This window comes from Patagioenas fasciata, chromosome 3, assembly GCF_037038585.1.
Source record: "Patagioenas fasciata isolate bPatFas1 chromosome 3, bPatFas1.hap1, whole genome shotgun sequence".
Lineage (NCBI taxonomy): Eukaryota > Metazoa > Chordata > Aves > Columbiformes > Columbidae > Patagioenas > Patagioenas fasciata.
In genome coordinates, this window is record NC_092522.1 from 42,019,118 (window position 1) to 42,307,475 (window position 288,358).

General features: G+C 40.3%; 11 protein-coding genes and 1 non-coding gene across 23 annotated transcripts in view; 7 read left to right on the forward strand and 5 right to left on the reverse strand.

Annotated features, from left to right (window-relative positions):
• Positions 1-17,049: 17,049 nt before the first annotated feature.
• On the reverse strand, positions 17,050-27,031 carry SULT6B1 (sulfotransferase family 6B member 1). Its single transcript, XM_065834619.2, has 7 exons — positions 25,210-27,031; positions 21,236-21,348; positions 20,907-20,996; positions 19,780-19,906; positions 19,027-19,121; positions 18,581-18,737; positions 17,050-17,683 (listed from the first exon to the last, which is right to left on the reverse strand). Exons 1-7 carry the CDS (start codon positions 25,409-25,411, stop codon positions 17,553-17,555), a joined length of 915 nt encoding a protein of 304 aa, XP_065690691.2. The 5' UTR covers positions 25,412-27,031; the 3' UTR covers positions 17,050-17,552.
• Positions 27,032-27,742: 711 nt separating this feature from the next.
• LOC136099538 (uncharacterized) lies at positions 27,743-29,312 on the forward strand. The gene is made up of 2 exons (XR_011738294.1): positions 27,743-28,627; positions 28,878-29,312. It is a non-coding gene; the product is annotated as an uncharacterized protein (transcript).
• Positions 28,664-44,810, reverse strand: CEBPZ (CCAAT enhancer binding protein zeta). The gene is made up of 16 exons (XM_065833852.2): positions 44,617-44,810; positions 42,948-44,461; positions 41,688-41,919; positions 40,575-40,749; positions 40,304-40,392; positions 39,784-39,837; positions 39,050-39,152; positions 37,845-37,913; positions 35,919-35,985; positions 34,431-34,531; positions 32,849-32,909; positions 31,758-31,966; positions 30,625-30,708; positions 30,135-30,196; positions 29,967-30,048; positions 28,664-29,174 (listed from the first exon to the last, which is right to left on the reverse strand). Exons 1-16 carry the CDS (start codon positions 44,761-44,763, stop codon positions 29,035-29,037), a joined length of 3,189 nt encoding a protein of 1,062 aa, XP_065689924.2. The 5' UTR covers positions 44,764-44,810; the 3' UTR covers positions 28,664-29,034.
• Positions 44,811-44,853: 43 nt separating this feature from the next.
• NDUFAF7 (NADH:ubiquinone oxidoreductase complex assembly factor 7) lies at positions 44,854-51,090 on the forward strand. Of its 2 annotated transcripts, XM_065833850.2 has the most exons (10): positions 44,854-44,932; positions 45,174-45,310; positions 45,462-45,542; positions 46,277-46,387; positions 47,406-47,616; positions 48,108-48,166; positions 48,893-49,006; positions 49,784-49,927; positions 50,246-50,419; positions 50,801-51,090. In XM_065833850.2, exons 2-10 carry the CDS (start codon positions 45,221-45,223, stop codon positions 51,011-51,013), a joined length of 1,197 nt encoding a protein of 398 aa, XP_065689922.2. In that variant the 5' UTR covers positions 44,854-44,932; positions 45,174-45,220; the 3' UTR covers positions 51,014-51,090. The 2 variants fall into 2 exon arrangements, with proteins under 2 accessions (XP_065689922.2, XP_065689921.2); XM_065833849.2 differs by lacking the exon at positions 44,854-44,932 and having other exon boundaries at positions 45,004-45,310.
• A 660-nt stretch (positions 51,091-51,750) lies between these two features.
• Positions 51,751-95,133, reverse strand: PRKD3 (protein kinase D3). 3 transcript variants are annotated; one of them, XM_065833848.2, is made up of 19 exons: positions 94,995-95,133; positions 91,273-92,288; positions 80,423-80,561; positions 78,815-78,946; positions 77,948-78,105; positions 76,100-76,289; positions 74,489-74,566; positions 72,383-72,566; positions 70,737-70,860; positions 68,458-68,535; positions 66,513-66,789; positions 63,437-63,489; positions 63,000-63,072; positions 59,909-60,015; positions 59,172-59,333; positions 58,607-58,705; positions 56,778-57,045; positions 55,792-55,877; positions 51,751-54,941 (listed from the first exon to the last, which is right to left on the reverse strand). In XM_065833848.2, the coding sequence occupies exons 2-19, from the start codon at positions 91,561-91,563 to the stop codon at positions 54,768-54,770; spliced, it is 2,673 nt and encodes an 890-aa protein (XP_065689920.1). In that variant the 5' UTR covers positions 91,564-92,288; positions 94,995-95,133; the 3' UTR covers positions 51,751-54,767. The 3 variants fall into 3 exon arrangements, with proteins under 3 accessions (XP_065689920.1, XP_071662289.1, XP_071662288.1); XM_071806188.1 differs by lacking the exon at positions 94,995-95,133 and adding an exon at positions 93,624-93,764; XM_071806187.1 differs by lacking the exon at positions 94,995-95,133 and adding an exon at positions 93,614-93,756.
• Positions 95,134-102,358: 7,225 nt separating this feature from the next.
• Positions 102,359-114,746, forward strand: QPCT (glutaminyl-peptide cyclotransferase). Of its 2 annotated transcripts, none has more exons than XM_065835797.2 (7): positions 102,359-102,797; positions 105,617-105,763; positions 108,085-108,366; positions 110,526-110,702; positions 111,580-111,679; positions 112,162-112,278; positions 114,345-114,746. In XM_065835797.2, exons 1-7 carry the CDS (start codon positions 102,672-102,674, stop codon positions 114,488-114,490), a joined length of 1,095 nt encoding a protein of 364 aa, XP_065691869.2. In that variant the 5' UTR covers positions 102,359-102,671; the 3' UTR covers positions 114,491-114,746. The 2 variants fall into 2 exon arrangements, with proteins under 2 accessions (XP_065691869.2, XP_071662292.1); XM_071806191.1 differs by lacking the exon at positions 102,359-102,797 and adding an exon at positions 103,770-103,871.
• A 3,611-nt stretch (positions 114,747-118,357) lies between these two features.
• SLC30A6 (solute carrier family 30 member 6) lies at positions 118,358-136,438 on the reverse strand. 2 transcript variants are annotated; one of them, XM_065835604.2, is made up of 14 exons: positions 136,329-136,438; positions 133,780-133,866; positions 133,087-133,171; positions 132,141-132,183; positions 129,804-129,869; positions 128,602-128,682; positions 127,307-127,342; positions 126,422-126,516; positions 125,684-125,732; positions 123,630-123,749; positions 123,240-123,342; positions 122,888-122,935; positions 122,248-122,316; positions 118,358-121,057 (listed from the first exon to the last, which is right to left on the reverse strand). In XM_065835604.2, the coding sequence occupies exons 1-14, from the start codon at positions 136,329-136,331 to the stop codon at positions 120,560-120,562; spliced, it is 1,383 nt and encodes a 460-aa protein (XP_065691676.1). In that variant the 5' UTR covers positions 136,332-136,438; the 3' UTR covers positions 118,358-120,559. The 2 variants fall into 2 exon arrangements, with proteins under 2 accessions (XP_065691676.1, XP_065691677.1); XM_065835605.2 differs by lacking the exon at positions 136,329-136,438 and adding an exon at positions 135,630-135,880.
• A 3,832-nt stretch (positions 136,439-140,270) lies between these two features.
• On the reverse strand, positions 140,271-179,097 carry SPAST (spastin). 5 transcript variants are annotated; one of them, XM_065833992.2, is made up of 17 exons: positions 178,578-179,095; positions 174,667-174,750; positions 173,299-173,382; positions 168,099-168,194; positions 160,784-160,968; positions 159,622-159,755; positions 159,190-159,283; positions 155,507-155,581; positions 154,259-154,330; positions 153,660-153,735; positions 153,040-153,131; positions 151,199-151,278; positions 150,314-150,356; positions 149,592-149,671; positions 148,522-148,592; positions 146,728-146,768; positions 140,271-145,100 (listed from the first exon to the last, which is right to left on the reverse strand). In XM_065833992.2, exons 1-17 carry the CDS (start codon positions 178,981-178,983, stop codon positions 144,978-144,980), a joined length of 1,836 nt encoding a protein of 611 aa, XP_065690064.1. In that variant the 5' UTR covers positions 178,984-179,095; the 3' UTR covers positions 140,271-144,977. The 5 variants fall into 5 exon arrangements, with proteins under 5 accessions (XP_065690064.1, XP_065690063.1, XP_065690065.1 ...); XM_065833991.2 differs by having other exon boundaries at positions 174,667-174,753; XM_065833993.2 differs by lacking the exon at positions 168,099-168,194 and having other exon boundaries at positions 174,667-174,753; positions 178,578-179,097.
• A 124-nt stretch (positions 179,098-179,221) lies between these two features.
• On the forward strand, positions 179,222-187,726 carry LOC139827556 (uncharacterized). Its single transcript, XM_071806192.1, has 2 exons — positions 179,222-185,078; positions 186,651-187,726. The coding sequence occupies exon 1, from the start codon at positions 181,272-181,274 to the stop codon at positions 182,334-182,336; it is 1,065 nt and encodes a 354-aa protein (XP_071662293.1). The 5' UTR covers positions 179,222-181,271; the 3' UTR covers positions 182,337-185,078; positions 186,651-187,726.
• A 1,876-nt stretch (positions 187,727-189,602) lies between these two features.
• DPY30 (dpy-30 histone methyltransferase complex regulatory subunit) lies at positions 189,603-194,889 on the forward strand. 2 transcript variants are annotated; one of them, XM_065835932.2, is made up of 5 exons: positions 189,603-189,756; positions 190,287-190,358; positions 190,444-190,491; positions 191,734-191,876; positions 194,656-194,889. In XM_065835932.2, exons 2-5 carry the CDS (start codon positions 190,323-190,325, stop codon positions 194,726-194,728), a joined length of 300 nt encoding a protein of 99 aa, XP_065692004.1. In that variant the 5' UTR covers positions 189,603-189,756; positions 190,287-190,322; the 3' UTR covers positions 194,729-194,889. The 2 variants fall into 2 exon arrangements, with proteins under 2 accessions (XP_065692004.1, XP_065692005.1); XM_065835933.2 differs by lacking the exon at positions 189,603-189,756 and adding an exon at positions 189,950-190,193.
• Positions 194,890-202,801: 7,912 nt separating this feature from the next.
• MEMO1 (mediator of cell motility 1) lies at positions 202,802-230,688 on the forward strand. Of its 2 annotated transcripts, none has more exons than XM_065834409.2 (9): positions 202,802-202,991; positions 214,982-215,063; positions 217,305-217,373; positions 219,314-219,426; positions 220,710-220,821; positions 221,750-221,892; positions 223,052-223,128; positions 228,508-228,612; positions 229,995-230,688. In XM_065834409.2, the coding sequence occupies exons 1-9, from the start codon at positions 202,931-202,933 to the stop codon at positions 230,124-230,126; spliced, it is 894 nt and encodes a 297-aa protein (XP_065690481.1). In that variant the 5' UTR covers positions 202,802-202,930; the 3' UTR covers positions 230,127-230,688. The 2 variants fall into 2 exon arrangements, with proteins under 2 accessions (XP_065690481.1, XP_065690480.1); XM_065834408.2 differs by lacking the exon at positions 202,802-202,991 and adding an exon at positions 204,257-204,330.
• Positions 230,689-273,033: 42,345 nt separating this feature from the next.
• The window catches only part of SRD5A2 (steroid 5 alpha-reductase 2), a 19,791-nt gene continuing 4,466 nt past the window's right edge, over positions 273,034-288,358 (forward strand). Inside the window, 2 exon segments of the mRNA XM_065835053.2 lie at positions 273,034-273,101; positions 273,103-273,423. Coding sequence (XP_065691125.1) covers positions 273,034-273,101; positions 273,103-273,423 — 389 coding nt within the window.

Sequence of the window (288,358 nt, forward strand, 5' to 3'; positions counted from 1 at the left end):
TGAAGTGAAGAACCACCTGTACTTGACTTAAGGAAGGATAATTAGAATTGTACAAACTATGGAAACAAATGTAACTCTACCTGTGTTGTTTCAGTACTGTATATCTGATCTTTAGCTCAGTAAACTGTTAGGGGTTAAGACTGACTTTTTAATCAGGACAAATGGTCTCCTGCAGGTCTTGTAAATTCCCCAAAATCTGGAGTAACCTGATCCCAGGTGTAACCTTGTAGGGGCAATTCCTATATTTCTGAAGGACAGCAAAACAAAATACATCTTCTGAAGATAAACAACAGAAATAAAAGTTTCTGTCACCATAAATGTTAAGTCTCACACAGTATTATGTCTCAAGCAACAGAATAAGGAATTTCTTGATTAGATCTGCAGCCAGGCGATAGTTTGATCCTGAATTTCAGACTGAAATATGCTATAGTTTGTGTCTTTGTTACACAGGGTTGTGAGTAAAAATAATAAACCAGTATAAGTCAAACCTATTTTATGAGTAGCTAATGCAGAGATGACAGACTGTGGGGCATAAATTTCTGCTTGCCACTGTGGCATGTACATAAGTATGAAAAACCTCACAGGAGGTGGATCTTGGCATTTCATGCAGCAGACTGGGAGATAACATTTTAGAATAATCCAGTTGAAGAATGAGGAAAGAATCAACTGTCTGCTCCTTTTTAATCACTTTGTGATCTCACATAAAGGTCTGAGCAGAGAGCTGGTAGCTGCTGTGCTAAATGCTCTGCTGTCCTGGATGTGCCTCAGCCTGTAAAATTCGGGGTTTTTAGCCTCACTTCACTCTCACTGATGTTCTGTGATGCTCCATATGAAAGATGCTTATATAAAAATACATATTATTTTACTAAATGTCTCCATGCTTCTCAGGTAAGAGAAATCACCAGCCTAGCAACACCCTGCACTGGCAGAGTGGCTCTTGACAAACTGGGGCCTGAATCTGAACCCTCACTACAAACACGCTTTGCTAGAGTGAGCGTGGATCTATATTTCTCAGCTGGTCTCATTATCTAAACAGGACAAACCAATCCTAGATATAATAAATTCCTTAAGAATTCAACATTTGGACTCTTTTCCTAATTAGGGAGCTGTAGCATTACAATCCAGGTAACATTCAATCACAGGTAGACTACGCTTTTGAAAAATAATTGTATGACTTTGTTTCAATAGCTCAGCAGTGCCTTGTATACAAAACATACAATAATTTAACAGGATATTGTGAGGAATGAGAGGCATTCCTTGGCTACAAACCTGTGGCCTTCATCCTGCTGTGGACCAGAAGCAGCAGTGACCACATCCATACTGAACCCACCAGAACAGCTGCAGCCCTCTGAAACAAAGGAGTCCAGAGCACAAGTGAGAACAATCAGCCTCAGCTTTAAAGAGCGGCTACAATCTCTTGGAGGACTTTGGGTTTAACCCACCTTAGAACCACTCACTTCTCTGGGTGGACTATTTCATATTGTTTGAGAGTGAGGAGAGTGGTGGATTAAGGGTGAGAACATGACTAATGAACTTCACCCAAACAGCCTTGTAATACAAACACTCTTATAATGCAGGGAGAACTCCCATGTGGTTTAACACCTTAAGCTAAGGACCTTAAACTAAGCCAGTTCTCACATGTTTTTCTGAATAGAGATTGATTTAAACAAGTGCTTTGTTTTAAAGCAGGGAATTAAATAGGAGAGAAATCAATACAAGTATTTATCAGGAAAAGGTAAAAGTAATTTACTTTTGATTCAAAATGAACACTGTGGATGAACTAGGTTCAGAGCACATCCTCCACCGCAAGCAGAATTTGTAGTGGAAAGTTGTGTAATATAATTAGCTAATTCTCAGCATCAATCTTTCAAAATCAGTATAAATCCTAAAATCCCCCTACAACTAAAATGTTGTCAAATTTCATTAGCAGTAAAACCAAAACAATCAGTAAACTCAGTTCTGGAGACAGACTTTTATTTAGCTGGTCAATAAATAGTAACTACAGCAGTTTCAGCTTTTGTTTAGGGATTAGTAGGACTGATAATGAGAAGTTTACAAGAGTAATAATCCTGCACAAATTGTTTCTTAATGTACTTCTGTGTAAAAACAGCAGTAACTACACTAAGTACATAGATATGCCTTGAATACACACACAAAAGTTTTAGAACAATATGTGGCTTAGGGCGAGACAAAGTCTACTGTGCTGTGAATAAATCAGTTACAAAGTGCTGATACCCTTGACTTTTGCTACATTTTTAATTTATGGCCACTTACACTTCATCCCCCGGTTAGTTCTCTTACCTGATGCCCCTTCTCCATATTGCCCTTCCCCTTGGTTATCCCTTCTGAAGTAGGTGGCTTAAGGTGATTAACAAATCTTTGACACCTGCAGGTTACAGCATTAGACTCACCTCTTCAGCAGCCCTTCCCTAGAGGATCAGAGGTGAGTGGGGCTTATGCAATCAAATAAATTCCCTGGAAACAACACTGATAACAAAAAGACACTTTAGAAGCTGAGAACTGTGACACTGATGTTCCCGGGGTTGTTGTATGCCAAGATTTCTATGTAATGCTGCCACATCTTGAAGCTCTTCAATTTCTTCTCTCCAGAAGAGCTGCAGAGGCAGCAAAGGTTGGAAATGACACTGCAAACTAGAGATTACTCATTCATTCTTCTTCTAGGTACTGGTGGCTAAGTGCCAACAAAAGCAAACAGATCACCTCTTTCCCCTCTTTCCCTATATTTTCTGTGCTGCTTTAGGGCTGTCCACACTGACACGGAGCAGGTGGGACAAGGCAGCAGTAAAGCCATCCTGTACTGTCATAACACAGACCAGAATGGGTGTCTTCAGACAATGGCTAGGATACAGCACAGGCAAGTCACACTGGAGGCTGAAAACTACAGGAGAACAGTGGGACAAAAACATACAAGCAGAACAGTGGATTGTCCAGAAATTTAGCAACCCTCAGCTACCTTTTCCCAACATTCATCTGTCAGAAACTTCTCTTTTTCAGACTGCTCCAGCCTGTCGCCTTTGCCATTTATCTCACAGTATCACAGTATGTTTGGGACTGGAAGGGACCTCAGAAGATCATCTAGTCCAATCCCCCTGCCAGAGCAGGAACGCCTAGATGAGGTTGCACAGGAACATGTCCAGGTGGGTTTTGAATGTCTCCAGGGAAGGAGACTCCACAACCCCCCTGGGCAGCCTGTTCCAGTGCTCCGTCACCCTCACTGAGAAGAAGTTTTTTCTCAAATTTAAGCAGAACCTCTTGTGTTCCAGCTTGATCCCATTACCCCTTGTCTTATCATTGTTTGCCACTGAGAAGAGCCTGGCTCCATCCTCATGACACACACCCTTCATATATTTATAAACATTAATAAGGTCACCCCTCAGTCTCCTCCAAACTAAAGAGACCCAGCTCCCTCAGCCTTTCCTCATAAGGGAGATGCTCCACTCCCTTAACCATCTTTGTTGCCCTACGCTGGACCCTCTCCAGAAGTTCCACGTCCTTCTGGAACTGACGGGGCCAGAACTGGACACAATATTCCAGATGTGGTCTCACCAGGGCAGAGTGGTGGGGAAGGAGAACCTCTCTCGATCTACTAACCACCCCCCTTCTAATACACCCCAGCATGCCATTGGCCTTCCTGGCCACAAGGGCACAGTGCTGGCTCATGGTCATCCTGTTGTCCACCAGGACCCCCAGGTCCCTTTCCCCTATACTGCTCTCTAATAGGTCATTCCCCAGCCTATACTGGAACCTGGGGTTGTTCCTGCCCAGATGCAGGACTCTACACTTTCCCTTGTTAAATTTCATCAGGTTATTCCCCACCCAACTCTCCAGCCTGTCCAGGTCCCACTGGATGGCAGCACAGCCTTCTGGCGTGTCAGCCACTCCTCCCAGCTTAGTGTCATCAGCAAACTTGCTGATAGTACACTCAATTCTCTTGTCTAAATCGTTAATGAATATATTGAATAATATTGGCCCCAGTACTGACCCTTGAGGTACTCCACTAGATACCGGCCTCCAACTGGACTCCGCACCATTGCCTACCACTCTCTGGCTTCTCTCCTTAGGCCAGTTTGCAGTCCACCTCACCACTCTATTGTCCAGACCACACCTCCTCAACTTAGCAACCAGGATGCTATGGGAGACTGTCAAACGCTTTACTTAAGTCAGGGTAGACCACATCCACTGCTCTGCCATCATCCATCCACTTTGTTACATTCTCATAAAAGGCTATGAGGTTGGTCAAGCATGATTTACCCTTGGTAAAGCCATGCTGATTGCCCCTAATAACCCTCTTATCCTTGATATGCCTTGAGATGGCACCAAGGACAAGCCGTTCCATTACTTTCCCAGGGACGGAGGTGAGGCTGACTGGTCTATAATTACCCAGGTCCTCCTTCTTGCCCTTTTTGAAGACTGGAGTGACATTTGCTTTCCTCCAATCCTCGGGCACCTCTCCCGTTTCCCAAGACTTGGCAAAGATGATGGAGAGCAGTCTAGCAATGACTTCAGCCAGCTCCCTCAGCACCCACAGGTGCATCTCATCTGGACCCACGGATTTATGGATGTCCAGACTACTTAATTGCTCCCTAACCCAGTCCTCATCGACTAAAGCAAACTCCCCCATTGACCTGGCTTCATGCAGGGTCTCAGGAGTACAGGGCTCCCCAGGACAGCCTCCAGCAGTGTAGATAGAGACAAAGAAGGCATTCAGTAATTCTGCCTTCTCTGGATCTTCTGTCACCAGGGCACCCACCCCATTAATCAGTGGGCCTACATTGCCTCTGGTGTCAGTTTTATCTGCTATGTATTTGAAAAAGCTCTTTTTGCTGTTCTTGACCCCTTTCGCCAGGTTTAATTCTAAGGAGGCCTTGGCTATCCTAGCTGCCTTCCTACATCCTCCAACAGCAGCCTTATATTCCTCCCAAGTGGCCAGCCCCTGCTTCCATGACCTGTAAACTCACCTCTTCTGCTTGAGCATACCCAACAGACCCCTATTTAACCACGCAGGTCTCCTGGCTCCCTTCCTTGCCTTCCTGCGTGTGGGCTTGCTCTGATCCTGAGCTTGGAAGAAGCAGTCCCTGAATGCCACCCAGCTATCTCAGGCCCTTTTACCTTCCAGTAGTCCTGTTGCTTGTCCTGAGATGAATGGAAGTGATGGAGACAGAGTACTGCTCTTGTATCCAGGGACTGTAGAACAGACAGGCAGAGGAGTTTGTCCAGATAAATGTTACTCTATGAGCAGAAATTTCCATTTGACCTGGGGATCATATTTGTTTCATGCCCATATGTCCATATATTTTCATTCTCCCACATCTAAACAGGACAGAATCAGCAGGTGGACCTCCACCACCTCCCTGAGGACCTCTGGCCTCATGTGCCCACCTGACGCACATCCATAGGATTGCTCTCCACACCAGGCATGGCAGCAGCAGCCATTTCTGTTTGAGAAATACAGCACAACGCAGAGTTCAGCAATTAATGCACTATTGTAGAATGAAAGAGGCCTTCTCAAGTTTCAGCCCCTCACCTCCCATCTCTCAACAGCATGTACATTGGCCCAGTCAATGTTGTGTTCCGTCTGTCTTGTCCAATTAATTCTGATTGTATTAAGCTAAGCGCAACAGCTTCAAGAGGAAAGTGGCTGAAGTCCCCTTGTATCACAGAAGCCTACAACCTCAAACTTTCATTCTGTCCTGAGAGATACATATTTGGTCCTCCCACTGCAGAAGGAATTAAACTTAGGAGTATGATCTCATCATAATGTTGTCCCCTAGGGATAAGAAGTGGACACTGGCATCATCACTCCAATTAAACAACCAGAGAAGGCCCGGCCCTGCTGCTTTTTGTTTTGTGGGGTGGGGGTTGCAGGAAAGGGGAAGAACCAATGTCTGACCTCAGGGCACCGAGACATTGAAATCCCCTGGGGATCCACCTGAAGGAACCCACACTGGTATTTTAGAGAAAGCAGTGTAAAGAACAAATGAAAAGTCCAATATGTTCCTCATATCCTGTAACCGCTGACAGTACCCAGACGCTGATGGCTTCATTCCCAGGACTATTTCCTTGAGAGGAGAAGTGACACAATTACATGTAACTAAAGAGACTTTACTGTCCCTCAGGATTTTGCCTGTAATTCGGCATCTCTCTCCTGTAGTGGTACGAAAATATATTTGGCTTCTTGTTTTTATTCTGCCCAGAGAAATGGGTTGTCACAATACAAACAGTAATCCGACATTTACAGGGCAGGATCATGCCATGTTTTGCTGAAGGCCATTTTGATAGGTCTTTTCATATATTACTTTTGACTGAACCTGGTAATCAAACAGATAGAACAAAACTAATACTTACTGACTAAATCAGTGCCAGCCCCTCAGAAACCTGTGTTCCCGTGGCACAAAGCAAGAGCACAATATGAATTCCCTCCTGTTCCCTTCAATAGAAAGGGACTTGGAGCATTTTCCAGTACACATGGGAGAGCACTTGAAAGGTCAAACTCATCCCTAATAGACTGACGCTGATGCCACAACAGCAGCTGTTTCTAAGGAGAGCATTTATCCCAAAACAGAATGTGGCACTGTTCTTCTCTGATATTTAATTTCAGATAACATTTATGGTCCAAAGAAGAAAAAAATAAAGGATTATTTTGCTGTAATTATCCACACCATCCAGCTGTGCTTTCCAAAGATTAATATAGGTCTACACGTTCTTCCCATTCACAAATGAGCTCCTAATTATAGAATTAATTGTATGACGCTGTCATGCAAACAACTTTATAAGACAAAGCAGAAAAAGATGGCTACAAAGATGTCAAGCACATATCCTCGTAAGATGGCTCACTCATATTTAAGGGGACAAAAAACCAAATTAATTTTACTGAATATATGGCAAATTATTCACAGCATCAGAATTAACATAATTCAAATTCTAATGGATTTCTTCAAAAGGGGACTGCTGGAGTAATTACATAAGGCATTCTAAATGGGAAACAAAGCCAACTGCAAATTTCAGATGTTACTTTATGCAAATACCGTAGCTGCAGTTTTCTGAAGAATTCCATTGTGAGCTGAATTGTCCATTTCTGATGCTATGAATAATTGTGTACTCATTTATTCCTAATAACCTATTATTTATGTGCAATTTCTTTTGTCCTTCTAAATGCTATGAAGCCATTTAGAGAAACCACCTAATGACAACTTACTAATTATCCTTATAAAACCTTGTATTGCTTTGGATTAGTTACACGCATAATTAAACTCCAACAAACTATTATGTTCATATAAGCTAGCACAAGTCTGTGAACCCCAGCAATATTTCATTTCATTCTAAACAATCATTTCTAAAATGAAGTGATTCATATATAATCACTCCAGAACATCACCAAATTACCCTCATTTTTATAATTAAAAAGATTAGTAAGTGCATGTATCAATATTCAAATATGCATATAAGAGCCACCATTTTCCACACCATCCCCAAAATAAACTCATTCATTGCTTTCCTTTTCCAGCGGATTGATATTGCAACCACTTACGTACCCAGCAGCACACCCAGGAGCAGCCCCAGGGTACCCCACATTTACCCTCCTTGTTCACCTCAGAATACACTGACGTGGCATTTGGCCACTGGGCCACAATTTGGCTCAAGGTTGGCAAGCTGCATTACTCAAGCCTGTTGCATCCACACTGTGGGACATTGCTTTCCTCCAGGTCACGCTGCTGAGCACCGGTGTCGCTCAGAGGGCCTGGCTCAGGCTCTGGGCCAGCACAAGAGGTCTGGGTCCCACCATGTCCAGTAGTGGTGGTGGAATGGCCGTTCCTCCTGGCATGGTCACACAGGCTGAGAGGCTGCCGTTGTGCCACATATATTACACTTACTGCCACATCCCTGCTGCCTGGGGAGCACGAGGCAGCCCACTGTCACCAGTAGCACAGCAGAAGAGCATGATGTCATCTGGTATCTCTGCAACTTTTATACTACAGACACCAAGAGTGCCCTGGCTTCCTTAACCATAGGAGGGGAACCTGGCAGCATCCATCTTCAATCCACCGCTTGCAGAAAGGCATCTCTGGCTATGCAGATAAAAAGTACTATCAGACTGGAGACCCATTAGGTTCGCATCATGGGCACTGGTAAATGTTGTGCCATTACCATGCATGATTTCCATTCCTTCAGAAAGCCAAGCCCCACACTGTTTGGCCAAGCACCTCCTGCCTGCCCCCAGACAGAGATGACAGCATCGTCAGATACCAGCTTGCGACACAGTAAACCCCTTGCCAGACAGCATGAGGAGCCCAAAGGCTTATTCTTTCATGGCCACTGAGAAATTTAGTCTATCTGGGCTTTCAGTGAAAGCAGAAGCAACATGGAAACCCTGCAGCAGCACCGAAAAGTGACAAGGAGAAGACAGAGCTGGCGTATGCTCTCTGGACCCCAGAGAATAACACACCAGCTTGTCAGTGCAAACAAAAGCACTCTCCCCAACCCGCGAGTCAGTCAGGGCAGCTTCCTTGGGGAGAGTCATAACTACAGCACCCCAGAATAAACACATGAGAGCTACCTGCCTTTCCTAGACTGGAGACCCACTTGTCCCAACCAAAGATCTAAACAAACCATGCATGTGCTCTGACAGCCCTGTCATGGAGAGCAAATTCAGAACAGTTGGCAGGCAGATTGGACTAGATGATCTTTCGAGGTCCCTTCCAATCCCTAACATTCTGTGATTCTGTGATCTACAAGCCAAGCAGCCCAGCTTGGCAAACTGATGTCCCCTGTGCAGTGAATGAAGAGAAGTAAAGCTCCTGATAACAAGGCTCGTGGTGCCCAGCAGAATGAAAGGGAACAGCAGAGGGAGGACAGACATCACTGCAGCTAACTGCTAGAAAAGACTGCAAAATGTAGCACATCTCAAAATCCACCTACCCCCTCCCCAGCGGCAGGCAGAGGTGGGGAACTGGAACACAGAGACTGAAAGCACTTCACAGAATCACCAAATGGCTGGGGTTGGAAGGGACCTCTGGACATCATCTAGTCCAACCCACCTGCTAAAGGAGGTACACCTAGAGTAGGTCACACAGGAATGTGTCCAGGTGGGTTTTGAATGTCTCCAGAGAAGGAGACTCCACAACCTCTCTGGGCAGCCTGTTCCAGGGCTCTGGCATCCTCAGAGTAAAGAAACTTCTCCTCATATTCAGATGGAACCTCCTGTGCTTCAGTCTGTGCCCATTGCCCCTCATCCTATCACTGGGCACCACTGAAAGGAGTCTGGTCCCATCCTCTCAACACCCATGTTTAAGATACTTATAAACATTGATAAGATCCTCTCTCAGTCTTCTCTTCTCCAGGCCGAACAGACCCAGCTCTCTCAGTCTCTCCTCATAAGAAAGGTGCTCTAGGCCCCTAATCATCAGGCTTCAGCATCTACCTCTTTCTTTAGCCTCCAGTAACTAGTATGCACACGTCCTTTAAAACAGTCCCTTTGGCAGATGGTTTGTGGTGCTATTTTAAATAAACACATGCTGGTTTATGTATGCAAATCCTTTGTTAGAACCCTTTTTGTCTATGTCTACACCATCTTTTGGAGGCACAGTGTACTAGCATCCCAGTGACTGTGTTAGCCAATAAACTCAGCCTGTGGCTCTTGCTAACATGATTCCTCAGGACTGCAGTAATCATGGCTACGCAGCTCCCAAGGTAGAGATGAGTCCTGCCTGGCCATCATGTCTATGGGCAAACCACACAAAAAAACATTCAGTGCACTTTTTTTCAAGCTCCTTTCCTCTCTTTAAGCTCATTGTAAAATTGCTGTAGTGTCTCAGCAGCCCCCGTGCCCAGGACATCACACTTAATGCTGCTTGAGGGGACAGCAGGGCGGCCATGGGGTGCAGCAGAACCTGCAGGGAAGAGACGTGCTGCCACGGGTGGGTTGCAGAGGCAGAGGGCAGGATTCGGTCCTGGAAGCCTCCATATCATAAAATGGGACTTCATCTACATAGATGAATTAAATAAGTCTAAATGTAATCCATGGGCCAATAGGTAAGAGGAGCTCAATTTGCCTGAAAGTTTCTGAACCTAACTTTTGGTTTCTTTAGTTTCAATTCATTCTATGCTTACGTTCAGTCTTTTGAAATGAGATGCTGTGTTTGGTTTGATTTCCTTCTTATTCCAGCTGCACCGCTCTTTACTCAGTGAACACAATTTGCCATATTGACATTTTTGATACACCTTCCTTGCTGCGTCAGCATCCACCGTCACTTCTGTGCCACCAAAAAGCTTCAGCATCACTGTATCCAAGCTAACACTGTCTCATCTCTTTCTTTTGCCTTCAGTGATTTCCACTTAATTCTGGACTTTGAGCAGTTTTCCTTGTGAAGCAAATTCAGGTTGCTGTTGTAAATGTTATTCTGGAGGGTCTGACATGCTGGCAAACAGCTTTGTATTTACAGCAGCTAATAATGATACTTATTCTATTGTATTACCTAGTTGTCTTTCTATATTAATGCATTTTTCATCTATTTTGGTGCCCTTGAGCTTGCAGCACACAATTCATTTGTGGACAAAGGACTTGTATGGCCCTATATTGTAAACCATTCAAAACACTGGCAGTGAAAAATGCAACACGAGAGAGCCCTACAGGGCCTGTCCTGCACTGCAAGGAAGCTTTGAAATCACCCCTATAAAATACGCATTCTGTCTCTTGTGCTTCAGATTGCCTATATAAAATGGCAATAGTCAGGGCACAGGGGCCGGAGAGAAATAAAACAGCCTGCAAAAGTAATTAAGTGCCACAGAGGCATTTCCATTTTATAACAGTGGAATATTGTTTATTGCCCTGTTTATTCCTACACCATGGAGACTGTGCCCCACAGTATGACAGGAGGCCTGAGCAAACCCCAGTGCTCAGACACATTTGCTGCTCTGCTGAATGTCTGTAGCACACACACATTTCACAAGGCTTTTTGCTCCAAATGACAAGCTCTGGCTGCATGGGGAACGCACCCATCAAACACGTGCAGCCTTCAGAGTCGCTCTCCTTTCCATGCTTGCTTGCTGTGTGCTCTCATTCCCCCACATCCCTCCACGCCCTGTGTTTCTCTCTGATAAGACCACAGCAGGGCTTTACTGCTAGAAGAGCACAAGGGACTGCATTTATCACCACCCTGTGAAGGTACACCCCAGGCACAAGAGGTCTGTAGGACAGGCACAGGTCACCGTGAGGGGAACCAGCTCCCCTGTGTATTTGCCTCAGGGCAGTCTAAGAGCTGAACTGTATTTCTCTCAGATGTGGGAGAACAACTCCTCTCGCATTTAAAAGTAGGCCATGTACTGTTGGACAGCCTCAGAGAGAAAGCCCTTGTGGCAGGAGAGCCCCAGGCTGGTGGGCTGCGGTAGCCATGGCAGACCCTGCTTTCCTGCTGCCCCTGATCTGAGGCGAGAGGAGTTTTCCCTCCACAACCTTCCCTCAGCGCAGCGAGGGCCCAGGCCTCACATCTGATGTGACACCACTGCGGGGACCAGCCTTCACTGCTGCTCCTTGTCCGACTCCAGTTAACGTCCTGGCCTCCCAAGGAAGGGTCACCCTGTTTAACTGGGACACTATTAAATGGCGCCATGGTGCAGGCAGCCCCCAGCACCGGCAGAGAGACCCCCAGGGCCCCCTCACCCACTGGCATAAGGTCTCACCACCCTATGGCCTCAGCGCATAAACCTTCTATTTATATTCTCTCAGCAGAGCAACATTAAAGTAACTTTTCTCATGGCTGACCATGTGTCTGGTTCCACGGCAGCAAGAAAGGTAGGTGTCTAGAAGCCTACACATTGCAAGTGAAGACAAAACAGTGGCTTGATGGGGCGGGGGGTGAGAAAATTAAAAAAAAAAAAAAAAAGAAACAGTTTTCTAAATAAATAATAAATAAATAATAGTCAAGGAGGAGGGGCGGGGAAGAGATTCCATGCCATCAGGAAAAAAACAGGATGTAGTAGACATAAATACTCGCACAGACAATGAAAGAAGAGACTGGCTTGGTCATCTGCAGAGGTCATTCTGATCACTCTGTGCCCGCAGAAAATAAATGAAGAAGAGAGAAAAATGTAAGTGCTCCATCTTCAGTTGTTTGTTGTTCAGTTTTTTTGTTTCACATTTTCTGGGACATGTGGCTAATTCCTAAGATTATCTTGTATTTCATTCATACATTGCCTATGTATATATCAGAAATACGCAGTAGTGAAACTATGACTTATTTACCTGCTGGGGGAAAACTAATGAGTGTTGTAGTAATGAAAACGGCTTCACTGGCTTGTAAAATGCAAACCAGCAGGGAACTCACTGGAGACCCAATAAGCATATGTCAATAAGCTTGTATTATTCACAAGTACACAAGCCTCTCAAGACAGCACTTTCCCAACCTCCTTTCATTTCCTGCTGCTCCTGACTGCTTCACATCCTAGCAAAGTCAAAGACAGACTTTCTATCTATCTATCTTCCTCAGGATTCTAAAGTTTTTGTAAAAGCCAAACAATCATGTGAAAAACTTCCAATTCAGATGCAAACTGAATATTTTATCAACTAATATTTCATATTATCCAATCTACAAGTATTACTAAGTGCGATCGCAATACAGGACAATTATATTCATGGCCACAGACATCTGAACACAAATAACATTTTAGCAGACGTCCTGGTTTTGTTAAAAAACAAGTTTCTCTTTTAGTGAATTTGCCTGTCAGCTAAAGCCTTCATATTAGCTGCATTTTCCTGGAGAACTAGATACATGTTTTGGTAAACATAGCAATGGAATGCGAAGCTATTGATAAGCACGGATGGACATCTCGCAAGAGGGGCAACGAGAAACAGGTAACAAGAAACTGACCAACTGTGTATAACATTCCATTCATGTGAATACTTCATATACAAGTGGGAGACCACGAGCATCTTGTCCCTTTTTTCGTCCCTTTTGCTTATGGCTGACATTAGGAGAGGACCTTGCTGGTCATCCCTGCAAACTGAGGCCTAGTGAGAGACTGAATCCAGCTCTGGTTGGCTGCAGAGTCCAATCCAGGACTTCGGCTCTGCAGTTGCTGAGACTTTCAAGATTGGTTTTGTGTATTTTGTATTATTTTCTCTATTCTTATTAGTAGCATTAGTAAAACATTTTTAATTTTTCCAACTCTCTTCTCTCTGTCCTTTTTTCCCTCCCGATCACCTGTCCTTAGTGGGAAGGGGGGAGAGGGAGGGGCAAGAGGGGGAAGGAGTGGTGAGAGGAGGCTAACAATACATCTGCCAGGGTTTGATTGTCACCTCGCAGTCTAAACCCTCGACAGCAGACAGCTCTAGCAATGCACTCATACACAGCACTGACACAGTACTCTCTCATTCATAATGTTGTTCCCTATTTCTCTTCTTTTCATCAATCCTGACAATATTATTACAACTTCCGTAACAATCACTGACCAGTCTCATTTCAACACTTTCAGTGTACATTGCCAAGCTCCGTAGCATGTTAAGAGTGAAACAGAAAGTGTTAATCCCCACAAAGGTGATCGTTCAGCAAAAATTCAGACCAAAGTGTTAGGATTTGAAAAAAAAACCCCATTAGAATATAAGTCCGTGCATCTGCTGTCATAATAAGACTGTCATGACTGTATTTCATGTCCACCTTCATTATAAATCCATTTGACATCTTTTCTAATAGCCAGGCTACCCTCAGGAAAAAAAAAAAAAAAAAATTATGTTCCTGTGGATGTCCTATGTGTTCTGTACTTTTAGAGTACTTCTATTCAACATTAATTATCTTTCCAATTAATGTACTGCATAATGCTGCAATACGAAATGTTCACATTTTGTAAATGAGAAAATTTAGCTCAGTTCTGTCTGCTTTGATCCCATTTCACTTCTGTCATAATTCAGTACCAGAATTATTTTCCTTTTGCTTGAGTTGTTGACACCTGACCGCACACAAGGGAGCCATCTCTTGCATACAAAAGACACACTTATGCTTCTCTTTACCGAGAATACCTCCAATTTCTCTTTTTCAAAATAATTTTAATATACTTTCCTGCCTTATGATTATTACTTAACAGGTCATAAGAGAAATGGAGGTGACAAAAGCACTAACAGCGTTGCATTTACCAGTTACTACAAATGTAGATATCATAAATACCTACAAGTTCTGGAAAACAATAAGTGTGAGGTAGGTTGCCAATACAGAAAAAAAAATCAAAACTGAAAAAAACCTCTTTTTTAACTCAACATATTCTTTAAATGTTGTGTGTCAAAAATGCCATTTTAAGTTTTACTGATGAGTACCATAACAAAAAGTATAGAAGGGAAAACATAAAATATAGTTACTGAAAATACATATCCAGAAATGCTCCCTAAATGTATGGCTGAAAAAATACATCACTGATGATTTTACACAATGAGGAATTTAATTTTTCTGCTGGTTCTGAATCTTCTGTTTAGTTTAGATACTGTTAGGGTTAGGGTTAGGGTCAGGGTCAGGGTTAGGGTTAGGATTAGGGTTTACAGTTAGGTTTAGGATCAGGGTTCAGGTTCGGGTTAGGGTAAGGGTTAGGGTTAGAGTTAGAGCTAGGTTAGGGTTAGGGTTAGGGGTTAGGGTTAGTGTTAGGGTTAGGACAGGGTTTGGGTGAGGTTTAGGGTTAGGAGTTAGGGTTCAGGTTAGGGTTAGGATAGGGTTAGGGTGAGGTTTAGGGTTAGGGTTAGGAGTTAGGGGGTCGGGTTAGGGTTATGTTAGGGTTACGGTTAGGGTTTAGGGTTAGGGGTTAGCATTAGGGTTTGGATTAGGGTTAGGTTGTGATCTACTGGATTTGACACTCAATGCCACCATCTTAAAGCACTTCCCAATGCTTTTTCATCCAGAATGTGTTAAGAGTGCTTGAGGAAGCACTCCTTCTCTGGTGACATTACACTTAGCTTTCTTCTCTGTTACCCCACATCATTTTTCATGGAACCAAGTCTACAACATGCAGAAAGCTCAAAAAAAATCAGTTGCTCCTCACACCCACTAATCTTCTACTCGATTTTCTTTAATTCATCATTTCATTAGCTCATCATTACCTGGCAATTACTGAGTTTCTGAATATGTGCTAAGCATGTGCAGATCAGACTAAAGGGACTTAAGAATGTCACCTATAAAATCTCTCTGATTGTTAAACAACCTCAGCCTAAATAATTTGCTAGTCAAATGGTTTTAAAAATTTAAGAACAGCCTGTTCAGCATCTTGAGATAAGATTTAGTCTTGAACTTCCCTGGCATACTTCATTGTAATCTCAACCTGAGAAATACAGCAATTCCAGTGGACAGGCTGTTATTCATATATCAGTAATATATCAATAGGAAGTAGTGCTCCTGTTTCAACATTATCCTCAACCAAAGCCTTGAACTTCCTTTTTTTTAACTGCTTAGCAATGATCTTGACCTACTGCTGCAGCAGTTACAAATGGGGCGAATACCCAAGGAATGCTGCTGCTTTTCCCAGTAACTATGTAAAGCTTATAGGCAATGTCGGATTTGAGACAGCTCCAGCGACTTGAATCTTTCATTTGTTTGGTATTATCCCATTTCATTTTTATACAGTTTGGTTTTGTGTGTGCTGTTTTGCTCTTCAATCCTCACTGGTATCCCACTTTCAGTTTACTTATTTGAAATGGCAATTATTGCAGCTGTTAATTTTGAAAGCAAATTCACCTCTGCATTGATCCTTTCTTCCCACCATGTGAGTGCCAGTCTTTAGGACACTGGCATCGTACCTAGTCACCCTAAAGGACCAACAGGAGGTTGGTTTTTGTGCCATCAGTGAGCTGTATGCAGTTTTCATTGCTACAGCAAACACAGCTAGGAGAAAAAAATCAAAGTGGAATATGCCAGGAAAGACAAACAAACGATTTTGTGGAGACCCAACTACAAAATGACATGACATCCCTAACTATGCACTGAAGTTAACATGCCTTATTAATTTCCTTGTCACTGGCAGACTTTTAGAAAGGGATTCTCATTAGCACTGAATGATTGGGAGTTTGTTGCGTTTACCATCAGCTAACAAAGTGTGCAGCAGAAGATCTCATGCAGTCCATCTGTGTCAACACCTCAAGTACCCAATACTTCAGTTTTCAGCCTGGCCAAGGTACATCCTTTATCCAACAGCCACACTTAAGACAATTATTTCTCAGACAGAGGTTGACAAACTATGAGGAGGAAGACAGTAACCTCCTCCCCTGGCTAAATTAGCAACTGTGCACATTACCTGCATATTTCTTCTCAAAGTTTTTCCTTTGTACTCCTTCTCTTTGGAGACAAAGAAACTGGTGGGGAAAACAACCAGCTGTCAAAGACCGGTGTTTAACCAGCCTCCCAAGGGAAAACTACAGCCTAAAAAGTCAACTCTTTATGAGACTATTCAATGTTCAACCGTCTTGTGCACACTGCTCTCCTGGCACTACCAACAGAGAGTCATTCTGTTCCGGGCAGTGACACTTTAAAGCTCCCAGATATCCAGAAAAAATCCACATCCTGGCTCAGAGACCATAAATACTGCTGTTAAGCACAAAGCAACCCAGGCAAACCTCAGCAATACAGGCAAAGGCTCAATTTCCAGAGTTAGGCAAGTAGCACACATCCTTCTCTCATGTCTCAAAATTCCCTTCTGCCAAACAAGCCAACCAGATGCTTATCAACCCCCCTGCCACAATACAATAAAGAAGGGACCTCCCTCCATTCCCACCCAGCCAGGAGCTTCTTCGTGTGCTTCCTCAACATCCAAAGCAGGCTGGCTGCTCAGGAGTCCTGACAATCATGTGGACAAAAACTAGTGTTCTCAACATACGTTTCAAATTTCCCCCATGTGTAACCCTGTGGTGAGGTTAAGCAACAAAGTCATCACCAGGAGGGAGACTACAACCTCCATGAGCAAGTTCTGCCCAAGGCAATTCCTTCAATTTTTCAGGAAGAAATCTCATACTTCCAAAGGAAAGAAAAATATTATTGTTGAAAGGGGAAGAAAATTCCCACCACTAGGTTTCTTTTTATCACACATTTATCAGCACACAGAAAGTGGCAGAAGACAACTACAAGAAAACCTATTGAAATTTCATTTTACACTATGAACTTCGAAATTATAATAATACAAGAATACTATGAACTTAGAAATTCGGAATCAAAATGATACCTCATGATTGTTTTAAAAAATCTCTTGGAAAATCACTTATAACTCATAAGAATACATTTCCAGTGGCTTCAGCAGGTTCAACTACTGCATATATATTCCACACAGGATTCTACCCAGTAACATGAAATTATAGCTAAAAATCGGTGTTTAAAACCAAGTGAGGCCAAAGAACTACAGGTCATTTCAGAAAATCCGGTGAAGTCACTAACTAAGTTAAGTTAAGACAGCAGAAACAAGTTTGCAAATCGCATGGATTTTCAAGATTTTTAAATTAGATGTTGTCCTGGCCTCTATTTTATTCCATAAAAGGGAATGAAAAGCAGCCTGGACATGAGTTTTTCTCTAAAGGATGCTCAGGCCTTGCAGTACACATCATATTTTAACTTTGCTCCCAGCTTAGTTCCTTCTAAGCACGCTTTGAATTTGGCATCCATTTCCTGGTTCTGAGCTTCAGTGAAAAGATTTTTCCAGTCTCCAACAACACCTGGAATATAAAGAAAAGTAAGTTATTACCATTGAATGTAAGGACCAAGGAGTATGATTTAAAACAAAAAAACTACCTTGACTCTCTTATTATCTTATTTCAGGATAAACAATTTTTTTTCTCCCTGCAAGAGAAGAAATTTCCGACCCAATAATACACTCTTAAGTTTGTCTTATGTTTGGTGTCCTCAACAGAATGTGAACATAAAGCAAACATACGAAGCTACTAGTCTGCCTTAATAGCTTTGGCATGTGTCTTGTACAGCTGCAGAAGAATACAAAAGATGAGCAGCAGTTGTGAAACCAACCCAGAAAGTCAAAAGATGTGGCTTTTAACTGCAAGAGCTTTGTGCACTGCAACCAGACACTGCCCTTAGCTGCAGCCTACCTTTAATCTAGATTTTGGAGAGCCCACAGCCTGAGGTTGTCTGAGTCTACAGCTCTAGCTTGATCCATGGCTAAAAGACACAGCTCAATCTGCAGTGTCTAGGTTACACACATTGACTGAGGTTCTTAGGCAATCACAAGGGCTATTTAGAAAACTCAATAAGAAAAATCTGTGGAGGTACTCTGTAGACTGTCAGGCTATCCGCAGTACACACAGAAGCCAAAATAAAACTCTTCTTTGTTTTAATTGATGCTTACTGCATACCATGACTGAAGAGTGTGCTACTTATAGGGCATTTCTGCTATTCACATTATATAGGACTTTATCAAATGGTACTGGCCCTTGTGATGAAATCAAGTGACAGTGTCCTGAAGTACAGTCCATGTTTCTTAAACAAGTCCCAACCTTGAAAATTGTACATAAAAATTAACCATCTACTGACCCAAATTCCTGTCTGCCCAAGATGCAGTGCTACCATCTACCACTCTGGTAACACACAAAGAAATTTACCTTTGCGGAAAAGAGTGGAGCCAACAATACCGTGAGTCTCCTGAGCCTTATCCTTCACTGCCTGGAAAGTGGCCCTGTCCGCAATGGACTGGATCTGCTCTGCCGTTGGGGAGAATCCAAAGAATTCAGCTATCTGCTTTACACTGGCAGTTAGGTTCTGAAAGCAACACAGTGAAAGGGAGATGTGCAATATGCTTCTTTTCAAAAAGGACTTACTCACTTGGGATGTGCATCGCCATAATCTATCAACAATATGTATTTTCCTTCACAGTATCTTTTCTGCATTACACTGGAGCTTAGCTTTTGTATAGCCAGACTCAACTGGTTGTTAAAACCAATTTGATTTTGCTCTTTCAGAAACCTGTGTGTTTCGCTGTTAATTTCAGCAGATTTCAAGGACCGGGCTCAGATTTGCTTTGCCTGTCAGGGCACAGCATCTGCTTTACCTCTTTCAAGTCTTCATACATTATGACCATAGTATTCTCATCCTCAATGTGTTTGCTCCAGGTGACTGCATGATCAAAATAGGATCCCCAGCCAACTATAAAGAACAGAAAAAAGCATCAGTGTGACCTTCTCTTCTTACTGGTTACTTACTTCTCTCTGACTGAAGAACTGCCTTCTGTTGCCTATCAGTTACATCAATGCAAACAAGCAGAACAGCCTGTCCTTTCCGTGGTACCATACTGTACAGGAGAATGACAGAGACTTCCTCTGGACTTTTGTAGGTAAACGGTTTCCACACAGAAAAATGAATTTCATTATGTGTTTCCCCTCTGTTACTACATTGTCATTTAAACATCTCTTCAAAGCCAAAGCCAGACATCAGTCTAAATCTAAAATTTGGTTTGCTAATGAAGTGTTTGGCCTCATGTTCAGAAACAGTAAAGACAACAAACAGTCATTTTGTTAATGCTTTGGATCTGTGGCATTTCCTCCATCACTAAGTGGCAGAATATTGACCCAATGCCATGCAGTTCCCCCCTCCTTGCTTGGAAGAGCTAAATACCCAGATGCAAAGCATCTTCTGGACTTTTTCCCCATTCTGGCATTCAGCTGCCTCCTTTTTCATGAGGTATGGACATCAATAAACTAATTATGACACAGCTGTTTTCCCACTGGACCCACTTAGTTGTTTTGTTTGTTTGTTGTTTTTTTTCTGTTGCCTTTTCAGCTACATTCAGTAACTATAACAATACCTTTCCCATTCATGAACTCTGAGAAGAACTCATCCCAGGAGCTGTAACTGGGGACACTTGGTGCATTGTTGTGGAAATGGAAAAATGAAGCAGCTGTATCTTTAGGGTTTCGAAACAGTACTAGTATCTGGAGTGGGAGAAAGAGGTCAACAATTTTAGATCACTTATTTCCCCTAGCAACCAAAATGAGAGTATAACCAAACATTCTGTAATCAATAACATACTGGGGGGGGACAAAATATTTTATTAGTTAAGGCAAGGAGAACAAATTTGTAATGTGATCATAATAAAGGCCTTGTTACCACTTTTAAGATTTGATCACGTTGTAAAGCAGTTGCAGAAAAAAGCAACTGGAAAAACTGTAATATTATCATTTACTACTATCCTATAACTACCTAAGACCTAGGAAATAATAAGGAACCATTTGTCAGCCCCCTGGTAGGAAAAGCTCTTCGATTTTCCTTGAGGAAACTGCAGCTGTTACAATCATCTCCCATTTTTCAAAGCATGGCAATGATGTTCGTGAAATCCTAAGAGACTGTAATCCTCAGAGAAGCGTAAACACTTCTGGAAACACATAACCCACATTAAATTTTTCTGTTATACACATTACATTTTTTCCTGTCCCATACAGGAAAAAATATCAATGAAACATGGAAAAAAATCCCCATCCCTTAAGTAATTATAGCCTCCATCTGTGGTACACCTCCTAAATGCTATGCATCCAGCATTGTTCAGTGACTGAGCACCACAAACATTAAAGTTTTAACAGCGTGACTCTTTGCAAAGAGGCAGCCAATGTCCCAGAAATACTGCTGCCACATTCACTCCCACTACAGTCGTGCACAGACGAGAGTAGCATAGAAGAGGAAAGTGTGACACTCCAGCCATTTCTGAGCACTGAGCAGCAACAGTCTCTAAACCTGTTCTTGTTTATGTCAACTACAGCATCCCTAAGGCTACTGTAAATCGTAGACGGTGCTAAGCCAGCCCAGGTGTCTCCAAGCTGCTTTCCCCCAGTGCCACCTGCTTGGGAGCAAGAAAACGATGTGGCCCCAAAATTACTCCTGAATGCTGGTACTGTCAGAGAGATGAGGTTTGTTCTTGGAAAAAGAAAAAAAGCCCACCTTGGCTTTGTTCTTGAAAATAGACTTGGGGAGGCAATCATAATTCAGATGTGTTGCCAGAATCCTTGGAGATGGAATCTGCTTCATCCTCTTTAGAAATAAACAGAACCATAAGTGAGAACAGGTTTATTAGATGGGTGCAGCAATGATTTGTGGGAGTCGCGCTTGTGAAACAGCCCCTAATCAAAAGGCATTAGTCATCCAAGATTCTCTTTTTTTCCCTCTCAGGAGAAATATTTTTAGTTGCTGCATGACTTCATTTTAATGACTTGTGTGCGGGGGTGCAGGAGAGTGAAAACAACAGACTTTAAGTGGTTCTTTTCACTAACCTCATATTTATCTGGATCTCCACATTCAATAAATGGTAGTTCCATGCTTACAGGCTTACTCTCGCTAGTTGTAAATATCAAGTCACTTAAAATCTGGATAAGCCAGTTCACACCTGCACCAAGAAAAGCAGAAAACAAAAAAACCTATCAGAAATGTATATAAGATCTCAGAGTCTCATTACATGGCTTAATTCAGCATAATAGACAGTCATCAAATGACAAATAACACTAAAGTTCTCAAATTATTAGACACAAAATAATGTTTTCCAATAATAAGATCCTCAACAGCTTCTTAACTGTGACCTTCTTGGATCACTTATAGCCAGTATCTGGGAAGCAGTGGGGGCAGAACTGACTCAATGATGCACTGAACATATTTTTAATATATTCATAAAACAGTCAATGACAATAAATGGAGCCTTCCTGGCTTTTACAGAGAAACACCTGGGAAAAGTCTGGATAAGAGAAGGAAGTAACAAGCAAGGAGCTTTGCTTGTTCTGCAGAGGAGACTATCTGCCTCTCTATAGTGCCCTGGGTCAAGGACTATATGGAGTCATCTGCTCAATGTCACTGCCAGTGCTTGTCCTCAGCTGTGCCTGTTGCTGTCTCCATAACGTGCATGCAGAACAAGTGCTAGAAGAGCCATTTCCCACTGGACACCTTCATCCCTCCCCACCCCTCACCCTTTGGAAGGGACCTCGCAGCAAACCTCCCTCATACAGGATCCCATTCCAGCATGAGCCTGCGGCCTGCTCCTGGAGCTGCGCTGTGCTGCCTGCTCCCCAAGGCTGCTAGGAATCACACTTGCTCCACTGAAGCTCTGATGATTGCTGTCAGGACAGAGCAAGGGAACAGCATGTTCACCTTGGCCTGTAGCACACTCCCCGCATCCTTGTGGGGAGGCTTTTGGAAGGCTTCCCACCAGGCCCACAGAGATGGAGCTTTGGAACTGCCACCGCCTCCTGCATCCTGTGAGTCCCCTGTGAACACAGCTGCCAGAGGTACTAACAGAGAACACACACTGCAAACAGCTTTAACCTCTCATGCTTTCGGTGCAAAGTTATTCCCAGAAAGGGATAACTTCCACCCTATGTTGTGTCTCAGCATGCTTGGATGGAAGCAGCTGATACATGTCATATTTGCATAATAATGTGTATACAATCTGTACACGTCATACAATGTCTTATAATGCATACAAATATTACACACATATACCACCCAATATCACTGTATGACATATATCACAGAATCACCAAATGGCTGGGATTGGAAGGGACCTCTGGAGATCATCTAGTCCAACCCACCTGCTAAAGCAAGTTCACCAGAGCAGATTGCATAGGAACGTGTCCAGAGGAGGAGACTCCAAAACCTCTCTGGGCAGCCTTTTCCAGTGTTCTGGCACCCTCAAAGTAAAGAAGTTTTTCCTCATATTCAGATGGAACCTCCTGTGCTTCAGTCTGTGCCCATTGCCCCGCATCCTATCACTGGGCACCACTGAAAGGAGTCTGGTCCCATCCTCTCAACACCCACCATTGAGATATTTAGAAACACTGATGAGATCCTCTCTCAGCCTTCTCTTCTCCAGGCTGAACAGACCCAGCTCTCTCAGTCTTTCCTCATAAGAAAGGTGCTCTAGGCCCCTAATCATCTTCGTAGCCCGCTGTTTGACTCCCTCCAGTAATTCCTTGGCCTTCTTAAATCAGGAAGCCCAGAACTGGATGCAGTATAAAATTTTTATCACTCTCCCATTTAGGTACAGATCAGAGCCAAAAACCTTGTCTCCAAATCCATGTCCTCATCTGCCCAGTAATAATTGCATGTGCACAAATACAAACTGTATTTTAAAGAAAAGCTACAATTGATAAACCTAAAATTCCTAGTCTCTAAATTGGTTTCTCAACCATGCAACCCATCCCTAGGAAGTCCTGTATCCTGGAGCTCCATCATCCTTCATTCCTACCTCATCTCTTCTCATTCGCTGCTTCAGAGTTTTCCTCTCCACTGCACACACCCATGTTAGGTGAAACATTTTACATAATGATACTTTATTGTAACTTACCCTTTGTAATCCTTAATAAATAAAAGGAATAAGGACAGCATTGCAGCTTTAAGGGACGATTCTCTTGAAGGGCCTCAGTGTGAGTCCTTCATCAGGCACATTCACGACCAGTTAAACCTGGAAATGCTAGAAAGTTTGAGCCCTGCATGGAAAAGACCTGGCAGAGAAGCTGGCAGAGGAAGCTGGAGACCAGGCTGCCTTAGCTCAGAGGGAAAGAGGCCTGCAAAGAGACTTTTATAACTGCCGGGTGACATTATGGCTTGGTGGGTCCGAGTGTCACATCAAGAGGCAAGAGGAAGCCCAGCAATTTCTGGTTTCAAACTGGGGCAGCTAATCTTTCCTTTTCGTTCTTTATCCTCCTCCCTTGCCTTTCCCCCCTACTAACTTTGCAAACTATAGGAAAGTAGGACAAGAAATCCGTTTAGTGCTGTTCAAGATTGTAAGAGCAAACATTCAAATGGAAGAAAATTCCGCAGGATTTACCTGTGGATTGTAACTACACTGCACTGCGAAAATGCAGCACTTTCTCTCCATCCTGCTTTCCCATTTCTGCCATGCAACCTCCCGTACACACTTTTGCACCAGTGCCTGTCAGGTAACAGGGTGCTGTGTTCCCCGGAGACCTGTGGGGAGCTGTGTACTCCCTCTCCTACTGACAACTGGCAGTGCTCTCCAGTAAAATTTTCCCCTGTCATCCTACCAGAAACTGACGAATACTAAGTGTCAGATCTCTGCCTTTATCTATCAATCCGTCTCTCTGAGCAGGGGAGGTTTACTGAGTTAGTAAACCGCAGATGCAATCAGCATCATGACTCCATGTCTGAACTCTTCCGAATTCTGGGAGAAATCAAATCCAGTGACAAGTTATTACAATGACCTTTCAAGTCTTTATAGGGTCCAGCAGAACTCTGGACCCAAACCCAATGGAATTAAAGGCTCCTTAAAATAAAGTTGCATATTTCACATTTTGTGTCAGCTCCCTTCTTATGTATTTGCCCTCTCTTGGTTCAGCGTAGTGTCTTACAGCTGCTATAAATTCACCCTAAACCCTGCAGGCATGCTTCTTAAACCCCTAAATACATCAGTTTCTTTTCAGAACTCACCAACCAATGGGAATTTTATGCGCTGAATGAAACTTTGACCTAGGACTCTGGTAAGAGCCCAACTTGATCACATCCACTACCATGCTAGTGCAGTGAAACCCTTCCCTAAACCCACATCTTCCCCACCAGCCCTAAGCTTCTGCTGCTTGGGTCTCAAAGAAGAAACATATGCTTAGATAGCATTTCTTACATTAGCAGAACACATCCCTTCCTTGTAAGCAACCATGTCACACTTAAATTTTAATAGAACTCATCAAAATTAACTAGTTGGTTGGGTTTTTTTCACTGCTCCTGTTGCACCTTTCCTCCTTTCTGCAAACCTCTTAACTAAAAGATTTAGACTTCCAGTTTGTCTTAGTACCTTTCTGCAGTCACAAAACAAAACACAATGCTGATATTGATTAATGCCAAGAAACAGCTTATAATTTTGCGAGTAAAGATACTGTGCCCAGTCACTTTCTACTCATTAAAAAGTCTAATGTGCAACCTTATTGCCTTTGTACACTATAATACACCACATAACTAACACACTTTTCAAAATGCAGTTTATTATACCAGCATCTCACTTCTTCAGCCAAACGGTAGTTTTGAAGACCAAAACTTTTTCTTTCAGAAACACAAACCATACTAAAAAGCAGGGCAACAGACTGCTGAATAAAGCAGGACAAAAACCTGCTGCCTCTGGTTGCAGGAGAAGTGCCCAATATCCCCATACAACATAAAACCATCATCAGTTGGTTTTCCTTCTTGTTGTGTAAAATAATTAGTTACAGTATTGTAGACTACAGCAAGCAACTTATAGTGTACTCACCGCATTTTGGGTAGGACACCAGCACTATATCATCTCTTCTGGCTTCCAGGTGCTCCAGGGCTTGGAATGTCTCCACGCTGCACGCTACAGCAGGATACGGGGTCCCCTGGTATGAGAACAGCAGGTCCTTCAAGGTAAGACCCTCAGACTTTGCCAACACCTTATTTATCTCATCAATGAAGGCTTTTTTATCCTCGGCCATGTTTACTACCTTTGGTGTGTGAAACTGTTAGTCTAATGCAGTAAATGCCTTTTAAATAGAAATATTTAAAGGGTGGAGTAGAAATCCTTAGCATTGCTTTTGCCCTCCCCCAAATTTGATAGGTTTCTTTCTCCTCCCTTTCCACCTTTCTGTAAATGGAAGCCAGGTTGATCCTGTCCACTCATAATCTACAGAGCAGGAATTACTTTAGTAAGAAATCCCAATGAGTTCAAGTAATACTTGCAAGCTCAGCCACCAGGGAAAACAGAACTGCAAAATTAATTGCCCTGTAAGAATGAGCAGCAAAATATCTAATCTTACATAACATTAACAGGAGAAAAAAAAAAAGGCATCACAAAAAGTCCCTAATAAGAAAAATCCCAGGTTTTATTTTGGCAATAAAGTCAGCCTCATACTATGAGTTAAGAGAAATAGATAGTGAATAATAAAGAACAATGAAGCCAGAACTATAAAACAGAAAGGACCCTACTGAGAGGGAAATGATGCTGTCATTTTAGGTTCTAAATACCCCTCTGTGGGAGCTAGTCTGCACGAATGCCTTTTTTCATGTTAAAAAGACAATTAAATACTGAAATCTTGCATGGCCTAGGATTTTTCTGCATCTCTATGACAGAAGGAGGATCCTTTTTTGATGGTTGTGAGCCTTAGGTAGCTGTTTTCCCCTGGCAGGAGCGTTGGCTCCCAGGAGGTGCAAAGCCACCCTTGCACCCACTGAAGCAGCAGGAGATGAGGAGCACCTGCCGAAGAGCCTCAACATGGGGCACCAGGGCCTGGCCTGGCCCCCGAGCTGTGCTGGGCACACGTCCCCACATCGAACAGCAAGGCGAGGACTGGGGTCCCCCGGGGCTGCAGGGAAACATGGAGGCGAGCCCAACCTGCTGCCAGCAGTCAGAAGAGGCCGCCAAGGGCAAGAGGCTGCAGCCAAGGACTGTCACCTGTACTTTAATATGAAAAAAGTATCCTGATTCCACAAGGATATGCTAGTAAGGAGTAAAGTGACCTCTGAACACCCTTAACATTTAGCATTTTCTTAGAATGAACTTTTGATAGTGTCCTCTGCAAATGTCTGAAGTACAATGCAATGCTGCACAGAGATAGATAAGCTCATTCTGAGAGTTCAGGCAGATTTCTGAAGCAATATTGCATTTACACATTGCTCTGCTCGAAGTAACTGTTCTTACATATATGACGAGCCACTAACAAACTGGTAAATAAAGTTCTTGCTTAAAGTTTGGACTGTACAACTTAAACCAGATCTGACTTGTCACCAACACTTTGAATGATCTCGGATGAAACTGCAACTCCCTGAAAAATTATTTGACTCTTGCTATTCCTTTGTTACAAATCGAATTATTCTAAATACTCTCCCTACGCCCGGTGCCATCACTGTGCGGTGCAGCGAGCCCGCCGGGCCTGCCCCGGCACAGCGAGGATGCGGAGCCGCGGGCTGCCGAGACGCGTCTCCGCCACCCGCCGCAGCCCCAGGCCGGCTGCCTGCGGCCGGGCCGCGCGTTGGCGCCTCGGCGAGCCCCTCAGCCACCTACGCCACCGCTGGCTCGGCCATTACGGGGCCGGGAAAACGCCAGCGGAAGGAATTGCCGTGCGCAGACGGCGGGCGCGCCGCGCATGTGCAGCGTTAGCGGCGGTGACGGAAGGGCGCCGTGAGGCATGTCGCTGCGCGTCGTGAAGGGGCTGCTGCTGCTGGAGACGGCGGGGCTTCTCGGCGCCATCCTGCTCTACCGCGCCATGGACCGCAGCCAAGGTGCGGCGAGGCGGCCGGGGCCCACACCGCGCCGGGGCAGGGGGCGGCGGCGGCACCGCCGGGACACCGGGAGCTGCTCCAGGCGGGGGTCGTCTGAGGTGCCCGGGGCGCCCCGCACCGCCACGGTGCCCACGCTGAGTGTGTGCGGGGGGCTCTTAAGAAAATCTGCCGCGCCGGGGTCAGTCGTTCGGCTGGTGTTAGTGTAGCACACGGTAGTCACGCGGGTCCTCAAGGACAAGCCGTTATTTTAGTTTTATAAAACCAAAACCGTGGGGAAACTTTTGAAAGTGAGCACCGGGAACAAAGCTGCATCTTGTGCATTTTAATAGTCACAGCATCGCTCAAATAGGGACTTGAAAAGGTGAGGCTATGTGCGAATAAGGCAGGAATGGATCAATCCTGTTTGCGGCAGCTGATGTGCTGCCGCTGGAGCCATCCATCTCCTGGCTCACTGCTCACTCCCGCAGGCTCTGGGACAGGATATTTCCCATGCAGACAACAGACCCAGCTGGGCAGCCAGCAGCATCTTCCAGGTGATTTACCTTCATTCCCTCAAGGACTCAGTGCTTAGGTAACACAAAAATAAGCCAGGCACCAACTTGGATACTGCAAGGTTTGTTCTGCACAGCCTTATTTTGCATTCAGGCCTCTGCAGGATGCAGCACTAGTTTGACAGACCTGTGCCCTGCCCAATTCAGATGGAGACAGGCTGTTACACTTAAACTACTTTTCTTTGGATTTTCATTAAAAATATCTATAACCAAAATGTGGAGAACAGATGTAACTTGGTGCTGGCCTTTCATGGTTTCTCATTGCTCTCCCTTTTCAGTTCAAGGTCCTAGTTTTTAGATGCCTTTGCAGCTCTTCTTGAACTGTAGTTTATATAGTTCTGTAAGGTGCAGCGAGCTCATCTAATAGCTCAGTGCACTTAGAATGAGGCTTTTACCAGTTCCTGAGCTGCTGTAAAGCATTAAAATAGCATAAAGCTATCCTTCCATGATTTTCTACTGGGTTGCCAAGAGGAACCCACAGAAGGATTCAGTGAACACCTAAAGCTGCGTAAGGAAACAAAGTAGTTTTCACAGTTTGCATTTGCATGTCAGTCTATGAGAAGCATTCAGCTTCCTGTGAATTTGTAGCTTGTATTTGGTTATCACAGTTCTCAGGAAGGTCAGAAAATATTGATGATAGGACTGCACATGATAACCCAAATACAGCCTGTGATAGAATGAAAAAAAAAAAAGTAAATTCAAATCACCTTATTTAATGGTGGCTGTAAGTAAGGAGCTCAGCCAAACTTAAAACTTACCAGGTTCAAAAAATAGTGCATTTAATTATTTGTCTTAAAATACGTTGGTAAAGTAACTTTGATTTATCTTTCTTGTCAGATTTCAGATATACAATGCAGAAGAGGTTTCCGTCGATTCTGGAAGGTAGGTTTGTAGTTGTTGGCTGAAGTCTGTTGCATCTCATGTTTTAAAACTGATTTTATTATTGCATAAAACTTACCCCAGCAGTCATTGCAGAAGTGTTTACTGTTAGATGTAGGTGTGGCTGGACCGTCAGACTGTTGGATAGAGTCCTCAGAACTGGAGGACCATATATTCAACAAAACAAGCCACAAAGTGGCTCACCTTCAGACATGTCTGACTTAGAGCTGACATGGATGTTCCTGTTTTTCAGTGTATTACAAATCCAATGAGTGGTCTGGAATTCATGGCATAAGGGAGAATGACCAAATGACATGGTTAAGCAACAAGAACTAAAGTAAGAAAGATGAGTGATCAATTGTAAAATTATTTTAGAATAATTATAAAATGTCCACATTAAAATGTCCACTTCATCTTTTTGATTTCTTGCCTTTGTACTTGTTTTTCAGCCCTCTGTGCCTGAACTGTTTCTTCCTTTTGATGATGCTTTTCACATCCCTATTGTGAAGCCACTTGTCACGCTCTATTTCCCACTGGATCTGTTTGATATCTGTAAGAGGAAAGGAGAGAAATAAGGAGCCAATGGATACCTCTGACATCATGTGGAATACAGATGAATGATGTAAAAGTTAAAACTTGGCTACTGTATTTATAAATGTTAATAAAGTGCAAACTGCCATTTTTTTGACACCAGAGTTTTGGTTTTTTTTTCATTTCACAAAACATGCTGTGCCATCTCAGAATCTCCAGGTTTAAGACCGCTCTTGCCATTACTTTGAATTTTCCTAACGCTGGACAGACTTGTGCTAGGAGTACAGAGTGCTTGAGTGCTGCTGTTAACATTTTTTCAGGTGACACCAGCAAGACTGCAAAAGCTCTGCGAAGGAGTATATACACATTTAATTCATTGGAATTATTTCTGGGAAACTACTTTCGCTTCACTGATACTGCAAGCAAATATTCTGGTAGGTAGATAGACAGTCATGCCTTACACCTTCCCTTCAAAAGAGTCCAGGACACTATCAGAGCAAAATTCACATGAACACTTGATGAACAGCAGAAATGCCCATCCTTATTTACAGTGTTGAAAGGGCCACATGACAGACTCTTCGAGTTTTCTGAAGCTTTATTCGCTCCAGTGCGCACAGCTAATATTAGCACTGGACATCTGTCATAACTGAAGAAAACTAAGTCATGTCTTACGGACGTTGAGTTACTGTCCGTACTGTGTGACTTCTGACTGCGTGTGTATTTCAGTTACAGAAGGCAGATCTTTATAAGTACAGAATCTGAAGAACCAGAACAGCGTTACAACTATCTGCTATATGTAGGATGTACTTACTTGCATTATCCCTGTTGGCCATGGCATTCATTCCAATATTGTCAAACTTAGACCCAGCATTTTCATCCAGCAGATAACCGAACTTTAAAGAGAGAAATTTTACTACTTTATTACAAAGAAACAAGTAAAATGCTTGAACACTTTTTGCTAAGGACTGATCAGCCTTACCTCTTCAGCAGATGCCAGTATACTGGCGTCTTTGAGCTTTCTCTTCTTTCCTCGGTTGGATCCTTCAAGCAAAAAGTATTATGAGACAGAATTTCAAGTTCACAAAGGTACTAAAACAAAGTGTTACTAAGCTATTATTCTCCACCTTCCCCCTCAAAAAAAAGGAAAAAAGAGTTTCCAACCAAGAACTAAATAGCACAAATTTGTGCATCACATAAGTAACAGACGCACAAAGTGCTAGTACAACTCTATACTTCCTTCAAAAGTTCCTCCTTTGATTTCCAGTCCTTCAACAGCAGATTGTCACTCTGAATGAGGCCACACTGGTTGGAGGACAAGCGCAAGACCAACACCTTTTCATTTATGGTTTATTCAAATCTGAACTCAGATCCAAAAATGTAGATAATCTACACTACTAACACCCTCTGACTCCAGGCTCTGTATTTGTATCAAGGGTTCTCAAATGGATATCATGGCAGTGTTTCCTTACCTTCAAGTGAACCCACAAAATTCAAATCTTTCTTTCGCTTGCCCTTTTTACTGACAGAGTTCAGTTGCTTGTCATTATCTGGGTCTGACAGGAAAAAAACAAACAAAACAAAACATCACTCCCTCATTCTCACACTGTGTGCAAGTATTTAAAGCATAGCAGAGACTAAAATCTCTTTTTAGGTATATTTGCAATAATGGCCTGAGTCTTTACTTTAAAAAAGCTTAAAAGACAGCACACACAATCAAATTTGGAATTTCTTCAACCCGGACAATTAAAAATTGATCAGTGGTGCACCATTCTTTATGATTTTTTTCCACAGCACAAAAAACTAATGAAGTATGATACTAAGGTAAATAAAATATGAAGGCTAAAAGCAGCTGTTATGTAAACCTTCAAAGTTTGCTTGGTAAATTTGGTAAAATAATAAGCTCGTGAAAGATTAATGTGTTAACAGCTGTATGAACAGTTTACCTCCTCTACCCTCAATCATCTGTGACCTTAAAATATTAGTTGAAATACTCAATCTGTGCTTTTCCAGCAACAAAACGTGCATACTGTATGAACTGTGCTTTTCAGTTGAAAAGATAATAAAACCAGGCAGGTGCAATGATCAGTTGTTATTAGAATGGTAATAAAAATCTGGGTGCATAACTGTATTAGATGAGTAAGCTGTTACTTAGCAGACAACAATTTAAATAGAAGTTACCTCATCTAAAAAACCCAACATTAACTAGGTCTAAAGAAATACAAAAATTACCAAGTATTAGATTTTTTAAAATAATTTTTCAAATGAGATCTTTCAATGAGATCTTTTAATATTTCTGCCTGCTGTAGCCAGTTATTTGTGTATAAAGCTCCTTTTGTACCTGCCAATGTTTTCAGAATGAAATAAACTTGTCTGCAGGTTTTTATACCCAGATGCCTCATACGCACTCACACTTGGAACGCTGCTGGGAAATATTTCTCTTAAGACTTTATTGTCCAGAGAAGGACTTCTTGTCACTTCCTTACTTAAAAGCCAAACCTCCCACCTAGGTAACTAAATCTGAATTTATATATGTGATGACGTATTAGATAACCTATTTTTAAAGCTTTTTCTTCTCATTTTTTGATAATTAATGGTACCTTACCTAGGCTGTTATCATCATCAGACACATCCATAAATACTCCTCCCTCTTCATCCATATCCTCTCCAAATTCTTCCTCCATACTTCCTAAGGACACTTCTTCATCATCCAGATCACTGAAATCATCCTCATCATCAGAATCCTCCCAGTCACCACCGGACTCCTCACTTCTTTGGCCTTTCTTACCGCCTTTGGTTTTCTTTTTTATATTACTAAAAAATATATGTAACAAGCTTAGCACATGATCTGTGAAAATACTGTTTGCATCCAGATAACAAACACTATGTTAGAAAAGTTCAATGTCATTGCAAAATACTGTAAATGTACGCTGAGACCTAAGAAACATATTATGCACTCAGGTATGTTTTCAACCTCAGCATATGGAACTGTATTATGAAAGTCAACCATTTTAAGAAGTTCTGAGAAAATACTATTCTGAAATGAACAGAAATGTCAGCTCTTCTTTATAGATGGTTACTTGTTTTTTGTCTCCTCTTTGCTATTTTTTATTCATACTGGCCTGGATCACAAAAATGTTCAGGTTTCACTAGAATTTTAAGCTTTCATTCTCTTCTCATCTCAAGAAAAGAAGTTTCTATGCTGATTTGAAGGCTGTATTGCAGCCACTTCAAGTGAAAATGAGGCTACTTGATGAAGCTGCTGACTTCCTGAGAACTGAGCTCTGCGATTCTGGATTCCACACAGTTTATTTACTGCATTAGGTCCAGTTACAACCAGTCCTTACAGCAGCAGTACCATTATGTCTCATTCTGCTTACTTTTGTACTTGGTAATTCTTTAGCAGAAACCTGAGACAATGAAAAACAAGATCTTACCTTGCTTATTGGGTAAGTGCATTGCATAAACAAAATAGTACAGGCCTCATGCATCAAGCCAGCAGACTGGAAATACCACAGGATCACAATGCCCCACTATGGGACATGCAGAAAAGCAGCATTACCCAGTGTCCAACTGCTATTGCCTTTTTGCAAAGTGATATTCTGAGTCTTTTTGAAAAAATCTATCCAATTTTGCAGAGTAAAACTCTAAACAGGGATTAAAACAAGACATTAAAAAAACAGTTTAAAGTCTTACCTAGCAAAATCAAGGTCATCCTGGCCAACATCAATGGCATTATCAGCAGCTTCAAATGTATCTAGGGGTAAAATTGTTTATTACTACACAACAAAGTCAAACAAAGAAATATGAAGTCATTACAAAATATCCTATTTTTTGGTATCTTTTTCCTGTTATATGATCTACATCAGTAACAAAGGGTCCTGATACAAAAGGGTTCATACTCCTACAGAAAATTACTCCACAAAACACTTACCTAAAGCTAACTGGACTTTTTCTGAAACAATATTTTTCTTTGAAAAATAATGGAAGTTTTTGTTTACCCAGGATGTATTTTCTGGCCAGAATTAGATGACGTGGGAAGCAGGCAGACACAAATGGATATACAACTGCCTAGTGATTCAAACTTAGTTGGCAAGAGGGATATCACAAGTTTCAAATACTTGCTCCAAGTCAGACAGAACACAGACTTGATTAAGATACCCCAAGCAAGTGTCCTGCCAGCTAATTTGTATGCTAACTTTCAGAACTGAAGTATTCACTTTGATTTTTGACAGAAAAGCAAGCAGCCTAGAGGGTGAAAGTTCCTATCATTGAATTCACTTAGGAATAAATTGAAATATAAAATAGCATGTAAAAAAAATCTGAAAAATTACAAATGTTTTGTTTCAAAGATTAAAAGCTGACATTAGGAGGTCCTTAATTTAACATTCTGAATTTATGGAGCAAATTCTCAGAGACAGTTAACTTATTAGAGATACTAACGATAGAACAACAAACACAATTAGAAACAGATTGTTGTCATAACTAAGACCATACTAGTTGTGTAACTAAGGAAGAATCCTGCTGTGGGAGTTCAGAATTCTCTAAAAATATGGCACAAAACAGTTATGGAGAGCTAAATAACTGTCTTGTTTGGGTTTTGGTGTTTGTTGTTGTTTTTCCAAATACATATGTTACTATATAAGCCAAATATGAAATACGAAATCACGAAATAATAATAATAATAATGGACATTTTATGGTACCCTAACAAATTCAGATTCTGGAACAAATCATAATTCCGAAGCAAACAAAGTACATGCTGCAGGAAGAGCTAAGACTACTGCAAAAGTTTGCCAAGTATCTAAGTGAACAAACAACCTCATGGAATGCTTAGGAATGATGAGAAAAAGCATAAGAAACATTGAAAAAGGCCAAGAAGTAAAGAAAGAAACAATAGAAGCAAGTGTTACATGCTGCTAGAAGTTATTTAACTCTTAGACTACATTAGGAAAAGAACAAAAAGGCATGAACTGCCACTCATGAGCTTATGTTCAAAAATCAGACGATTTCCAACTGTCTCAACAAGATGAGCACTACTGGAGTAGTGAGGGCAAGACCTTGTCCACCAGATGGCCACCCAGCTGGCTTACATGAGGGACAGTGGGAACCACTGGCTGTAGTAGCATAGAGTCTGAATTGGAAAGCCAGTTTTCTTCCGCTTACATATTCCTGTATCTGTCTCTTTTATACAGTGCAAACTATAAAAAGGATAAATTAATAATTTGCAAAAGCAGGAAATACTGGGATAGTTACTTCAAGGAAAAACACAACCTTACCCAATGCTCTTTCAAATTCATCATCATCTACATCTTCCACACTTTCTTCATCATCCTGACGCTTTTGTTTCTCTCTCCTCTTATCGAACTTTGAATAAAATCTGAAATAATATATTGCTCTCAGACACAAAATCACAGGTGATGATCTTTGTGACAAGTTTTTTCTAAAAAACAACCTGCAGATTGTTTCACACATATGTTGCCAGTTGAAAATTGTAAGCAATGGTTTCAAACACAGATCAAACCAGAGATTTATATTTTCTTCATTTTTCAAAGAGTAAGCCACCACTCTAAGATTTAAAACACAGAAATTTCACAGCCAAAGGTGCCAGAACATAGTGACTTTACAAAAGGGCACAAGAAAGATGTGAAAATCTGGGTCACACTGATATGGAAGAAAGGATCAAGTTCAACTTGAATCTAATTGAGAGAAAAAAAAAAAAAGAGAGCAATTCACGCATTAAGTTCCATAAATTTTCCCCCATAGCCCTCTCCTTTTATGTGCTTCTTTTTACCCTCTGTCACCCATTTTAAACCACTTTCTCTCCTTCATTTCATATAAAGAATCGCTAAACACAGAAGGCAGATTTGATGGTATACAAGAGCAGAAGACTTCAGCACTTCATATGGAAGACTTTCAATGTGTAATCTCAGTTTCAGTCACCTTCAATGTAACAATACTGACAGGGGTATGTTTTTAAGCTGCTTTTCTTTAATCTCAAAATTAATACAACTGTTTTATTTATTCAGTAATATTATATTACTCAATATTATAATATCAATTACTTCAAATTTATAAGTCCATTAACCTGATACTTCAAAAAATTTTAACAGCCCCTACAGCAACAAATATATTAAACAAAAAAACCCAAAGTGAATGAAGCAAAATAAATGAAGTTAATTCCAACACTCATTTCCTAAGGAGACATTCAGAGGTAACCAGTATTTTGATCTAGTAAGAACAAATCTTTGCCAAATTTTAGTATTACAGCTGCATTTTTATATCATAGTCTGATAGGAAATCCAACTAAATGGAAAGACCTATGAATAGTAAAAAATAAACCAAAAACTAGCTCTTCTTTTTTTTGCATTGTTCTGTTCTGATAAGCTTTCATGCTAATAACATGAGCAAGGTATATTGCAGGCTTTTTTAAATGTACTTCTAATGCATAGGAACTACAACCCATAAGACATTCATCACTACCTATTGTTTAAGGCCTCTTTATTACGATGTCAACTTACTTGATTATAGATTACAAGCACTGATTGCCTTTGTTCATAAGTGATAAAGGGATATTCTTTCATAAGTACTTTTGACAAACGTTGAAATTGAGTTCTAAGGAAAGTACTGTCAACACAAGTCACTCAAATTAGTCAAATTTTGCAAACACTTGGAATACCAGAGAATACTTATGAAATGTAATGGGGTTTGATAGCATTGCATTAAAAAACAACACTTAAAATTAATGTCTACAAGTATTTCATTACCTGTGAAAAAACACTTCATCCACTGGGATTTTGCTCTCATCTTTGGCACGGAATTCCTTACTGTTGACTGAAAAAAAAAAAAAAAAAAAGAACTTATTTTACCTCAAGTTGAAGTGATTGCTGTTATTTTAGAAGGTTAAACAGCATGCACAGACAGAAGCACGCAGCTATCCAGAGTCATCTGTTAAATAAAGTGGAGCTCATCTCAAAACCTCTCTAAACCAAGAGTTCTCTTTGCATATACTGATAATTAGATGTGAGTAGACACCATGGAAAAACTCAAGACACAGCCCTAAGAAGGTCCTTATTTATACATCAGCATGGGAGGCTTTGCAATTACCTACAGCAGAAATGCATCCTTCACCTCAGAAGGAAATCAAAGGACAAAAGAGCTACTGATAAACTGAGTGGGCACAGATTATAGTATTTTCTGTAGTGTTTACTCACACGGGGACTCTTCAAATAGTGGAAGGTACCAGAGGACTTGCAATCTCAATTCTCTAAGCCTCAACAGATACCAGATACATACAAGTGCAGATTTTTGTATCCACATTAATATACCCAGATTTTTTTATATTGGATTTGTAGAACATTTCAATTTCACAACTCCAGTTTGAAATGCTCAGTCTGGTCCTTCAACTCAGAATAAACTACAGAATGCAATAAACCAAACTGTACCTTCAAATGTCAAAATCCCTGCTTTAAGCTTTGATAGCCACAAAACCATGGATTAGTAAAGGTACATCAGCTAATCTGTATAACTAAAACTTCCATGGAACACAACAGACCCAAAGTTAGAGGAAAGCACATCCCTGGGAATATTACAGAGCTTCTACCACAGAAGATGGAACCTCTTTTGGTCTCAAGTAGCATGGCTTACCCTGATTTTTTAACTGCTGGTTCTTAATACCAAATCCTACCCTTAATCACTGGAAATGGTGAGACTAGACAAAAGGCAGTCTCTTTCTGGGGGTTGGAAGACTCTTAGTGTCAAAGATACCTTACCCTAATCCTAACAATAGCTGCAGCTGTGGCATTGTATGGCGTGATCCACATCGTCTAATGAAAGAGCTTAATGCGATTAAATCATTACGTAAAACCATTTTCTGAGATTTAGTAAGTTTTCAATCATAATGAGAATAAAAGTTGTTATATGATAACTTTGAAACAAATAAAAACATCAACCACACAATACTACTGTATTAACTATAGCTAGATCAGCATACATTTTAAAGATTTTCGTATGATTTAAGTTATTTTTAAGAACTTAAAAAAACCCGTTATTCATAAAACTACTATGCCAGATATAAGAATGGCATGCTTCTGAGCAGAAAATTTAGCTAACATTTTATAAATTCATGTCCCTCTGATGTTAGTGCGCTAACAGATTGCTCTTCTAACTAGAATTATCATTAGCTGAAATAAATTCTAAGGCTTTTTTTTTAGCCTTTTTTTCCCCTCTAAAGGGTCACATTGCCAGCTGCAAACAGATTTTTAACAATGTTCTAAACTTTGATACAAGATTGCAAATCTCTTCTTCACCCAGGGAGCATATATCCTCTTATGGGGATGCAGGCAAAAGGAAAACAGAAAAGAAAGGTCTCAAAAAAGAGTGGGCGTGTAAAGCCATGTGCTACAGTAGAAGAAAATGTGTTTTGCTACTCAAGAGGCTAACAGCTGAGGTAACTGATTTTTTCTATGTCATTTGTTCTTAAAATGATTCAGTAAAGTTTCAGCTGTGGAGATTCCATACACCCTTATAAGAAGATCAGACCTGATCTGGAACATCAGGTACCATCGCACTCCTGATGGACAAGACTTTTATTGCTAACAGAAATAGCACAGACAGCACAGATGACATGTCTACAACAACCAGTCAGGAATTATTCAGCCATCACAATCTTAATTAAAAAGGGGCTGACTTACCTGCCAGATTCTGCCTATCTTTCATAAACTGCTTCTTCTTTGGCTGCATTACCACGCTGCTGGTGTTTTCTGTAGCAGAACATAAATCCGAAACAAATTATTACTATTGATACCAAACTGTCAGGAGTGGCTGACACACCAGAGGGTTTTGCTGCCATCCACAAGGGTCTCAAGAGGTTGGAAAAATGCACTGAGAGGAACCTCATGCAGTTGAACAAGGGGAAGTGCAAAGCCCTACATCTGGGGAGGAACAAGCCCATGCAGGTGGTGGCTGCCCAGCTGGAAAGCAGCTTGGCAGAGCAGACCCTGGGCATCCTGGTGGACACCAAGTTGACCGTGAGCCAGCCATGTGCCCTTGCAGCAAATATGGCTGACATTGTCCTGGGCTGCATGAGGAGGAGCATTGGCAGCAGGTGGAGATGATCCTTCCTCTGCTCAACACTGGTGAGGCCACACCAGAAGTGCTCTGTCCAGGTCTGGGCTCCCCAGTGCAAGGGAGACATGGGTATACGGGGGAAGAGTCCAGCGAAGGGCCACTAAGATGATGAAGGGACTGGAGCATCTCTCCTGTGATGAAAGGTTGGCAGAGCTGGGACTGTTCAGCCTGGAGAAGAGGCAGCTGAGGGGATCTAATCAGTGTATACCTGAAGGGAGGGGGTAAAGAAGACAAAGCACTTTTCAGTGGTGCCCAGTGACAGGGCAAGAGGTGATGGGCACAAACTGAAACATAGGAGGCTCCATCTGAACATCAGGGAACACTTCTTCACTGTGAGGGTGACTGTATGCTGGCACAGGTTACTCAGAGATGCTGTGGAGTCTCAATTCTTGGAGACATTCAAAAGCCATCTGGACAGCTTAGGCAGCCTGCTCTAGGTGGCCCCGCTTGAGCAGATGATCTCCAGAGATCCTTCCCAACCTCAGCCATTCTGTAGTCTCTACATTCCACTATCACTTTGCTTAGTTCTGCTAGGTTAGCAATACTCGTGCTGCAGAAGTGAGAGGCAGCAGTATGTGATTGTCAGCTGGTTCTGAGTTGCAGATATGTCCATTGCAGCCCTGAAGGCTAATCCCACTCCACTGTTGCACTATGTGCATCCCAAACACTTGACAAGCACAAAGGGTTACACGGCAATCTGAGAGAAAAAGAGTTTGGTCACCATCAATAATCAAAATCATATGTTAATATGTACAGAGAAATTTTGTACCTTTGCCTTTGTGGTGTTTGGGATTCCTGTACACAAAGCGATCCAAGAATCTCATTAATGTGAAATCCTGCAAAGGGTCTCCGGAGTACTGAATGTGATTTCCCTGGAAGAAGAAGAAAGCCAAAAATCATTAAGGTCTTTGTTTGAGAAAATCAGCAACTAATCACAGAGGACTCAAACACTCCAAGAACAACATTAAACCACACTTGAAAAAGACAAAGACTCAGGGATGCTTCATCAATAAGCCTGACAAGTTAATACACTCCTGTACAGGTTCTTATTTTTGGAATGTGAATATTTTCTTAACTAAAAAACACCTCCTTCACTTTGTTTCAGTGATGAACTGCCTTGCTATGTACTGTGCTAATAGCAGTTACTACTCAGGACCATTCAGATACCATATACTCAAATGAAAATAAAGACTTTAAATATATATTTGTGTAGGCTTCAGTATTTTTCACATGATAACCAAAACACTATTAAAAAATAATTTGTTCCAACAGCAGGCTTCCCCACATAAAAAAAACCCACGTTAAATAAAAAGACAGATCAAAACTCTAAAAAAGCTTTAAGAATCATGTAATATACACATTTTACCAAGTTAATTACTTCTATGAGTAGTCTTCTTTACAAAAAAAGAGTGCAAGGAGGCTTTATAATGTATTTTTTCAAATGGCAAAAGGCAACAACATAAAAATCCAACTTGAAAGCTACAGACTAGTGAAAGTACTTACTTCCAGAATTGTTTTTGCAAATAGGGCCACAGATGGATGAAAATGTTCAGAAAGCTGAAAAACACAAATCACATACTTATTTCTATTTTAAAAATAAACACAATCATTACTTATGTTGACCTATAAAACTCCTGACAACACCACTATGTCATAAGACCACTCTGTAACTCACCAAATAACATGCAGATGCACGAAGCAGTGCAAGGCTGATGTGTTCTGTCCTTGAAAAACTGAAGAACTTCAAGTTTTAATCTTTTGTTTGCCTTACCTGAATACATTCTCACTTACAATTTTATTTAATTCAACACAAAAAAGCTTTACTGATACAAAGCTAAGATTCAAAAGTCAAAAAAAGATTGTCATTGTCCAAATCTCCACTTAAAAATTCCTGTTCCCTACTCTGGAACATCAGCATTGTATGTAACATATACAAGCTTAAAGCTGAACAATGTGTTGTTTAACCTTTCTGTTGTGTTACTCAGGTAGCTATTCCAAGAATAACCAAGTTAATTTTCTTTACCTTTTTCAGTTCCCAAAGGCTTGTACTTTCAGCACCGCAGTACAAAGGACTCCGATGCATAGGGTCATATGAAGTTCCACTCTTCCTGCCTGAGGGGCAGAGGAGATAAAAATGACATAAATTTCCTCATGCAACTTTATGAGAGTATTCTTTTCATTTCAACATGACAGTAACACTGCCCATCATTTTAATCAATGTTACAAGTCCTGATCAACATGTCACTGTTACAGAATATTAGAAGTTAAAGAATTATATTTTCTTGCTAATGTACCTCCCATATTCAGATGATGCACCCATGAGGCTGTTGAATTTGAGTCATTTGTTTTAGCACAATTTTCCATTGTGCTCCTCTCTTCATTTTCTACTTCTTTGTCTGCATCCACAAATTTTTCCTCATCCTCTTCAGCCTCTTCTTGATCCTTAAAGCACTCTTCATCATCTGATTCCTAAACAAGAAAAAATGCTAGCAAACAGCTTTTCCTTTCCAGTTTTACCCTCATTTATTATAAAAATGCACCTATTGTTCTTAAGAAGCTACTTACAAAATTATAAACAAATGATAGCTAAAGTTTAAGCAACACAGACTTTTGGCCTTCATAAAGGACTTAAAATTGAACTTTACAGCTTATATCACAGAAGTGTAATGGGCCCTCCCCATTCAAAGAAAGAAAAAAAAAAAATCCAGTCCTGCCTAGCTATACTTCAGGGAGTGCAGACAGAAGAAACAAACAGGCCATTTTTCTACAAAGCTTTTTGGTGAAGAATTGTTGGAGAATGGCTTAAAAATAAGGGACATGGGTCTGCAGAGCAGTTGTACGCGCAGAGCCTGTTTTGAAGACTTTAGCATAAGTAGTAAGGTTAGGCCGCGGTGGGAACCGCTGACTGTTTCAGTAAAATCAGCAAGGTCACTGAGACCTTGGCAGAGTCTCACAAACAGCTTTCAAGAGCACAAGAATGTAGATTAAGCATAGCTAGCAGCTGCAAGTAGGAGGACCATGCAAATGTGACTGTTAGAGCTTGAGCCAATTAGTAGGTGACAGGTATGCATAATTATCGTGAACTGTATAAGTATATGCTATTCGGGCTAATAAATCGAACTATGCTTTATCACTCATATTGGGTCGACCTGTGTGTTCCTCTGCCGCTCAAAAAGAATGTTTACCTGCTTACTTGTGCAGCATTTAGCAAAATAATCCTCTATCCATGACTGAAGTTCATAGGACCCACTAGAATGCTTAAAACACCCTCATCTATGCAGATTTTTAATGTAGTTATAATTATTCAAGTGCAAACCCTCAGGTTGGTAATGAACAGGTTAGGGAAAGGTGCTTGTGAAACTAGCTCTCACTGAAAAAAACAATGAGATAAAGAAATCATGTTATACCACATGATCCTGTAACTGGACCCTTAACTCCGGTTTTACTTTCAGAAGCTCAGACAGAAGGTACAGGGTTCCACAAATGAAGGGTGGCATGTGTCCACAAGTGACTTGAAGTAACCTCTTCACAAAGGCCTTTACACGGCGCAACACTACATCTGCCTTCAGAGACTTATAGACAAGATTAAGAAACATGGATGGCCTTGAGCAGGTTGCTAAAGCAGGGTCTAGAAGCTTCCTGTAGAACACACAGGAGAAAAAAATTGCTGAATATCATAATGCACATAGGAGAATAATTGCTGTTAACAACAATCATCTTCATTTTTCAAAGTGCCATCTAAAAGACCAGTGACAGCTTGTTCCCCAATACTGCAAACCATTACATCAACCTGAACTGTCAATAGTTGCGTAATATTTCTAAATATACACAACACTGAAGATAAAAAAAACCCTATATCAGTAAACAAAAAGAAAACTGTAAGAAAATACAAAGAAACTGAGTTCAACTGAAAAATAGTTCTAAAGTTTGAGATATTCAGAGTAAGAAACTGATTTATTCAGATGTTCAAAAAACAGAAAGAAAATGGTTCGCAAGTAGTGCGTTTCACAACCAGATCAGACATGTGTGTTGGCAAGTTCATTTTCTACTCCACTTTCTTTTCAGACCGCCAGGAAAGCCCCTAAATACATTGCACATTCTGGGGGAACTTGAGTTCCCTTTTCAAAAATCCCTTTGGTCCACTAAACAGAAACCTGTAAGGATGCAACAAAGAGTCTAAACAATCAGCTGGGACAAAAAAAATGAGACACTTTCACAGCGTAAGGTTTTCCTACTATACAAAATAAATAATCTAAAGAATTTCTTAACATATTTCCCCCTCACCATATGAAAAAAGGAAACATGATTTTAGGCTATTCCGTGACTAAACCACTGTACCTGTAAAAGTTATTTCAGAAGTAGTTATCTATTAGTTTCAAATAATAGCTGGAATATAACTATGCCACCAGAACACAACGCAAAGCATGAAATGCATATGTTGCGTTGTCAGGACTTATCACTACCATTTCTTTTATCCTCATGTCAAGTCAAAGAAACCACATGCTTTTTTTTCTAGCTCATATAAAACATCAACAATTTTTAGCCAATGAGACACAAAATTCACAAGATCTCAAAAGTAAGTGTTTCTACAACTTTAAATTAATGGTGACTCCCTCATAAACTTAAATTTATATTAAAAAAAAAAAAAACGCAAACCTGTTACTTACTTGTATAGTGCTGCGTAGTACCTATCTGACACAGTCTGCTGAGAGTCCATCACTTGAAATAGTAACATTAGGGCCTGGACACTGGTACTGAAGTTCACGAGATGCAGAACTTTAAACAACGTGTTCATTTGCTCTTTCACTTTCTCATCACCAGTGTCAGCATAAGGGTAAGCTCTGTTTACCCCACAAAGAAGAGCACTGAGCATTTTGGATTCAACATCTTTTTTCTTAATGCAGTTCCGAAAAAAGCAAAAGTACAAAGTTATCAGTTTGTTAGCCAGTGCACTTTCCTCATGACTGAGGACTATCTGATTCAGAAAGCAAATGGCATAATATTGAGTTTTCACATTAATGTTTGACCTGTACAAAAGCCTCTCCACCTCACTGCACACTACCCCCTTCATATTTGGATGCTTGTGCAGTAATGTCTCTAAAAGATATGAGGCTTTGGTGGCAAGTTTGTTCTGAGGGTCTCCCAGTTTATTTACCAACTGAACAAGCAGAACTTTCTCCTGCTCAGGCTTGTTACAGAGAAGCTCATGGGCAACTGTCAGCGCTCGGGATTTCGGTGCTGTCAGAGAATCATGACTCAGTGTTTCTAACGCTTGCACAAACTCTGCCACCTGCAGTTTCAGGTGATGCTCAAAGTACCAGAGTATCAAACGTCTGTCTCTTGAATCCTTGTTGCCACTCGACATTTTCTCTATGTTGTTCAATGGTCGCTGTGAGAAAGACCATAATTTCCGATTATCCGGCAAGAGATCTGAAATAAGCAGCTCCTTGAAGGTATCCAAAGCCATGAGGCTCTGATGCCTGCTGCCCTTTTTCTTTATGAGGTTTACCAAGTTCTCAACAAACTGGAGACTGTGGACAGCACTGTCCTGAATGAGAAGGGTCATCGCTGCCATCCTGTCAGCCAAGGTACCCGATGACACAACAGTTTTCATCCACGCCGAAGAGGCCCCCTTCTGATAATCTGTCTTATTCTTAAACAAATCTGTCTCATGCTGGTACAGCTTTTGGGCCAAGGCCTTATACTTGGTCAGAAGTGTCTGATTTTGTGGCTCTGAAGCAAACTCATTGGTGTATTCTAGGTCATACCATTTGCCCCCTGGTTTGACCAGTATCGCTTGCCTAGCATGAAATTCAAAATCTTCTTCCAGCCTCTCTGTCTTTGCTGAAAGGTGCTGCTCCCGATCACCACCAGCTTGTTTTTTCTTGCTGGCTTTCACAGCACTTGCCTTTTCCTTGACTTTTTTCTCTTTTTTCCCTTCTAATGAAGGTGGGTTCGTTTCCTTCTTGCTTTTGTCGTTCTTTAAGGGCTTCTCCTCCTTGCTGCTGTCGTCCTCCTTCCCCTCGTCCACCACGAAGCAACTTTTTGCGTATTTGCCGAGCCCCAAGGAACTGACGAACGCTTCCAGCTCCCCTTCCTTCAGGTCGTCGATCGCGTCCTTCTTGCCGCCGTCCACCACCTCCTCCGTCTCGTCCACGGCGCACAGCATCACGTAGTCTTGCTGCAGGGAGGGCAGCGCGCGGCCGTTACAGGGGGTCTCGCGCCAGGTCGCGCACCCCCAACGGTTCCCAACCGCTCCCCCCGCCACCTCCCGATCCCGTTCCGGAGGGACCCGGCCGCCATGTGCTCCCGCTCCCTCCCGCCGCCCCACCTTACCTTGGTGCCGCCGAGACGCAGCACCTCGTCCAGCGTGAACTCTTCGGCGTCTTCATCTTCTCCTTCTCCATCGTCGTCCTCGTCCTCGCCGCTGTCGCCACCCTCCTCTTTCGGGTCCCTCACGCCGAAGTCCCACAGCGCCGCCATCGCTGCCCGCCGGAAGCTCCCGCGCACATGCCGGCGCGCGCTTCCGGCGCCGCAGGACAGCGGGAACGCAGGTCCTGCAAGGGGGGCGGAGGTTGAGCGCGGAGGTCTCCGAAGTGAGGCAGCGGAAAGCTGGAGAGAGGTGTCTCGGAAAAATCTTACCGTAATTACAGTAGGTCCTAGCGGCGCTTATCCAGTGGCTCGTCCTCATACAGCGACGGGACGCAGGGTGGTCACCCAGTGGCCAGGACCCGGGGCGGCGGAAGGGAAGGAGGAGCGGGCCAGGGCCACCGGTGCCGCTGCCATGGCCCTGCTGCCCGCGCGCCGCGCGCTCCTCGCCGTCGCCCTGGGCCCCGCTGGCTGCCATCGGCTCCCCCGCCACCACGGTAACCGCTGCCTTTCCCGCCCCCCAGGAGCGGGGGGCGAGCCGGAGGCCAAGGGGCCCGGCCGGGCCTCCGCCATGCTGCGGCACCTGCTCCTCAAGCTGCGGGCCACCGGGCCGGTGACGGTGGCCGAGTACATGCGGGAGGCGCTCACCAACCCCGGCGAGGTGCGGGCGGGACCGGGCCGGGGGCTGAGCTCGGTGGCGGCATGCGCACCGGGCCTGAGCAACCGGACCCCGGTGGCGTCGCTGCCGGCCGAGCAACGGCCCCGCCGGGCCGCTCAGCGAGCCCCAGCTCCTCTCCCTTCTCCCCATGCAGGGTTACTACACGCGCCGCGGCGGCATCGGCGAGAGCGGGGATTTTGTCACCTCCCCTGAAATCAGTCAGGTGTTCGGAGAGGTAACGCGTGGGGCCCGTATCTGTCTTAAATAACTGCTCGTCATTCCTAAGCTAGAGGGGCTGGCAGGGATTTACAAGTGATCACCAGTGTCAAAATACTTGAACAGTAATGACGACCAATAGACATGAACCTTTGAGTTGTATTTCCCAAAAGAAAAATTGGTTTTGGAGGAGGAAAGGGTCTTCTGTTTTTCTGGAAGATCAGGGAGTCCTTTCATGTGTTATAGTCTGGGACACCATCTATGCTTACTAACACTTATTTTCATATAGAACTTGTTTAAAAAAAAAGTTATGGTAGTTTCTTCGTATGAAAGCTCTAATCAAAAATAATTTTCAGAGTTTGGTCTGGTTTGTGTATCATTTCCAGTAGTGAAGATCAGTTAAAGGCTGTTCTTCATGCCATTTCCACAAAGGCACTGTCATGAGGAGCTGCCATTCAGAGGCAATTGAGCACTGACCTGCATTCAAACTGTAAAAGTTCTTGCACCTGCACCAGCCAGAAAAGAGTCCCACCTGCTTGCTGGTGGAGAGTTGCTTCTGCTGTGCTGATAGCAAACAATTGCAACTTTAATACCTAAAGACGGCAAAGTTAGGTATGATTTTTCTTAACCTCAAAGTACAGAGAGAGAGAATATTGTATAGTATTTTAGTTATTATCAGGCAAAAGGCAGATGTTACTTTCCACAAGTTCTGAAATTATTACTGCAACTCTTTGTGTTGTTTCTCACTGTCAGTTAATAGGAATATGGTACATTAGTGAATGGATAGCCGCAGGCAAACCTAAAGCGTTCCAGCTGGTGGAAATGGGCCCAGGGAGGGGCACTCTTACTGATGATATATTGCGGGTAGGTGACAACTAATATTAATATTCTCCATTTCTGGCTTTATTCTGTGACTACATTGAAATCTGAAGGAATGAGGCTTTGCTATCAGGGTTTAACCTTCCGTAGTAACCAAATCATCTCAGGAGATTTGCAGCTTAGAATCTAATTAGAATATGTGCAAGTTTCTGTTGTTCAGCAGAGACCAGTTCTTTGAGTTCGAAGGAAAACTCGGGCCAGGGTGCACAGACTGTGCATACAGGTGTGTAATCTTTCAAACATTACTTGACAGAAGAGGAGGGTGGGAATATTCCATTACAAAGTATTTCTGTATAGGAAAGCATTATCCAAACCAAAATCCACTTGGGAGGGTGCTGCTGTGTGTAATGGGGAGGGAAGGCCTCAGTGCAAGCACCAGGAAGAAGAGGGGAGGACAGTCATTCAGGGGTGAAGTTGCATCCATTCCTTTGGGATTTCAGGGGCTGATTTCTTCTGAGTTAAGTCTTTCTGTTCTGTCTTGCTTGCATGGCTATTAATTGAAATGCTACTGATTCAGAGACAAATCACTAATGGGATATAGTACCTCAGAAGAACTTTTATTCCATTTACATGTGTTAATGGAGAAGAAGCCTAATAACCACAGAGAAATGTGGGATATTGCTTTCTTTTTGGTCATGGTGTCTGGGAAAGCTGACCCATTTTTCTGCTAATGCTAAATCCTCTGCAGGTACTGGAGCTACTCACTCTTAACACTATTGCGATTCTGAATTAGCATTTCATGTTGTCCTTAGAACATTATAATGTGTGCTGTATTTTGCCAACTTTATTAGAAGTGTAGCAGCTTTTATTAAAATTGATGAAGAAATTTCCATCTCCTTCTGGAGGAGCAAAGTGCAGTGTCTTTCACTGAGACTATTGCATTAAATGAAAGCTAACTAAATCTTGTATCTTGAATATAAATAATGAGATTAAAGGTTAATTCTTAAACCTTTAATGTATGCAGAGCGTGACTGTGCCTAATAGAATTCATCTGCCTTTATAGGTCTTCAAGCAGCTTGCCTCTTTACTTAGTAAATGTGATGTCTCTATTCATCTGGTAGAAGTGAGTCCCAAACTCAGTGAGATCCAAGCGCAGATGTTGACAGGAGGGAAGGTGCAGTCAAACCCTGAGGACAAGTCTGTTTACATGAAAGGCATTAGCAAAACGGGAATTCCCATTTTCTGGTACAGAGACATTCAAGATGTGCCACTAGGTAAGGAGCTTGAATGTCTTGCTACAGGGGCAGCATCCTTCCTCCATTTGCAGCTTTTGATAATAGAAGACATCTCTGCTGGCCTTCATAATGGATGCAAAAGTAGTTAATGCACATATTTGTTCTTCTTGTATGAGTCTGAGCCAGCATATTGGCTCATTTTCATACCTGCTCTCTGTTCTGACTACCTTAATTTTGGGATAGCTACCCAATTTCATATAGTCTGACGACTTCTTTCCCTGGGAAGCCATTTGCTGGCTTTGTCTGAATCTCCTTTCATGAGACACCAATATAAAATTCATGAACTGGAAGCTAGAGCTAGCTGTAGAAATGCTGTCTTTGATGTATCTAAGCTGGAACTAACGACAATTATTTCACAACCACATTAACTAGTTTAGTTCATTAAAATTCATAAAAACATTTTAATTTTCAATTGGAAGCCACTATGGAAGCATTAGTAACCTAATGCATTCTTTTTTACCTTCCCGCAGGTTACAGTTTCTACTTGGCACATGAGTTTTTTGATGCCCTACCAATACATAAGTTTCAGGTATAGCAAGAAGATTATTGTGATTGCGCCTATCTACTTATTTGCCTTTTCTCTTTGAGAAAGAAGAGAATTAGCATGCCCAAATAGGCACACGCATTGTCTCTGGTGATAAAATACTTCTAACTTACTTTGGACAAATAAGGCTTAATTCAGCTGATACCTGTAAAAATAGTAACTGTTCTTGCATGGCTAAAACTTGTAAAAAGCTTAAGATTTCTTTCTGCTAAGTCTCAAGTTCTCTTATTTCTTATGCTACATTAATGAAGTTCTTAATTTCCACATTATTTATGTACTACTACTAGCAAAGACTGAAAGGCTTTCATTTGAATGGTAATGAGAATAGCAAAGTAGCAGCTAATAACCATTTAAAAGAAACTTTCCTGTTCAATTTGATAATTAGTTTATGATAATCACTGGTAGAATAAAATATTTTATTTTGATAAGCTAAATGTTGCACTACCAATAGAAGAGGCAGGATTTTTCTTAACAATATCATTCATTCTTTTTAAGTATAATTAAACCTGTATTTGTTGACTCTGCAGACAAGTCTTTATGACAAGCTTTTTCCAAGGCAGTTACTGGAATTAAATAGGAGTGAATAATTGTTAATAGCATATTATGTTCTTAAAATATTTGTGAAAACGCCTAACACATTAGTTCAATCAAATAAAATACTGTTGTATCTGTTAAGAGTGTGAAAAAGAGTACTCTGGGTTCATTAAACAGAGAACAGAGAAAGGCTGGCGTGAAGTGTTGGTTGATATAGATCCAGAAGTTCCTGACCAGCTGCGGTTTGTCCTGTCACCATCCAGTACCCCCGCGACACAAAACTTTATTCAGGTAAGGTTATGCCTACCAGAGTTCGCACTTACATCTTTCAAGTACATTTAATGCTTCTCAGTTATTGTGACAGCAAGGACGGCTCTCAGTTTATAAATGAGTAAATACAGCTTACCATTTCTGTTCCGCAGAACTTCCACAAGCATTAGACTTCATATGCTGAGAAAATACAGCACAAAAACAAACATGAACATCAAACCCTGCAAAATCAGAGCTTAAACAGACAAAACGCTTCAGAGAGCAAACTGAAGCCACAAGTGTTCTGCGTTGCACGTGTCACATCACCACCTCGACAGTGGCCCTGCCTAAAACAGGCTCTCAGCTCAGTGCAGCTGGGTACTGACCTTTGATGCAAAGTGTCTAAGATTTTTATTTTTCTAAAGTTCACTGGATTCTTAAAGTTACAAAATGAAATAGTTGAGATTAAAACCAGAGTTTCACACAGAAAGGCCTTTTTGAAGGATGCACACAGCCAAAGGGCTTTCAGTACCACAGTAATGCAGTTTCACCTGATGCAGGTATTCTTACTTGTTACAAAAATGTTCATTTCACTTGACTATAGGTTATAGAAGAGATGACTGAAATCCAGCACTCAGAAAACACTAATTGAAAATAACAGTTAGCAAAAACTAGCTCAAGCTCGAGGTAACCTACAAAGCACCCTGGACCTCTGTGCCCCAATGAAGTGATGACAATCACATGATGTCAGTTGTGAAGAACTCTTGCCCTGTACCGGTTTGCTAATACAGGTGTTTTGATCTTTGAACTCTGCACTAGCCTGAAGAAACAAGAAATCACTTGGAAGTGTGTCCCGAGGCTGGTGTCATCATTCAGAATCTTGCCTGTCGTATAGAAAAGGGTGGTGGGGCTGCACTGGTTGCCGATTATGGTCATGATGGAACGAAAACTGACACTTTCCGGGTAAGTCATTTATCCTGAAATAAAAGATAACAGAGGATTGTGGCTTCTTATTTGTCACTTGAATCATTAAGTTTTTGTAAGAGAAAGGTCTTTGGTGGACATGAGCAAAAACTGAATAATTGAGTCTTATTTAATCAGTACCTGTAAGAGTTTCTGTCAGGTGGAAAAGGGTAATCTGAGCCCTTGCTACATTTATCTCAAATTTTCAAGGTAAAATTTACTATTCTTATCCCTCACACACACATCTTTGTCTTTGCTAGCCCCAGCTATGGTAGCTAGGAGTATAGCTGAGCATAATCTTCCAATTTAATTTTTCAGGGTTTCCGAAATCATAAACTTCATGACGTGCTGAGCGCTCCAGGTACGGCAGACCTGACAGCAGATGTTGATTTCAGCTATCTTCGAAAGATGACACAGGGAAGAACAGCTACATTAGGCCCCATAAAACAACGGGAGTTTTTAAAAAACATGGGCATTGACCTCCGATTGCAGGTACGATACATGTACAGGTAGATAAACTCTCCTAATCCACAAGCAATACTCTAAAGCAGCAAGAGAGACTTCATAAAAATTTGATTTTAAAAGAAAGCTGTTCAAAACAACATATAGGTGTGAGATCAGAGTTGTTTCTCCTAGACTTAAGTTACTTTAGATCCCTCAAAGTTAACTGATCATATTATATTTAGGAGTATTTAATGCAAAACTTTGCTACTTGTATAAATGTATGAGCTCCACCACGGATCTCACCCGTTCTACTGAACACAATGGCACGGTTACATGACTGTAAGCAAAAAGGATGCAAGAAGAGATTGCAGGTGTGAGGGAATTGGTAGGAAAGCAGGAAGGGCTGTAACCTACATTCTTTGTTTTTAGGTGCTCTTGCAGAATTCATGTGACACAGCAACTCGTGAGCAGTTACTTCACAGCTATGATATGCTGATGAACCCCAAGAAGATGGGGGACTGTTTCAGCTTTTTTGCCCTGCTGCCTCACCACAGATTTGCACGTCCTGACAAGAAACATAAGCCAGAATCAGAGTCTCCGTTACCGCCTGTTGCTGGATTCAGTGAACTCTTACTGAAGTAATTTCAAATACTACAGCAAAATGATAGTAGTAGCTTCAACAGCAACTTATTAAATTAAAAAAAAAAATCAAAGTAAAATGAATAGAGTCCTGTATTTTATGGCCTCACACACTAATTTTTTTTGCAATAATGTAGTCAGCATATAGCTACATACACAGTAAGAACTAAATATTTGGATTTACCTTTGAACTGAAAGCACATGAAATGTCACATGACTTCTCCAGGCAATTTTCTCACAGCAATCTACACTTCAGGGCCTAACCCCATTTTGGCAGGGATTGCTATATCAGAGCAAATATAATGCAGCACGCTAAACCTATTGACTTACCTACATGGTATGTGTGGAAATGAAACACCACACATAGAAATCTGCATATGCAGAGCAGAGAATGACCAGTGTTTCATGGGTCTTATAATAGAGCTGAGTGAAGTATTTACTAGTGGAGTAAAGTTAAAACTTGTCAGTAACACACAGATGTGCTATGGAGACTTTCAGGGTACTCAGCTTTGGTACTTGCTTAAAATCCAAAATGCCTTGACATTTTTGAAGATATTTTTAAAGAGAATGGTGACAGAACAATGCAAAAAGAGTTATTAGTTCCAAAGCTCCTGCTAACAGAATTCCCACAGCAGGGCATATCTAATGACAAATCTACAATCAAGGAAGCATAAAGAAACATTTACTTCTAAGAACATGTGATGTTGAGAGATATTTCATGTAAATAAAAAGAAAAAGTCTGATAGGGAAATAAATTTTATTTTCAAGCTTATCAGAGGATATTTACAAACAACGGGATGTATAAAAATATAAAAGTACTTAACAGTGTCCTTTTGAGGCTATAAATCTTACATGAGCTTTTCATAGCATCATAGCACTATTTCTTGAATGAATGTAACTTAATTCATCTAGGGATAAGGATATGAAACACTGTAACCTACTGCTGTCAAAGTCTGCAGTAAAGGTAGGAAAAAAAAGGAATTAAAAAATCAGCTATTTTTACTACTCTGAAGAAAGTTTACTCCTAATGTACGCCTGATTTTTTTCGGTTCCTCGGCTATTAGTTGCTTGTGGCTACTACTGTCTGGCCCCATAAGTCTGCATACGTGGTCAAGCAATCTCCTCCAAAGGCCAACAGCATTTTTTTTTAGTACAACTTCAAGAATAAATAGCTCATATAGTATTTTGGAGCAGAACAGACTTCATGGGGAGAGACATCAGCCAGGTCTTCTACTTCATTACTAGCCCCTCCTTCCACCATTCCTGTTGTGCTTTTCCAAGTGACCAAGCTGGCTTTTTTCCTCCCTTAAACAAAAAACCCACAGGAAAACCTGAAGTGACAGCTCAAGTATAAAATCTGAAGTTTAAAACCAGACTGTATCTACAGTTTGGATGGAAGATAGCAATGGCTTCACTGAAATTTGGTCACTTCAGAAGTAGAAATTGAAGTGGGGGGGGGGGAATAATTAAAAAAAAAAAAAAAAAATCCCTGCTTCCCTTGCCTAGTCTGAGCAAATTCTAGACTACCAACTGATTGTTCTGGTTCCAATGACATAAAACAGCACCTCCCTGAAGCAGTCCTGAAACTCTGCCTTAACAGGATAGCAAAGTTGAGGGACAAATTCTGTCCCTTCTGAATTCCTTTGCACCGCCTTGACAGCATAAAAGGGGGAGGGTAACCCCAAGGGTAGGAGAGAGGCAAGTCCCATGGCACAAACCTGAGAAAAACACGTGCTATGAGAGGGGACACGCCATGGCTGGAAAGGCTGAAGTGCTCTGCCTGCTGCTGGCTGTAGGCAAATGCCGTACAGACTGCACCAACGTTTTGTACGAAGCATGGTGTACCCTGACAGAGAACCCAGAGTTCAGCCTTTACCAACTTGAACACCTACAAGATTCAGTGGCAGTTCAGGTAAGGGCAATAGGAAAAGAAAAGGTGCATCAAAGACCCAAACCTACCTGTGGGTACATACTTCTGCAACTGCCACTGACTCTACTGCCACGTCACTGTCATTGCAAGCAGTTGCCAGCCCTGAAATAACTGTGTAAAAATTTAGGTATATCTAACAAGTTAGAAAAGGTCTGCTCACCTGTTCCTTACCTGAATAATAGCAGTAAAAGAAAAAATACTTATGTACAGATACACACACAGAAGGATATCTTTGTAAGAGAGAGAGGAGATACCCCAAAGCCTCTCACTGACTTTGCAGTTCAAACCTGTACAATGTTTTAAGTATTTCAAACCAATCTCCAGTTAAGCAGCTTAGCACATCGATGATATTTACAGCACCTCCCAGCAGCACAGCAAGATTTCACCCTTTCTGTTTTTTAAAATAGGACAAAAAACCCACAACTCTTCCATTTGCATTTAGCACCCATGGCCTCAAACATTTGGAAATACCATGAACTGTAACCATTACACTGTCCTCTGAGGGAACCATTTCAAGAGAATACTGCTGCTTCCTCTCTGTTGTGCCACAAGTCCAGTAAGTGATTTGGAATCCATCAACTGAGGCATCTGCCTAAAAAAAACCCCTGAATTCGGAGTTGGTATTGGACTCTTCATTCAGCTCAAACAACAATGCTGAGCACAGTGAAGACGACAGGAGGGGCTGCAGGTTACGGTCAGAAGGCAAAGCCCTTTCTCCTACAAGCCAGCTGCCCTGGCAGAAGGAACAGGTGATTTGATGTCCACTGTTACTCCTAGGTTTTGAGCAGAGTTAAGATACAAGCTAGCAGGCTACAAACTACTCCTGATGCAAGTCCAAGGAACCTTAAAAAAAATAGAAAAATCTTAGAAAAATTTAAAAATGTAATTACTCAAAACAACAGAAAAAAGCTGCATGTATTTTTCCCTAGTCTTCCGCATCCTTCTGCAAGAAGCTGTTTTTCCAGAGTGAAAAGATATGCTACATCGAGTCTGGTGTGCTCTCTGTGCATCACTTGTGTGGTTTGAAGGCAAAACGCCTTTGGTGTGTATCCATGACATGTGCCAGCCTTGCACAGCAACACACTGTTGTGGCTTATTGCTCTGTTTTAACAGACAAAATAAAGGACTAGCATAGCTTTGATTGTCATCTCTTCAGATTGTTGGCCAGCATTTCAAGAGGAATATAAGTAGTTATAGGGTTTTCTTTTTTTGGGCATCCAGAAAAAGTTAAATTCAGGCCAAGTTAACTGTCTTTAACAGCAGCAAATTATTTCTTCATGCAACAAATTATTTCTTCATTTATAGAACTGTATTCAACTTAAACCACCGTGTTTTGCTATTAGCCAAGGTATTCTGCACTGATTTCTTTTTACAATCTCTTTTCACCATGCAGAGTTTAAAAAATGGGAGACACATCTAAGTTACAGAAAACAGTCCTCTATGGCCTAGTAAATAGGGATTAGAAAACCATCATAAAATTCTTATTGTGTAGGCTATAAAAAAAAAAAAACACCCTTGAAAAACACACAAACCATTCAGTCTGTACACACTGCACCTCACTAATGGCTTTGTAGCCACACAGCTTGGTGAAATGTTATCCAACAGGGCTTATCCCACTGTCCAGTAACTACTCATAGTTTAAGTCGGAGATGGAAAAAAGCTTGTCAGACAACAGTCTATTCTTATGTCAATGCAGGATCCTCTGGGGCTTTATGCACTGAACTATGCATACAGCATTCAGAAAGAGCAACAGCTGTTCCAAAACTTATCTTCAGTTTCTGTCTGCAGCGTCCTTCTTTGCTGCAATTTTGCATAATGTATAATAAATCAAGGGTCTTCCTCCATGTCATCTGGATTAGGAGCCATAATAAAATGCTGGGGGTACTCAAGGTTGTGTTCATAAGCATGTTCTTTCCAGCGTGCATCATCACTCTCATGCGTAATGTAACGCTCTCCGATGCGTGTTTCAAATTCTCTGAGGTCAAGCCATGTCTGATAATCCTAAGGAGTAAAAGATGTAAGGAAGCAATTTAAGAAACAGCAGCACTACATTCCCACAGACAAATTCTGCAGTTTGTCTCTACTTTTGGTATAAATAACCATATAATCAAGGTCTGTTTAAAATACCACCCCTCGAGCAAATACCCCAATAGTGTCCACAAAGAATGGTTCAAAATTGAATAGACTAGTATCTAAGGTTGTAATACTGTAAATCATGAAAGCTTTTTGCAACAAGAATGCTATGTTACCTTTATTATTATAAAAAATTAATTCTGTGTATGCAAATGCATGAAATTATACTTGTTCCAATATTGTTTGTACTCAAAATCAACTGGATATTCCCCTTAATGTCTTTTAAGTTATTTGTATGTGTGGATATATGCATGCAGCATTGTGAAACCACTGTGAAAGTAACTTGCATCAAACAAGCGGATAAATTCCATTCCGAACAATTATCTTCCAAAATGACTACAACGTACAGCACACACCAGCCTGTGTGTCCGCTTTAGCATGGAACAAACAATTTTTGTCTCCGTACTGATCTCAGTGGGGCTCCGCGCACTCATCATGCGTTCTGGAGAGAGGCCAGAAGAGTAAAACTCTATGTTGGTATCAAACAGACTATAAAGGGTGGGAGACAAATTTCTCCTTGAGAAAGAAATGGTTAACAGATGGGCAGAATCCTGGAGTACATAGAATGTAAAGCTAAAACCAGAAATACTCAAGGCCTCATGAATGCTTGTTAACAAACTTTGATAGAAGCAGTTTCAATAAGTCTCTGAAGGATTCAGTCCCAAAAAAATCATTGTTCACCCATTATAAACGTAATGAAAAAGGCAGATGGGTTTACCTGTAACCATGGGTGACTAAGGGATTTATCAACACTGAAACGTTTTCTCATCTTCACTTGAAGCAAATTGTTTATTAAATCAATGGCTGACAAAGAAGAACAGAAAAAAATTTATATTGTTTAAACACTAATCACCTCTATCATTATTCACATGCTGCAGTGAAAGTGAATTTTTTTATATATGTGTTTGTGTATATCCTAATGAACTCTCTTGAACTTAAGCTCTTAAATTTTATATTTAGCTTTGCTTATGTTAAATGAGGATACAAACTAGGTACAGGATAAGCTTCCCCACCGCTTTGATGGAAACACTAAAAGCTTTGCTATATTACTTGTTAATGTTTTTCCTTACTGATGTTAGTGATTTTCAGAAGTGCTACATAACTCAAGCATAATCCTGTGTTCCAAAATTATGTGGGTACTTCTTCTATTCTATACTTTTGTATATGCCCTTCCACATCTACTTGTGCATCAATTATACATTACTAATTATACATTACTAATAACAAAGCTGGCATTGGAGAGCTCTAGAGATCAACCTCGTAAGCTTCCACATTGCTCAGATCTGACATTTAGACTGAGGCTGTGTTTCAATTGCTAATATACAAAACCAATATTCCAGATTCAACTTTGAACCATTTCCGTAATTATAATTTATCTAAAGTACATTTTGACATCAACATTCAGCAAATACTCACAAATGGTTTAATTTTTCATTGGGAATTTTGGGAAGTTTCAGGTTATTCATCCCAGTCATCATGCGTGCAATTTTTCCTGCTAAATCTACTGGCTCCTCCTGCCCTGAAAATGATCTAAAACATTATATTTGACAATTTTTCTTTCCTAAATATATATTTATCCATTTTGGCATAGCCTACTAAATTCAAACTCTCTCACACTTCTATCTGAATGAACCTTGAAGTTTAAGCATCTGAATTAATTATCTACATATAAAGACATTCTAATAGAGAAAATCAATTTATTACCTTCACTAGAAATTTCCTTCCAAGGATTTGGTGGATACATAAATGCTGCATTTTGAATCTGATCATTTATATCCTCGTCTTCATTAAACGGGAATGTACCACTAAGGCTCACATAGACAATAACTCCTACTGACCACATGTCTAGAGAGCGGTTGTAACCTTTACTCCTGAGCACTTCAGGGGCAAGATAAGCAGGTGTCCCCACCACAGAGCGCCTGAAAGATTTTTCACCAATGATACGTGCAAAGCCAAAATCACACAGCTTCACCTGCAAAACAAATAGATTTTGGACTGAGAAATCATTGCTTGATCTCCAAAGCATGCTACTGCCCAAGACCAGAGCAGTATTTGGTACCATTTCTGCCACCACTTAAATACCACGTGCACTAAATCACAGACAAAACATTGCATAAGTCAGTCAGCTAAGGTTTTAGGTTGCTGGTTTTGCAGGCTGTGGATCAACCATGCTTCAGACTAAGACCTGAACAGGCCTTGCACAGACGCAGGTCTGAGGCAGTCTGTGTAATACATGGCCACAAGTGCGCAAATAAGGACAGAAAACCTGATTTCAAACTCAGCTCATTTTCAGAGGCAGACCTGCACCCTCACAAGGCACAGAACCAAAATGTCAAAAAGCACATGAATCCCAGGCAGGTCACATTCCTCTTAATCATATTCCTGAAGCTGGAGGCTTCAGCTACAAAGAAACCAAACAGTAAGTTTTCACTAGAACTGAGACTCAGCCAGCTCTGGGCAGAACAGTCCAGTAACCATTCAGGTAAAATGCATCAGCAGCTGGTGCTTACACTGATGCTCAAATCATCATGGTTCTGGGATGGTTCCTTAACTTGAACATAGCAGACACCTGTACAGAAAAAAGGATCCAGATGAAGTCCAGCACTAATCCCAGGTTCATAAGCCCTCCTCAAGGTGTAAGCAAGAGCAGTGTGCTAAAGGTACACAAGTGACTCTCCAAAAGTCCACTCCACTTTACATCAATGTCTTGGGACTAGAAGCAATTCCCTGATGCTGCCTAGCAGATTTTAATTTCCATATATCCTCCACAAAATCCGTACTATCCAAGGTATCTAAGATAACAGCTGCCTGGGTTAAATGTCAACAATACATAAATACTAGTATCACTGAACAGCACTTGTCTGACAGAAATTAGCTATTTAGTTCATATTACATTACATATCACACACACTGATGACAGACATGTGTGACTAAGGCTAGTGACACACGAGCCAGTCCCTGTTCTCAGCAGCCTATAAACAGGACGGACAAGAGTGAGGAGGAAGAGATGCATGACATGGAAAAAATTGTTTCCCAGGGTCAAACAGCATTAGAACAGAAAAGGAGGACTGGTCTTGAAGTTTCTAGTCCTGCGCCTTTTCCACTGGACTATCCTCACTAATCCAGAATACCGATTTCCACTCACTCTTCACAAGTGTAAAAATAGATGCAGTCTACACAGCCTTTTGCTAAGTGCTGCAGTAGTTGTATTTCTCAAGCTCCTTGGAAGAAAGAATGCTGGTGCACAGCATTGTTGAGACATGATCCATGTCTGAGGGGAAAGACACTGAAACAGACCATTAAGCATGGAACTAGGCTAAGGGCTGGAAGGAAAAAAAAAGCAAACACACAGAAAAACAACAGAACAAAAAAACCTATAATAAACATAGTTCAAGCAATTCTAGACTTTGTCAGTTGAACAATCCCACAAGGGGTCACTTTAAGCTGAAATGCCTGTATTTCTTTAAAAAAAAAAAAACAAACAACAACAAACAGAAAAGTGATGAAAGAAGTATTTTTTAATCTTCACTCACTTGAGGGAATGGCTCTGCTGACGCTAGTAGTACATTTTCTGGTTTTAAATCACAGTGCACAATATTCTTGAAGTGTAAATTCCTCAAAGCAACCAGTATCTACAAAAAGGAAAGAACATTTCCAGAACTATTCAAGTGGAACAAAAGTGTCAAAAGCCACACACACTAAGCAAGACAGTAATTTGTATCAACAGAGTCTCCAAAAATTATCCCATATACACTGTGCAAGTACTAGATTTTTTTTTTAGCCTATCAAGACTTGGAACTAATGGTTTTGATTTTACTTCCACCCCCCCCAGCTTCCTCTCTGCTTTTTGAATGCTTACTGTTTTGATATGAATCTTTGGATACCCATAATGTTGTGTCTTGGGCAAAGGGCAAAAAAATTAATATAATTAACTTTCAAAATTCTTGCCATGTATATTCAACTTTCATTGGATGTGCAGCCCTCTGTGTTGTCTCTTAAACAACAATGCATAAAACTCCCTCTCCAAAATCCATTCTCACATGGCTACAAAAGACAAATCTAGCCTTCCCTCTCAACGAAGAGAGACTCAGTGCTAACCTGAGTGACCATGAACTTCGTTATTCGTTCTGGAAGTCGACTTTTCTCACTGGAAAGAATCATCTCTAGCATATCCCCATGCAGTTTCTCCATCACAACAAAGACCCGTTCCGGGGTTTCAAACATACATTCCAGGTTCACAATCCCAGGGTGGTGCAAATTCTAAAATAAAGTAGTATAGGTACATCATTAAAATAGAACTGTATGAAATATCCTGAATTACATGAAAATATTGCACCTCAAATCAAAAAGCAGTTAAGTGGAGAATTAGAGATGAAAAAAACAGAATGTCTGAGGCAAGAAAGCAGCTTGAAATACAAACATCAACCCATGAAACATGCTGATTATCACTACTAAGACTAATTTGTTTTAACACAAACTATCTATAATGATTGATTTTACAGTTGGGAACACTCAGTAGCTTGAGTACAGAACATGCAAGAATAACACTACTAGATTGAGAAGCCAGCAGTGGAAGACAGTCAAAAATAGAGTCTCCTGCTACCTGCAGGAGACAGCACACAACCAAAGTAGTTGTCTTCAGTGGATCCCCTATAGGGGGTAAATGCCACTTCCGAATTACCAGTTCTACCAAATACTCCAGAATTCCCCTTCTTCTAAGATTCCCTCTTACAAAAAGATTCAGAAGTCGCACACACAGACTTATTAATCAATTCAGAGTATTTACACACACAACAAAATCTTATTAATGGCTTGATCAAAAAATACTTTTGTACCTGGAGAATGGCTACTTCATTACGAAGCTGACTTTCCTGTTTAGTTGGAAACCTCATCTTGTCAATGACTTTGATAGCCACATCTCTTCCAGTCTTCCTGTGTTTTCCTAAACAGAAAGTCAATGTCAGACATCACAAGGCAGAAGCAACTCATAGCTATAAAACATTACAGCAGAAATTCCTTTTTGGTGAAACAAGTATATTTTGTACAAATGTAAAATATTACTATATTTAATTGCAACTGGTATATGAGTAACTAGAAGTGATGGGCCTCAACAGCAAAGTTGTAGATATATTTAAACCGGTTACTACCTTGCTGTCAGGTATCCACATTGAAACTGGATGTATTAGGTGAAGTTTTTGTTTGTGCAAGGGACTTTCACATTAGCAAGTAATACCTACTCCCACAGAATACTGCCTCTCCTGCAAAAACCAAACACACTACTCAAGACAAATATGAAGAAAGATCTACAAATCTTCTTCAGTGATTTCATCCTTTTATGGGTTCCACATGCACAGGAAATTATACCTAATAATCAGGAACGTGTGGGTAGTTACGTGCCACAAAGAACACCACGTTAACACCCAGGAAGCAGTCTGTTGTGATCAAAAAGCTTCAAAAGGTTGTGGTAAGAAGCAAAACGTGCTGGCAGCACCAAATATTACTCCTTGCTGCAACCTGCATCAGCTAAATGAGAAGTATTCTGCAATACACAGTGAGGATGTTTCAGGGGCTCAGAGAGCAGCTGCAAACGCTTACCCAGCTTCTCCACAACTTCTAAACCAAGTTCTATCACAATCACAGGGCTTGGGAACGGCTCCCACAGCTGCTGCCCCCGTCTCAAATGGCACCATGCATGAAGGGCCAAATCCAAGCTTATCTCCACAGGCCCAAGGGAGGCCACTTGGGGAGACATCACTCAAGGTCCAAAAGGGTTTACAGGGTTATCAAAAAGGACTAACAATTGGAGAGCAAAAAACCAGATTTTGTAAAGATTTCATTAGTCCTAAGAAAAGCTGACACTGTATACTGGACTGTCACAGACAACAGCATAAAGCCAGAAGTCTTGAAAGACAGAGGCCTGTGGAGGTTTTGCAATTTTGTCTGTAACATATCAGAAATGTTTACATCCACACACTGCCCCCACCCTCTCCACAAAAAAAAAAAAAAAAAATAATCACAACACCTAGCTATAATTAAAAAAAAAAAAAAGTCCCTGATTCAGAGAATGTGATTCTGGTCCCACTAGACATCAAATTATATTGAAAAGCAGCAGAAATACCATCAATTTCAAACTAGATGCAAAACCCAGACGACAAATACGAGGCTGCAAAATAATGTAAAGCAAAACCACCAAACTAGCAAAGCACTTAACTACAGAAGCTAGGCTAGCGCTAAACATTGAACATGAAGAAAGATTAACAGAAAAGCAGCTAGAGAATTCCTTTTCTGAAGTAAACACAACCAACCAGGTTTCAGGGCAAGTTTTACATCAGCAAGAAACTGCCAGGAATTTTTTTTTTCCTCTCTCCACTTTTCAGACCCTTCAAAACTAACCAAAACAGGCAGAGGGAAACTGTTCTTTCTGAAAGAAACAGGAGTAGCATATCAATATCCTATAACTTCTTGATCTACAATTTGTAGATGTTTCTCCAGAATAGGGAGGACAAAAAAAACCAAAAACACAACCACAATGCGAGCAACTTAATTTTACCTTTATTTGTTTAAAGAAAAGGTTTTGTAATCATTACTTCAGTAAGCCTACAAAGAAGTCAATATTAGAAGTTACCAGATCTAGCCTCCCCAAACACCAGCAACAATTAAGCAGTGTGCAGAGCCAACAAATAAAATTTTCTTTTCCTGCTCTTTCAGCTTGTGATTTTATCTTAAGAAACTGAGTACACTTACTCGAGATATTTTAAGGCATTGTTAAGCAGAAAGATTTAATGTAATAAAAGCCTTTTATAAGTATTTATTATGTGAATAAGCATTTATAATCAATGAATCCTGAAAAATACCAAGCTGAGATTTATTTAAAAGGCAATTTAGAAGAGTATATGTAGAAATAAAATCAAAACATTGAACTACTCTCTCTACATTTGTGCATGTGCTACTCATAAGAGAGGGACCATACTTTGATTTACACTATGCTTTAAGAAATATAGAGGAAAAAAACCAGACCTCTCACAAGAATGATGCAAAACTAGACCATCAAACAGCATAATAAAGTATTGAAATACAGAGTTGGCACACAGAAAAATCATAGCTACAATACTTCCTGACTAGAAAGACAACACAACAGAAGCAGAAAGGTTACCACTTTTCAATCATTAGTTATCACTTTTTCTTTCTTACCAGATTTATGGTCTGTGGTTCTCTCAACACTTGAGATATAACACATGGTATTTAATAATTTTTTTAAAAAAAGAGAGAAACAGACTTCATATGATGCATTTCTAGTATTTCTTCTTTTTGTGATAAAAGTGATAAAACTACATCTGGAACCTATTAACAAAACTGAGATCTCTTGACAAAAAATTCCTCCCTGTACTTTTTTCTGCTGACAGAAATTTGTAGTGCAACTGTTTGCATAAAATATGTCAATAATATATTTGCATAAATACTATCAAAGCATAAAGTAAAAGATGTGTTTTTCTAATTGCTTTTGGCCACATCTCTCAAATATAATTGAAAACAGGTATAACTGGCAGCCTCCTTAAAGACATGACTTCTATTACTGTGTAATACAGACAACAGTGTTAGAATTTGCAATTTAAAAAAAAAACATTAACCAAGGCCAAATTAAGCCTACAGATTGCTTTGTATTTGACTGTGGTCAAAATGCAATGCATATTCTAAACTGATCGTGATGCCAATGCAAAACTCTAAATTAAAAAAATGAACTGTAAGAAATACTGTACATAAAACGTCAGAGAGACAAAGTAATCTAAACAAAACTTTTAACACTATAACATTATAAATTTCACCTAGACATTCTAGATTCAGCTAAGCAAATACAAAAAGGCTAATTATATCAAGCAGACAGACATTCTACCTTAATAATGCATAATGGAATCTAATGTAATTTACCTCCATATACAATACCAAACTGTCCAGAACCCAGCACTTCATCAGCAAATATTTGGTATACAGAGCTGATATCCTAATGCATGAAAAAAAACAAATCATAAATATCAGGAGTAATCAAAATGTTCACGAGCACATTAGTTCGTCCTGGCTAAGCTGTATTTACATCTGACGTTAATCAAACTCTGTAAAGGGTGCCATCATTACCCTGAACAGCGTGGAAAAACACAACAAACTTTTCCAGAAAAGGATCCACTGAGCTGCACTGTCAGCAGGGACACACATTCACACAAACTAACAGCTGTACCAGGTAAGCAGGACAGAGATTTCTTCAGCTACAGTACCCTGCTGCTGCTTTCTCACCCAGATGCTGCTACTACCCATCACTTTGTAATACCCAGCTAAACAAACACCATTATTATACAATGCATATGACTCACCACATTCTCCTGGACCTGGCAATTTGAAACAGAGATGCTTAGAGATAACTCTTCTGCAATAAATAAGATATAACTGAGTAAGTAAAAAGGAAGGGCAGGCTCTTTCCAGTAAAAAGAGGAAAACAAAACAAAAAAACAAAAAACCTTTACTGACTTCTAACTCAGTCATGGTGAAACAATTTTTATTGATGTTCTGTTGTTCTGCAGAAACATCATACCCTGGAACTCAAATTTCACAGATTGATTAGATAAACAACCCTGGGAGTTTTGGTGGGATTATTTGTTTATTTTTGTCATATTGCTGATTACAAAAATAGTAGAACAGTACGAGCATGTATACATTAGAGAGCTGGAGAACCACAAGCAATAGTAATGTGATAACTGTATCAGAGTTCATTAAACTACTAAGAACTTCTGGTAGAAAAACACAGGGAAGAGGACCAGGCAGATCCCTTATAGTCAAATGAATGTGGTTACTAATTATCTGTGGCATCAAGATATACAGAACTAGTGCATGAGAAAAGGAAACAAATGAAGCAAAGCAAGTAACAGAAGACCTGATAATTTAAAAAAGCAATAAAACTCATAATATAACCAATATTTGTTTCATGGACAAACTATAGAAGCATATTGATCTTTGGAATATAAGAGCATGTCTAGAAAGTGCAATTTGCAAGTAAAAGCACAAGATAAAGATATAGACTATTTCAGCCTGCAGCAGATGCTGACACAGAGTTTTCATTACAGGAATAACATTACAAGAGAGATGTCAAGGAAGGCAGAAAACAAAAGTAGAACAAATTCACAAAGAAAGCAGATGGAAGGTATACTACAGATTTACTAGCACTTTGAAAAGAGCCTTTATCACCCTAATAAGAGCCTTGAGCTTTAGAAACAACTTCAGAGAACAAAGAAAATGTCTGTATCTGATTTTTGCCTCCTGTACTTCATCTCAAAGATGGAATTTGCAGACTTAAGAGAGCAACAAATACTAGTTCTCAATGACACTATGAATACTGCATCTGAAACATGAACTGGAATCACAGCCTTGCATACGTCTCCTTATTACTGACTATAGTCAAGTCTGTACTGGAATAACAGTAAAAAAGACAAGGAAAAACAAGAAAGAAGGCAGACAAAAATTTACTAAGGTCAACAAGAACTGAAGCAAGGTTGAAACAAGGTAACTAGAAAAGTGTAGATACAGTTTTTGAAACTGTTTAAAGAAAACACACTGAACCCCTCTCTGCAGATAGCTACAGAATACAAAATATCTGTTAAGTAGAGATTGAGTTGCTCTTTACACATAAATCCATTTTTCTAGTGTCTGAAATGCGAAAGAGCAAGGACTGAAAAAATTGTCACTTCTGCAGTAATGTCAGGATTCCATATGTACCCTATACCAGCTAACAGTTTACTAAACTACTTTCTCATTTCAGGTCAGAAATATCCCACCCCAGCCTGCAGGTGCAAGCTCAGGAAGGTCTCCTTCCCATGGGTCAGACTCAAAGAGCATCCTCATTCCTAGCAAGTATGTGGTATAATTGACAAGCTAGTGTCTTGGCAACATTTTGGCACTACACATTCCCTGCTGCTCCAAGTTTGCCAAGCATTAGCAATGCCTCTCCCCTCTTTTGGTCTTCTCATTTAAAATAATATATTTGAGCTTTTTTTTTTTTAACTAAAACTTTAATTTTCTTAAAGGTTCTTGGGTTACATTATATGGCTCACAGTATGCAGGAAAGAGAGGGAGGAATAGACATTTTGTGGGCTTTTTAGAGTTTAAAAAATGACCTGATGAGTTGCCTAAGCACATGGGAAAGCCATTCCACAACATACACTCCTACAATCCTAAACATGATAAAATACTTCCTCTCTGTATCTACCTCTATGGCTCTTTTCTCTACCACTGTCAAGTTTTACTATAAAAATTATTATTTCTATGTGCAAAAATACTGATTCTCGCAAAAGCAACTGTCTTTACAAATCTCTCAGCAACAGTAAGCCTTCAGTTCTAGAAAACAAAGAGACTGTTTGTATATGTACATTTGGAACTAAGAATTTCTTATCAAAAGTCACATTTTACCTACATATAAGGCCAGTTATGAGGTACCGTCTTACAGGAATGTTTCTCCACTGTAATTAAATACAGATACCGGTACTGGCATTTCAGACCATGATTGTATTTTCAGAAAGTGTCTTTACCACAGACTAGCATTTACACGTCCTTAACTGTTGCTGATGCAGAATAACCAGATACCAGAGAAAAGGAAACTAATCTCAGAATCTCCTGCAAAAGAAAATTTTACTAAAAAGATTAAGGAGTAGCTGAAAGATGAAAAGAAACCAAAGAATGAAAGCATAAATCTGAGTACAGAATGTGAATTAATGTCATTGCAAAGAACAAGGAGATATCTGAAGAGAAAGAAGAAAACATGTAGTTTAGTGGAGCCTTGATAAAGAACTTGATCCTATGCCAGAGAAAGGAAGGGAGGACGGATGCACAGAAGGAAGAATAATGTACTTTTTATTACTACGCACAGCTCAGCAAAAGTTCTTGCCACCACTTTCAGTATTTACATTGCATCACTAACTCCTCCTCCTTAGCTACTGACATCTCACAGATTTAATAAAATGCATAGGGAATAACATCAGAGAGTACCCAAATTTAGTTATTTCAGATTATATGTATATATATGTGTATATATATGTATACGTATATTATTTGTATATTAATATATATTTTAAAGTATGTCAGTAAATCTAAACTATGATCCCTTTTTTCGTCCAGAAACTATGTGTAAGTTTTTACTGCTCCTACAATAAAGCTCTGCAATAGGCATTCAAATTATAAATCTGATTCTTAACTACTACTTCCTACTACAACAGATTCAAGGATTTGCCCACCCTCCACAAACCTAAGTGTTACTTTTTAGAGACTTGGCTAAAATTAGGGATGTGAATCAGCAGAAAATAGACAGACAATACTTCACTCTAGACAAGCACTTTTCTGGAAGGAATCTCAACCATTACCAGCTTCAGAATATGGGTAATAGGGCCTTGTCTGCCTGCTTACTGTGATCTTTTCCTTGTCCTGCAGCAGTGCAAACGCTAGCTTGAGGAGTGACTGGCATCAAAGCCTGACGAATGGCTTTCTCCCAGCCCTGAGCTACATCAAGTCCAACTCCGGTGGCAGCAAGAACAGGACTCTGATGACTGCTGCCATTGTTTTCGCCAACAAAGTACACCATCGTGTCAGTGATGATCTCAAAACAGTGTGGATTGCTGCCCTGCACCACGTTTGAAAAATCTCGAGGCTGAGTCACCTGGAGAATTTCTGAAAGTGGAATCTCCTGAAGAAAAATATTAAAGATTAAAAAATTAAAATGCACATAATATTTTAATATATTGATGCTCAAAACTTAAAGTGTTTGCAAAGAAATCAAAGTAAATATAGCAAAATACCAAAACTAAAATATCAAGCTTCACAACTAATGACAAACTGTGCATGACCAGTGTTCACCCACAGTTTTCTGAATTCCTCTATACAAGCCTAGAGAGACTTCCAGCCCAACCACAGTTCTCTCTCTATAACCACTGTTTTCTACCCAGGCAAACTGCACTTATATTCAGCATAACACACGCCCCCACCACGTACAAATGATGCACAACTATAGAACGATCATTTCCCCATTTATACAGCTTAGCTAGAGAGGAGCATGACAGGGAAAAAAGTGAAACAAGACAACATTAGGAAGAAGACACGGTTGTATCAGCTAGTCATTAAGCACTGCTTCATGTGTGTGAATCACCTTGGGTAAAGATACTCTTTCATATAGATATTAAGAATTTCTACTGACTCCTCTACCTTGTCAGTTTAAGATCATGGTACAAGCAGTACTAGAGAGCAGATCTGAAAGAAGAAATGGTTTCAAGCTCACAGTAGCTGGAGGAGGGGCACTCCACACACAGGGGAAGGTGCACATGTGCACATCACTTGCAAGAGTAGTGAACAAGCAGGTGAACACCAGGCTGGTGTGAGGGGGACAAGAAACAGCAGCTGATTAAGATGAAGTGCAAACAAACATGAAAGCAACAACTGTGAATGATTCTGGCAGCAAAGACAATTAACCTGAGATTTAAGCAGTTTAAAAAGGGGTGCAAAGGGGCAAGTCAAAGGACGAAAAAGCAGTGACATAACGGAGATACAAGCAAGGAACATATTTTACCAGCTGTGTTTTGAATGCACAGGGCAATACAAGTATCAGAGAGGTCTGAGAAGAGACTGCATTGGTCAAGATAGGGATGGAAAGGATCTGGGCAAGTTTAGCTGGGTGTACAGAGAAAAGGCTTGATCTTAGAGATGTTATAAAGGAAGAAGCTGCAAGATTTCCACTCCCACCTAAAGGTGTAAGACAAGAAAAGGAAAAATACAAGAAAAGGAAAAATCCTGTTCATACATTAGAACACAGTTTCTGAATATTCCACCATCGAACACATTACTATATTAACAATACATTAAACTTATTGGTAAGCTTCATTTATATAACACCATGCTGCACGATAAATTTCCCTCTAAATCTTGCTTGCAACTTTCAGCTGTACAGTTGAAAATAATTTAATTTTTGGAACCTCAAAATAAAATACAAAAGCATGCAAGCTTTCAGTCACTACTTACAGAATGTAAAAATCCTAGCCTTCACTAGACATGTGGCCAAACAAATTCTCTAGCAATTGTGAAGAAAGCTTAATGTGCTAGGTCATTCAAGAGAATACCATATGCAAAATGTAAGGAGAGACATACTCAAGGGGATTAGAACAGGAGCTGCAAGCAACTTCTCAGACTTAGTCTTGGTCCTTTTCACTTGTAAGCTTTGGCCAACAATTAAACTAGTCGCAGCTTTGGTTAAAAAAAGACGAGGAAATGGAGATAATACTTTTACTGGTCACATGTAGATTTCAGGTCTATAAAGCACTGAGCAAATCAAGTGAAATGTAATTATTACTCATCATTAAATTACCTTGTAATATTTTGTTCCAGATTCATTTTGAAATAGCGTGAGGCATTTGCTGTCCAGTCTCCAGTAATGTCTTTTTCTCTATAAAATGCACGATACAATAATGTAAGGAATAAATCACCGGTATGGCTTTTGTTATCCAATTGTTTAAATGAGAAATGCTTCAAATTACTAAGATCATCAATTAGGATTAATCTACAGTTGCATCTTAGACTAGACACATAAAAAATACATTGAGAGTTATTTCCAGAAACCATTAAAAAAAAAAATCACTTACCTTACAGTAACAGCAGTGGCAACAGTAGTTATATTGTACAGGAAAAACACTTCCCTACACAGGTTTCACTCCATGTGCATGTGTTCACAAAACCGGAATTATTCTGATTTAGCACCAATTGTGGAAGAGTCATGGTTTCTCCCTCTGTGCCCTCACACCAACACTGCAAGTGTTCAAGGACTGAGCAAGCCTAACAAGTTCTTAATTCTTTTGTCAACACAGAATACTAGAAGGTCAATACCACAAAGTGGCAAGACAAGCAGGTTATGAGATTCAAGTGCACAAAATATGTTGGGGGGGAGGCGGAAATCAAGACAGACTAGATAGCTATTTTCTGGAAGTTTCCATCAATGAGAATTATCTTCTCCACAAAAAAGTAATATAAGCTGTTGCACATAACCGTCTTGGAATTTTAAGCAGAGGAACATTCCTCCAAAGAAGCTTTTGGAAAGCTAATATGGCTGTATGAATCTAACTTACTTTGCTTGCACTATGCTCCCATAGTTAGAAACACATTTTCATTTTTCTGTGACAAAAATCCAAGACTGTTAACTCTGGTCTAGGATGACCAAGTTTGAAACATAACACAGCAAAGCTTAAATCACTGAAATCATGGGGAAGCAAAGACTACCTGCAGGAGCTAGGCAAGGAAAGCTAGGTCATGAATGGACCTAACTAATGGAAATCCCAGCCAGCACTGAATGGAAACTGGGTGAAAGCATAAGGGTGAACCTGTCCTTTGGACATATATCCTCTTTATTACATCATGGAAGACTTTGGAGAAGAGGAATTAAGGAACAGGTTAGTAACTCACTCAGGGATTCAAAATGTGCCCACACCCTATTCCAAGAAAGGACAGTCTTGGAGTGAGGAAAAGAACTTAGACGACACAGAGACTTGTCCTTATAAAGGGTGAAATATCTGTTCCCCAGGGTCAGCAAGAAGTATACAGATATTGCTGTTAAAATGAACCTCTTTGGTTCATTCAGCCCAATAATAAGAATAAGAAAGTCTGACATTGCTGACAGCAGAGCAATCAAGGCAGTAGCCGATGTTGTAATGCCTAATTCGGAAGTCTCCGATTAGGAAGCTTGATGAGATCTTGCTTGGCTGAAGGCACCTTGCTTTGGGGCAGAATACTCCACTTCATTTGATTGGTCTTTTTTGGTAGATGTCATCTAGGTAGCAACCAGACTGACAGATGAAGAAAAACAAACTAAGCTAACGTATACAATCTGATCACTGTTCTATTAGGAGGTTCAAAAAAGTCCATGGAAAAATGTACTGCCTATACTGAAAGATTAAATCAGAGCTGAGTGCCAGGTCTGCCCTGAACACTGCTAGAATTGTTCATCTTTGTTTTACTACCTGGCCTTAGTTTTTCCATCGCCAGCTGATGATACCTTTATCTGTTAAGCAGCCTTGGCTGGAATCTCATCTGAAATGTGCTACATACTTATTTTGGTTTGTGACAAATACATCTAGGTTATTAGAAAACTGTACTTCAAACACATGTTTTTAAGACAGTTTCTGACAGACCACTTGAAGTGGTCTGTTTAGTTTACAATCACACAAACACCTAGATCACTAGCGTAATTGTGTCAACCATTTCAGTACTTATCATTTTATAATGATTTCCACTTTTTCATGTAGTAGAATAAAAGCACTGATACAAATATTTAGTTCAACTGCTAAAGAGCAAGAAGACATAAGCAATTAATTCCGAATTATTACCTCAGGAAAGCCAATACCTTAAACATGCAATTCATTTGAGACAGTTTAGAGATGTTTCTTCTCCTTAAAAGGGAAATGAACTATTCAATCACCACACAAAGAATTTTCAATAAACCACCGTTTTCACTTTGCACTAGATTTCTTTATAACAAACACCTTGGTTATATTCTTTCAAATGATACTGTAAATCAGAATATCTAAATCAGAGGAAAAAATACACTGGTTTGAGAAATAGTTTAACTTAATGTAGGAAGAAACTAAAGCCACTGACCAGATTGTCTCTGCTAGTGTAGTGGACCATCCATCCTTCCTTCACCATTGTACTGCTCTTCCTCTTTGTGTGCTTGATCGACTGCACAACTCTCATGAGAGGAATATTATTGCTTGTTGAAGGACTAAAAAAAGATAGAACAGTTATTATTTAACAAGTTAAAATACGACAGCATTGCAATTATACTGGTACTACACATTTAGCCCCTAATTTTCAGAAACAGGCACCTTCTCTTCCCATACAAATTCCCTTAATAGATGAAATTCATAAGAAGCAGGAGCTCCCACCAGCTCTCCTGGTGCAAGTACTGCAGTACTTAAATGACGCTATGGAACACAGAAGAAACACATTGGAATGAGGACACCTACAGAAATAATCCTCTCTCAAAACAATTAGCTGAGACTGCTGGTCTTAATCCAACATAAAAATATCATTAACATCAGCATTGCTATATTTTTTTCTTGTCTGTGTAAGCTGACTATGCTACTTCCTAGTATTCGTGTTACACTAATGAAGGTCCCTATCTAAGCATACTTTCAATTTATGAAAATATAAACAGGGGTGTGTTAATTCAAATCACAGCTGCACTAGTAAATTTTATTCATGCTCAGGGACATTAACTGTCCTGCAGACAAGGATTTGACAATCTCGAACATTCTGACAGAGTCATTAGTTAAATGTACAGCTTTTAACAGCACTGAAAATGGAGTAAATCACTAACTTGTCTGCTTAACACCAGAGCTCCTACATGTGGCACTAGCAGAAATGTTTGTAAATACACAAAATCACAAGGTAAACTGAAAACCAAAAAAGTAAGGATGGTTTAACACAGCACAGTTACACTGTAGAATTGGCTGCCACAAGATGTTGTACATGTCAAAAACTGTAATTGCTTCAAATCCAGTTAGAAACAGATGGATGAACCCTAGCTAGAGATGGAACACAAAAAAAAAAAAGATGCTCTTTCTAACTCAGGAAGTCCTTTAGCTATAAATCACTGAAAGCTGGGAAGGCATCACTGTATGCTCATCCTCACATATTTGTTATTGAGCCCTGAGCTAAAATGACCTAATACATCTGTTCTTATGTTATGAAGAATGACTTATATAAATCAGGGTAACACTATTCAGAATAATAAAGAAAGTAAAAAGAAGAAACTTGATTAAAGGAAGTGTGTAACAGTTAGAGAAGACTTCAGAAAAATCACTTTCAAGATAAATGAAGCAAACTTCTGGCTAAAATGCATATAGACTAGGATGTTAATATTAAAATATCTCAAATAACTCCTTTTAAATCAACACATGCATACAAGTAAGTAAATTAGGCTAAAGCCACAATGACTTTAGTCATGTCTTAGCCACGCTAAGCCACAAATTTTACTCCATTTTGTTAATCTGGTTTTATTTCTTTGATAACAGTCATAGCACAGCACTTATTCCAGTTAGAAGATACTATATTATTTCATTTACATTTCAGACTTTCTTGAGAAAGGACAACATTACAAAGCATTTCCAAGTTAAAAAAAAAAAAAAAAAAACACAACACCACCACAAACTTTAAGCAATAAGCTGGAATAATCAGAAATGTTTTACTCACAATACTGAGGAAAGCACATCCAGAGCAAAGAAATTCACCCTCTGACTTACCTGATGGTTTTGACAGCCTCCTCATCTTTGTCTGCATCAAGGTCAGATGGATCGATAAAGAAGATTTTGTCCTCTGGAGGAGAGGGCTCTTCAGTATCATCTAGGCTTCGACTGCCATCACTGTTCATTTCACTGCTATCAACTTCCATTGGCATGTCTAAGTCCTGGCCTGGGCTAGCAGGTTCTGGAACCAACACAGGATTCGGACATTTTTTCAAATAAACAATTCTAAAAACCCAAAGACAATGCAAGAATGCCCATAAAATTTCTTCTTCAGTTCACATTTATGTAAGCAAACACAAAAGTACAATCAGAATATACAAAATCTTCAATTTTTTGCTAAATGATGCAGAATATGCTAATGAACATTACCGTTTTGGTTTTGCTAAATGCCAAGGTAAGAGAGATCTAACTAAAATGAGAATCATTTGAAAGAAATGGAGTGAAAAGCTTAAGGTATAAACTTAAATCTCATTAAGTAATTCTGTTCCACCAGTAATCAGCACAAAGTAACCTTTCGATGCCTAGAGATGACCCAGAGAATTATTCCCATGCAAATGATATAATCTGTCAACAGATAGCCAACTCTATTCTCACTGCCCTTGTAGCCCATAATAGCAAAAGTAAGATAGAAAAAGGGGGTTGTGGTATCACAGAAAAAGAGAAAAGCAGAACAGATCTTATTTGCATCTGACTCTCTGCTGGCAGAGATGTAAAGTTTCCAAAATCTCCTTTCCACAACTTGCACTGTGGAAAATTAAGAATTAAGACATACCAATACCTTCACCTTTTTTTTTTTTGTCTGAGGAGAGCTCAATTTAAGTGTGAGACAAAGAACAAAAAAATAAACTACTCCTTATGTACTCAGAAGAATTGTATAAAATCATAAGCATCACCAGGGTGATGAAAGCAGCCTGCAGCATTACCATGTTGTACATTGTTGTTCATGGCCACCAATCTCAACACCCAGGCAAGAGCCTTGGAGCTGGAGAAGGCAGGCACGAATAGATGGGATACCTTGTGCAATGGCAATGGGCCCACCGGTTAACTGGGCTGCTGCCCAGGCCTCTGAATAAGGTTGTACAGTTTGGTGTGATCCGCTGCGCGCCATCAATTTTATTCCCCTCAAAAATACGTATGCCAAGAATCAAGATTTTGGACAACACAGTCACAGAATGGTTGAAGCTGGAGGGGACCTCTGGAGATCATCTGGTTCAACAGCCCCACCATGAGCCCATTTCTCCAGCCTGTCAAAGTCCCTCTGGATGGCAGCACAATCCTCTGGGGTATTAGCAAGTACTCCCAGTAATCAGCAAACCTGCTGAGGGTACACTCTGCCCCATCATCCAGATCATCAATGAAGAAGTTGAACAGGATTGGACCCATTATTGTCTCCTGGGGTACACCACTAGTTACCGGTCTCCAACTAGAATTCATGTCACCGATCACCACCCTTTAGGCCCATCCATTCAAACAGTTTTCAATCCACCTCATTGTCTGCTCAGCCAGCCCATACTTCAGTTTTACACTGGTCTAAAACTCATAAGGCTCTAATCTTCCTTCCACATACCTTTCCTCACCTTTCTCTTTCAACTTCACAACATCTATTCAGAAAAGAGTCCTTCTTAATTGAGGTTTCAAAAAATTTAGAGTGAGGTTTGTTTGGCTTGTTTTATTTTCCTTTCTCTTTCACCTCAAACTGCTAAGACTGACCACTAAAAATCCTGGATATGAGAAAGTCACAAAAAAGGGTACTTGTCTTCAGGTATTAACATTTAAAAATATATATTTCATGGGGAACCACGAGCAGACTGATCACAGCAGCTGTTTCATTCTTGTATACTAAAAAGGCTTCTTCATTTTTTATTTCCCTTCAGCAATCTCAAGCAAAGCTTACTGCACTTGTCAAGACTGATTAAGTAAAATTACAGTCGACAGAGTGTAAGTTTTACAGTGAATCTTTTGAATTGTCAACAATCTCAGGTGAAAAAAACTGGGAAGATAAAATAAAAACATGTAAAATTTTCAAAGATGAGGGAACCAAAAGCTGACGCATCTTAAGCTTCCAAAGATCTGTCAGTACTTGAAAGCATTTTTTCATCTTACCTCCATTGAAAGTCACCTCTCCAAGACAGTCTTTAGGTACTTTAGGTGCACAGCGTTTGTGACAGTTGAATCTGCAATCTAAAAGAGAAGATCAATAAGCCCATAATACCAGAACCTTACTCCTACTCAGACACTAACACTCTACCATTCTCTGCTTCCACCACAAGCTTCAGTTCAGGTTCGTACATTTGCATGTGACTGAAGACAGCACCAATGATGTCACCTCCAGAAGGAAATTAACAATGTTGTCCTGATGTCACATGTTGATTTACCCCATTGCTATTGTCAGCACTTCCCCTTCCAGTGCAGTTTTCTACTTCTCTAGCTTTCTCTGTAGTTATTTTTTCCATTATGATGTAATTTTTCCCATCCTCTCATCTGTTCCACACCCTTTTTTCCATTTCTATATGATTTAAATGTCTCATCTCTATCATTTTTCCCCACCTGCTGCCAGGGACTTGCAGCCATCAGAGCCTCTAGGATCACACACCTATATCACAGAGTAAATCCCAAAGTCCAGTTCCCCTATCAATCGGATAACAGATTTGGCTGAACACAGAGGCTCCATTTCTGCCTGCTGACACAGGGCAGACAGAATAAACAATGTTTTGTACAGATCTGGCCTGATGTGAGTTGGACTCTCACCTGGATGTGTGCCATTTCTGCATCTGAGCTATCAGATGCAGCTCACTGAACAAATTCCAGCATACAACACTAATGGTATTAACAGGAATTGTCTTCGTTAGCAGAATCACTCTAATTTTCAACTCTGTATCAACGTCATGAATTTCAACACTCCCTAATGCCCCCACAACTGTCTTCAAGCTGATGATTTAGCCTCTTTTTGCTATCCAAAGCAAGCTCATTGTGCTTTCCTTTTCAGCCTGGATAAGAGAAAAATCATTAATTCCTTGTTTTTAGTAGCAGAGACACCAAACCCTGGAGTAAAACACAATCCTGTTCACTTTCTCAGTGTCTACAAGGAACCATCCTAGGAGATGAATGAACTGTGCTTCCTGTGGCAGTGTTTTCAGGCCATATCACAGAATATGGTAACTTCAGTAGTTTGAAGGGGGATGGAAGAAAAAGAGACATTTCAAATCCTACCAGGCAACTAGAAAGACTAAGAGCGAGTTAATCCTAACAAATTAAACTATGTCCAGAAGCATTCTTGAGTCTAATCTAGTAAACAGTTAGAAACATCCCCTAGCATACGTTCGGCCCACAGCATTAGCACAATCCCAAACAGCTCCCAGGTCTGGTTCATAAATCAGAGCATCCCATGAGATTGTTCCCAACAGGTAGTCTGCAGACAGCCACTCAGGCTGGGATGCTAGAACTTGTTCATGAGCATCGGTCATTTTGAATCAAGGTGCTCCAAATCTATGCATGATTAAATCTTATTTTTTCAGAAAAATGTACAATGCACAAGCTACTAAAATTAAAATGAGGGCTGCCGTAATCCTCTCCAAAATATACAATTTTTCAAAAATTACTCAGCCCCGTGTCACAGTATACAACCTTCTGGCAATCAAAACGTAAGATGAAATCTGTTTTGAATACAAGACCTGTACTGATATTTGTAACTGCAGCATAAAGTTAAATGGTTACCTTTACATTGCATTCCTTGGCGAAAAAGGCCCTTGAGCAGCCGTTTGCAATATTGGCATATGGTGGGACGAGTGTAAGAGTGAACAGCAAAGGTGTGCGGAACCTTCACTCTGCAAAGCACCATCTTCTCCATCCAGATGGGGCGGCCACTCCAGGAGGGAATCCTCTTACTAGGTTCTGGGCAGAGACGCTAGAATAAAGAAGGTACATGTGATTTGCACAAACACAGTTCTGCTTTAGGAAAAAAAAAAAAACAACAACAAAGTCAGTGAGGCTGAGTGAGAGGCATTGGCACAGAAAGCAACTGGATATCAAAGTGACCTGGCCAAAAAGCTTGAAGAGGACATCCTGATATCGTAAAACAAAACCAAGGAAACATCAGACAGAAAAGCCTTGCAGAGAACAGGAAAGCATGTCTAAATCTTTATTTCCACAGAAGCTAAAATGCCAAAATCTCACTCTTATGACTTTTTCTTTTTTTTAAAGCAACATAGCAAGGTTCACAGGCAGCCACATACAGACTCCCATGTAGGGGATAAAATGAAAAACAATGGAGGTAAGCAAACCAAAATCCAATCACTACCTCAAGCTGTCAATTTTAAAAAGCAATGTATGGCATGGCTGGACAGTTTATTAAGTTAGGCAAAATGTTTAGAAAATTAAAACAATGTTGGAAATTAAACCCCCATGAAATCTTCATTCTAAAGTTAAAACAAAAACTTCGGCAATTAAAACAAAAAACACATGGAGTATCATACTGAATACTCAGCAGGATAAATTTACAGCTACCTACATCTACAGAAAAATGCAAAGGAACATGGTCCTGTGCATCTGATCTAAAGCGTTTTAGGACTGCTGGAAGATGAACTGCAAATATTTTAATACATTACTGATCATCTAAGCCAAGTATTCAAAATCAGCAAAGAAGATGTGCCAAAGAGGTACTAAACGTGCATGCAGAAATCATAAAGTTAAATTCCATGAAAGGAGAAATGCTTACAATTCTATGTTCACTGAATAAATCTTACCAATAGTTAGAAACATCAGAATAAATATTTTTCATGACTCAAGACTGGATTTTGTAGCCTCTAGCTTTTACATTCTTGAACAAGACAATCTATACAGCTCATATTTTAAACTATGGTAAGAATGTAAGAACTGTTATACTGTGAAGTAATAGAATTGTTTAAGTAGGAAAGACTAAGTGTCAAAAGCACTGCTTTTACCCCACGGCGAGAACAGCAATGAAACAAATGGATCTAATCACTGCCTGCCCTGTCTTAAGATCTCAATATAATTGCAGTATTCTCAACAATCTATCAGCAATCATCATAACCATTATAGCGAAGAACTATTATGGATGATGGTTTATACTGTAAGCCCTTCATTCCCTACACCCTCCTTTACAGGGTTTGGGTTTTTTAGATTAACTCTGTGAAAGCTTAACAGCTTATCAGGAACACACTCTCCTCTCCCAGGATAAAGGCTTACAATTTGTGCTACTTTGGCCAAGTAGCTATTCTACACCGATACCATAATTACAGAATGAACCTGTATTACAAAGAAGGCAAAAAGTTCTCAGAGTTCATATAACCATGAGCGACAGGCTAATAACAAAATTATCCATAAAAGTTATAATTTATTTCCCATTTAGTTTCTCACAGTAATAATAGTTATCAGTAAGTGTCACAGTCTAAGACTCAGCAGATTTAAAAATGAACTAAGACCAATCATAATAGTCAAGCTTAACTCTTTTGTACTCACTATGAGCCGCTTGCAACACTAGCTATTTCCCCAGAGGTTAAAAGACTTAAAACCAGAAATCATTTCCCCTTTCACTTTACATACTTCTTCAGAGGAAGAGAATGTGTATTCAGACTGTGAAACTCTCGGAGCTGAGAGCCCCGCTCCTGGTAAAGACACATTGGACAGACGCCTCTTTCTCACTCCACTGCAGTTATTGGGAATCTTGAAGGCACATCGCTTATGGTAGTTTAACCCACAACCTGAAAGAGAAGTTGTTTTAGACAAAAAACCTCCCAACGTTCAAAGCAACAAAAGTAACACTAGTATTTTGATAAAGCAGTTAAAAAGATGACCTGGAAAAAGAGTAAAGACAGAAATAGATTTTTCTGTTCAATTTTCTTATTTTACTGTTCTTGATGTGACCCACAGAAACAGCTTTTTTTGCACTACTGGCTGCAATATTGGTCTCTAGCAGGCCCATCTCCAGAAACAAGATCTCAGACTCCAAAGCAGCTGATGGCCCTCCTCGCTCCTCCGGCACCAGGAGGCCTCCACTGCTCCCTTGCTTTGGAGCACAAGAGCTGAGGAGCAGTGGCAGCACCCAACAGCAGGCTGCAGAGCTCCACTGCCAGCTGGAGGAATGCCACAAGAAAAGGGATTCTCCTTCATGAGTCCCTCCAAAGTATTTGCTCCTTATGCAAAGGACACACGCCTGTAAGCTATAACAGCTATTTCATTTCGAAGCAGGAAAGAGGAACGCTTCTTAAGCCACTTGCCCAAGGTCACACACAGCTCGTGTTAAAGTCAGGATGAGAACTTGGGTTTCCTGATGTACAACCCCCTCCAACTCCATTAAATACTGTATTTATCACGTGCTAACATTTCAAACAAGATATAATTTCCTCTTCCTTACTTTATATAGATATACACACCCAAAAGTACACTAAAAAAAAAGAATCACAGGCTTACCTTCACATTTTAATCCTTGTCGCACCAAACCCCAAAGCATTTCTCCACAGTAGTCACAAAAAGTAGGAGCCTTGTAGGAATGCACATAAAGTGCATGAGGACGAATCTGGAAATCTTCAACTGTAGCCAAAGCTTTTAAAAAATTGCGGTGAGTCATGGTTCTTGCCATAAAAATCAACAAGGACTTACAGAAATAACATATTTTAATGATGGCAGATTTGAAGAACACTAATGAGCTGTTTAGACACCAGCCTTTCACTACATAGCATTTAAATATGCATTTAGAAGATTACATAGTTTTCAGTAAGCTTTTTTATTGAGGAAAAATATCTGTTGGATTCTCTAGGCTAATGGTCACAACTAATCAAGAGTACAAGTCAAAATGTTGAAACCTCACTAAGCTGAAAAGCCAAATACAACAAGGTTTGTTAAAAATCAACCTTACAGTAAACATTTCAAAGAGCAACTTAATTTCCAGACTTTGTAACCTACAAAATTTTCAAATAAAGGACAGTTACACAGGTTAGATTTTTATATTCTAAAGCACTTTTTCAGTAAAAGATTTTTAGATTGAACTCTGTGTATATCAAAACAGAACTGTGGATAGAGTTTCCATGGAACACTGGCAACTTCACTAGTACTGTTCTTTTCCTTAAACAAGCATAGATATGTTTAAACAAAACAAAAAGAAAAAAAAAGAAGTGGTATTTTATACCAACATCACCTTGGCCTGACGGCTACTATCCTTTGATCAATGCGCACTAACACTTGATATTCAGATTCTCTTGTCTCAGTTTTAAAAGCTTATACTGAAAGAGATTTACATTACTTCAAAATGCATTGGTTTCGGGTGGTCTGTCTGTTTGTAAGTAAACTGTCAGAGATTGTCAAGAAGAGGCACACAGGATAAATTTTCCAAATATGCCATTCACCAGAAGCAATGACAAGCTCAAACCAAGATGATCCACAACCAAACACCCCAGACATGCCCAGAACAGTAGGTCCTGAAACGCAGCCAAGGAACTCAGCCTTATGACTCTGGAAATCATAATTTCTTGATCCAATTTACAAATCTAATCCCATGACAGCCAAGAGATCTCTCATTCTAGAACGTAACCTCCATTTGGCACTTAGTCCCCAAAGTCCAAAAGAATTGCTCAATACTAGTCCAGCTGTTATTTGCAGTTGAACTTGGACTGGCTTTTGGTTAAATTTGACATGATACTGATCAAATACAGACAATTTAAATCAGTCAGGGTTTGGAAAAACAAGGCAAATGGCAGGGTTGGAAAAACAAATCCTGAATCCTACCTGCATTTCAGTTTCAATAATTATAATAATAAACTTATAATTATAAATCACAGTCTTATAATTTAGATGTATTTATAATAATAAACCTGAAGAAGATTAAAACATGAAAATTACAATAACAGAACTCAGTACTGAAGTATCGATACCACTTGGATTTTCTTGGAAACCTCTACCCCAAAACAGTGACACAGACTTTTAAGTCAAAGAGCTCAAGGCAAGCATATAATGTGCCACAAAGTCCTATCGTCTTTTCACCTACTGAATAAAGTGCTGTTCCACTGTCAGAACAATACCTACCAGAGAGTACAACCTCAACAAGGTCTCCCTCATGTATCTCTTCTGCTGATGTAATCCGTTGCAAAATATTATCTGAATTCAGGTCATGACGGAAGAGCAGAATTTTGTCATACATGCCAAAGAAACCACACTCTGGGAACTGCAATGGAAAGCAAAATCTAAATTAATGCATGCTCTTTTATAATTTTATCCATAAGTGTTGTTAACAGCAGCTACAGAACATGAGTCTCTTAAGTGTTCCATGGAAACAAAATTGATCTGCTTATTTTGAGGAAATGAAGCATTTTCTGAACTTAAAAGCAGCATTAAAAGGTTAAAAAACCCTCACACACCCCACACACCAAAACAAATAAAACTCAACAATATCAACTTATGGTCTGTTCCTCCCGCCTAACTACAGTGACAATGTTTCTTCAAACCTAAAAAAACCAACAAAAAGTTAGGGATTTTGTTTCTTTGGTTTCCCAGTCTCTCAGATCTGCATAATCAGTGTGGTATCTGAAAGTCAAGGCAGATCTTTCTAACTCAGGTACCACCACCTGCAACCCTCATTCACAGACATTCTGGTCAGGCAGGTATTCAGCTCAAGACACTCCAGCAGCACCTGCTGCTCTTTTTGTGAGGGGCAAGCCAAGAGTGGCTCCTTATTGCTATTCTACAACAATTTAGATCTGCAGATGCGAGAAAAGGAAAACTTTATTCCCCCCCAAGGACAGAAAAGAATATTTGCAAATCCATATAGGGAATAGACACACTAAGTAACACACCATTTTTCCATGACACTTCACTGAAAATAGCTTTCTTATTCTGTATTTTCCCAGCTTTTCAAAATATTGTCAAGTGTGAGTCAAGCTTATTAAAATTTAAAGCTTAAAAGTAAACAGTTCACAAAGAAAAATAGAATAGGAATAGACCCTGGAAAGGAATGAGTACCAATCAACCAGCTCCTTTTTGTTTAAACCAGAGTTCAGACTCAAGATGGGAACGCACACAGGGAAATGCTCCACAGAAAAAAAGAGGAAGAATGTGGGAAAAAAATATGGAAAAGCACACAACAAGCTCTAAAATAATTAGGTAACAGACTACAGTTTGGTAATTTCAATCTTACACAGGCAATAAGTAACAGGGTCTAAACTGCGCGAAGCTTGTCGTATATTAATTGTCTTTAACTAAAGTAGTCAGAAACTTGTTTCTACCAAATCAAAGACATAATGAAGGTATCCGTCACACCCATTGTTTTCAGGTTGCTTTCCCATTTAGAGAGAAAATAAATTCCTCTTTCTGGTAGCAATTTTATCCAAAATAACAAGTTGGCCTTCTCTGTTTTGGTGTGCACACACCACACATTTACATTACACATAATGCTGAAGAATCCCTATGGAAAGCATATTGTCTACTTGGACAATCACAGATGCATAAATTTGTCCTGTTTCATCCATAAAAAGCAAAAGATAGACCTGACAAAATTATACCGGCTCACAACTCGCTCTTATGTTCCCCACATAAACATGATACTCTCTTGTACTCTGGGCAGTAGCCATGATGGTACAGATACAGCAACAGCATTATACTTGTATAAAGGTTTAAAAAGCATCATTTTTAGGCAATAAAATGCTATTGCTTAAAGTCCTTTAGGTCATCTGGAATTACCTCCTCTCTTATCAAACTACATTTCAGTATACCCATCTGCTGGTTCATGTTGGTAAATAGCAAATTCCATTAATATTCTGAAAATCAGAGTTTTCCAATCTCCCAAAGATTGTTCCTATTAGGAAAGCAAATAAAAACCTTGAGAATTAGCTGTGTTGCTCAAACATGTGTCTCAGTATCTCTGCAAGTAGGCACAGGACTTGACTTCAGATTCAGAGTATGTGTAGATACAGCACGCTAGTCATTCTGACATGGGAAATGACAGTTCTTCAGACCTCAAACAGCGCACAAACCTGCTTTGACCTCTAACTCAGAGCTGTCAAACTCATTTTCACCAGGGGCAACATTAGCCTCACCATTGCCTTCAAAGGGCCGAATGTAATTTTAGGACTGTATAAATGTAGGAGTAGTTTATACAGTCCTGAAATTACATTCGGCCCTTTGAATGCAACTGACAGGCTGATGTGGCCCCCAGTAAAAATGAATTTGACACTCCCGGTCTAACTCAAAATTCCACTGTGCCTCAATTAACAAGAAAACAAGCTATACTAACTTTTTTTGAATGAGTACTGTGAGGTTTCATTCCTTGATACTATATACACTGTTTAGCCAGGTACCACATCTTAAATGGTAGTAACAACAAGAGAAAGTTGCCACATCAATGCTACAGTCAATTGTATCTTCCAGACAACTTCTATTTATAGCATATCATGCTGCTGAAAAACTTAATTCCAACAAAAGAGAGAAAAATCAATGTGAATATGGTATTTATCTGCCTGAAGATAAATATGGCACATTTTATTAATGCTGATATTAATTTCAGCTGCTAGGAAGGACAACAGATGATTCAGAATATCAGTGTAACTATTGTCTCTTTGTATTAAGCTCACAGAACAAATCACAGACCACACGTTTTAAGGAACCTCTAAGATATTTCACAGGTTTAAATCTCTTTATTTTGGTAAAGATGCGTCTTTATTTCTCTTTCTTCATTCTTTGAGAACATAAACCTTTAAGCCAGCTGCCAGAACATCCCTACACATAATCCTCCACCCCAGTAATCAGACGTTACAAAATCACATACCAAGAAGCACTTATTTTAAATGCTACGACCATATGTGTTCTGCATGTGACAACATTTACCCACTCTCATGTACAAAACTTGAATTTATTAAAACGTTTTAAACATACCACATGAATTTTGGTCACTAAAAAGCATTAGCTGACACAATAAACAAAAGCTACAAACGAATACTCAGATTCTCTCTGTGACAGCACGTGTAATCATTAAAAATATGAAAAAAAAAAAAAGAGACATTACATTCCTTGGAAAGTACCGTCAACATTAATTCCATAGTTCATAAATAACAGTGTAATGCCTATAATTAAGATCTGGTTTTCAATAAATTCCATATGTAAACACTATATTAATTTCTATGGAATAAAAGTACTGTAAAAAAACCAAATAATCTATTCTAGACTGTTAAAACTGTTGCCATCAACATCCTTTTTTGGTTCCATACTAATTAAATTGACCTTTTAAGCTGTATATTGTGAATGCTTATGATTCTGTAGTTACACAGTTTCCTGCAAAACAAGGATATATACATATGGATGAAATGACTGTGAAAGGTTGTCTGGGTTTGTAACTGTAATATCTAACCTCATAAAAGATAAATTATCTATTTACAAGCTTCAGCTTCATCAGTAGCTTCTAGGCCAAGATGAAGAATCACAAGCCCAGGTCTAACAAGACTAACTATAATCTACACTAGTATTTATTGCAAGAAGTCTAGCACTAAACAGAGACTCTGTACACAGTTTCTACAGACACCTGACAGACTTCATCCAGGACACATTCTTCTATGCATTGCACATGCCTAATCTCCATTTCTGACACCATCATCCAAAAAATTAAAAGCATTAGAAGAGAGGTAACCTGTTCATTGGTACTACAGAGTTGCAGTTGCTACAGGGATTTCCTGAGTCCACACCAGGGACACCCATGGCTGAGGAACCTTGCAGCAGCTCCCCCACCTGGGTGAGGTGCTGCTCTGCATCTCCACAGAGGAGTACAGACGAACCATGCAAGTGGGGCAGCCCATACAACACCCTGCCCAGCTCCTGCCAGGCCTGTCACAGGAGCCATCAGCCCAAAGGCCCATTTCCACATGTCAGAGGAGCACAGTGGCACAAGGGCAGACAGGGAACCCAAATTAAAGATTCCAAGGAAAGGATACACTGTTCAAGCCCCTCCCAGGGCTGCCACAGAAGAGTCCCAGCCCCAGTTTCCAGCCACAAAACTCATTAACCCATCGAGTCAACACTAGAGCACCTTTTGGACTGAGAGGTGTTGCTGCCCAACAGTGTGGGACACATTGTAAGATGGCAGAGAATTAAGACTGTACAAAGTTTATTATGGGATGTTTATGGAAGGAACCAAAGGCAAGGAAAGGCATGACTCAAGCAAACATGGGAAAATATAAGTGATAAGAGGAATAAGAAGATAAAAAAGGCTGGTCACCTATAAATAGAGTCGGGTCAGAACAATTGTCTGGCCATGCCCTGTACCTGATCAGCACCATCTGTTCTGTCTTTTCACTAAATTTCATTTCTAACTATTTTTCTGGATGATAGGTTCTCTTTCTGAGCACATGTGTGTGTATGGGGGATCTGGGTGCCAGCAACTGGAGCCAGATGACAGGTTAGAGGACCCACATGTCTGCGGTGCCAGCAACTGGAAACACCAGAGCGAGTGAAATCACAAGCCAACAAGTGGAGTGTGCCTGCAACTGGAAAGACCAAGATAGAGGGGCTGCTACTGGGCAGAGGGTGCCTGAGCCCAGATGCTGGAGACTTCCACTTTTTTTTGGTGCGTTTTGTTTTTTGTGGGGTTTTTTGTTGGATTTTGGTTGGTTTTGGTTTCTGTGTATGTGTGGGTGTGTGGGTGTCTCCACTATCAAACCTTCAACCTGAACCACCAGAGAAGGGCAGAGTACAAGACCATTACTGCTGTTTGTGTTTTTTGTGTGAGTGCTCTGTGTGTCTGCCTGTGTCAATCTGTGTGCATACACACACATACTGTATAACTGTCTGTGCCTACTGGAAACACATGGTCAGACTCACTACTGTTTGGGCATGTGGCTGCAGCAGCCTCCCCTCTGCCCGGAGGCTGTCATATCCAATAGTCCCTAACAAGAATTTTCAAGACGGGTGAACAAGTCCTGCCCTTTCCTCGTACACACCCCCGGCCCCTGTGTTATCCCTGTTATAATAGAACAGACCCCAAAACAAAGATGCCTCTCTGACCACTCCTCCCCACACACATCAGCTCAGGTTACTCCCCCTCTGCCCCAGCACAGCCCTGAGCGCCCAAGCAATGGAAGCGCTGGCTGGCTGCCCCTGTCTGGTCGGCCCTGATGAGCTGCAGGTGGCCCCTCAAAGCCCGTCCCTAAGGCACTTGGCTGGGCTGTGCTGGGGGGAGCTGCGCAAGGGGCCTGGCTCCTCACAGCCTGCAGCACCCTGCTCCCTCTTCTGCTCCCCATTGCGCTGAGGAATACAGCATTCCTTGCTGGCACCTTAGCCAGAGGGCTACATGTGGACTGCTGGCCAAGAATAACCTCATCGATTAACAAGGGTTTTTTTTACTTCAAGTGGTATCTTTTAAAGGTATTTTTACACAAAGTTTAAACTATGCTCAAGTTGTACAGTACCAAATTTTTCTCTCTTGTACTAGAGCAAAGTAGAGCTCTTACAGCTTTCCTTACGCACAGTTACATGAAGCTGATAAGGAAGAATGCTAACCAGTTCCTTTGAAGTGTCAAGAGCTCATAATGTAAACTTGAAAACCAAACTCAGAGCAGAATTTTTTAAAGCCTGTTTTATCTTACAGGATTATACAGCTATTACTTTCCTGCATAAAAGCCCAAAGTATCTGCACAGTGACTCAGAACATATAAACTGCTAATCCCAGTACTACTACGTTTCCTAAAAGCAAGATCACCATTCCCAGTGTTAACAGTTTCAAAAGAGCATCTAAGTACAGGAAATCACTTGCAGGAAGTCTATGTACGCGATAGGCTGTGCCAAAATTCATCTCTGGTACACCAATATCATCAGCTTACATAAAGAATGTATGCAGTCCTTTGTACTTGGGTTGTACTAGCACAAGTTACACTATTAGTGCAGTATTACATTTACACTGAGAAAAACAATTGGTGTTATCTAGAATGCTTATACCGCAAGTATTACAGTATGTCTAGTTCTAATTGATAGTGCATTACATCATTCTTTTTACCCAGAACTCACTAAACAGCAGCCAGCATTGCTGGAGTGAAACACAACCGAGGCTTCTTTCTATCTTGGCAGTAACTGAAAAATCCCTCTACTTCAAGTTCCAGGACTAACTTCACAAAGTTCTGGACCAGTCGCCAAAAATTCACGCTAGGGAAAAGCGTAGGCGGATATTGTTTCAAGGTCCAATATCGCATGACCCATCATAACTCAAAACAAATGCTTCAAACCACTGAAAGTTAATTCCAAAGTCTAACGGTGCAAAACACCCATTACCTTGGAAAGTCTCTTCGTTCACTGAAATCACTCCAATCTATTCATCGGCATCCCTACCCAGCTATTCCCTCCTACTCCTTAGAATGGCCTGCTAAATCACATTATCACATGGACAATTAGCTTCAAACATGTTAGATGAGATCCTTCCCTCACCAGACACCTCAGCACAGACACACTTGCACTACCGCTTGGCTGGGTTTACCAAGATACAAACTTATTTTCATGGGGGAATGCTAATCTGCCCCACACATATCAGCTCCATGCCCCCAGCACTCCCCAGTTCCCGTCTTCTCACAGCCATGTTTGCTTCTCATGCCTCAACATTCTGCTGCCGTATTTAGCTCACATGAAGAAAGAAAGCTGATGACAAAAAGGCAGACCGACAGGGGGAAAAAAGATTTGAGCACAGCTGATGAATACAAAACATGATTTGCATTAATTTTAGAATGAACTATTATTACAAGCTTAACCTGGAGAAAAACCAAGAAGGATGGTTGCAGTATTACTGCCTATTTATTACACCAAATTAAGTGGTCACTGCAACAGTTGCAGATGTAACATGGATGGATTGTAATATGATCCTTCTACTTCTCAATATTTTATTACTAAAACATCTGTTAACACTAGAGAAATCATACTAAACTTCAAGTCAACACCTCTGCCACAATTTGTTTAGATAGTTTCCCATTACCACAACAGTGTTCAAACCTTTGGAAGACAGCTCACATTCATTTCACATGTTTTGGTCCTTTCACAACATGACAATTTGAAGTATTTTAAAATAAATACTCTTTCGCCCTTCAGAGCTAGCTATCCAAACTACTTTCATTCAACTCCATGAAAACTTGAATTCTTAGGTATAAGAATTATACGGGCATACATGTAATTGTCACTTGGTTAGAAAATTTAACACATATCTTTGTGAGTTCATTATGTCAGGCTTTTTCTACCCTGATTATCAAAGCAAAATGTATGAACACATATCTTCATCTCCCCCCACCTTGCCCCTCAGTCTGCTTCATCTTCAAAGGAAACTGGCTTGTTTTCCAAACAACCCCAGCACTTCTGCTATCCAAACCCAAAATCTTGCCTAGTCTAATTAAAATAATAGGCAGGACTATCAAAAAAAGTGCATACATACTGATAGGATCACACTCAATTCAGATCATTCCAATTATTGAACAGGGAACGCAATGTACCAGGACTACAACATTTATAAAAACAGTGAAACTACAGAAACAGTAGAAAGGCCCACAAGCAGGAGTAATATGCAACATGTAAGTCCTTTTAAGCTTCCAGTGATTGTGGTCTCAACACCTTACACAGTTCAGAGTCTTGAAGAAATCAATATGAGTATGTACATGTTAACATCTGTTTAAGCGGCTATTGACAGATTAAGGTCTGAATTCAGGCAAGTCAAAGCAGCATAAGGTGGCAGGAAACAATCAGAGAATTAACACTTCTGAGAAAGCATAAATACTATTGGAAGAGGAGACAACATATAAGGTACACAACAACATCTTAAGGTGTCATAGAGAGAAAGATGACCAAAAAACAGAACACGGAAAAAATAGCCAAAAAGTAAAATGAAAGATCAAAGCAACAAAAAGAAAGCAAGTGATCAAGTAGAAATGAGATTATACACAATCATGGACTGGCTGTTGAGAGAGACAATTAATTACACATGCAGTTGAAAGAGAGTGATCATGTAGGATGAACAAAAATGAAGACAAAAATATTATTGCTAGCAAAAGCAAAGACACCAGCAGTAGGGAATGTGTAGTACTTTAATACATAGCCATCTAGATAAGGAATGAACATAGAAGACAGATTGAGACCATAACAAAGAATCTTTTAAAGCATCCCTATAAATTCTAAAGGTTTTTCTTTTTCTGAGGACTTCAATTAAGTATTCCAATTTACAATACCCCTAACAAAGCACTTCATGAACTTAACTTTAAACTTGAAAAAAAAAATGTTGCTCCTCTCCTGATATTTAGAACATTTTTAACAAAGCCAAGAGACGTCAAATATTTGCATTACTCATCTCGCTCTCCTATAGACACATGCCTCTCTAGTTTCAGTTCTGCTGATGCTCATTTTAATTACACTTCTGCAAAACCTGAACAAGCTACAGCAAACAGCAGCATCTGCAGCAGAAAGCACAGTTGACTATCAACAATACAGCAAGACTGGCAATAGAGAAAGCACTAAGAAAACACATTAGGTAAACACAGTACTTATTTCCTCACTAAACCGCCCTCCAACACAGGCTTTTGCAGGATTGTTTTGCCCCCAGTTGATTCATTCCCTCTGAAAGAAATAAAGGTAAGGCATAAGTTATTTTAAGGATGCTATACTTCCACAAAGGTTAAAATCCAGCCTCCTCAGAGAGGAGGATTTTTGATACTGTAATTGCAGCCTAAGCAACCTAAGCTCCCAAGCAAGTGAGGAAGGACACCCGAAGGTTTGATTTTGTTTCAGATATGCAGAGAAATACAAGTCTGAAATCTGATTTAAAAGCACTATTAAAAAGAAGTGCAGAAACTTCCATTACCTCTAGTAAAGATACCACTCAAAGAAAAGCTAGAAATTATTCAAAAAAAAAAAAAATTTCTCCTTTTTCTTTAAAGAAGTGCAACAATAAACAGATACTGACAACTACAGAACTATCACAAGAACAACCTATAGAGCACCCTGAAGTTGAGACCCATGGTCAGTCAAGAAAAGACAGTTTTAGCAGGCTGTGTAATAGGAGAGGAAAGGGAAGCTTTAACACTGTTGAATCTCAAAGCCATACCCAGCAGCTTCAAAGCTTTCACCTGGAAAAAGAAAAAAAAACAGGCAGCCGTATGCATGACAGTACACAGAAGAACATAGTTTACAGCTTTCACATAAATGGGAAATTATCTATATAGTAATACTAGAATATTTAATATGCATGCAACAGTCATCAGGTCTAAGAGAAAAAAGGCAAGGCAGGACACTTTGATGTCAAACAGAGGTTGGACAGAGGATATTGCCACTTGTGCACTAGCTGCAAAACTACTTATTAACGATTAATCCATCGCACATAAGGTTGTTTCCTGATTAGTTTGCTGTCTGCAAACATGTTCTCACTGAGCAGTCATTCGCTGGTAGCATCAGCTGCAGGAGAGCACAAACTGAATCCAAGACAGACAAAAGAGAAAAACTGATCGTGAAATCCTCATCAGTTTTGCAGTACATCAGGCTCAGCACATAAGAAGTTTCTTCAGCTATAAAAAGAACTTGAGCTAGAGTTTTAGCTGAGCCTGCCAAAGAACAGCAAGGAAAAAGAAAAATAAGTGTGAACGCATTTGTTTTCATCTTTCTTTAAGATAGAAGACAGGAAATATGCAGATGCAAAGAGCAGCAGTTGGTACAGAAAGAAAAAACAGCCCCTAAAATGGCTGCGAAAAAGTGCACCTAACATGCATGGTACAGGAAAAAAAAAATTGACCCAAATAATTTCTCTCTTCAGAAAGGAACTAACATGCTGAACTACATTTTGGTAGCCCATAAAGTTATTATGAAATCAGCTTGCTTGCCAACTAGTTTGTAATAATATGGAAAATGCATTAAGTTGTGAGATGTGGAAAAAATGCACAAGCATATGCAAATGAAAGTTCATATAGTGTTTACATTTACTTTCTTTCAAGCTACTAACTGAAAAAGAAAAAAAAATCTAATGAAACTAATCAACCATAAATACCAATCACAATAGTGAAAGACATGGAGGAAACAATTCCCTACAAAATAATCTACCTTCAATGCCCTCCCTCTCACCCATCCCTGCCTGGCCTTAAGGGAAAAGAGCAATTATTTCTTAATTATTTTATGAAACAATGTTAACTACTTTTCAGGTTGCTTAGTAGGATCTAAGCTACCTAACCTAAAGTTGAGACTCGGATGCAAAACCATCAAGACCAACATTATTTCCTTCCCAGAGAGCAAGAACTTGCAATAACTTAACAAAAACACATTGAAAAGTATGCCGACTTTTTTCGTTCTTGGTTGACCGTCCCTTAATAGAAATTATGCTGATAATAGTCCTCTCACAAGAGTAATGCAAGTATTCCTTATATGGAGTAACAATACTACAACAGTATTAGCTGCTTGGTAGAGTTTTTAATAATTAACTAGAAACAAAAAGAAAAGCTAGTACAATGCAAGTCTACAGGCCTGTAGTGCATTTCTATAGCCTCAACCGGGCCTCTCATTACAGCTCGCTATACTGTTCTGAGAATACTCCTCAACAGTAGTAAGCATAAACTAGTAAACACCTACGATATCAATGACCATCACTGAAAAGAAAAAGCATATTCTCCATATCGTGAAAACTAATTCTTGCAGAAAATTTCCTACTACATCTTCTTTTCTAGATTTCACAACCAAGAAAGTATTATAACAGGAAGGTTTACTCCTTTAAATTAAAAGCTTCTACCTTGGGAGTTAGCAAAATTTTTTTGTATGTAACTGCAAAGATCTAACATGGACCCTTGCCACTGTAACAAACTTCTTGGCATATTCCAGTCACACGTTGTTATTACTAGCAGTCTATTACAAAACAACTGTTGCCATCAGCAGGAAGTGGGAGCATTATACCATACCTTTTGGTAAACTATAGAGCACACCAGGTCTTTAACAGCAGAGAGGGACAGGTCCTGAGCTTCAATGGTGACAGTCTCTCGAGTGAGACCAATTTGCAGAAGGAAGGAGACACCATGCACAGAGCCCCGGGAGTTGGTGAGGCTCTGGGTACTGAAACTGCCATTGGAGAGTCGACTGGAGAGCCCCGACTGGGGACTTGAAGACAAAGTTGGGGTTTGTGGTGCAGCAGCATGACATGTAGGTGGGGAAAACTTCTGTAAGGATGGGGGAGAAGAGTCGTTTGCTGACATCTGACTTGCTTTACTCTGTCAAGATCTCCCTAGTAGTCAAATTCTAAGAAAAACACGATTTAAAACAAGGATAATGTAACCTTCCCTTTCTTAGTTCAGTAAAATACCCCTGACCAGTAAAACTTAATTTTCCCTTTCATTCTGTGCAAGCCAAAGCACAAAATAATTTCAGCTGTAAGTTACTTTAAATTAAAGGTTCTCTTTCCACAGTTCCAATCAGCTGACCAAAAGCAGACTGCCTGTCCTTTAGCACCACGTCCGGACAACAGAGGCTTACATAAAGGCCTCACAGAAACACATCAGCTTTGCTCTTTTACACTTGTCCTTCATTTTTATGTAACCAAAAAAAAAAGCTGGAAACAGAGAGAGAAATAAATGTTGTTAACTCATTAAAACTATCCTCATTCACCTAATTCCACAGATCGTATCTTAAATGCAGAGTCATCTTCATGTAGACAGTCTTTTAGAATGAAAGAAAAAAAGTGTATCCTTGAGCAACAACAAAAATCCACGTATGTGATGAATCTATTCCTCGTTCAGAAAGTCTTCTCTGAATTCACAGGACACAGTTAACTTGGAGATCAGTGAAGGTATCTGATTTCATTTGTATAAAATATTTTAGCTCATGAAATGCAGGAGCAGAATGTTTGAAGACACAATCACATTAAATGTAATCTCTAGCTTCAACCAGATAATCTCCAGCATTTGTAAACGTTGCACTCTGCCTGTAGGGGAAAAGATAAAGTTGTTATTTCACATGAAATGCATAAAATTGCATAGCAATGTCAAAAGCTCTCTACTTTGAAACAGGAGGATCACCAATTCCTTGTGTTCAAGTGAGTTATGTTAGTAACATTTTGTACATATAATCTGAACTTAACTGATTTCCCACTGTATGATACACAAAACAAATCAGACCTTACACTGCCCAGTACGTTACGGCATCTTTTAATTAACAATAATTTAGCATAGCAAAGCACTTAACAGTTAAAGGGGGGGATGAGGGAATAGACGACAGCTCTGCTCTGTAGGTGTATACTGAGAAGCTGGTGGGTAGGGAAGGAAATATATTAAATGTATTGAAACATCAAAAAAAACCCCACACCATAATGTCAAAACTCAAAAAACGCTATGTGGCACGTACCTGGAATACCATTTTAATACTTCTATTCAAGACAATTTAAGAACATCTTGCACAAACTGTAGGTGCAGGAAGATATGCATAGCACACAACTGAGCATTACTTCATTCGAAAAAAAAAAAAATCATCTAATGCTCACACATCTAATTAAAAAAGCAAGTCTGCTAAAACCTTTAAAAATAATTTCATTAGCACTGGCTCAGCATACTTTTTATAAGATGCTGCACTGCCTAATTCAGTATTTCAAGCATTTCATGAGCAACTGAAATGCTATAAAATAATCATTTTTAGATTCCACATGCAGCTTCTGGCCCAGAAAACATTACCCATTAATACAAAAGTGGTTCAAGTATATAGTTATCACTTATCGCCAATGTGTCATACAAGACACCAAAATCAATAAGCTCATGTATCTCTTTCTTCCCTTAGATTAAAAAAAAAAAAAAAAGGAAAAAGTATTACTAGTATTAAATTAAATTTTAGAAACGAAATGCCAAAGTTTATCACATGGAATATAAACTGTCCTTACTAGAAACAAAGCTGGTAACTGGTAAACCAGTCCATTTAATAGATTACACACTCCTGGTACTTACCAGTGCAATAACTCAAAACCTCACTGCCATTGCATTCCAAAAGGCAGAGAAAGAAACAGAGGTACATGAACTGTAGTACTGGAAGGAAAATAAGCTCTTGGTTCTCTGATAAAAATTCCTAACAAGGGCTCAGAAAAGAGAACAAATTGATAACTTCTGCATTTTCAGCATAGGTATCTACCAATTGTTGTCTTCAAATAATCAAGCTGCTAGGCATTTACCAACACCTGAAAAAACAACTTTCACCTTAAAGAACACATTAAATATGATACAGATGAAGGTAATAAATAGGAAGAATGAGGGCACCAACACTAACATTTAAGCACCTTTCTCAATAAAGCAGCTTCACAGTGCCTTCAACTTTGCTTGAAGATGACTTATTTTTGTTTTCTACATATTGTTTTTCTCTCCCTCACTTCTCACAGGTACCAGGGGCAGCAAATACGAAGCCTTAGGGGCAGATCTGCATTAAAAACCAATAAACCTTGATCAACATAATAGAAAATGGAAAAGTCATATGATGTGATAGAATTAATGGGTCTACTAAGCAAATTTAATTTAGACAGTGAAAACATGCTGTGAAAGCTCACCTACAGTTGCCTAATTACAATTATATTTACCAAAAGCATGATGTATTTGCATTTACAAAGCCTTTTCATACTAAGTTGATTTGCATATAAGCCTTTAACAAAGTTTATTTTCACTACTTGGTAGGAAAGAATGGATCTTCCTAAGAAAGGAAAACCATAGAAACTGCTCTCTTCACAGTCAGGATAAACGGAATCTGAACATCAAATAAAACAAGTGCATATTGAAATTCATATTCAATCGTATTATTTTTATTTATATATATAAAACCCCCTACACCTCAAAAACCAGAGAGGCACGAGGACTGTGAAGGGAGCCCTCTCATCCCCGTGCACAGTTCGCAGCCGAGGGGCGCTGACCCTCCCCTTCCCTCCGGGGCTGCTCCCAGACCAAGCAGCTCTCGGAAACTTCAACCACCCTCCCTTCTGGGCACGGCAGGGACTTGGAGCCCCGCTCCAAGCGGCTCTTCTCACCCGTCTTACCCCCGCGGGGGCTGCTCACTTCCCCGGTTCCCGCCAGGAAGGACGGCAGCCGCTGCCGCCCCAACAGCCAGGCTCCCACCGCCGGACCACGGGGCCGCCCGCAGGTGCCAGAGCCGGGGTTGCGGGCGAGCGAACGGGCGGAGAGGGGCGGGCGAGACGGGCGGAGGAGCCGCGGGCGCGGCGGCGAGATGCGTCCTGCCTGCCACGGGTCACGCAGCCCCGTCCGGGCTGGCGCTGGCAACCGCCCGTCCTGTCCGGTCCCGTCCCTCCCAGGTTTAAATCCCCGCCGGGTGACCCGCCCCTGCCGGCAAAGCTCCCCGCGGCGCCGCTCTCCGGAGATGATGTGGCCTCGGCCCGTCACCCCCACCCCGGGGCACCCCCACGCCAGGGCGGAGCTGCCGCCGCGACGGCGCTTTTACCCCGCGGGGGACGGTGAGGGCCCCCTCAGAATCCCCGGGGCACGAACCTTGCCGGGGTCGGCGGCGGCGATATCGCCGCTACCGCCGCGGCAGGAACTTTCCGAGTCCGCCCCCGCCCTTCGCCGGCGCGGCGGGCCCGACCCCCGCTCCCCCGCTCCCGACCCCAGCGGCAGCGGCGGCGCGCGCCCCCCCGTCCCGCCGGCCTCACCTGCGGTCCCGCCAGACGCCGGCTGCCCCGCACCGGAGCTGCCCCGCGCACATCTCCCCCACCGCGCAGCCCCGCGGCTCCCCGCACACACCAGAGCCGCCCGGGACGGGCTGCGGCACGGGGGATACCGGGAGTTGTAGTCCCGCAGGCACGTTCTGACCCGGGGCGCCGCGCCACGGCGAACTACAACCCCAGCGTGCCACGCGCGAGAGGGTCTCAGCGAGAAAGGCGGCGCATGCGCAGAGCTCGCGAAAAGAGTTTCCGTTAGTTTTGTTGCCTGTGGCGGTCGCTACCCTGAACCGCTAACGGGACGGCGGGGCGCGGCGCGGCGGGGCGGCGCCTTCAGCGGTGCTTTGCGCTCCATCTTGCCGCTGGCGCCTCGCCGCCGCCCTCGCCTCTCTGGCCCCCGCCGCCTCCAGTCTTGCTAAAACTTGGGTCCGTGCCAGTTGGCGCCTGCTCGCAGTTGTGCCAGGGCCAGCCTCCCTTTTCGACAGCTCCTCCGGCCTCCCCGCTCCCGGGCCCCCGCAGCCCTTCTCGCCATCTGCGCCACTTTCGGTTCACCTTTCCGGGGCGTGGGTGGCGCGGTGCAGCCCCGCGGAGATCTCCCCAGGGCCTCGGACAAGGCCCTTCATCGCTGCACAGGAAATACTTGACCGTGTGTGTCACAGGATCACGTTGGTCTTGTTCGTGGCTGCTCTGACCTGGTAGCTCGAAAGGGCGTCCTGTGAACAGCGTGCCTGCCGGTCCCTGCAATTCTCTTGGTGGCCCCCACTGGCGACCTCGTAGCTTGCCACAGAAGTTCTCCAGGCCCTTTTGGACATGGCTGTCCCTCTGCTACTACCTCACAGCCCCCACTTCTCCCTGATTCACCAAAATCCCATCTTCCCGCGCTGCGTTAATGATGCCACTCTTGCATCATCAGCAAATCTCTGCACGCAAGATATTTAGCAAACACACATTTAGCAAAAGTACTGAATACTGGTCACAAGGCAGAACTGCATTTGTAACCACCCACCAGCCCAAAAGCTCCCTGTTAAGAGGCAACCCATAATCTTCCTTCTTGAACTTGCATTCAATTTCTATGTATGAGTCTTAAAATAATATCCACTACTTTAAGAAGTTGCTGAAGTTTAAATTGTATACCGGACCAAAAACGCTTGGAAATGGCAAACTGTCAACAGAAATTCAAAGCCTTCTAACTCTCAGCTCAGTGAGACACAGATGGAGAAGCAGATTAGTGCTTTGTCAGTTCAATGCTGCTTGTAACGTACGTTTCTCATTTCCTTCATCTTATACTCCTGAGACCTGGCCTAAAACCCACTGAAGCTGAGTGGAGTATTTCCGCTTACTTCACCTGACTTCGCATCAAACCTTTATACCGTGCAGCCGATACAGAGTGTGACCAGGTCCGTGTTCTGACTGGAGCCAGTTTATTTGATAAGGAATTAGCCTGCAGCTTCTTGTTGAAATCTGGAACTACTCTAAAACTGGAGCCATTAATGTTTGATTCTGCTTTAAACTGGTCTTGAACACTAAAAAACACACTGGGACTTTTTAATGAAGGCTATTCCATGAATAGAGGATGTTCTTGCCAAAGCTCTGCTCCAGATAACTCCGCAATCTTCGTTTCCTCTTTCCTTTAAAGTGGGACTCCCACACGCCACCACTGTAAACATAGAGCTTGCCTCCATAAACATGATTTTAGATGTTTAGCACAGCAAGGAGTCATACTCTAGGGTAGTTAAAGTGCAGCAAGTTCCTCACATTCTGAGTAGGAGCCCTAAAAATAGCTGTTTATGGACAATACCAGATGGATATTAGGTATTACTGCAATCACTGGACAACGATTATACTTCTTCGTAAAGCAGCTCAGCTTTATGCCATCCAATAGGGTTGGTGCCATTTAATTTGCTGCCCTAAGCCATTATAGCTGCTTTTTCATAAATTAGAACAGAAGATGGATTAGTTAAAATCAATTTATTACGGAACACAGGAAAGCATCAGCCAAAACAACGTGCTTATAAGTATCGGTGCAGCGGTTCTCACTACTAAACATATTCATGAAGCATCCAAAAACTGTTTGTAAAGACTTCCAAGTAAGACACATCTAAGAGCAGCTCCTCATTTCAGCATCTATGTATAGAGCAGCACATACGTCTGTACATATGTACAACTGACCTTGTGTGACTACATAGCACAGCATTATGGCAGCATAAGCCTTCTGAACCAATTACGAGGCGAACATTCTGGTTTGTTGTTTTCGTGACTACCATAATTAGTGATTTCCTGTGGATTTTATTGAAGTTCTTCATCTTGTTTCTGAGCCCACATAATTCCCTCAGATGGTTAGCTTGTTTTCACAGCTCAGAGCTTTCCCTGCTGAAGCCACCTGCACTTTTGCAGCTCAATTGTTGCAATTTTGCACAAATTGCTCTCTCTTACAGCTACAAGATATCAGGAAATAGGGGTAACTTTTACTGTATTTACTTGCTCATTTAAGAAAACTCTTTTTCATTCTATATGGAGTAGTAGGTCTGTACAGACAAACTACGTGTGCAACAACTGTTTTATAACTCTAAAAATACATCAAGATTTTCCAGTTTGAAGTTAAGAATGCTGATATTTGGTATTGGATATTTTGTATCTGAAAATGAAAACTTAACATATTAATTTCTATTCACCAATGAAATGTTTGGAATATTTTCATATCATCTAACTGGGTTACAAAGAAGGCAATGTCCTGGAAGGCTTGCCTGGTGCATTTGTCTGAGAAATTGTGTGAGCACGTGCTGCCATGATTATTTTTCATTGCTTTTGACACTGATCTTGCATAGCAAATGCCCCATTCCGGATTTGCAAGGTCTGCAAGAAATGCTTGCAAAAAGAGGAACTGATATTTCTATGGACAAAATGTCAAAATGCTTTTCTTTTCCCAATTGTTTTTTTTAGTTCATGGTCTCCTTTCTTCCCGTCCCCCCGTAAGAGAACTGAAAAAGAGTTAGATGTTCAGGTTTGGTTTGGATAAAATCCTGAAATGTGGATGTGTCTCTGAATTACCTCATCATCTTGGTTTGAGCCCTTAGCTGAACTTTGTCCTAAAATCTACCTCCAACAAAACAGTGACAAGTTTACTGTAGGCTTGAAAAACATGGCATTAAAATTTACCTTGCTATAAATGCACTGAAAACAAAATAAATATTTATATTGTTAATTATATGAAATTGACCTTTTGGAATTCACTTACCCCCCACTAGTTTAAAGAATGATCTCACAAGTCCTTGCGCCTGCCAAGTAGGTAGCCTCATTCATATCATACAATCCTGCTGCACAAACTCTGAAATAAAGTATTTTCCCTAAATAAGGGTTTAGGGCTAATCTGTACATTTCACTTATTACAACTTTGTCTGTGGATACATCCGCCCATGGAAACAGAACCTCTTAAATCTGAATCACCAAGCATGGTATTTCCACAGCCTGGTAAAGGCTGCATTCCAAACCCCACAGAGACCAACGGTAGAAGTGCTGCCTGGGATGAGCAGCAGCTCAGCCCCACAGAACATGTGAGCACCAGGCACCTGCAGGACTGTGTGCGGCTATGTGAACATCAGCCCCATCACTTTTACCCTCCAGGCTGCAGGAGCTGCCTGCAGATTCCTGAACATGCAGCACCCCAGGCTGCCAAGCAGTGGAAATCTCAGGCTGTGTGTTCTCATTGCTGGCTTTACCGCTGCCGGTGAATCAGCCACCGCTCAGGCACAAAACTGCCTTACGTGAGGTGGATTCAAAACACAAAGAACCACACTTGCTCTCCTCTCCCTACCACGGGCCTGCCAGTTGAACAAGCTGAGCATCCAAACTGTGTTTGAAACGGTGGACAGTGCAGGAATCCCCGTTCTTGGGAAAGCATGCATGCAATAAATCTGCTGCATCTGGCAGCACAATGTGCTCTGACGGAGGTTATCAGTTCCCCAGGGGCAGGCTGGCTGAAATGAGGCTGAAACGCTGTGGTGTCAGCACAGGGAAAAGCTGCTGACATTGCTGCCTCTGACGTCTGTCCTTCAGTAGATGGCACTGTCACATCGCCTGAGTTATAGGAAAGGATGATGTACAGATTATATTTTTACAGACAATGTATGGTTTTCTCTAGGTGATACCTGGTAACATCTATTGGATTTTCAAGGTAATAAACCAGCTATTTAAAATGTATAAAATGGAACAGCTGACAGTTCAGTTGAGCAATTTGCTGACATCTTCTCAATTTGGTCATATGGAATATGGCTAAACAACATGGTTTTGCTTCATAGAACCCGTGGGGAGGGGGGGGGTGGAATTTCTCACACTTACTTATTTTTTTTTAAACTTGGTGTATTTTTTTTTTTTTAAATAGTCACATAATTCTCTTTTCAGCTGTGAACTGCTCTGATTTCAGTTACATTTCAATAGATTACTTTTTTTCTCTTCTCAGCCTGGTTTATGTCATTAGACATGGAACTTTCTGGCATGGTTATGAGCGGGAAGAAGGTCTCCGAAATTTTTATTTTTAAAGTGACCCCTTTAAAAAATCCTGTTCAGTCTCTCTATGCATCTGGTCCAGCACTTACATTTTTATCTGTTTCCCATGTAGGTAACATCAACACTGTCTTAAGCTGACTTTACGCTTGCCAAATCTATCAAAGAACTGTAGCCTTCAGTGGGACCATAATCCCTTAGGGGAAAACAGTGTTAGCTGGTCCTGAATCAGGTTTATATTCCTGGCAAATTTCTCCTGTAGCTATTGGAGGGGGGAGTATTTTTGTTTGTTTGTTTTTCTGCTAAAATGTATAAGAACCCTGGCACATCACCAAGAAATTTTGTCCAGCATGTGGATTATATAGTCAACCACAGGAAATCTGATCAAGGAGCAACAGATTTTTGTTCTGTTGTGTAGTCCTGTTGGGATCACTGTTGTCCTGGTAGGTGGATTTAGACTAATTTCCCATGACTGCTGACATGCTGAGGCTTTTGCCTAAAAATCTGTAAACCATGCTGATTTTTCTTAGTAATCAAATTATTTCCCATTTCTCCCTAATCAACTACTTGGCTTTGCATTTGGAACAATTTCCTAACAAAGCAACGTAAGGAGCTCTTAAAGGAAGAATGTTGTTTTCGCAACCGTAAATCTGAAACATGACCCAGCAGATAAAGACAGAGACGTCCACTGTCAGACGTTAAATATAAAACAACGCCTCTTTGCACTAATCGCGGAAATGTACTAATGCAAACCAGTTTCTGTGGCTAAAGGTTAAGTTAGGGGGACAGGTAATAGCCAGAGAGCCAAGAAACCACACCTTAAATGAAAATAAATAAACAAATAAGGGGAGGGGGGCATTAGAACAGGAGTAGTGAGAGAGGTAAACTGAGGCGGGACGTCCAGGAAGCATCAGCTAGGCTGTGAACCCTGGAGTACCTAACCAATGTCCCCATTGGAGAGGGAGAGGGAATTTGCACCCAGGACTAGGGGAATGTAAGCAGGGGCTTGAGCCTTGTTCAGGGTGCCTACCTTAGGTAGAACACCTGGTCTTGCAAGATCATTAATAAAATATGCTTTGCTGAGAGATCCTGGCTGAGCCTATTATATTAGCAAGATAATAGTTTCTTACAAGCAATGTGTGGACTTCCGTGAGAGAAAAAAAAAAATGGCACTGGTTTAAATTAACTCTTTGTTTCCTCAGGTATGAAAAATTTCAAACAGCCATGTTAGTATCAGATATAGGGATGCTGAATCTGCAGTAAAACTATCACCATCAGACTTCCCATCTGTATGCTGGGCAGCAGATCCACCAGCTTTTCTAGGAAGTCTTTGGAATATGGGTCAAGAATCTGCAAATCAACAAATTGCTCCATTTCTCTAATATTATTCTCGCAGACACTTTGGATATTTGTGAAGTTGTAGTTTCCAGGATGTGGCTTTCCAGTACGAGGCTGAAGAGCAGCAAGATGATTACTCCTGCTCTTTTCTTTCTCGTTCTCTTTTTTTCTTTTCTTTTCTTTTCTTTTCTTTCTTTTCTTTTCTTTTCTTTTCTTTTCTTTTCTTTTCTTTTCTTTTCTTTTCTTTTCTTTTCTTTTCTTTTCTTCTTTCTCTTTTCTTTTCTTTTCTTTCTCTTTTCTCTTTTCTTTTCTTTTCTTTTCTTTCTTTTCTTTTCTTTTCTTTTCTTTTCTTTTCTTTTCTTTTCTTTTCTTTTCTTCTTTCTCTTTTCTTTTCTTTTCTTTCTCTTTTCTCTTTTCTTTTCTTTTCTTTTCTTTTCTTTTCTTTTCTTTTCTTTTCTTTCTCCTTTTCTTTTCTTTTCTTTTCTTTTCTTTTCTTTTCTTTATTTCCTTTTCTTTTCTTTCTCTTTTCTTTTCTTTTCTTTTCTTTTCTTTTCTTTTCTTCCTCTTTTTTTTCTCTTTTTTCTTTCTCTTTTCTTTTATCTTATCTTTTCTTTATTTTATTTTATTTTATTTTATTTTATTTTATTTTATTTTATTTTATTTTATTTTATTTTATTTTATTTTTTCTTTGTTCTCTTTTCTTTCTTTTGTTTTCTTTTTTCTTTTCTTTCTTTTTTCCTTTTTCCTTTTTTCTTTCTTTTTCTTTTTTTTCTCTTTTCTTTTCTTTTCTTTTCTTTTCTTTTCTTTTCTTTTCTTTCTTCTTTTCTTTCTCTATGTGTTTTTTTTCCTTCCAATTTGTTTCAGCATTAAGTCTGAACTTTTAAAAGGATGTAAAAATTGGACACTTTAAATGGAATATCTGTTATGCAGAATAGTCAGATGTTTTCTACAACACCGCAGGGTAAGGATGGTGATGTCAAATGATCTGAAGAAGGCCTTGTGTGCTCAGAAGCCTCTGTCTTTGGTTTAATCATTTAAATTGATCTACTGCAAAATATCACCTCACCACAAGTTTTGCCTCATTAGTATGTAATAGTATAATTACAGAATTTAAAATGCCTGAAGACAGGATTCTCGTTTTAGCAAGTTTTATCCTTTTAGGCCTAAAAAAGATCATAAGAAGACCTTAGAAAATAATAAATTAAACCATTTTGCAATTCTATAGGTGTTTGCGTTTCAAAACCCTTCACGAACACTCATTTGAGACTGGTCATCAGTAGGGATGGGTCAAGCCCCACTCTCAGCAAGAGCTTACAGCTGCCCCACAGAGCCCTCTCTAAGCGCCCGGAGCCTCTGTCCGTGCCCGAGCGCCGAAGGTCACACGGAGCCCCAGCCCGTGTCAGAGCCGGCTCTGGAGACACCCACCGAGTTTCTCGGGGAAGCCCCAGCCTGCAGCTGTTCGCGTGGGGAAAATCACGAGCGCGGACGAGCCTGTGGCGACTCTGCGGTCACGGGGGAAGAAGGGGAAGAGGGAGCGGGTGGTGGCGGCCCGGGACTGTCACAGCCAGCCCTCCTGGCACTGCTGACGTGGTGCCAGGGACCGGGCTCATTTCGGAGAGGAGCCGAGCTGAGAGAGGCTGGCTGAGCTGCAACAGCCAGCGCCCGCTCCTGCAGCAGCCTCCATTCATCTTTCCGTCCCTTCCGCGCTGCCCCTTCTCCGCCTCCTCCTCCGCCGACCCTGGCTCTCCCCTTCCCACCCCCGGGCCTCGGTAAGGCGGAGGGAAAGGGGCCTAGGAAAGAGCCGCCCGGCCGTGAAGGGAGACAGGAGGGATGGCAGCGACACGGGGGGGCGAGGGCAGGAGGGCCGCTTCCCGCCTGCTTGGGGCACTGTGCCTCGCCGCCTGCTTTCCCCTGGTGCACGGCAGGGACACCGGAGCAGCCTGGACCCTGGAGAAGGTGGGTCACGTTTGCGTTTCTCCGGCTCTTCTCGCCTCCCCACTTGGTTGCGGGGGGAGCACCTTACCGGGAGGCGAGCACCCGAAGCTGGGCGCTGGCACCTGCCCCCGCCCGGCGCTTTCCTCGCACATCCATCCCGGTGTGATGCTGCCTCGGGCGCGGATGCGAACCCCGGCTGTGGGTCAGCGCGGGAGCCGCGGGGCCGGTCACGTCTGCGGGGAGCGCAGGTGAGGGCGGGTATCATGGCTTCCCTCTCACCCCGAGCTGATGGCTGCAGAGAACAGGTCTTTTTCACGCGTTTGAAAGGCTGGCGATGCCTTTCACACCGCCCGGGAACGGGCAGCTGGAGCTGTAAGCTTGGGCAGGGGCAGTTCGTGAATTTAAGGAGAAACCCAAACAGGACAAGAGAGATCAAAACCCCAAATTATATTCCAGGTAACATTCTATTATACTCCAATTTTCAACATGATTACAGTGATTCAGAGGACAGTGTCTTAGTCTGAGAAAACAAATAGCTCTGCCAGCAGTGATGTGCATTTATCTAGGAAAAAGAAGTAGGAATGGTCTTGATAGCTACTGCAAAATTATTTTGAAAGGATATAATATTTTTAATATGTTGTAGAGTCATACTATATTGATTTTAATTCAAAATGTTGTGTGAACTAGTGAAAAAAAACAGTCTCAAGTTAATGTCTAACGGAACAGTATAAGCAGTAAACCCCTGTGTAACAACTCTTCGTGGCTGATTATGAAACACTAACATAGTTTCTTGATGAAGAACCAAACCATGTAGAACATGGGAGAGAACACAACTGCAAAGTTCATTCAGCTAAAGGATTCCGGAATTTCCAAGTGGAAAACATACTTTTAAGGCCCATCACCACGTGTTTGTAGAAGAGCTGAACTCAAAGTTCAGGCAGAGCTCCCTGAATTCCACTAATCCAGGGCACTGTTCTCTTCACCAACAGATCAGAGTACAGGACAAACTGGCAAAATGAAGCTGCCCTCATATGTTTCCATTCGCTTCCCCTTAGTCATTCCCTTTCTCCTTGATTTTATTTGTTCTTCATTGAAGTAAGTGTTGACTTTTTTTTTTTTTTTTTTTAAGGAGGGGGAAAAAAAAGGGAGACTTTATAATTCTGTTCTATTAATTGTGTCTTACTATATATGTATGACATCTATCTCATGTGTAGACTACATATCTGTAACATAATACAGCTATAATATGCACAATGCATATATGTGTACATATATAGGAATACATTAGGCTAAATCTTTAGTCAGACTAATCAATGTACAAGCATGTATCCCCAGTGCTGCTCTTTAGAGCCTCCTTGAGCCACAACAGTACACTCTTTATCTCATTCCAGCTAATCAACCTGCTTGCCAATGATGTAAGTTGTGTCACTCAACCACAGAACCAAAGCACCAGACCTCCTCTGCCTCTGCAGACACTTACCAAGAACCACTTCTTCTTTCTCATGAAATTCTTGTCCCCCTTCTTCAATATGTTATTCAGAGGTGCTACCACCATCACTGATGGGCTTGGTCATCTTGCAGCCAGATGGCATTGGCTCTATCAGACATGGAGGAAACTTCTAGCAGCTTCTCACAGAAGCCACCCCTGTAGCCCCTCCCTACCAAAACCTTGCCATGCAAACTCAATATAACTATAAGCTGTGGTGCACTCATGTTGCAGTTTCCCTCTCTTTCCTCATCTCAAAAAGAATGGGGAAGGTAGGCTACACTGAAGGACAGCAAGTCTGATCAACCACGTAAGGCAGTTCTGATCGAAGAACAAATAATCAGACTAGGATTTTCCAGTGGAAGACAGGAGTAGAGGGAAGTCCCTATGATAGACCCAAGCAATGGATATAACAAGAACATCTTATGATAGTGCCTAACATATCTATGAAAACAGGAGCAGCTCAGGAAGGTCCTGAGCAGACAATTGCGAGAGACTGGGTAGGTTCAAATCAGGTGCCCAAAGGGGCATTTGAGATGTCCTTGGAGATCCCACCTGGCATTCAGCTACCACTACAGAACAGCACAGGGCTCATGCACATCTTTGACATGCATTTGCCATCCTCATAAGGATGTCTCAAGTATTCTAGGCCACCTGAAACAGCACTAAAGGCCCATGCTTGGGCAACAAAAGCCACTTGGGAGGTAGCTAGCAGTACTAGCTGCTGTGACAGGAGACAAGCTGCCAGTTCTGAGGTTAACCTGTGTGTCACAGAGCTGATGTACAACCCCAGCTGCCCCCAGAGGAGCTGCACTGTGCCGTGTAGTCACACCAACGCCACCACTGTGGGCAGAGGCCACAAGGACACCCCTGCACTCTTTCTGCACTGAGCTAGCTTGTGCATTTCTTCACAGTACTGCACCTCATCATGTAGACACAGCATAAAGTTCATTCGTATAACTACTAGAAACAAAACTTAAGATGTTTGTCTCAATGGAAACCTCATTTGTAGGTGGCATAGTTGCAGACTATGCCTACGTATGTAGAATTAAGATATTAGGAAGCAGAGAACCCAATAGTGGATTGAGTTTTTACAGCTGGTAGGTTAAAAAAATCCTTCCAGGTTTTTAATACTAGCATATTTTGCATGGAAATCAGAGATGCAGAAGCCACAGAAGTTAAAAATGTCAATAATTTTTGAGATAAAAGCTTTTCTTAAGATTACATTTTGTTGTCAGTGGAACAAAATAGCACAGTATATCACATTTACTGTAATTTTGAAGAAAGCTGTGATTAAAAAGGTCTACTAATAGTTATAGCTATAACAACCTTCCCCTTTTTCTTCTTTCTACAGTATTCTCACCAACCAAGAATTTTACATTCTGACACTATTCAAAAAGTTGCAGCAAACACAGATGTTTCTCAAATGTGGGAGAATGATTTGCGCCCTATCCTGATAGAAAGATACCCCGGATCACCAGGAAATTACATTGTACGACAGGTAAAATGACATTTTCTGGAAACCTCTAAGAACATCTATTATGTATATTCTGGTAGTGCTGTTAGTGACCACTAAAGGGACAGACACATTCCTTTCATTCAGTGGAATGAACTCTATCATTGTTCAGGTCTAGACTGCATAGAACCTACATGACAGAGCTTGCAGTTCAGCTGACACTATTTCCCAGGGCTGCATAGCACAATGAATAGAAAAAAATGAAGTTAAAAAGAATGATTTTTTTTTTTAATTTATGTTTTAAAATTAAGAGCTCACCTCAGTTTTGGTACCCAAAGTACAACACAACGATTGTTCTGTCCTTCACACGAACAGGCTTTTGGTCACTGGTTCAAACCCCCTGGGACCCTACACGGGGGTGAAATAAATGACACCCCCCTGCCCTCTTTCTGGAGAGGTGCTGTGCTGTTGCACTCCCCTGTAGAGTTGCCCCAGATGGGTGTATCTACATGAAAAGGGATCCGAGGGGCCCAAACAGGTAGGCAGATGAAATGGTCAACACAGCCAAGCGCAGCGCTGGTCCAGGTACCACACCAGCTCCGCTGGCCCAAGCACAGCAGTGTGTAAACACTGCGCTCACCTACCCAGATTGCAGCCCAAGCTGCTGAAAACTCCAGCAGGTTGTGTTTGAGCCACAGGAAGCTACCACCCAACTGGGTTGCTGCCCTGCAGGCACCTTCAGGACTGCACACTACGCTGGCTCTTTGTTACGTTAGCCAAGCGGGAGACTGAAACAGTAGTACAGCCAAGTCTAGTAGAAGACATTCACAACATCTCACTAGCCTGCGTTTAGCCATTCGGCAGTGATCCAACCACTTCAAGACAGCCCTAACTACATTATTTGCCACTCTGTCACTGGCAGACTGGAGAAATGTAGCTTTTCTCTGCTGTGTGTGTGCTGTGCACACATCTCTATAGGTTTAGCCTTGTGGTTTCTTTAGCGATACCCTGGAAGGCAGCCAAATGAAAGGGGGAAAAGTAAGAAAAATAAAAAAAAAAACCCCGCTGAGCCTAGGCTAGAAAACCGCAAATCATGTTCAAAATAGGATCATCCTGTTACAAGGTAACAGCATGTACTAAAGAAGACCACCAAAGGAAAAAAAAAAAAAGAAAAAAAAGAAGAGTCCTCCTCCTCAAAGCACAGTGCAGTTTGAAATGGTTGATTTTTCTTCCTTAAGACAAAAAAAGTGTCAGACTCCTGTAAGGGAGAAGGGTAGTGCACACTGGGAACTCCATCCAGGGTTATATATTCCCCTTTGCCCAGAACAGATGTCCTTTGCTCTGCCTACAGATAGCAGGTAGACCATACAACGCCATAAAAACCTCCAGAAACAAAATGGAAGTTTGTTCTAGCACTAAAACTTATGGCAATATTCCCACTGACTTCACTAAGAGCAGAACAAATCTTCCAACTCTGTTTTCCTTTTTACCCCTTAGGGGCTTTTCCTAATGTTTATTTAAAGAGAGAGGAATCTGCCTTGAAGAAGCACTCTAGGGACCCATACAAATAAGTTGCTCAACAGAGATGGTCCTCCAGTAAGAGCTAGCCAGGACTCTCTTGCAGTAGGAAGATGGCTAAAATGAATGATCTATTTTTTTTTGATTCACTGTTTCAATTTTTATCTTTACATGAGATACACTTAAGATTTTATTTTAAAAACATTGTTCTGAAATCTTTAATTCTTCCTTTAACTTACAGGAGTCAGACTGTCTCTGATAGCATTGTAAACAACTCATGTCACTTGAAAGGCAGATTTCTCATAGAAAATTAAAAAACAAAACAGAACTGCACCAACCAATCAAACACAAACCAGTGTGGTTTTTTTATACTGCTGTGGCATCTATGTGTGGTAATTGTCAAAATATCCACACCAAGTCCTCTGCACCCGGTTCTCACACTTAATTCAAGGGCACAACTGAGTTTAGGTTTGAAGAGGTAAACATTAAATCTGTCCCGGTTATAGCTGAAAAAAAAAACTGGCCTGGAAACTTCAGAGATCAAGATCTTAATGTGTCGTATTAATGGGCAACCATTCACAGCACCCACAAAAGGGAAAAATAAAAGCAAGTGAGGCAGTCAAAGGCTAAGGTAGCAAAGATGTTGCTTAGATAGAGACACTAAATTTTTTTCTGTAAAATTTATCTTTTACAAATACCATGAACTTACAGAAATAAGCTTAAGTACCACTATTAATTAGCTAATGACAATTCGTCTGCAACATCTTTCTGACTCAAGCAATATTGATATGGTGGTTTTGGTTTTGTCTGTTTGTTGGCTTTGTTTGTTCTTAATTTTTTTATTGCAGCATATCAAGCACCGTCTTCAAAGATTACAGGCTGGTTGGGAAATTGAGGAAGACACATTTCAGGCATACACCCCATATGGATATCAAACATTTTCAAATATTATCAGCACTCTCAACCCCTCTGCAAAACGCCACCTAGTACTTGCATGCCACTACGACTCAAAATTCTTTGGACAGCAATGGCAGGAGACAGTATTTGTGGGAGCAACCGATTCAGCCGTGCCTTGTGCTATGCTATTGGAGCTGGCACGTGCCCTGGATAACAAGCTTCAGTTAATCAAGGTAGTTTGGTTGGTTCATTTTCACGTGTTTTTGCAATAGCAATAGGCCCTCAGGCACTTCCATGTTCTCTCCCATAGCCTGCGTGCCTGATTGTCCGACCACTGTGCCTGCAGTAAAACTGCCGCTGACTGCACGCAGAACAGAGCAGAGATCTGTATCTACTACTTTAGAGTATGCGATCACATTAAAACTTCTTATGCAAAGGGTCACTACCTAAAATTTATCTAATGAATATATACTATATAAAAATAGCAATTTATACATGAATAACATGTTTCATAGACTCTATGAGATATAATCCCGCTTTCTATTTAAAAGTCACAGAACCCTACTCAGAAGCTCCTGTTCTATCCAGTAACATCTACAGTTGCTGACAAAGTTCTTTTGCTTTCTCAGTCTTGTATTTTAAAAATGTCTCAGTTGCACTCTGTTTTGGAAGATGGATGAACTAATTGCTGTGCACAAGTTAACACTCACGCCCCTCCATCCCATAATGATTTCAAGGTTTTCTTCCTGTTTTCCTTTGCCATTTTTAATTTATTTATTAAATAAGTGATGGCTGAGTACAGGAAACAGTCGAGTATTTGTATAATATTATCAGTCTGTGTTACCTATGCCATGAAAATCTGCTTCAAAGTGCTGCCATTGCTAGGCACAAAAATCTGTTGATGCTACAAAGCTCCAAAAGCTCGTAGGATTACAGATTCATGAGCGCCATCTACTGGTTCAGCGTTTGTGGAAAGTACTCCTACGCTAACAGGGCTTTCACAGGCAAAGGTCTCTCAAATGCTTTACGAGGTGTCGGCAACACACTCAGCTCAGGTATTAAGATCACTTGTCAGCAGTTGTTCCCGGAAACTAATTTGGTGCCTTCTGACATTAAAATATTTAAGAATTAGAAGATTAAGAATATGCCAATGTTTTTAATCACAAAATAAAGCACTCCTGTAACACATATGCTTTCATTTAGAATAAATTTGCCTGATGGTCATTTATGGAATAACCTGCACGCTGACTTAAAGACTGGAATTTTTTGCAAGAAATACATCATTTTTTGATTAATTTGTTTTCTCATGTAAATGACAGCATTTGACAAAAAGGCAATCTAATTATTTGCACAGGCTACCATTTGTACAGTCTGTTAACAAAATATACTTTGGGATCCATCTGCTTAATACATTAGCGATGACCTTTTTGCTCTGCTCATAGTAGCATAACAGACTTTATGTTTTCAGCCAAATCTATTTATACTTTGACCTGAAGCTGTGATTTTTATCTTGATGTTTCTCCAGTTATATCAAGTAAGTATAAAATTAAAGGGCAAAGACATCTCTCTACATTATTCAGACCTAGGAACGTGTTAAATAGTAATCATAATAATTCCAAATACTACTTTCTAAAATTCAAATGGTATTAATACACAGTTTCCTCCAGAATGCAATGCAAAGCAAAATGACTGCTGTCAAAAGAGCTCTGTCCTGGGCAAAGGACAAAGCATTGCCTTGGAGAAATCCATATATTGCTGAAAGCATAATCGATATCTTCTTGCCTACATCAGTGACTTTTTTTTTTAATAGAAGTTTTCCACTACTGTTTATATTGGATCAGCTCCAGCTAGCTGGGAGTTATAACCCATACAGGACATGACTGTTGCCAGTGACCCCACCTTTTTAACCACATCATGCAATTTCACTGAAATAACACTAATTCATAGAGGGGTTAAAATATTTATGGCAACTGCCAAGAATACAGTTGCCAAAACCGTTCATATAGCAGAACCAAACTGGGTTTAGCCATGTTGTAGATTATTAGGAAATGCTGCCAGAGCAAACAAGGCTTCAGTTTGTAAGCAGAGAGAAAAAAGACTCCTCCTACACTGCAAAGAAATTTCACACAGATGTCTCCTTTGTGAGCTTAAATACATTAGTCATATACATTTTCTCAGTTTTTAACTGCTGTGATATTTTTTGCTTTTGACAGGGAAGGGCATATCTACTCCTGCATTACATCATAATATGTGTTTAACAGCTGTAGGAAGGTTTACATAGAGTACCTTGAAAATATACCCCTACTGATGTCACTTATATGACCACTGTATTTGTCCTTTATTTAATGTTCTGGCCAGAATCTGCTATGTTACTTTTATCTTCCTCTAACAGACCAGCTCAACATCCAGACCAGACCTTTCACTTCAGCTCATTTTTTTTGATGGTGAAGAAGCCTTTGTCCGGTGGTCCCCTTCCGATTCTCTCTACGGATCTCAACACTTAGCTCAAAAAATGGTATCTACTCCACATCCACCTGGATCAGCAACCACAAATCAGCTGCAGGGCATAGTAAGTGGCTTTCACCTCCCTAATGAATAATAGTAAATTGTTTTTTAAAAAAAATATTTAATTAGTAGGTATTTGGCCAAATTCCCAAGAAAGCATGAACTTTATTCAAAGTTAAAGGAAGAAGCAGGCTTGTGGAACTTTTATGAGACTTTATAGAGACTTGAAAAGAGCTTTTCAGGTGAATCTGCTCGGACCTTCTCCGTACAAGCATGAGAAGGAGTCACAGAAAAATCAAAATACACAAATTCATTAGAATATAATCCAAATAATTAGAATATCCTCCTTCTTCAGGAGAGAGAATTTGCAGCGATGAGGAAAGAGCACAGACATGGTGTTGGTCTGTGAACCGACCTCCCCTAGCTCCACACCAAGCTACAACAAGATGTTTCCTTTGATTCCTACTAACATTCCAGTTGTCCGCTCCCTTCTCCCTCCTGCCTTCTGGCTTCCCTGCTCACTGCTGAGAGGCTTTTCTTCTGCCAGGGCATCTCGTGACTCATAAAATGTCTTTCCCTTGACAGACTTTTTCTCTGGGGAAGAAGCAATTTCCTTTTCTTTCTCCCCACCCACCAATTTTCCCTTTAAAGGGGTATAACACACAAACTGCAAACAAAGCGATGCAGTCTGGTTCAGCTTGAGGAACAGAGATACGGCCGTTTTCCTCCTCGGGAAGACAGCAAAATGCATCAGATTGGAATCAGGTTCTGTGAATGAGTTCTGCTCAGGCAACATGGTAGAAAAGTCAGATCTTTGGCCAGAGCTATTAGAGACCTAGTCATGACCTACACAGGAACCAAGAGGTCTCATTACTGCTGCTGCTGTTGATGGTGGTGTTGTAATTCGAAGAATTCTGTATTAAAGATTCTTTCTTCTGTAGGACTTGCTTGTACTGCTGGATTTAATTGGTGCACCAAACCCAGTCTTTCCCAATTATTTTCCAAACACAATTCGATGGTTTCAGAGGCTTCAAGCAATTGGTAAGGAGAGGGGTATGGGCTTTGGATGAACTTGAAAATTCAGTGTATATTTTCTGCATGTATTCAGTCCTGTACATCAGAATTTTATATTATTTTCTGTTATAATATTTAATAATGTAAATGTTAAAATTGGTGCATCTTAAACCTATACAAAGATTTGAATAGTTAATTAATAAAATAACTAAGGAAGATGCCCAGACACTTGGAAGCCATGAAACAGATTCTACTACTGGCTGTCACTCTGCGACTTTTGGGAACCGCTTCACTTCCCTGTTTTAGTTCTCACTTCTTTAAAGTGACAGTAATAGCACCAGTCTTGAGGTCTTCTAAGCACTAAACAAATGCAGAAGACAATCACCAACTTCTTTTTCTTCTTTCACATGGAAATAGCTTCCATATGAAAGGAAAAAAATAATTCAAATGTGCTAAAATGCCTCATATCGTCCAAAAGTTGAAATAATCACTTTCATTGTGAATTACAGAGCAAGAGCTACATAACATGAATCTGTTGAGGAATCACCTTGTTGAAAGGCAGTATTTCCAGAGTACTGTACATCGGGGCTTGATTGAAGATGACCACGTTCCATTTTTATTAAGAGGTACTGGAAACTCTTATATTTTAAAGTATAAGTTCAGTAACAAATGCATCATTTAGTGGATGAGCATGTGCATATGATCCTGTTTTTCAAGCTTATTTGCCCCAACTTGAGGCTTCCAAATCCAACTTTATGCAGGCCAAGAGTCACGGCTTAAAAAAACATACCTGAGCAAAAGCAGTGATAAAACACACCCATCATCATTTTGCACGAGCACAGCTCCAATGGCACAGAGATAATGGAAATTTCTATCCACAGTAGCGTCCCACAAAGATAAGCAACTCTGTTCCAGTGGGATAGCACCACATACCACACTCACCAGCCAGTTACTGTTTCTAGGAGCAGGGAAATACTCAAGGGTCATATCTTCAAAAGACTATAAAAATCTCTGAAGATCTGTTGTCAAAGTTACAGTAATGCTCACTATTACCTGTTTAAATTTGAAGGCACTGACTCGTGCAAAAACTTCCATACTCAAATTAGACATTCTCATTGCTGGAAGAGAATGGAGATTTCAACAGCCATGAGCTTGAAGGGTGGGAAAGGTGCATAGAGCAGCCAGCAGAAACAACGAAGGACACAATATGCCTGAAATACCTCCTTGAATTAGGCACATACCCAAAACTGGGATTCCCTGCCAAAGCATTTGCCTAGCAGACACCTACGCCGTGGCTTCTTACTGTATGTTCATTCTGTTCCTTTGGGATGCAATCAGAGAGAGGGAAAGCAGTTGTGCTACTGCTGACACCTTGGCAAACTATGGGTCAGTGATTAAAGCACTTGTCCAAGTTCAGGATGTGGCTTGGATCAATGTCCTTCCCCGTTCAAGCACTCGGCAGAGCATCTTCAAAACGAAGGTGATAAACCCTTCTGACTGAGGTTTTCCACGGTACAGCACGGACTACAAGAGTCATATAGCTAAAGCAGCATTAACCAAAAGAAATGTAACACTAGTTCAATGAAGAGGTTATCTACCTAGGAAAGGAGGGAGGTATCTTCATTGCCAGCCCCTAATTTCACCATTGCTTAAGCTCTGTTAACTACTGAGTACTGTAAAATGTGCACACGGCTCTGGAAGCGGGCACAAGAGCAGCGACTTCTGCACTTCTAAGCGGGTGCTGTCTTCACCAAGATATGGTTACTGTCTCCTGCTCAATGGCTGTTCAACTCCATGAATCTTTCATTTTTCACACCCAACCAGGGTCCAGGTCCAATGAAACCAACACAGCCATCATACGCATGTCCAGGGATATAAAAAATCCTACATGGGAGCAGCTCATAGGGGAAAACAATGACTACACATCAAAACCATTTCTAATAACACAGTTAACACCTAGTGAAGAAAACAGATTCGCTAGTGGTATGCAGCTGAGAAATGAGAGAAGAAAAGCAGTAAAACAGGAAAGAGACTGGAGAGAAAAAAATGCTCCTCCCCAAAAAAGTCATCAGGAAGCAGAAAACTGATTTAACTCCTCTTTTACCTAAATTTGCAGTATATATAAGTGTCTTGATGTATGCAGTCATACCGATCCTTTCAAGTGGAAGTTCTTTCATCTCAGGATAGTAATAGTTCTGTTTTACAGAGTGAAAACACAGACACCCAATTTTACCATTTACAGAGCAGACTAAAAAAATGCTCCCAAAAGTGCTTAATCTTAACCCTGTCACAAGAACGCGGTAATCAGTTTTCAGTTTGGGGAGTCGCAGTGGTTTCTCTGCCCTTCTGTAGCTCCTAAACTTGGTATCCACAACTACAATGCAAAGGATCTAAAAAACAAAAAGGATCACAGTAAAACTATAAGCTACAGATGCCTTTAGGAAGAAAAAAAAAAGTACAAAAGTACTTGAAAGAAAGGTGCCCATCTTAGCAAACACACAATTAAATGGCTGGGCTGCAGTGACAGGCTTCAAAAAAGAGAAGGTAAAAGGAAGCTGCAATGACACATATTTCTCTGTAAAGTAAGTTTATTGAGTAGTTACCTGACTCTGTTGCTAAATGGTGATATATCAATTGGCTTAACAGACCCTCTCCAATCTTTCTTTTCCAAATTTCACTTTCCTCCTTATAGGGGTTCCAGTCATACATCTGATTCCATCCCCTTTTCCTGCAGTATGGCATACCATGGAGGACACAGAAGAAAACCTTGACAAAACCACTGTTGACAATCTCAGCAAAATCCTGCAAGTGTTTGTACTGGAATACCTAAACCTGTGACAGGCAAAATGGCAACAAATCCTACTCCATTCTAAATACTGTTTGCCCACTTTCACATCTGCTATTTGATTGCATTGGAGAGCACTAAAGCAAAGCAAAAAATTGTAGCTCTTGCTAGACTGATTATTGATTCAGCTGTTCCTGGCCCAATGTTCCACGTAACCAAATAAGATAGCATTAAATAAGAATTAGTCTCAGCCTGGAAAGAATTTGATCTTTCTATGTCTTACCTCTGAATAAAAACATCCAGAATTTTTCCACATTGTTATGACTGCTTTATGTTATATTAAGATCCCGTGAGGGAATGCCTCCTGACTTCAGTATTACCTACAGCTTTTACAAGGTGTGACCAGCTCATGTGGTGTTCAGCAATGAAAATTCAGACCCCGTTATAAAAAGAGGCAAAAATCACAAGAAAACAGACTTCTACTTCGAGTTGAACTAAACCACTTCATCCTGAAATGAGCTGCTAGAATTCCTGACACACCGAAGGGATTTTAATCCTCTCCGCTCCCTCTCCTCCTTCCCCTACAAGGACAGCTGCAAGGGTCCTTGTGCACAGACAGCAGGCCATTCATTCATGTGAGAACCATTCACGATTTCACCCTAAGTAAAAAAAAAAACCCAACAAATCCAACCTGCTGTTTTTAATACAGATTACATTAGAATTAGTGATATTAGGCAAGTGATCATTTTAGAAACTACAGTTTCATATAAATATATTTTTAAAGGAAAAGTGCTATCTATGAAAAGTAAAATAAGTATGAGAGTCAGAAGTAAGAAGACAATTTAAGCACCGAAAAGTAAGGACAAGCCGTAGCCTGTACCAGAAAAAGATACTCACCAGTTTAACAATCCTTTGCTTTTACATTCTGTACTGGAATTACCCAATAAATTTAGCCTAACACTCTAGCAAAAATCTAATCTGGAATGAACTCAGTATGAGAAGCCAGAAGAAAGGTATTCAAAAACTACCTACAGAATTAGGGTTTCTACTGGTGAGATAAAGATGAGAGCATTTGAAGAAAAATATATCAAACCTAAATAAAATCAAGCTCAAGGTAAGGGATCAAATGGGGAAAAACCAAGTCAGTATTTTACTGCCCTGAAGTTCTTCCATTAGAAAGTTTTATCCTGGGCAAAGAGATGTAAGAAGGAAATAAGCTGTGGAGTTGTAGGCATGTCAGATTTAGCCTGTATTTTACCATTTTCCTAAAGCAAACATTTCTGAACCTAAGACAACTTTTACACACATATTATAAAGTTGCAATAGAAATATGTATTTACAGCAATGTAGATTTGTAAAATTTTACTATTACAGGACAGCCTGAAAATGAAATTCAGTCTGTTTTTTGGCTCGATGAAACAAAAGCATTTTTTGTTCTCCCATCACTTTAACATTTGTGTGAAATGTATTTTGCATGCAACTTCTGAAATAGAATACAATGAAAATTCTAAAAATTGGACAGATGTGTTTATTTTCAGATATTTCTGTACATCTGTGTAACTACATCAAAGCTATTTGAACTCTTCACTATCATATTCTCCCCTACTTCAACCTGTGAGAAAACATCTTGAATTACTAAATTAAATCTCCTTAAATTTGAATACTCTGAGCAGTGTGAGGCACCTACTGCACCCTCCTAAGTGGCAAAAAAAGAAGTAACAAAATGGCTATATACAGAAATATTAAACATGAGTTTGTGTGGCTAAGTTCATTTTTACAGGTGAACTCTTGTGATACTTCATACTTTGCAGGGTCTCTGAAAAATGCTTTACGCATTTGCAGTGTCCCACTCTGCTGCTTCGAGGAACTGAAAGTTAACTTAAACAGGCTTCTTTATGATATGTGGGATCAGACAGTTGTTAAAATTGGGGAAAACCTGATTTTTAAAAGTGTCTATTAGAACTGGTTGAAATCATAATTTAGCCATATAGTTTACATCAAATAATCTGGCATGACACTTTTGTCACCAACTTCTCACTGCCTGAGCACGCAGTTCTCTTGAGTTACGTTTGCTCAGTTCACAGAAATGAGATACAGGTTGGTGTAATACAAAGCAATGGTTCTCAAAACATAAAGACGCTTGTTTGTTTTTTCCCTTGCTCTGTTGTTTTTGTTTTGCCTTTTTTTTTTGTTTTTTTTGTTTCTTGGTGTTTGTTTTTTACTTTTGTTGTTGTTGCCTTTGTTTGTTTTTGTACAGGAAAAGAGGGCTATCTGTTAACTGAATGTGAGTCCTGGAAAAGGTTTACTTAAAGAGGAGAGGGTCATCGTCTTAGCAATTTATACGATGTCATTAATGTAAAAAACAACTGCTGGAAGGAAAAGTTGTATCAGCCCAGTAACCACATGAATCAAAGGATCTAAGCTCCCAAAAGCACAAGAACCTGAAGCAGTCAGTAAAGCAAATATTTGGTGCAAGGTGAGTTCTCACTGCTAGTAAGGCAGAAGAGAACAAGCAGGTAGAAGACAGTTTAACCATTTGATAAAATACTTTAAAAAACAAACAAACAAACAAAAAAACACAAAACAAACAAAAAAACCAAACAAGTGAAAAGACCAGGATTGGTATCTCTTCTACTCTCAGTTTCAACATCAAATATTGCTAAGTATCCTGATCTGCAGGATCTGGACATGCACAGTAAAGATAATCACTTCAGAGTTCAGAGATGAGCTTTATGTTGCAGAACCAATGCCCAGATAGTTCCTCTGTCCCTGTTGGATGGTGGTAGCAGGAGCAGAAATCATCTGAGGGACTTCAACTAATCTGGTAATACACAAATCAGCAGAATTGCTGCACAGGGTGTCTCCATTAATAGGATTTGTCATCTCTCAGTCAAGGAGGAGAAAAAAAAACAGAAAAAAAATAAAGAAAAAAAAAAGAAGAAAAATCAATCTACCACCCCCAACAGGCTGTCACTGGCTTGTCAGAGTCCTCCTAAAGGTGTATGTGGTTATTACCTTGGTGAAGGGAACACAGAACAGAATGAACTCAAGAGCCATTACTTAATAGGTGAAGCTGCAACCCCCTCCCCATATTACACTAGTTATTTGTATAGTACTAGGCTCTCTAGCTCCTTTTATATCAGGGAAATGCAGTTTTTCACAAGAATCTTAAGCCTAAGTAATGGTACATGCCCCTCAGATTCTCTAGAACTTGATGCATTTACCTACTAGTGAAGTGATCTGATGCAACCACAGTTGGAACAAGTTAAGGGAGTAACACCACCAAATCCTGTGGCAGAGAGAAATGACAAGGAGCATCAGTCTTTTTTCCTCCAGCTGGGGCAGCACTCCTATCACCAGGAACAAAGAGTTCATGTATTAGCAATTCTCATTCACCACATTTCAAATAAACATTTAGATCGTGGCCACCTAACAGCAAAATACAATTATAAAAGACAAAATGCAGTAGAAGTGCTTTCTGTAGAATTATTACAAAGATGCAGTCTACATTTGTAGCAGACCTAGAAAAACAGTTTCAAAGTTTCACACATCTGCTCATTGAGCTTGAAGTATCACCCGAGAGCATCAATTAGACAGTCAGTATATAAAGATAACTTTTATAAAATCTTGCATACAAATTACCACTTTTTCCTTGTCATTTAAGCATGACACTGATTTTATTTTCCTCATATAAAAGAAGACATTTTACTCTGTGCTGATTTAGCAAATATTCTTAATATATTCACAACAAAGCAGCTAAGAAGCTGTTTTAATCTCTACAAGAATCTTTATCATCTGCATATATGATATATATTGTAAACAATCACTCCAAAAATAACTTTGTTAAAGTGAGGATATTGCACTCAGAATTCTGGGATTCTTGTTCTCCCTTCTTTTTCTTAAATCAGAGATCAGCTTCATTTTTTAATAAAATGGAGCTTTAATTTTCTACCGAAAACAAGTAGGCATGCAATCAATATAATACAATGTATTTAAAATGTCAGAAAAAGGGCAAGTGTTTGGTTATGAAACTGGAGTAAGGAACAATTCTCAAATAGGCCACACAGGAGTAGTATATTGTAAACATTCTGCTGGCTCTAAGGTGTTGCAGATGCTGCAGAGTGCAGTCTAGTTCAGCACACAAGAGGCACAGAGAATCCGTTCAAGTGTTCTGTACTTCAGCGAATTCCCATGCAGAAACAGCACATGTAATAGACCACACATAAGGACAGAGTAATGAAAAGAAAGGTGATTACTGAGCTAATACTGACCTGAATGAAACGTAGCCCATTGTTATAAGTTCATTGCAATCTTTAAATGCAAATTTTCCGCATAATTCCATTTTCTGACACAGCAATGGAACTGTTACCCTTGCTGCAAATGAAGTACACAACTAGATTCCCTACTTGTAGCTTACATGGACTGTACACCAGTGGCAGTGTGGACACTAACCTCAGCCTGAAACATCCCAGCAAAACACCTTCATGCAGAATGTCACCTTGCTTCGTTTGCAAGAGTGCTGCCCTCCTCTATACGTTGGAGTAAGAAACACAGGTAGTGGAGGGGGAAATAAAAAAAAAAATTAAAAATAAAAAAAGAAGAGGAAAGCAATGTCCTTATGAAGAAGAAGAAATCCTCAGCCAGTGTGAAAAGACCACAAATCTTGAAAATTCAAATGAAGGCTGTTTTTCCTCAACTCAGACATATAAGAGAAAGATTTCTCTATCATACCCATTATCTTCAGGTAACATTAATATCTTTGGAGTCCCTGAGATACTACAGCTCCATGTAACCACCTTGGACAAATGGAGACACTTACTCAGCATACAGATTAACAAGGTGGAAGCCAATATATAGCACCCTGAGTTGCAAGTGAAACAATAGGAATGGGCAACCCCTTCCTTAACAGCCAAGAGATGCAGAAGAAAGTGCAGAGAAGGTATTGGCCAGGGAATCAAAAGACATATACTGCACAGGAGAACAGGAAAATAAAGTATTTCTAAAAGGCCTCTTTCCCTGTTCTCAGAGCAGTGAAGAAACAGACAGCAGGCAGAGGGAAGAGCTTTCTGAGAAAGGCCCTGAAGAAATACAGCCGTCTAGATGTGCAGCAGATGCAGAAGCAGGGACAAGTTAGGCAGTTTTGTTGCAAGTGTGCCCCAAAAGTGAAGCACTAGCAATGACTTCAAGAACTGTCAGTCATCACTGATCTGTACTCCAGGTATATAAACAGGTATTCTTCTCCTGAAACTACAGAAAAAATACAAAGAGGAAAAATACAAAGTCACAATTGAATGAGGGAATACTTTCCATATTCAAAAATGAAATTCTGGCTTCAGAAACAATACAGCCATCTGCTCTGTATCTTAAATAGGGTTAATCATAAAAAAAGAGGTGCTTTTAAAATCTTAAGTTTGAAATATTTTATTTCCCAGTATATTGCTAAATAATTTTGCAGTTAAACCAAAAAGGAAGAAACACCAGAGAAGAATATGGAATACTTACAAATAGAAAATGGTTGCTGAACCATCTGAACTTCTATAAAAGCATCAATAAAAATGTAAGGACATGGTCTCACAAAATTAATTAGAATCTGAAATGTCAGATTGTCTTCACAATGGTCACAATACGAATACTGATGGATTTTTGCAACCAAAACCTAATTGTGACTTTGCCAAAAAGTGGCTTAATACAGCAATCAAAACATCTCTCAAAAACTGGGACGTGTATTTCTGCAATTTCCTATTTTCTCAGCTATTCCGCATTCAGTAAGAAATTCTCATAAGAAAAAAAATGCTACCTGGTAACAATTTTACTCTTTTATGGAGTTGTGCTATATCTCAACACCTTCTGGGAAAATAAAGAAAAGTGAATAAAAAGCTGAATAGAAACAGACACTCTATAAAAAACACCTGTAAAGTATTACAAGTCTGGAAAATATTTGTGGCATTACACAGGCTACTGCTGATGCAAAGAAAAAAAAATGGAAATTAACCATTTTATGAATATGAACAATGCACTTGTTCCCAGCCATTTAGAATGATCTGACATTCCAAATGTTTATAAAAATTGGGTAATAAAAGAATTAAGTCAATACCCTTAAGTACAATAAATAACGGTGTTTATTATGGTCGGGGCTGCCCACGAGTGTTTGTTCCATATCTGCTTGGGACATCTGTAAAACCAGTTCTGAATCCTTGAGTTGCTCCCGTTCCCGGTATTCCAAATCCTTGACTGAGTACACTGCTGTAGGGCACAGATCCGTGGCTGAAGCCCAATCCATAGGGCCTTGTCTGAGTGTTCAAGAGGATGACTGGGCTCACATTTTTGCCTGGTGTATCAAAAGAAAATTCTGGCGGTGGGCTGCTGGGCTTAGCTGGAGTGGATGTAACAAGGTTCAAATTCTCAGCAGCTTTCAAAGGTGGCATTGGAATAATATGATGATCCGAAAGGTTCAGAATGTTGTTGGCAATAGGCACAGATGATAAGGTAGGTCTGATCCAGTCATCTTTGAAAATCTGAACAGTCAATGTAGAGACCAATGTGTATAATCTGTTGGTGACGTGCGCAAGTACCATTTGTTCATTTGCATCTCTCCGAATTCGGACGTGTACTGATCCAGCCTAGAAAGTGATAAAAATAAGTCGGCTGTTAACTGTTGCTTCAGTAAAGATTCTCCATATGTATTCAAGAAGAACTAAGTTATCCTGCAGAGAATTACGCAAACACCTTTTGCAGTGGAGATTGTCTAAATCGAGAAACTTCTTAGATAATTCCATAATTAGGACACATTTTGATCTTTTCTAATGTGTTGATCTGTTATGAACACATCAAGGTCATCATTCAGGAAAAGTGAGCCTTAACGCCAAACTATAAAATACAATATGCGATAGAAGGAAAAGCAACAGCTAGGAAAAAAGATGGCCCAAAAGAAGAAAAAGGGCAGACAAACTCCATATTCCAAATTTAGGAGAAAGTGTCATCACGGTGCTGTTGGAGCTGACAAGAGGACAACACACATGGCAGATCCACTCCAGCAAGAACAGAGGTAACATCCCCTGTGGAACTCAGTCAGAGAGCTTCTCCTGGACTTGTGTATAACTGCAGGTTGCCCCTGCCTTCCTCTCAGCGATGCTAGATCTCATTTACCTTGAACTACTGCTGCAGAAGAGAACAGGACGCAAAACAGAACCCCTCACATGCTTTTTCATATTTAATAAAGAACATGGTTCACAGCCTGTGCTCTATAAGCCATTTTTACATCAGATGGTGCAGCTGAAAACATATCCAGGTCTTGGGAAGTTTCTGCTCTAATATGGAAGATGTCAACAGGTAAATATGGATACAAAGGTTTTGTAAACACGTGTGATCAATAAAACAATGCTGTGATCCAGTATTCGGGTGGCAGAATAGCAAACTGAAAGCCGTTTTCACAGCAGGAAGTCGGAGCTTCTGCTTTTTAATTTTTTTTTAAGAAGGGGAGCATACTGGAAGAATTCAGAAGTAGAGAAAAATTGGAAGAGTCTTCATTTTCTGGCTGTCGCAACATAAAGAAATTCTACAGTTGCAAAATGCATGCTTTAATCCAGAGCTGCAATATACATTAATAACATTAACCAATAGTAAAGCTTTAAAAAAATATAAAGGACAGGGGAAGAGAAGTTTTGCAATAAATCACAAGGACCGAGTACTGACTCCAATTTTTTTTAATATTTAAGATTTCAAAAGAAATCTCTTTATTTAAATAAAAAAATTAAAGTAGTAACTGACAACTCTTTTTAGAGGCTAAAAAGACACTAAAGACATAACTTACCAAAGTGCCAAAACCTAGTGTCCAGAAATGCTCATTTCGAACTTCCAAGACACCATCCAAAGTTGAAACCTAATTTTACACAAACATCCAGAAATATGAAAATAAATTAGAAATAATGTTTCAAATCCTTTTGGAAATGTACTTTCACACATAGCTGAATAATACAGCATTTTCAGTTGTGAAAGAAAAGCTTCCACAATATAGAATGTAATGTCTGTTTGTGGTGCCACTAATGCTTACCTACTGTACTTTTGCTACCCTTAGACAACTGAATCCATTAAAAAAGTTAATATAAGTAACTCATTTTGAATAATTCTTGCTGCCAAACTGCAATATTTTCTCAACTTGATATCCTGTATGTAAACGGACACCTGTACACACACACATTTGTAAACCTATTCAATGGTATCTTGAATTTAGTTAATAAAAACAATAGCCTGCACTACTTCAACAGATTTATTCTAGATACCTGAATGACACCGTTATCTTAGACAGCAAGATCCATAAGCAGCTAAACAATAACATAAAAAAAAAATTCCTTAGCAATCTTCTTGGACTACTCACAAAACCTCTTCATATTCCTGAATGCCTGTTTAATGTTAGCTGTGCACTCTGTGTCATGTATTATACACTGACTTACCTCTCTAAGAAGTTTATCTAGCTGGCCAATCACATGAGGTGGAGTTGTCTTAAGAAAAAAAAGGGAGAAAAAAAGAAGAAAAAGAAGAAAAAAGTTATAATAAAAATTAACTGGCCCTGTTTAAGTAAGAGAGTCTTTAACTCTGGTCTAAATACACAAGAGACCAATGGCATTACACAATAAATTCTTATTACTTCATGATGCGTATTTCTGAGGCCCTTAAAATTCTTCCAGCACATCACAAGTTCCCCTTGGAACACTTATTCAAAGGCTTAATTTATGTTTCCAAAATAATACAGACATTTAACAAAACTGAAACCACAAAAAAATGTGTTTTGTGACACTGCCTTACCTGGAGTAGTACTTTCCCACTGTAGACACTCATGGGATACATGGTACCAAATGTCATCAAAGCAATTGCTACAGCAGAAGCTGTGTCTACAGCGAAATAGTTGCTACAGAGTAATTTTAAAGAGAAAGAAGTATTTACATTTTTTAAAAGCATAATAATTTTCTTTTGATTTTTTCATTCTTTTAAATTACATACACTTACAAAATATTACACACACTAATCTCAGGAGAACTCTACATCTTTGAAAAAAGATTAATATATTCATAGCTTTGCAATCCCATTCATACAAAACACAGCTTTTGATGAGATCACCCCTTTAATGTAAAAAAATGCAATTTCCCATAGATGGGATACAAAAAGAGTTACTGTTTTTAAAACAACTTTACGTACTTGATTTCAATGAGCATATATGTAATGCAAAGAGCTAGAGCTCCAGCAATATCAATCAATACAAAAGGGTTCATTCGTGGCAGAAATATGCTACTCAATCCTGGGATGATTCCACAAATACTGTAACAAAACAGAAAAAGCCATTGTCAGCCAGCTGTTCATCATTACCTCAAAATGTAAGAGTTATAGCCACTGTTTCAGCATTTGACTTCAAATACACCCTGCAGTCACAGCAAATGATGTCTTTGAGGACTGAAATGACTCTTCTAATTCTGCTCAAAGTTCTGTCTGATGGCATCAAAAATTAATCAAGTCTAGATCCACGTTACATTTCCCTTATATCCAAAACTAATACCTCTTGCATCTTAAATCTGCTTCATATCCACAAAACATTATACTACACTCATCTTTATACAGTTTTTCTACACGTTAAAATAAAAAACTCGTGCTACTTTTTATTTTCTGGCAACACAGTTAGCTGTGTCAGCTGTGCACAAGTGCTTTACAGGTTCAGATATTGCTATTACAGATATGTAAGTCTCAGGGAGTGGCCAGGGGTGTATATCTCTAGTCTTCAACCCACCTGCCACCTTGGTGTGCAAGTGTTCTAAAGCCAAATCTAACTCATTCATGGAAGCTGAAAAGAGGAAGGATACCAGCTAGTTGAATAAGAGCAGACCAAAAAATCCATGCGGGAATGTTGTAATAAGCTATTTATTTATAGCTATCTCCTATCAACGACAGCATAGAGAGTGAAAAAAGCTTCTGTCCTTCCCAGTGAATGTAAGTGCACATCACGTACTGGAAAATGTGAAGGAAATAACAACACAAAATGTTTTGTTGCTGTTTAGAACCAACCTATGTTTAGACATTACAAGCTGGTCTGCTCCTCCAAGAATTTTAATCAACATAATTATATACAGGTGCAGATATTTTGTAATCAGCACTGCTTCAGAGAACACATCTGAAACAGCTGTATATGTACTAACCCAACTTAATATTTTTTTTTAAATTGTTGGCATAATTGTCTGCAGGTTTTGTCAAAATCCAGTAGTAATTCCAGACCCTTGATTTGGGAGCCCTTCAAGTTATCCATTCGTGTACTTCCCCATAATGCTGTGTTACCACATCATTAAAGAAAAACTCTGCTAGTGTCTCTGATTGCTATCCACATTTCTTTTTTTACACTGAAACTCCAGGTGCTTGGGCAACCCTACTGTTAGTCTTCCAAAGCTTTTTCAGAATTTCAGTCTGATGATATAACACCTTATAGCCACATAAAAAACAATTGTTCTGTTTAACGAGCCAGCCTTCGCTGCTTTCCTCAATTGTATACAAAAATCACAACATACAGAAACAGATAGGCTTTGCAGCATACTTAACATGCTATACAATACGGTTTAACTTCCTTATTTTGATACTGACAGCATAAGTACCTGGAAGAACATGTATGGCTCAAAATAAACAAAATTATTTGCAAACAATGTCGTCTTGCATTCAGATATCCAACACAGACAAGAGAATTAGCAGATAAGATGAATGAGCAACACAGCTTCAGCCTTTGGAAAATTGTGGTTTCCTGCTGCTCAGCTGAGGAGTTTCCACAGCTATGTTCCAGTTAGCAGCCAGATTCATATATCACACTTAAACCATCCTAGTCATTTGCCCACCCCACAGACTAAATAAACACAAATTACTACAAAATATACCCTTCAGGTAATGATTGTTGAGAAATGCAGACCAAGTCTGTACAGGACAAAGCTACAATAGTTTACCTCACCTCATCCAAGGAGAATTACATATCAAGTACTGAACACTTTCAGAGGGTAAGTTACACTGAAAGATGTATTTTCATTAGGTTGATATATCTGACAACTATGAGACAATGTTTAATCTAGAGCTCATACACTAGACCTACAGTAGGTACAGCTATTTTACAAGCTGTGATACACATCAGTTTACACCTCAATACCCATCCAATTCATTATTATATACAAAAAGACAACATTGCCTTCTATAAACTGACAATTTTGAAAAACATTATAAAGCTTTACCTTCTACTAAGATCTGCAACATGCTCCTGAAGCCAACTTGTGCTGGCAGCTGCAAAAGAAGGGAATACAATTACTACAAGTAAAGGTATTCATTTTAAAGTACACTTAAATTTTTATTTTAATGGAAGAACCCAATACATTGTCAATTAATAAATGCAGCTGAACAGATTCACTGTTGCTTGACTTTTCCAGTCAGTAAAATGCCTGTCTCTCATGATAATCTGGACTGATTAAATACAAATATAATTGCAGATTATAATAACCATAATTATATTTTATATAATATAAAGTATAACATATAAACAATGTACAGTTAGCAGGAAAGATTGTAAGCCTGCTTCACAGTGAAAAAGTCCCAGGTAAAAGAGCTATTAAGAAGAATATTACATTAATTTATTTCTAATCCATTAATATATCCATAAAATATCTTCAAAGTTCTGATATCTGTCAGATGACCTTCATTGGTTGTACCCAAAAGACTGAAAATAAAGGGTACTTCAACATTAAAATGATACTTAGTTTACCATATTAATCACGACATCCTACTCAGAGAGCCCTACAAACAAACTAGAGTTGAAATTTGGATGGCAATTCTAAACTGCATAAAGTTATATCAATAGAGGTAACAGTAATATATACCCACTAGTTAAGTAAGTTACCAGACAAGTTATACCTCAATAAAAATAGGAGCATTAAAATATTTTCCCAATTCTTGTTATAGATTAATTTATCACATACCTTCAGAGACATAAGCAAAAGGCTTATTCCTAATGGAAAGCATTGTAAATAAGTTGAAAAAGAGAGCCACGAAAGTACCAACCAGCAATCGGCCCCTAGGAAGGGGAAAAAATATATACATATCAAGCTATTAATTGCTAGTAACAGTATCAAAATACTTTGTGTGATGTCTTTCACCAAGATTGACACCAAGAGTAAGATAAACTAGCATAATGCTTAATAACTGGCAGCGTATTATCATTTTAAGTGTTATATGACATCACTGAACTTTGTATGTTAGTGTTATCACATTAGGCTGTAATGGTCATAATACTGAGTAACAGTTCTTAACCAGTTGCATATAGGCACACACACATATGTTTGCTCTTTGATGATATAAATATGTTGTCTCCTCAGCAGCAGAGGTAAAAAAGCTTAGTTTTCTATGGAATTATGCCCTATGCGCCTTCCCTTTCCTAGGAGAACTACACCTTCACCATACATCCCATGTCCCAGCCTTTTGTCCCATTACACCTTCTTTTCCTTTCCCAATATTTTTTACAGTCTTCATCATCTTTGCAACACCTCCTGTCCTCTAATGATTGCAGCGTCCTTCCCCACCACACACCAGGCCTCCTAAGAGGCCTCCATAAGAAATAACCAAGCCAGCAAAATCAGCAACATACAGTGAAATCATTATTTAACAGAGCATGTGCATTACATTTCAATCGTACGTCAAAAAAAAACCATCTGCAATATAGCTTACACATAGTTTGAAACAAATGCCAAGATACTAAACTGAATTGGATGTTAAATGTTCTTGCATAACTAAGACATGCTAGATTAAGAATCAGAAACACAAAGAGACACTGAAAAAACATTTTACATGTCAAAATAATTTCTTACGTGTGTATCTCAGGTTGTTCCAGAAACCGCTCTGCACTACAAAAGTAATTGAAAATTAGAGTTATATTAAGGCAATAAAACCTTGATAGCATATTTTCTCAGTCCTGGAGAATCATCTGCCAATTCATAAACAAAAACTGACAGATACAGTGCTGCAAAAAAAATGAATTGCTTAAATAAACACAGCAGTTTCTGTAAGCGAGGCAAGAATTTAACACTAAGATGATGCAGGGTGCAATTTAGATTTTCTGACTATTTCCAAACTGTGTCACATAGGTGCTAGCTACCAGGAATGCTGCCTACACAATAAAAAGATGTTTGTAAATGAAAATGCCAAAAAATACTGTTACTGTCACCACCAGTGCTGGGAATCACATTAAATAAGTCTGAAATCCCTGACTTATAGCCTCTCACTAAGAAAGGTTAAATAAAGTAGATGATGGATGCTGTAGTGGAGATGCAAATCTTTTTTTACCCACCAGTAAAATAAGAAATGAGCTTCAGCTGTAACAAAAAAACTATGGTAAGTTCTGGGAATTTCCTAAAATTGATGTTCAAAAACTCTGAGGCTTTGACAGTGCATCATTATTAGAATTAATTCCAGCATATTATCAATACAATAGATCAACCTATAGTATAAAATTGATAAATTATTAACATAGCCCTTTATAGAGAAAATAGAGCCCTTGAATAGAAAAATGGAAGCTACACTGCCTCCGTTTTAAATCCTAGATATTAGCAAAAGCCTCTTCATTTTTAAAGACTAAAATAATTTTGTAGGCTAATCTCCTGAAATACAAAAGCTTCCAAGTGTAGATGGTATGTCAAATTAATACTTGAGCAAATTTTGAGGGACTGATGAAATTAATAGTTTAAACATCCAGATCATTCATATACTCTGAACTGGCTTTACTTCACAAAGTAACTGAAGTAAAATAAAACAAAACAACAACAAAACACACACAACTTTATTAATGGATTTAAAAAGTACAGATGCATAGGGAAATACACTAAATGAAATACCAAACTTTTCAGAAAATATGCTTCTGAGGAACATCAAGTCTTTTCCTTGAAAACTGTTTAATTATATTTATCAATTCCTATCATTTTATCTAAAGCCTCCATATAGTGTAATCACCGTAAGTAAGTAGTAAGGTTTAGCAAAATTTTAAAAACTCTGAATTGTTTTCTACAACGTCTCTGTACAGATAGCATTTGTATAATGTGCTTTTGTTCAATCTCGAATATCATCATACATCATTAAAAAAATTAAAGAAAATGGTACATATCCCTACCTTTCTTTCAGTATTAAAAGAGCACCAAGCTGTGCCAGAACCGTAGATGCAAATACGGCTAGAACTTCAAACCTTTCAAACCTGAAATTTGAGAAATAATTTTAGAAACATTGAACGTCTTGCAGAAGAAGTTTAATCCACCTAACTTTTAAATTGTATTCTATTATTTTAGCTGTATACTTCTGTTCAAATAACCTATTTTAGCATGAGTAGCTAAACTTAGGATGAGTGGCAAAGAATTTCAGGCCATAAGTGTTTAACTTATCTTAACCTGGTTTGTTGGTGATGGAGGGGCCATAAAGACAAGTACCAGGAGATAGACAGGCAACATTGTCAGCAGATGCTGCAAATTAGCAAGACAAGAACAGTAAAAAAGCTGCCTGGAGGACAGAAGAAGAGAATCTAATAAGAAAAAAAGAAGCCCTCAGAACCAGCATTATCAGCGGACCAAGAGGTGCATGGACAACACATGAAGAGCAGCTGCATGGACTCTGAGGGTTTAAAAGCCCAAGCCTCTTGTGTCAGGGTCCCTCCCCTTGGGAGACCCCCAGTTCAGGTTGTTTCTTTGCTGTACCTTTCAATTTATTATTTATTTTATCCTTCGATTAAACTATTTTTTTAATCACAGATGTCTGAGACTATGCTACAGGAAACCTAGGGTCAGTCAAGAATATTTCTTTAACACAATGCATCAAATACATTCTGGTCTGTGCAGGAACCAGCAGGATAGACCTACTATTTCCAATTCTTTCAAGAGCAAAGAGATGGGAATAAAGTGGATGCTTTACGGAATAGGCATTATTTTCAATTTATTTTAAGCCAAAACTCCACTTACCACAAACAGCTTAAAATTAAGCATTCTCTAATTCTTTTTTTCCTATCCCTCCCCTATTCTGTACTGTTCTTCACAGCATCGCACAGAATCACAGAATGTTAGGGATTGGAAAGGACCTCGAAAGATCATCTAGTCCAGTCCCCCTGCTGGAGCAGGAACACCTAGATGAGGTTACACAGGAAGGCGTCCAGACAGGTTTTGAATGTCTCCAGAGTAGGAGACTCCACAACAGTCTTAGGTCTCCTTATTTTTAGGCTCTTTTACAAACAGATAGTGAGTAATGGCTGTTAAAGCGTACAGGCAACGACAGTCAGCAGCATATGAAATGTTGTATTATCAAACACTGGATCTTGTTATCAGTACTTACCCAAATGAATAGACTGGGCTGGGTTTCTTCATCATTACCCAGTAGCTTATTAGACATGTTACTAAACTGAAAAAAAGGGGAGAATTAGACTATGATAAATAACTGCAGCCATTACAAACTGGATAATCTACAAATATATACTTTTCCCATATTGAACAAATCAATATAACTATGACCTACCATGAACTCAACACCTCCATCGCTGTCACAATAAGGGTTCCAGTGAATCAAAAAAAACGTTGAGCTTGGGAATAAAACTGAGACTGCACAGTGATGTTTCAGCTGTTCCCATAAAAAGGGCAGCAAATAATTTAAGCAGAACACTAGTCGATCTACTTCCTTACACCAGGAGACAGCCTAATGCTGCACTTTTGGTGTGCTGCGCTTACAAAGGCTACTGCCAACTTTCTTCTAATACAGAACATCACTCAACCTAAATCAAGTTTACCTTAACTCTAAATGCTGTGCATTTTTACACTGACATCCTGAAACAAACCAGCACAACCAGTGCTTAATCTGGATGTATTGCATGATTTTTTCTGAAAGGGACCTGGAGCATGTGAGACCAGGTACACTAGAACCTGACTAACAGGCAAAGGTGGTTTGAGAAAATCCTTTTAATAGTGGCAGGTGTCACACAGAGTAATGAAAAATACAAAGCAAAAGCCTATGAGAATATCAGACTAAACACCCAGTAAATGCCCTTCTTACATGTCCTTTATGAACTTGCCTAGAAATACTGTAACCTGAGAAAGGCCATTTAAATTAGAAGGTACATGATAAGCAAGATGACAGGACTGTCACGTTCGTGTCATTTCTGTTGCATCCCAGTGAAAAAGTGAAGCAAGCTCTCAATTGAACCCTTCTTTTAGAGATATACCATGAATTAGATTTAGCACCGAGCAATAAGTCTCAGGCTATGACAAGTGCTGCCTTTCTTTTCCATAGTGTAATGTCTATGTACACGGTGAAAACAAATTTCCTTTTTTGGGCTGCATTAATCTACACAAGCTCTCACTTAACTGGATACTCACTAACAGTCTCTTGCTATTTTCTTTTGAAGTTTTTCTCTCATATTGAACACCTGAAATTCCAACCTGATCCACAGCTGTGTGAAGTAAAAGCAAAAGCAAAGGAAATAATACTGCTCATATAAAAAATAGTAAATTCATATATTCAGTGAGACTATTATAAATGACCTGGAAGATGACAAAAATGAAAGAACCAGAAAGATTTTTGCAGCAGAATTACTGAGCACTGTTCTCCTTTACAGCAAATCAAAACTCTTGAAAGAGATCGCTGCAAGTTTGAATAATCTTTTAGTCTATCCCCTATATAAGCTAACATGTCAGTGCCAGGGGTATTCCATCTTTTCCTAAAACTAAAAAAATAATATTCTATACAAATACAAAATATAACATCAAGACTTTCCCCAAGGTGAAAAAGGTATTTTGATTCAAGATGACAAAACTCAGCAGATAACACAATTCTGAGAAAGATGAGATTCACTGAAGTTATATCACAATTCTAATACAGTCATAGATCAAGTATGTTTGTGCCTGTATCAACCATTCATTTTCCTTTCTGCACATTTGCTGCCGTTATTTACAAATGTTTTACTATCAGTCAGATAAGTAGTGAGCAAAGCAGACAGCTCATCCATACTTTTTATAAGCTAATGGACTAGCAAGGAAGATAATGTATGCCAACAATTAAAAAAAATACATGCATTTTATGCAGTTTATTTCCCAACCACTACTACCAATCTGCATCTCGGGTAATAACTGAATATATTTCATGTCTGCATTATCAATATTATTGAAAGTGTTCAGAACTTTCATACTTTAAGTAGTTTAATATTTTGTTAGGAAAAGGGAAAAATACTAAAAACAGGTATCTAATGAACTTGTTGGAAGACCGTATGGGACCTAGTTCTTGAGATATTTTGAAACAGAAATAGGATTAGATACTCCTTGTTTCCTGATGTTAAAGCTGATGGATAATTCAGAACCAATGGCAGTTGCATTAGGGAAATGTTCTGAATGGACCACCAGATAACAGTTTGATGCCAGATTCTCTTTTACGTCGTTATGCACAGAGTAATCCATGACTGAACTGATTTGTTGCTAGTCATTCTCAATACAGTTTTGCTGTTTCTCATAATCTATTGCGATGTACAATGTTACACTCATTTAAGATATATTTAAACCAAACACTGTTTCTATACGGATGACTCTAAATAACATGGGTTTGTATCTGTACATAAATTACATATGCATAGAAATACGCAAAGACAGGCAGAAAGGAACAGTGAGACTAAATTGGAAAAAAACTCACCTGAAAAGGTCAAAGATTGTCAAATATGTGTAAGCAGTTAAAGCTGTAATAAAAAAAAAAAAAAAAAATCAATTCATATAACTTTTCAATGCAGAAATCACTTTCGTTCTTCTAAAACCCTCTTGTGCATCTCTTTTTCATCTTCTATCTACATAAATTGCCTCTGCTGACAGAGCAAGTCTGTCTTTTGTATGTGCCTACAATATGAATGTCCTAAGCACACCAGTACATTGAACTTCATAAACAGGTTGATTATGGCAATCCTAATTCTAATAAGGCATGTAATAATGCCCAGATACAAAAGATATTAAACTTATGACTAGGAATCTAAATACAGACAATTCAGGAGATCTTGTAGTAACATATCATCTGCCAAAACAAGAGATCTCTTATGTGCATTAATGAAGTTAAAAGTAGGAATTTTTCACTTGTTTTACTTCTCTGACCCATCTTGAAACTGCAAGAAAACTTGTGTCACAAACTAAAAATGTAAGGTATTCTACTTTCAGCACAGATTATGAGAAGCATCTTGGACCCCCTATACAAAAGTAGAAGACAAACATTATATTGAAAAGGAGCGTTCCTGGAACTGGAGAAGTCTTGTGTCACACTACAAACATCTTCATTCAACTGTGAGGGTCTCTATATGTGTCACTGGTACTATTTATATAAGGAATAGGTTTGAGGACTAGCTTACAAGTCTATTTTTTTTTCAATCTTAAATGTAAAGAGAGTGCTGCAGGAAGAAAATGACCAGCAAGTCTGGAATGCCTTGCAAACTTCAGAAGACTTCCAGCCATCCACGCTTACCTAAAATGACTGTGGCAAACCAAAAGGAAAAACTTTCCAAACCTGGCTGTGCGCTTGACTTTTTTAGTATGTTGAAATTTCACAGGCCAAGAATCACATGGTAGTCGGTTGTAGTTTCAGTAAAAGAGTCACTTACCTATGCTGTTTGTAGAGCTGCACCACATCAGCAGGAAGCCAATACATACTAAATTTATAGCACCAAACAGCAAGATCTTCCAAGACTGTTGACGAGAATAAATTTGCATTTTACTTCTTCCAAAATTTATAAGACAAAAATCTATCTATCTGGTTTTAAAAAACAATATTGTAGTACTTCATCACGCAAACAGAACTGGCTTCTCCTCCCTCCCAAAAATTTATCATTCAATTCAGAACAAGCAGCCCATATTCTATTTTTAACTTTACAGATTATCTCAAAACTGGTTTATAAACAGTGCTTGTGCACCAGTCTTAAAATGCCTTTTGGTCTAAATAAATCACCCCTGTATCATATTTGCATTTTATTACAGTACACACAATCTGATTGTGAAGACAGACTTATACGATTTTATATTAGTGGGTTCCTTTCTTTGTGCTGAAACTTAGGTCCCAAAAACATCTGTGCATATTCAGTGTACAGTTCTACTGAACATATTAAATCTAAACACAGTTCTGAAGAACACTAAGTAACAGGGACAATGCACAGCTTCACAGATGCGATTTTTTTTTTTTTTGAGCACAGCTGAAAAAATCCAAATAAATACTCTCAAAATATACACAAGTTAATGTTTTTAACTTATCACAGCTAATGTCTTTTCTATTATTACTCACTTTTAAAAGAAAAACTTACCCTCCTATCTGCTGCAACCAGCCTAAATTCATGTGTTAACTTTCCAACCAATGATCTCTGTGATTTGCGGAACAGGTGTATTGTCCCCTTAAAAAATAAAAAAAGTTATCTTGAAACTTTTACCAAAGCCATAGTTTAAATTACCAAAAAGGAAATCTGCGTTTATGAAATATTTTCATAATTATATCTCAGAATCAGAATGAGTTTTTTGGTAACTAGGGACAGCACGTAAACATTAAATGCAGCAATATTTTTATAACCATTTCACATAGATTTCATATTAGAAAATTATGAATGACTTAGAATCAAGTTTCATTTAGATAGAACACAGATTTCAAGTTTACTGAAAACCATACCAAAATACCATTTAAAGGGTGGGTTTTTCTTTTATTTAAGTAAAAACTACTACAGATGATCTGAAAACAAATATTTCTCTTTATCAGAGCATACTTCCCATCCAAAGCTAACTGGTTTATTAAACAGGGAAATTTTTTTTTACATATATAGACACACATATACACATAAATGAGAATCCATCAGAGAAATAAAAACAATTCTAGTATCATGCATAAAGTAGTGGACACGAGGCCAGGACCATGATCAGTTACACAAACAATTTCAGTCATGGCTTAACCTAAATGTGTGCATTAGATGTGCTCACTGCAGGTGCTCCCTCTCCTAACTTCCAGTTACACGCAGATAAACACTTTCCAGAGGTGGAGGGAACATATGTAGGAGATGGGAGTGAGGAGGTGCTGCGTGGCTCTTCTCAAAGTGTGACATTGAGCAGACTACTAGAAAAATTCATCAGCTGTGCCCCCTTCTTCAGGGGGCCCAAGCTTCTAGTTAGTTGTTCTCCATTCTACTCCCCCCACAAAGAAATAAGCTTCGCACAGAAAAAGCCTTTCTAATTTGCAAAATAAATTAGTGAACTTGAAATGGGTGGTCTGTCATATGCAGCAATTTGGAGCCAGATGAAATAAGGTTTGATTGTAAGCTATCACATCTGTAACTGACAGTAGGGGACAAAATTATATACTAATAGACTGGTCACCAAAAGAGACTCAACTTACAGACACATTTGTAAACATAGCTGTAGAAATACACATATGCTGTGCATGGTGCCATTCACTAAAAAAAAGCAGTATTATAGAAGCCAAGTTTAGCTCACCTGTGGCAAAAGGTTGGCACTTACTATTTACTAGCAAATCCTTACGTGATTACATTTTTTTCCCTCAAGACACGCGGGATGACAGAACACTTTGGAAAGCTTTTCTAACAGGCAGTGGACTGCCTGCTTGCAAAGGGTGCTCTACCACCTTAACCCCATTGCTTTCCCATGCTCTTAGCACTATGTCCACTGGCAAACTCTGCTGTGCCACCATGCACTAAAGCTGTGTATTCTGTTCCACAGATGAGAACCTTGCGCAGCCCATGCCAGCCATAGCTCACCCCTGGAAGCAAGCTCTAATTCAGCAGATATTGTGCTTTGGCATTAAAGGTCCCCTGACTTCTCAACTTCTGCCAACACAATGGAGAGAAACACTTCTATGCTGAGCAGGACAGCTATCCCACCCCTCAGCCTTTGAAGCTCTGTGTGGTATCAGAAGAGCTGTACAAGAACTATTTCTGCAATGAGTGTGAGCGTCTGCTCCAACAATGCCAACAGTTCACAGTAGCAGCTACTGATACTAATGTCAATTTATTTGTGCTCGGCATAAAAATGGAAAGTTTAGATGCCCGGCTGAACAGCGATGCACGGTGGTCATTCCCAGAATGAATTGTTTTTCTTCAGAAGGGAGCCGTACGTATCAGGAGTAACAGCCCTAAGTTCCCCCTGACACTATCACCTGTTTCTCCTGGTGTGACTTCCCGTTGCCTGACCGGTTGGGTGCTGAATAAAAACTCTTGAGGCTGAGACTCAAACCACAGCACTGCTACGCGGCCGGACACACACTCCGCTCCTTGCAGCCGAGCAGCCCCCCGGGCACTCCCCGCAGCGTCGGCTGCCCAGCGGCCGGGGAGCCAGCGGTGAGCGGGATCCCGCGCACGGCGGGAGTGGGGGCTGAAGGGCAACTGCCACATGGAACGCCGCAGCGCCCGCGCTTCTCCGGAGCCGTTAGCGGCCACGGCAGGCCCGCCCGCCCGCCCCTCGTGCCCCGGGCCGCCGCCGCCGCGCTGAAGGGTCACTTCCCCCAGCTGCCCGCCCCGCCGGCGGGCGGCCAGTGGCGGCGTTGGGCTCCCGGTAACGGGTCACGCCGCCCGCGGCTGGACGAGCCGGAGGCCCGGCCGGGCGGGGCGCATCCCCGCGCGCAGCCACGTCATCACCAGCCCAGCGGGGCTCGCGCGCGAGGAGCGGAGCGAAGCAGAGCGGGGCGGGGGATGGCGGCGGCGCTCCAGGCCGGGCCAGTGCCGGGCCTGGGGCGCTCTAGCCTTGACCAGCCCCGCCACCACGGCAGAGGCCTCCGCCGGGGAGCTGCAGCAGCACCGGCCTCCTCGTTCCGTTCCAACACGCAACTACCCCCTCCCCCCAGGCAGGGGACACTCACCATATTACTCCCCGCACCGGAAGAGACGGCGCCATGCGAAGCCGGAAGAGGAGGAGGAGGAGGCTTCCGTCGCTACGGCAACGAACGGACCCGTAAGGCCGCGCGCGGCAGCGGACGTGACGCGTCCCGGCGGCCGCGAGGGGCCGCTGTCCTGGGGCAGCGTGTCACCCTCCTGTCCCGTTCTGCGCCTCATCTGCCCGGCGCCTGTGGGAACTCGGAGGGAGGACTCAGTCGTGGCGGTCACGATGCTCCAAACCGCCAGGACGGTTTTGTTTCACCACGTGCTCCACACAAAAGTACTCTTGAGATCAGGACGGTGTCACTCTCCGCTGCTGGATTCTGCGTGACCGGCGGTCAGTGCACATCTCTCAGAGCGGGTGTTTTTTTCCAGCAACACGCACAACTGCGAAAAGACAGTTGCTGTCAGAACCACAGGAACTCGGTTGTTGAAAATACAGCCACTAGTTTGTGCGCTGAACATCTGAGAACTGCCCCCAGCTCTGTGTGAAAAGAGCGGAAGCGTTACCTTCAGCAGCCACCTACAGTCAGCCCATCCCCAAGTCTCTCGTGATAGGAAGAAATCAGAGAGCGAACTGTGTGGGAAGGAAAACACAGAGCCGCGTTTGAGGGGCTGTGAGCAGTAACTGAGGCTCTGGAACAGGGGACACCAGTGCTGCGAGGTGTTAGTATCCTGGAGTGACCTGACAAGTAGGCCACTAACCTGCCCAATAGTTTCTGTCAGAAGGAACAAAATACAGATCTGACATTTTCTTGGAAGTTAGGATAGGTCTGTTAAGGAAAATTGGTTTACAAAACACCTACATGGGATTTAATGTACAGAAAGATTTAGTCACAAGACAACTTACTGCCTTTAGAAACAGGTGAAAAGAGATATAGATATTTTATTAAGACAGATTAATGTGCCCAGGAAGATACTTGGAACAACTTTCTGTAATACTGGCCTGGCTTGGGTCTTCTAATGGTCTACTCAGTTGTCCTGTGGTTAAAAATATTATTGGCATCTAATCTGTTCTGTGAAACACATCAAAAGACTTTGTTTAGGGATGCCTGGACAGGTAATTGCATTCTGTAAGACATGTATTTAATGTCTCAGACCTGCTTATTCTAAGCTTTTGGCTGTAGGGAAGCTTTTTTTTTTTTTTTTTCCTAGTGTACAGTAGTTTGTGGGGCAATAAAAAAAAATCCATTTGCAGTCTGTAAAATTTGCATGACATGTGAGAGAATTCCAACTGCAATGTTGTGGTCTATAAACTCTCCACAGACTGCAGCTGCTGCCTCCTCTCAAATTTAACCAGGAAATCAGAAGTCAGATTAACAACAGGGGTAACGTTTTATCCATATGATATGCTCCACAAATACAGAGTTGTTTGATTACTTCATTATTGACACATTATCAGGCTTTTTGATTACTTCATGTCTTAGTGTATTTCTGCCCAGAAGAGGAAGACAGTTAGTTGTAAGAAATTGCACTTTCACAATTCACAGAAGAGAAATACTAGAACTAATAGCACAGCTGATACTAGTATTCTGCGTATAACAAAACTAAGAGTCTTCAAGGATGTTTTACAATTTGGCAAGTTTGAGGTCTTGTAGATATTACTAAAATGAGATTTGAAAGTAATAGAAGCTACAATATTGGAGAGAACATACTGTGCCTGCAATATATATTTGCAAAAAAAGTGGAATCCTCAAAAACATTTGGTAAAAATAACACAATTTGCTCATTAAGTTGTTTGTAGGCTTCTGAAATTCCCACTTTTTTTTCTTTTTTTAGCTACACCACAGCACAAATAGCTCACTCACATCTCAAGAGGTAGATTTCAGTTAAATGACATCTTTCTGCCTTCATCTCTATGTAATGTTTTCTGTATTATCATTACACACAGAATAAAAAGTGACTTAGAGAAGGTTCCATAACTCATGTCTGTTCCAGAGCCAGATGCACCCCTATAGGAAACAGGCTGTATTTCACAGATTCACAAAGTATTTAGAAATTTGCAGAAAAGTGGCTTGAGTGAAAACAAACAAACAAACAAACAACAAACAAAAAAAACCCTTTTAACAAATTTTTCCTCACTTTTTTTTTTTTTTTTTTCTGGCAAACTTTGAACATTAAAATACAGAAATAAACACATTTCATCTGAAATATGCTTGCATATGACAGTAGGCATGGAGTCTCATCTCACACCATCTCGGCTGGGAAAAGATTTATCTTTTAATTAGTCTCACATACTTCAGACCAGGCTACGCTGCCAAACCCATTATCTCTAGATTTCATCATGGCAAGTGCTGTGATACTGTTTTCACGCATTTGTTTCTTCACTAAATTTATCCGAGCATCTCCTCTACAAGACTAAAAGTCTATTTGAATATCTGTAACCTATACACAAAATTGCTAATTAAAATAATTGCAGTTGTTCAGAATCTACCTCCAAGTAGTAGCACTTCAACCAAGAGAGACACTGTATAATTATCCTGCACAGACATCAATGTTGTCTTCCTGTCCCAAGGAATTAATGCCTGACAGAAGCGGTAATAGCTCTTATCCTTCAGTCCAAACATCGATGTTGGGTATATTTTGTTTTGTTGTATTGATATTTGATTTGGTTAACAGTGGTAGATAGAATGACATGCTGAAGGCCATGGTCATGGCTGCTTTTTGAGAGACCCCTAGTGCTGCCAGATAGGTGATATTAAAGTTCCTCTAATCCAATTGTGTTTTGGTTGGTTGGTCAGTCAGTTGTTTTCAGGATGGAACTGTAAGAACAGAAAGCACCAGTAACCGTTAACTGTCCAGATGCAGCCTCAAGACAATGGGAATAGCTGGAAGGAATTGCAAACAGTGAGGAGATGAGGATAAGTGAAGAATTCAGATTGTTACCTCAAAAATAATAGCAACGCTCTCCCCTCAGCAAAAGAAAAGGTGCGATTTTCATGTCAAGTAAATTGGCTCCAAATAGCTTTTTTTCAGGACTTCACCATGACTACCAGAATTAGTTACGTTAGAACTCCTGGTTTTCACTGTGATGTAGCAAGACTAAGATAGGCACACACTTTCAGTTTCAGCGTATTTATTTCCCAAGTAGCACTTCTGTTTACATTAGTTTTAAGAACTTGAGTTATGTCATTTAGAAACTAAATGAGGTATTTACATATTTATTGTTCCATCATCTGGTATATAACACCTAATTTTAATTTTTTAAACCAGCAGCAACTAAACAGCTTCAGATTTATTGAAAAGGCTCTTAGTTTTGGATATTTTATCTGATAAAGAGACAAGAAAACTGTAAGAACAGGACAAATGCAACATTTTATTGTGAATCTAAAGCTATGTGCTCATCATGCTCTTTTACATTGCTTTTTAATAAAAGGTTGTTTAACATTTCAGAAAACATTCTTAAAAGAACGATGAAACAAAAGTGCTTCAAAACAACAAAATACAAGAATTAACCCCATCCCAGACTGGAGTCATCCAATATATTTAATAGAGATGGGGTATAGAGTTTTGTCTCCACCTTTGGTTTTTGTCACTTTAGTCCAGATTTCTGAAAAGTACTGACTAGCCCTTCACATGACTAAAAGTTCGAATCATGTAGCAAAACCAGCTTCTGTATTTCCAGTTCCTTTGCTAGGTGTGCGTTTATTGGATGAAGTATTTTCTTCCCCACTTCTAAGGGTAAAAAAACCTGTGGAGCTGAGAGGCTACATCCCGAGCATCTTAGAAGAACATGCCTTTATTAACCAACTACAGAGAACGTTGGCTTTTTTCCTCAGAGCCACTTCTCTGAAATGGGATTTTAAGAAATGCGTCTTATGAAGGCAAGGAAAGTCTTGCAGCAAAACAAGGTTGATCACCGTAGCTTCCAGACACTATGTAAAGAATTCGCACATGAAAAAAATCAAACTCTGAAGAACCCACAGTGTTTAGCCAATATATTTAATCCATTGGAGGAGTGTATACCTTGCCAATTATTGCCGAACTCAGGAGGTAGTTATTGACAAAGTAAACAGTTTCCACTCTAAGACAGTTAACAATTTACATGAGAAGCAGGAAAAACACAACACACATTTGCCCATTCTTCACAAGATTATTTTCTTTTTGTAGGAAGCAACAGTTTAACTTTCTCATCTTGTGGAATTATAGTTACAATATTAAAAAAAAAAATAATGGAAATGCTATTTTAAAGAAAAAATTCTAAAAGAAAATAAGTGATCCACTGGTCATCTTTTAGGATGACCAACAGATCATCTTAAGTTTGAATATTCAGTAGGTGAGTAAGACAGCATCTTTCAACACTAAATAGCGGCTCAAGAGAACCTAACAATTAAATTGGCAACTGCCTCTAATTAGCATAATGACCGAGATAACTAGATTCATTCACTCCCTGCTCGCTACTTCTCATTCCATTTTTGATATCTGTTAGAAGTCTCCAACACTGAAAACATCGTGAAAGCTTGAGACCACCACAGACAATGGATGAAGATACAGAACCTACAACAGCGCCTGCCACCTCCCAAAGCTGCCACCTGCAGAAGCATCATGAAGCACTGCAGCAGCTGGGTAAGCACATCTTGGGCATAACTGCACATTGTCCATGTCTTGGGTAGGAAAGTGCTGTAGGACTTTAGGGCACAGTTTCACCCCGGGTGGTGCTAAGGAAGCCCAAAGTAGAACGCTGATTTCCACACAAGTTGCAGAACAGACGTAAAACCAGCGATGGCCTCTAATTAGTGCAGTGACAACAAATTCCTTCTCAGTTCAGAGATCCCATTCCTCTCCATTTTAAAGTGTTACTATCACATTTATTATCCATATAAAGTAAGTTGCAGGGCCATATTCAACAAAATTATTTTAGCAACTGACTTTCTGAAGTAGAGTCAATAAGACATCTCGGGGCAGAACACCTTTTTCTAATACACTGAACTCTGTAAAGTTTAAGAAACTAACAGGACAGAGACTTATATGTGAATAAATACCCGAGCTTAAGGCTTATCTTTAAGATTCAGTGTTGTTTTCATCTTAGCCGCAAGGAGAGAACCTGTACAGGTTTGGTATACTCTACAGAAAAGTCAACATTAGAAAAGGGAACATCATAACACATAATAAATTCTCATTTTAAGGAGAAAGAGCTTGAGAAGACATTGTTCTTCCAGCACGTAGAAAAATAAAAAGTGCATTTCTTGCCTAATAAAAGCAACAAAGATGTATGAAGGAAGTTGTTAAAAAAACCCAGAGGGTTTGATTTTTCTTTTTTCTTTCCTCCCTCTAGTAACTGCTGCACTTTAAGGCAGTAAACCACACTTGCAGAGAGCCAGACAAGCTGCTTCCTAATCATCTCAAAAAGTGGGTCAAGTCCCTCATTCATTAGTAGTGGACAGATTCAGGGGAAAAAAAAAAAGGCAGTTTAGGAGCTAATGTAATGCCAATCTTTAAAGGTTAAAAGCATCCAAGCTGCTGTCCTGTTTATCCTATTCTAATTCAAGATACTGTATTAGAACATAATCTGATTTTATGGTAAATATACTTTCAAAGTTCTATATAAAATATCATAGATTTGGGAAATACAGGTATTGGGGTTTTTTGAGGGGTATTGGTTGTTGAAGATGAGAAGCAATGCCTTAAAGGGAACAGAATTATTACTAAAATACACTATTCAGAAAATAACATAGGAGTGAAATTTAAAGGAGATTTATGAACCAAACAGCACTTGGTCATGGGCTAAAAAGTCACCGAATCACGGAATGGTTGGGGTTGGAAGGGACCTCTGGAGATCACCTACTCCAACTCCCCTGCTAAAGCAGGTTCACTCAGAGCAGATCACACACGAAGGTGTCCAGGCGGGTTTTGAATGTCTCTAGAGGAGACTCCACAACCTCCCTGGGCTGCCTGCGATCCAGCAGTTGGGAGGTAAACTGATGTTGCCAAACAAAATTAAGCTCTTACTACTGTGTTTCAGAACTGATTTATAGGGCTGTAGTTAATCCATCATGCAGAAAACAATCAAGGCAGGATAAACCAACAGCAGTGGTACCACTCACACAGATTCTCTTGTACAAACAAGCGAAAGGGCTGGTGTCCCTTTTCTTTCTGAAGGAGCAACTAAAATTCTGACTCTTCATGCTCTGCACACTGGTGGCATTTTAGCAGATGGAAACGTCTGCCTCCACGTTTAAGGTACCTATCACATGTCAATAGGTATGTATTTGCAATAAATACCAGTATATTCCTCAAAATACATGGAGGAAAACAGAGTTTAGTAAGAAATACTTAGGAATACTGGAAACCAGAGATGTTACCCTCAAGTTCTCATTTTGCAAAGGATCTCAAGGCAAGTGTACAAGCTTTAGGAACAGGAAGACCAGGGGCCTTTCTTAGATGTTTAGCTGTCTGGAAGATGCTAATAAAACAGTAATATTCCATTAGAATATGAAGAGAAACTACTTTGAGGGTGCCAGAGCACTGGAACAGGCTGCCCAGAGAGGCTGTGGAGTCTCCTCTGGAGACATTAAAACCCACCTGGACACATTCCTGTGCCATCTGCTCTGGGTGAAACTACTTTAACAGGTGGATTGGACTAGATGATCTCCAGAGGTCCCTTCCAACCGTAACCATTCTGTAATCCTGTGATATTCATGCTTAGCACTATGAAGTCTATGACAAATATGGATCAAGTCAGCCAGGAATCTCAAACAATAGAGATGGTCTACTGTAGGCAGAACTAAGGCAACACAAGCATTTAGGATTTAAGAGAATTTAAGATTTAAGCAACTGAAATCTTCCAGCATTTCTTTCTTCTCCAGGAAGATGAATCAGGGGAACAGAAATCACTTTTCATTTACATCAGACATACATTTGAGAGTCGTACCCTTAAGAAGGCTAGAAGTGGTTTGGTTAGATTATTTCAGAAGGCATACTTGTGTAACACGATTTTCTCTTATTTATTTGATTTTACTTTTAAAATCAGTTAAAAGCATCTCTGGTTCAAAAAAACATCCCAAACATATTGTATCTGTGTGTCTCCAAAGTTTGACACACTTTCTGCTATTTAGTACTCAATACTACGCGGTGAGCACAGTGTCTTCTCTGGGTATTACTATACTTAGACTGCATCTATCAGCTAGGGGTTTTTTCATATATATGTGTATATATATTTATATAAAATATATTTATAGTCAACTTCCAGGGCAGTAGTCCCAGAAATATTTGACTTACTCCTATCAGTTAAAAATAAGTTAAATGAAAAATTAAGAACAAAATTTTCTGTTAAGATCAAAAGCAAACAACACTTACAACTCAATTTAAACAACTGTAAACAATACGCATTTTTGTAATATCACTAAGCTGGGAGAGTTGTCTCAAAAAAAGAAATAAGCAAGCACAAACCTGCTCTAAAAAGGAACTAGTGTTCTGCCTTGCAAACCCATGCAGAATTTGTAAACAAGTTGTCAAGCCTTTAGAAGTAAAGGCAAAGATGTTTTCCTTTATTACAGTATTTAAAGGCTATCACTTAAGTGTTTTTTAATAGCTTGTCATTTATATAATAAAAACAAGTACTTGTACAAAGATGCAGTTTCTTTTTAAAAAAGCAGATCAGTTGAGTGTTTCATACTTTAATATATAAACCAAAACATATGAAAGCTATAAAAACATTAATGTGTGCCACGTATTAAACATGTAGCCTCGTATTTTAATGCTCACATGTGTAGATTAAAAAAAATTATCACAATGGAAATTTTACTTTCAATTATCATAAACAGACCAAAATACAGAGTAGAAACACGTCATTTTTTGAAACTTGACATTTAGCATCACTTACTCTCTCAAACATCAGCTGGGCTTCAAGTTGTACACCATAAGCGTAAGCTAACATTCTACCAATGGAAGCGTTACAAAATGCATTAAGAGAAAATACTGCCAGTAAATGAATGTCTTAGTCTACTTTTTATTTACTACTTTTTTAAAAGATAGTTTGAACTGGCTTTATAGGGTTGGGGTTTTTTGCTGTTCTGCTATCAAATCTGTCTTCTTTAAAACTGTCCTGTGAACAATACAGTCACATTACAACTAAACAAAGACAGGTAATAACAGACCAGCTGCTTTTTACACTTTAATTTTCATAATTCCCCAATGCCGTTCTTCCTTTCTGCACAGGGAAACTGTTTTATTTGGCACATTAAGGATAAAAAAGTCAAAAACTGAACCAAAGTTTACAAACCTCCAATTTTAAGTTAGTAGTTATAAGGAAGAAAGTCAGACATCAATGTCATGACAAAATTAAAAACATAAAAAACCACACACACACAACATAGGGAAAAGGTTTTCCAATGATCAATATCATCAGAGCCTTCTAGCTGAAAGAAAATACATATATTATTGTTCAAACCATAATCAAATTGCTAGGAATCTTATCTCAAGTCCTATTGTGCTCTTACTTACAGTGTGTAAATCCTCACTAAATGGCAAGGAGGCTTTGATGAACACATTTCACATTGTATAATTTTTTCTTAATCTCAAGTTTTAATGCAGATACTTAAAAGATCTGTAAAGTCCTGTAAACGCTGGCTGCTTTCCAGTAGTCTGTACTAATTGTTCCTCAGGCAGCACTTGGTTCCACTTCAGGTAGTGTTTCACACTGTGGTGTCTCCAAAGTCCTTGTTCCAGCGAATATATGCTTCCAGGGTCTGAGGGCTCAAACTGCGCTTTATCTTCTTCAAAGACTCTGTGAAATCTGATAGTTTGATATTTCTCATCTAAAAAAAAAAAAAAAACAAAAAAAACCCCACCAACACATCAGGATCACAAGTGGTTTATGTATGTCACTTCAAATAAGTACTTCAGTATTCACTTTTAACAAAGCATATTCTATGAGTGCTTCATCTTGACATAAGGAAGAAATTATTTTACAGTGAGAACAGTCAATCACTGGAACAACCTCCCCAGAGACATGGTAGAGTCCCCATCGCTGGGGGTGTTCAAGATGCAATAGGACAGGGTGCTAGATAACCTCATCTGGGCTCCCTTTCCCATGGCATATTGAACCAGATGATCTTCCAAGGTCCCTTCCAACCTGGGCTGTTCTATGATTCTATGACCAAGATCCATGAGTCTTGTAATTTAAGACAATCAGTATTTATAGTTTTTAATAAACCAACATTTGGTAATCATAATGTTTGCCTTGTTACTTAACAGCCCACAAGATTATTACTTCCTATTTCACTAGGTGGTGCAAGCTGCTATATATGGGGGCACAGAACTAAGAGTAAGATGTAGGATTTTTTCTTAATACATGTATAGCATAATCTCTGCATGCCAGGAGAATAAGGCACTGAAAGCTCCCACCCTTTCCACAACTGTATTCAGACCATAGGATACCGTCAGCCAAATAATCCCAATTATCTAACCTCTCTGATACAACACATGCCTTTCAGTCATTTGCTGAGGACATGATTGTAAGCATATATATGCATATATATCTCCGATATAGAGAAATGCCTGACATCATGGGCTATAACCAGGGTGTGTGGAACAACCAGTCTCATTACTAAAGGAGTATTAACATTACAACTGGAGAAGATTCCCCATGTTTCTTTGGGACTAGGCTATTGGAAGTAAACTTGCATTCACAACAAGTTATCACAGGATGTTCTCATCTTCCTGCCACAAATCCTTTCGGCTTATCAGAGCCTTAGCCATGATCTAGGGCTAAACACAGAAAGCAACACGGGAATTAAGTTTTGCCTCACTTTCCCTTACATAACTGTGGTTTGCACACACATTTGAACAGAAACTTCTGTATGTGGGACCAAACTCCTCCTTTTATTTTGATGTTTACAGAGGCAATTTGTGGTGAGGAACCTTTTTTTTTTCTTTATGAAGGTCCATCTGAATGAAAGTAAGTATTATATACAAACAAACCTCTTTTAAAATCCCTCAGAGGTCCTCCCTAAGATGACGGAATAAAACACATCATTTGACATAATACTTCTGGGTATGTTTTGGGGGAATACCACTGCAAGCAAATCTGACATCATCTGGTAGGTAACAGATACAGTTGCAGCTCAGTGCAAAGGGAAAGGTAGGGCACTCAGGCTGAAACTGACAACAGCAGAGACTTGTTACTGGAAAAGAGTTGCTGCTCTTAGGCCTGATAACCAACAAACTACACAAAGAGCCTCAGACACTTGAGGACACATTTTCTTTTTAATCACTATTTGTAAAGAATTTTCTTCAATGAAGAAGTAATCAAAAAGGGTAGTATCACCAAGAAATTACGAGGTATTTTGTATGATACTATGTAGTAAATAACAGGATTTTAAAAGTCTCTGATGAGCATGTATTCTATTCAGAGGAGAAAAAGCAACTGCAAGAACAGCATACCTCACTGGCAGACATGTTCTTCACCTGTTCTGGTTTTAATTCTGTGAAAATAAAGGAAGATAAGCATGTTTCATAAAACTTCCACTGCTTCTGACAACTAAAGCATGTTAAAAGCACTTTTATTCTGGAAAAAAGAAAAAACACCAAAAACAACAACAAAACAAACTCAAAACAAAACACACAAAAACCCCAAACCACAACTAAAAATTAGACTTCTCTGCCTCAACATAATCTCCTGTTCAGAAAGGTACATGGTGTTTTTACCTCCTCCTTCCCCATTTATCAGCTCCTCAACCAGGCTGCTCCCACACTCAGTCACTGCGGATACAGTACAAAGTGGTAGCAGAACTAATTCCTTCTTCCTAAAGCATGGGGAACAGCACAGTAACAGAGCTGCCTTCCCCCATATTATTCCAGGTACCTACAACTCCCCTGCCCCTCAAACATGCAGAGTTGTCAGGAAACAGAAAGTCACTGTCACCCAAGAAGATAGAAATAAAATCAGGTATAACACATTTTAAAAAATAAATTCTCTGAAAGCCAGGAGCAGGTAGAAGAAATAGGGTACACAACGTTTTGTGGCCTCTTCCCAAACTGGACTTGCATGTGAAGTGATATGTCAGCCAAGTAAAGCCTGCATATCTAAATGCACACTTTATTAATTCAACTACTCTAAATAAATATATTCAAGTCTTAGGAAACATGATGTCTCTTGTGAGACCTATTTAATGCAATTTTGTTTCCCAGTTATTATGCAGGATTTTGGAAGATGTCCTTACAATTCCAACAGCTGAAAGTAAGCGAACAAAGAACTATTACTTTCCAGTAGCTGCTTTCCAAGAGATAGTGCACTGGCAAAACTGCATGCTATAGGATTTCTGACTCAATAAAATTAAACAACACATGCGCACAGATCTTTCATCCCATAAATCATTTAAGAGAGTTGCAACAACTTTTATTTACACATAATAGGCTGATATTACAGAACACTTCTGCTCTGGCTCCCTTTAGTACCTTTCTGTCAGGTAGGACAACACATCCGCAAACAAAAAACTAACATAAAATCTTCACAATCTTTTCTTCACAAAATCACACCACTCATCTCCACTAAACAAAATCAGCCCTTTCAGATGTGGCTCCTGGACACATAATAACTTCCTAGTGAAACAGAACAAAGCGGGGGGGGTGTCTGGAAAAAAGTCTAATTTTCACTGTGCATTAAAATCATGTGTTTTCAAAGTTGGAAACATCAGAGGAATAACATATAGATAAAATTTTACTTGAGTCACTACTGTCATCTGGATCACAATTCAATAGTAAAAGATCGAAAAACAAAAAAGCTATAGCATTCAAACCATATCTAAAAAACGAAAAACACCACAGAACACAAAATTCACCTGATTCAGTATTTCCTTCCTATAGACTTAAAAGAGATCTGTCCACTTTCTAATACAAAGTAATGCAGTCAGAGACTGCTATTCAAGTTATAATTTAGACACAACAGAACTGACACCAGCCTAAGAAAGATGCACTAGTTAAAAAAACCTCACAAATGTGAAAAAACAGTTCATTCTGCTTTCCTCTTAAGACATAAAAGTTGTCTCTTTCACACGGTGAGGTACTGAAGGGTTTTATGTAGGGTCTTTCAAAGATGCTATTACGAGGAACAGACCAAAATCCAATCTAAAAAGCTTGATTTCAGAGCTTTATGAATTTTAAAGATGTAGGAAAATATAATATCTCTAATATCAAGGGTACTGAGTTTTTTCAAAACCTAAATAAAAAGCAGATTACCTCGAATAGGGCCCAGTGCTGCATCCTTTGCTAATGCGGTTAAATCACTTCCAGAGTATCCATCTGTCATTCTTTGTCCAAGGAAAAAGTGGGGGAGAAGGGGAAGAAAAAAAACAAAACCAAAACCTGCTTCAAATCATATCAATTTAATTGCAGATGATTAAAATGTTACTTAATCAAAAGTATTATTTTGATATCATTTTGCAAGTTTCATAAATCAGAAGTGCATCAATGTAAGTGATCTATAATTGAGTCTTTCCCAGATTAAATTTGAAGTACAGCTATTCAAGTCCCAAATAACCTGCTACGAAAAGCAAAAAGATAGCAATCAACTAGGATTTGTAGATTAAAATTAATCTCAAGCATATTTACTATGCCTGTTACGAGAATGCCCTGCCACTAGTTGGTCATCATTTATTGCAGATGAATATAAAGCCAAAACCTCAACTCTCCTGTAGTCTTTCAACCCCATTGATACAATGAGAACCCAATACTACACATCTTAATGATGAAAAATATAAAGTAACTTTGTTTTGTAATAGGAAGGGTATTTAACCTATGCTCTTCCAATCAAATATGAAACTGAAAATAATCTGAAATTATCCAGTGCTTGCTCTGCTATGTTGGTAATACCTTCAACAAACCTAGCAATGGACAAGCAAAGAAAAGTTGCTTTTGATTTGAAATACATGACAAGTGCAAAACTGGTACTGTCTTTGCATCAGAGATAAGTGCTGGACTGCCTGGGGGATGGGTGGAGAAAAGCATCCCCTCCTCCCTCCTCCTCAGAAAGAAAAGCACTGATGAACACGTTTCGACAACAGAAACTCAGACAGGTAGTGCAGGAAAAAAACCAAGCACATACATATATACAAGCATACATAAAAATACTTTCATATAGCCAGATGGGAGACCATCTTCCCCAAACGCAGGCAACTAATTCTCAGCAAGAGTTATCACTATCTGATGATATACATCAGTAAACATTAGTACATTTCAATGAATAAAAAACAGTCTGAATGAATGCAGTAGATGAGTATATTTATGTAGCAAAGTTACAAAATACTTACCTAGCTAGTTGTGCCAACTCTTTTTGGGTCAACGGACTTCCTTGCTTGCTTAGAAGATTTTTTAGCAAAATCAATCTCGTCTGAAAAGTAGATATGTTTATCAGATGTAAAACTGATTTTCATGGTGCACTTAAAATTCTATTGCAACAACAAAACTACATGTTTGTCAGGTCAGCTTTTCTGCTTCACTAGTTTAAATTTGCCTATAGTGCTTTTGTGATGAGGCTGTACGCTATCATCTCTTCTGGGGAAGAGAAAGGGATTTGGTAGTAACGACTGAGGGTTAAGCTACTTCAACAATAATGCATTAGAATCCTCATCAAAAGGCCTAATCTGCTGTTGAGCTGAAAAACAGTACTTTAAGAAAGCTACTTTCATCTTTTGCAATAAACAGTCTTCTCCAACCAAGCAAACGTGCTCCTGCAAGCCCTACTTCAGACTTGTCCATGCCTGCTAGTATGTAAGCAACAACTCACTGGCCAAGAAATACTGAGTAGCTACTATCAGATTTGCAACTAGCACGTGTAAAAGAAATGCAAAAATGTACGATAACCACCAGAATTAAAGCACAGTGTACTATGGCTGTTATGAATGAACAGAAGTTAATTCACCAAACTGTAATCATCCTCTAGGGCAAGTTCAGAATAGCCTAAGAAACATATTTTATTCTATTTTTCAATAAAATTGATCTTAAAATGAAGACAACGCATGGAAAAACTTACTTCTTCATTTGGTAAAGACACATATACCCGTTTGGTGAATCGTCTAGAAAAAAAAAGCATATAAAAGTGTGTGTATATATGTGTATATCTTTTTAGTGCACATAGGTCTAACATTTGGATTGATAAATATCAAAATTTCACTTATATCATCAAATTCTAGGAAGCAGAACTACAGATTTAAAAAACAAAACCCAACAAAACCAGCATCCAAACAAAGAATATGCAGAAGCCACTGGTGTCACCTTACTCTAATTTGAAGTTACGAAAGTCCTCTCAGGCAGAAAAGATAATACTCTAAAGGTAGAAATACCACTGACTACCAGCAACAAAATGAAGTGTCTCTCCACGGTACACAAAAAGCCTTTGGAATAATTAAAAATGTGTTTTATTTGTTCAGACAGTTCTGACATGCCTATTCTCCTCAATCAAGAATGAAAAGAAAAGCAAGTATGAGAATTTGTAGCAAAAAAGTCCTAAGGCAAATCTACAGCGAGATCTGTAATTGTATGGGACATCAGAAGTCCAAAATTCACAGAGAAGAAATACTGGATTTCACTGGTCAAATTTCTTCCTTCGTCCTTCCATTAAGATTCAAATAATAGAAAAATCAAAATACAAAATGCAAGAAGGTTATAAAATGCTGGCTTGTTTTCAACAGGTACTGATGTTTTAGACAATCCTAAGCCATTCATGCTTGTGCAGATGTATCCCAAAAGAGAAGGGACAGGCACCTCCCTTGAGAGCTTAAGTAATTTAACCTTGCCGAACAGCTTTTTCTACCTAATTCCAAAACCAAAAACTACCAAGACACTAAGTAGCAAAACCTGCTCTTCTTAATGAACATCGTATTTTGGTATTCCAACAAAGGAGGAGGCATTTTGATACCTGAGAACAGCATCATCAAGCTCCTGTGGCCTGTTTGTTGCTCCCATCACAAGTATTCTGTCCTCTCCAGAAGACTGTACCTATACAATGTAGGAAGGCAAGGCAGCTTTCAGTTTACATCAAGCAGTAACACAATAAAGCCAGTTAGAGACTTGCCATGTGTTCAGTGCACTGATGCTATCTTCCCATGTATGCTTTTTTCCCCATGTAGTTACCTTTAAAACATTCTTTAGATAAACGTAAAGTCCAACTAAGAAAAAGTAAAAAGAAAAAAAAAAAAGGAATGTAAACACAGGACACTGTGCAATTCATGCTGCTTGAAAAGAGACTTGCAAGAGCACAGATGCTGCTGTGGAACTGCATGCTACAATGCTGGAAAAAACTGAGACCACAAAAAGCACTCAGAAGTTTAGTCATCCAGAGATGTTTAAAAAGCTCAAGACTTTCTGCTGTTGTGGGTTTTAACAGCAAACATTGTTTTGAAGCTTACAGAGAAAGAGAGAAACAAAACTTTAGGCTAAGGTACAGCCAGAACCATTCCGATCAGAGATTTATCTAACAAGGGTCTCACAAGAAGTGAGTAATCAAAATGAGATGCTATTCGATAGTACAGACACAGCACTTTCCTCCCCTAATTCACTCAATTGCAACATTTGATTTTATACCCAAGAATATAGACAGTTTCCAGACTTCAGAGAAAACACTTGGGTATCAGAGACATGTTGTTATTCACCTGATATTCAGTCCTTTGTACACTTAAGTTCTTTGGTGCCTTACTGAGTTCAAAACATTCCACAAACATATTGTATGATACAGTTACACCTTGATCCAAAGTTTGCTCACTTACTAATTATATTTCATTTTCCCCTTTTCATTAAAAAAAACCCCTCTGTGTATATGTGTGTGTAATAATTTCTGCATATCATTACCACAATGCATTATTTGTCCTGATTGTTCCCACTTTGGACAAAATTTTCCTGATTCCATTGTGTCTCTCTACAGCTACCTTCTCCTCCTGTACCTCATTACTATAGCTTCACTACTGTAGCAATATTCTACTGTCCTAGTGGAATATAAACAAACATTGTTCAATACAAAAACCAGTTCTGTGTGACTGAAAAATATTCTGATCTTCATGTGTTTTCCCCCTCCCAAAACTATGAAACCCAGTTCCTTTTCCTGGGTATTACATAATGTGATATTAAATATATTCTTACTGTATCCTGTCACCTCTAGGTCATGATGCAAAGAAAAAATCTATAGCTCAATAGAAAGCATCCTTCTCAAGTGTCATGGCTGTGTATCCCCATGATATGGTCTGAAATCCCCATCCCTCAAGACTCATCTTACCCCTTGGCAGTGCCTACTTTTGTGACACATATCCCTTAAAAATCAAAAAGGCATCACTTAAAAGCCATTTAATCTTCTTTTACTTTGCCAAAAGGACAAGATGTGCTTCAGCAAAACATGCAATTGCAAACAAGGATTCAACTCCGCCTCACCCTCAAGTGTCCCTCTTGTCCCACAAGAACGTTTGTTCTCACAGCTCCTTCATTATTGCCATTTGTTATCCTTTCTTCTCCATCTTTCAACCCATTATTTCAGCTCATCTCCAGATTATTACCTCTCACCTCAGACTGAATTTTCCAGAATACTACAATAAGCAGGTAAAAGTTAACAGCAACAGGAAAAAGCTGTTTGGCCAGCAAGGGGTGGGGACAGGACACAGAGCTAAGCCCCAGCAGCCACATCCCATTTGTCCTTCATCTCTAGCTTATACTGGCACCCACTCTATTAGCCAATTCAGCTAAATCAAACAATACCCAAGACTAAATACTTACACCATCAAATTCTATTAAAAATTCTGTTTTTAGACGCCTACTAGCATCATGTTCACCTTCTCGTCTTTCACACAAAAGGCTATCAACTTCATCTAAAAAAGAAAGAAATAAATCTTAAATAAGCATGCAACATTAAAGTCTTCATATTTGCCTAAGTTCTTTTGCTAATATAGGGCTCCAATAAGAGAGATCAGACCTTTATTCCTTAGCAGACAGACAGATCTCAGTGAAGTTTAAAAGCTCGTATAACGTGTTGCCCTTTGAATATGTAACACCAAGCACAGATGAGAGAAAAAAAGATCCTGCTGATAATAAACTGCAACTCAGGATAAGCAAACCCCATTTTCATGTTTACAGTTTAATATATAAACGGACTTGGAGCGTAAAGGTAGTAGAGTATTTGTGGTCTTGAGGGCATTTCTTCCCACTATTACACCAATTAAATAACACAACAGTAATCCAACATGCTCTAAATGAAACTACTGATTAGTGAGCAGGTCAGATCTGAGACACTTGCTCTACATTGCAGAATTACCCAAAGAATTTACTCAATTATTCCAATTTTCTAAGTCAAAATACTTAAGAAAATGCACAAGAGTCAACAACATTTAAGGTCTTACCAATAAAAATTATAGAAGGCTGAAGTTCTCTGGCTACTGCAAATAGAGCACGCACCAACTTCTCCCCTTCACCCACCTAAAACAACAGCAAACTGGTTTTGGAGGAGGTTTAGAAAGCCTTTAATACAAGGAAGCTAACATAATGATCTACAGAAAATCGTGCTGATAATCAACCACACTCAGTCCACTCATACACACTCAGATTATCACTAGTTCACTATTACATACAACAGCATTGTTCAGGTCTTAAAAGAAATATTACAACTTCACTTATGATCAGAATTGAGTTGTCAAGAGATTTTGGTGCCTGAATTAGATTGAAAAGGGGAGCTGGGACTCACTTTGTTTACTTTTTAAAGAAGAAATAACGCACAACCACTGATCTATATGACAGCGAGGGTCAGAATGAACTGCAAAAGCATTTGACACTGAGTTAACACAACCACAAAACATTTTTCTTTACTTCACAAGTAACTTTTTTAGAACTTCAGGCTTACTACAGTATAACAGTTCAACAAAGATTCATCCGCAGTCTCTGGCCTTCTTAAGCCCCAATTACAACATGTGTGTTTTCAGATCAATACAGAGGGGCTACTTACGTATTTTGAAGTTAGGCTCGCTGCACTTATATTAAAGAAAGTAGCATTTGATTCTGCAGCAACTGCTTTGGCCTAGGAGAGGGGGAAAAAAAAAAGTACTTTTTCAAACATCACATTGAAGATACCTCTCTGCTTCTGTTGCCAGCACTGATTGATGATTTTGAAAACCCCTGTTCCTTCAAAGGGAACACCTTATAGATGCTACAGAAAAATTCCGTACAGGCCACTTACAAATAGGAACAGGTAACCAGACACCCTTAGACTTCCCTAACCACACCATTTCCATAGCCAACTACAACTTACATACTGAAGAATAAAAGTCTCCAGCTCTTTCCAATGTATCCTGAGTCAACATATGAAACAGTTTTAACTAATCTAGGGTGGTAATTTAGGGTAGCAGTCGGATCAAATCACATTAAAAATTATGTCTTTTTTCCATTGTACCCTATCTATACAAAAACTGCTTTCAGAGGAAAGCTAGGAAAAAGAATCAGTTCAGCCAGAATGCTCACACAGCACACCCTCTTCAGTAACAGCTTCACCATATTCAGGAGACTATGATTCCCTGGTTATATTGTTTAATTTTAGCGATTAGCAATTATGTTCCAGTGTGTAAAGCATAACAGATGAGGCAAAGTGAGGACACTCTTGTGCTCCAGAGCTGCTCCAGCTTCCGTGTCAGCACAGGGAGTGAGCAGCTGCAGCTGCCGTGCTATGTGGGACCGTGTGCCCGGTTCAGCTGCATCGGGACCCATGATGCTCCCCGGCTGATGTGCAGCCATCTCCCTCTGGTTCCTGGAGCCCAGCACATTGGGCTGAGAAAACAAGCAGCAGACAGACAGTTCCACAGCACTTATGCTCTGTGCATGGCAGTGTGGAATTCCGTCAGACAACCCTCTTTCTTGCTACTCTGCTCCCCCATTTCCACATCTAGTATATTTTAGTACAGAGCAGACCATTTGTGATTAATCACTGCTGTACACAAACAATTAACTATGTTACTTTTACTCTCTCCGAAAATGAAACTTCAGACTTGCTAGTTTAAGTTTTAAAATATTACTTGTGATATTGAAAAGAATTAGGGAACAGTTTAGCAACTCACTTCCCCAATTCCCCATCTTTATATTAAATTAACACCATAATATATATTCAGGAAGAATATACAGTCTATGACTACAACACCCAAACAGAAAGCCAGCACTCATGGTTACATTTTAAGCCCACCAACCCAGGCTTGAATTTTCTCACCAACATTGTCTTTCCGTTTCCTGGTGGGCCGAACAGCAACAATCCACGTGCAGGAGCTCTAAGTCCTGTAAATAACTGAAAAGTACATCACCATAAGTTTCCTTCAAAGACTTAAAGAATATGTTGATTTACCTCCACAAGAAAACAGTTTAAGACTGAGGAACGGCTCACTGGCTGACACTGATACCAATAGTAGCAGTACTACAACAGTGCAGGTTTTTAGAGAACTACATTCTATTATTAACTTGACCTAATGCACATCACTACTGTTTCTCACACAAGTGTTAAATGCCATTATGATTGTTCTGCGCATAGATGCACTGTGAAAGCAATATAAAAGACAGCAACACTTTGCACAAGACAGACCAGCCTAACAAGTTTAAAGCATCAACTCCATTTAAGAAGAGAGAGTGCAGGTATGTAGTACAAGAGTCAAAGCAATGTTCCTCCTAAGTTCATACGGAAAAACTCCATCTTTTTTTATTAAATGAAACTTGAGAAGCAAAGCTTTGACCAAAACTATTTTAAATATTACTTAACAACCACCTACTCTCTCTAAATGCTACTGATAATAATATTCTGCCTCTCACTTTGCACTGGATTCATCTTTCCTACACTGTAAAATTGCACCCATCCTATGTAGCATCACAGCAAGCAAATCTACAAACTTCATGAAAGTACATCTCTTTTAGTTATTCCCATAGGTTGTTTTCCTCAGCACTTTATCTTTACTGCTTTCCCCAAGAGTTTTAGAGTTCCTCTTTTGGTCTTACACTCACCCCTCCATTCCAGCTCCCAATAATCCCAACAAACAACCAAAAGCAATAGTTGTGAGTCTCTTATATACACACACCATGTCTGAAGACCACTGCTGGCAAGCCCTGCTTTCCGCAATATCCATGATAACAAATGGCTCCATTCCCACTGTAGTGTTTCTGAGATGACCAACCAACACACTTTTTCTCTATTATTTCATCATTCACAGCATTTTGTTTGTGCTTGATTTGCTTTGATCACCAAAAACAGTTATTCAGCATGACCCTATTTACTAATACACACCACCTACATCACAACTGTATTACAAGTTTTAACCTGGACAACTACATTCCTCAAGTGTTTCTGCTTTCCATGCTGCACACCACCATGTGCTTCTCCTGCCTGACAGCTTTTGTTGGGAATCATCCTTTGGGAGTTCTACCATTTTCAGATAGTCCAAACCAAGTTCACAACTCTCTCTCACCTTGATCATCACCTACGCAGCTCAGCTTCAACTGCCATCTATCACTGAGACACACTAAGCTTTTAACATGTTTGTTGTCAAACTAGTCATCCTAAACAAGTCTGGAAGTTGCATGAACCCTGATGAGGTCCGGAGCTTTCAAATATGACAGCTGATAGCTCTTTTGCACATTTGGTGGCCCACTGTGCCTGTACTCAAATACATATCTCAGTTGATGCCAACAGTCATGTCCCCCCACACCCCAGGACACAGTGACTCTTCACGTTCACCTCCCTTCTGGCTGGGGGGGCAGGAGAGGTAGGACCCCCAGTCAGAGAGGGTCCTGAGCCAAGGAGGTGCCCAGGCCCATGCTTGTAAAGACCAGAGCCGACCAGACTATAAAACATGTCTCCCTCTGAAGAACCCCTTTGAGCAGCCTTCTTGGAGCAGTGGGTCTGTGATGGGAGTCCTCATCTTATATCAGGGACACTGTCTAAGGAGACTTCCTGGGATTGAGAGTCCTCACGTTCTCCTTGGTGAGTGATTATTTTCTTCTGGATAGATCCCTGAGTGAGCCTTTGCCCACCCCAGGCAAGCAGGTATTTCTTCTGGGTACCCTTGAATGGGCCAGGCTTCTTATGAGTGAGTGTGTGCTCACTGTGGAACATCATTCTTGTGTGGTTGTAATGGTAACAACATCCCAAATAGGTATATTTGACCTACAATTTATTAAGTGTTGCTGCAGTTGCTGACTGATTTTGGATTACCCCCCAGCTTGCATTGGCTTCTGTTGTTTGGTTTCAGTCTGTCATTTGGTTTCAGTTCTGAATTAAAGTTGGTTTAACGTTATTATTTGCCTGGGGTTATCTTGGGTGCCTCTGTGACAACACAGTCTGAACTGCTACCATTTTATTAGCATCTTACTACTGAAATGGTTGCAGCCAGTGTTTTCTGTTCATTCACCTCAACTCTTGCTCTCCTACCTAAAATACCATTACTTGGCTTGTTTAAATATGAATTTGAGTACAAAACTCATTAAAGTTAAAACAGTAGTATTTAATTTACTAAATATTTCCCTATAGTTGCCACATCTACCATGTTCATCTACAAGGAATAACACTGATCTCTTTTCGTCCAAGGAACATTTAAAGATTTGCAGGATTCTCTGTTCTTGTTGTATCTCAAACAACAGCAAGGTCAGGCCCATTGCTAGCTACAGTAATACAAAGACAACCTTACTGAAAATATCAACTGTTATTGGAAAACAGTCATAACTATTCCAAGCCTCACATTTCAAAGTCCTTCCCACCCAGCTCGCTGTATTAGTGCTACTGAACAACAAATATGACATTCTAAAGCACTGTAAAAACGAAGATAGTACAATGACATTTTCCTTCTCCATAAGAATACCAGAGCACACATATTTGATGCCAAAGCTTTCTTTTCCTCAGGCCTAGTATTCCTGTGATGCTACGCCAGATTCAGGGTTTCTTCCCTGAGATGTTTCAAAACCAGAAACTGCATTAAAGGAAGGGGGAAGACCACAGCCAGTCACCCATCAACATGACAAAAGAGACCCACAGCAAGCAAAGAACAAATCGCAATTTTGTTTGAATAATCGGCACTGCAGTAAATCATTATACACAATTTCTGCAAGTCCAGTTTGAGAAATGACTAATTTTTTTTTAAAAGTGGCTCAAAAAATTCCAGAAATATATAGACCAGACCTGCATCTGGGCAGTCACAGTAGCTTAGGTACCACTTTTGACAGAACAAAAGCCTAAATGACTGATTTCCATTCAGCCAAGTAGAGGAAATCTGCCCTCAAATGCTACATACCTCAGCATATTTGCTTGTTCACTATGCTTCTTTGCATCTTCTCCTGCTGTGAACAGACTATTCAGAATGTCTAACTGACATCCACAGAGAACATGACCACAATACCGATTTCATATTTTTTGAATCAGATCATGTCATAACTTAATCTACCTATACAAATCTCATCTGTTTCACTCTCCCAGTTCTGGGCTTTGTCCTTTACATGTCGATATAGCGTGGGACACACAGCTATAGCCATCTGGCATAGTCAGCCTCAAATGTTCAGGATTTTTTGTTTCGTTTTTTGTCGGTTGGGGTTTTCAGGGCTTTGTGGCTTGCTGGTTTGGTGTTTTGTTTAGGGTGGTGTGTTTTGTTGTTGTTGTGTTGTTTGTTTGGCTAGGTTGGTTTGTTTTAAGCTCTTGGGTGCATCACTTCCTCCAACATCCACTAACCAGAAGAAAAGGAATTTCAGAATTTCGTGGTAGCATTTTAACATATAAATTCATTCTACTTTTGTATCACCACACACATATCAATAGCAATCATAGCCAGTAAATACAGGATTCGAGAATCACCACTTCATGTCTGAAGCACAATACATTTCTTTGATTCTGTCAAAGGCTGTTCACACCCCCCAGCTGCTTACCTCAGGTCGCAGAGAAGGAAGGATAACAATTTCTTGCAGAGCTTGTTTAGCCAGTTCCTGCCCTGCGATATCATCGAATTTGACAGCTGGCCCACTAACAAAGAAATGGAATACTAATTAGTCTTAACAATGAGATACTCTTTTTCAGCTGCAGCTGACTAATTTAATGCATTTGACTATTTATATAGAACCCTTTTGAGGAAATCTACAAATTATATTGCTAAGAATTTTAAAAGATAAGCATCTAAAAAGACAAGCATTTCTGAGTTGAATTTTCATCCTTTTGCCAATGTACCAACAACAAAAAAGCTCCCCAACAATCTCCAAAAGACCCACAACAGAGTAGAAGTACTAATTTTATTCCAAGTGGACAAAGACTGTACTGAAAAATGGGCTCTCCACATTGAAAAGCCTACTTTTCTTCAGACTTACCTATCAACAATCTCATTCAGGATAAGATTAGCAAGATTACTGTCCACATTTCTAAATATCTTCAAGTCTTTCTTTTTTCGCGGAGCAGTGGTAGGAGTAGAAGGCTTATTTGTTCTGCTATTTTTAGGAGCAGCCTGGCAATAGGGGAAGGAAAACAAACAAACAACTCGATATTTTTAAAGCATTGTGTTAACAAAATTACTTTTTCATTTAATTTGCTCCAGCAAAAGCTAAAATGTTAACACATACCGGATATTCTGATGTTGCATTTTGCTACAAATCATACTATCATATTCAGCCACAGATAGAGCACCATAGGCTCCAGTAGAAAGGGGTTTTTTGGTTTGATATTGGTTTTGAGGATTTTTTTTTTTCCCCTGAAGACAATCCTTTATATTTCACTACGGCATTTTCCCCCCAGCATACTCTAGAAATACAGCATCACAATCTGTTTCAGATTCTCAATGTATATAAGCAAGAATTTCTAGTCCTGTCATGCTTTGCTAACAGGCCACTTAAAAGCCTTCACATTATAGCAGCAATAACACTTAACTATATTTATGTACCATCCGCTCTGCTCTTTGTACTGCTTCACTGTGGGAGTAGCAGAGGGAGATAAGGACAGAAGGGAAAGAGATGGGTCAAAAGGAATGCAGCATTTTTGTGTCTTATTGGTATAGGACTTACTTTTGTATTTCAGTCATAATCTAACCACAATTTGCTTTTCAATATGGCTGCAATACACCCTGTGCATGTGTACTTTAGAAGAGAAGGAACGTCTAGGGAGAAAATCTGTAGCTCTGGAGTAAGAGGTTGTTTTTTTTTTTTCCTCCATCTTTTTCATACTGGGACTAACATTTATCTTTCTCCTAGATAAGCTTATCCCAGTTTCCCATGCAATTTTCAAAACAAGTATTATCATTTATAACTACAATCACAACTAACATCCATTTGCCCATTCAGCTACCCAACACCCCCTGGTTTCTAAAATCCACTCCGCAGCCTAGCTCAAGAGGTTTGGCCAAAAACTCAGGGGCTTAGGGGTTTTTTCCAAAACCTTTCTGCTACTACAATACTGCAATAAAGGCAGCAAATACAAAGTTTCTCCTGGAATTTACATTGACTTTCTAAGCATATACTGCTATATTTATCCTTAACATACCTTATGAGTTGAAGCTGCAGGATTAGGTGCTGGTCTAGACACAGAAGATGATATCCCACTGTAGCTAGGTGTTCTGTGGTGACCTGAGAGGCCTGTGGATCCAGTTTTTGCAACAGTTTTTGAACGAGGAAGGGAATTACTTGTGTGTGTTAAGGGATCCTTCTTTTTTGGAACCGCTCCACTTTCTACAAGGAAAACCATTAGAACGAGAACACTTTCAGCAGCCGTACTTTTATCATCAATTCTAACTTGAAGACAGTAACGTTGACATATATAATACAGTATTATAGCAGAATAATACACATTTTTGAAGAGGTTTAGTACTCTTAAGGGCATATTAAGCTGTAGGTTTATCCTAAAGTTTTGAAATGTAAAGACCTCTCCAAACCAACAGTGGTTAGCCATCTTAGAAAAGCTGGAGATGGTTAAATCCCATAACAAGGGAAGAACACCATCTATTCCTTAAGACAAAACATCAGCTGGACATTTTTTGTTCCCTAAAGCTCCTAAAAATAATTCTAATAATCCCCAAATTTCAAGCCATTAGAATCAGAGCAGTCATTCCTTAAGTGATGTTGGCAGGTTAGTTACTGTGGATTCTAGACAACACTATCTAGCACCTTCCACACAGAAGCTTCACCAAGGCACTTTAATTTGGGAAAATTCCAAAAGTTATACTTGCAAGCAACTACCAGGAGCTTTTTTTTCTAACTTTGTTTCACTTCAGGTATCTCAAGGTATAAGTAAATTCTGAATAAATAGCTCTGAAGCAGCTTACCTTCCTACATTTATAAGTCTTCAAATATTATATCAAGCCACTGAATTCAAACACCACCACACATTCCATTCACACCTCCTCTAAATCATCTCCATGATGGAGCAGGAAGGTCTCAAATAAATCTACAGATGAAACTTAACATACTGGCCACAGGTGACTAAACTACAAAAGGCCATTTTGGTCCAGAGTAAGTGAAATAGCATTTGATTGTTCAAAACAGAGATTAAGAGGTAAGACCGTGCCGCAGTGAACACGCATGTTGGTCAGGCTGGTTAATGATTAGAGCACAGCATCAGATGGGGGTTTCTGTGGTGGGAATACAATACTGGAAGCTGTCTGGTACTGCACTGTTGTCTGCAATGGAAACTGAAAATACTGCCTTATTTTATGTCCTTTTGAAAGGATCAAGGAGCCTTTCGATTAGATAAGAGAAATATGGTGTCAGAGGTAGGGAAGCTCAAGATGGATTTCAGCTACAAGCTTCTTCACTAAGCTTTCTGAAATGCGCAACTCACTTTGACTTGTTAGTCTTAAGCAATGAGCCAAAGAACTCAATTTTTAAGCAAGTTAATGACTCTATGAAAATTTTTAAATTATAATAGTACAGTTCAGTTAAAAATACCTGAAGTAGAAAGCCTCATCATTTTGAATGTCGTATTTAAAGAATTAAAATAAAAATACCTCAGTGAAACAGTATCATGGAAGGATCAATTCATTACTACCATGTCCTCAGCCTCTTTAAACATAAAAGTCTTACATACTACCAGGAGCATACCTTTACAAAGCTCGCAGTTATCCATGTGTTGAACTACTTATAGGCTACCAAGCTTCTAAAACCTTTCTCCAGCCACAAATCTACCTCTTTTAAGAGTTACGGAAACTCTGCAGGGGTCATCATAAACAATGGAGATGTACCAATGTGCAAAAACAAGGGAACTTGAATAATATGATTAACTACATTTACACATAAGATACTTCTTGGGGAAAAAAAAACAAACCAAACAACCCAAACCAAACATGCAAACAAACACCACTAAGAAACAAAACCCACCTGCCAAAAATCAAACAAAAACCACCAAACCAAAAACCACCACACCAAAAAAAAGCAAACCACAAACACACCACCATGAAACTGGCTACCAGTTACTGAATAAATCACACACAGACACGGAGCTGGTTACATTCCTTTGGTCAACCCTGCCCAGGAATTTCCAGGTCAAAAACTCTCCAAAATGAGGCATACTTAGTAACTTCGAAATTCAAAAAGCAGTATATGAATCTATTAAAAACTCCAGCTACTCCACACTTTGACTGGTCCAATTTAGCAAAAGGTGGCACTCAGTTTGGTTTTTTTTCTGGTTTGCGTTTTTGTTTTGTTTCGTTTTTCCCTTCAGCCTCACTTGCACAACTGGCTTAGTCAACATGGGATGGCTACAAAAAGCTTAAGTAGTTTTTCTCCATCTCCTTCACCTTAACCGTGTTGCTCAATTATCACACCTTCCCAGAGCTACCCCATTCTATTAAGAACAATACACACACTGCAATTTTGAGAATCATAAAATTGCACAGGTAAGGAATATTTCAGGAAGCTGGGAACACAGGGAACAGGAAGTGAAACCAGAAAGGCTTCAAAACAAATTATGATTTACTCTAACTGTACCTCCAGGAATCAAGACCATGAAGCTTACACATGTTCTGCGGTCAGTCCCGCTGGGTAGCACGAAACAGCACTGACGAACTACTCTTGAACACACTTGTTCACTGTCAACTCCAGAGGGAACTGCACTTTATATACAAATTTTCACTGACGCAGCAAATAAAAATGTGATCAAACTTTTCAGAATTATGGTTTATCTAGTTTATCTGTTTCTAAAGGGTGAAGTGTTTAAGAGCACATGTATGTCTTGTCAGACTGACAGCACCTATTGTTTTATTATGTAAAATACAGTTTTGCTGTGACAAATGCAAAACTGCCAAAACACATTTCTTATCCATTTGTATTTGTCATCTGCTGAAAGATGTAAAATGTGCTGCAAGTGGCGCTAAAGCCTTTGTAGCATCTCCAGCAGCTTTTTGCCTAATGTTTCATCATTCCATATAAAACAGTAATGAAGTGCCTAAAATAAGTTCTAATCACAAAGACAGGCCATGGTATTTTTTCAGGTGTATTTGAAACAATGAACAATTAAATTGTTTACTTCATATATGCTTATAAGATAGTAACAGTGACTTGACAGTTTTGATTTTACTCTCCAGTTCTTGATGGGACAGAATAATTTACTTCAAAGCTCTAAGCTAACGCCACTAGATGATGCAGAAATACAACTATAAGATCCTGAAAGCGTGCCTGAAATTTTCATCTGTCATCCAAATAAATAGATAAAGAAATTATGAACAAGCAAGGAGCAAATTTTTGTCTGAGATTTTCTATCAGTTAAATTGTGACAAGCTGCAGACACAGGTGCCCAATTTCAGACTCCCTTACAGAAAAAAAAAGAAAGTTAAAATGCACTTAACTGTTTTTAAAGGTAAAGTGAAGTAAGGATATGTTTGAAGAAATTTAAGAGACACTGGATTATACTACACACCTGGAAACAGAGACAAGCTGAGAAATATGCAGTTCTAGCTTATTTACTTGATAAAGATAGCAGCGTGCTTTGTATTTCTAGAAAGGAAACTAATTATAATTTCTTTTGTGCGTCTAAAACAGATTAAGGCACATCTTAATCAACTAGTTTCTGCTGGTTTACAACTTCTTAAGCATCCAAAAAAAAAGTTTCAATTAAAATTATAAGCAGCACCAGCCTTTAGTTGTTAAACCTTATACATCACCAGGGAACAGTCCTCAGAAATTCCTTATGTATGCCTATTGATAACTGATACTAAGTGACTACGAGAAGTTATTTTATGTGGTTTGTAGACCTCACGTTGGAAAAAAAAAATTCAGTCTCAAATTTTATGTATGTAGCTTTATTAAAAAAAAAAATCTTTAAACTGCTTAGCAAAAAATTTTCTGCAAATATTGCTTAACAAAATACATGTAGCAACTGCAAGACTGATAAGTTATTCAGGATCAGCATTCACAATAGCCCCTAAACAGGAATTCCTTCAAAGATTATATTTGTATTTTTCAAATAGTTACATTCAAGTAATAAAAACTAGCTAACAGAAAACTTCATAGTTGTTCTCCTTTCTAAAAGGACAGAGCCGCATCAGTCAAAGAACTAAGGTTGCCAAATTATGGTGTTGAAAATGATCTTATTGAAACTACTCCTTCTACTTGGGAAACTCATTAAAAAACTTCAGCATTAAGAGTAGAATTTTTGCAATCTGAAAAAGATTGCCAATATAAGCCTATTAAAGACATGTCAGCAGATGCTTCCAAGTGAAAACTGAGATAAACTAGCTACTTGCACAGTGCTAATGTTGTGGTAAGAAACAGAAATGTAATGCTTTTTCTCATCATATATCATTCTGAGATTTACAAGTTAAGTGTAAAATGGTACACTGGTATTACTGTAATACTATCAGTATTGTATGCCCAGTAAATAAGTTCATGACAAATAAATACTGCCTTCAGCAAGACTGGCATAATCTCCTTCTCCAGCCAGTCTTAAAACAAAAAAACAACCACCCACAATGCAGAATAAAACAGGCACATCTGAGGAAAACAAAAAATACAGCTGAATAGTTTTACATCTAATTTAAGACTGCTATTAGAACAAGAGTGATGGATACACTTAAAAAATAAATATATATATATATATATAAACATGCATTTCAAAATAAAGTTTGGGGTCAAGGCTACTTGTCATTACTTTTAAGACAAGTTACTGCATAGTCTTCTGCAACTGAATGGCAGGTGATACTGCTCTAATGAGGTCTTATAGAACCTTATTAGAAATCTTTCACATAAATATTCAAGAAAAATCTCTAGCTGTTCAGTGAAGCTAGGAAACTATCTATGGATGAGGAAGACACTGATAGGTAGCTAGAATTGTACCTAGAATTAAGTACATGGTTTTGAAAGACTGACACAAATAATATCTTGAAAGAAGGAAGAATCTCAAGTAACACTTTGGAAATACAAAAAAAAGTGCAGTACAGAGGTGAGAATAGAACAGCAGATAGAATTAAAAACCAAAAATATCTGTAAAGAATCTGGCCTTTAAAGACAAATGAAAGAAAGCAAAGTACTTTTTGACCAAAGAACAGGCAAAAAGATGCTTGAAGTTAGAACTATGAATGACCATGTTTCAGGCTTCACAAAATCCTGGACTTTTAAAAAGCCCAGCCTGATCAGGCACCAGCACTTTACATATATAGAAAAACGAAGCTTATGACAGAGCCCTGTGGCTCAATACCTCTGTAGTACCTCTACTGCCTCCGTAACAGCAGTCCACTTATCTCAAGTAGCCTGCAAGCTGATTCTGTACAGTTTTCTAAGAATTTCTCATCTACTTTGTGTTTTCAAATGATTGCAGTTGTCAGCGTGAAAATAACATCTCTATTACAACATGTATAAAGGAAGAACAACAGCAAGATGATCAGCAAATGGAAGCAAAACTGATACAGTACTTTTAAGAAAAAACTGTAGCACTAATGTATTCTTAGGAACAAGGCTGTTTCCCCCTGCACCCTAAAAAAACAGACAAGAGCGTGTGAGCACAGGCACTAGCCAATTAAGAAATTCAAACAATAGTTAATAGGCTGACTTTACTGGTACTATCAGGGACTCTACAGCTGCCAAATAAATTCAGTACTTCAGGTAATCCTCTGACTTCCACAAGTTATGAATCTAAAATTTACCTTTGGCAATATAAGTGCAAATGGCAATGGAACAAGGCTCTTGAAGATTTATTCAAAGTAATCAGTAGATGCCTGGTACTTGCCTCTGGTTTATGACCTGCTCTTTAGTCCTGTCTCTCCTCAGATCCCACTGAGTCTGGTAAATGAAAGTTTCTCTGTTAGCCCACATTCCTTTTCAGAAAGTGGGAAGACAGTCTCTCAGAAAAAAGCATCCCCAGAAGCCCATGGCCCTTTCCTCCAGTTTTGCAGAAGTGGTTCAGTGCTTCAGCTTCTATAAACCACAAGCAGTATGACTCCAAATGGGTAAACTGACTAATACCTCTTTCCACAAGTTTACTCATAGTGACTACCTTCTCCTATGGAAACTTCTGTAAATAAAAACACCTGCCACAGAATGGGCAAAATGTTTCTTCATTTCCAGCAGATGCCAAAAGTTATTCTATGCTTTGTTACTGAGTAAATTAACAGTCTTAAGAGTGACAGTTCAGTTTAATCTTCTCCCACAGTATTCAATTCTGAGATACGTTGAGAAAAGGGAACAAAAAACCCCAAAGAGTTTAAAGAAAAAGCTGTTCATACTGAATCAGATGGAGCACATTATCAATGTTTGTGTGCATATGCATGTATTTGTTCATTGAATCTCTAGCCAACCAGGTAAAAAGGCAGGAGCTGTACTGGATCATTTAAGGTAGAGAGTTCTCAGAGTCTATCTACGTGTGAACTTATAGCAAAGAGCCATTTTAACTACATATTTTTGACGAATGCAGTTAACAAAAATACCACACATTCAGTAATCTAAGAGGGGCCTAACATGACATAGTGCCACTACTTTAATTTCTCATATATTAGAAACAATAAAACCAAACAGTGAGATGACTTCAGAACTAGAAACGAACTTCAAAAAAAATGCATGTGGTTTACACTACATTTCAAGTTTAGTTACTTTAAAAACTCAATATTGCTCCTGAATCAGCAGACAAGCTTTATGAATTCCATTGCTTGTTAGCGCTCTATTTTATTTAACTTCATTGTAGTCTACTGTATGAATTATCAGTTGAGATAACAGTTGTGACAATAGCTTACTGCACGCTCAAAACACTTCCTGGAGACAATTCACAAACCTCACAGTAACTTTATTCCTTGTTTATGGACAAACAAGTTTACTTCTGCTGTTTTAGTACCCCTAGCACAGTTTTCTGGGAAAGGATAAACACAACCTTATTTGACAAAAAGCAAGTTTTGTTTCTCTGCCACATACCCCGTGTTTTAATTGTGTATCACTTTCTCAGAGTAAAAACCCCTGAAATTTAATACAGCTTAATTCAAATGCACACTCACTCTCCCAATATTGCAAAGAACTACTCATGTAGGCACAATATATAACTTACATATCCTACACTGACTTTGACACTATCTGAAACAGGTTTATTTTAATTCCTTTAAGAATGTAACGTAACAAATATTTTCTAAAGTATTGTTTTAGTAAATAGTTTTGGATCCTAGCACAGGTATTGTAAGAGAATGGAATACTACAAAATAAAACAGTGTTGTCAAAGCCATAGAAAGGGTGGGATGTATTTTATATAAAGCATTTAAAACCAGAATTTTTTTTTTTTTTTTTTTTTTTAAGTTGGTGGGGCCAAAACATAGCATTGCATATTTTTTCCCTGTAATACACCGGAAACTGAGAGACATCCCCTCAATAGGCGCTGGTAAAACCAAACCCACCTGACTGGAGATGTCCATTGCGGCATGCCAGGTTAGTACTGTCATTATAGACTTCCATTTGCGGCTTGGATATTTGCAAAACTGCCTGCAGCTTCTCTACATAGTAGACAGAGGGGGAGGGAGGAAAAAGGACAAAATAAACAAACAAAAAATAAAAATGAACCAAGAAAATTTATGTATGTTGAACACACAAATGTCAAGTTTGGCTTTGTTATACTTGATACAGAGTTAAAGATAAAAGGAGTACTTCTAACTATTCTACATGTTCAGCAAATTTGTAAGAAAAATCTGTCAGTATAAGCATGACTGAAAACAGCTTTAAAACTAGCCATTTATGCCTGAGTTAATTACAACTATATTTCCAGTCTAGTGACTGTAGTTACTTCCCAAAGCAATGGTCAGGATTAAATCAAATTCATTTACTAAATATTTGTGTTGATAACCCATTTCTGAAAGTCCTCACCAAGGTGTTACTTCTGATCAACTGCCAGGAGTCATTACTTTTCTGCATATTAAATGTTTCACTTACATAGTAACAGCCAGACAACATTTTACAGAAACCTCAATTGTTCAAGCAAAACACCATGTATACATTATGATGACATCTTTCAAGATCCCTATTTAGAAATATAATTGCCTTGAAATTAAGTCAATAAAATTGTCATGCAATCTGCATTATTTAAGAGGATTAACTTCAGAAACATCTGAATACAAGATTTATAAGGTTAAAGATTAAGGAGAAATAAATTAACTCTAAGAAGTCATGATAAACTAGCCAAAGCGTAAGTCAAAGAGGTGTAAGGCTGCAAAGGACACAAAATAAGAATTAAGTCTCAGGACCATCTGTTCTCCACAGCTCACCTACCATTCCTGCTTTTCCCACTGCACTAAAAACCTCTAGGCCTTACTTTTGGGGTGCTTTACAGCCTCTTCCACTTTTAATTCACACAGCCCCACCCCTTTTTGTAAAAACAGAACAGGGTTTGTAAGGATGCAAGGGACACACTGCCATACTACCCCTCCCCCTGCCTTTTTTTTTTCCCCCCCCTCAAGAGATAACAGCACCAAGAAGCTGCAAGAAAACAGATGGCCAAGTAGAGGAGCAATGTCCTCTGGCAACACTAAAGCACATAATGCAAAATAAGCCAAATGCTACTGAAAATGTCCATAGCCAAGATCATGAATGCCCTGACTGGAGGAAGAATCACCATTCAGAGCTTGCAGACTGTACAGCCAACAGGCATAAATACTTCCTTCCTCCTCTTCATCTATTACAGATCTTTTTCCAGTCTTTCTGCTTAATTCCTTTCTTCTGCCTGCTCCTGATCACTCACTGCTTAGCTTCTCTGAAAAGGATCTTTAGACCCAACAGTTTAAGTGACAGTTTAATGATAATATCCAGACTGAATAAGATGCAGCTTAGAGTGAAAGCTTAGTAGCAAATATGGAAATATGGAAAGCTGAAGTTCAAGATTAGTATGTGCACCCAGGGTTTACTTTGTTTTAAACTGAAAGCATTGAACAGTCAGGTACAGTAAAACAAGAAACCATTAGTCACACAAGAACAGTCTACACACAACCACAGGCTTTGTAACTTGCCAGATGTCACTCTAAGAAACCTCCCTCTGAACAAGCGTAAGAAAAGTCCTTTTAGTGTAACTGGCGGCAAAAAGGGTGGATGATTGTAGTGGGCACAGTGCTACTGGAGGAGACAGCAGGGAGAACAGTCTGCTCCCTGCCCAGTGCGTGCAGTCTGAATGGAAAGTACACAGAGAAGCTTAGGAAACAAAATTAGTATTAATAGAAGTGGTAAGACATTAGATAAACAGTTAAGTTTTGGAGAACATTTCTGAAGTTTACAAAAAAACGCCCCACTTCCTAGCAAATGATCATAATAAAACCAACTGACTTGGGCAGGAATTCAGGAAATGCTATTTGCTTCAACACTGCAGTTGGAGACTGGGTTTATGCCACAATTATCAATGACTTAGCAAGTTCCACATATTCAGGAACTCCAAAACCGCAACAAAAAAATGTAATCCAACTGTTGCCCAGTTTCAACTCACACAGTCTTCCCATCACATGACGTATTAACATGTAATTTTAATATTGCACACAAAATTACGTAAAGCACATACATCACTTTGAGACAGTGTAGTTGTAGAGTCCTTTGGAATAAGGAAATAAATTGAGCTATTAAATATTATTCCAGGGAATTAACAGGACACCCTGTCACCTTACGTTCAAATGCTTTCTTCCTATGTCTCCAGACACTAAAAAAAAAAAAAAAAAAGTTCAGAGAATCTCATTCACTGTTTGTCCTTGATGCTACAACATCGACATAAACCTACCAAGTAAACACCACTGCAGCCACTGTCTTATTTAGTTAACACTAGATCTTGAGTTCAAGGTAACTGATTTGTAACCTCATCTAGGTGTTCCTGCTCCGGCACGGGGATTGGACTAGATGATCTTTCAAGGTCCCTTCCAATCCCTAATATTCTTTGATTCTGTGATTTCTAATCAAAAAATAGTTATCCTGTGACAAAAGCCTGAAGCAAAACCATCATCACCTCTAAGAAAGTGGAAGAATCCCAAAAGGTATCTATTGAAGCCCTCACCCTGAGGTGCTCTGAAACACAGAAGAGTAACTTCAGGTTTCAGGCTGTCATAGTACGGCTCTAAACAAAATAAGACAGTGCAATATATAGCCTCAAGACGAAAATAGGGCCCAAAATAGTAAAGCCACCATCCAAGGTAGGCAGCTACACCCTCTTGGTTGAACATTAAAAGGCATCAGTGGTGTGATGACACACGGTGATAACACACGGGTGTGATCAGACATCTCACCCCCATCAGTGGTGTCAAGCAACTTAAATTTACATGGATGACCCAACACACTAAGAAAAAAAAAGAAAAAGAAAAAAATTCAAATAACTTAGCACTTTTAAGGGATGGTTATAATCTGTATGATTTAATTTTCATTTTCTATGTATTACCAATATAACTTGCTTGACTTGATAGCATATCATTCAGGCAGTCTGCAATCACATCTGTCTCGCAAGCGGGATGAAATATTTGATATTATTGTTTATGTCAAGTTTGTTTCATTCTGCCAGCTAATGCAATAAATGACTGGCCTTTTCTCCCTTAAGAAATAAAGAAATTCCACAGGGCTAGAGGAAAACACATACCCTTTCATCTTGAGACTTGGATTCATAAGAAAAATCACTTTACTGAACCCTAAAAGCTTCAAGAGCCTCAGGTTTGCTTCAACCACAAAAACATCTCTACACTACTTAAAAACTTCTAAATATCTGTTACTATAAGCAATGAGCTAAAAGCTGTGTTTAGAATTGCACATGCAATTCAGGTCTAGATTACCTTATATTAAAAAAAAAACCAAACAAGTAAAATTACATACAAATAAATACAGATGCTGTCAATACTTGAAAGTTGCTTAGATGGTATAACGAATATTACTCAAATAGATAAATGACGATCAAGTTTAGAGGGATTTAAATTAATTGGAATATCTCTCCAAACAACATTCTCTTCCTTTCTAAAAGGCAGATTACTTCACTTTCTCTTTTCTGTCCGAATTTTGCTCTCAGGTACCTTGCCTGAGGCAGATCCTTAGTGCAAAGTACTAAATGACTGATAATTTCAAAGTAAAAATTTGCCATATTTGACTTATGCAATGAGTACTATTCTATCTGATTTTCTTTCAATCTGCACTCTGAATCAAGAATATAAACAGCATGTGATCACACATTCTGGTAGTAAAGATGAATGTACCAGCTTGATTTCAACTTTTAGTTTTTCTGCAATGCTTATCCTTTTTATCATTTCAGGCAGAGCACAGCAAGTAAGCCACTTATCAACGTCACAAGTGCTACTAAAATAACACAAGCATGGATGAAGCACTACCCAAAAAATACAGACATGGCTACTTCAAGGTTTAAAGCACACTATTTTTTTTAAAGAAATCCTAGTTGCTTGCAATTAGGATGTCAGCAACACGCCATACCTTACCAAAGATTGCTAGCATGTAACCACTTTCACTCTTTTGTCCCCTAGTTTATATTACCTCTAGAAGTCAGCCTTTAATCCTACTGAGTTGAAAATCTTTTCTGCATGTACGAAGGTTCTAATGACAAACATGCTCAATAAAGCACAGAAGCCTCTTCACCCCATGTTCCCTTCACTTTTTTTCAAAAAGAACTAAGGACACCACGAATTCCAGGGAAACAGAAGGGATTCACTTTCTTGAGGCTGTCACAATTTCCCTGTCAATCACCAGTCAGGACCACAGAATAACAAAGCGTTAAGAAAGAGAACATGAGTTTTCCTGTCTGCTCCATACGCTCCCAGGGAGGGAGCTAGTAGAACTCAAAACAACACAGGGCAAGATTAAAGCTGCAAATACCCAAGTTAAACCCAAATACATTTATCAGTTCTCCCTTAACAAGTAATTTTAAAAAATGGTCTTTATTTTCATTTTACTGTCTGAAGTGAAAGCATTTCCAAAGTTCTCAATTTAGAGGACGCACTACACAAAGTTGTGGGTCTGTTGCTTGATCGGGGGGAATCTTTGTTTATCATGCATATTAAGATGCCATTTCCAATCCTGTCTGGTTTACTCTGGCCATTAATAGCTTATATACAACACTTAATTTTGATAAAACTATAACTATACTACACTATCCTTCTGAAAATAAGCATTCTTACCTGGTAATCTTAAAATAGAACACTACTAAATAAAAATTATGGGAATTAGGATTTCACAACCTTATGATCTATGTAATGCTAAAGAATTATTATTACAGCACATACCAACAAACAGAAAAATTGTTATGTGACAGGAGAAACACAGAAACATAAAAAACCTAAACTAACTCCAGCACAAGTTAGTAAAAACTTCTGCAGTTTACAAGTAAAGCATGCTATGATATAAAGACTTCTTGGTTACTTTGACACCTATTTCTTAAGGCATAGGGAAGTGGGTCATGAGATTCCAATTTCAAAATCCACCAACAACATTGAAAAAATATTACCTACTCTCAGCTAAAAAACAAACTTAAGAGACTCTACACAACGACCCCACTTTAAAAATCAAAGTGATATTACAGAAGAATGCATTACATGAAGTTGTGCAAATAATTACAAACTTTCCAAAGTCATGAATTGTAACTGGTACCTAAAAGCTGCAAGCGATCCTTGGCCATTGCCAAATTTGTCATCATTTTAGACTGCAGACGTCGAGCCCGTTCACACTGATCACCTTACAAAGAAAAATCAATGTTAAAACACAATTTGTTAAGTCAACGTTTTTAAGTGCTAAAATACTGACACCCAGCCTTTCCTCCTCTTCCACCCCTTACTATCTTCTCCACTAAGGAATACTATTGCAAAACTAATGAAAAAATCCTAAAGCTTTTAATTTAATGAAGAATTTAAAGTTGTTTGACACTATCTGCTTTACAAATACTGTTCATAGAGTGGTGGCAACGCAAGCATTGCTTTGCATATTCTCTAACATTTCATGCTGACCTAATATATGTTGTTGGTCCGTGCATTTTTCTAAACAGAGGTTGATTATAAAATATTTTTAAAAAGCTTGAAAAGTGACTGAGAGGCAAGTACAATTTAAAATAATTCACTTTGGCAAAATTAACAGATTTAAATTCAGTTGACTGTGTCCCTTTACATCTCAAAACACAGAGAATTACAGACATTAATATCACACTTCCTAAAAAATAGTGTATGCTCAAGTCAGGCCTTATTTTTTTTTAACTGTGCAGTTTAGACGCGTATCAAATGCCACTGATATTGCTGCTTAAGTAACATGTCACCATATACTGTTCACAAACATTTCCAAACATAGCTGAGGAACAAAACAGCAATCTGCAAAAGCAGTCACAGGTTTGGGTTTTCTTTGGGGGGGGGGGGGGGGGGGGGTAGGTGGTTATTACTACTATTACTTTGACAACAGAGATTCTTAGCAAATCCTTCACTACACCTATTTTTCTATGGTACATACCTGCTTCTACACTACATCTTAAATGTTTCCATATACACAGATGGTTTTCTTTCTTTGGTGCAAATGTTCATTTTTTTGGCATAACCATACAGAAACACAATGCCAGACCATCCCAAATTAGGGTGTTTCTTTTTTTAGATATACTGAAGGCAATATAAAATTCTGCATAAGTGAGAACATGAACCGTCAACTTCAGCAAATCAAATCAGGAGTCAATATTTTGGCATTCTCATTACATAAGAAATAAAGCGTTTTACTTAAGAATTTTCATGTACTGCTCATGATTTTTGATGGCCTGAAAATATTTGCAGCAAGATTTGCATGTGTAATAGACCGGAACATTAAGGTAGAACAGAGAAATGGACCAGTGCTCACCTACAGCTAAAACAGGAATAAGAAATACTCTTCAGAATAAATGCATACAGCAGACCATTCCTAACAACTACCATTTTCAGCAATATTGATTCCTCACTTTGAAGAAGTCATAAACAAATATCTTTTCCACAAAACTCATAACTGGCTTACCTTTACCAATTACTAAGACAGCTATTCCTTTTTCGAGTTCTTCAATTCCTTTCTTATACCATTCAACAGCTTGTTCCTTTTGTCCTGCTTAAAAAGGAAGTGAACCCATTATTTTCTGTAATGAATTAAAGCTTAGGAATGGTTCCATAGAATATGGTATAAAACAAGTAATGAAAGGAAGAGATATTTGAACAAAATCCTACGATTTAAAGAAACACTTAAAGGGACACTGTCAACTTTATATCTCCTTAGTTCCAAATAAGCTCTTCTATTAAAAACAGGTACTAGACCAGCCTCAAATCACTTTTGCCTGTTTTATGAACACTTTTCCATCTCCCCAACAACCCATCCCCCCTAAAAAACAAACAAACAAAAAAACCCCAAAACACAACCAAAAACCACAAACACATGACACCAACCCAAACACACACACAAAAAGGTAAAATAGCTACCTTACATATATTCATCCACAACAGAAATAGTGAAATTAACCATTTTTCTTTCTGGAACATCAAATTGAGATTAATCTCTTAATCTTACAGTGATAGCTAATACCAAAGTAAGATTAAAAGCACAGAAACTCCCCAAGAAAAGCAATGGCTCTAAGGTACCACAGGAGTGAGACACGAGACACTTTTCTTCTGGTTAACTTCTGTACAGAGCCACTCATTTGTCACACGTTTATTTCTTTGTTTATCCCATCAGGAAACCGCCATATTGTAGGTGTGTGTCAACATTCACAAGAAGTACAATACATGTGCACCTCTGTACCAACAATGTCCTAGATAGATACTACAGCAAATACAACCATCAACAGGCCTATGTCTCACCTATCCTATCTGACACCATCACAGCAAATAACCTGTCGAAGAGATATGAATATCTACTTCATGGTGCTCCCATTTTATAAATACTCCGCATTAAAAAGACGCTTGCCTGCACACAGAAACATACTTTTACAAGGTAGCTATGTCACATCAAGCATGCCTTGCCACACAGGAATACTACAATTTAAACCTGATGAGCATTAACAAGCTGCTAGTGCTAGAAAACACAAAAATGCCTAGAATGAAACCTTCAGATACCACTATCCAAGTTTCAGAATAGGCAAAGTTTCAAAAAACTATTCATAAGTGCCAAACAATTACCAGTGATCGCGTTGCTTCTGCACTTGAATCTTTTGATAACTTTAATCCCAAACCTACTTTCTAGCAAATTTTAGTGTCAGTAAAAATATTTCAATACATTTCTAGAATCCTCTGAAGGGTTTTCTCTTGTTCCTTGATCCTCTTTGTAGTGTGTTTTTTTTTTTTTCTTTAAGCTTCTCCCCATCACCTATAGAAATAGTTTCAACTGCAGTGTAAATTATACTGATCATGGCTACTAGAAATAAAATTTGAGACGGTTCCATTCAGGCTCTGCTATGGCCTGAATTGCTTTGCTATTCTGAAGAGCGGTTGTGAACATACCAAGGTCATCATTAAAATCTCATTTCCCCCTTTTTAACTGGAGAAGTTTTAAAAGCAATATACCAAACCCAGCTGTTTGCGAAGGCAGTGATCTGAATTGTACAGAATGGTTTACTAGTTCTCAGTGATTGAGACACACAATAAAAAAGTCACATTCCTTAGAAGTCATTAATTTGTTGTACTGGGTCTGGTTGGGATGGAGTTAATTTTCTACACAGCAGCCCCAATGGTGCTGTGTTTTGGACTGGTGACTAAAACAGTGTTGATACCACACTAATGTTTCAGCTATTGCTAAACAGCACTTGCACAGCCTCAAGGTTTTCTTTTTCCCACTCCAGACCCCCAGCAAGGAGGCTGGTGGTGCACAAGAAGATGGGAGGGGACACAGGCAGGATGACTGACCCAAACTGGCCAAAGGGGTATTCCACAATGTGTCATGTCACACTCAGCAAAAACACCTTGGGTGGAGGAAGAACATGGTGGGGGCCATCTTCCAAGGCAGCCGTTGCTCAGAGACTGGCTGGGCATTGGTAAGCAATTGCCTTTGCATCACTTGTCTTCCCCCCACCTCTTTCCTTCACTTATTAATGTGTCTTTATGCTGAATTGCAAGTTTTCTCACTTCTGCTCCTCCTGTTCTCTCCTCTGTCCCACTGAGGGGAGTAAACAAGTAGCTACATGGGTGCTCAGCTGCTGGATGGGGTCAACCCACCACACCACAGGTGCTGTCCCAGTCCCTGGAAAAGATGTTAAGTTTGATTTTGAAAATATCAAAACAAGAATATTAATTTCCCAATAATTCAGAAACATAAAAATTACCAGAAGTGCTATCATGATTAATGAAGTGTCCATAGCTTCCAGAACAGCAATAACACTGCATAATTAACAGGATAATAAAATAATCCAGAAATCCTATAATTTCACACAATGTCCCTAATAAATCATTTTCTGTTGGAAGTTACAAAAAACTTGTTCGCATATCAAATAAATTCAGAGGTATGCTGGTACTCCAGTAAAAACAGATAAGCAAACAGCAAAGCCATGCATAAAAGCAAAGTGAGTTCTTTCTCAGTGAAGTTAATATTGCATTTGCATGGCTGTAACACCTTTGCAACTGCTTGTGTTAGTAAAGATTTTTTTTCCTGCTAGATGTATGACCTGTGTAGCTAATTAATATGCGACAATTCTAAAAATATCCATAGAGCAAGTCCATAATTAAAATCAGTATTCGAAGGCTCACCCTTCAAACCACCAACAGTTATAAGCCACAACAGTGGCAAAGGCACCTGATAATTTAAGACTTAGATACTCTTCACAGAGCAATCATCAACCAGACTGAAGTTTTAAGCTACATCACCTTCTCTCATTATTTGCTCCTATGACCCTCAATGCCCTTATACTGTGCATTTATTCTGAACTAACCTTGCTGCACAGGGTAGGTTTTTTTCTCCCAGAGCTTACCCTTGCCACTCCCAAATAGTCAATGCAAAGCAAGAGACATCCTTGCCTACATGGTGCTCTCAGCATGTAGTTTCTATTGAAGGCCTATTCCTACATTTTAACCTCATCCTCTAGGATAGCAGTTTCACCAAAGCTCAACTCAAAGGGTATAATAAGGTCTTCTGATGTTTCCAGAGAATTTTAAAACCCGGCACAGCATGCTCCTAAGGATGCTCATAGAGTTGTGCTGCTGCATTTGGACTAAATGGCTGAATCAAATGCACTAGCAATTGCTCTCTTTTTTTCTATTTATCCTCTAGACAGAAAAAAAAAAAAAAAATCCTCACTCTTGTGTTTTATTTAATTGAACCTTAAACATCCTCCTTAACATCTTCCAGTCACAGTGACAGGTTTTTTTTTAAGAGTAAGTATGTCAAACAGTTTAAGAACAATATTTTCAAAAACCAACTGCCAAAAAATACGAATAAATATTTCTTTCCTTAGAAGTCGGATTACTCCAAATGAGTAATTTGAGAGCCAAGTATCCTGAAGACTCACTTCAACAATTCCAGTATTTGTCAGACAGCACATTAAAGGATGCACCCTTATTATTGTCCCTGGTGCTTTTGTTGTTCGGGTGGCCTGGTTAAACCCAAAGCTAGTTACAGTCACACCCCCAGATTTTTTAATCGCCTCACCCACACCTCCACTGAAAAGCTTTAAAGTTACCAGGGTGAAATGCAAAGCTTTGTTTCGCGTGGGGAATGAGCCCGAGCCGCGGTTTCTGGCTCCGCGGGGCCGGACCGGGCCGGGGTAACCACATACAGACAGCGGCACGCAGCTCGCCCTCCCGCACGGATCCTTCGCAACCCCTAGCGGGTTTTGCTTGTTCTTAACCCAAACCGGCAGCCCCGGTCTCCCGGCGCACGGCCGGCAGGCCCTGCCCTCGCTCCCTCCCGACCCCGGCCGGCCCGACCCGGGGCGGCCGCCGGCGCTGTCTTACCGCTCTCGTCCTCGTCGATGCGCAGCGCCATGGAGATGCACTCGAAGGCCCGCTTGTGACAGGCCCGCACCGTCTCGGGCGCCCCGCCGGGCTCGGGCGCGTCGCCGGCCCCGGCCCTGCTGCCCTTGGCGGCCATGAGGGCACCGCGGGAGAGGCGCTCGCAGAGCCAGGCGAAGAGCAGCCCGAGCTGGAAGGCGACGAAGCGGAGCAGGGCGAAGGCGGCGAAGAGCGGGTACGAGAAGTAGTACAGGTTCCGCTTGTGGGGGGACGCCGCTGCCGCCGCCCCCGCCGGCGGCACGGGGGGGGCCGGCCCGGGCGGCGAAGAAGGGGAGGCCCCGGCGGTCGGGGGCGCGGAGCTGGAGCCGGCTGAGCCCTTCTTTTTCCCTCTGCCGCCCGGAGAATTCATTCACCGCCGTCGCCATAACCCGCTGCCAGGGACTGACAACAACCGGCCATGGCGGCGGCGGCGACGCCCCTTTCGCTCGGCCCCGTGGGAGGAGTGCGCTGCGGCCCTCGCCGAATGGGGGGCGGTGCCGCAGCGACCGCCACAATAGCAGGCGGGGATGGCGCGGCGGGGCGCCTACAGCTCCCAGCGTGCCGCGGGGCAGGCGGTGGCAGCGCCGCACTCCGCACGGCTCGCGCCGCACTCCGCACGGCTCGCGCGGTGCACACTGGGAAGTGTAGTCCCGGGCCGGGGAGGGGGGCCGTGGCGGCGGCCGCAGCGTCTGAGATGGGCTCCGGTGGGCACCCCGGCGGCAGGGACGGCGGCGCTGGAAGGGGTGAGCTCCGCGTCCTGGCAGCGATGTGCCTGGAAAGCATCAGCCAGCTGCAGCCCTGACCGAGGCCTGTAGATTTCAGCGCATTGAAACACACCGAGTGCAAAGACGATGAATAATTTAATAAAATCAATTATTCTGACTGGAGTTGCGAGCCGCCCTACAGGCAAAATGCAGCGCAGGTACCTCACATCATGCCCCACAGGCAGTCACGTTTAGAGGCAAATGAGGAGGGTTCAGGGAAATTTCCTCTTTTCCAAAGTCACAGGCCTCTCACTTAGTGCAACATCCAGTAATTATTGCATCCATCCCCCCACCACTGTAGAGCTGTCCCCAAGAGAATATTCTCCAGTGCTTTGTCTGCTCCACATTTCTGTAATTGAAGTGACAGACTGTCTCCTCCTGGAGGAAACAAATGTAGTTGTACATACATTATAGATACATCATTTTAGAAAAAAAATCTGTTTTTCCACCCTCTTTGCAAATATGAATACCCAGTTGTCCCAGCCACTGCTATCAATTATTTGCCCAACTATAATATTTAGTTATTTGAGTCTTTCCTGATGAGACAGATCCTCCAGCTCCCACTCTTGATTATTTCAAATCTTAAAATGCTTTGGTACACTTAGTCTAGCAAACAAGGGGAGGCATCTGCACGCCAGCACTCCCACATTCTGTTCTTGGGTTTGCTACTGCCATATTCAGTGCTATAGCAAACCCCTTTCTTTGTACTTCAATCTTCCCCCTGCCTCCGCTTTTATTTTTTGGTTTTGTTTGCCAGTTGGGTTTTTGTTTGTTTTGCATTGTTACATACTCACTGTTCTACAAATAAAATATCAAGCACTACTGATGTTATATTAGATCACCTCTCTCCTACACCCCAGAACTGCATACAGTACTCCAGACTGTCCCAAAAGTATAGAAAGATGCTATTAATTAATTCAGTGTACCAGCTAGCTTCCACAGTTTATAGAAAGAAATTTGGGGTGGTGGGGTGTGTTAATTAAAAGGATATGCCAAATTGAAATCACTACTGCCCCCAGCGTCCTATTGTCTTTTCCTGTATTACTATAAAACACCTGTTTTTCTTCTTGTTCGCTTTTGCCCCTTGTAACAGGTATTGCTTTTCTTTTAATGACAGAACCAAGTATTAGTTTTCTTACTGTATAAAACACAGAATTTTATTAACATGTAAAATAGCATAAGCATATAACCTAAAATAACTATTCATTACCTAAAACAATTATTAGACAGAGACAGTAAGCCTGCCCTTCAGCCAGTGCACCACGGAGCTGCTCATCCCACTGTCTCGACAACTTGTCCAGAAGGATGCTTTGAGGGATAGTATCTCCTGTATTTTATGAGTCTTCAACATGGTATCTCAGCAAAAGGTTTTGTGTGGGAGATTTGAGGGATTTTCTTGAGGCTGAGTTGTGGAGGGGTTGCTGTTAGATGGAGATTTGCTACTGAACCAGCCAGGAATTTCAAGGCTGGGAACAGGACCTGCCATGGGAGAGAAGCAACTCCGAAATAACAAGGCCCCAACATGGTGTATATCAATGGATCTATCAGCAGTGAGACTTCAGCGCGTAGACAGCCTGTGAACATGGACAATAACCAATCAGCTAATGCATGCTTGGAGCGTGGACACGTGATCAGGAAACAACTGCATATATAAGGAGGCTTGTCTCTGTAATAAATGGCTTCGCTTGAATTCATATTGAATTGTGTGGAGTCCGTGAGTTTTCACCCTCACAAGTGGTGACTCCAATGTGATCCATAAGGAGAATTTACGGAAGGGGGATGACTGCTGCGGGGAGCGAGCCCCAGCTGGAACGGCTTGGCTGGACCGTGACCGGGACGCAGTCTGTGGGCTGATTGACTCCTGATTGATCACTACAAAAGCGACAGAGGAGGGATGAAGGATCCGATATCATTGCAATGGACACCCAAAGAGGTGAGCAGCTGGGGGCGGGAGGAGGTGGGGCAGAATATTTTTAAAGAAGAAGAAGAAATACTGCGGCTCCTCCTGCATATTCTCTCTAAGAGAGGGGTGAAGTATGAGGAGAGTAACCTCAAAAGACTATTAATTTGGTGTAGAGGCAGTGGGTTTCCTGCTGACCTGTTAGGAATTTTTCAAATAGAGACTTGGGAAAAAGTGGGAACTGTGTTGTGGAAGGCAGCTAGTCACAGTGAAAAATATATTCTCGGCCTTGTAACCACCTGGAAACTGATAATTACTACAGTGAAGCAGATAAAGCCTGAAAAGACTGTTACGAGCATTAGTGACTCAAAACTTAAAGTTGAACTTTGGCACGATATAGAGCAGAAATCATGGGAAAAAGTCAGCAATGGAGATAAAGAACCTAAATCATTAGTAACCACATGGAAACTTATAATCACTGCCTTAAAAGATCTTAAGGCTGAACGGTCTGCTGCTGCCGGAATTTTTGCAGCATTGCAGCCTGATAAGTATCCTGAAAATCGCTGTGAAGTTTATCCGGTTCGTGTCTTTGATACCTTCCCTACTCCATCCCCTGCTGTGCTTTCGGCACCCCTGATAGCTCAGCAGTCCGGGACGGGGGAAGGAAAAATGCCGAGCGGGTGGCCTCCTGTACCATTGCCCAACACTGGTGAGAACAGCAACTCCAGAGGATCGGAGTCAGACAATTTGCCCAAAGAACCTGTGAAAGCTGAGAATGCTAAGGTCGTAAACAAGTGTACTATCAGTCCTTTTACCCATTTGTATCTGCCTTTACGATCTTTTAACCCTCCAACTTCCACGAGAGAGCAGAAGGAGTCACTGGATAAGAATTGGACAACAGAACTATGTGACAGATTAGATCAGCTAATAGCGAGTGAATCCAACAGTTGGCAATGCAGTCATGGTGATCGTGACGGGAAAGGGGGTGCGCCTGGGGGCTCAGGTTATACGAATAATTATGATGCTAGAAAGTATTGGCGAGAATGTGCACTGTTCTGAACTCCCCTGTTACCAACAATTCTCCAGCACCACTCAAGACCGCATTATCTGATGACTCGGACGAGGATGGGGGTCTGCAGCATTTTCTTCAAAGTTAACAGGAAAAAGAGTATGTGTACATGTTGCCCCGAGATCAGATAAAAACCATGAAAGACTCAACAAAATTAGACCTATGCAATGTAACAGCTATAGATCATTTAGGACTGAACGATGGAGACTCGTTGAAAGGGGCAGGTATCCCACAGCTCTTGGAACAGACACTAATTGACACATCACAATTACAGGCGCTATTAGTTTCTGAAATCCTGAGGCAGTCAACAGACCTTGCATATCAAGCTATAGCAGAGGTGTTTGAAAACAACAAAGCAGCCAAATCTTTTATCACTACTATCTGGGTCCCAGTGAGAATTACATGCAATTTATTGACCATCTTCAAGAGGCTATCAATAAGCAGGTTGAAAACTTAGAAGTGTTGAAATTAGCAGTAGAGAATGCTAATGTTTGCTATCTATGTGTTATTTGCGAGTTTTACAGTACATATTATGTGCTTCTGTGTATTGCCCCTCTAAAAATCAAGCAGCTTGTCAGGAATGTGAGTTAATTGTTTTACTGGTTGTTGTTAGAATTGCTTCTTTGTGGTATAAGTACACCGTAAAACTTTCTCCCCACTTTTCCCACTCGTGCTGCAAGCAGTCCTATGCTTTCCCCCCTCCCTCTTCTCATGGTTTTTACTTACGAGATGGGGTGAGAAATTACTGTTTTCAGTCGTGTTCCTAAGAAATTGGTATTGGGAGGTGTTTTAAAACATAGGAAAGCACTTAGAAATAGGAAGAAGGAAGATCTTGTAAAATATTGTAGTTAATGGTGGCTGCTGTATAAGTTAAATGATCAGGAAAAGTGTCCGGAGAATAGAATCTTGAAGTATAACACTTTGTTGAAATTAATGTTGTTTCTAAGGCGAGAAGAGCACGACAAAATAAATCCTTACAAGAGATCATTAAATCATTTCAGACAGTTTTACAGGTGGAACCGTTTGAACTTCAACAAGCTGAGAGAAAGTTAACTGATAACACACAGGTCACAGTAAACTTGCTGAAGTCTGCACGATGTTTTCCTTATTAACCGGTTTTCTTTGTAGGTATCTGTCTAAGCATATTATAGTTTGTTAAGTCTTTGCCTGTTAAATGGTACAAGTAAGTTCACAGACTGTTAAATCATGAGAATCCGTTGACTCAAAGTGTGCATTTTGTGATAATACAGAAGATCATGAGTAATTCAGTTCTTTACTGCGTGAATGTGATGATAAGATTTTGTGTGTGAGAGCTGTTACTTTTCTTTGTAGCATGCTAGCTTTATTCCAATATCCGGACTTGCACAAATCTGTGATAGGCTGTGTCTCATCTTGATGTGCTGGATTTGGCTTTTTTGTATGCACATCAAGTAAAGAATCCTGGTTTTGGGATAACAGTTGTAGTGCACCAGATGAGACGCTAATAAAAGCCTTACCTGGTCCAGCTTGCCGCAGTGGCGGGGGGGCAGGTGCCGGTTGGGTTCCAGCACGCACTGACCTGTTTTGTCAGGGAGACCCAGTGGTACCTCTGCCTGGCTGAGCAGTAAGCGGCCCAAAGGTGCAATGCTAAAATTGAGATATTGGCTTGAATAAGTGTAACTGTGATCTATCTGCATATTTGAACTTGGTATTTGGTTTTCATATCTGAGCTCAGTATTTTAATTTGCATGTTTATATTTGGTACCAAAAGAATTTTGTTTGGGGAGATAATTACAAAATGGAAACTGGTTCCACTGCTAAAATTCCACCTTGCTCCCCCTTAGGATGCATCCTTATGCATTAGAATAATTGCTTATATTGTTATCTAGTAATTTTGAGACCAGAAAAGAATTTAAATTGTTAAACTCTGCTTTCAAAAAAGAAAAAAAAATCAAAAAGAAAAAGAAAATAAAAGGAAAAAAAAAGGAAAAAAATGAAAACAAACACCTAAATGCTATGATGGATGTGAACTTAGTATTGTATGAGGTTGTATTTGGGGGTTGCTGGAATGTGAACTGATTTGGGTCTAGGAAAATGGAATAATGGATTATGCTTAATATACTGTTTTTTGACATCTGTAAATTGTAAAAGGTAAATGGGGCTGAGGAGTGTGGCAACTCTTGAGCTGGTTGGAATTGTGTATGAAGCGTGTTATGGTTGGAGTGAAACGGGAGAACAAAAAAGCAAAATATCCCAGGCCTGTGCCTGAACATGGATTTCGGGCCCGTGTGGAGCTGCCAGATAAACTCAGGTCATTGCAACCGAGGAGTTTGCCAGAGCCTCCCACTTCGTACCAGCGATTGCGCCAGCTGCGTGGCCTTGGCTCCATCTGAACTGCAGCAAGAAGAGAAAGAAAAAGAAAAAAAAAAAAGGAAAAACCTGTTTTCCTGCTGCTAAGCAGAGAAAGGGGGGCTTTACTCCCCCCTGCTCTGTCTTTTTTTTTTCTCTGGAATATTGTCATCCATCCTTATTGTGGCACTATGTTGCTTCTCAGCTTTGAATCAGGGTTTGTTGGTGATGTTTCTTTTTGCTTCTGTCTTGTTTCCTAGGTTTTGGCACATCTGGGGAGAGAGCTCATCATTTTACCTCCTTGCTGAAGTCAGTCTTTTCACACTGGTCAGCTTTTGGGGGTCAGAGTGCTCAGTGCTTCTCTGGGTCAGAGTGGTACTGATTTGGGTGTGGAGTGCAGCCAGGTTGGTTTGATGTGGAGTTCAAACTGATTTGTTTTCATGCTGGGCTGGAGATCCTGCCATCCCAGATGGGGGTGAGGGGGAGGTTTTATTCCCTCCCCAGCACTGTTACTGCTAGAGAACTGTAATACTGCATCAAGGAGTCTGAGGGTTGAAATTTAAAGGCATTGCCAGTTGGTCCATATTTCTAATGAAGCTGGGAAATTAAAACAAAATTTTTTTTAATAGACTTATTCTGTGGTAACTGGTTGTAAGAGACTCCTTAGTAAATTCACCATGCTAGTTTTTGAGGTCATGAGAGAGAACGAAAGAAAGGCTGTTTTTTGAGACCAATAGAATGCCAAATTTGGAACAAAGTTTTAATACATGAATTCTTGTAGTTGCCAGAAAGCCCTATACCTCTCTTGGGTCAAGATTCATTAAGAAAATTGTAAGCTCAAATTACGTTTTCTGAGAATTCTGTTTAGTTGCATGTCCTACAAGAAGCTGCTTGGATGGTGCAGATTTGCTTGCTGCAAGTGAGAAATCTCCAAGGAAATTTTGAATGCTATATTTCCACTAGTATTAACAGCCAATGTTTCGATAAAGCAAATACTACATTGATAGATCTGAAACAGGACTTCGATCCGGTAAGGGAAAACAATATCCAATAAATATGACAGCCAAAATGGAGTTAGAAACTTTGAGGAATAAATTTATGACAACCTTATAGGCTGACTCCATTCAATTGGACTTGCAGATTTGTCTATTTATAGCTACAACATAGAAACAACCTGTGGCTCTTGTGGGACAGTATGATGAGAATGCTAACAGACTGATAAACCCATTGTTACTCTGATCAAAAAATGCAGGGAATTAATTTAAGTCTTAATAGGCTATGATCCTTTTGTCATATAGGTACCATTTGTTAAATTTAATTTTGATTTTTTTATTTGCAATCTACATCCTTGTAAATTGCACTAGCTGATTTTTTTAACAGCACAGCTTTTGGCATGCCTAAATGTAAATTGATGCAGAACCTGCAAGTCTTTAACATCAGGTCACAGACCATACTTGTAGTTGGTCTGATCCTACATACTTGCAGTTTTTGTTCATGGTTCTGGGAAGTCTCATAAAGCTGTAGTGGTCTGGTGTGAAGATAACGATTGGCATCATTCTGTAAAAATTATTGAAGGTTCAACCCAATTAGCAGAATTTGGTGCAGCTTTACATTACTTAGAGCTCTTTAAGGAGGAACCTCTAAATTTGGTTTGTGATTCTGAGTACGTAGTCAAGGTCCAACGCACATATCTGATTCTGAACTGGTTTGTTTTTGTTTTTAAACCAAAAGGGGGGAGAAGTAGGGAAAACACCACAAAACCAATTGTCAAAAGCATTGTATGTGAGGAATCACTTATATCTAAGTGATGCAGCCTAAATTTGCCCTGTGATGAAACACTTTGCAAGTATGACCCAAAACCATGCTAAATCAGAAAGAACCTACAGTAGTTATGGTCAAATCACTAGTTAATGGTAAATGGAAAAGGCCACACCAATTGATAACCTGGGGAAAAGGTTATGTTTGTGTCATTACAGGCTGAGGATCGAAGTGGATTCAACAAAGATTCAACAGATGCAGACGGACAGGAGGGAGATAAGTTGTGAGGACTGTTTCAGATGTAAACCATGGATCCTAATTCAGTGTTATGGATGCTCACAGACCTGGTGGTCTAGAAGCCCCTTAGCAAGCAGGTGGTGTACCTTCTGTGGAGAATGGCAATTTGAGCAAACAGCAGGAGAGTCAAAAGGGTGATATTACACTTAGATAGTCAATGCAAAAATGAGGTAAAATTATGAGACATTCCTACCATGGTATCTACTGCACTCCTCCTCCCTAGTCTAGCGGCTGGTAAAGCTTTAGGAGACATATCAAAGTTAAGCTATTGGTCTTTTAAACAGGCTGATTTAACTTCTGAGATACTAACTCAATTAATAGTAGATGTTGATGGTATTAGGCATGTTATACTTCAAAATCGTATTGCCATAGATTTTTGTTGTTATCGTAAGGATATGGTTGTGATGAACTTAAGAGAAAGATGTTGTATTAACTTGTTTAATCATTCTGGATCTATTCATAGTACTTTAGACAAACTAACCCAGCACGTTAATAAGATTGTCGTAGTAGAATTAGGGTTTGACAAATGGTGGGTAGTTGTTTGATCTTATTATGTAAGGCTTTGCTACATTATATGTAATTGTAATCATTGTTGTTAATCATATGTTGTATGCTGCAGTGTATTTCAAAGATGATTCTGCGCGTTGTAAACAAGGCCTGGCTGGTTCAAAAACAAAAAGGGGGAATTGTGGGAGATTTGAGGGATTTTCTTGAGGCTGAGTTGTGGAGGGGTTGCTGTTAGATGGAGATTTGTTACTGAACCAGCCAGGAATTTCAAGGCTGGGAACAGGACCTGCAACTCCGAAATAACAAGGCCCCAAAGTGGTGTAAATCAATGTAAATGGTGTAAATTAGCAATGAGACTCGGGCACGTGGACAGCCCGTGAACATGGACAATATCCAATCAGCTAATGCATGCTTGGAACATGGACGCGTGATCAGGAAATAACTGCATATATAAGGAGGCTTGTCTCTGTAATAAATGGCTTCGCTTGAATTCATATTGAATTGTGTGGAGTCAATGAGTTTTCACCCTCGCAGTTTTGGAATCAAAGCAGACAAGCACCACAATCACAGAAATTAGGAAGGTGCAACTACGCTGTCAACACAGCTTACCGTTGCACAGAAGGTGCAGTTAGGAAACGTTTTCTCACTCCCAGCACATTATAGCAAAAGCTGAATACAACAGAGAATGTATAAGAGGGGAAACAGGGGGCTAGGAGTAAAAGCATTAATTTTTCTTGGTAGCCATTGCTACAAAAAATTCAGGTATTTTACATATAGTTCTAGCAATGACATTTTAAAGAATATTGTGAAAAAAAATAGAGACTCAAAATGGAATTAACAACTTATTCACATTAAGAATTTACTTACAGTCCTGTTTTAAGTTTTAGGAAAAAAAATTTTCAGCATTTTGCCTTCTGTGTTTTCACCTAGCTACCTTGACACCATCTAAGGTTGCCAGAACTAGTTATGTGAATTGACACAAAGACAGCTACATTTGCAGGTCCTTCAGTTGAGTATCAAATCTGGGACTGACTGCACCACAGTTTTTGAGCCTGCTTATCACACTGATAACACTGTCAGTTCTGTAAACATTGTTTCAAAGTCACTGATGTAAACACACTTCATTGCAGTCCTATTATTACATCAGAGTATATTCTAAGAAGAACGTGGCATTTGGTTATTTGTCTATACTGTTCATCTTTTAAGAGCATCAGCTACATCATTCTTGCTGCAGTGACAACAATGCATATGAAGAAAAAGAAATAGACCAATTGTTGTAAAACAACAAGTAAGTTTATTTTCTCAAAAAAAAACCAAAAAAACAAACCCCACTACAGGAATATAACTACTTTCTCAGAAATAAAAAGGTTCTAAAGGCCTTTTAAATCTATCAGCACAAGTGATGCTACCACACACAGAATTCTCAATGGAAAAAGAAAAAAAAGCCAGGCATAGATGTTCAAACACTGGTGCAATTTGTAGTAGCACAGCAACAAAGAAGCAGTAGATTTTTCATTTCTTGATAGCTTCATGTGAAGACATGATGATTAAAGCTGACACACAGAGAAAGCTGAGCAGCTGCATTTTTCTTAATACAAAGACAACTAGGCAAAATTAATGGCCAACATTGTTTTGCAATCTGTACTCTACAGAGTTCCAAAAGGTTATTTCACTAACAACCCCCCCTTTTCAGTCCAAAGTTAGTTTCAGCAAAGTTATAAACATCACAGTGAACTCCTCAGATGTCAAACTGCATTGATTAGTAGGTTTCTGTACCACAAAACTTTCAAGGAACAGTGTTTTTCAAAGGCTTGCTTGGAGAACAGAAACATCCTGCCAGTTTTAGTTCAGACAAGATGCCTACAAGCAGAATTACCTGCCTGCTCCCCCACACCTGGCCTTAACCAAGGCTCCTCAGGTTACACTTCAAAACGGTTAACAGAAGTCAGGACAGAGCCTCTGTTTCGGTGAGGAAAATTACTTTATATAAAAAGAAAAAGCCTCAGTCAGAGCCGCTTAGCGTAATACCGATTACCTTATCAGACGCCCCAAACACGAATGAAGACCGGCCAGGCCCAGCCCTCCAACAGACACCAACACCCTCTCCTCTCCTCTCCTCTCCTCTCCTCAACCCGCTGCCCCTCTCCCCCTCTCTCTACGGTTGAACAACGGCCACAACGGCCGCGCCGCGCCGCGCCGACCCGCGCCGCGCCGCCCCGCGCCCAGCGAACCGCCTCCACGCGCCCACGCGCCAGTGCGGACGAGGCTGAGGAGGGACAAGGCCCCGCCCAGGGATGACATCACAGCGCCCGCGAGAACCTCCCCTGTTTTCCCCCTCTCGGCAGGCCGGCTCCCAGGGGTGGGCGGGGCCTCGTGTGCGCAGGCGCAGTTCGCCGGGGTTAATCGGCTGAAACGCGACTGTTTCACTTACGTGAAAACGATTTACGACAGCTCCGCCGGCGGCTCTGGTTGCTGTGGAGAGGCTGCAGGTGCCCCGCCGAGCCCCGGTCACACCGGCGGGTGAGAGCGGCGCTGGGGGAAGCGGGGTGGTCGCCTCTTCCCCGCGGTGGCGATTGCGTTATGGCCGGGGCCGCGCGCCGGCGGCGTCCGCACGTGGCCCGCGGGGCGGTGCAGTACGACGGGGTCCCAGCCCGGCCCGGCCGCCGGCCACTGGCGCCGTGGGTGGCGCGGCGGGCAGGCGTGCGGCAAGGGAAAAAAGAAGGAAGGAGGGAACTGGGGTGTCTCCGCCTTCCCGCGGGCTCTCTCGGCCGGGCAGGAGGACGGACCGGCGCTTGGGGCCGTTGTTTTAAATGACGAATGGCGCGTTTTGTAATCCCGGTGCCGTTTTATTCAGCGGGCGTAACGCGAACCTTAAGACGCTTCTCGGTTCAGTGTGTGGGAAGAACGTGCACGAGTTTGGCAGCGGGGGAGCGCAGCGTAACTCCGTTTGCTCTCTAGTAACTGCGCCTTAGTAACCAAATGATGCAATATCTGTCAGCTAACACGTCTGCATCTCAGCCTGCTGACCTGCTTTTTTATTGCTTTCCAAGATTACTATACGTCCAGCAAATTCCACTTTTCTCAGCATGGAGGCAGAACAGATTATGGAAGGACAGCCTCAGGTAATGCAAAAAATGTTTTATGTGCATCATGCTACATCTGTAAAAAGGAGTATTTCCACTTTGCTGACCGTGTGTTATTTTACAGGTTCCAGAAAATCCCCATTCTGAATATGGTCTTACTGAAAATGTAGAGGTAACAAATTTTGTCTTGAGTCCGACCTTAGCAAATGTAGTGTTCCCAAGAAAGTTAGATGGAAACTATACCAACAGATACTAGTGTCTTGCATAACTGGCTGTTAATTAATATATTTTCTGTTGTGTTGCTTGCATTATATACTAAATGGTACTGAAGTAAATAACATTTTAGCGAGGTGGGGTTTTTTTGAAGTATGCGATGTTCCATTAATATGCCACAAAAAGGCAGCCAGACTTTTATTACAGGGAGGGGAAAAGGAGGAACTGTTGAGATTTCTATAAAAGTATCAAAGGGAGGAATTTTTTTAATATTCTTGTAAACAGAAATATTGTATTGGAATAATCCAAGCTGTCTTTAATTATGCCAAGAAAAAGTAGGTACAATCTGTTGTCTCCATTGTTGGTAACAGTGTGGGTTAGAATAATAACTATATGACATTTGTTTACTCTTCCTCATTAAAGCCTTCAGTCTCCCTTCATTATAAGCTTCTACTCTATGCAAAGCTTTTGCAGAAACTTTTAAAAAATGTCCTCTGCAACTGTTCTCTCTGATAGGTGCCTCCCTGTACATTTCAGTTTCCACTACAGAACCAGAACGCGTTGGATAAGGTTGATCTCAGATAGGTAGAGGTGTGTGTGTTGTGTTGAGCACCTTTGGTTTACTGACAGTGGCAGGGTGTCCTTTTTGAACTACAGTTAATGCTGTAAGGTGATTCAGCACTTTTTTGACCAAAATGCACCTGGAAGCATTTTGTGTATGTTTTCTTAAGTTTTCCATCTGTGCTTTAATAGAGCACAGTCTCAAAGTGCTTGAGTTTTAACAGAGTCTCCTCTGTCAGACTTCACCTGAATTTCTAGTGCTTTTAACATTTTGTGTTAGAATTGCGTGCATACAGCAACCATTTAACTGGGACCACTCTTGTTAGTTGTCATTCCTGTCTCAGTGGTGTAGAATTTAAATCTGAATGCAAAAGCAGAAATAACAGTGATCTACTGGGTGTCTTCTGTTTTGGAAAACCTGACTTCCTAACAATGTTTCTCCCAAACATAAGAATTTAACAGAAGGCTCCTCTGGATTAGATTTTTGTGCAAGGAAAAATACGCACTTAAATTTTCTTACAAGATGTAAAGAAGTTATGGTCAGTGAATTGCAGAGAAATGGGTACTTTGCACTCACACCTCAAAGTAGATGTGTCTGTTATTAGCAATGTTCACTCACTTTTTTTTTTTTCTACTTCAGAGGATAGTAGAAAATGAGAAAATAAATGCAGAGAAGACATCGAAGCAGAAGGTGGATCTTCAGTCACTACCCACACGTGCCTACTTAGATCAGACAGTTGTACCTATCTTGCTACAGGGACTTGCTGTTCTTGCAAAAGAGAGGTAAGATGCTTCAATGTTCCTTCTGTTCTTAAGAAAAACATAGGTCTCAAACTTGGGTAGTATGTCCCTTGTTCAGTGATCCTGCATACCAGATGTGGTTTTGCTACCTGTAAAAAAGTCATTACAACAGGTTTATGAACTGATGATTACTACGATTCACTATGCAGGACGTGTTCCTCACTTAGGTGCATATGGCATGATAAGAGTTATTTATTGAATTTGTGATCTCACAACAAGGTATGCTACTGCAAAGGTTTTGGAGTGATGTTTTTTTTTGAATTTTGTCACATAATTCACCTTATAGAAGCAAAGCAAGAAGTTGTTCTAGTTTTGAACAAGATTTTTGTAGTGTGAAATTGTGAAGAGTTCTCTTGCCATTTGAAAGAAAGACAGACCGACCAGACAGGCCTGACGTGCATCTTTGTTGGAGATTAAAACGCTTTATAAAGGATGAGGCTGTCAACACAGTAAGAAGCAAACTGATAGTTTATCCTTTGAGTAAAGATTATGCTATCAAGATTCCCCAAATCTCTTATCAGTCAGTGTAGGAGGGTATTGTTTAATAATAGCAAACAGTTGTTCATCTTATCCAAATTAATTTCTAGCCTTTTGGTATATCCAAACTATTGTTGAGTCATACCGCATGTAACCATTTCTCAATTTTGCCAAGATAACATTATCAAAAGCTGGTATTGATGACCATAATCACATTGCAGTATCTACAGCCAGAACAACCATCAGCAATGTCTTAACCTCCAAAAGAGCTGTGAATTTGAACTGCATTGTACAGACAGCTAATAAGGCAAAAGAGTACCTAAGAAAGTGTGTACACCTGAGTGTACAGACCTTCCATTGACATCTGTTGGAGTTCTCCTGCAGACTTAATGTAAAACACAGCCTTGAGGTGGTTACCCAATACTTACAGTGTGCATACTTCTGCTACACACAAAGCAGACAAACTTTTTTTTTTCTTTTAATCTTTCTTCACTATGGAAGGAGCTGTTCTTTATGGGGACTCATCACAGGAGTGAAATTGGAACATTAGTAGAAGAGGTTGGGGAACGTATAGGAAAAAACCTAACAGTATCAAACTGCCACGGTCAAACTGGCTATTCAGTTGAGCATATTAAAACCTCAGGAGTGCCAAAGCTTAACTACCAGCTCTGCTGTATAATCTTGTGCTTAAAATTGAACTGGAAAGTAACTAATGGATGTTATTTTTTTTCTAAGGAATGTAGAGATGTTAGCCCAATACAGCTGATGACTGTGCCTTGAATTCAGTAGAAGCTGTCTTCCAAGATAGTGAGCATATGAATAAATGACATACTTGGGAGGAGTCAACACAACTTATGTCAGGGCTCCTAAGTCTCTTGGAGTTCACGGAAGGAGTCAATGAGGACACATAAACACAAATCTAATTTATACAGTCTTAAATTTCCAAAATATTTCTAGCACAGTCATTCACTAATGCTTTTAAAAAAGACTAAGTTACTGTGGGATTAATGAAAAAGCCTCCATATGGACAAGGAACTGGTTGGAAGAGGGTAGAAGTAAAAAGTGAATTTTTATGGTGAAATGAGTGCAATGCTGGAATCCTGCAAAGGATCATGTATACCTGTTTGAAAAAGTGGCTGACAAGATTTGTTCATGATACTGAGTTTTATTGAATAGGTTGGGGGGTTTTGTCTTTTGTTTGGTTGGTTTTAGTTGATTGATTGTAAAGTATGGAATGATATCTGTATAGGGAGTGACTGAATGGATGATACTTCAACCTGGAAAAGAGTTTTCTGAGACACAATATATTAGCAATCTTTTAAGTCATTAATAGCATGGAGATTCTATATTGGGATGGATTGTTTATCATCTGTTCTGATACAGTAATCAAATTAAGCTATGAGGTAGAAAATTCATAAGGAACAAAAGGAGATGATTCTTCACAGATTCCATAACTAAGCTATAAAACTTGAAGACATATTGTTTGGGCTCAAGGGGCAACTGGTGAAGGTTGTAGAGGAATTCACCAGGACTATTAAAGGTGCTAGTTCAGGAAGCTGGTTAAGTATACGTGCTTGGAGGCCAAAAAGATGGTCCAGAGAAGTACCTCTGTGCATTTCTTCCATTATTTATGCTCCTTATAGGCATATTTGCTCACTACCAGGACCTTTGGTCTGACCCAGTGTGGAATAAGTAAGCATGGCATTTACTCTGTAGACAGAATCTAGATTAGCAGGATTCATGCACTGAAGCTGAAGGAGCTTTTAAAACAAAACAAAAACTCCTAGACTAAGGCCAGTGATCAGAAACGTGCATTACTGACTACTTGCAAGTTACAACCTTTCTCAAATTTGGGAGTTTTTGTTGTGTTCATTTAAAAAGAGCAGTTGCCAGGAACCATGAAAACAATTCTAATGCAGTAACCATTTCAAGAAAATAAAACAAGAAAGCACTGACAGATAAATTTAAATAGCACAAGTTAAAGAAATAGCAAATGCATGTAACTTCTGATGATGTACATACAGTATTTATGCTTACAGAGCATAGGATTGTAGGATTAACTGTATTAGCAATTTAGAATGGTGACTAAGACTCATTAAAAACTTATTCATGAGACAAAAACTGGAAATTTATAGGGTAACTCGATAGTTGGTCATCCCTAAATCAATGCTCATATGTGTTTGGGAGGAGTTACATTGCTTTTCAGGAAAGGTGATTAGTTCTTCAGCTGCCTAATTTTATATAACAAAAAATAATTGCTTTTGATTTACTTTTTTCTTTACAGACCACCAAATCCCATTGAATTTCTAGCAGCATATCTTTTAAAAAACAAGTCACAATTTGAGGACCGAAATTAACTCCATAAAAATGAGGACAATTTGGCTGCTAGACTGAAATGCTCATTTTCCGCAATTTGTTTTCTGCTGTAAAAATCCTTTGGAACCATGATGTTGTCTTTCTTAATAGCACAACTTATTTTACCTTTTGAGTTATTTAATAAAGAACACTTTACATTTCATTTGTTTGCTTGTTTTAGACCAGCTATTAAGAGACTTTCAAAATAAAGTACTGAAACTACACTACTGATGATGAAAGTCTGGATAATTCTGTGGGGCTCCATCACCTGAATGCATGAAACAAAGGGGAATAACTTATTATGGGAATCACATGAGTGGTAATGTTGATTTTATACAGCACCCTTCACGTGCAGGGTACCTAAACAAGAAGGCAAAGGAATTAAGAGCAGTTAGAATTTATTTTGAGGATGGATTGATTAGGTAAAGAGGGGAGATGTTTCTTCCAAACACTAGGAAAAGGGTTTAGTTAATTAGGTTTAGCAGCAGAACACATCACTTGCAGACAGTGTCCAACATTTCAAATATTTAGATGAATGAGGTGTGATCTCCTGTGAGTGGTATGCTGTGCAGAATTCTACTGAAATACAGAATAAAGTTTGAAGGGATTTTAAAAGGTTCTATAATTCACTGTACTGCTACCCCTAGTTGGAGCAGTCTTTCTCTGTCAAAAATAATCTATGCAGTAAAATACTAAATCTTCTGATTTCCCCCCCTTAAGTTTACTAACACCACTGTTTGCTATTTCTATTCTTAATGTCTTTGTCTGACCAGCTCTTTTTAATTTTTTTCCTGTAGTCTCCTCAGTAGGGGTAAAGGCCACAGGCCTCAGGGTACAATATAAGAAGCTGCAACAGAAGACTGGGGATCAGAAGAAAAAGACAGAATTAAGACAGTAAACAACATGCTGTGAAAAAAATATCAGCAAATGTCTGTGAAAATAGGAATATTGTAACTGGAAAACTGGCTCACTAGGTTATTGGTAATGTGTACAGGGACTGGTCACAGCCCTCAGAATTCCCATTTTTGTTTTCTGAAACTTGTACTAGGGAGCATAATCAGTGTTATTCAGTAGCATTGGATATTGGAATGCAGATTAAGCATAGCCCAGTTTTTAATAGACTGGGAGAATTAACATAGTTTGTTTGACACTCACAGAAATGGTAAATTTGGCTTCCAAGAATTGCTCAGTTAATCCAAATCCTAAATTTTTATTCAAATAAGCTTCAGTATTGCCATCTTACCATTTCCATCTCCATTCTGTGTTTCTTGTTTTACTGCCTTAACATAGCAAGCCATCAAAGCCTTGTAAGTTAAATTTGTTGCTGCAAGGGTTGGAGTTTTTTTTTTTCTGAAAGAGATTAAAGGCTACCTTTTTTTTTGTAATTATGCATAGATTTACAAAAAGAGTGACTTCAGATTCTCATTTGACTTGTACCTATGACATAAAGATATACACTGTGTTTGCAGTATATTCATGTCTCCCATCGCACAAATAATATTTTACCTCAGTTGTCCTGACATCTAGATGACTTCCCTATGGTAATCTGAAGATTTCTTGGTTTTAACATAGCATTGCTTCTTTAGTAGCTTAGATACGTGGGCATAAGAGTGGCCAGAAAATAGATACTTCAGAGGAAAAATTTAACTTTTCAGTTGTCTGCTAACTTGCAGGGGCTGGAATGAGATCTGGCTATTACTCCTAGTAGGAAGGCTCTCAATATTTTATATATTTCTTAATATGCTAAAAGGGAAACATTGAATTAGTGTAGTCCAAGAGCAGTAAGATTGGGAGAGAGAAAAAAAGGGGGGTGGGGGGGGAAGAAACCTGCAAACCCAAAATGAAACCTAAATAGTTCTGGTTTGGAATATGTACAAAAATTGTGGAATGAGATTACTAATTCTTTTGTGTTGTGGTGAACACAGTCTCCATCAAACACTGACACTTTTAAAAAACACTGAAAGGATTTTAACAGCAGTGTTTTGACTCTAGAATGAATAATAACATCTAAGTGAAGATACCATAAAGACTTGGTAGTGCTATTTTTACTGCTAAAGGAGCATTCTGAGGTTTTGGAATAGGTGACAACATCACAAGTTTGTAAGAATTGTTACATGTGAAAATATAATCTATGTTGATCCCTCATTTCTACGTTGAGAATTTGTGCAAGACCATACAAAAAGAAACAGCTCAACTATTAATCTTTCCTAGACAGAGCAATTTTCCTATGTCACCATGCCTGAATTCAGAATAAAATCAGATTTCTCACCTTACAGTAATACCTTCCAGGCAGCTGTGCAAAAGATTGTAAACATGTTGGCTTTCTGCACAAGCTCTTGCATCAACCTAGAACCTCAAAGGATGAGTCTTAAGGTGAGCTGTCCCTGCCAGCAGCATGCCACCTGCTCAGCTGTTGGAGCTGCTGTTTGGTACACAGTGTCACCTGCTGTTGTCCTTCCCATCTCAGCCAGTTCAAGAGAATGAGAGAGACAAGTTGATAAGGTGATGATGTTAGAAGATTCACTACAGCAGCTTTTCTGGGCAGCTTCCTCCAAGAAAATAAGTTGAAATGTTACTAGCAGCAGTGAATTCACCAACTCTAAGAGAGAAATTTTAGCGATTCTTGCAAGGGCATGACAAGTCAATAAGAAAAAGTGCAACTGTATTCCTTTATTTGTTAAATTGGCTTCACCAGTTAGGATCTGCTGCATAGAGAATACTCTGTAACAGGAAGGAGATACCAAATTACTATCTGAATAGTCAGATCATATCCAAATAATTCAATTATCAAAGTTACGGAAGTAACAATGAAGTCCAATTTTTCAAAACATTTATTTATTTTGAATTTGCCCTACTACAAAACAATGCAGATTCTGTGAAGAAACTTGACAGATGCTTGCTATCCCAATTTAACCCAGAAAAGAAGTACTATTTTTCCACAGGAAACATGAGTTCTGGGGGCTTAAAGATAAATGTCTTTAATTTTGAAGTACAAATTAAAAACCAAGTGATGTTACATTTAAAAATTAGGAACTCGTCAAGAAAATGGACAATAGATGTAAAGGGCTACAAGTTATTAAGAGATGTAGAACAAAAGCTTGAAGAAATAAATGAAAACAGCAACTTTAGATGTATGACAGACCACTGCTAAATAGCTGAAAACCATTATCTCTCGATTCTTGAACAATTATTTTTCAGTTTTGTCCACACTACCCTAAGTAACCAGGTCTGTATATGCTCTGAAGGGCAGTAAAATTAAGCAGAAAATAAAATGGAATACCTGGTTAACACCACAGCACATCTTCCAAGATTACTCTTTTAGAGCCAATATCCAGAAGTTACTATTCAGTAACTGTGAAAGAATTATCTATGACTCATATACAGTATTTTGAAGTCTGCCTTTTATAAATGCTTCCACTGTGAACATTGTCTTTTACCTTGAAGGGGACAGTGACAGAAGAAAGAATTTCCCACAAAAAGCAATTCTGATCAAAGGGTTCTACATCCACCTATTCTGAAGCCTGCTACCACCTAAAAATACAGTTTGACTTGCCAAATCTTTTTTTCTTTTTTCTCTCTTTCGTTTTTTTTAAATCTCTGATTTATCAAGGGCTTTCTTCAAAACCAGTACAGGTCTCTGAGCTATCAATTTATTTTATTTTCTGAAGTGCTGTTCCTATTGTAAATGCAGCCTAATCAAAAGAACTCCTCTCTCCTCATCAGACTTTCTAGTAACAAACCAGCTGCTTTCAAACAAATGAAAAATTCTGAAAGATACAAGCAGTTGAAACCAGTAGCTTAGAAAGGAAACACGAGAAGAGTCCCTGTGCCTACCATGCTTGATAGAATATAGGTTTTGATTTATTCTTATCATTGTACTAATTATGTAACAAATTATTCTTAGCCAAGCCTTAGCCTGTGTTCCCTATTCTATTTCATAGTCAGAATTAATTTTAAGAGTGACTACATAGCCTAGATCACAGAAGTACAGAATGCCAGCTGTTACAGAAAGGGGCATTTTACTGTGATGAAAAAAAGTATCAGCAGTGCTTCTGTTAATGTTCACTATTCAAATACAGTTTTAACTGAGGACTTAAAGTGTAAATGCTGTGTGAATAACTACAGGGCAGTTTATAGCAGTGCTAGTGCAACACTGATTATGGATGTGTCATATTCTTTTTCCTAACATGCTTTTCTCTCTCAAAGTCTGTTTTGCAACTTTGCATAATAAGCCTTTTTTTTTTTGAGAGGAGCCTAAATTGATAAAAGGCTGTTGGATGGTTGAGAAGTATCTCCTGGAGAGAATATGGCCTTCCTTTTCCTCTGGTGTACACTGAGGAAGATGGATTACGAGATGGACAATTACCCACTGATATTATCTCAGATGCTGTTGTACAGGAAGTGCAGATATTTCCCTTGTAAGCGGGGACCTGCTTTTAACAGTAGAAGGAAGGACTGCTAGAAACAGCAGGTTCCTTGGATAGAGAATGACAGTTTGTAAAGAGAAAAACCTAGAGTAACAGTGGTGGTGAAGAGCTTCCTGAGAAGGGAGAAGACAGGAAGTGGACAATGTGGAAAACATCATAGGAACAAAGGCAAAATAAACCATGTGCAAGGGGAGAACAAGAGAAAAAAACAAGAAAGTAACAGACCTTGAAAGCTGCACCATGTGCCACCCAAGCTGGGCACCAGATATTACTCAAGGAAAACTGCATGCTAAGGGCACACTAACTGGCAAGTCACTCTTGCCACAATCTGCCTTCATGCTTTTTGTCCAAGTAGGCAACAAATTGCCCACAGATATACATGTGTAGCAGTGGCGTATGCTTCACGGTATGCTGACTTGGGGGATCTGTCCATGCGTTGTGTCAACTTTGCCCTGCACCTCAGGGAAAAATGACTGAAATAGTTCTGAACAGTTAAGTACTGTTACCTCTCCCTGTACAGTGCTCAGAAGAATTACAGACAAAGCAGGAGGATCTCTCAATCTCAGCCATGCTTCACAGCATTCACTGAAAGCTCAGGCCAGTTTCTCAGCCTGTGGCTAGAACACTTCCATACCTCCATGTCCTGAGCACCAAGAAGCCCAGCATCACCATGTTCTATTTAACTGAAGAGCTGCCTGCTTCTCTGTTTCTGCCTCTTTCATTTCTGTTATATGGTACTGAGGGAGTGTGTCACCAGCACTTAAAGAAACAATCCATGATCAGGAGGTGATAGAAGTTTAAAAAGAGGAACCCACAAATCACTAAACACTGCTCAGTGGCATTATGTCCACCTGTGATAGAGAACAAAGAAAAAAAATCCTACTGTCGCCTTTGCCAGAGGGAACTATGTAGTACCATGGATGACAAGCTTTGGCAGGAACAGGCAGAAACAGAGGAGGATATCCTCCAGCTTCAATGGGCTCTGGATTGACAGTGCTAGTGGGTAAGAGAGGACAGAAACTCACTGGAAAACACGCAGCCACGGTGTCTGTGGCATGTGCCACAATCTACATATTAGGGAAAAAAGCCTGTGCTTTCTGTGACCTGCTGACACTGAGTTGCAATTGTTCCTCTGCATCTATACAATGTTCACATAAAGTAAAAACTTCATCCTAATCTACACCTAATCTAGGTGAGAAAAATCTACACACAATGAAATAAAGGTTAACGAGGAAAGCAAAGGAGAAGGAAACTTAAAAAGGAAGCACAAGGAGAAAAGGGATCCAGCCCAAGAGTTATGCAGCAACAACAAAAAAATATATTTAAGAAATTTTAGAAGATGAAGAGGAAAAAAACACTACATAAAGAAAGGTAGTAAACCCAGAAGAAAATACTTATAAAATGTTTTTACTCATTAAACCATCTAGATTACCACTTGGAAGTTCTTCTGTTTTATTTTCATTGGAGGGAAAGCATTTAGCAGAGTTGAAAGCTCTTCCTCCAAGTGACAGAAAGGAATACCATAAAATTAAAAATTATTTTAACCTCCAATTCTCCTAAGATGTTCCTCCTAGCAGCCTCCTCTAACTGGTCTTGGTGGACTGGGGAACAGTGGTGCATTAAAATCTTGAACTATATGCTGGCATGATTTTTTTTAAGTATATAATCACAACATTTATTTTTCTCAATGGAGTAAAATTTATCCTCTACTGCATTTAGTTAACTTTATTGAGGGATTAGTAGTCTGTTCAGGAACTATTCCTAGTACTGAAGTTTATGTAAAAGATTTGAGAGTCATAAATGGGTATCACAACTGCCAATAGAGTTTTATGTTAAAGCAGTCAGGCAGGATAGTTCTTCCAGTCTAAGCAGCAGTTACAATCCACATTAACCTTTCTCAACACACTATTTGTAAAATAACAATGGAATACTCTAAGGACAGATAGATCAGTGAAGGCTATATAAAATGCTAGACATTTGCAGAGATAGTCAGGCCCCATTTCCTCATGACAACCCATTACAAATATTAGTAATTGGAGACTCCAGTACTTATTGCCCCTCAGCTACACTGGGAGTGTTATGGGTGCAGAGGAGGATCCTCACTGATAAAAATGACTTCAGCCATCTCTGCAGCATGAGCCATTTTGATCTTCAAGACATACTGCAAATAATGCCTTTCTCCTGCTCCTTTCCTTTGTTTTACTATTAAAACAACAACAACAACAACAACACACACAAAACCAAACAAAAAAACAACCAAACAAAAGCTTTGTATTTTGCATGCATTTATAACTGGCAGGAGGACTTTTTAAAGAATAAAAAGACATAAGGAGAATGTGATTCCTGACCTGTGCCATACATTTTCCACCTCACAAAGCATCAATCGATCTGAATACCTTAATGGCTGCAGCCCCTCATCTCTCCTGTTGTGGTTTCCCTTTCTCCTGGTTGCATCTCACACATCGGTGGCTGAAACTGCTTTTTCCCTTTCTCCCTTTATTACTGGCAATACTCCCCTTTCCAGTTTTGCCTCATTAGCTATTTTGAGCTATGCTTGATGTCTCCATGGCAGCAGTCCATTCACCAAGCTAATAAAAAAAATAAGGTGGGGAAGGATTAAGCTGAGGACTGGGGACTTCTACACAAACGTGGTCCCGCAGCCCGCACTGCACACTATGGTACCGAAGCCATAATGGAACGGGCAGAGGGGCGCAGGAAAGTAACTCTGCCAACTCAGTAACAAGGAGCTTCAGCCCAGCAACCTCCCCGTTCTGTCGGCCCGAACCCGCTGTCCATCGAGCCCTCAGAATCCGAACTGCCGCCTACGGCTGAGGCAGAGGAGGCAGCGGAAGCTGCACTGTTGTTTCCTCACAACAAAGGGGGCAACCCCAGTCACCAGAAAGCGCCGCTTCGCCCCGGAGAACACCGTCTTCCCCTCAGCAGCCGGCAGCGCCCTGACCCGCCGGAGCGGAGGGGTCAGGGGCCGCGTGCCCCTAACGGCGGTGTCGCGTGAGGGTAGCCGCCATCCGCGAGGCATGCGGGGGTAGGGAGGGGGGGGGGCATAGGGCGGAGCTCCCCCGCGGTCCCGGCTCGCTCCCCCCGGACCGGCCTCCCCTGATCTGACCTGCAGTCGTAATCTACCCTTCCACCACGGAGACACAGCCCCGCCAATCAGCGAGGCCAGAGGCGATCACCACGGCAACGCGGCCGGCCAATCCGAGGCGGTCTCTCCCTTCGAACCCCGCCTTCTCCCCCCTGCCCAAGAGGCGGCACCGCTCCATTCCGGGCTTGTCAAAGCGGTGGGCGGGAACGGCGAGAGAGGGCGGCCAATGGCGGCGAGGCTTTTGCTTTCGTGCCCAATGAGGGAGCGGCGCCTGTGCGGCCCCTAGTCCACGGCAGCCGAGCCGGGCCAAACCCAGTTGCTGCCGCGGCCTCCTTCTCTTCGCGCCCCCCCCACTTGGCAGCGCGGAGTTGGCGGCGGCGGCGGCGGCCTCGGGCTTTGTCCCCGCGTCCCCTCTCCGCGACCGCCCCCGCGGGGCGACCGCCTGCGGCCGCGCGCGACACCGCGCCCCCGGCCCGCGCCGCCCCGCCCGCCGCCTCCGCGCGCCCCCCTCCCGCTCGCCGCCCGCCCGCCCGCCCGGAGGCGCCGCCGGCAGCGCCGCCTCCGCCCGCGGGGCCCGGGCCGTGCCGGGGGAGGAGGGGGAGCAGCGCCGCCGCCGCGGCCGGGCCCGTCCCCCACCGCCTCCCCCGAACACCATAGGCGGCTCCAGCACCAAGATGTCCAACCGGGTGCTCTGCCGGGAGGCCAGCCACGCCGGCAGCTGGTACACAGCCTCAGGTACCGGCCCCGCGGCCCGTAGCGCGGCGGGGAGCGGGGGCTGAATCAGCACTTTCCGCCGCCGGTACCGGGCTCGGGGAGGGGCCTCCAGCCCCGCCCCCGCCGGCGCGGCCGGCACATGGCGGGCGGAGGGGGGCTCCCGGGCCCGGCGAATGGGTGGGAAATCTGAGGGGCTGCCGGGCCCGGCCGCCGCCGGGGAGCGGCCCGGGAGGCCGGTGGGGTGGGCAGAGCAGAGCCAGGGCGGGGGTGCCGCTGTGTCTCCGGTGGCCGTAGCGTGCGTCTCGGGGAGCCGAGCACACCGGCCTGCCGCCGCTGGCCCCTCGGCCCGGCAGCCTGCACCGAGGCAGCGGCGCCTGTCGCCCGGCCCCGCGCCTGCCCGCGCCCTTAGGCCGGTGTTTGAGTGTGGCCAGGGCGGGATCGGCCTTCCCCGAGTGTTCGGGGGTGCTGGACCCCGCCTTAGAGACACGCGTTGCTGCAGCTCCCTGTCTGAGGACAGCGGTGGCAGAGTCAGCGCGGGTATCGTACCCAGGACTGCACACGAACAGATGTCGATATTTCAGAGTGCTCTGGTGTGTTGGTTTTGTGTTATTGAGAGAACACAGGGTGTCTGGGGTGTGTGCAGGGTTAGGAGGCAGGTGATGGGTTGGGGTGCAAATAAAGGTTTATTTCACTTTTTGTAGTCCAAGGTGAGCTTCCGTCCTTTCTTCCAGAGCGCTTTATCTAGTAGTAGTGAAGAGTTATAAAGCAGTAGTTCAAAATGGGCTCTGTCTGCTTAAAAGTGTAGTAGTTGCAGAAAAAGAATAGAAGAAAGACATGGTGCATTGGAGGGAGGACTACTGCTTGCCCTCCCCAAAAAAGACAGAAACGTGTAATAATGGCGTGGTGCCACATACATATTTGGAAATAAGTTTCCTTGGGTTTGGGGGCAGAACTCTGTTGTTGTGGATAGGATGCCCGTTTGTATTTTCAGAGCTGCTAATAAGGAGATTTGTAAAGGATGGTCTTTTATTGGCCTCAGGAGCAGAGATCATTACAGAACTGCAGCAGAACAAGCTTAGATGAACAAGAGGCTGTTGTAAAGAATAGTTCAGAGGGAGGTGAGGGATACAATTAAAAACAGTTAAATAAAGAAATGCATTCAGGTTCCTCTACTGACACTTAAGAAAAACTGGATGTGAAAAGTCATACACTTATCTTGGTTATAATAGATACATTTTTTTCTCTTCTCCACAAATTAATGAACATGAGGCAAAAAATGGAAAGGAAGAAGAGAAATACAGGGGGGAGGATAACAGGAAGATGCTGATTGTGAGACAAGTAGCTGGGCTTCAAATGATGGGTAAGCAGTTTCTAGACAACAATAGAGGATGGTTATTTTCCTTCCGAGTCTTAATATTTCAAACATAACTTGTGTCCATTACAAAACTGGCCTCAAATCTTCATCCAGTGTTGATAGCTTGGAATTACAGGTTTTCCCAGTGCTTTAGAAAGGTAGGTAGTACTGTGTTTACAGAAAGCCAACAAAATCATGTCAAAAGTACAGATTTAAATATGTACAAAGACATCAGAATGTTGAAGCTTTGTGGTAAGACTTCCCAACTTTCTTGTGCTATTATGTTTTCATTTATGAATAAGGCAGAAAATGGCTTTAAAATGTGGAATGGCTAGATGACCTTACACATAAATTTTGTAGTTTGTTTGATATTGGACTTCATACCAAGTTACTGTTGGATACCTGCAAATAAGTTTTGGTTGTTTGGTTTTTTTTTTGTAATTAATTTAAGAGGCACGGATGCTGTTTCCTGTACTATACGAACTCAGTGCGTAATTTTGTTAGACTACACCCTGTTAAGTCTGCTTGACTAGTTAGGCCAGTACTACTTGTCTGTAATAGGACATCCAAAAGCATGTTGTTCCCCTTGGTTTTGGGCAGCCCTCTGGGTATTCCTTGTGGAGGAGGTGTGAGATGGTTGCCAGACACTTAACACTGCATAAAAAAAACCCTAACTGAATCATGTTGTAACGAGTTATGGTGACTGTACTTCTGACAAGTTAAATTGTAACTGTTGGAGTGTGTGTGGTGGGAGTAAGTGGTTGATGTTGCACAGGGGGGAGTTTTGGGAAGTGTGTTTCATTTTCCCGTGTAGGATTTTTCTTAAGCAAGGAAAGAGCATTATTTATGTCTTTTGCTATATAAATAGCTAGTGCTGTTTACATAGGGTATGAGAGCAGGAATTCTCCCTGTTCAGCAAGACAGGGACTACCCATTATTTGCTGCTTGAAAACTAGTTTTTGTTCACGATTTAGGAGAGTCCATCAAAACTCAGGAGGAGACAGATGGGGGGACCAAGAGGGTAATGATGTGTTCATCATAGCCTTAACTTAAAATCTTCCTGTATTTTACGGCAAACCCACATAAGATTTGCTATTTCAAACTGGTAACCAAGGCTTATTTCCTCAGCTGTACTATATGAAGAAAGTCTGGATTTTACCACGTGGTTTCAACCTGCATAGCTTCAAGGATGAAGCTGGGGCAGGGATTAGAGTTTGAATTGTGATAGTCCTTCAGTGCATTATGGTGAATCTTTGTGGATTCTGTTGTCAAGTCCTCCTGCCTACTCTCTTTGTGCTTTGGCCCAGAAGCTATTTGCTTGGTTAGATATAAATGGGTTAGCATTTAAGCTTCCCTTTTCCTGAAAACTGCTCTCTTTCTACAAAGCTGAGTTGGATTACACAGGGCAAGCAGATGCCCTGGAAACCCTTGTCCTGCTCCATAGTTAAAATGACTGCATTAATATTCTCTATGTGTCTGAAAGGGCAATGAGAAGCATGATTTTTGAAGGATGTGTTCAAAATCATGGTGTCTGAAAGCATGTTAAAGGGGCTGTGTGAGGATGACATCAGTTGAATGGTGGTTTATTCCAAGGTGCCTGGTACCTGAGGGTGGAACATCAACAAAACACCAAGGATACTACATGGGGTCCTGGATCAGGGCAGGGCTTGACTGCAAAAGTAGCGCACCCATTGCCATGCTTAAAAAACTGTATCTGCAAGATCTGGCTGTAGAACTCAGCTCTTGGAATGAAGGACTGAACTTGGCTGAGGGAGAAGAAGACAAAGGGTGGATCCAAAATGCAAACCAGCGTTTGTTGCCAGACGATATCCTTGAACTGGATTAGCTGGCTTTTCTGTGCTCCAGGTGTGGAAGCAATATCAGAGGTGAAGCCACAACCATGTAAGCGGGAGGTACTACACTTCATGGAGGGTCAATGTAATGTATGTAAGAGGGTTTAGAAGAAATATCACTTCTCTGTAGAGACTGCTTATGTCTGTGGGGCAGCAATTGCTTCAGATGAAGGTAGATTCTCGTTCCCTTATTTTCTCCAGCTATGGAATATTCACTGCTTAAGTTCTGCCTTGGAAAATATAAATATGTACTACATTCTAGGATGAATACATCACCTAATTGTATGATGCTAGTTAGTTTTAGAGCAAATAAGACTGGCTATACAATTATGCACATCCAGGCATGTCCATGTTAGAATGTCATATCTAACTATAAGTGAACAACTTATTATTAGAGAGAAGTGAGGTCCCAAGCACAAAGCTTGCTACTTCCTACTCACTTGATGAAGCTGCTGAGAAATGGAGTGGGGAAGATGGGCTTCGTGGTGGTGTTAGCCTTTAAATTCTTCATCCATAATGTCCTGTTTTAAAGAAAAATTTAAAAAGCAAGTTCCTTAATACTTTTTTGCAGTTGAGTTCAGCAGGGAAAATTTGATCCAAATGATAACCATATCCTCTAGAATTCTTGGTGTGGGGAAGGTCACATTTGTTCCACATTGGTCTATGTAGCATCTTAATGGACTTTAGATGTGGACCTGTGGAGCATTTATCTGACAGCAAACTGACAATGACGTCTGTTTGGTCAGTGTTGCTTCCTCCTACTTAGCAGGAGAACTGAGTATGGAACAGCTGGGTTTCCAAACTGATATAGTGCTACAACCATTGCTGATAGTAGGCCTCTGGTGTAAATAACATATTTTTTTCACTTGCAGACTTGGATCTGTATGTCTGCTTTAAAATAATATAAGAAATTTCATGTGGCATGCTGTTGCTTCTGGGGACTAGCAACCTAGTTTATGGTGGCTGCTAAAAACACTTGCAAAAGTGAGATAAAAGCACACCATGTAAATTTAAGTATAAAAGTATCACCCTGTTGCACTTCTGTCATGTTGATTTTTAATTTTTTTTTTTTTTTAAGTATCACTGTTGTATGGTGAAATATGTTACACTCTATTTTTGGAAGAAAGTCCCATTCCTGCTGGGTTAATTCAACCACCTAGTGTCCAGACCTCTTGAAAAATTGATTTTGACCAGCAGGGGGAAAGGGAAGATTAAGGACAACTTGAAAGAAAAATGAGATAATTTCCCATGATTTTGAATGCCAGACAGATACATTCCTAGATACAAAAGGAGCAGCTGAAATGTAATGGGAATGACACGCTATTCTGAGCACAGACCATTTGCAGAACAGAGTGTGGTTGCTCTCTCCAATTTACTCCTCCATGTGAGTAGATTCTGTAAGTGCTGAGCAGTTCTGTGTGGAATCAATCCATACACTCCTGAAATGAAAATAAACATTAGTGTATATGCATCTTTTTTCCTGTATAGTGTGCCATTACAAGTGAGATGTGACACACTGGGACGCTTAACATGGTTTATTCACTGGCAGCTGGCCTGACTTGCCTGGCTTCTGGAAGTGCTAATTGAATACTGTAGCACTCTTTATTGAAGTGTTTGTTAATTCCTCTTGTCTCAACTTTTCCCCAGTCTGCAGCATGCTGATACAGACAAAACACAAAGGGTTTTTGTAAACTATTCCAAATTACGCGAGTAAAATGGAGTTGAGAGTGTGTGTGAATAACAGTGCTACGTGGTCTGAAACATGCCCTGCAAAACAAGTTGTATTGGGTATGGCCTATTACTCTGTTTTCCTGGACCAAGTCATAGTGGTCACAGGTGTGTTTTCTGGTAACCTATGCCACATCATTTGAACTAGGAGAATCTTAATTTCCATACACTTATTGATGCAAATGTGAGTTGGTGAGTAATTGCTGTGTTGACTTGAAAGGCCATTGTGTGTATTGTCTTCCAAACTATTTTTTATGATGAGCCAAGTAAAGGGTCTATCTCCACATAAATGTTTGAAGAGAGTTTAAACCTCATGGTACCCTTGTTTTTTGAGTTTGTTTTCTGCTGCACTGGCTTGTAAGTGAAAGAACCCTAAAGGAAGTAGACACTGACCTCTTGGAGCTAGTATTTTAAGGATTACACTTCTAACACGTTTGGATAAAAAATACCACAACTTCTGAATAACTGGCTGTCATGAACCAGGGATATTCAGAACTTGTCTTTTGGGCTGAGGTCTGCCTGATGGTGTCTAGATCAGGTGGAAAGGATAATACTTTGAAGAGCTTCTGCAAATCAGACGTGCCATGAATAATCTTTTTAGAAATTACATTTCTGTTGAAGTTGGCCACTATTTTAGCATGTTTACAGTCTCTTGTATTCTTTTGTAATCCTCAATAAGACCTGCACTAATGCTTTTCTGCTGCCTTTGTACCAAATACTGATGGCAAAACCCACTAACTCTCTTAATAGCTCTTTGAGGTAGCCAGCTTCAATGTGCAATAGCAGTGATTCTGAGATAGTCTTGCTTTTCTCAACTTGCACCTTCTGGGGCTTGGGGGCCTTTATAGTGATATGAAAGTGTCCACTTCCATGAGTAATGTAGTCCCAGCACTTGTGTGCTTGTTGGCACAAGCTGGAACTTCTCATCAGCATCAGAGGAAGTGTGTGCACCGGTTAGAACTGTTCCTGCACTGCCATGATGTTGCTGAATACGTGGTTTCTGGTGTCGCGGTTTCTGAGGGCAAATATGGCTGCTGGGCTGTCTTTCATGGACTCTCAGGGTGGCTGCATCCTACCTTAACTTAGATCAGAAACTCTTCTCTGTAGTGTGTTGGATCCGAGGCGCTGCAGTTGCTGAAGCAGCTAGAAGGAAATATAATGATGTGTGCAGTCTTGTGTGTTATTAGACTATGAATGCAGATGCGGGTTTGTGGAAGGTGGTCACTATATCATAAAAGAGTTTTTTGAAACTGCTTAACTCTGGTGTGCCAAGAACCCTGGCATGCTCCCCAAAATTGGAAGAACTCATCACAGCTCATCCATAAACATAATGTGATGAATCACTGTGTTGTTTGTAGATGGTCATGGACACATGGATCCAGGAAAAAATGTAAAAAGCATGTGAGGGTCACTGAAATGAAAGTTTTGACCTGATCTCTGTTGTAGTGAAAAGAGCTTTCTGCAGTAGCAGGATAATTAATGTACTGATCATGAAACCTTAATGTTGTGACATTAGCTGGAGCATTGCAAATACAACTGTTCTTACCTTGCAATCTGGGAACAACTAATCATAGTGTCTTGCAAATTTGTATGTGCTCTGCAGTGTTAAATACTGAATGTAATGTTTCTTTCCCTTTGGTCTTCTATCTTTTTAAGATATTTTATGGGGAAAGTGAATGTGTTGTTGCTGTCTCTTCCCTTAATTAATAATGGAACACAATATTAATATGTAGACTGTATTATTTAACATTGTGTACTGGAATAATTTTAAGTGCAATTTCCAGGCTAATATTTCTAGCTGAATCACTTAAATACAGTCAGAATCAGGATGTTCCAAGTAAAGAATGTAGATTCAACTTTTACTGTACAATTGGAATTGAAAAAAGTCTTCACATTTTATGGAATACTGGTATTATTAAAACAGACCTGCAAGTATCACCTAGTGAATACTTTCACAAATTCAGGTTACATGTAGCATGTATTAGAGCCAAAATCACTTCTGCAGAGCTGTAAAACAGAAGGTCATTTGTTTGGATCTCTGAATGACCAAACTGGGAGTGTGTTTTATAAAGCCAGGTAGGTGCATGTTTTTTGATATTCTTAACCAGTGAAGTTACAGTTTGATTATTTATTTCTGAATAACTTTCAGTAAAGGACATAACAGAGCTGGTAGAATACTGGAAAACAGGGATGTGGAAGCAAGAATTGCCACTAAAGCAGATTTCAATGTCTCTGTTGTGGCTTCAGTTTTATTTTCCCCAATTTAATCATTACCTGCTGGTTTATGTTGATCTTGCAATGTGTGTAATAAGGGCTTAGGTAGCACTGGTGTAATTTTTTTCCCCACAGTCCTATAGTTTGCATAAGTAAATTTCAGCTTGCTTGTAGGCTGATATCACCGTTTCATCAGTAATCAGTTTTGGAAGAGAGTACATGCTAGCAGTAGAGAATGTGCTCAGCACCATGAGTTGTTGGAAATCACCTACACATTCTAGTCTTTGCACAGGTAAAACTTTGTTCAAGGATTTGGCTATTGTTGCAGTGAGAAACAAAGATTTTTTTCAGGTGTGACCTGTGTTCTTTAAAAAAAATTATTAAACTTTCTGCAATTTTCACTAAAGAGAGAAACTATTTAGTCCTCTGTCACTTTTTAAGATTGGAGTTTACCTGACAATTGAATTAGATGTTTTGGATTCACATTCAAAATTGCGGAGATGGGAGTTCCCTTAGTTCTAGTTATTAAACTAATAGTGTGCCAACCCTCAAAGCTTCAGTGTTACTTACCTTATGTTTTCTAACACCCTCCAAGAAAAAAGACTCATTTATTTCTTAGTACATACACTGTAATATGTATTAGAAGTATTTTTGGGTGTAGACTTTTTCATCTATAGGTAAAAGTAATGAAAGGATAAAAGGAGTAAGGTTTAGAAAAAAAATATCGGCTACTACAGGACAGGAGGCATGTTTAGACAAGTAAAAGTGTAAAAGTTTGGGACTGCGGCATTGCTCTTATTGTGCTCCAGCATCACTTGCATTGCTGTGAGTGCTGTACACACTGAACAGTTTTCACTGGTGCTGCTCAGAATTTTGGTTGAGGTTTATGTTCTTCCAGTTAAAAAAAACAAAACAAAACAAAACACTAAAACAACACAACAACAACAGTTAAAAAAACCCACCACCAAACAAAAAAACCCACCACATATACTGAGACTGAGGTTTTGGAACAAGCGTCACGTCTTCCTTAGCAGTCTGAAAAGGCAGGTTTTGCACTAGTAATGGTGGCTGCTGGGCCAGGAGCAAGTTCCCATTGTGTTGTGTTGACATCTGGCATCTGAGCACTTCAGTCTCATGTGAGGAGGTGAGTTTGGCCATGGAAAGAATGTGCTGGGTTGGCTTAACCCACAAAGCTTGGACTGTGACAGCTGTAAATGGAGGTGAAGAACCAAAGCATGTGACTACCAGATGTCTTTGGGTTATTATTCATTGGGTAACACTGGCATGCATTTAACGTGGAATAATTCCTTCTTGGTTACTTCAGTTTTTTGTGAGAGGATAATGTTGATTGTAAAAATAATTTATCCTTTTAGGCAAGATATTTGAATAAATTCTGCCTTTGGCTGTATCCATAAATTTGTCTAGTGGAGTCTTTGTCTGTGCTTACAATTATTTTTAATTTGGCATAACTTCTGGCAGTTTCCAAAACAAAACAGGATGTGAAATATCCATGGATAATGTCAGCATACTTTAGTTACATACCTATATTTATACCTTACTTCATAGGATTGAAATGCATGTCCTAATGTTTTCCATGAAGTTCATATTTTGCTGCCTAATCTTCCTTAAATCAATAAAAGGTCTGATCTTGCAGTATTAATGCTAAAGCGTATTGATTGTTGCATCTGCAAGGCTTTCTGTCCTTGTGCCCTGGTTAGATTTAAAAACCCAGTTGTGCTCATCCTGCTGGCTGTCTCCCGCTGGGTGTCCCGCCTGTGGCTCGAGGGACGGGGACTTCTCCTTCCACCCCTGTGGCAGGAGGATCCATAGGCAACTGTGCTGTTCCTTGCCTGCACTTGTCACCTTAGGTGGGGGATATCTACTGCAGTTAAACTCAGTGACTATTTGCAAAGGCTTTTTTTTCAGTTTAACTTAAGTTTACGTATGAAGGAATTTACTAATAGAGCTCTTCATGAAGAAGCCACTTGTCTCCTGTAATACTATTCCATATGGCAGAGCATATCTACTGTGATAATGTGGGTTTGTTTATATTTTGTATATCCAATTCAAATATTTTGACTTTAGCCTTATCACTGTCATGTTTGATAAACTGGAAGAAAAACCTGCCTGAACATTTCAAGAAAAAGTTGATGCTAATTCAGTAACAAGAAAATTAGAGTTTTAGAATATCCCCCTTAAGTATTTAGAAGAATAGGAGGCTGCAGGTAGGGTCTACTCCTGTCAGTTCTTTTGGGTGCTGTTTAATTTTTTTTTTTTTTTCTTTAACTAAAAGGTCAGGGGGATATGTTGTATTCTCCATTCTCTCTTTCAGTTAGTCCTTTGGAGAGACAGATTTGATTACATGGTTTATTAAAATAGTACCAAAAAGTATAAGTTGATATGGAAACTTACATTAGGTCAGAATTAATGATCTAAAAAGGCACCTTGTAATTGCATTAAATGGAAAAAAATCTGAAAGCATATGCGTCACCTGGTCCTTATGTAAATGTTGACAGAAGTTTCATCCCTTGGGTCACACAGATCTGTTATTTTACTGCTTCTAGGAAATAAATGTTTGTTACTTTGTCAGAGTCTGTAATAGCAGACTAAGCAAACCTGAGAATCTTACTCTGCTACTCCACTGAGTTTTGGCCAGACTTGAACAATCGTATGGAATTTTAGGAAATTACCAGAGATTCTAAACTTGAACAGTTTGGAAAGTTACCTGCTTTATCTTAACCTAAGACAAATCACCATAAACACCTTCTTAATCAAAAACCCTTCCTAAAGAAGGGCTGGAGGAAGGCCAAGCCCTGTGCTGTGTTGGGGAACAGTCCCAAGGCTTTCTCGCTTTGCTTTGAGAGGTTCTGGTCCTTGTGCTGTTGTCTTGCCTGTGTGTCTCCTTGGAGAAGAAGGGGTCAGCTGGGGCAGAGCCATGTGTTCTCCAGGTCTCTGAGTAGTAGGTGTTGGGGAAAAAAATTGTCTTCTCCTAAAGAGCTTCATTCAGAAAGTGCTTTATCCTTCTATGTACTTTGGGAGAATTAGGAAGTCAAATTTTGAAGTGATTTGTGTCTTTGAAGTGATAAGACTGTGACAGAATACTGTTTTGTTAGTCTCCTAGTAACTTAGAAAGAGGATGGAAATTGAGACCTATGGATTTTTATTTAGGCTTGCCAGCAGACTCCAATTTCTAAGATGTCATTATCCTTCTCTCCAGATTGCGTGGCTCTACTGCCTGTAATTTCCCAAGCAACAGAAGCAGCACAATAAATTTGGGGTGTGGTTTGTGTTGTTGTTTAGTTGGTTTTTGTTTCTTGCGTTTTGGTGTTTTTACAATTTCTTCGTTTAATAAAGTATTACAACAGTGACAGCAGCTAATCAGCATCACTTTTTTGCCTTGTTAGAGCTGTAGATGGCACCTAAGGCATTCATGGTGATTGTAGGCTTAGGAAAACAGTGTTGCACTAGTTCATGTAAAAAGGTCCGATTCTTCACAACCACAGAAGAAATAATTTCTTTCATTAAAAACACGAATTTAGGTTTCCTATTTAAAAATGTGGCTTGGGTACGTCCCCTCCCCAGCTTTCCAGAGAGAGCTTTTTGGCCATCATTGATGAGTGACTGATTTGATTCCACAAAAGTTGGCATCTTTTCTCTGGTTCTCTGTAGCTCTTATCAGCCCTTTGGAGAGCTGTCAGCTTGAGATCTAGGCAGCTCAGGCCATTGCTATGAAATAGTTTTGGGTATTTTATTTGATTTTGACTTTTCCTGGCAAGAGATGGTTTTATACCTGGATGGGCAAGATACAGAAATGTGCAATGTGCGTGCCAGAGGAAAAGCAGCTTATTGCACCGTACTTTACAGATAAGCTCTGCTGACGTACAGTCCTGTCAAAAGCACAATGTCAGCTGAAAAAAGTGCATCTCTCTCTTTGTTAATGACATGTTACTTGTAACAATAGCAGTTGAATGAGTTTTAGTTGAAAGTTTGTTTTGTATTCTTTAATATAAAGAGTATTGTGCTATATTTGCCAGGCTGGCTTCTTCAGAAGTGGCTTTACATCAAAAAGTTTTCTTTGTGATGGGATATACCAAAATGCGTTTTTTTAATGTTGTATTTCTAAAAGGCATTTTTATCACGTGTCAGCTAATTGAATTATTTGCTGCTTGTTGAGGGACAGGATTTACTTAATTAAATATTTGGGTTGACCAATTTTCAAAGTTTAATGTTGCCAAGAATTATGTGTACTTAATAGTATTTGTTGATCAGTAGTTGTTGAGGAACTGGTCTGGTACAAGCACGATGTTTTTGCTCTTTTAGCTGCTTCCTGTGTATTTACAGTTTTCCCAGCATACAGTGTGCTTCGTGTTCTGCTCCTATGCTCGCTTGGTAATGACAAAGGACTAAGTAACGCAGCCATTGGCCACCATCTCAGTATGTGAGGCCTTTGTATTATATCATCTTCCCATATTGGGCTCTCTTGTCATAGGTCATTAACTTTTTAATTCTGAATTCTGCAAATATGGTTACCAGAGGAATCAGTCATCTCTTAGCCTCTCATTTGAGATCAGCAGCCATCCTTTCTAATGATGAAGTGGTATGAGCATCTGTCCACAGTGCAAGAAACAAGTGTGTGTTTGGATATGCAATAAAACAATTTGCTGGACTACAATTTGAAACTTTCCTAGTGTAACCTTCAACATTACCGGCATGTTGTGGTTTGGGTTTTGTTTGTTTGTTTTTAAGATTGAAACACAGGCTTTCATGTTTAAGATGATTTAAAACCTATTGGACTTTATTTGTTAATCTTTGAGGTATAATAGATTCTTTTATGGCTTCAGTATTTCCTTGTCTCTTCATAGGACCCCAGCTGAATGCACAACTAGAAGGTTGGCTTTCTCAAGTACAGTCCACAAAGAGACCTGCTAGAGCCATTATTGCACCGTAAGTTTAAAATCTGGTTTTAGTATACACGATACTTTATTATTTAAATGCTTCCGTATTTTGAGTGATTTTGTGGACTGGTAAAAGCTGATTTTTAGTTGAAAAGAATGTCATGTGGTTTCTAAATATGTGTTTTGGCTATGGCATAGAATGGAAGAAGTCTGTGCACATTTTGGTGTATGATTATTCTTTTGTTGATAGACTGAAGACATGACATTCATTTGTGATCCAGTAAGACAGATAAGAGGTGTATTAGTGGAATCTTTGTCTAAAGATGGCAGCTCTGTCAGTGCACTTCTAGTATAGAATAGCTACACATAATTAAACAAACAAACCGAAAACAACAACAACCCCTCCCCTTCACCCCCCCAAAAAAAACCCCACAAAACAAATAAAGCACCAGCATGGCCCCCAAATAAAAACTTATCAAAGCTTAAAACAAAAGTGATTAAACAGTGCTCAGCTATTCAAAGTGGTTTACTTCTCCTATTTTAGTTTGGTTCTGTTTGGATTTTTTTTGTCCACAGGGGAAATGAAAATCATCTAAGCTAGTTAGTTAGAATTCAATTTACTGAAGATGGTTGCAACATATAATAAGAAAAGTATGTTGGTCATTCCAATTTATTGTGAGTTGGAAGGAAACAGTAGAAAAGCACTTCAAAAATTATGTTTTTCCTGTGCTAACATAGCATTGATATAATGTTTGAAGTATTCCATAATAATATTGAATATGCAGAAGAAATTGTCCCAAATCTGTCTTAGTCTTTCTCAGAGGAATGTCTGGAAAAAGGCCTTCAGCTGTGGAGTAGGTAACCTGGGTTGTTCTTCCAGAACTACTGGAGTTCTTCCCATGGTCTCAACAGTTTTTTTCATTAACCATACCTTTGTTTTCCCACCTGTAAAGTGAGATATGGCTAATAATATTTTTGTAAAAGACTGAAGAAACCTGTAGCACCTTTCAGAAGGCTCCCTTGACATCATATAACACACCTTGCTTGTTCACTAAGTTTCAATTTCCTGTTTATCCCCTTTGCATGGATGCTAATATCTTTCAGAGCTCTTCAGAGTAAGTCAAGTGACACTGAATTAAAGCCCCAGGGTAATTTTCAGGATAACTTGCTCCCAGTGTCATTCTGTGGATGTATATACTTGCACGTTTGCATACATGCATATAAATAAATGTAAAATCCTCCAATGCTGTCAATGGGGGGGCTTGTATCCTCAAATATCCTCTATGTCCCAGGGCTTAGAACACATATCATTCTCAGTGTCACTGAATTAAAAACACCATCCGGAAAGCTGTAGTTCTGTTGTTGCACATACTTGACTCAAAATCAATAAGAGTTGCCCAAGGGTCATGGGTGCTCCTGATGAGCTCCAGAGGCGATATGACCTAAGCACTGTGGAATGTGGGCATGGCCTGTCTGCTGTGACCATGCTGTGGGGTGGCTGTGGGCTGTGCTCCACTGCTTGGCCTGAGACCCTGAGGGATGAATGTTCTCTGGCATTAATGTTTTTAGCACTGTAGACTGAGTCTTCTGCTGTTTTTAACAGTCTTGATGGGAATGGGTCTTAGGATTTGGATGTGATCTTTGAAACAAGTAGTCAGAATAATTCTGGATGGTTCTGGGGCACACACAGTAGCAGGGGTTGAAAAAGGCTCCAGGCCAGAGTGATAGGAAATGATAAAGCACGTGTAGCACTCTCTGCAGCAAAAGCTACCCTGCTTTCCTTGTGCCTGTCCATTCTGTTGCTGAGGTATTCTTCTTCTGTGACAGAACATTTTTACTCTCTCTTTATCTGCTGTCACATGTAGTTCCTCTTGCAGGACCCCTTTAGTGTCGTCATATTTGGTTACTGGAGTGTGGTTAGAAGGGCTTTCTGCAGCAGCTCTTTTGGCTGCACTCTTGGCATTCTCAGGAGCTTCTAATAATATGCAGTAGTGTAGTCTGCCTACCAGTATTTTTTTACAGTAATGAAAGTTGCTTTGCTCTGTAGGCACAATTCCTAACTTTCAAGTAAATGTTCACTGATAGTTCTTTATCAAACACATCCCTCGTACATCAGTAGAGGAAAGTGCTCTTCAGACATTTTGGGAGTTGATTTTGGACCAATCTTACTATTTCCAGTGCATTGGAGAGAAATAATATTGAAGATATTAACATTTAATAGCAATATCAACATAATTAAGAAGTTAAACAATATTTAACATGTTAACATTTTGTACACCTTGATTTGCAGCCATGCAGGATATACTTACTGTGGTTCTTGTGCAGCCCATGCTTACAAACAAGTGGATCCTAATATTACGTAAGTATTGAAGTTTTTCTTTACAAAGTATAAGGCAATGCTATTGCAATTTTCTGAGAAGCTGAATGTGCTTTTTACATTCTTACACCTCAAAGTACTCAAATTTTGACTTTTTACCCTTTTAGTGTTCTGTGCATAACTTCTCTTTTAACATCTGTTCAAATTGTTTGGATGTTAGAAAAGAAAAAACAAGTAGCATTTTTGAAAATGCAAATGTGAAGCAATATTTAAAAAACATATTGAGAATTATCGGTAAGTAACTTTTCAGAAGGGAGGGGTTAAAGGTATTCTTTTTTCGGGTAATAACATTTAATTTATTTTATTGCTTGATGTTCTACTGCTTTTATAAAAGCCCAAGCTGGGATTTTTTTTTTTTTTTTTAGCTGGTGTCAGGGTGTTTTTCTTTATTTTTGTTTTTTGTTTTTGTTGGGAGGTTTGTTTTAAGTATGTTAAAATATTTGATTGTGATTCTGCATAGGTTTTTCAGTGCAGGATTATGGGCTGAATGCTACCAGGATTCTCTTCTGCTGTGGAGAAAGTGACCAGTGTCTGTATATAATATTTGAAGTCAGTGGAAGTTACACACTGTAATAATTTTAAGTGGACTTGTGTTTCTAATAGCACAACAGTGAAAAAAAGAAAAATTATAAAAAAAACGCACAACATGGTACCGTAGCCTGTGCCTGCCTCTGAAAATATGAATCCCGTAATTCAGTGTTGAGAAATATAGTTCTTACGTGTTCTGCTGACTGCAACGTTTTTTTAAATGAGAAAAATTTAAAACATCTCCAGTATTTACTCAAAGTGTTTATTTTGCGATGTTAATATAAAAATTGGCTATGTCTGTTAGTTGCTTATAACATGTTGTAATGCTCTCCGAAGACCATGGTTTTGATTCTTTCTAAACTATTGTAAACAAATTGAAGATAACTAGTTTTTCTAAAATTTCTAGAACAAGTTGCATTCCCCAGGATCAGTGACATGGAGTTGATTGAACTTTCAGGATCATTTGCTATTTTACCGCAGGGCATGTTTAGAATTGACCAGGGATTCATCTTTCAGCTGAAGTAGTGCACATTTGGATATTTTGTTTTTATGAACTCTGTAAAAAGTTTTAGGGTTTTAGTATAGCTTGCTATAGCACTCCATGTGTAAGAAAAAAAATTATTTACATGTGTCCCACCCCTTTAGTTCAGTGCCAGAAACAAGATATGATCGTGAATCCGAAAAGCTGAATTTCCTGTAGGTTTTTTTTTTCTTCTTTTCATTAAGTCCTGTGGCAGGAGACCCTTAACATCTAATCAAGAGCCAGGAACTGAGAGGACTTGAAGAAATAACATCATGATGATGTATGAAAACTTGCAGTATCAGCTAAAGCTGCACATGTGCAGGTCCAGGTCCCTGTTTTTGATGCAACAACTGGATAAAAACAGCATTTGAGAATGACTTGAGACTGAATTTGGTGAAAGGTGAAGTAAGGCTAATTAAGTAAATAAGCGAAAAGCTCTGCATAGATGATAAATCTGTAACCCTAATTTGAGGGCACATACCTGTAGTTGTTGAAGGTGGTGTGTAACTGAAGGTTGTGTTGGTCCAAGGAGAGAATCCAAAAATCTGTTCTAAGGAGCTGTAACACGTCATTCAGCTTCCAGATGAGTCCAGACAGATTTCTAGCCACTGGGTGCCCTCTGGTATTAACCTGCTTATGAGGTTTAAGGCTCTGGGGAGTGTTAGTGAAGGGATCTCATGATCGTTTGGGAGATACCGAGCAAGGCCAGGCCACGGGCTGATCTGTGCTTGTATGCATAGCAGAGCAAAACACTGTTGGTAACCACCAGAAAGTATCTCTTTGTACATTTTTATTAACCTTGTTACGCTAAACCAAGTCTCTGTACAATTGCAGTTGTCTAAATTGTGGGCTTTTGTGTTAACTGTTGTAGCCGAAAAGTTTTCATTCTTGGGCCCTCCCATCACGTGCCCCTTTCCCGATGTGCACTTTCCAGTGTGGACATTTATAGAACACCTCTGTATGATCTCCGAATTGACCAAAAGAGTAAGTGCATGATAAAGCTCACATCTCAAAGACTGCTAAGGCTTTAGTATTAACTGTGGTACTGCCATGCTGAAGGCACTCTCGGTGGTGTTGGATACTTCATCGCTTTTAAGCGGCATACAGATATAAAATTGGTTTTACTCCAATGAAAGTGAACTTCTGAAAGTTCCTGCTGGTTGCAGGCATTTGTTGTATTATAACCATAACATCTTGCTCCTGGAAGTAAAGAATTCTCAGTCTTTGTTTATCTTTTCCATAATGAGTGTGTGCCTCTTGACAAGCGATCTTTAAAAGTGATCTCAAAATTAAAAAGTGTTGCATTTGAATAATAGCCCACTACATACCTGCTCCATTATTCTGTGAAGTATTCTGTCTAAAAAAAAAAAAAAAAGACAGTGCTCTAGTTGGTTTGTGTTTATTTATAATTGAGGAACAAAAAGCTGCTTTTGTTTATATGCATTATTGCATGTGACTTTTTTAACTGGCAGAGTACCTACAGAACTGTTAGTCCATAAAATACCTGTCTTTCAAACTGAGCTTAAAGATGCAGTGAAGATAAATTTGATATTTTGACTTTTGTGTGATTTGAGGTATATCTACTTAATACAATATCTTTTTCAGAAGGGCTAGTTAGTGCAGATGTGTTGCTATTTTGTTATGACTGTGATTAAGCAAGCTAGTCCAGGCTTTTTACATAGTGCCTGTGGAAATTTCCTTAGGTAACAAATGCTTCAGTTTCTGTAGAACTCCTTCATGGAGTGGAGAAGGAGGTGCATCCCTACATCAAATTCTTCATCCAGTGGAGAGTTTTGAAAATGTAGAGATGACTCTGCAGACCACCAAGGACACTTGAGAGTAGAAAACTTAACTTATAAATGTGCATTACTTAGTCAGTTTTTACTGTCTCCAGATTTCATTATTCAGTTGATAATAAATGGTATTAAATAGCAACACATCCAGCAATGGCTCAGCTGATCAGCATTTTTTTTGTTTATTTGTGTTACCTAAATTTTGCATCATAACCAAAAATTTTTCTCAATATACTAATGAAGTTGCTGATTTAACACACTTATTTTGTAAACAGGATCAATTATGTTTGTATCTTAATGACTTGAATGTAATTTTAATCCTGAATTTATTTAAAAAATGGGTGGTTTATGATGACAGCTTGGAGGCAAGTAACTTGTTATAGTGGGCTTATGCTGATAAAGATGCACTGTAGCTTGCTTTACAGTGTTGGAATTTTTTTTAAGTAGTAAAAACTGATCTTTAATTCATTTCAGTTTATGGAGAATTGTGGAAGACTGGAATGTTTGAACGTATGTCCCTACAGACAGATGAAGATGAACACAGTATTGAAATGCATTTGCCTTATACTGCTAAAGCCATGGAAAGGTACTAGGGCTAATTACTTATTCTGTGAGAATGAGCATTGTGTGCATTAAATGTTTGAACTACATGTGAAGTGCAGTAGGAAGCAATAATACCCTTCATGGTATATAACACACATTCCCCCCCCTCCCCTCCCCCCAATAAAAATTTTGGGGAGAAAACAGTCAGAGACTGGGATTAGTTACTGTAATAGAAACTGTGAGTGTAGCCAACACCTGAGTGGTGAAATTGGAACTGTCCCTTAATAAACAAGTTTATATGGGCTTAATAAAGTTTAATATTAGACATGCTTTGATGAATCTTTCTCAAGAGCTGATTTTTTAAAATTATCTTTCCTTTTTGCAAAGCGTGGCTGAAAGAAATTCAAATGCTAATAGGTGTTTTCTGAGGGATTTTAAGTTTGGTTGGAGCCTTAATGCTAGTTTGGAAATCAGGGTTCCATTTACATCTGCTATTTCAGATGAGTACTTTGAATAAGGTGATAATTTTTGCCAATTTCTGGTGGGTTTTGTCCCACATCTCTTTATTTAACTTTTCTTCCATAGTATTTGTAATTTCCCCTGGAGTATCAATATGCATCTGGGTACTATCTTGAGCATTTTCATACATGCTGGAAAATTACCCAATATTTGCGCAGCATCTATTCAGGGAGAATTTAATTCTTCCTTTATTGCTGGTTTCATTGTATTTTCTTTTTGTTTGCCTGGTGTTTTCACTTTGCAGCAAAGATTAATACTGTTGGGGGGGGATTTGTTTTCTGAAATTTAAGTCGTTTCAGGTTCTAAACCAACTTCCTAGTATGACCTTACCAAAGTAACTGTGTCTTCAGTTCAATAGTGCACTTTTAAAACATTCTGCAATTTCATTTAGCAAGCCCTGAAAAAACTTGAGATGTTACTTGAATTACAACATTTTTTCTTTTGCTTATAAGCCATAAGGATGAGTTTACTATTATTCCTGTGTTGGTCGGAGCACTGAGTGAGTCAAAAGAGCAGGAATTTGGAAAACTCTTCAGTAAATACCTAGCTGATCCTAGTAACCTCTTTGTGGTTTCTTCTGACTTTTGCCATTGGGGTAAGTTTCACATCTCTTCATGATGGAATATTTTGTAGTGATTTTGAAAGACTGTATTTTATTAAACATTGAACATTTTAACTTCTGGTAAATGCATCTGTGAAACTTAAATGACTCCGTAAAACTGAAAAAGGATTTTTCTTTTTTAATTTCAAACAATAGATGAAGAATATTCATGTGGTAATGTGTTTTCAGTGTAGTGGAGGCAATAAATGGTGAAGGTGTATGGGTTTATATGCATCTCTTTACTGTTGCAATGAAGTAAGTGTCTGAAGTTTCTTACTCTTTTTACTCTCCCTTTAAGCACCTCAAAGCAACTTGCAAAACTAATTAGCTAAAAATGCGCTGGACATGGCAACAACCCTCTGATGGAAATAACTTTTGTACATTTTGCTGCTGGAGGAGGTAGCAGTTGAAGTATTTATGCCAATTCACCAGAGCTATCCCAGTTCATCATGGTGGCAGAGCTGTAAAGATTCCAGAAGCCTTGACTTCTGTCCTGTTTTAACACTTTATTTTTCTTTTAAGTGTTGATAATAGCTGGAAAATGGACTACCTCAGAAAGATATATTTTATGTTATGCGACAGACCTTCCCTTTTTCATTGTCATCTTTAGTCAACTTACGTAATTAAGTGCGTATTTTACTCATCTCTGAACTGTGGAATAGGTGGAGATATACAAGAGTGCCCTGGGTTCAGTTGTGGCTAATGAACCATCTACAACTGTTCATTGAATTATCATTAACTTTTTCTTTTAACCTTCATTTACTGTGGGTATTGTTGTGCAAGCAGAAGTAGCCTGACTCCAGGGTTGACTTTGTCAAGTGGGATAGTGAAATGGAATGTTGCTTTAGTTTTTAATGTATAGAATCAGATTCCAAGGCAGTAACAGGCAATTAATACGTGATACTGTAGTGTCAGTTCTACGTAGTAGGTTTTTCTTTAAGAATGTAACTGCCCGTCCTGTGTTTTTTCACTTTGCTTCTGGGCTACTACTTTGATGATTGCCCTAGAATTTCCTTAGTGGAGATAAAAAGTATAAAATAAATGAAGATTACTACTTTACAAATATAATAGTTTCAATTATGTAGTAAGTACTAGGGAGTGTTTTAGCTACGATTTTTCCCTTTTTTATTTTATACATGATTTTTGTTTCAAGGTCAGAGGTTCCGTTACAGTTACTATGATGAATCCCAAGGAGAAATTTATAGATCCATTGAGCACCTAGATAAAATGGTAAGTTTTCAGATTTGGTGGAACTAACTAACAAATTTCTCCTGTACATTTTATTTCTTTGAGCACTTTAGAAATTTCTCTAACAAAATATTATAGATTAGCTATTTTGTTGAATGTATACTTTTCCTTTGTTTACCACAATGACAACTCAGCTGTTGTTTCTAGCTAGTATCGTCCATTTTACTGGCTGCACATATTATATTGTGGGTGTAATCTAATAAACATAATTTATGAGAATAAATGCATGTTCACCTACCTAAAATGCCCTAGCATAATGTAATTCCTGTCATCACACCCTCTTATGTTTTTGAGAAGCAATAAGAATTATGAACAAAGTATTGTGGTAGTTCAGGCTTGATCACCTGCATATCAAAACAGCTTTGTGATCCTGCTAATGGTTTCATCAATGCCCATTTTGAGGAAGAAAGGCTGCAGGAGATTGTCCTGGTCAGGAAAATGAAAGTCACCCTTTCCTTGGGAGTAATCTTTCCCCCAGCCCTCACTCTGCTGGGGAGAAGCGGTAGACCACACTTCATTCTGGGTTTGGCAAACAGCTGAAAGGGATGCTAAATGCATAAAGATCATGATGATATTGCACTTTCTTTGCAGTCACAGGAGCCAAGGATTTCTTATTAAATGAAAAAATTGTGTTAGCATTCAAGACTATACTTAAGGCACAGAATAGCAGTAATTCCTCTGAAAATGTGTAACCTTAAAATTTGGTTTAGAACTGTTTGGATCATATATGTAACTTCTGCAAAATCTGTTAGAAGGGGAGTACTGTTGTTATTCAGGGCATGTTAATTTTTTTCCTTGTCTTGAAGGAGTAAATCCTGTCTGCTGGAGGGGTCTCTGGAGCATTTTGCGTTGTGTATCCTTATTAACCTCTTGGTTTCTCCACTATTCATTGCTGGAATGGAAACAGTAAATAATTTACCTTCATTCTGTTTATCCCATTTTTTAATAATTCTTGTTGTCAGTTGAGAGGTTTCTTTAGAAAGACAAGTGTTTTTCCACAGAGTCCCAGAATTTGCAGCTCTGAGTGGTTTTGCAGGAGAGCAGATTAAGGTGCATTAGCAAACAAGAGATTCTCTTTGTTGATGTCTGTGGTGAAAGCTTGTAGAAAGACTGGGCCTTGGCTTTTAATTACTTCTAGTGAGTACATTGCTGCACCAACTCTTTCTTGTGGTGGTTATTCAGCCAAAAACAAATAAATTATGTCTACTGCTTAATAACTGTGAAAATACTTTTTCAATCTTAACTGGAAAATTAAACATGCTGTGTAGCAGTATACTGTGGTTATTTGTTGCTTGTTTATATCATGCCATATGTGAACACATGACTCCATATTCAAACTCTGTACAGGGTAGATTTTCCTTTCGGTGAATTTCAGAAATTTTTAGTAATATTGTGGGTACACTTGAGATGCTATCCACAGTGCCACAAAGATCTTCCGGACATGTTTCTCCAGCTTTTAGAAGTTTATTCAATTTTACATGCCCCACTCAGCTTCTTGTTTCATTAGATAAGTATTGAATTTTTTAATGTAATTTGGCCTGCAAAAGCAACTCGTATTGTAGTAACCACTAGGCTTCCACACAGAGAAAACAGCATAACTATACTAAGACCATCAGAGGTTTTAACCTCTGCCATTACTGGCCCAATAATTTTATTGGACCTAACAAGCAAAGCAGTTGTCTGAGTACTTTGTAAGCAGGAATATATTCTGGGTTGAGATGAAACTACCTTTCCTTAGAAATGCCCTTGTGGGATGACAATGGTCTCTTCTTTATTTAGACTGGACCTTAAGTACAGATGCGTGATGGTTTTCCTGGCTAGTTCACAAACAACGCTAAATGCTTTGGGCATTGAAGATTTACTAACCTGGTAACCACTGTGACAAATGTTATTTGCTGTGATTTAAAGTTAGAGCTCTCAGACTCCAGGATAAAAAAAAAAAAACAGACAGCAGTAAATATTGCTGGGCAGATGTAGTTTTCTCCATGGTAACTCTTAATGTGGCCTCTCTGTTACCCTGGGGTACCCAGTGCACCTCATGAAGTGATGGTGAAAGGAGTAAACAGCCCCACGGTTAATAGAGGTACCTTAGGGAAGCATCCTCAGATGAAAAGTTATAATTGAGCAGCTGATGTGCAATAATTTGTTTGTATATCATAACCTGATACCTACTATCCTTTTAAATAAAAGTGGGGGAGTATTCTATAAGATGTCATTGAAGAGTAATTCATTTTTATTATGGCTAGCCAGAAAATGCAAACTGCTCACTTCAGTCTTCACTGCCAGATTGCTCATTTTACATCTATTTGTGAAATCTTACACCTCACTTGAGTCAACAGGAGGATTCTGTTACCTCAAATGCTGAAGGGGAGGTTAATGCAGGCGCACCAGCAGCCAGCAGTTGTGGTGCTGGAGCCGGGCACAGCATGGGTGGCTTCTCAGATGGCTTCAGTGAACTGCTGAGTTCTGATGCCTTCTGCGGTGCCACCACAACGTGCCAGCACCTTCTGCAGTGCTCTAGCCTGGGGAGGCTGCTTAGCTTGGGTGTCGTGTTAGACCACAGCTCTCTGCCCTCTCTGCAGTGCCCAGACAGTAATTTTCCTGTTGGCTATTTGTCTTCTAGTCTGAGTGAACTCACATGTGAAAAGATAGGTGGACTAGCTAGTGCTAAGACCAAGTTTGCTTCTATTTCCACAAGTGTGCCACTAGTTTATATTTCTTTTTAAGTGTGAAGAAGCAACTAAGTAACTGATGGCAAACTTAAACTTGACCAGCCAAAGGATTATTGTAGTATATAATAAGCCTGTGCGTTGTGGCTTTTTTTTTTTTAATTGTAAGCTTGTAGATACCCAGTCCTATTGGACGTGATATTTAAGAATGTAACTGCTTTTAATCATATTAAGTGCACTGTACTAGTGTATTGTAGATGCCGTAGATGGTGTCCGGTTGACTGAGATATGCAATTTCTGTGTGGTGCCATGATAACCATGTGATAAACTGCAGAACAGTGTGATGGTTTGCATTTTTATCATGTGGGTTTTGATGTGTGTTTTAACACTGTTCTAAAACATGCCCTGCTGAGTTATTTTGAATATTGAGAATGATAAGCTTCATGCTTCTGCTTTTTAGAAAAATAAAACACAACCTGACAAAAATGTTTCCTTTGTTCCTCAACACTATTTTAGACTTTTAGTCTTTGCTCCTCTGCCACAACAGTTTTTAAATCCAAAACACTGAAAAGCTCAGTACAGCTGAATGCTTATAGGATATGTGTTAATACCCATTTTCTATGGGGTTTCTCCAGTCTGTGATGTATGGAGCTCTGTTAGTGTTTGCTGGGATGAACTGCATAGCTCTAAATGTTTTGCAGTGCTGAACTGTGCATTGAAATGAGCTTACTAGGCATTCTCATAAATCCATGTCCACTCATTTGAGGCAAATGCTCAAATGCCTCTGCCCAGGATGTTTCTATTGACTTACAGCTATAAAATGAGTCTCTCAACTGAGCAGCAATTTTCATTTTTTAAAGAGTCATGAAAGGGTTTACTAATGGAAAAATATATTCTTGTGAGCTGTTCAGATCTGAGTAAGTGCCTTATGCACATTTAGTTTCACTTGAGTATATGGCCACGTTTGGGTCTGCTTTCTTTAGCTGTGTATTGACGCATACAATTTACAAGTAAATTGGTGGTTCAAAGACATACTGCTTAAACTTTAGAAATGCAATTGATATCTGTGTAATCACTGCTAGCTAGAGAGTAGCTACATTTATTTTTTTGGCACTCATTTAGGTTCTGTGGATCTGGAGTGAGTAACAGCTGTAATTACTGGCCGGGGGTCCAAACATGCTCTCCAGAACCCTGGAAGAGCTGAACTCTTGCCAGCAATTGCTCAGCGTAGTTTGATTTCATTTCTCCATAAAATTTATCTCTTTATGAATTCATCTTATGTCGGTTTTTAATGAAAAGTACACAAAGGTGGTGATTATGGTTGCTGTTTTCTAATCCTCCCTGACTCCTGGGAATCTCCAGCTCCTCAATTCGAAGCTGTGATCCAGTCAGAGTAATTAGCCTATCTGCCAGATCAGCCAACGCCCTTGCGGAGCATTCAAGAGGTTTCACTCTTGAGGTGGAGACTTCAGACTGACTGACTGCTTCCTGCATCGTGATTTCTCATTTTATCACCCACACTTTCCCAAAAGCAGGGGAAGGGGGTTGGGACAATCGCAGAAACCTTAGGAGAAATTCTCCCCCTTTCTGATATCAACCTCCCATTGTTCTCATACAAAGTGTATTTTTTTTCCGATCTCTAAGGAAAACATTTGTGTTTCATCAGCTACATGTAAGAAGCATAGCTGTGTGTCTTACTGAATTAGTGAGTGTCTGGAGCTCATTTACCTGGTGAAGGGAATTAATCATTTTCAGAGAAAGGAAAAACACAAGAGGATGGAGTCTAATACAGGCAAAATAGGAAGACCGTGATAAAACCCAGACAATAATTGATTTAGACTTGCTTTAAACTACTTACATGGTTTTTGATCTGTTCTGTGGGATGGGGTAAGACTAGGCTGTATATGGAGTTGTAGAATTATTTTTACTTTTAAAAATGCAAATGTTTGATTATGTGAAAGGTTTTGTTTTCCATACATGTGCTGGTTTTTGTAGTGTGACTCCATGGGATGATGGGTCTCACTGTGGATGGAGAAAAGGATGAATATATGTGACTGTCTTATGTAAAGTGAAAGCATCATCTCCCAGCTCTTATGTTTCTGTCATGCACCAACTTTCTAGTGCTGTAGAGATGTTCTGGATCTGCTCTTTATGCTTTGAGCAGATGGTCCCTCTGAGCCCACATCAGCTGCCTTGCATGCCTGGTGTGTCTAGGATACGTCACACCTGCTGCGTGCTTGAATTGCATGTGCGCGTGCTGATGATTTGTCTGGGGTTTTCAGATATCCAGAAGTCCCGGGCAAGTGCTCAGCTCGGAGCTTAGTTACCAGGGAGAGGAGATGGAGGCAAAACTTCTTCCTGCTTTGCTCTCTTAGTACATGCTGTACAAAATCCTACGGAAGTAGGGCACCCCTGGAGGTGGGATCAGCTAGTCTGCAGGAGGAGCTTTTTTAACATGAGCTTCACTGGTATCTGCAAAGATAGCTTCACAGATCTGTGCGTCATTGACAGCTTTGGAGAGCTTCTGCACTTTTAGTTTGGCAAGGGATGGCAGCAAGATGACTACAAGCTAGAGCTCACATGCTGAGATTCCCTTGATACAGAGTAGAGGGTTTTTTCTCCCGAAGTGTTCTGTGTTCTTAGAAATAGGTGATATCTAAAAAAATAATCAGTGCTATTGATTCTCTTTCAGGGTATGAGCATTATAGAGCAGCTAGATCCTGTATCTTTTAGCAATTACTTGAAGAAATACCATAACACAATATGTGGAAGACATCCTATTGGTGTGTTATTAAATGTAAGTAACTTTTGGTTTGTTGAAAAATGTGACTTTTAGCAAAATGCTTATATTTGTTTTAAACACACTATTGCTGGACTATTCCTTCAGTTCTGAAATGGCAAGTCTTGAATTAATTTATTTTTCCAAGTGTTCTCAATTTGGTCTCCATTTTCCATGTCTTACATATAAAGAAATGTAAGCTCTTTCAAGGGCTGAGGGTTTTGAGTTCCCTAAGGGAAATGAGGTACCATGTTGCTTTTGAATTTCAGTAAAATACAACCATTCACTTTCTCCTGGTCTTAAATAAAAGTTCAAATAAATCCATCTCCCTGAAGAAGTGCATACTTACTCTTTTGAATCAGTACTTAGAAACATGTATATATTTTTTTCTGTATTGCTGTTGGCTAGCTATTGTGAGTGCCTTGTGATGACTAGCAGCATTTTTGAGTTTTGCAAATATGATGAGAGATTGCTTCTGTAGTTATTAGCGTAGTGCACCATTAACTCATGAATTAATGGCAATTAGAATTCAGATTAACTGGTGCTTTCTAGTTACGGTATCCTGCTTTGATGATGCAGTGCAGATGTAAACCTGGCTTAACTTAGTTGTCTGAATTGGGTCACAGCTGCTTTACAACACTGCTGCAGATTTGTCAAATTGCTTGAGTGAATCTCACTGTCTTTTTACTGTAATTCAAATCTGAAACAGAAGCACATTAACCTTTTTAAAAAAGAAAACTTAATTCACTAGAAATGTAGTCTATATGGAGAACATGTAGAGGAACCTTTTAAAGTGGTGTCTATAAAAATTAGTATGAGCAATACCAATATTGGGGATACATGTAGCAAAATTCAGTACTAGATGATCTTTTGAAGTCCCTTCCAATCCCTAACATTCTGTGATTCTGTGACAACTCTGCGAAACTATCCAACTCAGCCCAAGATAGTGATGAGCTTTGCTGTGAATCTGAACCGAATCCTGTTCATTCACTTTTGCCAGTTGTCACACTTAATAAATTATCTTGATAAATTCTTTTTCCTTAATGAGAGAGAAATATGCTCTAAAAAGTGTTAATAGTGTTGGGTTCTTTCTGCTACATCTTTGTTTCTGCATAAATTCCCCATGGAACTGAAAGCATTGTTTCTAAAGGATCTATTTGGAAAGGTTGTTTAGAGTTGCTTTATAGAACTGCATAGATGTACAAAATGCAGCTGGGGGAGAGGCCGTGAATGAAACAACACAGAAATGGGTGAGGTCCACAGATTACTCCAAGGTGCATATATTAGTATGAAAGATGATGCGAGGACCCCTGTGGGGAGAGGAGAGGACTGAGATCTAGCAAATGTCATAATTTCACTGATACCTTTTTAAACAGCTTTTTTTTTCCCCCTCTTTTCAGGCTATCAACGAGCTCCAGAAGAATGGAATGAACATGAGCTTTTCATTTTTGAATTATGCTCAGTCCAGCCAGTGTCGAAACTGGCAAGACAGCTCCGTGAGTTATGCAGCTGGAGCGCTTATGGTGCACTGAACCGCGGAATGCTCAGGGATGGCACCTGCACACACTCTGTACACGGGGTCCCAGCCCAGCCCTTACAAAGATACAGCCCCTGGTCTTTGGGTATCCTGAAACCTCAAACTAATAGAACTCTCTTCTTTTCTAGTAGGTGTAGTCCTTCCTTAGTTTCAACTCATTTAAAAATGCTTTCTTGTTCAGGACAATGGAAGGAAGGCTGGTGTTGAAACATTTTGTGATTTTTTTTTTTTTTTTTTTTTCTTTTTAAGATAATGGCTATGAAGGCATGGTGGCAGACAGTCCTTACAAATACAACATGTAAAGCATTTACCATATCCTAAATTTGCACTCTTTGCAGACCTGTGCACATGTACTCAGCTTTCAGAATAGTTTCGCAAGTTGTAAACGGAAAAAGGGGTGGAAGCTTTTTATTAAAAGAAAAAAAAAAGCAAAACAATGCATTTATAAGTATCCTGTATTAGAATATAATAAAACTCCAGTATAGTCAGTTACTACCCGTGATGTACAACAGGTATCTTCTATTTTAGTTGCTAATAAAGGGCTACACAAACCAAAATAGTCTGATTTAAACTTATTGCTTTGTGTTCTGTATGTGGCTGCTTGTCATTAACATCCTTTGTCCTTAGTTCTTATGCTTGATAATTCAGCCATTCTGTAAAATACTTCAGAATGTATTTTATATTCAACATTTGTTATGACTACTTCATTTAAGGATTTTTTTTATCTTAAACCTGCACCACGAGTTCAGCCGTGCAAAAGAATTTTTAAAAACTTTTGTATATTCCTATTACTTTTGTTTTACTATTATCTATTAAATACTATCTTTTAGTATGTGATACAAATTTGTATCAGAAATACACTTTTAATTATTTTTATGCTCAGTTTGATTATCAGAGTGCAATAGATGCAGTATTTTATTTTAAATAACTTAAAATTGAAAACAAACAGTAGCTTGAAAATGAGAATTCTCTAGGAGTACCTGTGAAGCATTCATAGGCCACAGAAGCCATACAGTACTAAGCTCAAGCAAGTTTTCCTGAAAGATTTAATCGGGAGGGGAAGGTAAGGTTTCTCTTTTTAAAATTTTTTTAAAATTTTGTGTTCTCTATTCTTTGACTGTGGGTAGAATTGTTTCATGTTCTTTAAACATCATCGCATCTTAAGAGTTCTGGAACTTTCTTCCAGCCAAAATAATGGTGTAATTATTTGAGTTATCATTCCTGAAGACTTCCTTTTGTTCTAATAAGAAATGCAAAGTAGGATGGCAGTACTGACTCATTATCTAAATGGAGATTTCATTCCCTGATAGTTCACCTGCTGTCAAGCAACCTCCTGGTATATTCAGCTTTTCCCGAGTGGCAGAGAGGAATTTCAGAATTTAATTTAGATTATCTTTGGAAGTTGGGGGAATCACTGCATGCAAAGTCTTCACCTGAAAGCATGCCAGACATCCTGTTTATTCCTATTAAAATACCCTCTTGCAAACAGGCACTGCTTGCACCACTTCTATTGTCATTGTCACGCTTGGCCACTGTTTTAATAGTAGCAGGTGAATGCTCCATTTACAAAATGAACTACTTTGCAGATGTTCAGAATCCATCCCAAATGCCAAACTCCTGTTGCATGTCCATTCTTTCAGTTGCCTTATTGCTCTGCCTTGTTCTTGGAAAGTCAGCAGCAGACAGGGAAAACCACTTTCAGATTACTTTTGACAGAGCAGCAGAAAAGCTGTGCAGGTAGAATTGAATTGGTAGCCAGTCTTTGTAAATACTTGTCTGACTGTGCCTTATTAAAAAAGTAGATTGATCGTGAAGCTTTTTTTTTTTAATCTTTGGTGAATGCCAGTCAAATTAGGACTCAGGTTACTTTCAGTCTTATGCCAAATGTTTAATGTGATTATAAAAACACATAGTTAATTGAAACAGTTAAGTATATACTTTCTCCCTAAGGTGAACATAATAATTAGCTTCTGAATACAAATGCCTAAGTTGCATCTTAGTTCTGTGAGATAGTTTTAATAAAAACAAAACATAACTGGAAGAGCTTCAAGGAAATGGGTCAGCCATTTTGCTCAGCACAATGTTATGAAATATCTTACAGTGAAAGCACTTCACATGTAAACTGTATAATGTATTTCAAAATAAAGTTTCTAATTAAAATGGGAATTTCTGTGCCTACTAATAATAACCAGCAGTAACAGATCAGAAGCCCACTCAGAGAGACATTTAAAGCTTTGTGAAATTGCTCTAACTTCAGAAGGATTTGTTGTAAAAAAAAGTCGTTTGTTTGAAAGCAGAAAATACCTGACTTCAAAGAACGTGATTTTTTTTTTTCTCTTTTGATGGGGTTGTAGGGAGTTGACTGCAGTGCTCAGTTTTCTGGTGTGCCAGTCTAAAATGTGTCAGAAGGAAAAACAGATAATCTCCTGGAAAGATCTACACTCAAGACTATAGTTTCATTATTTTAGCTTTACCACACATTTTATTCTCACTTAAATATAGCATTTTGGGACAAAGAGTGTCTGGTTGAGACAGTATTGAATTCTGACAGTCCTGTTTACTTTTGTGGAGGTTTCTTCTATGCGTAGCATGACTGAGCTTTGACCACTCTTCTGGTGCAATAAATCCAGACAGGGACATGATTCTCATTTTAAAATTTTAGCATTTTAGGGAAATGTGTAACGTGTGAAAATGTTGATTAAAATACTCCTTTGTTTTTCCTCCATGGGCATTGGCAGCCACCGCTCGCTCACAACCCAGCCCGAGAACGTGGGTCCCTCTTGGCATGGAGCGAGTTCTATGTAGCTACTTCAACTCTCTGCCTTGGTCAGTTCATAAGGAGTTTGGCTTTATTTATTTGTTTTCAAAATCATTATTTGAGTGGCTTTGCTCTGATGTTATTGTTTGAGCTGAACTCCTACTATAGTGCTGTCTCATTTCTTGGAGCCTTCAGAAATGCCAAGTTTGCCAGGGCATTTTTAGACCCAGGTCTTGCTCTGCTGTGTCTCAGGGGCTGTGGGTGTTGCTGCAGGTTTGACTTGGAGTTTTCATCTCAGGCACTGAAATGGGGGCTTTGTGTGTGATGCCTGTCATTTTGGTGGGTGGTGTCGGGTTTTTCCATTATCATGCTTGTCCTTTTCCCCTTATTCCCCCAGGAAAAATGTCCTTCTTGGCATCAAATGAAGTCAGTCATCATGATTTGTGGTTGTTATTTCCTCAGGCTGAATTCAGTGTGCTAACTACCCTCTGATCTGCTCTCAGAAGTTGCCCAAACTATTACATTAATGGAATAATGTTTCAAGTCCCTTGTATAGGTGACCTTTTCCCTTCCTATTTCTGCGAGAAACTTTCTGAAATTAAGCTTTCAAGCTAGCCTATGGAAAGGTCTTCAGTGTGAAGAAAAACTGAATTTCAGGATTCAGTTTAGCACACCCCAAAGATGGGAGATGCTTGGTTCAGGGCCCATAGCTCAGCCAGATGGCCTTTTCAACAGATGGTTACAAAACATGATTTGGAATTGGTCAGTAAGGATGAACTGACTTTATTCTTTCAGTCACACAAAATCTATTGTCTCTATTCTAATTGTCTCTAGGGCTCTTTTTTTTTTCTTTTTCCCTCTTATTTGATTTTGGCTTATTCTGAAGACAATTCGTCTGTGCATACTGCAGAGAACTTCCAGATGCTTGGTGTCATTTGGGGCTTATCTTACTCCAGCATTAGCTGAAAACTCAGCATTGGCTTCTTCCCATCTCCTCTGGTACCTAATTAGTCTGTGCATTCCCTGATGCTGGGATTCGAGACATGTCTCCATTGCCTGTACCCCAGGAATGAAAATGCCGTGGTAGTGATACCTCTAAATTAAGAGATTATGCCAGTTTGTTTGCTTGTGTTTTTTGGTTGTGTTGGGTTGGAGGAGGGTTTGGCAGAGGCTCGGATCTTTTTGGAAAGGGCAGAGAGATGATGAGAATGGGCAGAGAGATGGCGAGAGTGGGCATAGACAGGGAAGAAAATAGTTACTCTTCCAATGTAATGTCAGCAACTGTTTTGCAATCCTGTTTGGGAGCTGACACGCTGTGACTATTGCCCAGTGCAGCTGTGGGCTGGGTGCAGTGGTGGGCAACCCGATACTGCTGCTTCAAAGTGAAAAAGTGTTGGAGGTATTTTCTTAAATCTAGCTCAGTTTGTTGAAGCTCAAGGGCGAGAATCCTATGCTGAAGTCTTTAGATTACAGGTAAATAAAAGTGTCTTGGCCTTTACGCAAAGGTGGCAGATGGATCCCCACACCCCCCATGTTTCTAACTCTGTTTGGTTCTCGATGGATTTAAGATAAGTAAATAATTATCTCAGCCCTGTGATCTCCATTGACATTAATGTAAATATGTATTCCCCACAAAGAATTCCATATGCCTTCTCCAAAGCTTGTGAAACCAGAGTTATTTAATTACTGTTTTCAGGCAAAAATATATCAGGATTCAAGTAGAGGTATTTAAATCCCATTAAAGAATTATCCTGGGCCTCAAATCCACTGTGAGTGAAGCTGGTAATGAAATTTTAGACTTCAGTGATGCAGTATCTGCTCTGTATATGACAAAGGCCTAAATGACAAGAGTAATAAATCGTTATGTTAAGCTTTGAACTGGGAAGTCTCAGAACCTAAACTTCTCAGATTTCTTTGTTTGTTTTTTTTCTCTAGTGAATTTTAAAACTGTGACAAATGACTTTCCAGAGCCTGTGACTGCAGCTTCACAGGACTGAACACAGCAGTGCTCCTGGGTGAAGTCCTTTCTTATTAAAAGATGTTTATTATACTAATATTTTTCTGCTGAACTGTTGCAGCACGAAGTGGAGTATAAGCATCTTAGTGCCTGGGCTTGCCTGAGCTGCTGGGCTGCCCAGGCAGGTAGGGAAAAGCATCCCCTGGAATGTGTGGGGTGATATTTACTTAAAGGACTTCCCATTTGTCTCCAGGAATTTTAAGAAAGATTTTAAGAGTGAGCCTTTAAGCTCAGCTGTGATGAATCAGTGTTGAGCTTGTGCATGTTTTCCATGGTAAAAATCTCTTTTCCTTTACAATCGCAGTCCAAGGAGCGGGTGTTACAAGAAACCTGTTGGTAACGTGTCTGCAATAAGTGGCTGGTCTGGTGTCCCAACTGCTTCCAGGGACAAATCACAATTTCTGCATTGTAAGATACTGTTTTCTGTTTGCAGGGCTGAAATGTAACTAAATGCTGCTTTCAAGCCATTCTGAAATAAAATGACTTTGTTATTGTATATAAGCACTTAGGTCTGGTACATGCTCAGCTTTTCATCCGTCAGAGTAGGTATCTGGGAGGTAGTGCAATGGTATGTGTTACAGACAGGAGTACCACGTATTTCCAAGCCTGCTCCAAAGCACTGAGCTTGTGTGGGAAAATAATTTCAACAAAATGGATAACAGGCATGTTGTGGCAGGTGTAAACCTGGACTTTATGGAAACAAGAAATTTTCCTAAAAAAAGGCCCACAAACCAAACAACAAAAAAACAAAAACAACCCCCCAAAAGTCAAAAAATGTGTAAGCATATTTCTACAAAGCATAGGGAAAACTTAAGCAGAAGTGAGCCTCCTCAGCAAGGCTGGGACAGACCTGGGTTTGGAGGCTTCCTATTCCGCATGTGCAGCAGGAGCCCTTGGCAAGGTGCCCTTGGTGGGTCTGGCTGGAGCAGGTGGTCCTTGGGGTGCGATAGGGACTCCTGGTCCAAAGGGAAGGGCCTTGGCTGCTAAACGCAGATGAGGTCTCTTCCAACCAGCAAGTCTTGAAAAATTGCCTTTGATCATACTAAAGAATGAACTCCAATTCAGGAACATCTCTTAAACGGTCTGCTTTCCTGGGGGTCAGGGATGTGTTCTCATCATTGCACAGCAGTTGACTGGAAAATGGGAATTTACTTGTTCTCGTTCTCCTGACTACACGTTTTCCAGCTGTCAAGGCCCTTTTCAGCTGTAGGTCGGGTACCTCTGCAGTCCGCATGGCTGGAGCCACCACCAGCAGCACCAGCTCTATGCTGGTGAGTGCAGGACAGCCCTGTCCTGGCCGCTGTCACCCGGAGGAATGAACCGTCCCTCCCCAGCAGTGCCCACTGCAGGGTCTGCTGGAAAGAAGGTCTGTCTGTACCCAGTGATTTTTGTGTTTCTGGGAGAGGAGCTGGTTTTTATTTTGGGGGGGACAGCCGACACTAGGTGTCAGTGTCGCACTTCCCGCTGCTCCTGACAGAGAAACCGGTGCCTAGCCCCAACTAGTAATAGTTGCGATTATTTTAAAAATATCGCTTAGACCCTTTTGTTTTCCATTTTGTCCTGAACTTCGTGGCCATATCCAAAAGCTCCTTTTCGTAGCAGCCTTTTTACAATACTGTGTTTTAAAAAGAATCCTTAAAAAAAAAAAAAATTTCATTGAAGATCGTGACCTACTGAGTTATCTCTGTTGCAAAGTGCAGTAAAAAATGGCAATAACATCTATTACATACAAACATTTTTGTTGACAAAGCTTATAAGCAAACAGTTGAAGTAAAGCAATGGTGCACCTCCAGCTGCGTCTCTGGATGTGGACTCTCTTGTAACTTCTCGGTGTTTTGCAAGTCGTACAAAAATTACTTCACTTGATTGGTTTGGTATTTCAAGAAGGCTGCTGGTCAGTTAGGGGTGAGGTGGGAACTTGGACTAAAAGCTGAACCTACTATCACCCTGTGAGTTGTGTGAGGAAAGGGCAAGGTTTCCCCCAAGCTCCTCTGCAAGTGGCATTGCGGGTAAGTCATAAAGGTTGTGCTCCTGTGGGTGTAAAAGGGGGTGGCAAAGGGCTAATGGGTTTCAGTAGAGTGGGCCTGAGAGAGCAGCAGGAACTGTCACCCCACCCAAACTGGGGCAGCAGGACGGGTATGAGGGTGTGAGCATCCCCTGGGGAATCTCCCACCATTATCCTCCAGGGCAGGAGGGTCCCCAGGCTTGAGTCCATGTGCTTTGGTTTGGCCTGTCATGTGAAGGAGTGGCCACCAGGAGAGCACCCACTGGGCCACATATGTGGCATCCTACCTCTGCACAGATGCTTATTTTCACCAAGCTTGAAAAAAAATACCTCTGTGTCTGACCATCCTCCCAGTGAAATCAACAGGAGATGGATCAAAATTCACATTCTTAAGGAGATAGGGAGCTGCTCAAGAGGGTGGTGAGGGAGCCAGATCTCAGACATTGTAACCTGGGAAAGGCTGTGGAAGGACACTGCTGGCAGCTCACACAGTGGAAAGAAACCAGAGATGAAGAAGATACACTCAAATTGTATTTGGAGACAAATGTCTGTACTTTCTAACCCTGAGCAGAAGTTTCATTTATCTGATCTGCCAGTTGATTTTACAAGATTATTTTGTTCATTAAAAAAGGAATAGGAGCCAAGCTGCTGCTTTTTTTTTTTTAATTATTTTTTCTTTTTAATACTGCTAGTTTTCATTTTCTTGGCATATGAGCTTTTCCATGACTAGAGTTTCTTTTAGCTGAACTTATCAGACAGTGAAATCTCAGGCTGGTTCCAGCTTATTTTATAACTAAGCAGCGGTCCAAAATGAAGTCAGAAAGTGAGGGACTAAAACATTGGGCTAGAAAAGACAAAAAAAGACACTATCCACTTTTTCCCAACTGGTTGCAACTCGAATAGAGTTGGATCAGTGAAGACATTTTGAAATTCATATTCTTCGCTTTCCACTGCCGTGTTGCTTCTGCCACCAGTGAGCACCCAGCAGCTGGTATGCTGGAGCATACTACCACTGGTCCTTTCCAGGGACACACCACTGCAGACCCAGCACATCTGCAGCTCTGCCCCCGGTGTCAAGGAGATGTGTGCTCAAATGGGCAGTGTAGCTGCTGTGTCTGCACTGTATACAGCTGATTTGCATGGACACAGCTGACAGGATGCTAAAGATGCCCTTTTGCTGCCAAGTGTTGCTACTGCGGAGCTGTATCCCCACAGGAGGAAAGATAAAGCAGAGGTAAGAGGCAGCCTTGTGAAGACACTGCCTCTTTGACTCTCCAGGAACTTGCTGTACTGAGAGAAACAAAAACTGGTGGAAAGCTCAACTTGGCCAGGGCCAGAGAAAGCAGCTGGGCCAATGCATGCTGGAAGCAGGGCCTTAGGTTGCTGATTTGAAGCATTGCGAAGCCCAGTCCTGCATATTTCCATCTAGGGGAATTTTGCCACATCTGCAGGCAACTTATCCCAGCCTTTATTTGGTTTCACAATGGGGAAGTTTTTCTCATGTCTGGAGACAAAATGTGGCCTGAAGTGACTTGACTGTCCATCACAGTGCACCCTCATAAACAGAATGCCTTCATCGCCTACATTTCTAGCTCTGTAAGACTGGGACAAAATCCCCCTGACCCCTTACTTCTCTAGGCTGAATGAACCCAATCCATTCAGCCTTTCTTCATGTGCCAAGGTCTCCAACTCCATAACCATCTTGGTGCGCTTGCTCTCCCCCAGTCCCTCTGGGGTCTCCCCATTTTTTTTATGTCCCTCTTGACCTTGGGGGACCGAAACTGGACACAGTGCCCAGGTGTGATGGGGGATAGTTGCATTCCTTGATCCGCTGGCTGATACAGCACAGCCAGGTGCTGATATAGTCACTGCCATGGGCTATTTTTCATGAAGGGATTTCAAAATGCTTTGTAAGGATGTTTTTAGGAATATCAGTTTCTGCCCTCCTAAGATTTCTCAAAGGAGGTCAAAGCTTCTTCAACCTTCCCATCTACAGATCAGAAGAATTAAACCTGGTATTTTAACTGTCCTATTCCTTTTGGCATAACACACAAATACCTTACTTTCTGCAATGTGTAACTCCAGAAAGAAATTTACAGGGGAGAAAAGACCTCCTTGGAGAGTAAGAGGGATGCATAAATTTTACAGTTAAGTGAAATGCAATGGGATTAAACTTTTTCTAAACTGTTCTATAAATGAATCACAATGTTTTTCTTAACTATTTCCCTGAGCAACATCACACAGACATAAAAATGAGCTCTGGCCCTAATCTTAATAATTTCATCAAAAAGCATATTCCAGCTGGGTGACTGCTCCACCAGATCCCTGGCAACAGGATTGCACATTCTGGAGCAGAGTGCACCATCCTTCTCGCCCAGCTCAGTGCCTGACCAGTGCCAAAGTTTCATCCAAGCGAGGATATGTGCCTCAGTTTCCTCATCTTTAGAACTGGAACCATGGTACTTGACTTCTTTTGGTAGCAGCAAGAGAGAAATCTTAGTGACCTCCACTACAGCTATCCTGGTCTTTTTCTTATTTGCAGGCATTTGGAGAGATCGCAGCGTTATAGTGTGTGACACTTGGGAGGTCCACCACGCCACCTCTCATTCAGAGCACACACACTTAAATTGTCCTTGGTAGAGGTTTCTCCAATGTGTCCTTGAAAAACCTCTGGTCTGGTGGCCCACAGTCCCCCAGCATGGTCCTGCCAGGGCTTTTCTGCCCTTCCTGGGGAGCTGGGATCTCCTCTGTGCAGTTTAATCCCATTTGTCTTCCTCTCCCAGCAGACTTGTTAAACTCTCCCATCTCCTTTGCAGCTACTGGTTTTGATTGCGGAAACTTTGTTGCATCTGTTCTCAGTTTCCTCTTCCCTGGCAGAAACAGCGCTAATTCCCTCCATCCTTTCCTACACCATGACTAGTTGCTCTTGCTGCTTTCCTCCAGGCTGCTGGTCAATGCTTCCTCGAACTGTAGCATCCCAAATGATTCATTTCCACTGAGACTAGAGTGATGCCAAATGGAGGGATTATCACTTCACGTTTTCACATATCTCACCACTGTATGGTGTGACCCAGCATGTTGCTCATCCTTCCCTGCAGCAGCAAGGTGCTCTGACACGCTGACACCTAAATTCAGCAAAAAAGCTGTGTAGTCAGGCGGTGCCCTGTCAAACACCTGTTCATCCAGAAACCCATGCCAGGCTTGCACTTGCTCTTGTCCTTAACAAACCACCTTCTGTTTTTTAGATAGTTTCTCCAGTTGGGCTAGATCATTTTGAAATCCTAGGCTGTCTCCTGTGTACTGAAAATCCTTCCACCCTAGCTATCATCTGCAAATTTAATCATCATACTCCAGGCTCTCAGTATCCAAAGCATTAGTAAACATACAATATAGTACCGTAGACTGGCTTCAGTGAATTTCATGTTTCATGCATGAATTTACTGACAACAACTCTTTGAAACAAGTTTTCTAACCAATTCTGAACTTCCCTAACCATAGTGTCACATTGACTGAAGTCACCCCCTCTTACAAGCATGCCATGTGAGAAAATGCCAAAGCTTTACTGTAGTCAAAACACATCTGCTACTTACATAGAATGATGGTTTCCACTTTTATCCTCTCACAGTAGGAACCTGAAATGGGTTTCATATTAGTTCCTCATTAATCTGTGTTTGCCATCACTCATCTGCTTGGCATCTTTCATGTGTTTGCAAGTAGCCTGGTTTGTTCTTACAGTGTTTTTCTGGGCGCTGAAGTTAAGCCAACTGCTCTCCAGTTGTCTTGCTTTATAAGGCCAGACGCTCCATCTGGTCGGTCTTACATGACCTTGGTCTTCCTCCTCACACTCTCAGGTAACCTAAGCCAGCTCTGAGATAGCTTCTGCCGGTGGTGGAAATACCTATGGGGAATTTCATTAGGCACGACTAGTTTGAAAACATTTAATTTATCTAAATGATCTTTTCAGATCAATTTAGACAGCTTTCTCTTTTTTGAGCCTGAAAACTCAGTCTTTTGATGACAGTTCTGTCAGCTGTCCGATCACACTTGATCCTTTCAGTGGAAACAGAAAAAAATATATTAAACACTGGCATTATTGGCATCGATAGATTGAAGTGATAGAAATGTGGGAAGGGGAAGGACTACCTGATTCAATACATCTCATCTCCAGTGTCCATAAAGTATAACATAACGCAAAACTACCTAAACCCCTGCACCGAACAAGCCAAATCCCCTTTTATGAGTTGTGCCAGGAAGTTATTATCCTGTACCGCTAACACTGAAAAAGCAGGCTGAGCTTTTGGATACCCAGGGCTTTACCTTTCCTTATTACTGAGGATTTTGTGCCTACTCATGGCTGCAACACCACCACGCTCTTGGCTGCTGCCCTGCTGGGAGGGACAGCCTCTGCAAACCTCCACACACCACTCTTTTGGTGGCAGAACCAGCTGTGGCTGGAAAGGGAGCCCAGGGGGAACAGGCCCCAAGGCATGAGGTGGCTGTGGTGGCCTGAGGAGCATGGTTCCTGTGAGGGACAAAAGGGCCTCTCCCTCAGCCCACAGTGCAAAGGGGGAGAGATGCAAGGCTGGAGGTCCATTGGTGCAAGGCTTTGGGCTGGGGGTGGGACAGTGAGGAGGGAAAATACAGACAAGATGGCCAGGAGGGAGCCTGCAGGATAGCAGCAATGCTTATCAGCTAAACATTGTTACTGCTGACTTTTATACAGATTCTTGTTCCCAATTCCAAGGGAAAGACACTTTATTCAAAGCTTCACAGTTTCCTGCAATGAGCCCTGATTTGCTTGTGACTTGCACATGGCTGTGTGATGGCTATTCTGTCTCTTGCTCTCCCCCCTTTTTTTTTCCAGCATTTGCAACATCATCACAGATCACAGACCCTCAGAAATGTCCCCAAGCTGTAAAAATGGGTTAATCATCCAAAAATCTCTTTTTTCCTATTCACTAAAGTATTATACAAGCAGTTATAAATGCTGATTTTTGAAAAGAAGAGCAGCTTCACATGCAATTGTTTAGTTCAACCAATGAAAAAAGCAAAAATTTTCTTGGAATGCTACATTATTGTTATTTTTTTAATACTAAGAGGTCCTTTAACGAATGTTAATCTCTGACAGATGGCTCTGTCCATCTGGCACTACTGAAGAATGTAAATGTCTAATTTATGTGGAAGACTTATTTAAAATTGTATGCTCATTAGAAACAACTAAACCAACTGATCTTTTAATCCTGGGAGTGCACGATGGTGCCAAAGCACCACTGATAAATTCCATTTCCAAGAAGTGGAAGAGATTTTGCAGACGGAACTGTTGGCGTGAGCAATTTTTCTCCTTTCATAGTTGTGAAATCTTTCTAAGGAAAAAAATCCCGTGAACAGAGTGTAATATCCCTCACAGACAGATTCTCACAGGCTCTGGCTCATGCCGTAAGAAGATACTTAATCAGCATCTGCTTCGGTCTCTGGTGCAAGGAACGGCATCCCTGAGGGAAAGGCAGAGTTGAACATTCTGGCTCCGAGGGTACCCAGCTCAGCACCACACCTGAAGGGATGATGATGGGCCACTATCGCTGCTTCTCCCACCAGACCAGCAACTTGATACTCATCCAGCCTGCTGCAAAGGGCTGAAGCTCTTGCCAGCTGCCCCAGCATCTTGAGAAGCCCGGGGCATCACCTGGAGAAGGCAGTGGGGGGAAAGACAAGCACAGCCCGACAGGGGAAGGCAGGGCTGTGCACCTGCGCTGCGGGAGAAGAGGGAGGAGGAGATGGGGATCCTCTAGAAAGTCTGCAGAGTGGCTCAAGTAGGGAGGTGAATCCCCATGAAAGCAGCTTTGTCAGTCCTGCTGCTCATGGAGGAATGTTACTGGTGCAGAACAGTTAAAAAGGCAGGAGACAACAAACAGTTGCACAGGAATTGTTAATAAAACACAGAATCTTCAGAGCATGATCACTCTCCCATGGTGGCCCGCATGGTGAATTCCCTTGGATTTGGGGGGAGCTTGGCCAGGTTGTTACTTTGCTCTGGGAATCTGAAATGTTATTTGGATGTGATCATGCTCAGAGAATAAAGCCACACTTCCTCTATGTCAAAATAAACATTTATCTACTATTTTTTCTTATTTTAGCATAATCAAATACTAAACCTGAGAAAGAATACCATTTTTATATTTTTCCTGGAATAAGAAAACATTCCATGTCAGTTCAGAAAGTTTTTTCTGTCTGCAATGGGCAAGATGATTGCCTTACCTTAACCATGAAGGGGTTCAAGTTTGAGTATTGTTTTGTGCTGAAGTAAAAGTATTATTTTGTCCTGAAGATCAGAACAGAGTATTCACTATTCCTCTAGCAAGTGAACCTATATCTAGAGTGACAATACATAAGGTTTTCTTAGCAATGGTGAATTGTTTTTCTACAAACACAGTGTCCTAAAATTAAATCCTTAGACAAGACTTCTTTGCATTAAAAAAGTGATTTCTTTTTTGAGACTTCCAAGTCAGGTTAGCCTCTTAAGTCTCTATGGAAAAGTCTTAGATTATTTATTAAAAAGAACACTAATCAGGCTTTTGTTATGCTATATCAATCTATTAAACTGTGTAATTTCACTAAAGATGTGTTTTCTGGTGGTATTTTAATAATGGAGTATCTGACAGCAGAAGCATAATTTCTATTAAATTTAAATGAGATTATTTTAAAGGCTTTAGAATACACTTTATTTCCTTTTAGGTGCTCTACGATTATTCCCTATCAGTGAGAGGTAATAGCTCCAGGCTGCCCTGTTCAAAGCTAAGTCTCACTGTGCCGTGGATGTTGAGGGAAAGCTGCCAGGGTGCAGGCCTGCGAATCGGAGGAGCTGAAAGCAGATCTGTGGTCCATCACACTCTGCCTGCACAACTGCACAACTGTCTCTAAACTCCTGAGTCTGTTATGGGACCACGAGCCTGCTGCACTCAGTCAGGATTACCAACGTGGAAACCAGAACCTGGAGCTCATACTTTTTATACAGGAGACACAGGAAGTTTGGCACCCTTTAAGGAGGATTGGAAGCCAGGCTTACTATGGGTCAGACAGCCTCTACAGTTTGCCATCAGGACCCAGAGTTAGCGCCCTTCTCCAGACCATGGACACCCAAAACTGGGTCTTGTCTTGAGTGGCGACATCCTGCCTTTTCAGAACCAAACAAGGTTCATTGCGTCCTTTAGAAGAGTTTAAAAAAAGAAAAAAAAAAAGGCATTAGTGGTAATGCCTGAATTTTAAATTAGTGGTTTGAACACATGCTCAGGAAATGAGACACATGAGTTTTAAGCCCTTCTCAGCTGGATGACATTCAAAGCCACATCAGAGAGAGTCAGCAAGGAAGAGCCTGTAGCCGAGGGATGAGAGAGTGCACTTGGGGCACAGAGAGCAGGTTTGCTTACACATTGCATTCTAGTCTTTGGATGAAAAGCAAAAATCATTTTGGTAACACAGATTGGAGCCTCGCTGACCTCCCAAGTCATCCTTCCTCCTGCCTGGGCTCTTCCTCTGTGCTTTGGAGACCTGCGTTTGTACTGCATCTGCCCAAAGGAGGTGGATCCTGACTCTGTGACAGATACTTGAGATTATTACCTTGAAATAGAACTGCCCCAAAAGAAACTTCACAGAGACAAGGCACAGGTGCTTTGTGACTGAATATGAGTTATTGAGGTTGGCCACATGCTCACAGCCTTCATTTTACCTTTATCCATCACCTTGATGGTAAAAACTACTGGCACTTTACCTCCACTGAAATAGATAACCTGAGCTCAGTGTCTCTGTGTAAAAACACAAGTGGTGATCACAGCATGAGCAGACCTTCATTCCACACGTACTGATTTAAAAGCAGTTCTCTCTGCTAATACCACCTCGAAAGGGTTGCAAAGCACTCAGATACTTTAAAATAGAGTGGCCCCACTAGAAATGGTCTGTGTGAAATCTGCTCTGTCAGCTGTTTGCACCTTCCCAAGCACAAAGACAGCAGAAATCTTTTGTTGTGGGGACAAACCCTGGTGATGGTTTTCCATGACCCTTGCTGATCAGGCCAAAAGTGGGATTCTTTGCTGGTGTGAGAGGTCTGAGCCCATCCTTGGAGATGCACACAGTTTCCTAAACTTAAATAACTGAAGAAGAAGAGAATTTAATCCAACAGCTACTTAGAATGATATTCATGAGCAGATCTGCCCTTCCACTGCCAAGGGTGTGCACTGTGGAACTGAGCAATTATCATGCTTCCAGAGGGTCTCTTAGAGCCCCGACTCCCACAGTCCAGGGAATATTGGACAATCTCAGAACTGATTAAAAGCAATAATTCAGTTTCTAGCTGTCATGAGCTAGAGAGAAGCTGGAAATTGTTACTTTGTTTTGATTAAAGGGTTCAAAAAAGCAAAAGGTCATGGGTAGTTTCATTTTTAATGTCATTATTTTAAAACAAGTCCCTTTACATGTGTAATTTTTGGACATGTGTAATTGGCTGTTCTGTGAATAGGACTATGCTGCATATGCTAGCTCAGTTAGTGTGTGCTTCACCATATGCATATTTTAGAAATAAGGACCCTGATGTCCATTTGTCAGTTAAACCTCCCCAGATCTGGCTGCATTTGATCTGTTTTGGAGGCACTGCTGGGCATTAGTTAGTATTTAACACTGCAGAATCTGATGCTACCTGTGGTATCTCTAGCTATAGAAAGAGAAACTTTTCCAGAGGTAGTAATCACAGTCAGCCTTGGCAATATGGGGGCTTGACATTCACAGCACTACCAAGTATTTTCAAGCTCAGTTCATTCCTGCAGTTGAAACCTTTTGAAATCCTTGGAACCAGTGCCCAGAACAAAGCACAGGTAAAGGAGAGGCTGCCCAAGCAACAGCTGATCTTCCATCTTTAGTATTCCCTTATGACAGAAACTGTTGCAGAGAGACTGTAAGTAGAACTCCATAGAAATAATAGTTTTCCCATGACAACAGGATTTTTGTACTATGATTAAGCTTTGCAAGACATGACATACAGACATAGGAGAGCAACAAAGCCACCAGAGCCCTCCAGACATAATCCGCTTGTTCCTTTTACTTCTAATCATAAAAGTAGAAGGCAAGTCTTGTTTTCTCTTCCCTCCCTATTTCTTCCTTTGTGTAGAGAAAGTGAAGAGTAGATTGAGCAAATCTGATCATGGACTAGATGAAAAAGGAGAAAATTAATAAAAACTGAATGCATGCTTCTTTCCCTTGAAGAAAAGAAATGGATTTTGAGAGTTATGCATCCATGACTCTAAATGTGAGAAATTAGCCAATTCTTAGATGTGGGAAGCTCATTCCACCTCTACTAATACTTAAGCCAGGAAGGCAGGTTCCATACCTTGCGTTTGCTGTTTTGTGCGTTACTTAACTGCAAGGTTTGCGTCTTATACTGTGACTACAAGGGGATGCAAGCTTTCAGCCACACAAAGGAATTTTGAGGCCTGAACACAAGCTCAGCTGTTGTGAGTACAAAGTAACATTTAATTAACCTAGAAACTGTTACTGAGGAGTTTGCCTGAGCAACAATGATCAAAGAAGATGTCCCTCCTCCATTTTATTGGTCTGGTTTAACTCCCTACAAAAGGATGTTTTGCACTCTGAGCATGGAGGGGGGTGTCCTTCTTTGAAGTTGTTTTCAAGTGCTTTTGGCAAAGCTGGTAAGAAGTGTGATGCTTTCTATCTCCTTCTCTCTGCAATAAAATTACCAGCTGCAGAGACTTTCGCCAAGAACTGCAGAAGAGTGCAAAAGGCTACTCCTCCAACAGGTGTCGAAGGTCTTTCCAATAAACCGGATCTACTTTTATACTGGCTTTTTTAGAAGCCAGTTGTAGGCACTCTTGCTCAAGCATGGTGACAGATAAGGGACATGTTGTCCAAGGGGTCTGTGGTAAGCTGAGATCAGGAACCTGGACTAGAGTGGAGACTAAGTAATGTTTTTAAAGTCTTGCTGTTGGCAGCACTTTCAGTGCCAATCAAACCTGAAAGAGAGCTGAGCTGGAGATTTGACGGCTCAACTCCCTGCTTAACACACTGTTCCCAAAGTGAAGGACAGCAGGTTTTAAACAGCACTATTCAGTGTCACATAGTTTTACTGAGTTAGTTCTGTTTCCCAATCCAGAGGGAAGGTACTGCAGCAGGGAGGGAAGGCAAAACCACCCTCTTCAGTGGTGGCACAAAATAGTTGAATTGATTAAAGTTGTGCTGTAGCCATGACCTTAGAGAAACAGCAGCAAAGACACAGCTCTTGGTTCAGTCCTGAGCAGTGCACATGGTTTGGTAAGTAACTATTTGAGTAGTACTCCATACAAGCGATCATAATATATTAAATCCAGCCTTCTGGCAGAAAGAAAAAAGACACACAGAGAAACTCCACAACAATGACTTAAATTTTATTTTTAAAAAGAGGTTCATATTAAAATGGAAAACCTGTTTGATTAAAAAGGAAACTGAGGATAACATGCTTGTAAGCATAGAATCATAGAATAGTTTGGGCTGGAAGGGACCTTTAAGCCAAAGAAGTCAGTGTGGTTACAAAGTTTACAACAACAACAATTAAAAAGAAATAACTAGATAAATAAAAAAATAAACAAAAGGTTATTTCAAGAAAGGAATAAAGCATGATGTCTGTAAAGTTAAATGCAAAACCAACAAAACAAAGAGTTGGGCCAGATACAAGATTTTGAAGAGCAAGTCACTACAGGCAGAAGCTAATATTAAATGTTGTTAAAAATATTTAATATTAAATGCTTTTAGACACATTAGAAGCAGGAAATTGTTAGGTTATATAATAAAAGCTTACCTGTACACCAAGAAAGCAGCTCAGAGAGACAGGGTGGGGGTTCACACAACACCCTGCCTGGCTCCTCTCAGGTCTATCACAGGGGTCATCATCCCATCAAATACCCATCTCCACATGCCAGAGGGGCACAGAGGCACAACCACAGGCAGGACCCCAAATCCAGGATCCCCAAGGAATGAGGGAGCAGCTTCTCTAGGCCTCTCCCAGGACTGTCCCAGGATGGCCTCAGCCCCAGTGTCCAGGCTTGAAGCCCATCTCAAGGTGTTGTTGGGAGCAGCTCTCCAGATCTCCCTTGGACTGTGGGGGTCACTGCCTGGGGCTGTAGGACACACTATGGGATGCTGGGGAAGAGCAATTTGGAATTGCACAGTGTCCTATTACAAGAAGCTTAGGAGAGGAACCAAAGGTGGGAAAAGGCAAGAATTTAGGTGAGTTAGGGTGCTTTGTGTCAGGTACCTATTGGGAATATGTTCTCAGCCTTGCTACTGGTGTAACCTGGGGCATGGAGTTGTGGCAGCCTCTTATCTCTCAAGCTGTGAGATCTACCATGATATATTTTCCTCTGACAGAAACCAGCCAAAAGTCTGTGAAAGTGATGTGATATCAAGGAGTAAGCGGAGCAAGCAAGACAGGTAACAGACCATGACAATAAGGGTAGCAGAAAAGCTTTGGTGTCCACTCTGTTGAACTTTAGCCTTTCTTCATGGCAAAGAAACTTCTCAAAATCAAAGAATAAACAAATGAAATTTCAGATCTGATAATACAAATAACGGTTGGCTGTCAGGGTGTCAGCAGGTATTCACACCAGAATTCTAAATATAGCTGGAATTCAGATATAAAGTCATGAAATTACTTCTGGCATATATAATCCATCTAGACATGACACCTCAGCTGTGGTGCTACAGGAATGGACAATGACAGATGTGACAATAATTTTTAATCCAGGAAACAGATCAACAATCCTGATTTCCACTCAGGGACATGGCACAGGATAAGACTAGAAGCAGTTATATAGGTAAATGTGGTCTGTTGGGAAAGGTCCCATACTGCGTAGAGAAAAGTAATGACGTGTGTTAGATTCCTTTGAAGCTTTTCAAAAATAATTAAATTTCCAGGGGGTTAGAAGGAAGATAATTTTATGTATTAATAACTGATTGAATAATAGAAAACAAAGTTTTCTCAATGGAGAAAGGAGATCAGTGAAATCCCTAAGGAATCAGTGGTGGGGCTTGTACTCTTCAGCATATACATAAACAATCAGAAGTGTGTGAACACTGAGGCAAAAAAGCATATTGATTATACAAGCTATTCAGATGGACTATGCCCATCTGAGTTCAGTTAAGGTTTTCAAGACACACAGTGATTTACAAACAGACCCTTAACAGTGAAAATGCACAAAGTAATAAAAACTTCAAGACATAACTGAAATACAACCCAGGTGCAAAACAAATAGCAGCTACAATCTGAATTTATAAATAGTCTTATCTATGTCACTTTCAAATAAAATCATAGACAAACTTGATTGCAGAACTATAAATCAGTATTATAAAGAACTGGCTATTGTAAATTATCCTCTGTCTTTAAGCAGGAGACAGTTGGCCACATGGACTGGCTGAAATCCACTGTCAGATGTTAGTTTAAACTGGCCAACTTCAGAGGCTCTTAGAAATGAAGTCTGTGAAGGGACTTCTGAGACCAGTCAGTCCATTGCCCTAAGGCTGCATCATGTGTACTTGCACCTTCCCTGACAGAAGAGTTTCAAAGACCTGCAGCACTGGAAAACCCACAGGCTTCTCTTTGTAACCCTTAATGTTATAATGTTTTTCTTAATGCTTATCTTGAATATTCTTTGCATTAACTTAAGCCTATTATTTTTCATTTGGAATATGGCAAACAGATAATTTCTTTATCTCGAACAGCAACCTTACATGTATTTAAGGACATAAAAGACCTTAATGACTTCAGTATTCTTTTCCTTTTGTCTGAGAACCCAGTTCATTCAATCTTTCTTCTTAAGTCACATTTTCTAGATCCCTACTCATTTGTGCTGCTCTTCTCTTGGCTTTCTCCATCTGCAGGGATATGAGCCAGACCAGCACCGGCAGTATTCCAGCTGAGTCCTTACCAAGCACTGAGTAGAGGAGGATGGTCATTTCTTATGTCTTGCAGTCAATAGTCTTGCTTTTACGAGAACAGTATTTGCTTTATTGTCACCAGAACAGCACTGTTGGTATGAGTTCACGTTCTTCAACTGGCTTAATAATCCTCTCAGATTGTTTTCTGGAGAATGTTTCATGGCATTCCCAGCTATAATGTGTGACTCTAGAAACCTATGTGCTTTTGGTTCATTACCTAGTGACAGAACAAATCCAGAAGAGGTTCCAACAAAACCACCTTTGTATGTTTTACATTTTGATAGTGGACAAGCAGTGGCTACTTTGTAGTCACATGTGCAACCAGTTTTGTACTGGCCTTATGATAGTTTTTTGTCAACCAGCGATTTTAGAATTTTTGTCTTTAGGCTTTGATATGGGCTACCCGTAAGGGGTTTCTGAAATGTAGCAAAGAGAAGTAGGCATATTTTCAGTAATTAAAATTTACTATGGAGGACTGTGAGCTTCCTCATGGAGCATCTTAGCCAATACTTGTCTTCTTTGTCTTCTGAGTAGTGTTTGTTCAATTTTTTCCATCAAGACTTTTTCAGTAAAAATTTCCTTTGGTCAGTTGAAAATTTCCTGTCTCCATTCTACATTTTTAAAAGTTATCCAATACGTTTTCCATTTTCTCATCTTCAAGCCACCTCATTTGTCCTCTGTGGGTTTGCAGATGTTACATCATTCTGAGGTTACTTCCACCAGGTCTTTAGGATCTCAGACTGAAGTTTATCAGTCCTAGTCCACTTGAAAACTTCTAATTAATCTAAATAATTTCTAACTCGTTCTTTGCCTATTTTAGCATGAAAAATTTCTCCTTTAGAGCCGATACTGATTTTTTTCAGATACGGGCTTCAGATGCTTTTGCTCACTCAGATGCAGCCTAAACCAAGCAAAATGAAAAGGCCAGAGAGACAATTTCACAATATTCCTAATCGAGACTCAGTTAAAAAGAGACTGTAATAACTCAGTGAGGGTCTAACCTTGTCTCTTTTCCCAAACTTTAAACAATAACTGAACACAGGAGACAGATGCAGCTTTTATTCCGAAAGCACCTGGAATACTGACCAAGAAGCCTCAATTCCCATAATAAAAATACATCAACCATCAGCAGAAATCAACTAGGTAGAAGAACCACATGTGTTTTAGCCAAAAGCTGCATGCTCCAGAGAAAAAACCCAACTGAGAACAAAGGGAGAATTATGACAGTTCATAGACAAACCACACACAGTTTGCAGTCTATTTGCCAAATTCTTTGCCTAAAGATGACAACTAAAGAAGGGACAAAACCCTTCAGTGCTTCATCTCCCAGAGGACACTCTATCTCTCCTTAAGCCTCAGGATAAAGCCTGGTGATAACTAAGTGGTAATTTTTTCTCCGCAAGTCGCTTTCATACGACTTGAAAGAAGAGACTAACAGACCTTGTGAAACTCAAGTGGCAAACCACTAGTGCTGGGTAACACCCTGGGAACACAGCTGTTTGAGTCAAGGGTCAATGGAGAGAGAAACCACCCCTGTCCAACACTTACAGGCCCAAATCTGAGATACTGTGGGGAACTTGATGAGATCTGGTGAGTCACCAGTAGACGTGTTCTGGAAATTGTAGGTCCAAGAAGAGTGGACCCCATAAGGCCCTTGAAACTGCCATTTGCCTCCTTGTCCCACACTTTAACTCCGAGCAAGGTGGAAGGGAGCTGGTGCAGAAATTTGGGTGCCTCAGGAGCCAAGCTCAAACCACTTACTGCGAACATAGTCACTCCACAACTCCTATAAGACTGTTTTTCGCTCTTTTGTACTCTTGGTAGTGCCTAAGTTTACATCAAAAGAGGGTTTTGTTAGCTCTGTGTATCCCAGAACTTCTACACATGGTGGAAAAGACCCAGGGCTGTCTGGTCTGTGTTTCTTATAGAAAATTAATATTCACTTTCCCATTTCCCACCACTGCTTAAGTGGAGGAAAAGCCATCCCTCAAAGCAAAGCCATCTTTTTAGGAGAAATCCCAACAGCACCACAATTATATGTTTTGTATAAGATGAGTCTTAGAAAGTCACGGGAGGAAAAGGTTTGAAAGAAAATGTGAGATATGAAATGCTAGTTCAAACTCTTATCTACAACTCTGTTAGAAACAATAAAAATAGAAAATAAATTATCTATCATTGCATTAAAACCTGTCCAATGAGCCACAGAGAGAATGGCACTGAACTGCTGTGAGTTATACTGTCTTTCCTCAGGGTGGAAATGTCATCAAACATCAGCCAAGACTAAATCACTGAGCTGAAGGGAAGCAGTTCCAAATGTTTCCCATGTAATATCCACTTAAGAGTGTTTCAAATCGCTATCCCAGAATAAAAGGTCAGTCATTAAACAATTTGCCAAAAGAACAAATTATCCCTATGGAAGAAACATAAACATTAATTAAAGAAAATACTATGTTGATCAAAAGAAGAACTCAAAATACCAATAAACAACCTGGAATTACTTCCTGAACAGAAATCAAATCAAGCCAGAGATGCAAGCTGTACACCAGAACTAAGAAAAACTCACCTTCTCTACTTAGTAAACCAGTCAGTTCAATTGCCCTTACCCAAGCGTACCTCTGGCACAAAACATAAATCTATTGTCTCTTGGAACATAGGCTATGAAGAGAAGAGTGTCTCTAATAAGACTTATCTGCTGAGGCCCACACATTGAATTGTTGACAAGAAGTGTTTTATAGATGCAAAGAGGAGCCAACTGCCAAGCCTCAGACAAACTACTGAAACTAAAACAATTCATAGTTACTAATCCCCAGCATCATCACCAGCACAACAGGCACAGCAGCTGTCATTCTCTTTAACGGGTATAATTTTCTGTTGCCAGGCTTTAGGTACAGCAAGATGTCCCACAATACATTGATCAGACAAGTAAAACAAGGTAAAATTCAGAAACAAACATAATTCCTATCCCATCTTCGGACCCATCCTAATAAACAACTGAGCATATCCTCCTCAGGACATGGTGAGATTAAAGCATGTCAATTCCCTGCTTCCAAACTTGAAGTTGAAACCTTCTGCCAAGACAGCTGTCAGTTAGACCAACAGCTCACAACTCATACAGAAATTCGACACCAAATGGACACACAGGGAGAATACTTTCATTAACATTAATCACAAGGGAAGTTTCTAAAACAGCATCCTTGGGCCTTGCCACAAAAATAAGACATCTTGCATCTCATGTGTCAAAAGAAGCCCTGGGTGGGTGAGAGTAGCGCCAGCTGAAGGGTTTCTCTGATGTACTCAGCACCAGCTGTTCTTGGAAGTTAAGGGACTCTGGACTTCCTCCCACGTGGCAATTCCTTCACTCCTAAATAACATGTTGGAAATTTGCCTTGGAGATACAGATGAGACATGGCACCAGTTGTTGGCTAAAATATGATGTTGACATGTTGGTACGGGGATTTGCTTGAGCAAATTAATTTTAAACTTTATAATTACATCTACAAGTAAATTAAAAGCCCTTAAATCCATGCTTAGTGTAACTGTTTTTCTGAAATAAGTTTGAGAATAACCACATACTTCAAGGAAGGCACTCAGAAACACTGAGGTGGGTTGGAAAGAGATAAATATAAGTGATGTCACCAAATACCGTTCCTTGTGCCAGCCACAGCCTCCGTTTGTTGTTTGGATGATGATATTTGGCAGATAAACCACGACGTGGAAAGGTTTGTCCCCATACAGGCAGCAATAGTATTGATGAGCACTTTATCTGGCACCAGAAGTTCATTATCACTGGTGGAGGACTCATGCTGTGTAAGCATGAGGGATGGGATGAGGCTAGAGTTTGGTGCAGATGGATTAAAGCCAGATGGGACTGACAGGCACTCTAGAGAGAGGAAGAGGCATATAAATTCTGTGTCTCTTTGAGGTGCACAAGCCTGTGTAGGTCTTATGTGTAAAACAATAGTAGACACCAATGTTTAGGGACCTGCATTCCAGCCTTCCTGTACTTCCTGGTTTTTCTCTAACTTCAAATGATATTTTGACTTGGGTAGGGCAAAGAGCTAAGAAATGCCAATGCTTATTTTACTCCACCTCTGGGCATGCTTGGCCCTCTCTACAACCCCATCTCACTTTGGCTACACACTGTGACATCCCCTGCTCTCTTTACAATAACATTTATGGCAGCTGGATCAAGTCTCTTCCCAGGGCTACATCTGTCAGGACAGCTAATGAGGTGTATCTGACAGAACTGCATTCACAAGACTTTATAAGGTGGTGTTAAGAGTTGTCTGCTGTCACAAAGCACAGCGTCTCAGCAAGATGTGAATTCTTCTGTGGAAACCCAGGGCAAACTATTGAAGCACTGAGATGCCAACAAAAAAGAGATGCAGGACACAGTCACACCCTGAGGGTCTGAACAGTCATTGCAGAACTGCATTTACTTTCAGCGAGCTTGTGCGTATCTACAGGGCATTACAGCACAGTGCGGCCTCCATCGTGGCTCCTGCTGTGTCTGTTGTCTCAGACTTACAGGTAGAGATGAGACCTGCTGTGGGAACATCACAGCTCAGGACACTTTTGTGTATGATTTCCTAGGATATTAAAGCGGCTAAGGCATCCTTTGTTGCACCTACCTTGCACCTTTTTTTGCTCTGTTATCCTAGGGAAATGAGTGATGAGATGTGAGTTCCCATACACAGGTAGATCTCCAAAAAATGAGACTAGGCAAGAAGAGCACTGAGTGACCCGTGCCACCGATTTCATTACTTGGGAGAGCTTGAATATGGGGTTTCATATCCTAAGGAAAGGCCGGCAGAAGGCACCCTAGAGCTGAAATCAGTGATGAGCTATAACTGCACTCCATCTATCTACAGGCACAGGGGCCTTCACAAAAAGTTCCTCAGTATCGCAGATGGGTACTAACCCGGGTTAAACAGCCTGAGATGAAGATAGTGCATCTGTCTGGAGATGGAGATTAACTGCAGTCAGTTCTGTGGAAACCGATGTGTGACACAAGCCCTGTTACTGGGGTGATTCAGCTGTGATCAGATTCTGAGCTGGTGAAAGAAAGTAATTCAATCCCCAAACAAATTTTTGCATTTTAAATCTTGTCTTCATTCTAGTTTAGGATAGAAAGTCAAAATTTAAATGAATAAACAAAAATTTGAATAAAAATTTGGAGAGAAAGAGAAAAATATATCTGAAGTCATAGAAACCACCTTATGACAGCATTACTGACATAAAAAATTGCAATGTAACAATGATAAAGAAATAAGAATGCTGAAAATAAATTGAGAGAGCTGGGCTGCAATCTCCCATTTTTATTTTAAGTCATTCCATTATTATTTTTCTGAAATTTTGCAGCAGAATTGATACATTCCCATTAAAAAAGAAATTTCAGGGAAATTGATTTTCCATCTGTTTTGAAAATAGTGGATGAAACCACAGTCTTTAGTTGGTAATAAGTGATAACAAAGTGTTCTTACCAATCTGGTCTTCAAACTTGCATTTAAAAATATTGCATGGACGAAACGAACTCTTTAGAAGCAATTGATTTGCATTGAGCAAATCCCTGTTCTTGCCAGCTGAAGGCATAATTTGGGTCAGATGTCTGGGGAATTCACAGCCAGGAATAGATGAAGAATTGTTGAGATTTGCTTTGAAACCCATGATGGGGTGAATTTCAATTGTCAAAATCCTTGTAAAGTTGAAGCAGGGTAGGTTCCTGCTGACTAGATATTCATGAAAAATAGCTAAGAGCAGAAGAACGGAAAAAATGAGTGGGAAAATGTAAACCAGGGAATATAGCAAAAGCTTGAACAGGAAGCCCAGTCCTTGAGAAACTTTTTGACACCCAGAACATGAACCTATCTTCAGTGGGATCTGTGGTCCCCACATTGCAGGCCACAGGCGCTTTCAGACCAGCAAGGGGTTTACTTTGTAATGCACCAGGAACGTGTCTTTGTTCCTTGAAGCAGCACTGTTCCCATGCTAAAAAGAGAGACACAACTGTTAGAGACAGTCTGGAGCCTGCAAAAGAGAGACATACAGCCTGTCCTGGAATGTGTGATGACAGCTGAATGTCGCTTGATTTTGTGATTGTCTGGGATTTTCCAAAGCACCTTGGGTGGATGGATACCCACTTCTCAGTGGCATCCAGTGAGACTATGTATTGCTTTCCTGCACTCCTTTCAACATGTTTAATTATGAAGACTGGAAAGAGGTAATTCATTTTTTCAGGGAAAACCTGTTTCTTTCTGACCTGGGAAGGAATACCAGCTTAAAAATATTCTCGTCAAAGGCAGGTAAAGCCACATGGGTCTAGAACAGCTCAGCTCCCAGGGTGCCCCAGATCCAAGGGTTCCCAGTGTCCATTGGTCAGCACGAAGTGCTGTGGTCACTGCATTATCCCATGTCTGTCACCAAACCTCAGGACTGGGCAACCATGGAACCCCACAGCCCACTGGCAAGGCCACCCACTGAGGGGCTTGCAGGGAGGGACTCAGCAGGGTTTTCACAGGAACCAGCATGTTGTACCTGTATTTTGTGAGTCACTGCTCCAGGCAACAGGAATACAAAGCCAAAGGACACTGACGCCTTCTCCCACACAGCTAACCTTGCCTGACTCAGGTCAGACTTTCTCAGAGTTTTATAAGAATCCAGAAGAAAATACTTTTAAAAGCACTGTAATTTCAGAAACAAACAAAAATTGTAAAGTCACCCTATGTTTAACATCGACTAGAGCTAGGAAGTCATCCCAAATCTTACTTGAGCATCGTACCATACACATCACAGAAATAACTGCAATTAAAAAATTGAACTTTTATGTAGAGGAGTTTCTCTGACATTTGACTTATAACAGTGACCATTAGATGCCATGCTCGCAAGACACAGCAATTTCTTTGATGCTTTTCAAATGAGCAAAGAGTACAGAAAAATACAAAAGGAAACCTTGTTCAGTCCATACTGCGAGTGCTATGGTAAGGAAAAAAAGTCTTCATAAACCCAAAGTAAACCCAAGTTTACTTTTCCAAATAAATCTCACTATTACTAGGCATTATTAAATAAATAAATTCTCTACTGAAATTGCAATTAAAGTTGAAACAAATTTGAAATAAAACCAATTTAGATTACTTTTTTTTTTTTTTGGCACAATGACAGTCCCTGTTCTTAGCCAGCTCTTATTATCTTGTGAACTTTTCTGCTACTAGGTTCCCATTTCTTTACTGCCAAACCTGCTTTTCTTTCTTCCACAAAAAACAAAAATGCAAGAATGCCGTGATGTTTCAATTGATCGTGCTCCTGGCAGAAATGGAAATCCAGTGACACCATGGCTGCATCGATGTATAATTTGGTCTTAGGAAATGACGATAAAGCTTTGAATGTAATTGTGCTGACAAACAAAACACAGCAGGTGCTTAAATCTACTATAATTTGCTCTTAGTAAGTCTTGCACCAAGAAATTGAAAACGAATATTTGTCAACTGATCCACATTTTAAAATTAATTAATCAGTAGCAACATGTTTATCTCTAATATGCTTAGTGTACTTTTTCACCTCTCAAAAACTTATAACATAAAATCAATTACCCACATCGACTGAAATTATTCAGTACAATAACATATAACTTGCTGTGGTTTTAAAACTTAGTTTTGGTAATGTAGAATTAATTTTCAATGCCAACTTTTATGCTGCCTTTTTTACACAGAATTCTGGGTAAAAAGCTGTTATTAAATAACATAGCTGAGGATGTTATCTCTGCTTTACAAGCAAACACACACACACATATCTATATAAAATATCTTCTTCCTATCATCTTTCACTGCTAGATTCAAAGTAAGAAAAAAAACCTGATTTTTTTAATCTAAAAGGAAAGGTGCAGAATGAGATGGAGATAATAAGATGGAGTGTACAAACGTACAAAAAAGATGTGAAGACTGAAACAAAGGGAACGGGAAATGTCATACAGCAGCTACCCAAGCCAGATATAGGTATACAAATAATTGATTAGTGCCTTTTCTTTTCCAACAAAACAAAAACTATGCAAAACAGGACATTTTTTTTAAACTCAAATGATATATTAGCTCATGCTTTGCAGATTTAAGCATCTATACTGTTAATAATATTTTTTCACGCTTTAAATGAAAATGCCCTTTTGAAATGCATAACTGACTTACGTTGACTAATTTTTTCTCTTAATTTGCTTCTCTTTTGTTGAAAAGCTGAACTGAACCTGAAAACATGTTTCCATATTTCTCTTCCTCAATTACTTTAAGCTACATGGTCTATAAAGAAGCTGGATAGTCTCTGATGCCAAGATTTTTAAAAATTTTAGCTTGATTGCACAAATATTGCATCCCCTCGCTTCCCACAGCCTCATAGTCATTAAATGGTATGTTAATAGTACTGTTATTCTGAGAAATCTGATTTTATCTGGTCTCGGGGTGATAGGCTTTTCTGTAAGTTGAAATTATGAAAAATATCTTCTCAGCTACAGTACCAGTGTCTGAAGAGTCACCACGAATTCTGGAAGAGGGAAAGAAAAATGGAAACATGTCAGGACATGGCTTGAAGCACTTGAGAAATTTCTGTCTTGTGTTACCAATGCATATTGTGTTTTAGAAGTTTCTAAAGGCAAATGCCTACTCAGTTGGTGGCAGAATAGCAGAAAGCTCTTCCTAGCAGAGTAGGAGGAGAGAGGAGAGGTGACTGCTCAGTGCCTTCATCAGCTGACAAGTGTGTGGAGGCACTTTTATGTAAAAAATATGGTGCAGGGACATTAAATGTGCCCAGTACTTCCTCATGCATTTATCCACAGAAGACCTCCAACCTTTTTAATGAACTTTCATAGATTGTTATGGCATATTATCAATTTTGAAGCTGCTCTACATGTGTTGTTAATATGCTATGGTATTTGTAATTGCATACGACCTCCTGTGACATTAGAAATTTGACTGTCCATCCCAAAAGACATGCACATGTTTTATGAAGAGTGTGCTTCAATAAACCTTTTAACCAAGAACATATGCTCAATAAACAAAAAGCTTTTATTAATTTCATACATGGCAAGACAACCTCAACCCCGAGCCAAGCAAACCATTGCACAGCTTACTAAGAGTAAGTGCGTAATGGTACGTGTGTAAAGAAGAATGGTAGGTATATGCTGGGTGACCATAACTGGTCTCCTAGTCTTGGGGCCAGGACTAGTGAGACAACTGTCCCACCCCTCAGCTCTGCACAGGATTGCAAGGGATTCCCTGTACTGGAGCAGCAGCTGTGGAGGAACAGGAGCAAAAGGGTGCTATGGTCACGTCCTGCATCTTTCTTTCACGTCGTTTTCCTTGCATAGTCATTGAATAGATATTCTCTCAACAGCTTTTCAGTCACCCTCCAGTTCTTTTGGTTCTCATCCTGTAGTGTGTGTCTTGTCTTGCAGTCTTTCAGTCATGTTTGCCATCTCCTGGGAATGGTTCATGAGATCAACAAGCGTTTCTATATGGGCCATGCCCAGGCAGGGGTTACCAGAACAGAGAAACCACACAGTTACATGGCACAACAATGTTAGCCAATTGCCAGCATAGATAAAAAGTCATTTTCCCTTAATTTTTTTCAGTTTTGGAATTTAATTTCTTTTTGCTCTTTCCATTGTGGGGAGTGCCTGAAAATGGAAAGGCATTTTTCCAGTTAAATCTCCTGGCAAACTTCTTGTACCATTGTTATGTGCCCTAATTTAACACTCCTTTGTCAGATGAGTTCAGCTGGAGATGTTTTGATGATGATGGTTAGATGACATTATCCTTACTTCTTTGTACAGATCTAATGCAATTCACTGGTTTTGTCATTACACCTGGTGCATTTCAGGAGTGGGGGTTTTTTTTCACACATATGGCTTGCTGCTCTTGATATATTTTAGCATCCTGTGTTTGCTGGGAGGAAGCCCATGGGGAGGCATATCTCCATGGAAAGACCCCTCAACAAGTTGTTATGATAGAGTCTGATTCTCCATAATTTCTTCCAAGAGCTCTTTAGCATATGCCATCAACATTCAGAGAAAAGTGTGACATTCAGCCCAGACTGTGCCAGAACAGTGTGATTAGGCAGGCCAAGCCTGGTACAAGCTGAGGCCTTGTGGAATGGCATAAGCAGGAACAATTGCAGCAGCAGTTGCTCCATCTTGGATATACATCAGCATAACATTTTAACTTATTTTGCTTTGAAAGCAGCAAAATTCTTTCCAGTTCTTTTGAGAAAAAATATGGGTTAAACTGGAAAAAAAAGGGCAATATCAGTAAAAGACTATTTTTTTTTCTTTTTTTTTTTAATATTCATATTATAGCATACATAAAGAAAACTAATTTGTCCAAATAAAATAAGCAGAGTGGAAAAGGGGATAAATAGACTCAGCTTGTTTTCACTATTCCGGAAGTAATTTTAAGCAGTGACAGTAATAATGCCTCTACTTGATGTTGCTAACACTTCCCTGTTTTCTTCCTTCCTATATTTTCCCTGCCTAAGACTAATTAAAAGAAAAGGTGAAATGTTCAGCATTTTGGGGGATATCACTCACACAGGAAAAACAGTACGCTTTCCTCCAGTTTTAGGAAAACCAAAATATTTTAGTTAAAATACTGTATTTTAAAGTAAAGTAATTCAAAAATGCGTTCTGAGAACAATACCAGCCTTTCTGAGGATCAGGTGAATGGAAAATGAATGTCTTTTCCCTCACAATAAATTCTTAAGACTAGTTTTTTAAATAGAGAAAAAAACCTCTATGTTTTATTCACTTGGCAGTGATTTAACTTGGTGCTAATTTCCACTGAAACATACCAAATTTCGGTCTTAAGATGACTTGTATGCCCTTTAGAAGCTTTTAAAAAATTACCAGCTAATTGTCCAAACACCTTTGTGTAAGGAGTATGGCCTATTCCCTCCTGGCAGGCTGTATATGCTTGAGCTCCACCAAATGGTTGAACAGTCTCCATCCCATGCCTGAAAATTAAGCAAGATCATTCTTGCCCTTCTCATGGAGTTTCTCAAACACCTGTGATGTTTGCCAGCAATGTAGATGCCTGCATCCCTTCTCAGCAGGCAGCAGGTGAACACCAAAAGCAACCTACTACTTGTAGCACTAGTTCCGTCAAGCAACAAAGGCATGTTCAGTTACTGTGTCTCTGTAGATCTGAACTGTGCTGATTGCCCTTGCGGCAGCTCAGCTAGTTCCACATGAAAATGTTTGTCTTTTTCAACGTTCAAGTTTGAATGTCATGGTTAAATCAGATTTTTTTTTTTTTTCTTCCAAAGGCTTCCAATCATTGTCTTTTAATTCCAGTGTAATGAACTGGTTCCAGTTCATATTCTATCCTGTGCACAGACCAGTTCTCATTCAGTTCTTATTGCAACCAGAAGCTATTTATTACATACGTGTAACTACAGCTGACATATATAGTCAGACAACTGGCTGGTGACTGAATAGCCAGTCTGTGCCTAAGAAAAGCAGATGTTTCTGTACCCAGGAAAATGTGCGGTTTCATGCCGGTTCAATACAGCAAGTCAATACGTCAGTCAGCCACTCACTTGATAACAGTAAACAGTTAAATTTAATGGGACTGATGAGAATGATATTAAAAGCATTATATAGAAACACATATATTTCATATCTGTTCAGTTGCCTGCATATTTGTAAAAGTACATGATACATTGATATGTAATACAGGTATTCAGAATGTGTTCCTAAGAGAAACTAAAATTTGTCCTGGGTATGCAGTAGTTTAAGTGCTCATTCTAGTTTTAGAAATTTCATTTTAGTCCATGTGAATTTATATTCCACTTGTTATTTCAGTTAGACATTTTTAGAGTTTCTATAAAGATGCAAATAGACATTTGCTAAGTTTTAAAAGTATTTAAGTTCTGCATGCTTGCCAATATGCAGAACTTCTAAGTTATGGGACCTGACATTTGGCGTAGCGCAAGCAAGGTTGCTTCGCTACTGTCACTGACATCAAGTGAAAATGTTCTTAGTTTGTTCTTTTTTTCTTTTTTTATGCAGGTCAGCACTTTAGCTATAGTTGTCCTCTTGTTCCACCAGAATCATGTTGATCTTATTCTAATTCTCTTAACAAAAGCCATAAATTTTGATTTTAGCACAAGGTAATGATAACAATACTTCTAACTTGAATAAACGTATGTGGATCTTCAAGAGAACTGCAAATGTCACATTTCTGAAACAGGCTCTAGACACAACAACTCCCAAATAGCAAGCCCCTGTCTCCCACCATGGAGGAGACACATATTAAAGAAAATGTTGCCAGAATATCCCCAAGAAGATGCCATGTCCCTTTCTCCTCCCATAGTTCATGCCAAGTCTCAGCAGGCTGTTGAGGTGTGCTGGTTTCGGACAAGGCTTGTAAACTCATTGTGAGGGACAGCGTAGCTGATAGGGAGGTGATGGAAGAAAGCCACAGATCCCACCACTGTGACCCGAGAGAAGGCTTGAGAGGGAGGGCCTCCTGGCTCTGCTCAGGCATTGAAGCTAAGCCAAGCCTCTGGGGACAGCTGTTGGCAGCCCTCCTTCACATGGGAGGAAATCTGCTTACAGGGGACAATGTGATTTTAAAGCTACTACTCCAGAGATGTAATTTTTGGTTCACATGCTTCCTCTTTCCTGTTCCTTTCCACTCACCTCACCTTTGCTACAAGTCCTTGAGAGTCAGTGGAAGGAATTAGGCAATGAGCCTTACCCAGGGCTCAGCAGCATGGTTGCAAGGAATATAGGGTATCAGTGTAGGGTAAAGGGCTCCTGTGATAGCTGGAGCAATTTATGATTCCTAAATGGACAGCAGGATAGATGGTGTTTCTGAACACTCTCATGAGACACACCTGGAGCACATTAAACAAAATAGCAATCTAAACGGTCCGTGTAAGCTTGACACATCCCTTAGCTACAGCCAATCCTTTAGGCAGGCATGCTCAGCAGCTCCAGAAAATGAGCAACCAGAAAGAAATCAAATGGTTGAAATACCGAACACAGAGATTTCTATTTCCTGTACGAAGTCAGAATAGCCTGGAAAAACAGAGATAAACAATCTTATGGCCCCTCCATTACCACTACTTGTATACCAAGCTTGCAAGCACAAAAATGCTGAAACAGAAGAATAAAAAAGCTGCTTATAATGTAAGTAAGAACAATGTCAAACTATTCCTAAAAGAATACTGCCAGGGGTGAAATAAAATAATTACGTTTCAATAGCAGAGTAATAAAATCAGTGTGGCCCATATTGTTTAAGGTCATGCCAGGAATATGTCAGCCTCGCAGACTGTGAAGTCAGAAATGCTTCATCACTGGTACAGCTTGCTTTATGCACCAAAGCACAAGTACGGTCTGTGCCATGAAGCACAGCTGCTAATGACAAGGTCTTGCATGGCTGGTGATGCACACTTCCTGTGGTCTATTTTAAGCAAGTAGCTCATACTATTGTAGTGTTCAAGAAACTCATAGTCCTGAACAAACTAGCCTTCTTACAAACCAGGGAATCGTGACTTAATAGGGTGCTATAATTGCCCTTTCACAAACCAGGGGTTGAGGAAAAAAGTGATTGAATAACTTGTTCAAAACTACTTGGGGAATTTCTGGCAGATCTGAGAAGTGAATATAGATCTCCCCAGTGCTGGGCAGAATGTTGAACCATTCTTTCTCTTGCTAAACTTCTATTGTCTGCTCAAGCATATACTTAGGACAACAGCAAAGTCTGAAGAAACAATATGAGAAAATACATATCCTCAGGCTCTCCTCTCAAATGGTCCTGATTAAATCTAACATGAAATGGTAGCCAATGACTAGTATAACATTCCCTTGAAATCCAAGAAAAAGCCATATCCAACATTTCTGAAGTCAAGAGAAGTCTTTCCAAGTAATCTGAAGAATTTTCAATGAATTTACAGGTGTAGGGAGGAGTTATGTAGCAAACAGAGATTAAATGCACGTTAAACAGATGCTATGCTGATTAAAATATGAAAACTACAGACATGTACATTAAAAAAAAGCCATAGTGTTTGGTGTTAGTTCAAAAACCAGTCCTTTTGGCTACATCATGTCACCTGGTAATCCTATACTCAGCAGTTCATACCAGGTACTTCGAACATTCTGCTTGAATCCACGAACATATCTAACCACATGTTCAGTACACAGACACTCTGCCCACGTCACACACCTTTCCTTCCTCACATTTACTCCTCAAAGATCTAGCAGCGACTGCTCTCTGCTCAATCTATGACCAACCCCACTTGTGTCTTCCCTCCAGTTCCTGCTGGCACTTCAGATGCCAGACTGTAGATCTTCAGCTGTAATGACAGAAATCTAGTTGTCTTTCCAGATTTTTGTATCAAGGTAACACAAGGGTCTGAATGCCTTTTATTATCCAGATGGTGTGTTACCCAGATTCTTACTATAACTGCCACACACAACTGATTCTCATTCTGCATGATAGTTTCATCATGATCTATCCACTGCTTAAAATATTGACAGAAGTGAAAGTTCATAGAAATTGGCAAGGCTTTTAGAAGTTGCAGCGCAGCAAAATGTGGTGTCCTGTTACTAGATCAATGCCAAATAGTAAATGAGCCAAAATTAAAACAAACTGTGAGGATAACAAAATACACCAAGAAACAATTAGAGGTATAATCAAGAATATCAGCTTTTAGCAGACCAAGTCAAATAAGACTGTTTTTCCAGCTTCTACACTGCACAACCTTTACTGTCACCTCTGCCCTGTTTAAATTAAACACATTCAATTATTTACAAGTAGGTATATAGCCATAGGCATGCAACAATCCACCTGATTACTTGATCACATAACCTGTTTTAAATAAACTAATATCTTTACTGTTGCTGCAAATCTACTTGAACTGTTCAATGCAGTATGTGAAAAGCTGAACTCTAGAGGCTGGGCTGGTAAGTGTACATGTTAGTAGTTGTGTTGGTGGCTTTGTGCCTCTATTTATTTTTTCTGGCTTCTGCTGGAGAAACTCATCTATGCTCCATATGACAACTGGAGGTGGTTGGTAATTGTTACCGTGTCACACTCTTCTGGAGAACACTTTATTTCTAGGCTGTATCCTGACTTCTTGAATGGCCAAAGAAGTGAACAATATTTCTGGCATGAGCTTCATAAGCTCATGCTTACAAGAAGAACAGGAATGGATTTAATAGATCTGGCAATTGCTGCTTCTTGCTTCTCATAGACTCATTCATTTCAAGGCCAAGAAGAATCTAATTCACCTTAGCTGAGTACTAGACAGAGGCCACTTTCTTTTATCCAGCTACTCATGTGCTGAACTCAGTAATTATATCCACCTGAAGAGTACCCTCTGGAAGTGCAGCCAGTCTTACTTGGAAAGCATTAAGGAATGGAGAATCAACGGCTCCTCTTTGAAAGCTTATTCTGTGATAGTTACCTCCAGCTTTAACTTCCTTTTTTAATTGAAGTTGGGTGTTTTTTAATTCCAGATATTGGGTTTTGTTACACATTTTTCTGATAAGCTAAAGAGCCAAGTATTTTATCTCTGTGAAGGTACTTTCACTTGTTTAAAGTCACCTCTCAATCTTAAAAATGAAGTAACCTTAAAATATTGTTGTATGATTTTTTTCAGTCTTAGAATCATTTTATAGCTAATTTCAGCACTTTTGGAAACATCTTTTGTAATAAAATCAATAGCAGATTTGGAAACAGAATTCCCTTTGTAACTGCCACCATCACTTGTAAATATCACATGGATTTAAAAGTACCCAGAGTAACTCAGAGGAGAGTGGAAAGAGTTGAGAAGGTGAAAAGAGAACTGCTCTTTCATGTGAGGTCAGGAAAGGAAGGTCCTCATCTTACAAGACATCCCATTATGTCTCACCAAGAAAAGGCAAATTTGTTTGAAACAGTCATTTACATTTGCTTTAGAGAAATAAGTGAGGTGCTCATGCTATGTAATTTGTGAAGAGTAAGCTTGCAAAAAATGATAAGCCAAAAATCAGCAAGGAGCTATTCTGCCACGTAGGAGGGAAGACATCCCAGTTCCAAGAGTCAGCCTGACAGATTGGACTTCAGTGGCTCTGCAGAAGTCAAGGCTGTTATGACAAATACCAATAATTATTATACTTTTCTTGTTCAGATATATGGTTCAAGGAGAAATTTCCCTTTCACTATTTGCACTCTGCTGATTTGAATTACTAAACTGTCAATTGTCCTGTCTCCTTAAAAACATAACAAACAATAACATGTTGATTTTGTGACCATCAAATTCGTTTTAGAAACAATGTCTTCAGACTGGTGTAGAGGAATCTAGTCTTTCATTAAAAATAAATACATTCTGGCAACTTTGGCTGCATCTACTGTGTTGAATTGGATGATGCCATGAATGGCACTAGAGGGCAACTGTTAAATTGCTAGAATGATCCTTGGCACAGTTTTGGCCTAAACCAAATAAATCTCAGCTGGGATTATAATGCATGCTTCAGAAGTCAGTGCTGGCAAGGGTCTGTTTCCTATAGACAGGGAACAGGAGTCTGCAGACTGCCTGGAGTATCATCACTGAAGATACGACCTGTTCCACCCCTCTCGGTGGATGGGTCATACTCCAAGCTATACTTTGAGACTGCAATTCACAGGCCAGTATTCTGAGCTGCTTCACTTATGCACTTGTCCAAATTAAACAACTTATATCAGTGATACAGTATTATCATCCTAATTTTATTGCAACTTTTACTTTAATTGAGGTTTGTTATAATGTCTGAAATATTAGGATAAAGAGATTAAATGAAGAGGTTAGCTGAGTTCAAGTCTTGTAATTCTGGCAGAGAATCCATCCAGTTACTGAAATAAATGTGTTAGCAACAATAGTAAATGGTTCATTGGTAAGTTCCCTGTCTCAGTTTAAAAGAAATTACCACAGAATTTAACAGAATCACAGAACAGATCAGGTTGAAAGGGATTTCTGGAGGTCATCTGCTCCAACCTTCCAGTTCAGGGCAGGGTCACATAGAGCAGTCTGCCCAGGACCATGTCTGCATGACTTTTGAATATCTATGTCCACAGACTTTCTGGGCAACCTGTGCCAGTGCTCAGTCACTCTCACACTGAAAAAAAAGTTTCTTAATGTTCAGTCTCCTGTGCTTTATTTTGTGCTCGTTGCCTCTGATCCTGTCACTGGGCACCACTCAGAAATACCTGGCTCTGTCTTCTTTACCCTCTCCTTTCAGATATTAAATGCCTTGATGAGATCTCCCCTGAGCCTTCTCTTCTCCAAGCTGAACAGTCCCAGCTCTCCTAGCCTTTTCTTATAGAAGTGCTCTAATCCTCTCTAACCATTTCCATGGCCCTTCACTGCACTCTCTCCAGTACCTCCATCCCTTTCTTGTGAGACTGGGGGGTCGAAACTTGGACACAGCACTTCAGGTGTTGCCTCACCCGTGCTGATTAGAGGAAGGATCACCACCCTCCACCCACTGGCAAAACTCCTCCTCGCACAGCCCAAGGACACAGGCAGCTGCCTTTGCAGCAAGGGTCCAGTTTAGAGCTGACTTGCATAAAGTACTGACAGGCAGAATGCTAATACTGCTGTGTTATCATAGTTCAGAGAGTTCAAGATACTATATAATACAAATAGACATTCATATAGAGATATGCATGACAATGGTCTTGTGTATCATACTGAATTACCCCAAACAGCCCATTCTGTCTCTCTGTGAGGTCTTGGACAGCCCTGGTTTGTTGCAGGCTCCCAGTTACACAAAACAACTGCTAGATGTTTAGCAGGTATTAGTTAAATTTCTTGGTTTTGAACTTGCTAATCATTGTAAGAGCTCAGAACCCAAAGCTTCTCTACTTTACATGGTTGTAAACAGACCCTACACAGGAAACTGAGGCATAAATATGTATCTGCACGACTTGGGTACTCAGAATTTAGTGCCCAGCCAACTCTATATAAGAACACCAGCCCTATTCTGTCCAGGTGCTGTCCCCTTCCTGGACTCTCCATTTCCATGAAGGAGAAAACCAGTTGCATCAGTTGGAAGCTGTGACACACTCCAGGCAGGCCCTTGATTTTAACAGGAAAGGGCCTAGGATCTCCAGGAAAAGCATTTGCCTTGCGAGTGAGCAGAGCTGGAGTTTGCACAAGGTGGATGCGCTGCTGACTCAGAGCACCCACACCACCTAGTCACAGGTTGGGCAGGCAGCAGCAGTGGTACAGTGGTAACCCCTGCTGCTGGGATTCAGGTAAGGAAATGCAGCGGCATAGGGGCCGCTCTACCTCTTCATTACTTCCCTATATGGCATGTAAGGGGAAAAAAATACCAAAAATCATTAACGATTGCATTAATGGTGTTTCTGACTGTTGGGCCCCATTTCATATCACTCATAACTTTGCCAGCTCTAACCATACAGTCTATGGTTTTCCAGGTTTGGAAAAAGTCAGCCACAGTTCAACTGTTTCCGGAGAGAAAGTAACTAACCACGTTTAAAAAAAAAAAAAAAAAAGAGACATTTTCTTTGAGCTACTCTAGCACCCCCAAGCTTTGAAGAATTCACATGAAATTTGTCAGGAAGTGGCCTTTCCGTCTGGGACATGCCAAGCAAGAAGTCTTTGAAAATACGTGGTTTACTATGAGCAGGAGAAACATTTTAGAATTTATAGCTAATTTCCCAGGAGGTATTGTCTGCAAGGACAAAGTCCCAGCTTCTGGTGAGCACAGAAACTGCATCTCTCTGGTGTGCAGACTCAGTGCTTTACACCAGACACCAGATGAGGAAGATTCTCTCGTGCTCCTCAAGCTCCCCCTGCTTTTCATTTTGTGTTTCTCTGGCTCAGCTTCAAATTGAGTGTGTTTCCTCATCTTCTTGTAACATTTAATGGCCAGGATGTTTTAGTGTTAACAAGCTAGAACAGGTGGGGCAGTGTGGGTGTAAATCTATCTTTCTTCTCTGCTGAAAGAACTGTATTCTCAGGGATCAGAATATGAAAACCAGACAACACAGCAAGAAAGGTTACTACATAAAATAAGATGAACTAAAGGAGAGAACTGGGGTGATCTTGTGGCTGATTTATATAGATGCTGTTCAAGAAAATCTGAAGTAAAAGGATTCAAATATTAAGTCTCTCTGTACTGTTTGTGGGCTTTTGTTCATTGTAGCTTTTGTATTCACCCCAGTAACCATCCACTATTAAAAATAACTTGCTGTAAACCTCTGTGTGCACTAGTTTAAACTTAATCCTGCAAGAGATTTATTCCTCCATCTTCACACATGCTGGAGCAATCTGCCCTGCCTTTCTCAAAACCTGTTCTCACATTTCCACTACTGTCAGGAGTACAAACAACAGCAGCAGCTTATTTATTAAATTTCACAGGCCAAATTAATGCACAATTTTGCAGTTCTAATGTGTTGCTTGCGTAAGTCACAGAACAGACCCTTAGAAATGTAGCCTTACTAACCACATGTTGTTTGGTTCCTATTCTTTCTTTGCACCAACATCTTTGACTGAAATAAAATGAATAGAATTTTCTCTGTTTTTAAATGTTTTAAATTTTACCTGTTGGATCTAACATGCAAAGTGACGGTCATGCTGCTTCTTATGTCAGTAAATGACTATTCCTGTTAAGTAGTAAAAGACTACTTGTGACTGAAAGGGACATGTCTGTACCAGATTATTAATTCTGTGCTCTTGCAGCATTAAAGATTATATAAGGATAGCACAATGGGAAGTGAACCATGAGGAACAGTTTCTTATTCAGTGTCAGATACATGTGATGTAAAACAAAGTGTCAACAGCAGCTGATGGCTCACAATATTTCTTCAGTCTCACTACATTCATGTCAGCACTGGAAAGATATTTTTTCAAAATTGCACCAGTGCACATATAACTTCTGGGAGATCTAAGAAACTACCTTACACAACTGTTCATATTACTAGGAGTTCTCATTCAAAACTTAATCCTGCAGCCCTGCAACTTGCGAGGACTGCACACCTAATGGTACTATTTACACCAAAGCTCCAGGTCCTTCTGGTAAAAGCGACAGACTTCGTCCTTCTACTGTGTGCTGATTCTGGATTAAAGGAGCTCCCTTGGGTAACCACTGAAAGGTAACCACTCTGTTCTCACTCAGATCTACCAGAGAAGGGACATCTTCCATGGGATCAGGGGAGACACAGGCATGTCAGAAGAAGGCAGGCTGTGCTCTGGGAATGCAACGCTCCAGCCATTCTGGGATTCTGTAGTGGGCCATACTGATTCTTGGTTACCTCTTGAACTCAGGGAAGAGACCTGCAGTAGTACAAAACAACCTTGATTTTCATCTGTAATTTTCTTCTGAAAAGCCTTTTTTCCCAGATGATTCCTATTTGTACCTCTGACATACCTCATTTTGTATCTCCTGTACATTTTGTACAATTCAACTCTTCAGAGAGTTGGATTTTTCTCTTCAAAGATAAAATAAGCCAAGAGTCCTAAAGTTTTATCAGATGTGCAAACAGAGCTTAGACTGCAGGAAAAACCTTCTCCCTTCAAATTCAACAGGCCTGCAAACACTTTACTGTTGAAGTGGTTTTTTTCCAACAAATACTCCCACTGAATTATTTACTGTTGAGACAGAAAACAAGCATTCAGAGTATCTGTAATTTACTGGAGGAGAAAAAGTCTGAATTAAATGGTCTGTGTTTTGAAGCTTGTTTGTGCTGGCTCAAGATTATTTCACAGCATGATTTGTTATTGTCTGGTGCTCCTTCGGGCTGGTGAAATGAACATCCACATATGTACCCATGGGAAAAATAAAGTTTGGTTTAAAGTAAAGTTTTGGTTATCCTATACAAACCACATTCTTTTAGCACTGCATCTTACTGCCTTCTCAAAACCTGCTGATGTATACAAAGAACGCTTCTGCAGCACTGTTACCACCTTTTTCATCGCCATCCCCAATGTGGTGCTTAGGCAAGAAGAACGAATTCTCAGGGGAAGATTTCCCCAGCAGTTGAATGTGATGAATAATCGTGCAGTCTTTGTCTCCAACAACAAACATAAACACTGTGGTACTTAACTTAGAGGAGTGTCCACAGGAATTACCTCAGAGCTTTAACTTATAGAGCAAGAGTGGTATTCAGTTCTTCTGACACATTTGTCTAGACATCTTTTAGAGACAATGGAGAGAAACAGGCTTTTCTATGTTGTAATTCATTTATCTGTTTTATTGCCTCTTTGGATGAGATGAATCTCACCTTAGAAGTGCCTCCTTCTCTCCATGGGCTGGAAATGGTTTCTATGTGACTAGCTCACTTTTTAAACACTAGAAGAACTCCCACTCTATTTGTCTTCCCCTGTAAACGAGTAGAACTAGGCCCCTTCTGCTTGAATTCAACCAACCAGTATGATCAGCAGGGGACTACCTGAAGCTACCAGTGCTGTGTTTGAGATCACAGCCCCCTCTAGTTCTTATGCTGTGCCTCCTTTAAAGTTTAAGTTTGAGTCTGAAGCATACTTTTGAAGTGATTCCCACAATCATCCCCAACTGACTACTGAGCTTTGCTTTACTCCATGAAACAGGCACCTTCCTCCACTGATAGTTCACGGCCAGGAACTGTTTCTCAAACACAGATGCCTATGCCACTAGCTTTCAATCACCTGTACCATTTTATGGCTAGCATACCTGGCACACTTCTGGTCCAGATCAGCTAGCCCTCTTTTATACACACCTGGGGGATGACATGTGCCAGATGCTGTCTCCAGCAGGCAGCTTGGAGGCAGACAGGCATCTTCTCCAGGCAAGAGTGCTCTGGCATGTGGCCGTCAGCCATGATATGCCACACATCTCCAAGGCCAGACCTTTTTTACTAACTACAATGAACATGACCTTAGCAACTACAACACTCTGCAAAGATAAGAGAGAAATTGTCCATGGCTGAAAGAGCTCCACTCTTCTGTTTTAAGTAACTGTCCTATAGAACAGCCAACATAAAAGAACAAGTGCTACAGGATAGTTTGTAGCCTGGTGGTTTGGTCAGTCACTGCAGAAAGAGAATCCCCTCAAACAGAAGAGGCAATTGAACCCAAGGTTCCCACATCTCAGATTAACACATTCACCACTGAGACCTTGAATAAAAACCAGCCACTACCTCTGCTCCACAAGAGCATTTTGTGTGGGGTCCAGTCCTTTGAGGAGCTGCGTCCAATTGCTTTCTCAGTGAAGATGCAAAATGACACAAGATGTAACTGCAATTCATGGCCTTGAGGTGATACGCAATAGCCAGAGTTTAATGTTCCATTAGCCCTCCTGCAGAGCTCTTACCAAGTGAAGATCCCTGAGGAAACAGGCAAAGAAAAGCCTAGTTCCTGGACTGTAGTTTTAGGGTTGTCAAAACCGCTTCATGTGGCTGAGATCGAAGGGTTTCTGAGCACAGCCCAAAGCTAGCACTTACCTTAGGGTCACCTTCACTAAAACTTCGAGCACCTGAAAAGTTTAAGCATGGTCTGGTTATGCTAAATATGAGCTGGAGTTGTAAAGACTCCTAGGTTTTGGTCTGGGTTTCCCCAGTCTCAACACGTGCATCTATGTTCGTTAATTTCCCTCTGGCTTTTAGCATCCCTATCCTTTACTCTCCACCTGCATTCAAATGAGAAGCTGTCTCTGCCACCAGAAGGCTGCTGAGCCAGCACATCACAGGTCACCAGACAAGCCACGGCGCGGCACTTAGGGTGACAGTGGCACTGCAGAGCGAGTTATCGTTCCACGGCCTGCAAGCAGCCTCGTACCTTGTGGCCCAGGAGTCCCACAGCGATCCTGGGTGGCACTACCAGGCCGCGGGGAGCCGAGCCTTGCCGCACGTCCCTGGAGCAGAGCGAAGGGCACGCCGCCGCTCCTATCCCACCGGCAGCGCTTCTACCTCGCCATCCCCGTGCTGCCCTGGCCCTCGGCGGCCGCCCTCGCGCTGGCTGCCAACGGCCGCCAACCGTCGCCCCCCGACCGCCGTCGTCATCCCTGAGCCTCGACCGGGCTGAGGGGTCGAACCGCGCCGGCCGAGGGAGGGGCCGCAGCGGGCCCCGCGGGGGACAGCTCCCCTCGGGGCGGGCTGGGGCGCCTCGCCCGCGCCGGCAAGAGGGGCTGCGCCCTCTGACGAACCCGGGCGATGGGAGGCAGCGCGGCGGGGCGGGGTGACCGCCGCGGCTCTAATAAGGCCGGGGCTGGCGCTGGTCGAGGGCTGCTTGCTTCGGTGCCCCCGCCCGCCCCCGAGCATGCAGTGTTTCCCCAGCCTGGTGCTGGCCCTCAGCTCCCTGCTGGGCGCCCTGGCGCTGCTGCAGCTCTCGCTGTACCTCCGGGTGCCGTCCCGCTACGGGAAGCACGAGGAGCGGCTGTGCCGGCCGCGGGGCCGGTTGCCGGCGCGCTGCGCCTGGTTCCTGCAGGAGCTGCCCTCCTTCCTGGTGCCCGCGCTGCTGCTGGCGCTGCGCAGCCCGCCCCGCCTCGAGCCGCTCGGCTGCCGCCTCCTCTGCTGCCTCTTCTGCTGGCACTACTTCTACAGGTACCGCCGCCGGGCAGGGCTCCCGCACCCCCGCGGCTCCCCGCGCCCCCGCCGCCTGCCCGCGGCGCCGCCCGGAGCCGCCCCGCCACCGGCCCGAGGCGCCCCGGGGGCGAGCGGCGGCTGCGAAGATCTGCGGCCTCCCCTCGGGAGATAATAAACCGAGGGGAGCTGCGCGAATGGGCGGGTGTGCGGTAAGGCTGGGGCAGGTCTCGGGTGTAGCATCGCTCCCTTCCCTGTGAGACGCGGTCCTCCGCATGATCGCCAAGAGGAGAGCGCGGCGGCAGCTAATCCACGGCCCCGACCTTTGCTCCAAACGCAGGGGCCGGTCGGGTCGGCGTCTGTCCCCTGTCCTGGCCGCCGGGGGAAGCAGCAGGTGGTACCCGAGTACTGGAAGCAGGGGAGAGGATGTACGTTTCGGAATTTTAGCTTTAAAAAAATAGGGCGGGGTTTCGCTAAACTAGAGCAAAGTTATGGATGAAACTAATCCAGATATTATGTAAACGAACATGCGGAGCGCTTATTGCGGGCAGGAGAAGCGCAGCGCCTGCCGCGCCGGGAGCAGCGCCGGCCACCAAAGCAAGCCGTGGGAACACGCGTGAGGATGACCCGAGTGCACACCCACTGCGGCTGTGAGAGAGCGGGGACTGAATGAGTCGCGTTACTGTGCAGCTAGCACAGAAAAAAATCAAAGTCACTGCAGGCTTTCTGTACTACAACAGAAAAGTTGGCGCTTTATGCTCAATTCATCATGTCCACTACCGAAGTACCAATTTATCTTTTGCCCCTCCCTTTTTAGAAACTTCATCATATCAGATGTCAATGAATGCTCTAACTCTAATCAAGTCTGTACTTACTAATCAGGAGCTCAAAGAAAAAGTAGAGTTTTGACCCACTGTTGGTGGTAACTCTGAAATCACATATCTCTTGAATTGTCACCTGGTTCTGCAGTCAGAGGGACTTGCTTCTGGAGTACATCACCAGAATATATCTTCTGACGTATTGAGCTGTGTTTTATCTTCTGCTCCACTTCCATTTTCTATGGAGTTCTTTCATGAGGAATTTGGCTTTTAGTTCTCTGTTCATGGAAAAAACTGTTTTTTTCACAAATGGCAAGTGCATGTGACAGTGTTATGCCATTACATAGTAAAGAGCTATGTAGCTTCTGAAGGCAGAACTTTTTCTGACTTGTTTTTTTATTTTTTATCATGATTCCTCTGTCTATTTTTTGTTTAGCTTCATAGAAATAGAAAACATTCATATAATAATTGATCATAAATTATTATTTGCAACTCAACCAAAATCAGTATGTTGAAAATCCAGCTACTGTATCTCTACAGACAGTTTCAGGATAGAAACTCTAGGCTGTTGTAGATAAATTTAAATCAGAGAATTGTTTAAAGAGCTAAACCACTACATTAGAGAAATATTCGTTATCACTAACATTGTCTTTGCAGCGCTACGTCCACTGGAGGACACTACCTGTAGCACATTTGGCTCCCCGAAAGCTGGATGTATTAATTATATGCAGTTGTACTAAATTCGGTTTAATGCATTCTGCCATTCTCAGGAATTTCTGATCATTTCAGAAACACAGAAATCAACGATCACTGCTAGACAACTGAAATAAATGTCACCCTACTGGTACGCATACATCTTTTGAGACCCTGGCTTCTTTTTCAAGATTACTGCTAGACTTAGGCAGAAGCACTGTGTTTTCACATATTTGCTTTCTCAAGTAATTTGGGGATCTTCTCATCTGTGGCTGGAGTATAGTTTTTCCCTGGTAAAAATAAAAGCCCTCATTTTAATCAAGTCTGTATAACAACCATTTTCATTTCTTATACTGCATGTTACTCCAGTGCTATTCTTACAGTGTGCAGCTTCTATTAATGCAACTAATTATGAGATTCTGCTGAATCAATTAATATTTGAAATATTGTATTAAATGTTAGTGCTCCTTTGATATGTAAAAGAGCAACAAAAATCACAAATTAGGAGTTTTTCTGGGTGTCACCTGATGCTATGGGGACAGGCAGGTGGTTTGAGGGATCCTTGGTAGAATGACCGATGGCCACAGGGCTGTGGTGATAGTTAGAGCTTTATTATTACATAAAAATTTTAACAATCAGCATAGCTTATTGCTATCTACAATTTCAAGTGGTTCGCATAGCTTATTGTTACATAGATTTTTTTAGCAATTGGCATAGCTTACAGTTAAATAGAATTTATAATAATTTGCGTGAGTTTTTTATTATATAGAATTTGTATTTACCTAGATTTTTAGTCATCTGGACACTTTGCAGATTGGATCAAATTCTTAATGATCAGCATGTGATGTAATAATTGTAATCTAGACTCAGACTTCACCTTAAAGATTGTGAGTTACTCACTCAGTCCTCAGAGGAAGAAGATGATGTTGGTAGAGGCATCCCTGACAGGATTTGCCATCTATGACCACTCGCAGATGCTGGATTTTATAAGCAGCGTCTCATGTGCTGTTACAACTCCCTGTTCCATAATGGGTGCTGCCATTTCCTGGCAACAGTGCTGGTGGGCAAACCGTCTTATTGCAACATTGAAAAAAGGATGGAAAGAAGAGGGATGGTACATAATCAGCACACTTATGTGTTATGGTTGTTTGCCTTATGAAATGGCATTGGTTATGCTAACCAAATTACGAGGGGTTAAGAGCAGGGGGTACTGGTCACACTGGGTTCGGGCATTTCATCAGCATATAGTATTTGAAAAGAGGTTCAGTACTTGGATATAACAGCCAGACTTTATATTTTCCAATTTATTATCTTTATTAGAAATAATTTAACAACAGTTTTAAATACTTTTGTGATTAAACTCGACTGCAAGTGTAATTAGTAAAACATACAATTGATCAACAATAAAATTATATTAAGTAACGGATGCAGCCTACTGCAGTTTTTCAGACTTTAAAATTTCGAAGTGAATAGAGCTGTTCCACTGTTAATTATAAATATGTTTTGTTAATCTACTCCTACTTTTAGTGCTGATCATCTGACATCTGTATTTAAGCATTCCTTTATGTTTGTAGGAAACAGAGAAAAACTTTTTCATATATTGTTGCATAATATAGTGATTTATTTCTCTCCACAGGGAAGATTTTATTATTCCTAATTTTGTCTCATCTGTTACACCAAACATACATGTGGAAGGGAAATTTTGATTAGAGATATGCTCAGAAGGACAATAGAGTCCATAAGGGAGAAACATAGATTTTTAAAGGACAGCAATGCTAGCTGTTCTTCCTTCTTATGACCAGCTGTGCTGCCCCAGTAGCTTGTGTTTGAAGCATATATTTCAGAGCAACTTGATCTGAAGACCCCAAAAGATGGAGGATCCATCATTTTCTTTGGAGAATCCACTGTTTCCTTTGGTAGCATAGTCTTCTGAACTCTTTCACTATCACCTAAACAACATGTTTAAAATGTCTTGCTTTAATTTGACTAACCTTGATTTCTTCCCACCGGTGCTTGCAATTTCTTGCTCTGTGCTAGTTTAAAGTAGCCCTTGGTATCCTTTAGTATTTTCTTACCATGATATCACTTATACAGTAATCAGATCATCTTTCAATTTGCTTGTACAGAGCTGTCAGATCCTCCTGCACCAGTGTGATCCAGATAACATAGGAGCACATGATCATGTTTCTTATGAATTGGCTACTACACATGATACGGTGTTTACGCTGGATTTATGGTTTTATGGTGGATTTATGCCAGCTACAGAGGAGCAGACATTACCTGATCAGACATAATGTTGGAGTGGTGCAGACAAAAGATACCTCATCCAGCATGAAGCTGGTCAGGATAAAATTCCTTTTCACAAATTTAGGAACAGGTTTAAACCAGCAAAATTAATTTTTCCTGCTTTTGCACATGGTTGGTTTTTTTTTTTTTTTTTTAAATCTGAAATATCCTAAATCAGATTTATCATGTCACTGAACCACAGCTGAAAGCCCTTAATGCATGATTTTTTTCCCCTCAGCCCTCAGATAATTTCTGGGTCTTTTTCCATCTTTTTCCTACATCCTTTTAAAAATGAAGACATCGGTATTGGATGCAGAGTACAATACCAGAGTTGTAGTAGCATATCTAGATACAGCATCACCTTCCTCTTCCCATATGCTACTACTGCACTTACAGATAGGAAGAGTGCTTTTTGTCTTGGGAATGTTTCCAGGCTATTTCGAGCACCCTGGAGCTGGTGTAACCGTGATTGTAACGAGGTTACAATGTACCGCTCCTTAGGAATGGTTTGTGCTTGTATGGCTGCATTTCTGTGATTTAAAGTAACTTTTCTGTATGGGCTTAGTACTCAGTAATGCTGTTCTACCCACCTTGATGTTCACCACTTGTCTAGAATTTGTGTGATGTGCTGGCTTTATCAGTAGAAATTCTGTATTTATTGTCATGTCATTGAGGCATATGCAGGGAGCATCGTATGGACCACTCTGATTGTCTTCTGGACACTCCCTGGGTTAATGCCGATGGTTCCCCATTGACAGGACTTTGTAGGACCTCTCTCCTAGCTTGGTGGAGCTCCATGAGCCAGGCCTGGCAGGTGCTGTGCTCCCATCTGGCCCACTGCTGAAAGAGAAGGGAGATGGTCACCTGAGTACCAGCTGCTGGACAAAGAGCCAACCTCCTTTAACACAGTTTCATACAAAGATTTACTGCCTGAGAGGATGCAAGAGGGAAGAGTATGGAGCCAGGAAACATTCCTCCCTTCTCATCATGGCCTAGGAGCATCAGTGCAGTAGCCTGTGGTGGACTGTGACAGCAGTGCGGTCTCCAACTTTCTCTGCCACCACTAGGCAGCAGCCTCTCTCTTTGTGGCAATCACAGGCGGGTGTATTCCCTGAGGCTTTCATGAGGGGCTGAAGGCAGGCGGCTGCTGCTGCTGCCGCTGCCGCTGCTGCTACTGCTGCTGGGAAGGGAGGGGAGGAAACCCTAGTCCCACCCCCTGCCTCTTTGTCTGCTGCCCTTAGTTAGCCAGCTCTTCACCTCTCCATGTGTACTTTATTACCATAGCATGGTGGGAATTTAATCAAATCCAAAAGCTTTCTGGTGCTAAGGTGAGCGTCCTATAAAAATCTGAATTCATCACATCTGCTTTTGGTAAGCTCATAGATTCTTTGCTTTCATAAGGCAGGGTCTGTGATGGTAGGACCTTCAAAACTGATGGCGTGGGAATGCAGAGAAAAGGAGGAAGAAAGTGAGAAAGGCACTGAATGCCAAGTCTGCCATCTGTATATGCAATCTCTGAAAACCTGGCCATGAGCTAAAAATGGTGAATGGCATAAGATGTATGTACAGGAAGACTTCTTGTGATACATTACTTACAAGCTATTTTGCTTTGAAATATACTTTGTAATACCACCCTTCCTGCTAGAGGGGCTGTGCTGGTAAAGGAATACAGTGAAAATGTCACCTGAAGCCCTCAGGTGATGAGGAGAAGCCTGTTTGAATCATAGAATACTGGGTTGGAAGGGACCTCAAGGATCATTTGGTCAAACCTTTCCTGGCAAAAGCACAGTCTAGACAAGATGGCTCAGCATCCTGTCCAGTTGAATTTTAGAAGTGCCCAGTGTTTGGGAATCCACCACTTCCCTGGGGAGATTATTCCAATGGCTGGTTGTTCTCATCATGAACAATTTCCCTTTTGTGTCAAATCAGAATCTCCCCAGGAGAAACTTGTACCCATTACCCCTCATCTTTCCCATGTGACTCCTTGTAAAAAAAGGAGTCTTCATCTTTGCAGCCACCCTTTAAATACTGGAACTTGGTGATGAGGTCTCCCCTAATCCTTCTTTTCTCAAGGCTGAACAATCCCAGTTCTCTCAGCCTTTCCTCATACGGCAGCTTACAAGTCCTCTGATCATCCTTGTGGCCCTTCTCTGGACCTTCTTCACCCTGTCCACACCTTTTTTGTTTAGTGGGGACCAAAATTGAACACAGTATTCCAGGTGCAGCTTGATGAGCACTGGGTGGGATAATGATTTACTCGTCTCTGCTGGCAATGCCCTTGCTAATGCAGCCCAGCATCCTGTTGGCTTGCTTTGCTGGAGCAGCACACTGTTCACTCATACTGAGCTTGTTGTCCACCAGATCCCCCAGGTTCCTTTCCACCAAGCTGCTCCCCAGCTGGGTAGATTCCAGTGTGTGCTGCACTTCTGGATTATGTTTTGCCAGGTGCAAGACCTTACAGTTGTCTTCATTGAAAATCGTAAGATTCTTCTTAGTCCACTCTTCGAGCCTATCCAGATTTTCCTGCAGGGTTGAACTCGCATAATAGTTCCCTTACCAACTCATCCTTCACTGACAATGGGTCTGTGTTTGCATCAACTCGGATTTCTGTTCCCGAGGCCTGGGACCCAACAGTGTTGGTAAAGACAGAGGTGAGGAAAGTGCCTTTTCAGTGTTGTTGGTGACTAATTCACCTCTCCTGTTTAACAGCAGGCCAGTATTTTCCTTCTGTTTCTGCTTGTTGTTTGTGTACCTGAAGAACCCTTTCTTGTGGTTTTTGACATCTCTGGTCAATTTCAATTCAAGCTGAGCTTTTGCCTTTCTAACTGCACCTCTGCACACCCTGGCAATGTCCTTGTAGTTCTCAATGGGTATCTGTCCACTTTTACATCACTGGTATGCCTCTTCTGTGATTTTGAGCAGACTCAGCAGCTTGCAGTTAAGCCAAGGGGATCTCTTACTCCACCTACTTCCTTTACCTGTAAAAGGACTGAACTGGTTTTGTGCCAACTGAGCTCTAAGTGAGCTGAAGTTTGCTCTTCTAAAACCTGAAGCCCTTGTCTTAGTACTAACCTTCAGCGTGCTCAGCAGGATCCCAAACTCCATAAGAGTGTGATCACTGCAGCCAAGGCTATCACTAACCAAGGTATTACAAAGCAGGTTTTCTTGATTTGTGAGGTATTTTGTATTGTTTCATAAGGAGTTTTAGTTTTTTGAAACACTAAGTGGATAAATAGAGATTAGATTTAATTTGAAGTATATCTATATATTTCCAAGTGATACTCTCCTTGCTAATAGCTAATATAATCAGACCATATAATAACTACCAAATTCAACCCAGGCATTATTTTTTTCTTCATAGAATAGTTGTTTTATCCTTTTGTCTTAGAAAAATCACCATCATTAAGTGTCAATAACTAAGGACATTTTCATTATTGGCCTCATGAACAGAGCTGGATTCAGTACTCCAGATGTGGCCTCATGAGAGCAAAGCAAGGCAGGAGAATCTCCTCCCTTGACCTACTGGTCACACTTCTTTTGATGCAGCCCAGGACATGATTGGCTTTCTGGGCTGACAGCACACACAATATCAAAATGTAATGTGAGGATGGGAGTGCTGTTGGAGACACCTGAAGTAATCTTTCCCCTTTGCATGGTGTTAATAGGAACTTAAATGATACTGTGTCCAGCTGAACTCTTCACTTTATAAAAGACGATGACAAAGTAGAAGCAGCTGAGAGAAAAAGAACTGTGGTCTAGGAAATGTGACATGTAGAAAGACTGAAGGACTCAGTGTTGTTTAAGTTAGCTAAGAGAAAACCAGTGGAAGACATTATAATGATGTACAACTGCATAAAAAGTTGCTGCAAAGAATAAACGAGTAAAACATTCTCCCTGTCTACTGGAAACACAATAAGAAATACCAGGCCTAAACAGCTGTATAGAAAACGCAGCTTAGACATTAAGGAGGAATAGTAATTGTAACATATTTGCTGAAGGGTTGGAAGAATCTCCATCAATAGTAGTAGTGAAGAACAAGCCAGACAAATGTCCATCAGGAATGGTGTACACAGTCCTTAGACTGATCATCTTTCCTTATTCTATGTATTTTACCTAGCAATTGGAATTCTGGGCTGTTGCAGACTTGGTCATTACAGAACACTGGAGCTCATGGAACTCTCCCCTGTGATAATTTCATCTGTACTGACCAAGACACTGAGATGAAAATTTGGGGGTGATATGTGGCCAGAAACTGTCTGGGAATGGGAACTTGGAGTTATCTTGATGAGAGAGGGGCTCTGACAAGAAGCCAGGGTGCAGGGATGAGAGCTGGAATTAGCTGAGCAAAAAAACTAGCATGAGCAAAACCTTTTGCTCAGGCTGCAGACTGAACTCAATGCCAGGCTAGCTATGTCAGTTGAAATCCTAACTAAACTTGGTCTAGATTTATACTTGTATGAGAATTAGAGGACTGGACAAGGGTCAACATGACTAGATGGATTGTGGTGATGACAAATGTGCAGATCTCACAGTGCTTCATGCTTATCTCTACTACTTGATAGTATCTGAATGGCAGCAGTACTTACACATTACGAGAATGTTTGTTGTTTTATCTAAGCAATGGTGTGTCAAAGACTTAGCCAGCCAGCGCATATATTTCAGCAAGGTATCACACTCTTTTATTTTCCAGAAATAACCACTTGATATTTATGAGGACAGATGACTTTGTTCCTATTGGTAAACTGTGGGTGTCTGCCAAAAGCATGAAACGTGTGCCAGAGTAACTTTACCAGACACTATGTTATGCACTTCAAAAAGCTCACTGTTCAACTGGAGCAGAGAGTTCAAAGAGTTCACAGAGGCTGAGAGCATGAGCAGAACAGAAGGATGCATCTCCATGAAAAATGGTACAAAATCCAAGAATGCACAAATCTGTGCTCTTACAAGTGCACTTAGAGAAATCGTAATTATTTTCTGTAAGTGGTCCTCATGGGGCTGAGAAATCACCAAAGGAAGTCAGACATTTAAAAGCAGCATGACCAGCGGTTTGAGGGAGGTGATTTTTCCTCTCTAGGCTGCTCTTGTGAGACCCCACCTGGTGTACTGCATTCAGCTCTTGGGCCCCCGATATAAGAAGGACACGGACCTGTTGGAACAAGTCCAGAGGAGGGCTATTTGGCTTTCAAGAGAAAAGGTCCATCACGCCATATATCCTGGACTCCAGGACCCTGGCTGTATAGTGTCAGAGGACCAACTGTGGGTCTGTATGGGATGGTACTGACTTCAACAGGATTCTATACAGAGGAAATCTTTCCTTTGTTTTGTTAGCTTCATTTTACCTTCCTTGGCTACATAACAGCAGAATATTTTAAAAACAAATACCTGTGTTTCCAATGAATTTGCCTAGTTTGGCAGGTGACGGCGAGAAAGATATTAAACATCTGGTTCTAGGCTCTTGCTTCATTTGTCTTTGTTTATGGGTATTCAATAAATTTTTCCCAATGTTTAATTCAGCTCTCATTCAGATCTCCTTTCCACATTACAAACAAAAAGGAAGAAATAAATGGTTAGCTAATAGCAAATATAAATAAAATAATATTTTTAATTAAGGGTATTTAAAACCTATTTGGTGTTTGTATACCAACATGGAAACATTAGAGAAACAAACATACCAATATTAATGTTTCCTAAGTGTAACTTGCTGATGTATTGTGACTTGCCAATGCAGTTTGTTAATGCACCAAATCCAACAATTCTGTTCCTGGTTTCCCTTTACAAAATGCATAATATTTCAAGTACAGGGCTTTGTTCCTATACCTGCTAAAGCCAGTAGGAAAGATCAATGATTTTCATTATTCAATGCCTTTTTTACCAGTGACAAGGAAGAATTCTCCTTTGCTGATTCTAATTAGACACCGGTAATCACTGGGAGATACCAGATTTTTCCAGTGAGAGTTTCAGAATAATGGAAGAACAACAAGATGACCAAGGAAGTGATTTATAAACAAACTTGCAAAACACTTTTGAAACCTGCCTGCTGTTGCTTTGCCTTGGAGTTGAGCCTGCACAGTTCTTCTTTGCTAATTAAAACCAAATTCCCATTCTTAGGTCCTGTTCCTTTCCTTTTCCTTCTTTATATAATTTTTTTTCTCCCAACCACTTTTATTTTATTAAGTATAGCACATCTACTGATTCCTATATGCAATGTGAAGAGGATTCTGTTTCATCCATAAAATGTATTTATCCTTCTTACTTTGCTGTGTAGCATACCTAAAATTTGTAACAATCAATGAGTCAGAATGACTGGCTTTAGGTGTTTATAGTGTTGGGACTAAACATGATGGAGCTCAGATTCCTGAAATTTGTCCAAAGTCAAATGCATCATGGCTTTTTACCTCTTTCTTTTTTTGTTTTTCTTGTTTGTTGTTTCTTGTTTTGTTTGTTTGTTGTTGTTTGTTTCAGCAATGACGGCCAGTAATATAGAAGCAGCATTTTATTTTCAGCCATTCGCATCAGATACACGTGCTTCTGCAAATGTTTGTAGATTTTTTCCTATAATCCCACTTTATTCAAATGCTGTTGTAAGCAATTAAGCTTTTCTGATCCAGCACCAAGGATTCAACTTGAAATCTGTATTTAACTATGTGGCCAGAAGTCAAGTGCAGTTGCTGATTCTCTTTGACTGTCAGTCTTTGATGGAGTTGGCTTTGGCAAGTGCTGCCATCCACAGTGTCAGCCTTCCTGGGATAGCAAGTATCACTCTGGAGCTTCACTTGTAAATGCTGGTATTAAGCGATTGCTTATCTGTTCTAGGGAGTTTGTAATTTTTAACTTGTTCAGTTTATGTGTAATGTTGTTAGATGAGTCGTGAGACACTATGAAACCCTGAAGTTATCATACTGGATTAGAGCAGAGGTTCTTCACAGCTGGTTCTCAATCTTGGCAGAAGTCAGTATTGGATCCTTCAAAAGGAAGTGCAGTACATGGTGGTCTGTTGCCCAGGACAGCAGCTACCTTCTGCCTCAACTGGAATATGATTTATCCCCTGAAATATGAAAGTGAATATGCATTCCGAACCTTTAAACTTTTTCTTCTCTTTATTAAAGGACCTGTGTGTGTCTGTAACCCGTGGTTATCCTCCTTCTTCTCCCAGTCCTACTGAGCTCTTTATTTCAATGTTGTTTCAATATTACCTTTAACAGACATTTCTTTTCCTTGCATTCAAACTACCTCCTTTCAGTATCATGAAAACTCTTGGTCACAGCTGTTCAGCTCTCCCAAGTGAACAATTTTCTAATATTGTATGTTATTTTTTGACTCTGTTTGTTCTTATTGATCTCCAGTCCAAATCCAGCAGCCCCAATGGTTCAGTATGGCAATCTCTTCCACACCTCTTCTTATTTTTCCACTAAATCTTTCTGTATTACTACTGTCTCTGCCTTAAATCAATGCTGCCCAGACTTTCTGTTCTGCATTGCCTTTCTTCTCAAGAACTCCCCAAACCCAAGCATGGTGCCATCTGTCTCAGGGTTTCCTCAGTCCTTCTCCCATCCCTTGATCAGATGTGTGCCTGCGTCTCTTGACCAGGAAAGATGAGCCTGCTCCTGCCAGAAGTCTTCATCCAACGCCAAACCTGTTACTAAGGGACCACAAAGAAATAGTATCTCTACAAACAGGCTTCAGGTTGGATGAATTTAGTAAGCTGGCCACAAACAGCCCAAGGACTGTAAATTGAGTGATATTTTTAGACAGAATACTCAGAAATGAACCTGACATTACAGGTTTTATACGGCTGAAACGGAAGCTTTTCAGTAATATGTATATCTTTCTTGTTCCTTAAATTATAGTCATTGAAAGTTTGTCCAAAGACCTTTGGAGGAACATGGAAATTGGATGTTTTGCATGTGGCTTGGAAAGGAGACCTAATTCCAACTTTGTGTTAGTTATAGCTAGATCTGTAAATCTACATGATTAAAATAAAAAGGGAGTCTTCTTGCTCCCATCACATCCACTGGACAGTGATTTAAGATGAGTTTACAAACTGGGCCTTGGACCAGGAAGTGATTACAGCTATCTGATGGTTTCATGTAGCCTGTCTTCTGGAGGCTGGCCAGGGTCACAGGGCATTCAGACAGTGCCCCAGCATGGATAGAACAAGTGGGTCTATGGTCAGCACCTGCCTTCGAAGGGAAAGGCACCACATCAGTCTTATCCACCGTTGTGATATCTCCGATTCCTGGCCCCTAGTTCATCCCAGTTAGAGCCAGGAGAGGACCTGGTGGCAGAGGGCTGGATGGACGGATATAGAAATGGGGTGGTAACTCACATGGTGGGAGGGAGCCAGCTGCCCCCCATTCTTAGCCGACACCCCTGAGCCCTTGACCCAGCTGCCTTGGGTGTAAAACACCTCATAGGCATTAGAAACACCTTGAGTTTCCAGACTGGAAAATGTGAGTTGCTATTGTCTGACCTACTGCATCTGGGCCCTGGAGAGAAGACACTACAGCAGCATAAGCGTCTCCAATTAACAAGCTGTTGGACGAGGACTGAGAGTCCACTCTTAGTGGATTATGGTAGCATTTGTGAAAAGATTTCCATGTTCTGTGGAAAGAAGGCCAAACCTACAGTTTCCCCCATTTGGGTGAGGGACTCTGGAGTTTTCAAGGAGCTGGACTAATATCTCTAAGACAAAATTTGATGCAATGTCAAATGATTTTCTCTTCAAAATCTGTTCTTCTGGAAAATAAATCATGCAGAAGAAGATGAATATTATTGACTCATTTAAAAATAAGCTATTGGCAATGGCTTAGTCAGATGCAGTGCGTTGGGCCAGTAAAGATAGTAAAGGAATAAAGGATTAGTCATCAATACTGCACTGAAAGAAAAAGGTCAAATTTGTCATTGGTCTAAATTCAAAAGGTCAGTTTTTGTTCTGTTATTCTAAAATGATGACCTTCGGTCCCCCTTTGATTTTCACAGTGCAAAATAACTCAAGCAGAGATGCAGACTCTTCCATGGAATATTTAAACCTATTAAATCTCCCTGCTTTATCTCTATTGCTTTTTCAAAACCCATCAGGAATAGTTTGTGAACCCTCAAGCAGCTACAAGCCAACAAGCGCTGTATTAAAACAAAGACTTAGGGCATTGTTAGATACTGAGAACTGAATCTGGCCTCTGGATTTACAGACCCAAGGAGATTTCCTTAGAGAGGTTGCTCTGCAACAAACGTTCTTGGATGAAATACTTACTTGGATTTTCAAAACTGCTATGAGGCATGATTTCAGTGATGCCAGGATTTCACTCCCTCAACAAAAAAAAAAAAAGCTGATGCCTCCTGGCTCCCCTGTGACTGTGCTTTGTATGCAGGTTCTTTCTGTCCTGCATCCACAGTATCCATGGTAGATAGGTCTGTAGCTGATTTTTGCCCTCCTGTTACTGCAGGATAAGTCACCTTTCAATGGCATATAACCTTTATCCTGTAACAGCAGCATTGGGAAGTACCATGGCAACAATCAACTTTGCTGGGAGCTGAGAAAGGCCAGCTTGTGCTAGAAACTTCTATTTGCATCAGCTGTAAAAATTAAGAGACTCACAAACATAACTGGTTTTGACAAAGGATAAAGCAAGGCAAGTCCCACTTCTATCTGCTGTATAAATCTTTTTCTGAACTCACTTTGTGTGGTTTGATATAATTCTCTTTTCTACATTATTTGCTTTCTGCAGGTTTCCATTGTAATTTCCCCACTTTTTCTCATAGCTGTTCAGGCCAAATTTGTCAATACAACTTCAACAGGCAGGTCAGATTGCTAAAACTGGCCTTGCCTACTTGTAACTCCAGCCTGCCATTCCTGAAGAGCAAAACCAATAATTATTGGTAACTTTACTCCAGAGAGCTTTCCTTTCCATATTGTAATAAATAGGACAAATGTAATACCACTGTCTGAAAAATATTTTCCATACCTCTTAGTTTTCACTATAGAAGTATTTAGCACTTTTCATCACAAATGTCTTAATTGCTGGAAATCTGTCTTACCTTCCTTTGGAAAGCAGTTAATACATTAACATGTTGTTGCTTGTACTCTGCTTACTCACTTTCAGACATGCTCAATATGATTTGATCTAGATTTATAATGTTATGACATTTTATGCCTCAGCTTGCTTAAATTGGTATTGGCAAAATGGGATGTGGATAACCTTTCAACAATGTTTATATACTGCTGTGATGAGCACCATCCAAAGCTCAAGAGGGCAAAAGAAAGAAATTAAGGGTGTAGATTTTACCGCATACAGAACTTAATTGGCCAGGTAAGAAAATACCTAACAAATATGAATATGAATTTTCCATTTCACTCTCCCAAGGATGATATGGATTCTCCAAAGTGTCAAGAGGGGTAAGCCCACCTGAACAAAAGTTATATGAACGTTAAAAAATAGACAAGCACAAATTATTTGCTCCTACACATTTTAACGCTAGTGTTAGCACAACTTTTGCCTAAGGAAGCCCTAGGTGCTGGAGCTACACAGAAACCTTCATGATTAGCATATTAAACTTAGGGGTTTAGCTCTTCTTATTTTAAATAAAACCTTGAAAGCATGCAGGAGAGGCAGGAACTGGAGGCAAAGCAGCTCCCCTCAAGCAGCCAACAGCAGTGCTGTGCCTCTGCACCTAAGTGTCCGAGCAGAGCAGGACAGAGCTGTTCTTTGTTGGAGGTGAGCAGAGTTTCTAAGTGGGGCAGGAAGGGCTGGGGAGGGGGTTTACAGCCTGGGCTGTACACTGCAGGGGATGAGAGGGACAGAGGGGTCTCGACACTGCCTTCAACTCCACCTGCCTCCATGGGCTAAAGCCCTCAAGGATCAGTCCCAGTAGTGGGATCACAGATGTCTTCTCCATAGCAAAGCTCCTCCACAGTGCTTGTAGCACAGTAACGCTCATTTGGCAGGAGCAATTCTGAATGAGATTTCTAGCTTCCCACCTTGCGTGCAGTCCTGAAGGACCAGAAAATATGGGTATTTACAGTATTTCTTGATCCCATTAGTTGCTGATTCCATTTTTTTTTTCAGTTATTTTCCATTTTTTTATCTTTATTGACCTTTTAAATATTTTGTGTTTTGTTAAAGGTTTGTTGGTTTTGGTTTTGTTTTTTTCCCTACAGCAGA

Excerpts from the sequence above, each read along its gene's own strand:
- SULT6B1 (XM_065834619.2), bottom strand. The coding sequence starts at position 25,411 with ATGGCCGAGGATAAAAAAGCCTTCATTGATGAGATAAATAAGGTGTTG. Across the intron at positions 19,907-20,906 it reads TTTTCAAGAACAAAGCCAAG|ATACTAGTACTGTTTCGAAA; the intron begins GTGGGCTTTTTT and ends CTCCCACTCCAG. Across the intron at positions 19,122-19,779 it reads AGAGTTCATGAATGGGAAAG|TTGGCTGGGGATCCTATTTT; the intron begins GTATTGTTATAG and ends TGTTCTTTATAG.
- CEBPZ (XM_065833852.2), bottom strand. The coding sequence starts at position 44,763 with ATGGCGGCGCTGTGGGACTTCGGCGTGAGGGACCCGAAAGAGGAGGGT. Across the intron at positions 40,393-40,574 it reads GCATCATCTGAATATGGGAG|GCAGGAAGAGTGGAACTTCA; the intron begins GTACATTAGCAA and ends TCTGCCCCTCAG. Across the intron at positions 39,153-39,783 it reads TTGCAAAAACAATTCTGGAA|GGAAATCACATTCAGTACTC; the intron begins GTAAGTACTTTC and ends TTCTTCTTCCAG.
- NDUFAF7 (XM_065833849.2), top strand. The coding sequence starts at position 45,065 with ATGGCCCTGCTGCCCGCGCGCCGCGCGCTCCTCGCCGTCGCCCTGGGC. Across the intron at positions 47,617-48,107 it reads CATTCAAGATGTGCCACTAG|GTTACAGTTTCTACTTGGCA; the intron begins GTAAGGAGCTTG and ends ACCTTCCCGCAG. Across the intron at positions 48,167-48,892 it reads TACCAATACATAAGTTTCAG|AGAACAGAGAAAGGCTGGCG; the intron begins GTATAGCAAGAA and ends TTCATTAAACAG.
- PRKD3 (XM_065833848.2), bottom strand. The coding sequence starts at position 91,563 with ATGTCAGCAAACGACTCTTCTCCCCCATCCTTACAGAAGTTTTCCCCA. Across the intron at positions 76,290-77,947 it reads CATTCTCTTCCTCTGAAGAA|CGTCTCTGCCCAGAACCTAG; the intron begins GTATGTAAAGTG and ends TCTTTATTCTAG. Across the intron at positions 55,878-56,777 it reads GAAGGAAATTTCTAGTGAAG|CCATTGATTTAATAAACAAT; the intron begins GTAATAAATTGA and ends CTTCTTTGTCAG.
- QPCT (XM_065835797.2), top strand. The coding sequence starts at position 102,672 with ATGGCAGCGACACGGGGGGGCGAGGGCAGGAGGGCCGCTTCCCGCCTG. Across the intron at positions 102,798-105,616 it reads CAGCCTGGACCCTGGAGAAG|TATTCTCACCAACCAAGAAT; the intron begins GTGGGTCACGTT and ends TTCTTTCTACAG. Across the intron at positions 111,680-112,161 it reads TCAGAGGCTTCAAGCAATTG|AGCAAGAGCTACATAACATG; the intron begins GTAAGGAGAGGG and ends TGTGAATTACAG.
- SLC30A6 (XM_065835604.2), bottom strand. Across the intron at positions 125,733-126,421 it reads TTTTGCTTATGTCTCTGAAG|CTGCCAGCACAAGTTGGCTT; the intron begins GTATGTGATAAA and ends CTTCTTTTGCAG. Across the intron at positions 122,317-122,887 it reads TAGATAAACTTCTTAGAGAG|GTTTCAACTTTGGATGGTGT; the intron begins GTAAGTCAGTGT and ends GTGTAAAATTAG.
- SPAST (XM_065833991.2), bottom strand. The coding sequence starts at position 178,983 with ATGAATTCTCCGGGCGGCAGAGGGAAAAAGAAGGGCTCAGCCGGCTCC. Across the intron at positions 159,284-159,621 it reads CTGAATGAGATTGTTGATAG|TGGGCCAGCTGTCAAATTCG; the intron begins GTAAGTCTGAAG and ends TTTCTTTGTTAG. Across the intron at positions 145,101-146,727 it reads AGAACATGTCTGCCAGTGAG|ATGAGAAATATCAAACTATC; the intron begins GTATGCTGTTCT and ends TTTTTTTTTTAG.
- LOC139827556 (XM_071806192.1), top strand. The coding sequence starts at position 181,272 with ATGAAGGATCCGATATCATTGCAATGGACACCCAAAGAGGTGAGCAGC.
- DPY30 (XM_065835933.2), top strand. The coding sequence starts at position 190,047 with ATGACGAATGGCGCGTTTTGTAATCCCGGTGCCGTTTTATTCAGCGGG. Across the intron at positions 190,194-190,286 it reads GTAACTCCGTTTGCTCTCTA|ATTACTATACGTCCAGCAAA; the intron begins GTAACTGCGCCT and ends TTGCTTTCCAAG. Across the intron at positions 190,492-191,733 it reads GTCTTACTGAAAATGTAGAG|AGGATAGTAGAAAATGAGAA; the intron begins GTAACAAATTTT and ends TTTCTACTTCAG.
- MEMO1 (XM_065834409.2), top strand. The coding sequence starts at position 202,931 with ATGTCCAACCGGGTGCTCTGCCGGGAGGCCAGCCACGCCGGCAGCTGG. Across the intron at positions 215,064-217,304 it reads GCTAGAGCCATTATTGCACC|CCATGCAGGATATACTTACT; the intron begins GTAAGTTTAAAA and ends CTTGATTTGCAG. Across the intron at positions 221,893-223,051 it reads TTCTGACTTTTGCCATTGGG|GTCAGAGGTTCCGTTACAGT; the intron begins GTAAGTTTCACA and ends TTTTGTTTCAAG.